The following is a 237179-nucleotide window of genomic DNA, read 5'->3' on the forward strand; positions in this document are numbered from 1 at the left end:
AACAGACTAGAGTTAATTCCCTCTAGCTTTAAAGGGCAGTCCAGGCCATGAGAAAGAGCAACCAGGAAACCTTTCTCAAAAAATTGCTAAATGTGGACAGTGATCCTCACAGCCCTCTCCCCTGTTCCGCCCAGCATGGTTCAGCCCTGCTTTCACAAAGAATCTTGGGATGGGATGCCTCACCAGCCCCAACCAAGCAGACGCCATTATTATGTTTGTCTTATGAATGGGGAAACTGAGGCACAGTGCCCAGGGTCATACCACCCAGCTGGTCAGTGGCAGAGCTGGGACTTGAATAGGTCCCTTGGACTGTGATATTCTTTAAAATAACAGGCCCTGAGAGCCTGCAGAGTTCCAGCTTTAGGCTTGAAGCAACAGTGAGGGATACACGTCACAGTGAATGGCAGGCCCCGAGACTGAACCCAGGTGCACTGGACTCAGAGCCTACAGGCCCCATGATACTGCTAAGCCCTCTGAAGCCATCTATCTGTCCCTGGGGTGCCAATCAAACCATCACAGGCCTGAATTCCACTCTGCTACTGTGAGCTCCGTGACCACGACCAAAAGACTCTAATTCCTGGGGTTTTGATCTCCCTTTCAGGAAAGCGATTGTTGGAATCTTAGGGTTGTCGAGATGACCCCTACAACTCACACAGGTCAAGCAAGTGAATGGGCCTGGCACACAGCGCATGCCCTTTGTCTCAGTTTCCTCATCTGTAAAATGATACTCCTAGTAATTACTTCTTGGAACTGGTTATTAGGATTAAATGTGCTAGTGCAAGTAATGTGCTTCTAGAATAGCGCCTGGCACACAGTAATGCTTAATTAATGTTACTAACTGCTAGTAGCTTATTGCTTTGCCTTCAGCTCTTTCTGGAATAAAGTACGGGTAAAAATCAAATCAACCAAGCAAATCTCTGGGCTCCTCCCCTAATGTTTAAGAGGTACACTTGGCTTTGAGGTCCAAAACCCCAGACCACGTGGCTTGCTCTAATTTCCCAGGCCCTAATCTGTTTCTGGCTCCTAATGATGCAGCTGGTAATAGGATTGTGGCTTCCCTCTGGGGCAGCCACGCAGGCCATGGCCATGGGGCTGGTGACCGGTGCTTAGCAACTGCTCCCCTGGCCTGCCGAGCAGCCAGAGCCCCTGGCTGGGACCCTGTGACCCCGGCTGGCTTCATGTGCATGGAATGGTACCGTGCCCCGGGCCAGCAGGCTGGGTTCACCATGGTGCCAGGTGCCATCCTGGCACGAGGGAAGGACGTGTGCAAGAGAAATGGACTACTCATCCTGTCTGTGCTGTCTGTCACCGTGGGCTGCCTTCTTGGCTTCTTCCTGAGGACCCGTCGCCTCTCACCACAGGTCAGCCACCCAGAGCTTCTCAGGGTCCCTGCCGAGGAGGGGTATGTGGGCCTGAGGGATCTGGGAATCACAGTCCCACTCCGTGGCTCCCTGGTGACATGAGAGTGGAGGAGTCACTTTGCCTTTCTGAGTCTCAGTCTTCTTATCTGTAGCATGGGTGTGATGAAACACGTTGGGGTTAGAGTGAGAGCTGGTAAAATGGCAGGGGAAGTAGTTACAGACAGCATCACCGGGTGAGCGAGAGGCCAGGGCATCTCATTAGAATAAGCACAGGGTGAAGAGGCATGGGAGCAGGGAGAACGGGGTCCCGGAACACCTCCCACAGTAGCTCAGATGGAGAGAGACCAGGAAGTGTATTCCGAGCAGAATGAAAAGCTGGAGCAAGACACAGGGCCATAAAAGACCTGGGCATGTGTGGAGCAGACCGTTAATGGCAGCAGGGGGATGTACCCCACGAGACAAGGGCTAGAATCCAGGGGGCCTCAGGGGCCTGGCCCCACTGCGCAAGGCTTTGGGCAGGGGAGTGAAATGGTCAGATCTCAGTTTGGAGAGATCACTCTGGTGCTGAGTGCAGGATGAGGGAGTGGTGGGCCAGGCAGGAGTCAGGCGAGGAGGTATTTACAGGGATGAGACCTGACAGCAGGATGAACGGGGCCCATGTGGGACCTGTTTCCAGGAAAGGAACCCTCAGGATGTGGGGGTGGATTGGCTATGGGGCCGAGAAGCAACACAGGCCCCTGGGGTTCTGGCCTGTGTAACCACAGGGGTGGTGATGCCTTGTCTGAGCAAGGGCCCCTTTCCCTCTCAGGACCCATCTCCCACAGGACAGGGAGGGACACTCACATGGCACTGGAGAAAACACGATTCTGACCCTTGTTAAAACATTAAGGGAGACTTCATTCAGGATTACTGGATAGGTGTCAAGACCATGGACTAGGGGAGAGAGATCAGGCTCAAGTCTGAATACAACAAAGACAGCTGGGGCTTAGAGACAGGGGACATAGTGAGGGGCCAACGGAGAGAACATTGCTAAGAGGAGACGGGGAGGGTAGAGGGATTCTTGCTGAAGGTAGAGAGGGGGCATTCTCACTAAATGAACATAGCAGGATTTTTGCTCTGAGCCAGGCAGGCCAAAGACAAGACCTAAGGATGAGGCCTGGCCAAAATGAGGGCCCCAAGTGTCCAGTCTCACGTTTCTTTGAGAGTGTCTTTGTCAATGGGCTTCTGGAAGATCCTCTATTTCAGAAGACTCCTCTTCCTGCAGCTCACCAATGCCTAATATGACCTCCCTGGGGCTCAAGCGTCAGACTTCATCCTCCGTGAAAAAGGGAACACCCCCTCCCTGAAAACTGAGCCCCTATTTCAAGGCTAACACTGTTAAGCCACTCTCAGCTATTAAGAGAGAGACTTAGACTCTGGAGGCTGCAGAGCCTTGAACTTGGTCTCTACTCATAAGCGGCTGTGTGGCCTTTGGCAAAATCCTATCTCCTTTCTGGGCCTTGTTTTCCTTGTCTGGGGTGGGGGCACCATATGTCTACTGGAACTGTCATGAGCATAAACAAGGACTCAGCGGTGCCTGGCCTACAGCAGTGCTGAGTAGCTGGTACTTGACTCCTCCCTTCCTTATCTGCCTGTCCAAGGCCTACCTGTGTCGAGAGCCATCTCATATTCCATACCTTACAAAAATTCTCCCATTCCTGCCCCCATCTGACATAATCCTCTTCTCCCTCGCTCACATCACACTCAGCCTTCCCCTGTAACCAGCTGCCGGCTGTCCCGCTCCGGAGCCTTTTGTGCAGGTGTCTAGAGCTCCTAGCAGATTTTGACTTGCTGAACATCACATGGGCTTTCATGAGCCAAAATGTGAGTCTAGCTCAGGCTTGTCGCAGAGAAAGCCCTCGCCTCTTTGCTGAGCTAAACCGGCAACAACGCAAACAATCTGCAATCTACTTTCTTTAATTTCCCTGAGCAACAAAAAATACATTTCCTGCAGAAAGAGTATTTTGTGAAAACAAATCGGAATGCTTTTTACTAAAAGCCAAGCTCATCTGGGGCCTCCTTTGCCAAAGCTGTCTGCCCCATCTGCTTGGAAATGCAAATGTGTTCCGGTCTGGATTAACCTGCCAGATAAACCGAAGAAAGGCTGTGGAGTCTTAAGAGAAGTTACTTGGCAGGAATTGGCTTTCTCAGCATCCTACTTGGAAATCCAGGAGTTGTTTCTATGATCTCTGCCTGTGACTCAGAAACTAAACCCTTCTTATTTTGCAAGCTTATGCAACAGGCGAAAGTCATAAACAATTTTCAAAATGGAAGCATGTCCTACTTGTGAAAAGAACTTACAAGAGCACAGATTTTTTGGAACTAGTAGCTCATGAAAAAATGTAGATTATTTTGAGGGGCCCCTGGGAGGCTCAGTCAGTTAAGTGTCTAACTCTTTATTTCAGCTCAGGTCATGATCTCGGGGTTGTAAGATCAAGCCCCATGTGAGCCTGCTTGGGATTCTCTCTCTCCCTCTCCCCCTGTCCTTCCCACTCTCGTGTTCGTGCATGTGTGCTCTCTCTGCCTCTCCAAAAATAAATAAATGAATAAAAACAGAGATCATTTTGAGAATTTCAGTTAAACCATGGTAAATTTACAGTTGCATCCATTTTCCTTTCTTTCCTGGAATTCCACTAAAATTACACTTATGGGATTTTTTAAAAGGTAGAAGCTCCCAAGAGAACATAAAAGGAGACAACTGAGAAAAGAAGTTGAAGGAGTACCATAAATTAGGCAAGATGGCAAGTGGATAGAGTTGAATGATCTCACTTAGTGAGAAGTAGATGCTATGTCGGTTTGGCTTGGAAAACCCCAGAAAGTTTCTGCACTTGAAAGTGCAAAGAGCTGCAGGAGACCAGGTGAAGCCAGGAGGTGAAATCAGGGGCATTGGTTGGAATTTTGTAACTGGGGCAGTTAAGCCCTTCAGTCTGCTCCAGTCCATGTAATCAGGGCACTCCTCATCCACCCATCTCTACCTGCTTGTATCTCACAGAGAAGCCTGGCAGGGAAATCAGTCCACCTGTGTGGGTTGGGGGAGGGGAGGTGATGAAGCACATGTGTCCCGCAAATGACTGGGTATCTGCACTGCAGTGTGGGATCCCTGTAAGCCTGCCATCAGCTGGGCTTAGGCACACCCTCAGCCCCTAGTGGAGGTGAGAAGAGACTTCTCACTGAGCCTCAGAAAAAAGATCTCCTCCATCCCACCCTATCCAGAGTAAACAAATCAGACTGTCATCCATCACCTGTCCTCAAGGAGCCATCACCTGACAATTTCCACTCACGCACACACAAGTTCAGCGCCTCACACTTACATACGAGGAGAAAGCTAAAGTCAAAGCTTCTAACAGAAAGACAGGGACTAAATAGAAAAGAGGGTCTCTAATGAAGCAGAGACAATGCAGGAAATAGAAGAAAAATTTTAAAATCTTGTCTTAAGTTCTTCAGAGATGTAAGAGAAGATACAGTGACCGTAAAACAGAACAGGATGCAAAAAGAAGAAACAATCCAGGAACAAGAAAGAATTTTTAGAAATTAAAAATCGATGAGGCAAGATAAACATGTCAGTAGCTAGGATAAAGTTGTAGAAATCTCCCAGAAAGTAGAACAAAACAAGATGAAAATAGAAGAAAATCGGAGATGTCCAACATCCAACTCTCTAGTATGTATGAGTTTTTGAGAGAGCTAACAGAAAAAATGGAGAGAAAATTTCAGAGCCTGTAAGAAAGTTCTCAGAAGTGAAATGTATGCACAGCACTATGAATTTTTTTTTAAAAGAAAGAAGAAAATCTCATGCTGTGGTACATCACCATGAAAACTACAGAAAACTGGAAATTAACAGAAAATCCTTCAGTGGTTCTGAGGGAATGAAACAAGTCTCCACTAAGGGATAGGAAGAATGGCTCCAAACACACACAACACTGGAATCCAGAAGACAAAGGGAAATGCCTTTGAAATTTGGAGGGAAAATTCTTTCAAACTAAGAATCTTATATACGGCTAGACTACTATCCGAGGTAAGGGTAGGATAAAGGCATTTTTGCTCATGTAAGGACTCAAAAGTTTCTCTCCCATTCACCCTTATTTCATAAAGATTTCTGGAGCACGGGAAATGATAGAAGAACAGGAAAGGAGGCCTGATTTCTGGGCCTGCACTGTCACCACGAAGTCCTCTCCGTCTTTTGGCTCAGCTGGACTAGAAGATCTTTAAAACCCCTTCTCAGCACCAAAATTGTATGAGTTGGAACTTTCCAAAGCATCAGACCATTAACCAAGTGTTTAGCTTCGGTGGAAGGAAGGAAGGAAGGAAAGAAGGAAGGAAGGAAGGAAGGGAGGGAGGGAGAAGGGAGGGAGAGAAAGAGGGTTGCAAGTACAAAAATTTAACTTGGATGGTCCTTGAAAGTCCCTGTACCAGCCTCACCCACATTACCCTCGGAAAAGTAGCCTCAAGCTAGGTTTGCCAGAAATAGCAAAACTGAGTTAAATTAAATTTAAAAATTTAAAAACCACACACTCAGTTAAATTTGTATTTCAGTTGTTGTTCACCTGAAATTCAAAGTCAACTGGGCTTAGGGGCCCTTCTACTTCACTGTCAGGTTCTGGTCCTGTGACTCTGGAGACAGCTGATGGGGGAGGGGGACACAGACTTGGCCCCCCAATCCAAGGCCCCATGGGTAGGATGAACCTAGCGGCCTGTGCCCTGTGGGGAAGTTGGAAGCCAAGAACTTTGCGGGCAGGGACTCTTTATTGAGTGGCTCCCACCCACTCCAGCCGATGTGCTCTCCTTCATCATTTTACATGTGCGCACAGCAGGGGGCTGGCAGGGACCTGGTGTGGTGTTGGGGGGAACTGCGCCCAGGGGTGTACCCCTTGCAGGAGGAGGCACAGACTCAAGAAGGCCGTGCTCTGTCTCTGAGTCCATCTCCTCACACGCTGGGCTGAGCAGTCTCGGGTGCAGGAGCGGGGCTGCATTCATTCTGGGGTGCCCAGCATGAGGCCTGGCCAGCCTGGGCTGAGTAAATGTGTGAACAGTCTCCAGCCCTGCCCTCTTTCCACTGACCATCTGCTGCAGGAGATGCACGTACACCGCGAACAGGCAGGCGGACGGAGCAGACACCGGGGAGAGCTGCCACTTACCGCCATTACAGAGCCTTTACTCCCATCCTGTCTGCCAGGTGCTTCCTGTGCCCCTCACACTGAAGCCTCCAATCAAGTGGCTGCAACCCTTACGTAACTCTGAGAAAAACTCAGAGAGGCCGAATAACTTGCTTAAGGCCACACAGCTAAAATTAAAAAAAAAAAAAAGGCCACACAGCTAGTTACAGGAGGTCAAGATTAGAATCCAAGTCTGTTTGGCTCCCCAGCCGTCGCTTCCCCCGTGTCCTCGTGCTCCCCAGGAGTGCACGGGTGAAACAGTGCTCGGAGACTGTAAGCAGCCTTCTATAACCCCTGCTCTTGCTGTATTTTCAGGAAATTAGTTACTTCCAGTTTCCTGGGGAGCTCTTGATGCGGATGCTGAAGATGCTGATCCTACCACTGGTGGTCTCCAGGTGAGGAAGGGGCAGGGGTTTGGGCGGTTGGGGCTGGGAGGGGAGAGGGTCCTGTGCCGACAGGGAGGGCACACTCCTGCTGTGGGTGGCTGGCCCGGGGCCATGGGCCCTGGGAATAGCGTGCCGTGGGGTCCCTGTGGTCATTAGGTGGTGGCCCGGGCTGCTGGGGCCTGGGGCATCAGGGGCACCGCTGATTTCAGGCCCATTCAATGGACTTTTTCATGACTTAAGTGATTTGGTGTTGGGGGACGTGACCCGACTCCCAGGTGACTCAGGGCCAGGGAGGTCGGGGATGGCTTCCCAGAGAGGCTGTTTCTGGTGAATGCAGCAGAGCGTGGGGGAAAGACAACTTTGTAGACACTCGTGAGATGATATCCGGGCTCAGCTGGGCAAACTAGGACAGGTGCCCAGGCTCCTCTGAGCTTCAGTTTCCTCGTCTGCAAAATGAGAACCTTAACTACTCTAAAGGGTGGTTGCGAGGACTGCCCCTGGCTACGCATACTTCTGTGTGCTAGATATTGGGGAGGGGCTGGGTTCTTGCTCAAGCAGGAAAGACCTTGTGTGCCGGCGAAAGAAGTCACGCTTGACTCACTGAGGGAGGGCCGCTGGAAATCAGTGGAGATCACCTGTCCCCTATCACTGACATGCTGGGTGACCTGGAGCCAGACCCTGGCCCTCTCTGTGTAACGAGCTGGCAGCTCCAGGTGGTGTCTGAGAGCCCTTCTTTGCTCTGAGGCTGTGGGTTTGGAATCCTCACCTCCCAGGACTTCTGTGCATGGAGGGACATGAATACATGCCTCTGAGTCCCCTGTCTGTGTTGGTTGGGGGTAGGGGGTTCTGTCTCCTGGGGCAAGGGCATCGGATTCCCCACTACTGAGCAGTGAGCCAGCTCCTCCTCACCTTTCCCTCCAGCTGTACCCTCTGCTCCCTCATTAGGGTGGGGGAGGAGCTTTGTCAAGTTCAGGTCAGTCTCCTACAGGCAGCATTTAGGTCTCTCAGGACTCAGCCTCCCAAGGATCTTGTGGAAACGCTGCCTCCCTCCCTCTAAAAGCTTTCCTTAACTCCTCAATCCACAGTTTTCCCTGACTCCTCAATCCACTCTAGCTGTCGTCTCCTCTTTATGCATCTTCTGAGCCATTCACCAAGTCAGTGAAGGTCACCAGTAGCTTCCATGTTGCTAAATCCAAAGGACACTCAGTTCCTGCTCTGCCTGACCTCTCTCTCACGCAGCTGATGCACTCGACAGAGCAGCTGATCCCCCTTTCCCTCTGGAATTCCTCCTCCCAGCTGTTGCCTGTTCTCCTCCCCTCCATCCCAGGCTCTCTTCCTCTGCTTCTCAGAGCGCCTCTCGTCCATCCTCCAGGCTTTGACGTTCCCCCTGCAAGTCCGACACTCCCAAGCACTCCCAGGCCTCTCGTCTGACCCCCACACTCAAATTACCTATTCGACATCGCCTCTGGATGCTTAACACATGTCTCAAATCTGTGCAGCCAGCCCGTGATTTTACCCCACAAACTATTTCCTTCTGCTTTCTGCTGGTCCATAAACGGCAGCTCCATCCACCCAGTTCTTCAAGCCTCCCTGCTAATTATTCCCTTCCCACTCCCACCACCAGCCTGTCCATCAGTGACTGCGGCTGGTTCTTCCCCCCAAATCCAACCCAGCTTCCTCCCCACCGCACAGGTCCAGACTCCACGGAGTCTGCTTCTGTTCCTGTTCCCCTCCCACCTGTTACGCACCCCGCGGTCAGAACCACCTCCTAAAAAGCCACCGGGGCTGTGCTATCCATTAACCTAAAACCCATCCACGGCTGCCACGGCGTTTCCAACAAACCCTTCCACCCTACCCCTGATCTCCAAGGCCCTCCCCGATCCACCCCTGCCAGCACCCCACTTCATCCAGGCCTCACTCACTCCAGTCCCATGGGCCTTGTAGACCAGATTAACCCCTCCCCCATCTCAGGGTCTCCACAAGGCTGTTCCTTCTGCCTGCAACTCGCTTCCCCGCACCCTACATCTCTTCCTTTAGATCGCCATCTCCATGTCCCTGCCTCAGAAAGGCGGGCCCCACCCATCCCCCCCAGCAGCACCTTCGCTGGGTCTCACCAAGCCCCGCTCACCCTGTGTTTCTTTAATTCCCGAAAGGACTGCAAATGCTGTAGAGGCAGAGATAGTATTCTGCAGAGGTCGCACTCTCCACCTAGCCAAGCGCCCGGCACAGAGTGGGTACTCGTACTCCTTAACACCTGTCAGGTGAATTCTCGAAGGAATTCAACAATCATGCCCCGTGGGCTCCAGGCACTTGGCCCTGATGTGGGCCCTGCGGATAGAGACGCCTGAGGGTCAGACGCCGAGGAGCTCACAGCCTGGGCAGGAGACAGATGAGAAAACACAAGTTTACAGGACAGCTGAACAAGTGTGTTGGTGGAGGAAGCACAGAATTCTCTTTTTTCCTCCCCTTTTCCCAGTTTTATTATAATATAAAGCGTGGGACTTCTGCTAGGCGGCTTTACTGACCTTGACCCTGACATTCCTTACTGCCCAGGCGTCAAGTCTTACTTGGAACCCAAACACCTCAGAGGCAGAGGTCCTGGCATGGGCGTGGACTCACACAGACCTGGGTTCCTGCCCTGGCCCTGCCATTGCCTGGCTCTGTGACCTTGGTGAGTCATTTAACTTGTCAAAAAGTCCTGAAGTCAGGGGCGCCTGGGTGGCTAATTGGTTGAGTGACCGACTCTTGACTTAGCTCAGGTCTTCATCTCGGGGTTGTGGGTTCAAGCCCCATGGTAGGCTCCACACCGGGTGTGGAAAGTACTTAAAAAAAAAAAAAGAAAAAAAAAAAAAGCCCTGGAATCAGAATCAGAGGCCTGGGTCAGCGACCTGCTTCCTCCACAGATTATCACATGATCTTACCTAAGGTCCCCTCACTGTGGGCCTTGGTTTACCCAGCTTACCTAGTGACTAAGGGCCTGTCCAGCTCTCCAAATCCTGGCTGTCAGAGGCCCAGTCTTTCTCCACTAGACAAAAGTGCATTCTCTGCGCTGGGAACGGAATGTGGTATTAACTTGAGAAAAGCCAGTGTGTGTTCACACATTTCCTTTGTTTATTATACAGTTTGGGCTGGTGCAGAGCGGTTGTGTCACCGAAAAACAGAAGTGCTTTCACAGTTTCCTACTCAGGGAGAATTAAACCTTCTTGGGGGGAAAAATGACACATTTCTAAGCCCCAGCCCCTCCATCCCTGAACATGTCTTCCTCTGGCTTTCAGCTGGTCTGCAATCCATCCATCCATCAGGCACCCACAGCCCCCTGAGCTCTTGCTCCTGGCCAGTTCAGGGCTGGTGATCCGAGTCCTCAGGGGGCAGCCACTCTGGTGTGGGGGAGTGGCGGGGGGGGGGGGGGTCATTGCTCAGGACAGAGCAAAATCAGCAGAGCTGCTCTGACCATTCAGATGTCAGGCTTCACGCCGGGTGGACTAAACCGGAACTGCCAAAGGGGAACAAGTAGGGGTTTGCTTTAAAATTCCACGTGTGTTCGAGTGGTTAAACAGAACAACACAAAAAACCCTCCTGTCTGGGGATCAAGCCTTCTGGCCGGAGAGCTAAAGAGCTTGGCAGAGGGCTGCTGCTCTGCGGGCCCCAGGGGCTCCGCGCTATACCCCCAGGAGATGGCTTGTTCTGCCCGGTAACTGCTCCAGGGCAGGGGCCTGGGATAGAGCTCCCCGCATCCAGCTCTCTGCTCAGCAGGGAGTCTGTTTCTCCCTCTCCCTCTGTGCTCTCCCCCCATCTCTCTCTCAAATAAATAAATAATCGCTCCAGGGCAGTGAAAGGATAAGGATTAAGGCACATTTGCTTCCGGTTCCAATAACCCGAAATTCCGGGTCCCGAAGCCTAGCACCCATGATGCCAGATGTTCCCACCTCTTTCCCAGCAGCACGGCCACCCTGTCCCTTCGCCAAGTTCCTGCAACCAGGCCGGTTTCCTCCTTAGTCCCCAAGCATGCCACGTGCTTTTCTTCCTTCATGCCTTTGCTCAGGTCGTTCCTTCTTCCACAAATGCCCTCTCCTCTTCCTAATTAAAATTCCCGCACTGCGTTCAAGACCTAGCTCAAAGTTCTGTCTGAAGTTCTCCCAGCTCTTCATTTATTGATAACTATCGACGATGACCTGTCTCCCCCGTGGATGCTGCTCATACTCCCGAAGTACTGAGTACTGTCCGTGAAATGAATTCACAGTCACCACTGGCATACCACATGACAGGGTACAGACCCCCCTTTTTTTTTTTGCATAGTAGTGACATAGAAATAAATCAGCATTCCTGTCTGGACTAGCCACTCCTACTGCTGAATCCACTCCAAGCCAGCACCTGGCCTGAGCCCCCTTCTCAGACCGGCACGCCACGGCCCAGCCGAGTGCAAGCTGCCATTGGCCAGTTGTGGCTTCGTACTTCACAGTGAGGGTGATGGGCCCTCAGTACTGGCCGGCGTGGCTGAGAACCTGCAGAAGACTGCCAGGGAGCAGCTGGGGCTTTGGAGTCACTCACTTGAGATCTCAACCTGACCAAGTCTCTTGGCATCTGAGCCTTAGTAACCTGCTCTGTATAATGGAGAGAACACCCACCTCCCTTCTGAGATTGAAATAAGATAATGTCCTTGGAGCACCCAGCAGAGCCCCTGCTACAGGATGAATGTCATCTGTTTTTTCTGACTCATGAAAGCTTCACCAGCCTTCTCCGAGGCCCAGAGGAAATGTTTCATGAAACCCTCCACCTCGGTTTGAGCTCTCAGCAGGCAACCCTCTTGAGTGACCTCTTCCTTCTTCATGCTTTTATTCAGCACCTGTCCTCATCACTTCCTCTGGGAAGCCTCTCTGGGCTTGGGTGCACTTGGGAACACGGATACACCTGCACACCTGTGTTCATGGCAGCCTCAGCAGGCACACAGACGAGGCACCATGTGTGTCCACGTGACACTCACGTGTCGCCCACGCCCAGAGTCATTCCAGGTGAGATGGTTGTCATGGTCGCCTCATCCTCCAGGAATTCCTAGTGCCTCTTGCTTTCCTCTGCCTTCACATTCCTCCAGCTAGTCAGGGGACAGCCTTTGCCAGTCTCCCGTTCACACACAGATCCCTTGCTTCGAACGGTGCACAAATTTAGTAATTTCACTGACAGTTGGGGGCAAGATCACAGGGAAGGACCATATTGAGAATTGTAAGCCCTTCGGCCATCTCTTGGTTCTCTCTCTGTGTATATTAGTTATCTATTACTTGGGAACAATTACCACAAACTTAGCCATTAATTATCTACCACTTTCCAGGGGTCAGGAGCCCAGGCATAGCTCAGCTGGATCCTCTGCTCAGGGTCTCATGAGGCTGCAGTCGAAGCGTTCACAGAGCTGTGTTCTCATCTGAAGGCAGAGCCAGGGAAGCATCTATTTCCAAGCTCATCTGGGTCGCTGGCAGAAGTCATTTCCTTGTGGCTATTTGTCTGAGGACCCAGCTTCTTGATAGCCGTCAGCTGTAGGCCATCCTCAGGTCCTAGAGGCTAACCAGCGGTTCCCCGCCTTCTGGCTCTCTTCAAAGGTGATTCCCAACATGGCTTTTGGCTTCATCAAGGCCAAGAGGAGAATCCCTCACTCTCCACTCTTCTGAGACAGTCTCACATAACATAATCATGGGGGTGATGTCCCACCACCTTTGCCATGTCGTCTTAGTTCGAAGCAAGTCACAGATCTCATCTACCCTTAAGGAGAGAGATGATACAAGGGTGTGGGTCACGGGGGGTGGGGGTCAACATAGGGTATATCCACCTCTTTCCTTCTCTCTCCCCACCTTCCTTCTCTCTCCCCCTATTCTAAGACCAGCCAGAACCCCTGTCCTCCTTGACTTTCAAAAGCCGCCTCTACTCCTGCCCTGTTCCTGGAGTGGGGCGGGGAGGTGCTGCTCATGTCTGGTCCACGTGGCTCATCGAGGAATTTCTTCTAAACAGGGACAACGCTCTTATCATAAAAAGAATTCTGAAGAAAACGAATTTCTCTGTCTCTTACAAGACATCACAGGGCCTGCTCTGTCGTAGGTATCTAATAAATGCGTATTAAATGAGTAAAGAGCAATGGAGGGGCAGCTGGGGCAGAATTGAGGGGAGTTTTGTGACCAACATTTTGAACTGACCCTTGGAGGATGCTTTGGAGTTGCCTTTTAAAGACGTTTTTGAACTTTAAAAAATTCTATAATTATAAACATTTTCGAGAATTGAGAAAAATGATCCTCCTGTCATCCCACAATCCGAATTCTGCCACTGTTATCTTTGCTCTTATCCTTCTTAGTAGTGAATCACCAGGCTCAGAGTGTAGTCCTTGGCTGACTGACTCAGAAGTTCACCCTCATCTGGGCCCCTGAGCTGGTGAGGCCAGTCCTCGGATGCTGACAAGGGGCAATGAAACAGACAAAATGACAGTTTATTCATTCACAGAGGTAAACACAATTGCACAGGTGCACACAGTCTCTGGCTGGGACATTTTCCCCTGCAGGCTCACTAGTTGGGGATCCCACAGGCCCTGCATGGTCTGGTTCAAGTCAGCACAGGACCCCCTGCTCTGGCTCCTAGATGCCAGGAGTACTGTCATTGTTCTCGAAGCAGACTCAGTCATGCCCTGAGCTTGGTTCCTTGGAATTGAGCTCTAATCCCGTTTCCCTCCTGTTGGGTTAGGCCTGGGAGCTTTTAGTGCCAGCAGATCTTGGTCATAGGTACCCTAGTATATCCTGACCCTTACTTCAAATTGCAGGGACCAGGGAGTGGGATCTTCATCTCTTTTCTCTCAGAAGGCCCCTGAGCCTCTCATGCAAACTGAGGCACTTTTCATAACTCTGCATGCAGATCTTAAGGTCCCAAAGTCTTAAGGTGTGTCCATCAAACCACAGAAGTCTCTCCTTTCCCCTGGACTAAATGTGCTTTCTTACCTTGTACTTGCCATTTGAAAATGTTTTCTGGTTTTTTTTTTAAGATTTTATTTATTTATTTGAGAAAGAGAGTGAGGGCACAAGCAGGGGGAGCAGCAGAGGGCGAGGAAGAGCAGGGAGCCCGATAGGGGGCTCGACCCCAGAACCCCGCAATGATGACCTGAGCTGAAGGCAGACACTTAACTGACTGAGCCACCCAGGCACCCCTGAAAATGTTTTCTAACAATGAAAATGGTTGCAAGGAAACTAGCTGTCTCTACCTATGCACACGGAAGCGTCAGACAAAATTTAGAAAATCCTGCCTCCCGGTACACTGGCGCAGGCATAGTTGGATGGTTGGACCTGCTGCAGAATGGTCATGTCCTTGATCTGTGGTCCACCTCCCATGGGCGGTGCTTGGGTGTGTCCTGAGTGCTCTGCCGCTCTTAGCTCTCTTCTCCGTGCCCCAGTGCTGACTAAGCCCACGCTAATCCTCTTCCACTAGAAAAGTCAAGTCTTTGGAACCTTGGGGCCTTCCTTACCTATTTTCTCTGTTATAACTGCACCTGTCACTACTCTGATCACTTTTGCTTTTAATTTATAGTTTATCCCAAAGGGTACTGGCAACTTCCTCTTCCTTTGAGTTCTCGGAGGAGACCTTACTGTTACTTCCACAAAAATAAGTCTGTGTGTGTGTTTTTCTTCTTTCTTTTTCATTCAATGTGATGTCATAAGAATTGTCCACGCGGCACCCCCGTCTCTATAATCTTGTTTTCATCTTCCACTCGGAAGGAGCAGAGTTTGCAAAACCCCTCTCCTTTCACTCGACACTTAGGATGCTGCTGGATGTCCTTTTGGGGCATCACTGTGTCCCACGACTCTGGAGTTATGAGCTCTGTTATTTACCACATGCCTGGCCTCAGCCATAAAAGAGACACGATGCTATCAGCCAAGTGACAAAGCCATTCCCGTCAGGTGCTTTATTTTTCTTTTTTGGTGGCCCGTCAAGGCCCCAAATGGGCTGGGGTTTGCTTCTGAGCTCGGGAAGTCAACTGCGTCTTGTTTTCACACATCCCCAGACAAGCGGCACCGGGAAGAAGGGGTGGGTCAGACCAGCATCTGGAGCCAGTGAGGGACTCCAATTCTCCACTTGTTCTCTGCCAAACCCTCCTCTCCCCTCATTCAATTTCTTAAACCAGGCATCATTCAGGGGAAACTGAATCCATGTGTTTGTGATTCACTGATGCTGAACATGGCACAATGTTTTGTAAGCTTCACACCAAAGAAATCCAAGTGCGTGTGTGGGTTCGTGCAGGACCGCGTGGTGTGTGTCTTCACCTGTGTGTAGTGTGTGTATGTCTGTGTGTGCTTGTGTCTTCCTGGGTGTGCGTTGTTTTCTTTTCTTTCTTGTAAGAATTTTAAACTGATTTTTCTTAGAATCAGGAAATCATGTTTGGCCAGAGAAACCTAACACTCCCTTCTCCCCCTTCCTGAGGAACTCTAGCTTGGCAGAAAACACCCAAACACCCACGTCCTGACTTATTGGAGAAGGTCCCGGGCGGCGCAGCCAATGCAAGTCTGGTTGGGGAGCCAGTGTGCAGGGGGCAATGGCCCCGGGCTCCCCAGCTCGCCGTGAGCAGGAGGGAGGCAGGAGGAATAGGCCGCCCGTGTGTTGGCTCTGCCCCTCAAGCCATGGGGCAGCCTCTCTTAGCAAAGCTCCACTGACCTCTCTGATGGGAGCCCTGGGATCTGTCCTTGGCCCTCTTGCCCAGTCAGCTGATGGCCTTACTCATCAGAATGGGGAACATGGCCCAGCTGTGGGCTGCGGGTGGGGTCAGACCAGCAGCTGGTGACTGCAAACCTCCCCGGTTTTATCATCCCTCATGGACTCCCATGCTCCTTCTTTCCCCTGTCCAGGTAGAGAACTCCTCCTCATCCTGCAAGGCTATTCAGCAGCCACCTCCTCCGGGAAGCCTAGATTCTCCCAGGCTGGGCTAGGCCCTGCTTCTGGCCTCTCCCCATCACAGCCGGAACCCAAGGTCCTGTGTTGCCCAGTACAGGTCTCTCCATCAACTGGCGGGAGCTCCTTGAGGACCACGAACCCACCCCATTCGTTCCTGGGACCCTCAGCACCCAGAGCCAGTGTTCAACATGGGGCAGGCTGGGGACATAGCAGAGTTTGGGGAGGCAGGGGAGGTTGTGAAAAGCTCCACTGCCCTTGTCTGTGGGGAGCCACAGCCCTGGAGGGTCTCATTTGAGCTGGAGAGAGCCTCACTTGGGCAGCCCAGCCTGAGCCCTCAGTGGAGAGACAGCAGGAACCCTGCTGGCGGAGGGAGAGGAGGCAGGAGACCCATGTTCCTTTCAACTCTGGGGGTGGGGGACTTCTACCCATGACATGGGGGCACTGGCCATAACCAGACATCCCAAGGATGCTGTTCCTCATGGCAGAGACAACAACCGTCTGCCACTGTAGAGCAGAGTGGCCCTCCGTGGGAATCCTCTGGCTCCCTCACACCTGACGTTCTTTGCCTTGGGTGAAAGAAAGCATAGGAGTTCAGCTCTCACGGAGTTAGGAATGGACGAGACCCTTATTGCCCTCCTGGTAGAAGGTGACTAGGTGACTAGAATGGTCGATGGTCAGACCGTGAGCTCCGAGGGCTGCAGCTGTGGCTCCTCCAACTTCTACTTTTGATTCTCTTCAAGCTGGTTAGGTGCACATTAGTTGTGAGCTTGTTATCTGCAAGACCCAATGAAGCATTGTTCTGGTGCCCAGCGGTCTGCTGGGAAGGAGGGACCTTCAGGGGGCAGTTGGGGATGGCAAGGCTGCGGTGTCCCGCTAGAACCTATGCCTGGCCCTGTGCCCGCCCCCCAATCCAGCCCTCCTCCTTTCCCACCCCACCTCTGCACTCTGAGCCCTACAACATCTACAGTGGAACCAAAGAGCTTTGGTCCGTGTAGCTGTAGAGGGCAGGGCTGAGCCCAGAATGGGAAATTCTCTTCCCTGAATGTGGATTTCATTCTGACACTGGGAAGGACTTTCTAATAAGCATAGCTAGCCCATATGGAGGAGCTGACAGAACGTAGTGAGTTCTCTGTCCTCTGAAGTGTGCAAGCAAAGGCGGTAGAGAAACGTGTGCCCTGGGTAGGGGGTACTGGGACCAGATGACCCTGACTTTAGCCAAGTGGGAGTCTGGGCATCCTGCCTCAGGTCTTAGAAAGAGCTGGCGTGAAGGAGGGGGTGTGGCAGAGCCATCTGGGAAGAGTAACGCGGCGCTAACGTGGCACTTGCTGTCAGCTGCTGGGCCTGTCATCTGCTCCAGGGAGAATGCAAACCATGATGCTTGGAAGGGCTAAAGGGATTCTTGTGGACCCCCAGATGCCTCCTTCCATCCGCCTTTCTGATGGACTCTCTGCAGCTGCATCCCAGGGCCGGCTTGGGGGAGCCTCCCTGACTGGGTCAGCTGAGGCCAGAACCCGGGGCCTTGGCCATGGGGCTCTGGGCTCCTTCCTGTCCCAGACATCCTAGTGCTGGGATGTTGTGACTCTGGGTGTTGTCATGCTAGTAAACCAGACTTTGAATCTACTTATGGGGTGGCCATCGCAAGTTGCCTACACACCTACAGTCAATGGGAATTCACTACTTCTCAAGGTGGTCCCTTCCAGGGCAGAAAGTTATTCTTGGTGCTGAGCTGAGAACTTCCCTGTCACTTGCCTCAACCACCGCCCCCCCAAATCCCAACATTCCACAGGTTTGCTCTGCTCCCTGCTCCACAGATCCCACCCCACAACTGGTTCCCCAGGCCCACAACTCCATCACCACCTACCTCAGCAGCAAGGCACACACCTCTGTCCCTATCCTTTTCCCGGTGGATCTCAATGTCAGCACACATCCATGGCCTCGTCCATAGCTTCCAGGCTTCTGGCCCCACAGGTGGAGGGCCCACTGGCCCTTCAGCAGCCCCATTCCCTACATGACTCAGCCGGCTAGCAGCAAACCAATCCTGAAGTCCCTTCCCATGTGCTACTGCTGTGGCTCAGCCCCCCGCCCCCACTCCAAAGTCTGTGCTCTCCCCAGTTGTGGAAGCCAGGTCTGGCCCAACATATGTCTGTGCTCAGTTTTATCAGGTTAGAACTGGCCCGAGGTCCCAGCCTGCTGGGGTCTGCGTGGTCCCAACTTCCTCGTCTCACACGTTAGCCACTCCTCCCAGCTTCCTGTCCTCCCCAGATCTGATCCACAGGCTCTCAGTGGCCTTGGCCAAGCCATTGATAAAAATGACCAGGGAGGGGAGGCTGAAAGAAGAGCGCTGGATCACACCTCCAGGGACCCTCTCAGATTCTCTTCACCCGGGAGAGGACACTGCCTGAGACAGTGCCTCCCAGAAGTTCCAGTGCCAACATCACACACACAGTGCCAGGGAGTCCCTTAAACCTGGCAAAGGGCCAAAGCTGGTCTAGGGGACCTGCTCTCAGGGAACCCACACTGGGTGGCTACGGTCATCAGAGCTAAGTTGACCTTTTAGCAGTCTCGTCTAGAATGGCATCCTGGTTTAACATCACACACTCAACAAACCTGCACCCGGACCAGGCCAGGCCCTGGGCTCTGAGGACCTACACTGAGCCCGATCCGGCCCTTCCCTGGAGGAGCTCACGGTCCACCAGGGCAGGCAGTCTCAGAAGGGATGACAACATGCTAGAGCGAACGCTAGTAACTGGAACGTACTGAATATTTATGATGTACCAGCCACCGCGCTAAACCTAGATTACCCCTCACCATGAGCCGTCATGACCTCCGTTTGATCCTCCTGTGGAAACTGAGGCACACAGAGGTTGGGAACTTGACGAGGGCTCCCAGCTGTTGAGGGATATGAGTGGGAGCAGGCGGGAGCTTCCTCACCCAGCCAGGTGGGCTCAAAGGGGCCTTCCAAGGGAGGTGGTGCCAGAGTGGAGACTGGATAGGTGAGCAGCAGTAGGAGGGGACAGGAAAGGGAAGCAGGAGGGGCAGGGGTAAGGGGACTGGGTTCCTCTGGAATTCCTTGCTTCCCCAACACTCATGCCCTGCCAGCTTACTGGCTGGGCTCTGGAGATTCAGAGGTGAGCATACCAGTAGAGTGGCCCCTAACTAACTGGGAAGCACTGGGTTTCCTCCGGCAGAGGGTGAGGCGGCACCTCAAGGAAGGCTTCCCAGAAGAAAGGACATCTAGGCTGGCTGTAGAAAGCGCAGGTGGAAATGGGTGGGGTTGGGGATATGTGTGTGTGTGGAAAGATAGAGAGTTCCAGGTTGAAGGAGTAACCGTGCAAAGGTGGTTCAGGGAGCAGCAGGGAGACCAGGGTGGCTGGAGCACGGGCGAGGAGCTGGAGACTGAGTCACGCCGCACTGGACCTAAGGCCATGAAGGAGGGCGCAAAATTCTGAGGGCAGCGGTGAGCCACCAAGGACTTCAAATGGGGTGGGGGTGGGGAGTGGCCAATAGTCCAGGTGTTCTGTCCACTGTCCCCAGCGCAGGGCACGGCAGCAGTGGTGGCTCCCGGGGTCAGGTGGGCATGATCCCCACCTCAGCGGCTGGTGCTAGAACCAGGTGCCGGCCAGTAAACAGCCTCTTTTGCCCTCCATGAGAAGCCCAGCAGCTGCTGCCTCCCTTCCCCCACCCCTGAAAGTGGAGCAGTTCCCAGATCGAAACAGGCTGGGCCCTTGAGCCCTTGAGCCCAGCCGGCTCCCCAGTCACTGCAGTCTCTTCATCCACAATCTCTCGGCTCTGGCTGGCAGCCATATGGCTCCAGGGCGAGTCCCAGACCTCTCAGCAACCTGAGGCTCTTCCCCAGGGTCCTGAAGGACCATGGGGGTTCCAAGGAGCTCCTAACCAGACTGGGAGTAGGTGAGGCAAGGTTACCTTTTCTCCCCTCACTGTAAATTATGTGCCAGAAGGGTCATCCTCACAGAATCTCCCCCTCAGTCTAGAAGCCTTGATCAAACGGCTGAGCAGGTGGCTGGTCATCCAGGCTCTACTTGGATACCTCCAAAGACGGGGGGGCCACCACCACAAATCCTTCACGGTGCAAGTCGTCAACTCTGAGGGTTGAACTGTAGAGGCATGACATGAGCTCCTTTACATTCCAATCATGGGCAGCCAAAACGGAAAGACACTTTTCTTCCACAGGAGTTAAACCAGCTCGGTACAGCGGAGAGGCACTGGGAGCAGGGGAAGCTCCGCAGGGTTCTGAATCAGAAACCCATGTTCCAGTCTTGACTCCACAGCTTCCCAGCAGGGTGGCTTGGCCAATTATCTCCCCCTCCCTGAGCTCTATTTTCCTTCTCTGTAACTCCAACTGCATAGTCCAATATGATAATCACTAGTCATAAATGGGCTACTGAACCCTTGAAATGTGCAACTGAAGAGTTTAACTTTTTTAAGAAATTAATTTAAAATTTTAACACCTGAAGCAGTGTAAACATTTTTATATTGATTATGTACTGAAATGATAGTATTTTGGATAGACTGGGTTAAATAAAGTATTATTAAAATGAATTTCACAAAAAAATGAACTTTACTTTTTTTTTTACTTAAAATGTGACTACTAGAAAATTTAAAATTTTACAATTGTAGCCTACCTTGTAATTCCATAGGGCAGCACCGACTTAGAATGTTTTTTAAGGATCAGATGAGGTGGATGTTCAGGTGTTTGGGGACATTTAAGGTCCAGATAAATTATGGTTTCTGTGGCTACCTGGTACTCCAGGGATTGTGTTTTCCATCACACCAGTAAGACAAGCTCATTCTAGAAATAATAGAGAACACAGATAAACAATACAACAGAATGAAAATCACCCATAATCCCGCCTCCCCAAGAAAGCTACTGTAAAATCTCTCTTGCTAGTAAGTTTTTTTCTGTGCATATCCATTCGAGTCCTCACAACCCTCCCCCAGCTTGTAGGTTCTCAGAAAGGTCAATTTAACAGCTTGGCCGGAAAGCCTGAGACCTCAGAGGAGCCCACTCTGATCAGAGGTGGGACCTTGAACTTGCTTTCTTGTTAACATGAGTCCCTGGAATGGCCCACGTGCATGCGGGGTCCAGGCTTTCCTCTACTGAGCTTCCGGTCTCCTTCGCCTCTGCCAACTCCCATGGTCACCAACCTGGAGGCTCCGTCAGCTTTTACCAGCGGCTCCCTCCCGGCGAGCTCCTGCCTCCCCTCTCCAGTCAGCAGGAAAACCCTTCCAATTTGGAGGTTCCAGAGGGGAACTCCTTGGAGGCCAGGGGATGGAATTCTTTCCATGTTATCCATCAGCCGTCTCCTTTCCAGAGCCCCTGGGTTGGGGCCTCTCTTGCTGTATCTAGAATCTACACTCCCTCCCTTCCCACATCCTGGTGGGTCCCTGAGTTGGAACCACCTCTTTGTTAGACCTCATCCTCTTCAGGGTGGCCTTCTGAGGAACCCTTTGCCCCTTTTTGCGATCTGATGGTCATGGACGCCTCTCGTGCACAATCCCCCAAGCATGTCTGTGCAGGGCATCTGGACCCCAATCCTGGAGAGGGACCTCTGTCAGAGGTGGCTCTGGGGCTCCCCACAGGGCTACAGACTAGCTCAGACCTTAATTTTTCCACCTAACCTTCAATAAGAACATCTTTCCAATGACACCGTCGCTCCTAATGCTGCTTAGAACGCCACTGCGTGGGTATGCTGTAACTTTTAATCTAATTCTGCACTGATAAATTAGGGGCCTGAGTCCTGATCTTTTTTTTATTTTTATTTTTTGACAGACAGAGATCCCAGCTAGGCAGAGTCAGGCAGAGAGAGAGGGGGAAGCAGGCTCCCTGCTGAGCAGAGAGCCTGAGCAGAGAGCCTGAGCAGAGAGCCCGACGCGGGACTCGATCCCAGGACCCCAAGACCATGACCCAAGCCGAAGGCAGAGGCCCAACCCACTGAGCCACCCAGGCCCCGAGTCCCAATCTAATTCTGCATTGGCATTCTTAGGTCAGTCCCAGGTGTTTGCTCTCACAAATACCACTTTAGGGTCTCTCCCAGTACACTTAGATGTTCTCAGATTTAAGGAGTTTTCCCTTTTCAGACAGCCAGCACATTCTCCTGGATGAATCACACTGGAACCCACCTTTCCCTCTGTCCCTCTTGGCCTGGCACTCAAGGCCACACCCCCCCTCCTGAGCACGGTCTGTATCCCCACATATCACTGTTTCTCTCATTTGACCTGAGCTCTGACCACACTGTGCCCACACTTGCCAGCCTCCCTGTTGGCTGCTGCTATCTCACTGCCTGGGATATCTGCCCCATCTCCAAATCCTCCTCATCCTCCCAAGAACCACTCAAATGCCCACTCCTCCAGGACATCCTTTCTGACTCTCCTAGCTAGAAGTGATCCCTTCTTCCTCTGATAAAAGATAGCACATCCTTGTCCTCTCACCTATGGTACCAATGCAGCCACCCTGGCTCCTATTTTCTTGGGTCCACTTGTACTAAAATGTCTCAGTCTATCTCTGTCCTGTCCTCGGGCCACACCAGGAGCAGCTTGAGGCTGGGGAGTGATTCTGATTTCCTTCTGTAGACTCATGGCATGGCATGGAGTGGGCATGCATTAAAGACATAAATAAATACATCAAGGAAAGAGGCCTGGAGTTAGGGGCCTGTGTTCTGATTCAGCAGGCCGCTAGTGTTCCACGTGACCTCAGGCAGGTCATCCTCTCAGGATCCCCACTTCCCTGTGAGCAGTTGGACTTGGCTGTGGGGGATTTGTTGCAGTCAAGGGGTTGTTGGCCCGGGGCTGATGTGCTGGCCCCAGGCTGGGGATAATCTCTCTGGTGGATTATAATTGCAAGGCAGCCCCCCATTTCCCTTGCCTACACAATCTCATTATAAGCCCTTCAGGATTTATGCCTGAGACCCACCCTAAGCCCATCACTAACATATGGCATACTGGCAGACAAGGGATGAAAGGAGATTGTAAACATCCATCCATCCATCCATTCATTCATTCATTCACTCACTCCTTCGTTCAGCAAATGGCTACCAAGCTGCACGTGACTGGGCCCCATGCCCGGCTCTGCGGACCCAGGACTGAACAGACCCCAGCCAGGTCCCAAACAGTAGGCAACTCAGTGTGGTGGGGGCTGAGACAGAGGACTGCACTGGGCCTGTGGAAGCTCAAATAAGGAGCCTTGTCCCCAGCCAGTGGTCAGGGAAGGCATCCTGGAGGGGACCCTTCAACTGTGTCTTGACAGAGCGCGGAAGAGCAAGGCACTCAGGCAGCAGCTGCAGCCCAAGGTGGACCAGAAGCCTGCTACGCTCTGGGCTGGATGGGGGGTGCTGCCCGCCTGTAGTCTAATGACAAGAGGAGCAGGATGGGGAGGGATTATCCACTCTTGTTTACGTGATTACAAGCAGACAAATACTTCCTTTATCTGGAAGAATGAAAGGGCTTTGCGGGAAAATCCTTTGGGCAGCAAAGCAAAGCACAGGCATCTTCTTAACTAATCTCTCAACCCCACCCTGCCAACAGCCGGGAGGAGAGCAGCTCGGGGGCTGACCCGAACTGGAAGGCCGGGAGCTCAGGGCAAGGCAGGCAGGGGCAGGGAGGAGCTGGGAATGAGGGAGACCCATAAGCCCCCTCAAAACAACCTCCCAAGACGGTGGCAAGGGAAATCTGGACCCAGGCGGTAGCCCAAGATGGCCACAGCGTGGCGCCTCGCCAAGAAACACCGCGCCCACGCCGTTTCAGAGATGGGATCCTGACACCCAAAGATATCCCCTAGGCAGAGCCAGGACTGGAACCCAGCCCAGGGCTCTAACTTGCCGCCATCACTAGTTCATTCAGCAAGCCTGCAGTAACCCACTGCGCAGTGGTGGCCCCTAGAGCTCATGCTACACACGCACTGGGGACACACAAGAGAAGTCACACCTGCCCCTCTCCTCGCGTGTCCTCAGTCTGATGAGAGAGACAGGTAGACAGTGACAACCAGGGTCGTGACAGAGGCCAGGGGCTGCAGAAGCCCCAGAATGGGCTCCTGACCCCAGGGACAGGCAGGCAGTCCACAATGTCACCAGAGAGGTGACACTGCGCTTGGTCTTACCTAGTGAGAAGCACTCAGGTAGAGCGGAGTCACCTGGGAAGATGCCCACGGAAACAGCAGTGGCAAAGGCCTGGAGGTGTGCAGGGGTATGGTTGCTGCCCCTGGACATGACCCAGAGGACAGAGCAGGAAACCAGGCTGGGGCGGGGGAGCACAGGACTGGATTGCTGCGGGGGGGCAGGCCCACGTGGTCCCTCCAGCTCTGGGAGGGTGCTGGGCAGAGCCGGGGGGGGGGGAGTGGGTTCACCTGAGTGAACACCCCCCACCCCCAGACCCTAACCCATGTCGCTCTCCCAGCTTGATGTCCGGCCTCGCATCCCTGGATCCCAAGACCTCCAGCCGCCTGGGCATCCTCACCGTGGCTTACTACCTGTGGACCACCTTCGTGGCTGTCATTGTGGGCATCATCATGGTCTCCATCATTCACCCGGGTGGCGCGGCCCAGAAGGAGATGACAGAGCAGAGCGGGAAGGCCATCATGAGCTCTGCCGATGCCCTGCTGGACCTCATCCGGTAAGGCTCACATGGACGCCCTGCTCGGGAATGCCAGTCCTGGGCTGGGGCCACCGACTCCAGAGGCCCGGCCCCGCGTGTCTGCTGGAGGCCCCATAGGTCACAGGGAGGGGGTGCTCGGGGTCTGCTCTTGATTTCTTGTGGCCACAGCGTCTCTGTCCCCTCAGCCCCCATGCTGTCCGCTGGATTCACACTGTGCTGCCTGCCTCCATCAGACTGGGAGCACCTCGGGGGCAGGACAGGGTCGGCCCTCCTGGAAGCCACACCCCAGCATGCAGCCTGGCCCTGGGCCAGCATCAGCAGGTGTTCCCTGACTGGCTGAGCTTGCCTGTGTGCACCCAGCCTCGACTGGGGAAGGCCATACATCACTACCCCACCATCTTTTCCTTGCTGGTCCTCCTCTTGGTCCTCTTCTTGCAGACGAGGGAGTGAGGCTCAAGAGATGACGTGACTCTTCCAGGGTCATCCAGGGGGCAAGTCATGGAGCTGGGATTCAGCATGGGTCTGACTCCAAGGGCAGTGATTTTTGCCTGGTGGTGCCCCTGCCTGAGCCACGTGGATGTGGCTAACCTGCGTCCGGGACCTGAGCCCTCCTCCCAGGAAAGTTCTGTAGACCCAGCAATGCCTCCAAGTCTGAACCCCTTTTCCCAAGACTCCATGCTGGCCATGCCCCTCCTCTCCATCACTCATTCACTCTTGCCAATGCCTGCCCTGTGCTAGCCACTCCAGCCTGGCCGCAGTCCCAGAGGAGAGAAAGGGTCACACGAATAGAGAGCAACAAATGTCTGGGGTGGGAGTCGCAATGAGGGAGGCAGGGGCTGTGGGAGAGTGCAAAGAGCAGGCTCAGGGGAGGCAAAGGGAGGGATGAGTGGCACGGCCGAGGAGGCGGGAGCCCATTCTTCGTGGAGGCGAAGGTGTGCAAAGGTCCTGAGGAAAGCATGGGGAGAAATCCTCACCCACTCAGAGTGACTGGAGCACTGGGGCAGAGGGGAGTAGACAGTCACTGCTGGGGAAGCAAAGGGGTCCTATCATGAAGGACAATGTGACTCAGGCCATAGGAAATGGGCTTGAAACAGAAGCGGCATGATCCCATTCAAAAGACTCACTCCACTGCAGAGTGGGGGTGAAAGGGGAGGCAGGGGGAGGAGAGGAGGACAGGCATGGAGAGGGACACGATGCCAGCCCTGGGCACAGGGAAAGGGTAGACTGAAGGCTGTCAGAAGGTAAAGCCAGCCGGAGCCAGGCAGGGCAGAAGGGAGGAGGGGGTTGGAGGAGGCGGCAGTGCTGATCCCAGTGGCCTGAACACCCAGCTGTGAGGTCACCGAGTCAAATGACAATGCTGGAGCAGGTGGGGACATGCTGGGGAAGGTGTCCGCTGGTGGCTGGCTGGTGCATCTGAGTCTTTGGGAGAGTCTGAGCTGGAGACAGAGGAGGAGGCTGCCTATCTTGGGCCACCTTCTCTCATTCTCTCACATCCTGCATCCAGTTTGTTGGCAAATTCTGTCAGCTCTACCTTCGAAATAATATCCCAGACCTTGTCCCTTCTGTCCCCCTGTGCCAGTCTCACCCTCTCCCCGACCACTCTCACCTCTCACTAGAGGGTCCAACTGCAGCACCCTGCTTTCTGCTTCCCTCGGGTCTGGTCTCAGCACAGCGGCCAAAGGGATCGTGCTCAGGCCTCCTCACGTCAGCACGCCCCACAGTGCTCACTATGGCCTACAGGCCCCTCCTTCTTGATGCCTCTGCCACACCCCCACCACCTGTGACCTCTGCTCCAACGTCCCTCCCCTCCCTCCAGCCCCGCTGGCCTCCTGCCATTCCCCAAATGCCCATGTCATCCCGTCCTCATCACAGCCTCTGCCTGGATGGACCTTCTTGCCGGGGTTCATGGCTCCTGCCCTCACTCCACCCCTGCTCTGTGTCACCTCTTCAGAGGGACCACCTAACTTCCGTCACCCTCTCTCCTCACAGTCCTCATTACTACCTGTCATTATCTTGTCTGTATGTATTTTTTATTTCTTCTTGTGTCTCCCCCACTGGAGTAACATACGTTCCATGAGGGCTAGATCTTTACAAATCTGTTCCCTGCTGCATCCTGGAGCCGAGAACAGCTCAGAGGAGGTGCTCAGGGTTTGCTGAAGGCAGGCGTGCGACACGGGGTCACCGATGGGGTTGGGGTCAGGGCCGGGAGAGGAGACTCACCTGCTCAGGGAGAAGGTCCAGAGCGTGTGGCTCAGAGGCCCATGCTGAGCCTCGGCCCCCGGCCATGGTGGAGGTTTGTGTAGAGCTGACAGAGAGGAGCAGCAGAGGGCCAGGAGGGGCACCGGGACAGCAGGTATCCTAGAGGCCGAGGGAAAAAGAATTTTGAGAAGCTTCGTTTCTGAGATCCGTTATTTCTAAGAGTTGGTGGCTATGATTCATCCTTTCTTGGATTCTATGATTTGAAACAGCCTTTCCTCATGGTGGAAGGAGCTGGTGCTCGGGAGTCCCCGCCCTCATCACCATGGCCTCCCCTGCAGAGGGGCTGAGGGCTCTGGATCGGACACACATGTCAGAGTCAAATGTTCCAGGAGTGGCTCCTGCTCTTGGTTGCTTTTCACGTGGTGAAAATTGATCCTTCTGGTTTTAGACTTTTCCCCAGTTGCTCTCAACCCCAAGGCAAGCTGTTTTGCAGAGCTGAGTGGTTGGACATCACGGTCGCTGTTTCTCAGAGAGTGGGGCTGCAGAGAGAGGTCACATGGTTCCTGGGACGGGGAACGAGAACCTTGGGGATAGGAAGTCTTGTCATAACTCTGTAAGTAAGGCTCAGTGTGGCCCTTCCAGGCCTTGGTTTCCCCAGTGGTTTTCAAGATCCCTTCTAGCTCTGTGGTTCTGAAACACAAAGGCCTACACGCCAGTAAGCAGAAGCTTCTGGAGGTGGGTTCTGGGAGATGAGGTTGGGAGGACAGTGCAGAACCCAACCTTGAAGATCTTGAACCCAGGCTGAGGGGTTGGCTGTTATGTTAGAAACAGGAAGCTGGTGAGTCTGGGAAGGATGGACTGGGGCAGAGCAAAGTGGTCAGGATGTGACTGGAGGCAGGGGGATGCCCTATTTGGGGTGCAGCCACCTCCGGTCCATTCACTCTCTCCCCCTTATAAGGCACCTGCTCTGGGCAAAGACACTGTCCAGAGAGGGAGCGAATGCAAGTCCTGCACCAGGCTGTCCTCTGTCTTAGGATAGACACTCGCGGAAACTCTTCCTAGATGCTCTGACCTTCCAAGAGGCTGTGCGGAAAATGAGAACACCAGGACCAAGGGTTCAGGGGCCCTCTCAAACTCACTGTGGCCCAGAGCAGATGGACAGTGAGTGTCGATAACTGAGGGAGAACAGGGACAGCCAAGGCAGGGAACGGGGAAGTGCAGGCAGCTGTAACCCGTGATCAGTCAGAGAGATGCAGGGGCTAAGTGAGCAGTGGAGTAAGGCCAGCAGCATACCACAGGGCCAGGAAGATACGCAGCCCTCTCTCAAAGAAGATTCCAAAGGAACACAACATGCCATGTCCCCAGACAGCTTCCTGAGACATGAATTCATTTCCCAAGGCTCCAGGAAACTGACGTCTGCTCACAGTGCAGCCTCACAGAAAACCACCCACATGAGTGGCTGCTAATCAGAGTGGGGCCCCTTCTTTCTTTCCAATCCTATTAAAACACCAGAGAGATAAAGTAATCACTTGGCTCTATTTACAGCTCCCAGTTACCCGGTAAGGGATGGGATACAGCCCTCAGGGGCCATGCTTGGGGGTTGGGGACATATGGATTAGGGGCAAGTTTGGAGCATCATAGTCTTGGGACTTTGAATAGGTAAGGAGAAGGGCTGGCAGGCTGTGGCTCTGCCCCAAGTGCATGTGGGAAGGCCCAGGCCAGAGGGTGTGTATACTTGATGGGCATGGCTGCTAATGTCTCCCAAGCACGTTACGTCGCATTGACGCCATGGGAAGCATAGGCTTCATGGGGCAAATGGGAAGACTTCCCATGGGCACTCATCGCCAAAAGAAAATGTTGTACATATTCCTGTTTAATAATCAAAAGTATAATTCTTCATTAAAGTCTAAAGGATGAGTTCATCGATTGTGAGTATGAGCCATGTGTATTAGTTAGGGATTGCTATTGGCAGCTAGTTAAGAGAAAGCCAGAACAGCGGAGGCTGAACTGTGGTAAAGGCTTTCATTGTCTCCCAAATCAGCAGTCCAGCGATGGGCAGTTTGTGGGCAGCAGGATCCCATACTCCCCCACCATGTTTACCACTTAGCTTTTATCGTCAGTGTGTCTCATGTTCCAAGAAGGTTGCAGAAGCTCTAGCTATTACACCCATGTTCCAAGCAGAAAGAAAACAGTTGGAGGAAAGGATCAAAGGGTCCTGGCTGAGCGGGCACGTTTCCAAGAGTTTCCTGAAAGCACCACCCATGACTCCCACTTCATCTCCTGCACCATCCCTTTGGTGAGAGAGGCTGGGAAATAGGGTTTGACGGCAGAGCCCCACTGGTCCCGTAACATGCCGGGTCTCCCATTATTAAGGAAGGAGAGAATGGAGACTGTGTAGGCAACCAGTTGTACTGGCTACAACCCACATTTTAAATTATTCTAATTTTCGGGACACCTAGGTGGCTCAGTGAATTAAACGGCTGCCTTCTGTTCAGGTCATGATCCCAGCATTCTGGGATAGAGTCCCACATCAGGCTCCTTGCTCGGCAGGGAGCCTGCTTCTCCCTCTGACTCTGCCTGCCACTCTGCGTGCCTGTGTGCGCGCTCTCTCTCTGACAAACAAAGAAATAAAATCTTTTAAAATAAATAAATAAATAAATAAATCTAATTTTCAAGGGGATTGTAAAGAAATGTATATCCCAGGTATAAGCTCCATTTGGTCTCCGACAACTTGAATGCTCCTAGTCTCTGCTCAGGCTAAAGCATCCTTCCTGTGAAGTTTCATTAGAAAACCACCTTGTAAGTCCCTTGCATCTCAGGGGTTGTGCCCAGGAGAGATTTTCAAACTCTGAGCCACGGGTACAGCCTGAGCATCCTTCCCTCTGGTCACGAGGGCCCAAGCCCAGTGGACCGGTGCATTCTGGCAGCTGTGTGTCTGGTGAGCCCCCAGCGCTAACCCTGGCTTTGGGGCTTCGGGTCTGATTAATGTCAAAAGACCTTGCAGGCAGATATTATTCCGGTGGAAGGAATCTGCTTAAAACTGCAGGGGCGGGGGAGGAGGGGCTCATTTGAGCTTCTGAGATCCCAGTCCCTGGGATCCCCAGTCTCCTCAGAAGGCTGCTGCTTCTCTCGCGACAAAGCTAAAATTAGTGGGAAAAGCCAGGACCCACTCTTTCTGTCTTGCTAGCTCTTTCTAAGCTCCTTTCCTCCTGCCATATGTTCACATTGAACCTATATTTTAGCAACAGTGAAGAAAAAAATTAATAGTTTCCGCTTTCCAACAGCGACTGTTGGGGTGTAAGGTTAAGAAGTCACGCACACCATACTCTCGTATATAACTGTATATGAGCAGAGTCTTGAAAGCCAAGAGATTTGCCAAGAGCAGGAGTGAGTGGTAAGGCCAGTCCATATGGCCTGTTTGAGAAGATGCAAGCACACGAACAAAAATCTTTGTGCACACCTGTGATTTAGGAAAGATTCCTGGACGTGGATTATATAGACAAAGGTGCAACGGGAATTGCAAATTTCCTTACAGAAGCAGGGGTGGGGGGGGGGCTGGACATGTCACCAAACCTGCTCAGTGTTGAGTACTGTCATCGAAAAATCCTTTACCAGTTTGAGAGGTGAAAATGCCTAATTTATCGATGAAGAGGAACATTTTAGAAAAGCTTTATTGGGCTACTTACGGTCCTTCTTTTGTGAGGTGAATTGCCTGGCCATGACTTCCAATCATTTTTCTGTTGCGGTCCTAGTGTTCCTGTGGTCCCATTATTTATGCAGCAAATATATGCCAAGGGCCTGTTACGTGCCAGCCAGTCTTCCAGTCGCTGGGACCCAGCAGGGAACAAAACCGAGCTCTCTACCTTCCAGGAATCTAGTGTTCTGGAAAGAGACAGTGAACAAGGAGACAAAAACAAGATTGATAAAAGCTCTTTCTAGATTTAGGATGATAATGCTTTGTCACATAGTTTCCCTAGTTTGTCATTTGCTTTATAATTTTATTTGTATTTGAATGCGTTTTAGAGAACTTCTCAATTTAGCTTTTTATTCTGGCATAATTGCAAGTGTACAGAAAAGTTGCAAACACAGGAGAGAGTTCCCACATACCTTTCACCCAGCTTTCCCTGATGTTAGCAGCATACATAACGACGGCACAGATGTAGAAACTGCGAAACTAAATTAGTACAACACTATTAACTAAATTACAGACCCTGTTTGCATCTCACCAGTCTTTCCACTAATGTCTTTTTTTTCTGCCCCCCAAATTCAACCCAGGATACTGTGCTGCACTTAGAACATTCTTAATTTTTATTTGGTAAAGTCTATTGATATTTTTTAATTGCTCTTTTTTTTTTTTATCTTAGACGGTCCTTCCATATTTTGAGATCTGAAAAATACTAACATATATTTTCTTCTAGCTTTTTATGGCTTCATTTTAAAAATTATTTATTTCTTTAACCTATCTGGAATTTATTTTGATGCAAAGCATAAATAGGGATCTAACTTTTTTTTAAAATTTAAATAGTTGGTTCACCTACATAGTACTCTATGACAAATCCTTCCTTTTCTCACTGATCTATGAAATGACTTTTATCAAAAACGAAGTACTCAGGAGCGCCTGGCTGGCTCAGTCGGGATTGCGGGGGACTCTTGATCTCAGGGTCATGGCTATATACCTCCATGTTGGGTGTAGCAATTACTAAAACAAATAAATACACTTTTTTTTTTAAATGAGGTACTTAGATGTACTAGGTTCTATTCTCCTAATTTTTCCGTTGACAGCTGTGTCAATATTATACCATAAATTCTATCTTTATACTATATATATATATATATATACATATATACACACACACACACACATATATATACTGGTAGGACAAGATCTCTCTTCCTTTAGCTTTATGAAAATAATGTTGATAGGAATTACGATCTCATTTATGTGGCAGGTCCCGTGTTGGGCACCACAGATAAGATAGGAACTGACTTTTCTGGGAGGCCAGGCTGGGGGAGGGTGCAGACCGGTAAGCCGGGGCCACACTGCAGCACTCTGGAGCGTGGGTGACCCCCAAGGAAAGGACTGCAGAGTTGGCCAGCAATCAGAGAAGGCAGGGCCTCTGACTGGCTGGAGTAGGAGCTAGCCAGAGAAGCAGGAAGGACACTGTAGGCAGAAGGAACAGTGCAGACCAAGGCCTGGCTGCTGGAGAAGTATGCAGTGTTTCTGGGGAACCATATGCAATTGGTGTTGGAGTTTTGAGTACTGGGGATTGGGGAGGGTGGGGGTTACACGTGATTGGTGGTAGGAAGAGGAAAGGTCAGAGAGAGGTGGGCTAGGTCATGGAAGGCCTTGCCTGCCAAGGGAAGTGTTCAGATGACCCCATGGGCCTTCCTGTCCTGGCCTCTGGAATTCTTCAGTAACTGACTCTCTTCCCAGGAACATGTTCCCAGCCAACCTGGTGGAAGCCACATTCAAACAGGTGAGTGGGTCCCAGGGCAAGGAAGCGGGGCAGCCATGGCCAGCCTGGGCCAGGCTGGGGGGTGTCAGGTTTACTCAGCAAGTCTCCCTGACTCCTGGGGCCAGATGCTGGAGAGCAGGGAAAGTGGGGAGACTGAAATCCTTACAGCCTCCCCTGGCCAACCCCTACCCATGGTTCCAGCTTCTTGGGAAGAGAACTGACAGGGTTGGGGGAGGTTTACCCCTGCTCACACACCCTGAATCACTGGGTCCTCACAGTAAGCCTGCACTCCGTGCGCCAGTCCCCCGTCCCCAATGAGGGAATTGAGGCTGGAGGCTCAGAAGGATTAAAGGAACTGCTCAAGGTTTTTTTGTTTTGTTTTTTTTTAAGATTTTATTTATTTATTTCACAGAGATCACAAGTAGGCAGAGAGGCAGGCAGAGAGAGAGGGGGAAGCAGGTTACCGACTGAGCAGAGAGCCTGACTCGGGGCTCGATTCCAGGACCCTGGGATCATGACTCGAGCCGAAGGCAGAGGACTTAACCCACTGAGCCACCCAGGTACCCCAGAACTGCTCAAGGTTTTACAGCTAGTAAACAACACTGCTAACTAATCAGGAAACCCAGGCCTATCTGGCATCTAAGCCTGTTTTCTCTTTCTTTTTAAAATAACACTTTTTGGGGCAACTGACTGGCTCAGTCGGTTAAGCCACTGCCTTCGGCTCAGGTCCTGATCCCAGGGTCCTAACCCTCTTCCTCTGCCTCTCCCCTTGCTTGTGTTCTCTCTCTGAAATAAATAAATAAAAATCTTTTAAAAATAAACCAAAACAAAACAAAACAAAATAACCCTTTTTCCTGGGAGCAAGAATATTAATCATGCTCAGTGTAAAATATTAGGAAAATACTCCAAGTACAGAGTAGAAAATTAAAATCATCTCTTGTTCTAGGACCAAGCAACAGTTGGTACTAGGTGGGACACTTCTAGTCTTTTCTCTCTGCTTAAATATGTTTTGGAAAAACAAAATCAGGATAATGGTGCACAGACGGTGTGTATCTTGCTTTTCCCCCACACTCATTACAGCATGAGCATTGGCCCTGGTTATTAAGTGTTTCTTTAAAATACAATATTTGTGGGGATATAAGAGCCCACGGTGGGGCCATCCCTCCTTCCGGTGGGCTTCAAGGCTGTTTTCAAAGTGTTTCCTTTTTGGAAAAAATGATGGTAAATATCCTTGTGCACCAATTTTTGTCTGCCCTTCTAATACTTTCTAATTCTTTTCCCCTCATAAAATGTCGGCTTGTTGGTTGACAATCCAGCAAGCATTTCCCGTCCCCCTTGCCTGGGCTGGGCCCTGCATTGGGAGCGAGGACACAAAGGAAGAGGCTGAGGGTTGGAGAGAAGGCTCCAAAATAAGAAGCTGTGAAACCTTGAGCTAATCACTGTATCTTTCCTAATCTCCTGGGCCTTGTCTATGAAATGAGCCAGAGAGTGACTGGCCCTGAATGCAAGGCGAGGTAGTTCTGATTTTATTCCAGTAGTGATGGGGAATTATTGAAGGTGTGAGAAAGAAACACTGAATGTTGCTCTACCTCACGCCCACCTGGAATGCCTTTCTCTTCAGGCAAACTCCTACCCATCCTTCAAGACCCTGCTCAAATATCTCCTTCTTTGTGAAGCTGACTCCCTGAGGCAAAGTAGCTCACTCCCTTTCCAAAGCTCTCAGTGCAGAATTCGTGTCCAGTTCCTCTTTGCTTCCCTGGCGTCCACCACAGCATGTTCAGTGTTGGAATGATGATGATGATGGTGGTGGTGGCATACCAGTGGCGATGGCCACATAAGGGATCCCACACACCAGGTGCTGTTCTAAACACTTCATGTATGTTGTCTCATTTAATCTAACAAGCTAGGTACGACTCTGACACCCATTTTAGAGATGAAGACACTGAGGCACAGAAAGTTGAGGGCCCATATATTTCCTGATTGCCCCCTCCCCAGAAGGCCTACCTCATTGACACTGTGGTGTTGGGAGGATAGAAGACTCCCTGTTTGGGCTCCTAGGAGTGGGCCCAAGGAGTGAGGGGGAAAGACCCACGAATGCCCTGGGGCAGAGGAGGAAAGGAAGAGGCTTGGAGGTTCAGTTCCTCCCAAATGGATCTTCTCTTCAAGAAAGCTTGGGGCAACCTGAGCTTTTCAAAGAGAAGGTCCAAGTTTCCATCAGTGGCAGGCAGGGCTGGCTGGCAGTTAGATGGATGGAAAATGGATGCTTGGGAGGGATAGATGAGTGAATGGAAAATTATCTGGGTAGAAGAGGACATGGATAGAGGGGAACCCAGATGGGTGCAATGTTGCAGAGAAGGAAGAAGATGGAGGAAGGCTTGGGGAGACACATGGCTGGGGAGTGTGTCCATGGCTGAAGGAATCTCAATTTTCTTTTTGATGAAATCTTGGTAATACTCTTGCCTACCTCACAGGGTTATTGTCAATCAAATAGTTCTTGACTGCATACAAAGGTGCCTCCAAGATGTTATGATTGTTCTTGATGATGATATTAAGAACAGTATTTGGCCCTGACTCCTTCCTGGTTGGGGTGTTGTCCACTAGTACCGCACCAAGACCACCCCCGTTGTCAAATCCCCCAAGATGGCATCCGAGGAGGCCCCTTCTCGGCAGATCCTCATCTACGGGATCCAGGAAGAGAATGGCTCTCGTGTTCAGAACTTCGCCCTGGATCTGACCCCACCACCTGAGGTTGTTTACAAGTCAGAGCCTGACACCATCGATGGCATGAATGTGCTGGGCATCGTCATCTTCTCTGCCACCATGGGTATGTGCTGCCCTCCCCCCCGCCCCGCAGTGGCCTGGAACCAGTCCCCTTCTGCATCCATCCTTTGCCACCTATACCTACCGATGTGAATAACCTGGAGTCTCCCATCTTCCAGGTGGTTCTTTTCTCTCCTATCCAGTGGAGTGGCTCAAGTCCCCATTCCATTACTGAGAGGTGTCTCCCACCCTCCCCCCTGCTGGTGACAGGGTTCCTCACTCGGAATTCTCCATCCCTGGGTGCTAGTCGGCCTTCAGGAGTGTCAGCTTGCTCTTAAAGATGACCATCCCTTAGACTCCCTCCCAGCAGCCTGTTCCATTTTATTGAGGTCTGGGGATCCTGGAGCAGGGTGAGGGGAGGTTACAATAAAGAACAGGAAAAATCTAAAACGCTCTCAGTCATCACCATCTCTCTAAAGCCCCCTTATTTCTTCCCTCCATCTCCCACGGGAGCTTCTCACTGACCAACTGCCTCCTCAGACATGTATGTGTCCTTTCTCAGGGCCCACAGTTGGCCTCCCTGACCACACGCTGCCCTTTGCTACTCTTCTCTGGGAGCTGCCAGGGCCCCCAACCATAGGCTATTACCATGAAGCAAGCAAAGCTTAACTTGCAAAGGCCTTTCTGTACATTCTTACCAAAAAAAAAAAAAAAAAAAAAAAAAAAAAAGTATTCTTTTTCTTAGAGAGGGCCCCAAACTGTATAAGCTTCAGATCCCATAAAACCTATGGGCCTACCTCTGCCAGCAGTGCCCTCGCCACCAGTACCAACACACACATACACAAAACCCTTCCCCTTCTTGGGGACAAGCCATCCAGAACAATCTAGCTAGTCAATCCCCATCTTGTCCTTCTAAACCATGTCAGAGGTCATTGTGAGTCTTACTCTAAAATTGGCATCAACCTCCCTCTTCATCCTGGGATAAGCGCCTGGGAGAGCCTCTCCTACTTTCCTGACTTCTCCACAAGGTTTTCTCACAGTCCCCCTGGTTGCTCACACTGGGTAGCCGGGCCCCATTTTCTGCCCTGGCCTCTGCCTTAGCCCACATCCAGATCTGTCAGGTCTATCTCTGAAACCTCTCTCGGAGCCCACATTTCCTCTGCCCTCTGCCAGCACTGTGGTTCAAGGCTACCATCATTTCTCACCTCGTTTCTGCAAGAGCCTCCTGTCCCGGTGTGTCCTCCTCACTGGCTCGCAAAGTCCTGCAAAAAGCCTCCAGTGGCTCTCCAGCGCACTCAGAAAGGGGGGCCCAAGCGGAGCTCTGAACGACCTGGCCCAGCCTGCCTCCCAGCTCCTCCGCTCCCGCTTTCTTTCCCCCGCCCGCCATGCTGCCTTTCAGTTTCCGGTTTCCGGTTTCCGGTTTCCGGAAGCCGCCTCCCCGAAGACTTTCCCCCTTCCTGCCGCTTGGCTGTTCCTATCCCTTCCTCTCCCCTGCAACTTTCCCTTCCTTGCCCGGGGATGAAGGTCTACATTAGCATCGTGTCCCCAACCCCCTAGACTGGTCAGGTGCCCCATGTTCCTCCTTAAATGTTTGACCTACTGCAGTTATCTATCTGTTTCTGTTGAAGTTGCCCAGAAGCCGGTGTGAACTCCATGCAGAGATGCGCCTGGCTTGTTCCCTATTGATCCCCACAGCCCACCACACAGAGTGGCGGGAGCAGGCACGCGGGAAAATCTGTTGGAGAGATGAGTGGATGGCTGGATGAATGGATGGGCCATGGGGGATAAGGAAGCTCTTATCGTCTTGGCTCAAAGTTCAGGCACACAGAGAGGCCAGGGCCTCAGGGACCTGAGTGTGTGACAGGGTGGTGCTTGGAAGTGCTCACAGCACATCTGGTCATCGGTCCCCAGTGGATAGTCCTCCTCCCCAGCCACCTCTCTTAGTGGTGGGAACATATAAACAGGACGTCTGCTGGCAGAGCGAGAGAAACCCAGGACCCTTGGACTCAGTTCACTAAGTGTTGACTGGATGTATGTGACTGCCCACCTGTCAGTCTGTGTTTGTGCATGTGTGCCCAGGTGTGTGTGCAGATCTGTCTGTGTTTGCCCACATCTGAGTGTGAGCATGCACACTTACACAGCTATTCCGGATGGGGCTTTCTTTGGTCCCTTCCACACAACCTCCTCTCCCAGCTCCTTTCTGGTGTTGGGACATGGCTGATGTTAAGGCCTCATTGGCCTTAACTATTGCAGGAGGCCTCTTGCCACACCCTGGGTCCCGTGCACACTCGCACCCAGGCAGCCAGAGCCCTTAGGTGCCTCCAGGGAACTGTAAGTGGAGGTTGATTTAATCAGGAAGAGGAGGGATAGAGCTGGCAGGGGACCTCGGTCTGAGCTCAGCCAGCCTTCCACAGGCCAGACGAGCAGGGCTAGGCTGTGTTACCTCCAACTTGAGCCTCTTCTCCCCACAGCAACAGGGTCCGCATGTCATCCCATCACCATGTGGTAGCTCTTCTGTGGACAGTGTTGGCTCAAGGCTTCTGGGGCAGGGAAACAGCCTCTCTCTGGAGTCACATAGGCCAGGGTTCAAATCCCAGCCCTGCTTCTCCCTAGCTGAGCTAGGCAGTGAGTCCCTCCAAGCACACTGCCAGTAAGCTTTCCAAGGGTAACCACAGAGTGCTTTTATTGTGTCACCAGAAGGGACAGCTGTCCCTTCTCACTGTTTCAGGAGCGGCTTGATGGTACTCCTGGAGGTAAGGGAACAATAGGGGCTCCAGGAAAGGCTTTATTATTCGTTCCTTTGCTCCTTCAGTCATTGGGTGCTTATCATTGAGCACCTACAATATGCCGGCAAAGGCAATTCTGTTGTTGCCCTCACAGAGCTAACTTTCTGCTGGAGGAGACGGGAAGGAACAACAGACAACTGGAAAATAATAGTTATAAGTTGTAATAAGTGATATAAATAGATCAGAAAGAGATGAGACAGAGCAGAACAAACAGGGAATGTGCTGAGGGGCCTGGCGCGTCTTCAGGCTGTGTGCAGAGCTGGGTGGCCAGTGTTTCAGGCACCAGGTCCTACGTGGGCAAAGGCCCTGCGTCAGTGAGAAGCTTGATGTATTCTAGAAACATAAGGAAGGCCAGTGATGCCAGAGCATAGTGAGGAGTTGAAAACTGGCGCCAGGTGGAGGTGGGAGGTATGGACAGGGGTCAGATGGACTGGGGGCTGGAGCAGCAGGGAACTTGGTGATGGTCTGAGGGTTCAGGGAGCCAGTGGGAGGTGTTTGGCAGGGAGCCTTTTTATGGAAGAGAGGAGGACGAGAGGAGATTCCTGGTCCAGTGGTGGAGACTGAGGAGAAGGAAGGGAGAGGTGGGGGGAAGCACTGGTATGTCAAAGGCTGCTGGGAAGTCCGCCAAGGCCTGCGGGCTGCATGCATGTGTGGCTCTGTCCCCGCTCTGCCACCAGTGTGTGCCGGTGCACCTCTTCATCTCAGTCTGTGGCATCCATGATAAGTTTGTGTGTCCCTGCCCCTGTAGGCATCATGCTGGGCCGTATGGGTGACAACGGAACCCCTCTAGTCAGCTTCTGCCAGTGCCTCAATGAGTCCGTCATGAAGATCGTGGCGGTGGCAGTGTGGTAAGCCTCGTGGGGGCGGGAGCGCCCTCTTCTGCCTTCACCCTGCCCCCTTGCAGCCCTGCCTTGTGCCCATGGAGGGACACAGTCCCTTCCTCTGCTTTCCTAGCGTAAGCAGAAAGCTGCCCAGGAGGCTCAGGCCTGGCCTGTGGCCTCCAGAGCTAACACATTTTCCCTCAGGTTCCCCCCCTTCCCCCCCACCCCCAGCAGCCCTGACCAGGCCTGGTTCCAGCCCTGGCCCTGTCCTTTCTGGCCTAGTCAGGCCCATTGGAGGAAAGTTCCAAGCAAATCGTGGCCCTGTTCTCCTGGCCCAGTTTCCCCATCACATGGAGTCTCATCAGGTCAGCTTTTAGAGAAGGGGAACACTGGAAGCAAGAACCAGCTGCCACTCTTGGTTCAGAGCTCAGGCCTTAGGAATCTTCTAGTCCAACCATTCAGATGGGGAAATGCGGAGGCCTGCCGGAGGTCACGCATGAAGTCTGTGACACTGCTGGGTTGAAAGGAAGGCCTGCTGAGGTCAGGGCACTCCTCAAAGGCCTAGACAGGAAGGCACAGAGGCCAGAAGTTGTGCAGGGCTGGGCTGGTTGAGGGTCTGGGTACAAATGACACTATGTGCTGGGCACGTTGGTATATAGTCTCATTCGGTCCTCACGGGAGCCCCGGGAAGCTCAGGAGGCCCTGGGCCAGGCAGTGATGCGGTGCCAAGGCTGCCTGGGACCCCTGCCTGCCTGGCCCTGAGCTGGCTGCCAGTCCACACCCTGCCCCCAGGTACTTCCCCTTCGGCATCGTGTTCCTCATTGCCGGCAAGATCCTGGAGATGGACGACCCCACTGCCATCAGAAAGAAGCTGGGCTTCTATGCCATCACCGTGGTGTGTGGGCTGGTGGTCCACGGCCTCTTCATCCTGCCCCTGCTTTACTTCTTCATTACCAGAAAGAACCCCATTGTGTTCATCCGCGGCGTCCTCCAGGCCCTGCTTATTGCACTGGCCACCTCCTCCAGGTAGCCCCGGGGGATGGGCAGGGTGGGGGATGGCAGTGGCTGAACTCTGTTCATCTGTCCAGCCATCACGTGTCCATAGCCATGGAACCATGGCAAGTGTCCGTACGGCCCACTCCACAAACTTGGAGGTACCTATGGTAATGAGACCGATTCCTTTTTTTTTTTTTTAAGATATTTATTTATTTGACAGACAGAGATCACAAGCAGGCAGAGAAGCAGGCAGAGAGAGGGGGAAGCAGGCTCCCTTCTGAGCAGAGAGCCTGATGCGGGGCTCAATCCCAGGACGCCGAGATCATGACCTGACCGGAAGGCAGAGGCCCAATCCACTGAGCCACCCAGGCGCCCCGAGACCGATTCTTTAAGTGGATTGCTTGAGGTCCCATCTGCCCACTGAGAGGCAGAAATCCCTTATTGCCTCTTAACGCCTTCCCCTCCCATACTACCTGCATCTCTAAGACCTATTCAGTCCACGTGGGGGTGGCTTCCGCACACCTGGGTCGGGACAGCTGAAGAGGGATGAATCTACAATTGCTGTCGCCTGTTGCTCCTGTGGGAGTCGGGCCCTGCATTGTTTAGGGACTTGGCCCGTCCACAGCCCCAGGGACACCCTGGTGGGATGCCCTGTCACAACCTGGACAGTGTCACTAGCCAGTGGGGATTGGAATCACAGTTCCATCACCCACTGGCTGTATGGCTGTGGGCAAGTCACTTGAGCTCCTTGGGCATCCATTCCCTCACACAGAGATTGGGGCTTATGGTAACCCCTGCCTTGTAGGGTTGCTGTGGGAGTGAGTGGAGATAACCCCCCACAGGACAAGAAGTCTGGTCTGGGCAAGATGAGATCGCACCTACTCTCCAGGATCCCAGCCCACAGTGGAGCCCAGGGGGTGGGAGTCATGCAAACCCGGTGGTCTACAAAGGGGGAGAAAGTGCTCTATACTCCACGAAGAAAGGGTGGTTTTTCCCCACAGCAAATGTCCAAGCTAAGTCACCTGAGCTGAGGCCTGTGTCTCTGGAGCCAAAGCCTAGCTCTTCCTTCTAGCCCTTATTGCCTTCTCTTCTCTGGGCTTCACCTTCCCAGTCTGTCAAATGGGAACGAAGGCCACCACAGAGCTCCTTCCTCAGCAGCCATGTGACCCCTCCCTTGGCAGCTGAAGCACTCAGGAAGCACTGAGGAGGAGCACAGCCCCAGGGAGAAGCCCCAGAAGCCTCATCCAGGAACCTCCATGCAGGGTAGGGCCAGGAGGTGGAAAGGAAAGACCAAGTCCCAAGTGGCTGCCAGCCCCCAGGCCACAGGTCACAGGCCAAGCCCTGCTGCAGCCAGGAGCCCTGGGCCATCTCCTACTTGGCAGGAGCCACAGCCTCGGGCCCAGCACACTGAGAAGTGGACATGGGCCCTCAGGCAGTGGCCTGTGGCAGAGGAAGGGCCCTAGGGCCACCCCAAATTGAGTGTTCATCTCAGGACGGCCACCAGCAGCTCTGGTCGCAAACACGAGAACAGCAGTCACAGGGGCCTCTGCTGCCTGCATGCTTGCAAAGTCCCGGACACCGTTCGAAGCGCTTTCTCCTGGAACCACCCTAATAGCGCTGGGATCTAGATATCGTGTGGGACAGGGAGACTAAGGCACACACAGGTTGAGGAAGCTGCCAGAGCCACGTGGCTAGTGGGAGGCTGGAATAAAAATCCAGCAAATGGCCACTTCATGTAAACATGGCACAGCGCTGTGACTCTAGTCGGCCCCTCGTGTCCTTTGGACTTCTGTTTCTTCATCTGTGAAACAGTCTCAGAACCGGTCTCTGACAGGAAGCTGTGAGGACCGGAGGAGTGTGTAAAGCTCGAGCCTGGCACGTCGTAGGTGCTGCTGCTGGTAACGCCTTTCCCAACCCGTGCAGTCAGTGGGGGTCTCTCGGGCGCTAGGCCTGGGCAGGCCCGGCTGGGCCACTGACCACACAGTCCCCAAGGATGCCACTTGAGACCACTGCAAAGCTCCTTCAGCCTCTTCTCCCCAGTGATGGGCAGGCTGCCTGGGTTGGGGGCAAGATTCCTGCCCCGGCAGGAAGGCAGCCCAGAGGCCCCCAGAGGAGGGTGGTGGGCAGACACTGGGCCCTCTGCCCACAGCTCAGCCACACTGCCCATCACCTTCAAGTGCCTGCTGGAGAACAACCACATTGACCGGCGCATTGCCCGCTTTGTGCTGCCTGTGGGCGCCACCATCAACATGGACGGCACCGCACTCTACGAGGCCGTGGCCGCCATCTTCATTGCCCAGGTCAACAACTATGAGCTGGACTTCGGCCAGATCATCACCATCAGGTACACACCTGACACCCATACCCAGTGGGGACTGGTCGGGGGAGAAGAGGGCATTGGAAGGGCCTTCAGGATTCTTGAGCTCCCAGATCTGGAGGGGGTCTCTGAGGTGCAGAAGGGGAAGACATTTGTTCCAGGCCACATAGCAAGTCAGTGCTGTGGCTGGCACAGGACCTGGCACCGGTGACTCAGGGCTCCTTCTCCAGCAGCGCCCTGCAGAGGGGGAGCTCTGAGCAGGCTGGGAAGCTGAGGCCCAGAGGAGGTCCTGCAGTCTGGACATGCAGGGCACAGAGGGGGCTGCAGGCAGGCACAGGGCAAGCAGAGGCTAGGGACGGGATGAGGGACAGGGAGGGACTGCTAGTGTGGCTGGAACTGAGGGAGGGGTGCTGCGGTGAGGGGCAGGGGCCGTGGGGAAGGCCTTGCGTGTCAGCCTGAGGGCCCAAGTCTGGCCCTGGGAACCAGGCCCCAGAGGGAGGCTGGGCAGAGAGCTATGTGCTGGTTGACCTGACTCTCTGGTCAGCTTCCTGGACCCCTACAGAGGCAGTGGCTCCAGGCACAGGCTTCTCCACAAACTCCTTAGGAGGTTCTGCTGAGGTTCTGGATGGAGGCCATGGGGCCAGAGGACCTTGAGCAGGGCCATGCCCCACCCCTCCACCACGAGAACTTCCCGCTGTGGCTTTCCTAACAACCCCTGGCCCATATGGCTGTCCCCAGAGGCCCTGGCATTCTGGCTTTCTTCTTGGGGCCAGGGCCCCAGTAGCGAGGCCTGCCCCTCTTGCTCCTCCTCTTCCTCTCCCTGCCCCTCCTGCAGCATCACGGCTACCGCGGCCAGCATCGGGGCAGCTGGCATCCCCCAGGCTGGGCTCGTCACCATGGTCATCGTGCTTACCTCTGTGGGACTGCCCACTGACGACATCACCCTCATCATCGCTGTCGACTGGGCTCTGTGAGTGGGGTTCGCCTGCCCCACCCCTTAGGCAGCCCAAGGAACGGCCATGGTGTGGCCTAGTGGGGGTGCCTTGCTCATGGACACCAGCCCGGCTGCATAACTTGTGGGGCCCAGTGCTCAAAACTGAAAATGTGCCTATCCCTGTTCAAAAAGGATAAGGAACTTCCAGAGGGTGGGAGCTGAGCATTAGACCCAGCCCAGGCCCTTCTAAGCATGGGCACAATCATGTGCCCATGAAGCCAGCCATGGGTCAACCTGCTCAGGCACAGCCCCCCGGGGGGGCTGGCAGTTTCAAGAGGACCAGAAAGGCACCTTGCTGTAGGCTCCAGCCTGGCTGCTGGCCGCCAGTGCTGCCGGGGTGAGCACTGCCCTCCACCAGCAACTCCTGCGGAAAAAAAAAAAGTGGCCTCTGCTCACTGGCCACTTTGGCTCGCTAGGGACCGCTTCCGCACCATGATTAACGTGCTGGGGGATGCGCTGGCCGCGGGGATCATGGCCCACCTCTGCCGGAAGGACTTCACTCAGGACACAGGCACTGAGGTGAGAGCAGAGCCTCCCCCAACCCACCCTCGTACTCCCCCACCCCCCTCAGCCCCCCCCCGACCCCCCTACCTTCTCTGCCCCCAGTGAGAGGGCAGAGCTGGGCGGGAGGCGGGCCTCAGGGCATCCTTCTGCCCAGCCCTCTGGCCTTGGTCTTTGTATGGGGGTGACCGAGTCCTCTAGCAGCTGCTTGCTGAGCCCTCACTGTGGTGGTAGATCATGGGAGGAGCAGAGGGGAGCAAAGGAAGAGAGAGCCTGCCCTCAGGGAGCCTGGGCCCTCGTGGGGAGGTGGTATTTGTCCACCAGCCAGCTTCATTTGGGCGGCACAGGGCTTTGTGGTTCTCAGGGCTCCTTCCGTAACTCTGTGGAGTAGGCTAGCCCACTCCATGGGAGGACAGGCAGGGGAGCCATCAACTCCCTTGCCAGACCGTGTGGTCCCTCAGAAGGAAGGCTCAGAAGGAAGCAGGGCGGAGTGGAACTGGGGCCCCGAGAGGGCCTGGGTGACCTCTCAAGGTCCCACAGCATATCTGTAGGCAAACCAGTCACACGGTTTGCTCATTCCGTCCACCCCAGTGTCTAACCTCATTTCTTCCTGCTGCTACCGAGGCCTGTTTCCCCTCCCCAGAAACTGCCGCCCTGTGAGACCAAGCCTGTGAGCCTCCAGGAGATTGTGGCAACCCAGCAGAATGGCTGTGTGAAGAGTGTGGCTGAGGCCTCGGAGCTGACCCTGGGCCCCACCTGTCCCCACCATGTCCCCGTCCAGGTGGAACAGGACGAGGAATCAGCTACCACCTGTCTGGACCACTGCACCATTGAGATTAGTGAGCTTGAGACCAACGTCTGAGCCTGCAGGGCTGCGGGGGCCCGGGGAGGCCTCTGGGCTTGGGGCCAAGGGTAGGATCTCAACACACCTACTTTTCTGAGCACCTGATGGGAGCCAGGCTCACACACTCTTCCCACCCTCGAGAAGTCAGAATTAGCCCCACTCGTCAGACAATGGAGGCTCAGAAGGGCAACACTGTAGGTGGGAGCCTCAGCTGGAGCATGGAGAGGCAGCATGGCCCGAGCCCCGCTGTGACATGTCTACTGTGATGACCTAGCAGGGCGGCAGGCAGGGGCTATCTGGGCCCACTTTCCAGATCACACGGTTAAGGCTCTATGAGCTGAAAACACTTGCCCCAGGTCTCTGAGCAAATAGAGCCAGGGCCAGGACTCTAACTCAAGTCTTTCAAGCCTTGGCCACTCCTTCCCAGAGGATGGGGGCCTGCAGGGCCAGAGGCAAAGGGTCTCTGCCCCCCTCCAGGAGCTCTGCCACTGCCTTCAGTTTATGAAGACACAAGAGTAGTCTGGTTCTGCCCCAGCTGTGTCCCTGCCCAGGCCCATCCCCCTCCCTGCCCTGTAACACATGTCCTCCGACACACAGTTCTCCCCGAGGATGGCCCAATCCAAGGCCAAGTCCCACTGCCTGCCACGTGCCACAGCCCATCCCACCAGTTGTCTCTCACAAAACTCAGCTGATGTGGAGAGGGGATGTCTTCAGAAGAGCCACAGAGACCCTTAGAATCATCTGGGCCAGCCTCCCACGGGTTAGGTGGGCCAGCCAGGACTAGGGAGGCAGGTTGGCCTGGGATGCTTTGGTCAAGCTGCCCCTGGGACCCTGGGGTCAGCCCTCTGATGAAGCAGTGTTAGATTTTCTACTCCTTTCTGTGTTTGCAAATTCTTGATAACTAAATAAAGGTATTTTGTTTTTCAAGTCTTGTGGGCGTAGCGACCATAACATGGCCAGCATTTCTTTATTGGGCTAATATAAGCTTGTCGTTGTGCAGACTGGCCCGACTGGGCAGCCAGTGTATGGTCAGACCTGTCCCTACAGCCAAAGGATAGACAGGTCTAGCTGGCCTGGCAGCGGACAGGCCTGCCCAGGGAAGCCAGAGAGCAAACGAGCCTGTCCTGGGGGCGGGAATGAAGCCAGACCTGTCTGAGCTGTCATATGCAGGAGGCAGAGTATGAATCGGCTTGCCCGGGCGCCTGGCTCCACAGCCACAGTGTGGACAGACCACAGAGAACAGTCCCCACAAGAGAGACAAATTTCCTCAAATAGTCTGGCTCCCTTTGGTGAATGCTTTGCTTTCAGGAGGGGACGTGCCCAAAGACATTTCCAGACTCTCTCCCTCATTCTCCTCAGCCCCAGGAGGCCTCCAGAGGCTCAGAGGGGACATGGAAGAGCCCCAGCCACACAGCCTGTTCTGAATGTGCTCTGGGGAGAAGATGTAGCTTTGGGGTCTTGCACAGAGGAGCCCCCAGGAGACCCTGAAGTGGGGGGTGGGGATGGGCATCCCAAAGTCCCTTGGAGACTCAGCAGGGCACTCACCCTCCCACCTCCCGGTTCTGAACTACTTCCTATCCTCCTCCAGGGCTGTAGTCTGAGGAGTCCATAAAGGGCCCTGATCCTAGGATCCTCGTTCCACTGCAGGGCCAGGGGCTGAAGGGTCTACCATGGGAACATCTTTCCCCTCATTAAGGCCTAATCACTGAAGAGAGGTCAGAGGTCAAGCTATCAGTCAGTCCCACAATCGTGTGGACTGGCTTAAACACCCCTTCCCGGTGTCACCTCTCTAAGGCCCTTTGAGAAATGGAGCCTGGCCCACCCCAAGGCAGGAATCTGCTCTTCCTTGGGTTCAACAGGAGCATGCTTACCTGCCTCCAGGAGCAGGAGGGCACTACTTCCTGGGCACCCCTCGGCTGTGGGGCGGCTCTGCTCGTCAGAGTTCCTTCTTTGCTCTGAGCCAGGTGCTCCCCATCTGGTTCCAGCTCTGGCCCCTCTGGGGGCGGTGGAAGCACCAGGCAAGTCCGTCACTGCTTCCCTGGTCAGGGCTGCAAAGACTTGGGGCCCCGAGGAGACTCTGCTCTATCTCCTGGGCCTGCCTCCAGACTCTTTCCCACCCCAGCCATCCTGGGGACACACCCACCAGCACGCAGGTGGTCCTCTGGGAGAGCCTGAGGGGCCCAAAGCCAGGAGGTCCTTTGCTCAGATGCTCAGCCTCTGGAAGTGCAGAGTGAGCTCACAAGCCCCGTGTGGTGGTCTTGGCCAAACCCGCCGACCCCAACCAAGCAGATGGGCCACACAGGCCTCAGGCCTCCTTACGTGTGACTAAACCCCACACCCTGGACCTCTGCCTATGCGATGACTTGTGGGCCCAACAACGGATCTCTGCACCAACCTGTGCCGGTCTGGATGGGCCCTAAGGTGCTTGTGTCCTGCCCACCCCCAGCTGGCACCAGTCCAGTGCCTGGCAGGAAGCACACACAGACACGGCCATGGGCTGCCAGAAAGGGGTAATGCTTTTATATTAGTTTTTCTGTAACAAGAAAAATCAGCTTTGAGGTTTTATCTTTCTTTTTTCTTAAAAAGAATTCTAAGTCCAAACGCACCCAGAGCTCCCCACAGGCCCAAAGAATAAAAAAAAAGGTATGTCATCAGGGCAGCTGGGCCCTTCCTCCTTGCTTGGCCCTGCCCGTCCACCTCACCCTTGCCCAGAGCCCCAGCTGCCCCAGGAGACTCCCTCTGCCTCAGTGGGATCTCCGTCAAAGATGCATCTGTGGCCGGCCAGGGCATGGCAGGGAGTGACCGCCCCAGCAGCTGGGGACCAGGGCAGGCAGGCCAGGGCAGCAGTCCCAAAGGCAGGAAGAGGAACAAAAGTCAGCTTCTGTGAGTTCCAGAGCGTGGCAGGCCCCTGGCCACAGAGAGCACCAAGATAACTCTGTCTTCGGATGGACAGACAGCTGAGCAAATGGCAAGCTATTCTGGCTGGTTCTGGCTGGGGCAAAGTATGTTGGTGCCCAAGGCCACAGAGGGCTGTTCGCATGTGACTTGTGGGGTGGTGGTGTGGGGGGCGGTGGCTGGGTGTACATGTGGGTCCACGGTGAAGGGAGCAGGCATCCATGGGTGCCAGGGCAGGGTCAGACCCTTCCCTGAGTCTGCATGAGTCCGGGGACATGATAGCACTGGAGGGCCTGTGCGGGGCGTGGAACTGTCCGGGGGGTTCCGTGAAGCCAGCAGTGTGTAGACGCGTCACGGTACCTGCACGTGGTGGCTGAGGGCGCTGCACGAGCAGGTGGGGCTGGAGACTGTGTGCTCAGCCTGCATGGTGGTGGCGGTGGGCGGCAGGGCTGGTGGCGGCGGCACTGGGGGCGTCTGTGAACGTGGCGCACTGGGGCTCCCAGGGCACAGGTACGTGCTGTAGAAAGGGGTCCAGGGGTCTGTTGTCCTGCAGAACACGTGGAAGAGTCGGGGCAGAACTGTCGGCTTTAGGGAGGTGGGCTTGAGCTAGGGGGCCTCCCTGAGGGGACTCCGCAGGCAGGAGGGGGAGTTGTCCCTGGGGGCCCAGAGCCAGTAGGCTACCCACTGGACAGTGTTCTTGCTGATGTGGCCAGGCCTTGTATGAACTAGAGGGCCTTGGGGCCCCTCTGGCCACTCCCCAGGGTCCCTTCCAGGTACCCCTATGCCTCACCCCCACAACCCCATTCAATAGACCTGCCTGAGGCCAAGGGCCTCCAGAAGGGGTAGATTCTGTCCCACCCTAGGACTCCACAGCCCCCTCAGGAGGGCCAGAGCATCCTCACTGAATAACTGTTCACCCCCATCCCTGACCCCGGCTCTGCCTGAGGACAATGCCTTCAGAGGAGGTCTCCACCTTCTCCCGGTGGGTCCCGCAGCAGAGACAGGGGATTCCCAAGCATGGCGTCTGGGTCTGTTCTCTGAGCTAGGATAACGACCCCATGCACACCCTTCTGTCAGCCCCACCTCCCTCTGTCATCCACCCATGGGGTCCTCACCACCACCCTGCAGTCTCCTCTCTGACCCAAACCCCTCCTTTAAGTCAATGTCCTAACAGGGGCCCCGGGGGCCCCTTCCCAGGGCCACAGCCTGACCCTGTGACCCCGTCCCCAGCTCAGCTCATTCTGACCATGGCTCCCCTCCTGGCTACTCACCGCACCATGCCCTCTCCAGAGGCCCCTGCCCACCCATCCTCCTGTCTACACCTCCTTCCCTTCCCAGACTGACCCCCGGGGTCCAGGACTGCAGTCATTCTCTTGCCAACACCCTCAACATCCTTGTTCCTTACCCTTCTGTCCCACACACCTGGCCAAAAACCCCGCCACGGATGGATCCTATGGTCCATCTTCTCCACACCCACCCCGGTCAGCTGAGCACCTCCTGCTGCACAGAGAAAACAGAAGGAGGAAGGCATCGGGCTGATGTGACTTCATGTCCAGCCACCAAGCCACTAACCTGTGTGTGACTGCAGCCACTTGGTCCTCCGTCCCTCCTGTCCCCGCAGAAGCACTGACCCTCCTGCCAAAGCCACTGGAGCCTGTCTCCGTGGGGCTAGCTTCGCCCTGCCCTCCTCTCTCACGTTTTCTATCCCCTCATCCACGCCAGCCCCTCCCCATCAGCACTCTAACAGGCTCTGTTTCCTTTGCAAAGGGCAAAGGTAAATGGAGCCCCCCGAACTTCGCACCCCCTTCCCTCTGCCACCTGCTCATCTCTTTACAGCCAAATTTCTTGACAGAGGTGCAGGCTTTCTGTGGGTCTTCCCCTCGACAGCAACTTCCTCCACCCCACTGCCCTTGAGGCCCCTCCCTCACAAGGTCCTGTCTGAGCTCCTAGTGGACAAATCTGGTGGGTCTTGATAGGGCTCCCTCTCGCTGCCCCTCAGCAGTACCGACGTGGCTGCTCTCTCTCTAAGCGCCTTGTGCGTGGGGACGCACGCGTCCTCGTGTGTGCACGCTTGTGCCTGTCCAGCACCTGTGAACGGTCCACGGAGCACGTGCCTGTGTCTGTGCGCACCATGCGTTCCACAAGTGTGTGCTCTGGGTGAGCGCGTGCGTGTTTAGACACACGTGTGAACACGGGTACATGGGTGTTGGTGCAGCGTGTGCACACACGGGGTCTTGTGCTGCACATGCACATAAGCTCCCTCCATGGCGGCTGGGGTTTCCTCCCTCCTTCCCGTGCTGCTTCCCTACAGCCCCTTCTGCAGGCCTCCTTGCAGTGGGCCATGGCCTTGCACTCTCCCCAGGCGAGCCTCCTGTGGCCTCGTACTACTTCCAGGCTGATGATGGCTGGACCCCCATCTCCAGCCCCTGACCCATATATCCAGCCCACACCTGGGCCGTCGCCTTAGCACCCCCTAGGCCTGAACTACTTAGAACTCAGTGTTTCTACCACCTCAACAATCTCCTCCTGCTGTACTATCACTGGCCCGGGATTCCAAGTGAGGTCCAGGGGCTTGTCTTCTGCCTCACCTCATGCCGGGCGGGCTGACTCTGGCCTCTGGAGCCTGCACATTCCCCCCCACACCCCAGTCCCTTCAGGCCATCTGTTTGAGTGCGTCCTCACTGCCCCCATCACCTGCGGCTTGAGTCACAGCAGAAGCCTCCTCCGGGGCCCCCACATCCATTCCCTGCTTCCACCGTCCCAGGCCCTGTGCATGTCCCATTCGGGGCGCTCTTCACTCTGGAGAGTTCCCTGCCTGTGCTGGCCTCCCACAGGCTGGCTAGCCCCTCACCCAGGGCCCACACTGGGGTCAGGGACAGGACACTGCACCCCCCCCCACAGACCACCTACCTGTGTCACATCCGGTTCACCCTGTCACTATCGCCTCTCCTCATCCTCCTCATCCTCGTCCTCCTCATCTTCCTCATCCTCTTCCTCCTTCAGCGGGCCCCGGTCCTTGGAAACGTCGCCAAACTCAAAGTTGCCTTCTATGTCCAAGACCTGCAGGTGCTTCAGCCTCCGGAAGGCACTTTCCACCACGGAGCCCACAGCCAGCTTGTTAAACCTGTGCAGGCAGCCGTGGGCGGTCAGCGCGGGAGGCCTGGCCCTCAGAGTCCCCATCCCCACCCACCGTAACCAGGAAAGGGGAGGGGACAGTTCTCCAGGAAGATGGTGCAGTAAGTACAAAAAGGGTGCAGGGAGGGGGGGCAGTGCTGAGAAGCAAGGTGTGTCATGCAAGTCCCAGCTGTTCAGTGTGCTACAGCTTACAGGGGAAGGAAGGGTGGACCCTGGGCTACTCATCTACAGCGAGGGCAGGCCCCCATCTGCAAATGCTCCAAGACTGGGGAGTGACAGACTCCTCTCTGCCTGGGATCACCTCCCTCTGGGATTAACCCCAAGGCCTGGGGCTCCAGGCTTGCCAGCCTAGGCTTACCTTGGAGCCTGGTATGGAGCGGCACACAGGCATGGCCAGGGTCAAACTGGGCCAGGGCTGCACTCAGGCTGAGGGGATGCAGAGGCTGGGCTCTGATATCAGGCCGCCTCAACTCTTTGTACCTTAGTCCCCACAGGAGCCAACGCATGGGTCACACTGTACCCTCACCCAGCCTGGGGCTTGCTGGGCCACCAACTCCCTGGGGGTGCACATTCTGCCTTCTCGAATCTGTCCTTTTTCTCTGAGTTGAGGGAATAGTTAGGTAGGATGTTGGGAAGAAGCACCTGACTGCTGTCCCGAGGAATTGGCTCCCCCATTAGAATCACTCAAGGGGCACCTGGGTGGCTTGGTTGGTTAAGCGTCCAACTCTTGCTTTCAGCTCCAATCAGGATCTCAGGGTCATGAGATAGAGCCCCGCCTTGGGCTCCATGCTGGGCATGAGCATGCTTAAGATTCTCTCTTCTCCCTCTGTCCTCCCCTTTCCCTCTCTCTCTCTTAAAAAATAACAATTCTAAACCCCCACAGCTCAGCGAGGACTTGAACATCTTCCATCTGCTGGCCTGGGTCTGAGGCCCAGGCTCAACGCCAGCCAGCTGTGGGCACAGAAGTCACCATGCTCTCTGGTACCCCTTCCTGCCACATCAATAATGCCCACACAGACGGCTTGTCCAGGTTTCTGAAGCCCTTTTACAAACCTATAAATCCCACCAGGCCTGGCCAGGACAGTCCCCACCCTTGACAGCTGAGGAAACAGAGGCCAACAGAGGTTCTGGGACGTACCCAGGGTCACACAGCCAGTCAGCCATGGAGTCTGGCTTTGAACATCAACCTCTACCTGGGAGCTGTTCCAGAAGCCTGAGCTCTTCTGCCAAAACCAGGCTGACACAGGGAGCCCTCCTACCTGAGAAAGACCCCTTTGAGGTTGGGTGTGGAGTCGAAGGCACTGGCAGGCACGGAGCTGATCTTGTTGTTCTGCAGGTACAGGTACTCGAGTGACTCAGGGAGCCCCTCCGGGATCTCTGTGAGTTGATTCCCAGCGATATCCAGCAGCTGGATGGGTGACCAGGGGAGCCAAAGCACTTAACATCTTGCAAAGATCCCACCCACCCCCTGGTCTAAACCTGATGATAAGCCCATGAGGTGGGATCTAGAACTAGCCGCATTTCCAGGTGGGGAACCAGAGGCTCAGAGAGGTTTTAGGAGATCTGTCCGAGGCCTGACAGCCTGTGTGAGGCTGGAACCCAAACCCTTGTTCTAACTATGTCCTCCCCAGCTCCTGCTGCCTTTCCACAGACATTGACAGCCAAGATACCTGGGTGGCACAGTCCCTCCTCCTTAGCCTGCCTGTCATCCCATCAGACTGAAGACCCCAGAAGGGCAGAGGCCAGGGATCCTCCAGGCTTTGAACATCCCCCACACTGGTCCACTGCTCCTGCGGGGCCAGCTGTCTACACCCAGCTCCCACCCGATCCATCCTCAGGTCTGAGGACACTGGGGGTGGGGGTCCATACGGGTGGGGCTGCTCATTCATGGGACTTCAGAGGCCACATGGGCAGGTGCTGGGAGCAAGGATTTGAGGCCCACAGTGACCCTACCATGGCAGGCAGTCCTAGGCTGTCCGGTCTCAGAGTCACCACATGCCTAGAGAGCAAGCAGCAGGTGGCCACGGGAATGGGGTGGTTTCCCCAGGGAGGAGCAAACTCGGTAGGCAAGAGACCCGGATGTGTGTAGGCCCAGCTCCCTGCCTTTCCCTCAGGCCATCAGCACACAGTTGCTCTGACACACACCTGTGCAACACAGGTGCATTCCCTCATCTCTAATCTCCCTTCCTCACCCCAACAGGCTGGGGCTCAGGGTCAGGAAACTGGAGCCATGACTCAAGCTTCAAGAATCAAGAGGAAAACAAGCTTACACACTTCGGGGAGCCTCCCTGTCACCTTCCTTACCCAGCAGGGCTCCCTGCTCCCCACTGTGTTCCCTCCACACAGCTCTTACACTTCCTCATTCATTCCAAACATCCTCGGTGCCCACGGGGGCCGGGGATAAGGAATCCACTGAGATGCTGACCTCATCGGAGGTCAGGGTGATGGGGGAGATGGACACAAAATCTGATAACAGCGGATAGAACTGGGCAGTGTGGAGGGAACCCAGGGAAGTGGCCTGACCCAGCCTTGCATCAGGGGAATACAGCAGCCAGCACAGGTGGGGGCTCTGAAGCGGGGGAGGGGGACAGCTGCTTGTAGAAAGATCCAACAGTGTGAGAAAGAACCACCCCCCGCCACACACACTAGACACTTCCTCCCTGACAGATGGCCACATCTGCCCATCACTGAGGGCTTCCTGAAGGAGGTGACACCTGGACTAAGTCCTAGGCATATTACAAGCTCCAGGAGGATAGAGACCCTCCATCTGTCTTACTCCCTGCCGGGAGTTTCTAGGGCAGTTATGTCTGCACATGGTGGAGGCCCGGGACAGGCTTTGCAATGAATGAGTGAGCAGGTGTTTCCGGGGTGCAGTGCTTCCGCAGCAGAGCCAGGGTGAGTGACGCCCAGTGTGCCTGGGAGCCTGGCCCAGCAGAGGCAGGCCAGCCCCAACAACTATGGCAAAGATTCTGTTCTGAATTCTAAGAGCCATCAGGAGACATAGAAGGGTTCCGAGCAGGAGTGGAAGGTGAGCACGGATTTCGCAAGAACCCACCAACTGCATATGGGATATGGGAGTGGAGAGCTCCTATGGAGCTGGGGTCCAGCTGAGAAATGGGGATGCCTTGGCTTAGAGTATGGGCAGCAGGGATGGAGAAACGTGAGTTGAGACGTGTGAACGTAGAATTGGGAGAGTTCAGTAACAGTGGGTGTTGGGGGGCAGGTGGTGTGTAAAGGGGGCATCAGGGGCAGCGTCCAGGTCTCCTGTGGGCAGCCCCTTCAGTGAGTTAGAAAATGCAGCTGGAGGAGCAGGTATGGAGGAGAGGACAATGGGATCTGGGCTCCTGAGGACAAACCAAGGGGGCCTGGTCCAGGCAGCTGGATCCCGGTGTCTGGCCCTCAGCAGGGCGGTCTGGATAAGGAGAGACCCCAGCTAGCTGCTCCTGCAGGGCTAGCTGTCTACCCCCAGCTCCCACCCTGATCCACCCTCAGGGCTAAGCCCCGCCTGCCCACTGCCCACTCTGTGGGCTCTCTCCTCCCCTCCCCTCAGATATCCTCTTCCTGACAGCTCTCCCAAAATACAGGGACTGTGAGCTTACCACACAGCCTATCTACTACCCTGGGGCCGGCAGTGAACCCAACAGAATGAAATGCCTGCCCCTTGTTCTAGCAGAAAACCAGGCAACTAGTGAGCAGATGACCTGATGCCCAGAAGGGATGAGGATTGTGCAGGAAAACAAAGCAGAGGAGGGTGACAGCTGGTGAAGGAAGATCTCCCAAGTAGGTGCATTTCAGCACAGCCCTGAGAGAGAGGGTGGAGCAAGCTGGGAGCGGGGGGGGGGGATTAAGGGGGAACATCTGGGGAAGGGCCCCCTTCCCCCATAGGGCAGCAGAATGGGGACACTTCTAACCTTGCAGCATCTAGGCCCTGCCTCCCAGATTTCTCTACTCGAGTTCCCTCTCGGCCCTCACTAAGTGGGACCTTTCACTTATAGCCAGATACCCCGACTGACTCAGACTGTGGCCACAGCAGCCACACTCATTCAGCAGCCCCCCAACGACCCTCAGGTTGCCTCCTCCAGCCCTCTGCGCCCTGTGAGGTCAGCCTGCCTCCCAGGCTTTTCCGCCCTCCCCTCCCCCAACCCAGCCTTTCCTAGTCACCTGCTCCTGAGCCTTCAGGTGGGTGAGCTTGTCTCTCCAGTGCCCCCGAACTAGCCCTGCGCCCCAGTCCTCCTAGACCGTAGGACCCTCCCTGCAGCCATGACCTCCCCAGATCCCCACAGTCCTCTTAAAGCCTGTCCCTGCAGGGGCTGAGCTCAACCTGGCCATACCAGCCGCTCACTGCTGCACGCCGTGTCCCAGCCATACCTACTGTTTCCTTGGTCTAGCTGCATCCCCCCCAAGCCAGGTCCTCCTGCCCACCCCTCAGCTGAGCCCACAAGATGGGTGGGCTCAGGGCAGCCAGAGCAGTAGCACCCCACATGGGCACGATCCAGCCCCTTCCCCCACCCCCTTACCTGCAGATGGGACAGGTCGGCCCAGGCCCGGGGGCCCAGGGCCCGGCTGCGTAGCCGGTTGCCGGTGAGGTAGAGCTCACGCAGCTGGGCCATGCCGGCCAGCGCCCCGCGTGCCAGGGCGGCCAGCTCATTGCGCTTGACCTTCAACACGTGCACGTTGCGCGGCAGCCCCGGGGGTAAGGTTTGCAGCCGGTTACCCGACAGGTCCAGTGAGCGCAGCAGGCGCAACTTGCGGAAGGCATCGCGGTGCACCTGCGGGCTGGTGATGCGGTTGTAGCTGAGGTTGAGCTCCTCCAGGAAGTAGGTGGTGGCGAAGTCGTCGCGGCCGATGCCGGTGATCTGGTTGTGCAGGATCATGAGCGTGCGCACACGCCGGGGCAGGCCGCCGGGCACGCGCTCCAGCGCGTTGTTGTACAGGTGCACCGTGTGCAGCCGCTTGAGGCCCTGGAAGGCACGCGGGTGGATGCCGCGCGCGTGCAGCTGGTTGCTGTGCAGCAGCAGGTACTCCAGGCTGCGGATGGGCGTCAGCACGTCAGCGTCCACGCTCCGGATGGCGTTCTTCTCCAGGTGCAGGAGCACCAGGCTGCGCGGCAGGCCGGCGGGGACCCGCGACAGGTTGTTGCTGGACAGATCCAGGTACTCCAGGCTGGAGAGCTTCCTGCAGTGGAGAACAAGGACGGTGGGGCGTGGGCACAGGCCCACGCGTGTGGTGCTTGTTGCCGCTACTCCTCCCGAGGGAGACGCCGGGGAACTGTGTCTAATTCATCCCCGCTCTGCCCCCAGCTGACCCACCAGGGGACCTTAGTCCCTCCACCCTCTCCTTGGAGTGATTCGATGCTCTCTGGGTGTGGGAAGAATCTAGCGTGGTTTCTGACACAAAGGAGAGCCTCTGAAGACCAATCGGTTAAGGCCTTTTGTGGCTACCCTGGCCTAAAAAGTGACACCTGGTTGCCTTCAACAGGTATGCTCCAGTCTCAACATTGTACCAAGAAGCCTGTCCCTGCAGATGTCTCACTGGCATTCTGGCCAGTCTTCTCTACATATCACTCTTTCTCGGGGACAGACATGTCAGTAGAGGGGCGCCTGGGTGGCTCAGCCGGTTAAGCATCAGCCTTTGGCTCAGGTCATGATCCCAGGGTCCTGGGATCGAGCCCCGCATGGGGCTCCCTGCTCAGTGGGAACCCTGCTTCTCCCACTCCCCCTGCTTGTGTTCCCTCTCTCACTGTCTCTCTCTCTCTGTGTCAAATAAATAAATATAAACTTTTTAAAAAAAGAAAGAAAGACATGTCAGCCGAGGTAGAGGCCCCAAAGTTCCTTCTCCAGGAAGCTGGCCAGGAACAGGTGGGTGAAGGGCGTGTGGGAGAGGGATGGCTGCCAACTGGGGAGCAGCTTCCTGGGTGCCGCGCTCCCACGAAGGGCCCAGGCGGGCTCACCAGAAGGTCTCGTTGTCCAGGCCCTCGTCGGTCAGGTAGTTGTTCTGTAAGTAGAGCTCACGCAGGTTGCTCAGCTCACTGAAGGCCCCTGGTGGGATCTTCTCCAGCTTGTTGTTCTGAGGGGTGGGATGGTTGGGAGGGGAGCATGAGGGACAGCCAAGGGGCAAGGGCAGGGCCTGGGAATGAGACATGGAGAGGGGTCTGGGGAGCCAGGGGAGGAGGCCCAGGCCTGGAGCACTGTGCCTGTGGTATCGACAGCCAGGTACCTGGGCATCTGCCTCGTTCTCCACAGCAAACGCTGTGCCCTCTGACTTGTGCCCAAGGCCCCACAGCCTCACCACTGTGCCTAAGTGGGCCGGGGCTCTTCCCCCACGGCAGGGCCCTGCTCTTCGCTGCCCCTCCCCACGCTCTCCCTCCCACCTTGAGATGCAGCTTATAGAGGGCGGGCGGCAGGTGCTTGGGCACGTGGCGCAGGAAGTTGCTGGACAGAATGAGGATCTCCACGTTGCTGGAGCCGTTGAACATGTTGTCTGGCAGCCCGGCATCCGCCAGCTTGTTGTTGTGCAGGTACACGGACCTGAGGGACAAGGCAAAGGTCCTCACCTTCGCCCAGGTCCCCCTGCCCACCAGCTTACCTGGTGAGCCTTCAGACCTGGCTCAGGTTGGGCCTGGGCCTGGAAAGGGTACACTCTTTCCATTTGAAAAACCTCAGACCCTACCTAATCCAGTCCCTCCTACACAGCCAAGGAGACCAAGGGCCCATTGGAGGTTGCCGCACACGTCAGTGGCAGCTGACCATCTGTGCTCCCCCTCATCTGTGCTCCTCCACACCCTTCGACAGTTCTCAGTCATGCCCTGACTGTGGCAGCCCCGGATCCCTGCCTGGCATCCCCACGCAGCTGACTCTGAGTTCTGTGGGACTTCCCGCAGACGGGGACCATCCCTGCCACCTCTTTGTCTCAAGTGTCCAGTACAGGGCCCGGCACAGAGGAAGGAACCTCTCATTCATTCAGCAAATATACAGCGAGTGTCCCTAGGGGCCAAGACTGTTCTAGACTCTGAAGATGTGAGCAGTGGATGCAACCAACAGGACCCTGCCATCATGCGCTAACATACGACAAGGAGCAAAGACCAGAAATCAGAGAAATAGCGGGTATTTAAACATGGAAGATATCCTAAATATAGAAGATGTAAGTCATTCTTGCTGTGTGACCTCTCTTGGGCCTCAGCCTTCTCATCGGTGGGATGGGACCACGTACAGTGACCCTGGCTCCTCTGGGGGATAGAGACAATCCAGTGAGGTGACAGATCCAGGGACAGAAGCAGCACTGGCGGCTGGCGGTACCCCCAGCACCACTCTGCCCTGCTCACACACCTCTGCTAGGAGGCCTCACTCCTCCCAAAGCAGCTCTCAGTGGGCCTGCTCTCCTTCTTGGAAGATGCTTCCTTCCCCCACAGGCTGGGGAAGGAGGGAAAAACCCTTGTCCGGCTCCCCACAGGTACATGGACATCACCTTCTGATCTTGTCTCCTTGACGGATTCCTCTCAGGCTTCAAATCCTGCAGCCCCCAGGGCAACCCCCATGCCCACAGCCCTGAGCCAGGGGCATCCTGCTTGCCCTGCCCAGCCTTCCCCTCTTCCGGGGCCTGTCTGGGCTTTCTAGGCCTTGCTCAGCGCTGGGAGTGTCTGTCTCAGCTCCTCCCTCTTCCCCAGCAGGAGCCCAGGGCCCCTGTCTGACTTCTCACCTCAAGTTCGGCTTCTGGCCGAAGGTGAGCCCATAGATCTTGGTGAGATAGTTGGCAGCGAAGTCCACACTGATCAGGGTGTTTGGCAGGAATCGGGGTGCCAAGGTCAGCTGGAAAGGGAAGAGTTGGGGCAGAAAGACCAATGGAGGGCAGAAGCAGACTCGGTCCTGCTGCCATCTGGGCCCCTCCAATTTGTCACCTGCTTGCAACCAGAGCCATTTTCTCAACTGGAAAGCCATCCCACTCCCCTGATAACATAAAAACAGAACTTGCACGGCTTCCCCCAGCCCTGAACATTCAAAGCCCTCTAGGCCTGGCCCCTGCCTGTCCTGCTGTCTTCCTGGTCGCTCCCCTCAGAGCTCCCCAGCACAGACCCTCCGTGCAGTCGCTATGAGGACGCACACTTCCCCAGACACCCCCACCCCCCGCCCAGTGTCTAGCCTTCATTCATTCAATCGTGGGCCCTGAGTCGACAACACTGCAGTCCTGGTTCCCGGTGCTGGACATGTCCTGGGGAACAAAACAGGGAAGTGTCCCCATCCCCACCCCCCAAAGCTTACATCTTAGTGGAGAAGACAACGAACAGGGAACAAAAGTATAGGATAGGGTTGACAAGTTAAAACAGACCAAAGATGGAACAACTGGGTCGGGTGCTCAGGGAACAGGGGACACGTAAGGCATGAAGGCACCACTAACGCCATCTGAGGGGACAGCACCCATGGCGGCAGGGGCAGTGAGTACAGGCCCCGCTGGGGGGCTGCCCGGTTTGGGGGCTGGAGTAGAGGGAGTGAGTGGGAATGGGAGTTGTGAGGCCCACACATAGGCCCTCCAACCACAGGCCATGGGGAGAAGTGTGGCTTTCATTCTGGGTGGGAAGGGAAGCTTCGGGAGTGTTTGGGCTAGGGACAGGGGATGGAGGGGTAGAAGCAAGGGTGATTTTTAAAGGTCACTCTGGCTGCTCTTAGGAGAAGGAGCAGCGAATGAGGAAACAGGGCCGTCCAGGTGGGGGCTGTGGACCAGGGCCAGAGGGGAGTCAAGGGCTTGCAGTGGGACGGGATGTGGCTGAGCAAAGCATTTGTGGCTCAGGATTTGTGGCTCAGACTCGGATTCGAATCTCGAGTAGGAGGAGTAGAAAGGGCTGGGGACAGCCACTGGACATGGCCATGATGCAGATGGGTACTAAAGCCCAGGGAGGGGATGGGTCACCTCGAGAGAGCTCAGAGGGAAGGAACCAAGACAGAGCCCTGGGACACACCAACTATTTTGAAGTTGGGTGACTTTTTGCCTCTTCTCATGCTGTCTCTTCAGCAGTGCCTCCCTCTCAGGGCCCCTGGCTGAAGTCCTGTTACCCTTCATGGTCCTGCTCAAATGCCGCCTCCTCCAGGAAGTGTTCCAAGTACCCCCTCACTAGTGGGGATGAGCCATCACCCCCTACACTTCTGTAAGCCCTGGGCCTCTGTTTTCATTATCTGGCCACTCTGATCCCATGGCCAACGTCTGAGCAGCAATGGGGACACAGCCACCATCCTAGAAAAGGCCTTGGTGAAGGTTCCCTGAGCTCAGCCCCAGACACCAGGGGGCCCCTTACCTTGTTATTGGCCAAGTACAGGTAATTGAGATTGGTCAGATGCTCAAATGCCTCCTCCGGGAGCCCTTCAAAGGACAGGCATCGGTCAGAGCCCTGGATGAAGGAGATGCTACAGGGCATACAGCACGCCACCAACAACCCCCAAGAAGCCCACCCCACTTTCCAGGACTGGGGAGGGCTCCCCCTTGAGGCAGGTTGGGTTCTGATCCCTTTCCGACCAGTCCCAGCAGGCCTGCCCAGCCCCCTTTTCTTTCCCCTTGCTCACAGGGGCCCCGGCTCTGAGGAGCAGGTGGAAAGGGCTCAGAAATGACGGGTCCTTCACCTCTCGGGGCCACCCCAGTGGGGACGGGTGTTCATCAGGTCAGGCCACAGGGCAGAGGACCCAGCACTGTCCTTCCTCACCAGGAAGGAGTGCTCCCCTCAGGTGTGGCCCGAGGGGGTCACAGACCCTCCTGATACCCAGCCGCAGGGCAGGGCAGGGGCCCCTGCACCTCCCCACCACCTGGCCCACCCCTGTCCCAGCTGGCAGATGTGGTGTCAGAACTCGACTGTCGCTGGGAGCCCAGCCAAACTGCCCTTCTCCAGTCCGTAGGCCGGCCTCTGACACTCAGTTCCGGTCTCCCAGCCCCACAGATGCTGGGACTCACCCAAGTATCTAAGGAGAGGGAACAGTTACATAAACTGTGCAGCACCCTCCGCCCCCCGGGAACACCCTACCGCCGCTGGGAAAAGTGACGGCCACCCAGAGTGTCCAGCCCCAGGAAGGGCGCTGCTGAGCTAATTGCTAGGGGGAACAAAGCCGTTATAGTCGTTATCATGGCTATCCGATAAGCTCACTAGGAATTAAAAACACAAAGAAAAAAGACTAGATTGGAATGTGGTGATGGTTGTTCAACTGCATAGACTTCCCCAAACTCATCAAATTGTACTTTTATGTTGGGTAAACCTTACAGTATGTAAGTTAGACCTCAGTAAAGCTGTTTTTTAAAAAGTGGAAAGAAATATACCAAAATATCAATACTGATGAACTCCACGTGGCAGAATTATGAGTAAGGTTTTTCTTTTCCATTTCATTTTCTACATTTCCAAATTTTCTGTTATAATCATAAATTGTGTTCGTATCAGAAAAAAAAATAGCCTTTTACAATTGGAGGATTCTATGGCTCTTTGATTTTAAAGGCCTTCTGTGAATCTACCTACAAGTCTCTGACAAAGGTCCTGGGAATCAAAGCTTCTCTGAAGCCTATCCCCTAACCCGACCCGACACTAAGCACTCAGGGACGCCCGGGTTGGGGGGGGGGGCGGCTCTCAGGTAACCAGAGAGAGCCACGTTGCCCATGGGGTCCTGCTGCCAGCCTGGCTCTGCTGTTTCCCATATCCCTGGGTCCTCAGGGCAGAGCTCTTCCCATGGGCGCCCGGTCCCCCCCTGGTGTCCCAGGCCCAGGTTCTGGGGGATTCCTCACCTCGGGAAGTCAGGCGATTGTTCTGGAGGTTCAGAGTTTCCAGCCGATGCAACCTGGAGAGCTCCCGGGGGTAGATTTTCTCCAGCTGGTTGTTCTGGAAGCAGGGGACAGGGGTGGTGAGGGGCCTCACTAGAGGCCCAGGGCTCTTGCCTCAGTAGAGGCTCACCCCCACCCAGTCCCAGGAGCCAGTCCCTCTGTTGGGCACCTCCCTTGGGGTTCTCCACCATGCAGATAGACCTGTGGCTGGCCAGGGCTGGGTCTGAGCATGGGAGGCCCCGCAGGGACCACAACAGACAGCAGGTCCCACCTTCTAGAAGCCCGTCATGGGCATTTATAGACAGTGCAAACTTGGAGTGCATCTCCGCTCTAGACCTGTTCCCTTCATGTTCCTACTTGGTGACAGGCATCCCCAGCCCATCTTCCCCACCCCAAGCCAGAAACTACTTTGGGTTCCCTTTCTTAAGGGGGAAAAAAAACCTGTGGTCCTCACTCCTTTTGGAAGGCTTCAAAACCTGGGCGGGGTGCCACCTCCTCCAGAAGCCTTCCTGAATTGGATTGGGGGCTGGATTAGGAGCTGCTCCGGGCCCTGCTGCACTAGCCTTCTGTCTCCAGCTGTTATCTTGACCTGTTTAGATCTCTGCCTCCCCCACAGACTGTCTGAGTGTTCCCTCCATGTGCAGCACCTGCCCCAGCCCCAGAAGTGGACAGCAGGTACCCAGGAGACACTTTATGATAAATGAGTGGATGGACCAAAAATGAGTGTTGTGTCCCTTTCCCTCATAGGCTACCCTGGCCTTGGGCTCCCTCACCATCAACCTGGATCCCTCAGGTTGGGTGACAAAGGACAGGTCCCTTTCCCTTCACTGGGCTTGACCTCTGGGAATGAGTACAACAGTCCCTCGTGCTCCCCCAGGGCTCCTGGGCCACACAGAACTGGTCATGGGTGCACCAGCACTCTCAGGGTCCCCTGTCTAGAACAGTGTGTCCCACTTCTCAAAATCTAGCCTATACCAGCCAAAGACTAGTCTATCTTCTGAGCCCCCAGAGCACCCTCCGGGGTCTACTTTCTCTTATATTCTTGGCCTGCAACGGTGTCTGGGGCATCCTATCCATTCAGAGGGTCAGCTGCCAGGCAGCTTTGTGTTCATTTTTCCCAGGGTCAGACTCTGCTGAGGGGTCTCAACCCTCACTCCTTCAGGCGGAATAAGGCAGGTATAATAGCACGGTACTCTGTGACGGGGGCTTCAGAGTGGGGAGCGCCCTAGCACACTGTGTCGAGGGGGTGCCACAAATACTGGGGGTTCTGGAGGAGCTGGGGGCTGTGGGCAGGGGGGTCAAGGACAGGAGCTGCAAGTGTAGGGGGCAGCCCCATGGCCGCTATTGTGAGGCCCGCGTCACCTGCAGGGACAGGTGGTTGGTGTGCTCAGGCAGGTCCCCCGGGAACTCGCGCAGGTCGATGCCACCGCAGTCCACAACACCTTCCTGGGAGCAGGCACAGTCTCGGGGGCAGTTGATGGTGACAGGGCCACGCCCTGGCTCCTCGGGGCTCAGCACCAGCACTGGCCCCTCCTCCACAAATTCATTCTCGTCAGGGCTCAGGCTGTGGGTACCACTTCGGCCAAACCCTGGAGACCTCGCTGTGCCCACTGGTCCCAGCTGCAGCTGCGGTGGCAGCAGCAAGAGAAGCAGCAGTGTCCTGCTCTGGGCCATGGTACCTGCGGGTACAGCAGACACAGGGCAAGGGCCCACAGAGGTCATCACGGGGCCCTCCTGGGATCCGGGGCACAATCTGATCTGCTGACTGCCACCCTCCCTTCCCCATCTTCCTACCCATCATCAGGAGGCAAGTCAGCAACCCTTACCGGGCCTGGCCCCCAAGGAATCTGTACCCCCACTTCACAGACAGGGAAGCTGAGGCCCGGGACGAACTGTGACTTGCAGGTCTTGGCTGGGACTTTGCAGAGCACTGGCTGCCCTGGCAGGGCAGGAGGATCTGTCCGTCCTCCAGAGCCACAGGGAGGGCCATGGTGGGCCTGGGATTCTAGGATATTCTGGACTTGAGCCCGTCTCTCTTCCAACACTCCCACCCCAGGTATACAAGTCTACCTAGTAGATCCTCTCTCCAGGCCTTTGCACATGCTGTTCCTTCTGCCTGGAATGCCTTGCCCTCTGTGCAGTCAGCAACTTTAAAACCAACATCAGTGTTATAGCTCCTGGTAAGACCCTGAGCTGTCACAGGGCTCTCCCTTACTGTGTTCCCTAGGGAGGGGCATGAGATGGGTTGGACTGTGAATGTGTGAAGGTGTCTTTCCCCATAGAGGGTGGTGAGCCACTCTCAGGGTCTGGGCAGAGGCCCAGCTCAGAGTCGGCACAGAGCTGGCCTCAGTTGAATGGAGCTGCTACCATTGCCCGGGACCTTCCCAGTCCCTTCTTCCTGTTGTTTACACCCTCAGCTGGCCTGCTGTGTGCAGGTGACTGCTGCTACCTGCGAGAGACCTCCCCTCGGCATGGCCCCCTAGGGCAGCACAGGTGGGGGACTGGGGATGGCCTCAGGCCATGAGGAAGATGCAGGGGTCCCATCTTCTAGGCAGCGCAGGGGCCTAGCTGGGCTCTGGGCTCGTCCCTGGAGTTCTCTCTACAGAAACTCACCTAGCAAACATCTCTGGGGAATGCTAAGTTGTGACAGGCCACAGCTTGAGTACACTGACTCTAGAGTCCCACAGACCCCAGGTTGAGCTCCCCTCCGGCGCTTAGCAGCTCTGACCTCCCGGAGCCAATTTCCCCATCTTACATGGCAGACCATACATCCCAAACCACAGTGTCTGTGTGGGCTTGGCATGGTAACAGACGGGAAGCACCTGGTGCCTCCTAGGGGCTGAGGTGTGGCCATCCCTCTGCTATGGCAATTACAAACGCAGGTGCACAGTAAGCCCTGAGCCCAGCTGGCAGTGGGGGGGGGGGGGGCGGTGGTCAGTTTGAGGACCTCGCCCTGGCACTAGACTGGGGACCACAACCCACACAGCAGTTAGAAAGGCCTGAGAGGCTGGGCCTGGGGAAATGGGGCACTGGACACCGCTGCCGATGTCTGGTTAGGAAGGCAGGTGTGGGAGCAAGACAGCTGGGGCTGTAGTCAGCTCCAGCTCTGTTTCGTCACCCACTAAACCTCAGCTTCCTCACCTGTCCATGGAGGTTACCAGAGCTGCCCTCATGGCGAGACTGTGAGAGTCAGGACAGAGAGAGGCACATACTGTATACCATAAGTGCTCAGTAAATGTTAGCTCTTCCTACCACTCGTATCTCTGGGCACAGCCCACTCCAGAAACCCCTGCTTCTTCCCTTTCTCTTGTCCAAAATCTGCTCGTGTTTGCAGTCCAGCCCCAGGTCCAGCTCCCCACAGATTTGCACGTTCTGGCCTTCCATGAATTCTGGCTGCCCTGTGGCCATTAGGACGTTTCAGACACTGCTTTGTCTCACTCGCTGGCCCAGCCAGCTCTCCAAGGTGAGGTCCCGTCTGCCCTCAGCCCTGTGCTGGCACAGGGAACACAACTGAGGCGGCAAATTTCCCTGCCCTCAGTCTGGAGGCGGCAGCAGAGCCCAGTACAATAACTCCTGCCCTACCCTCCACCCTAGACTGGGTGAGCTCTCTGAGGCCCCGGAGAGAAAGGTGTGAGGACAGAGAAGATGGGCAGCAGCTAGGCTAGTTAGAATCCATGTAGGTCAAGGAGGCTTAAGCAGACTCTGATCCCAGCCCCTGACCTGTCAGGAAACCAGGGAGCCTTGCACACACACAGCTCCTGGGCCCCAGGGATCAGATGGCAGCAGGACATAACTTGCTGCGGCCTGGCCCTGCGCCCACCCTACCACACCCCTGCTGCCCCATCCCTGACCCAACGGGCAACTAATCCTCCACCCGTCTACAGACCATCACTCCCACGCACATCATAACCCTTCCCCTGCTACCCCCAACTAGCTCAACAGCCTGCTGCCCCTGAGAACCATCAGCATTAGACCAGAGTTCGCCTCCTTGCCTATCTGTGTGACCCCAGATCAGGGTTCTGGGAGGGGGAGTGTGGGCACAGGCCTAAACCCCAAATCCATCAGGGCAGGAGGCCAGGAAGGAGGATCCTTTCCACATATCCTGTGCACCCACTGGACCAGCTAGTTTTTCCTCGCTCCCCTTTAATTTGTGTCTATAAAGATCTATACACTGTCTCTGTCAAAGGAATTTATATTAACATTATGAGCCATACTGAAATGCTATCACCATCACTTCATAGATGAAGGAGATGCGGCCCAACTGGATTGGCCAATGTGACTCAGCTGTCAAGTGGTGAAGCAGAGCTCACCCTGGGCCCCTCCCTGGGCCAACCAAAGCTGGCCACAAAGGGCCCAGACAGACCACTCAGTTTGGTTCCTGCCCTCAAGAAGCTCACACCTGCCATTCCAATGTGGTGGCCACATGTGGCTACTGAGCACTTAAAATGTGGCTAGTCTAAACCGAGAGGTGCTCTATGTGTAAAATGTAGTGCACATCGATTCCAAAGACTAGTACATTATGAATATTAGTGATATCTAATAAAATATTTTATACTGATTATATATTTTGAATAATTGAGTTAAATAAAATAAATTACTAAAATGAATTTTACCTGTTTTATTATTTTTTAAATGTGGCTTCACATTATATATGTGGCTTGCATTTATGGCTCACGTTCTATTTCTATTGAATGGACCTGGCATGGACGCTAGGTGTACACTGACTATTACAAGCCCAGTGTCATCAGAGGTGTGATGGAGGGAAGCTAGAGTCCACAGGGGGCCAGAGCAGAGCTAACCATGTCTGGGGTCAAGAAGGCTTCTCTGAAGAAGTGATGCCTTATCTAGTCGTGAAGGACGAATATTGGGCAAAAGGGGGAAAGTGACATAAGCAAGGAGGTCAGCAGGTACAAAGGGCCAGGTGCAAGAGAGCCCATTTGTGACCTCCACAAAGCTCGATGGAGTGTCTGCTGAGTGTTGGGGATGGGGAGTGATGCAGGTGGGCAGTCCAGGCCAAGAAGGGAGTTGGAAGCCAGGTTGGGGAGAGTGATCCTTATCTTAAGATCTTAGGAAAGATGAGGAGCCACCGCCCCAGGAGTGTGGCATAGGTAGGTTTATGGATGGACCAGTGGGGAGCTCTTTGAGGCCGGGCAACGGTCTGGTCTGGTCTGGTCTCTGCCTGGTCTGGGCAGAGAGAGGTGCTAGGATGGGAAGGAGCTGGATTCACAGGAGAGGGAGGAAGAACACACCAGGCTTGGAGGGTCCCACCTCTTCCTCTGGAGCTTGGGATGCTGGCAGGCTCAGCTCCGCCTGGATTTCTGTGCGGCCTTGGCCACGTCATGGCCCATCTGAGTCTCAATTTGTTGTTGCTGTGGTTCTAAGAATGTTGAGCGAGATTAGCCCCCAAAGCCTCTTCTGTGTGCTCAGCCACGTTGGGAGATGCGTGCGGAAGAGCAAAGGAGGCCAGGCCCTGGTCTCTGCACATCTCGAGTGAGAAGCCCCTCGGGTGAGGAACTCACACACTGGGACAGCAAATGGCCAGTGAGAGGAGCAGCTCAGCTTGCAGTGAGCTCTTTCTCAGGCGGAGCACTCTAGCAACAGAAGGACACGGGTTCCACTCCTGACTGCTGTGTGAGTCTGGAGAAGTCACTTCATCGCCTGAGCCTCTGTTTACTTAGCTTGGGCAATCCTCATGGGGAGGAAATGAAATGACATGTCCATCTGATGTTAGCCTCGAGCAAGTGTGACACACACACAGGGCTGCTGTTACTGAGGAAGTCCCTGGGACCTGCTGCCTCTCACCCCACCTACCACCCCTGGGGAACCAAACCTCAGGGCCCAGAAGGGCTTAAGTGGAGGATTAAGGCAAGACTAGAATAAGGGGGGGCGCCTGGGTGGCTCAGTGGGTTAAGCCTCTGCCTTCAGCTCAGGTCATGATCCCAGGGTCCTGGGATGGAGCCCCCCTGTCGGGCTCTCTGCTCAGCAGGGAGCCTGCTTCCTCCTCTCTCTCTCTGCCTGCCTCTCTGCCTACTTGTGATCTCTCTCTGCGTCAAATAAATAAATAAATAAAATCTTAAAAAAAAAAAAAAAAACTAGAATAAGGAAAGGGAAAGGAGACCCAAATCAGGACACAGATCCTCCGCCCCAAGCAGCACCTTCCTTCTCCACTCCAATATTGTAAAAGTTCACTAATCACCCACTTTGCGCCGGGCCCCAGACAGCTGCATCTCACTGTCTTTAGTTCTTTGGTGCTCCCACAATACCCTGGCTCCCTGCACCCTGCACGATTCAGCAAAGCCTTTCTGACTCCCCAGGCTTGGAGCAGGTGCTCAGGAAATGCTTGCTGAATGAAGAAGTGAATTTGTGAAAGGCAGAGTTGGAAAAGATTTGCCCCCTCAATTTACAGATTAGTATGTTGAAGTTAAGGCCAGAATTAGAATTTGTGTCTTCTGACTCCTGCCCAGAGCCTTGAATTGCTCTTGAAGGCCCAGTCAGAGCTCTTCAGGGAGACAAAGGGGAGGAAAAGTACTCCACAGGATGGGGGAAGAGGGAGATGCCTTTAAAGAAGGGTAAACAGGATGAGACAGGGGATGAGGTTAGGGCTGGAGGTCCAAGCCTCCGGGGGTGTCAGCCACTACGCTAAGGTGCTGGTGATAAGGAGCCATCAAGCGGACCAGGCAGGTCATGGTCAGAGGTCTTATGTATGACTCTACAGGCCTAAAGGTGTCACCATTAGTCACCCATTCCCTGGGATTCAGATAGAGCAAAGTATGTTCCCGCAAGATTTCGTGAAAACAGCCACATGAATCTTAACATTTCTTAACTTGCACCCGAGTGCGAGGCTCGAGTAGACTGGGCCACGGGCCCTAAAAGGGGACATGACCACGCAGAGGCTCTTGCGGTTCACAGCAGTGGTGCCTCTCAGAGCCGCTAGACCACAGATTCGCTTTCCCCCGCCCGCCCGAGGTCCAAGAGCAGCCACTGAGGTTGCGGGGGCCTCAACAGATCCGTGATGCATTCCAAGTGCCAGAAGCGCATCCCTCTGTGCCTTGGGGACCAGGGATGGTCGGAGCCGCGCCTGCTCCTCTCAAGTTACCGGTGCAGCTGCCTCGCACCCGGAGACCCCGCAGCTGCCTGGAGCTTGCCGCCGCCGCCGCTGCCGCCACCTCCTCTTCCACCTGACGGCTCACCAGGTATTCTAACCATCCCCACCCCCCGCCCCCAAGCCTGGCGGTTCAAGGACCAACAACCTGGGACTTACGCCGATTTAGAGGGAGGGCGCCGACCTCGCTTCTCTCGCTCCGCGTGCCCCCCACCCTCAGTCCAGCTGTCCCCGCGGGGAGGCAGCCGCGTAGACAGACAGACGGACACCAGGTGCCAGCTGTGAGCTCTGGCTCGGCGAGTGCGCGCCGCGGGGCTAGGGAGCCGAGCCTCGAGCGCGTCCAAGCGGTGGTCTCGGCGGCTCCGCCACACCTGTCCACGCTTCCCAGAAGCATACCTCAGTCCCTCCCTAGGCCTCAGTTTCTCCGTCTGTAACCAGGTTGAAGGGTGAACTAGCTGGGATAAGCTGACGTAGAAAGACGCGCGTCTCTAAGTCCAGGGGTCCACGCCCCTCCCCAGTTCCACCTGCCCCCACATTCCCTGTAGCCCGCCCGCGTCCTTCCACTCCCCCCTCCCATCCGCCCTCAGATTCTTTCCAGATGTGCGCAGCGGGGGAGGGGGGGCCCGGGGGCCGGGACCAGTCTCTAGCCGGCGAGGAGAAAAGGCCCCCGCCCGGGTCGCGATCGGGAGGGGTCACACGCCCGAGTTGGAGCTCTCGGCCGCGCACTCGGTGCACCGCTCCCACCTAGGGGGCCAGTGCGGCGGCCCCGCCGGGGGTAGCTGCGGGAGCCGTCCGGACCGGGCGGGGACTTCTGAGTCCGCCGCCCCGGCTCAGCCTCGACCCCTTGGCCCACCCGGCCGCCCTCGCGGGGTACCTGCTGCGCCCCCGCGCCGCGCCGCGCCGCGCCCAGCCGGCGGTCCGCGCTGTCCCGAGTCTCTGCGCTCCGCGGGCGCGGGCTCCTTCCATTCAAGTCTAGCCGTGAGCTCGGCGACGCAAGTTTTGTTGTGGGTTTTCTCCTCCCCGCCTCTCCCCCGCCCCCCCCCCCACACACCGCGTGCATCTGCTGGACGCCGGCCTCCTCCGGACACAGGCGTAGGGTCCCCGCAGGCGCCGGGAGGGGAGAGGGCCTGCTCCCTACCCGCGTGGACTTGGCCGGGCCCCCCTTCCCGAGGAGGCAGAGCCCCCGCACCGACCCCTCTCCCGCTCTCCGCCCCGGCGGGGCCACCGTACCACGCCCTCCCACCCCCACCAAGAGGCTGGGAAGGCGGGGTGTCTAACCCGCAACGCTTCCTAGTTCCCGCCTTCCGCAGGGGAACTGCACCCCCTTTAGGCCCCAGCACCTGAAAGGAGGGCAGGGGAGAGGGGCCCTTCATCAAAGTGCCTCTGAGCCCAGTTTCTTCCTCATGACTGAGGATTTTGCAACCGCTCCAGGCACGAGTACCTTTCCGTTCACTCTCCCACCCTGGGGTCCCGGGCCGTGGCTAACGGGGCCGCCAGCCAAGACCCGACTGGGCCCCTTCCGGGAAAAGTTCCCCGCCCTCCCCCCTCCCCCCACGCCCACGTTGACCCTGGGCCCAGAGCCTGGTGAGCCTTGAAGGACGGTAAATTGGGCTGGGAGTAGGGTGCTGCGGATCTCAATCGCCGGGAGACAAGGGGGTTGGGCAGTGAGCCCTCGCGGCACCATATTGCTCCCAGGAGCTGAAAACATTTCCAAGTAAAGGAGCATTAACTACTAGCAGCTGAAGCAACACAGTTTTGTGCCAGGGGCTTTGGCGGTAGACCGCAGTGGGGCTGGGTTTAGGTGGTACTTGGCACCTCCACTGCCCCTACAAGTCTGTCTGTCCCTGTACCTGCTCTAGCCTATGGGCAGGGCACCCACAGATACCTTGCCTGGCTGCCCTCCTACTGGACAGGGAGAAGGATGAATCACTCAGTCTTGGGACCACTTGCCAATGCCCTGAATGAATGAATGGCTTATGTAAAGGATCTTTCATGGGTTTCTGCTGCTGCATCCTGATTGTACCACATACATTACTCTCCAAGCTTTATAACCCTGCAAGAGGATTGCTGTTGGCCCCATTCACAGGTAAGGAGATACTTGACAAAGGAGAAATGATTGAGTAAAATGGCCAGGTTTATCCCTCTCCACAGCCCAGGTTTTTTCCATGATGGAAACATGCAAGTAACTTGAGAAGGCAAATACAGAGTCCGAATTTGAACCCGGGGCTATCTGTTTCCATTACATCAATAACTCAGAAACTTAGCAAGAATGAGAAAGGGAAATATTTTGCCTTCTTTGGCCTCAGATTTCAGTTCTGAGCTCAAACTTGAGAGCTGGTATGATTCACAGGATTGGACAGGGGCCAACCCAGAAGATGTATCTCCTGTCTTCTCAACATTGAGCCTAGATTCAAGAGAAGCTAGAAGAACAGGATTCTACTGACTTGAATACCCATGAACTAAAGAAAATCTTCTAGAAGGATGATGAGAATCAGCATCCACGGAGTACCTACTAAGTGCCAGGCTCTGTGTGAAATCCTTAAATATCTTACTCATCCCAATCCTGTGGGGAAGGTATTTTCTGTTACCTGTAACTGCTGGGGCCAGCCATAGGACACACTACATCTCCTCCATCCCACCTCCAGAGAGATAGGCTTTTCCGTCGAATGCCAAGCCGGTGCTCACATATACTCTGTAGCTGTTTGCGCTCTGTGGGAACGCACGCTAAAATCACCTGTCTGAAACAGAGTATGGAGGAACTCCTGTGAGTGTCTCTGGTAGAAAATGGAGGAGATCCTGTGCTCTAGAAGGAAATCCTCTGACTTTCCGAATAGCTGTAAAGAGTTGAGTTTGAAATTGAGGGTTCCCAATCCACTCGTGCTGCTTTGGCTCCTTCATGCCTCATGTTTTAGCTCCTGTTTCATATTACTCTAGTGTCAAGTACAAGCTTTGGACTTAGATTTGGGTTCAAATCCAAGATGGGTTCAAATGGAGCTACGATTAGGACCCATGCCTCACAGATTGTCTAAATTAAATGAGAAATTGGAAGTAAATGAGAAAACGGAAGTGCAGAACTCTGCACAGCGCCCAGCACGTGATAAGTGTTCAATAAATGACAGCTGTTGTTACTGCCAAACTGTCACCGAGGCCTGACTAAATTAACATCTATGGAACGTTATTAAAATAGAAATGACAAGTGCGAAGAATTAACCAGAAATCTCTGCATTATCCAGGGTAAGTGCCTTCTAATTCAAAACAATAAGAAACAAGAAAACCCAAAAGAGGGGAGTAAAGACATACATGTGGCCAGAGAACGAGGAGTGAGAGACAAGAGGGCTCTCCTGGGGGCATGATGAGGAAGGAGGGGAGATAAGGCGTTGTTATACCTTCATCATCGGAGAAGAAAATGATTCCTCTTACTCTGAGTGGAGGGCTCAAGACCTTTCCTTATTAAATAGCAGAGTCCCAAATGCTGAGCTCTGGTAGCAGCTTGTTTTCGGGACATTTAGAGATCAAATCACATGGTGTTTTGTGTATATGGATTCCATCTGAAGGATCTTGAGAAAAGACAAAACACCAAAGATCAAGCAGGGTCTGACAGAAGAATCACAAGCCGAGTCAGATACAGAAAAGGCCTTCTGGGCTCCTTGAATGTCCCATAGAAACTCTTTATTATTGGACTCTTTTTGCTGTATGTTTTTCATCCCTTTCCCCCACTGGATTATAAACCCTTCCGGGCAAGAACCCGGGAGTTCCTGTAGAATTTCGTGTTCTACAAGGGCCCTTCCCAGCCCTAAAGTACCATGACTGTAGTAGGCAGAAGGAATCCCCAACGATGCCCACACTCTAATCCCTAGAGCCTGTGACTGCTACAAAAGGGACTTTGCAGATATAATTAAGGTTGTGGACTTTAAAATGGGGAGATTATCTTGGATTATCTGGGGAGCCTAACCTAATCACATAGCTCTTGAAAAACACAGAATATTCTCTGGCTGGAGGTAGGAGAGAGGAGGCAGAAGGGGAGATCAAAGAGATGTAAAACGTGAGGACTTGACTAGCATTAATGATGAGGGAAAGGCAGGCAGCCTCTACAAGTTGAGAACCCCGGGCTGCCAGAAAGCATATGGGGACTTCAGTCCTACAGCAGCAAGTCACTGAATTCTGCCAATGTCCTGTGGGAGCAGGCAAGCAGATTCTCCCCTAGAGCTTCCAGATAAGAGCTCAGGGCAGCCAATGCCTTGATTTCAGCCCCATGAGACCTGGAGCAGAGAAACCAGCCAACCCCCATGCCCCGCCCCCTGACTTCCAAGCTGCCCAACTGTCAGATAAGTCGAGGTAAGCCACTACACTTACGGTAATCTGTTACAGCAGCAAGAGAAAACTAATACAAACATTAATAAGTAAAACCAGTACATGGTAAAACAGCATTTTCCCATACATCATTTCACTTAATCTTCAACAAGCATAATTGTATTATTGTGGCTCCATTTTAGGAAACTGATGCTCAGGGAGGATAAGTAACTTGCTCAGGTGACCAGCTAATGAGTGCTTGAGTCAGAATTCACGCTCAGGTTCCAACGTTAGGGAGTGCGGTCACCTATACTGCAGCTGTTATTCTGTGGCCTTAAGGTTCTACTGTCTTCAGCTAAGTAAAAACGGACTTCAGAAAAGACAAAAACACACAAACAGACTCGGGCTCCTTTCCCACGATGAAAACTGAAAAGCTTTCAATACTCATTTCTCTGTTTCTTTCAAAGATATCTAGTAAGTCATGGAGCAAGTCAAGTTAAAAGTATAATCGGGGCGCCTGGGTGGCTCAGTGGGTTAAGCCTCTGCCTTCAGCTCAGGTCACGATCTCAGGGTCCTGGGATCGAGCCCCGCATTGGGCTCTCTGCTTGGTGGGGAGCCTGCTTCCCCTTCTCTCTCTGCCTGCCTCTCTGCCTACTTGTGATCTCTCTCTCTGTATCAAGTAAATAAAAAAAAAAAAAAAAAAAAAAACACAAGTCTTTCTGACACAGAGAAGAAAGAAGATTTTGATAAATGGCAAAAGGAGAAATCCTCGAGTGGCTGTCAGTGAAGCGTTTTCTGCCGTTCAGATGCTCCACTAGTCACTGTTAAGGCCCATCTGCCGCAGGTGCCCTGTGTTGCCAGTCTGGTTCAGGAGCATCTCTGTGTTGGAGCTCAATTCACTCTTGACCAGTTTTTATTGTCGGGAAGTTCAATGGATTTTTAGTCTGAAATTCCCCTTTTATAGTTCTTCCCATTAGTTCTAATAACTAAGCAAAATAACTCCTCCCTCTCATTGGTCTTTCCATTTCTCAAACATCTGTGAACTGTTATCACACCCTGCCCTTGGGCATCACTTTGCCAAGCTGAAGGCTCTTGTCTGCTTGCCTAGTCAGTCTTTCCCTTATACTGTTTTAGCTTCACATCTGAACTTCTTTTCCATGTATTTCTGTTCACATGAAGAGTCTAATCTTGAGCAGTGTTCTGCACACTCAGAAGGTGCTGTATTCTTAAAAAAGGTGAATTACATAATTTTTACAAAGAAAAAGGAAACGTACTCTTGTTTGGTAGTGGTTAGAAAACTGTAGCACTTACCACTTCTCAGCCTGCAATTTAAAAGAACAGTGGACTACAATGAATTTCCCCCAGTTTTGCCTAAAAGTTTAAGGCCACAAATTCAGTAAATAAAAGGTCTAATGCTTACTACATGCTGCTGAAAACAGTGCTGTGACTATTTACAAAGTATTTAAGTAACTATTAATAGGATAGGTTAAATGGACATCACTCTTTGCAATAAATTTTAGATATGATACATTAAAAAAAAATTTCTTCAAGAAGTCTGGCTAAAATTCCATGCCAGATTAAACTTCCTGCCAAACAGAATCAGACGCCACATTTCTTAAGGGCCAGAAAACTGGCTCCATGTTCTCTGTTCTAACCAAGAACTAAAGAGCTGTTTGTTTGCAACAGTCTCCAGATAGATATTAATACTGGACCTTTCCAGTAGATTTTGTAACTCTCTATTGAGAAAAACTCTTAAAATTTGGCCAGATGCAGCTGTGGTTCCTGATAGCACATAATTCTTTCAGGGACCTTATTAGCTGTTTAGTACCATACCCCCAACTCCTAATTCATATCAGTGTGGTCTCTAAACAAACCCAGTCTCACAGAGTGATTTACCCAGTAATTTACAATCTGACTGACGACTGTTTTTTTCTGGTCAATAACATCCAGCAGAGTCTTTGTGTTCAGAAAGCAGCTATGCCATGGGCAGCTAGAACTGTAATCTTGGCTGAAATGCAAATCTTCCGTAAGTCAAACTCAACAATTCTATATCCATTCACTAAGTTACAGAGACTATTACATTTTCATGAAAATGTAAGGATGTGGACAGTCCGTAAAAATATGTAAATTGTCCCCAATCCTGAAGCTAGCATATTTTATTTTTTATTTTTTTAATTTACTTGACTGAGATCACAAGTAGACAGAGAGGCAGGCAGAGAGAGGAGGAAGCAGGCTCCCTGCTGAGCAGAGAGCCTGATGTGGGCCTCGATCCCAGGACCCTGGGATCATGACCTGAGCTGAAGGCAGAGGCTTTAACCCACTGAGCCACCCAGGTGCCCCCTGAAGCTAGCATATTATCTGAACTCAACAGATTGTCACAAAATGTTCCAAAGAATAAATTCCTTCCTGTTAAAAAAAACTTCTCAAATAACACTAGGAACCACCTATTGAGTACCTACTGTGTGACTTGACATTCTAAAGCTATAATTGCTAATCCTCACAGCCAGCAAGGGAGAATTATTATTCCATTCTTACAAAGGGAGAAGGAAGCTTAGAGTCCTTTCTTATTATTAGCTCAATGTCCCACAACTATTTAAGTGCCAGAGCTAGGACCAAAACCCACATCTGATGGGTCCCAAGTTTCCTATACCACGCTGCACTAAAGTACTATTTTCTGAAACTGCTAGAGTTTCAGAAGATTAAGCTATTAATTATAGGATTTAATTTCATATTTCTTTTCATTAGGGTGACATGTATGGGGAAAAAAGAACGGGTTTATATTTATATGTGATTGAAACTTTCAAAGGGATTTTCCATTTATAAAGAACTTTAATGGGGTGCCTGGATGGCTCAGTCTGTCTGCCTTCAGCTCAGGTCGTGATTCCAGGGTCCTAAAAACGAGTCCCACATTGGGCTCCTTCCTAATCGGGGAGCCTGCTTCTCCCTCTGCCTCTGCCCCTCCCCCCTGCTCATTCTCTCTCTCGCTCTGTGTGTGTGTCTTAAATGAATTAAAAGATTTTATTAATTTATTTGACAGAGATAGAGATCACAAGTAGGCAGAGAGGCAGGCAGAGGGACAGGGGGAAGCAGGCTCCCTGTTGAGCAGAGAGCCCAATGCGGGGCTCGATCCCAGGACCCTGAGATCATGACCTGAGTCGAAGGCAGAGGCTTAACCCACTGAGTCACCCAGGTGCCCCGATTAAAATCTTTAAAAAAAAGAAAAAGAAAAAGAAAAAGAACTTTAATGATCACTGTCTAAAACTCCAGAAACTTTACTGATGCTCACTCTGGCAGACACTGTATTAAACCAAGACATAGAGATGAATAACATAGTTTCTACCTTCATGGTGTTCACATTCTAAGACTATTAAAAAAGAATTAACAGTGTCCCCCTTTTGCAAGAAACTAAAGACTGGCCAAGTCTAAGTGCCTTGCTCGGACTTAGCTTCCCAGAGGCAGACGGACCTGATCCGAGATTCTTCTGATCACACCTCAGTGACTCTTCCACACCTTGCCCTCTACATTCACTTCCTAGTCATACTCTCCATTATTGTTTCTCTATAAATTCCACAAGGACTACAGAAATCGGAGAGTCCGAATTCACTGTACAAGCACAGCAACAAGGCTCATGATTTCAATGCTCACAGAACCCACTGGGCCACTTTCTTTTTAAAACCGTAAAAAAACCCACAAACTGACTTTTATTATTTGGGCTGCTTCAATCTTAAATTGAAAGACTGTTCTAAGAAGCTATGAGTATTTCGAAGAAAGAGCAGGGTAAGTCAGGCTAAAAGGAGGACTCTTAATGTCCTCTTTCATCATTAGGGCAACTGAAGGTCATTGTAATAGAGAATGCATTTCTGTGACAGGATTCCTATACTCAGAAATGCCCTCTGTGAATTGTTTTTAAATCGTTATTTAACTTCTTTCATTCGTTTACTTAAGGACAGCAAGCTAAGACTTTGTGCTGGGGGGATCAAAATGGACACATGAGATACAGTCTCTGCTCGGGGGAAACAGAAACAAATTACTACAAAGGAATGATTAACTCCACTTATGGCAAACAGGGACAGCTTCCTGAAAGCTAACTCAGGAAAAGGATGAAAAGAAATTTGCTAAGTGGATTGGGGTGGGAGCAGGGAGAGAATGGTGAGGGTAAGCACAGAGAACAGCAAGATGTTGTTGTTGCAAAATGCATGATATGCAAGATGACCTAATTTAGGACTGAAAGTATTAGCTAATGTGCTTGTTCTGTATTAATCATTTGGACACTGAGCATATCACTACCAAATGGAACTTTTCTGTTCTTACTATTCATAGCTCGTTATGAAACCAACTGCAATCTATGTTTTATCTCTACTACTCCACTGAAACTGATTTTGTAAGTGATCACCAGTGACATCCTTGTTGCCAAATTTAATCCAGTACACACTTCCAGACATCATCCTACTTGACCTTATAGAGCAAAGGACACAGATGACAATTCCCACCTTTCAACTATATACTCTCTTCTTGAGAAATGTCTCTCAACCTCTCTAGTCCTTCTTCTTCATCCCCTTTGCCAGATCCTCCTCCTCTACCTGATCTCTAAAGCATAAGTTCCTCAAGGCTTACTCCACTCCGCTTTGCATCCCCAGATGACAGGAGCTATCCCTATAGTTTTAAATACCACCCAGATGCCTGTGACCTCCAAATGTGTATCTCTAAGCTGACCTCACCTCTGAGCTCGAGTCTTTATTTTTTTTTTTCGAGTCTTTATTTTTATTTTTACTAAGATTTTTTAATTTACTTATTTGACAGAGATCACAAGTAGGCAGAGAAACAGGCGGGGGGGTGGGGGGGTGGGGGGGGAAGCAGGCTCCCTGCTGAGCAGAGAGCCTGATGCGGGGCTCGATCCCAGGACACCGGGACCACGACCTGAGCGGAAGGCAGAGGCTTTAACCCACTGAGCCACACTGGTGCCCCTGAGCTCCAGTCTCATAAATCCAACTGCCTCTCTGCTATCTCCACGTGCCAATCTCTCAGGCATCTCCAAGTTAACAAGTTCAAAAGTAGACCTCATTATTTCAGCCACTCTCCCTAAAATCCACTTGTCCCCTCGTCATACCAGTCATGACACCTGGAAGTCATTCTCGCCCCTACTTCCAGTAATCAAATTCTGTCAGCTCTCGCTCTGCCAACTTATCCACGTCCATATCTCTGCCACCAACAGCCTAGTCCAGGACACCATCTTGTTGCACCTGGACATCCAGTGTCCAGCCCCCTTTCCCCAGTAAAGGGGTACATTCCCCACACAGCTGCCACAGTGACAGTTTAAGTCATTTTATTCCCCCTGCTTACAGCTGCTTCTGCAATGGTCATAGTTCTTTCACAAATATTTTAACTCTATCCTCTCCTTCTGGTACCTGGTAAGATTCTCAAGTTGGGTGAGGCACGTGACTTTCTTTGGATGATGAAATGGGAGCAAAGGTGGTATGTATCACTTTGGGGTGGAAACCTTAAGAGCCAGAGAGGGTACGTCACCTTTTTCTCTTCCTCTGCCTTGACGATCACAATGCTCCAGGTAAGAGCTGCTCCGTGAGCCTGGGTCCTAGACTTAGGATGTAATGGCAAAGTGGGTATGCAGCATGAATGAGACATGAACGGATATAAAGCTGCATCTTCAGCAGATCCCAAGTGCCTTACCACAATGAACGAATTCCAGTACAGCTGGTTCCTCCGTGCCTGCCTAGGCAACCTCATCTTGGACTGCCCTTCCAGCTCACTGGATTCCACTCGCACTGGCCCCCTTCCCACCCTCTCACGCACTGTTCTTTGCATGGTTCATGCCTCAACCTTTACACCTCAGCTTCCATTATTAGCCCCTCAAAGGGGTCTCCCTTGACCACTTTCTCAAAGAAGTAAAGTGTGTGATTCTGCATCCCAGCACCCTGTCAATTTCCTTCATGGTACATCGGTCTGTAGGAATTATCCACCTCTTTGGTGTGAACCGTCTCTCCCTCTAGGCTGTAAGCACCATGAGGAGAAGAACTCATCACCACCTCCAGTGCCTAACACTGAACCTTAAATGTATTACCCTGTATCTGGTAGACACTCAAGAACTACCTGTTAAGTAAGTGAACAAAGGAAAAAAGATTCCAAAAGTGGGACCTAAAAAAACAACACAGACGTATCACCCATCCCAGAGGCGAGAGGTGGCAGCTGTGGAACAGTGAGGGAACTCACATTGACTGAGTGCCTATGTCGTACATGACACTAATAGGTGCTTTATTTATGCTCTCTCTGGAGATTCTCAATAATCCTAGGAGGTCAATATTAATATCTTCACTTTATAGATCATGCAACTGAGATTCAACCTGCTCAAGCAGCAAAACCAGAAGCAGCAGCAATCTTAGCCCAGACCTGTTAACCTTTCCTCCAAACCTTGATGCGTCCTTCCCTAGAAATTAAACTGCTACTAACTAGATTTCATCATTAAGTTTCTAGTATATGTATAAACTGCACATACACAAATACATTTCTACTCCAAGAACCAGTTTTTTTGTTTACCTTTTTTTTTTTTTAAGGATTTTATTTATTTATTTGACAGACAGAGATCACAAGTAGGCAGAGAGGCAGGCAGAGAGAGAGAAAAGAGGAGGAAGCAGGCTCCCTGGTGAGCAGAAAGTCTGACTCGGGCTCAATCCCAGGACCCTAGGATCACAACCTGAGCAAAGGCAGAGGCTTTAACCCACTGAGCCACCCAGGCTCCCCTGTTTATCTTTTTTTTTTTTTTAGGTTTGTCCCCTATTTCACATGTCTCTTGTTATCTGGGACAAGTGTAACAGGATGATAAAATAAAACCAAACTAAAGATAAATCAGATATTCTTTGGGAACTTTTTTCTCCAATCTTTTTCTTCTCAGAGTAAAGAAACAACTACAGTTGAGAAGGAGGTCTGAATTCTATTCTGAGTTCATTTTACAGAATTTGAGACTGGGACACCTGGGTGGCTCAGTCGTTAAGCATCTGCCTTCAGCTCAGGTCATGATCCCAGGGTCCTGGGATTGAGCCCTGAATTGGGCTCCCTGCTCAGCAGGAAGCTTGCTTCTCCCTCTCCTACTCCCCCTGCTTATGTTCCCTTTCTTGCTGTCTCTCTATCAAAACAAAACAAAACAACTTAGTGATTCTATCAGAGTAACCAGTACATAACACCTAGATAACACGGACTGTAAATCCCCCATGTTTCTATTACTCTCTATCAGTGCGAAGACCCTAAACAAAAAGGACATACACAATAAACACAAAGGAGATCAGGAAGAGCTATTTTAATTTTCTATTAAACATTCTTCCAAAAGCATTATTTTACCCCGTATCTTACTAAGTTATAAGAAATAACATTAGCATTAGAAAAAGCAGGAAGATAAATTATATGTGGATAATTAAACTAAATTTATATGAAATAGGAAAATGAGAACAAAGGACTGAGCACTTTGCAGATAGTTTAAAAGCTGTGCATCTCAAAGCAAGCTTTATTTGTTCAATTATTTTTAACAACAGCGTTTTATGACCAATACACTAATTTTTTTTTCAAGAAGGAAAGTCATTTTAAAAATGTTTTTATTTTAAAAATAGGCCTGCATTCAGTTGTAGATTTTTTTCCCCCCAAACTCTGACCAGATTTATTTTGATTTGGGAAAAAATACCATACAGTGGCATGAAATGCAAAATTTCAGTCTTTTTTAAAATATCTCAGTACAGAGTTTTAAAAACTATCAATGGAAAATAGATTAAGTGCACAACACTAATTACTGGCTAGCTCCTGGCATTCGGTTTCTCCCCTAGTTCTCCAGAGGAAAACTTAAGTTGAATCTTCAGCAGAATGATCTTTAAATATACTTTATAAGCAAAATGAGAGCTTTTGTTTACATAGTTTTTAGATTTTGCTGTTCCTAATTTTATTCTGAAACTCACTGTTACCCCAAACCATAATTACCGTATTAACTTTGTAATGCACAGTTGTATGCAATTCAGCTAGCAGTAGTACATCATCAGGCTCTATCCACCCAGAGCTTCAGAAAATAGGACTGGTCACACCCATTTAAAAACAAATCTCACGCTATTTGCCAATGTGTAGTTTCCATCTAAGTTCTGACAATGAAGTATATGGGCAGATATCTATATATCTCATCTTAATTTGCAAAAGTTCTTCACAGCTTAGCTTTGCCCGGCTGAAGCTGAAGATTTTGTAACTTCATAGCCAGACCCATGTTGCCAGTGATTTTCAATTTGCCTTGAAAGAAGGCCTGTAAGAAGAAAGAAAATTTATTACTTGGTGTTTTTTTGTTTTGTGATTGCTGATATTTCTCGACGATCCAGCCCTGAGATCATTTGACTTATCCAGGTTTTTTAAACTTTCTTCAAAATATGAAACTTGGCTTTCTGGGACAGATTTAAAACTAGATTCCTCAAAAGGAAAGCTTTGTAAAAAGCATGCTTTACAAAGAGCAGTCAAAAACCACATCTTTCCAAGATGTCTTCTCTTAGAAATTGAGGCTACCTTTATCTGCCTTTGTCACCGATGGTACATTCTCCAAATAGGAAGTGAAGTGGGTTCATACTAGATGGTTTGTTTAAAAATACTACATGTGTGGGGCACCTGGGCGGCTCAGTGGTTAAAGCCTCTGCCTTTGGCTCGGGTCATGATCTCAGGGTCCCGGGATCGAGCCCCGCATTGGGCTCTCTGCTAGGCAGGGAGCCTGTTTCCCCTCCTCTCTCTGCCCATCTCTCTGCCTACTTGTGATCTCTCTGTGTCAAATAAATAAATAAAATCTTTAAAAAAATAAAAATAAAAATACTACATGTGGATCAAGAATATGAACTAAGGGGTGCCTGGCTAGCTCAGTCAGTGGAGCATGTGACTCTCGATCTCTGGGTTGTGAACTCGAGCCCCACAGTGGATGTAGAGATTACTTAAAAATATAATTTTAACAACAACAAAAATATGAAGTAAAATTTTCAGTAGTCTGCTAGGAAAAAAAAGCACAGGCATAACACACTTAGATACTCTTGGGATTCAGCACAATGTGGATGAAATGTCAGCAATTTTGTTTCCTTTTTTGGTCTACATGATAAAGGACTGATCCCTACAGAGGGAGGACAGGCAGCCTGCTGAGACTGAGGGGCTGGTGTCAATCTTTGGCTCAAGAAGAAGAATCAAACCAATCCGAAGTGCAGAGCCACAATTTGTTCCATGTAACAAATGCCTAGGATTAGATCACTTGATGCTTGCTAAATTTATCATGTAACAAAATCCTGGGAAAACTTTAGAGAAATAATAGCAAATTTGGGAACAGAGGATGATTTCCCTGCTATGATCTCAGTCTTTTAACTCAACTGTTAAAATAAGGAAAAGCCAGATGAAAAAAGTTTCTAGTAGTCTCGGCTTTTTAAGCACATATATTAAGAAGTTAGGAGCTCTTCTGCCTTATACACGCGAATGCACAGAACGCTGCTTTTTCTACACCTTCTGGTAAGGGTGACTAATTCCTTTCTTTTTTTCCCCTCCTCTGTCTGGACAAACTAAATATTTCCTTTCTATATGGCACACAGCCTTCTGTCTGATGACTTAAAGGTCAGGTGTCTCAGAACACAATATATTTAACATATGTTCTTAAAAAAATATGGACCAGCAAGTACCTAAAAGAGAAACTCACCACCTTTCCTTTTTTTTTAATTAAAAGAGAAAATGACTTTTTATTTGCTAATTATTATAGAGAAAACACGAGTCTTCACCCTTTAGGGCATGCAAACATAAGGATCATTTTAATCTGGCTCCTAGGTGTTCTTCGTGTGTGCTTTACACTGGAGAGACACTGCTGTGTTTCTGAGAGACACTGCTGTGTTTCAACTGTAGCCAAACACTGAAAATATAATTTCCAATGCATTTAATGGTTTCCAGTCAAATCCTCTAAGCATAAGGGAAGACCATTAGCATAGTAACAGAAGTATCTGCGATTTTTATCTTTAATTCCTTCGGGTGCTAACAGGTGTTCAAGAAAAATAAGCTGATTCTTTGCTCCCCTAAATGGGTGGTAAACAGATAAACTGAGAACGCAGGTAGCTGATGTGTGAAGTCTGATCACCCTGCCAAGAAGTGCATGGAGTGCACAGCGGAACGAGGAGCAGTGGCTGGGAAGGAGGAAGACAGCCAGCTCCTATACTGGTGGCCTCTGTCTTGTCCAGAATTTTGGAGCAGGCTCCGTGAGTGGAGGTGTCCATGCCAGTGGTGTCAAGGAAGTTGAAACATCACAGATGCAAGTCTCTCACTTGTCAAAGCATCAACTGAAACAGGTTCAGTTGCTTAGAGAAAATATTTTAAAAAGGAATACTAGTGTGCGTCAGATTTAGTTATTTTATCCAGTCTTTTGGATTACCAGGCGGCTGTAGGAATGAGACCTAAAACAGATCAGGCTGAGGCAACAGAAAAGTCCGTTCACAATGCAAAGTAGCATCTCAGTTTCTTTCTGTTTTTGTTTTTTTTTTCCTCTGGCTAAAGAAAGCTCAATGTATCAAGTCTGTTCAACACTGGGTGACTAACAAGTAGAAGACCCTCGATGACTGGGGACCAGGAAAACCCATACATCAATACACTTCAATACAACTTAATCCAGCAACTGGTTAGTGAAAATCTAAAAATGTCAGGCACTGTGCTAAGTTCTGGAGACATGAGGACAAAAAAAGATGTGGTTTGTTCCCTTGAGACACTCGTGATCTAATGTTAAGGAAATAGGCGCATCGTGACTAATCTAATGTGACAAGTGCTAAGCTTGCTTCCAGTAGATGGTCCAGAAGAGGGACTGGCCACAGTTCTTCTCAACTTGTAAGGTGGTCTTTGGGGATAACATCTGAGCTAATTTTGAAAGAAAAGGAGTTTGTCAGGGAAGGCAGTTCAGACAAAAAGAGCATGAGCAAAGACAGGAAATGTAAAAGGTCATGCGTTTGTTCGCATCGCACTCCCCCTGGACAGCTCCTGCTCTCCACCTGTGCACTGCTAACTTCTGGTCATTCTTACGACTCAGTGTTTAAGTGTCACTTCCTCTGTGGGACTTTCTTCGATGGTCCAGGGAGACATGGTGCCCCTCCACCGCCGTCCACAAGCTAGGCACGGCACCCTGGGTGGATATTCAGATACACTCACTCTTTTACAGAATTGCTTCATACCACATCGTGAATGCCCTGTACAGGAGAACTCTTTCCTATTCATTGGGTACTTCCGGCACACAAAGACAGTGCCTGGCACACAGCCTGTGACACAAATGTTTGTCATTTGTTAAGCGAATGTTTTAGGGAACACTGAGTTTTGTGGGTTTGACCACTTTCCACTTTATGGTATGAGGCTGAGGCAAGACATGAAACAGTGGACTAAAAGACCCACCGACTAGGAAAGAAGCTCCATCATACTTACCGACTGAGGATTCATTTTACCAGTCATCAAAGCCAGTAAGTCGGAGTCAGCCATTGTGATTGTGCAGTCAGCCTTCTTATCTAAAACAGAGATATGTAGGACAAGAAAGGAGAAAAGGGGAGTATTCAGTTTCACGTACACACTTCAGTCAAAAGCCACCGACTGCAACAGCTCGCCTCCAGCACCGGAGCAGTGTGGGGAAGAGGGTACTCATGTACTCTTCAATGGCACACTGGTAAAATGTGACATAAATTACAAGCATCCTCAATAGTTAACAAGAGGGAATTGATTAAGTTAATCACTGGGGCACCTGGGTGGCAGTCGGTTAAGTGTCCGACTCTTGGTTTCGGCTCAGGTTGTGATCTCAGCGTCATGAGATTAAGACCTGTGTTGGGCTCCCTACTCAGCGTGGAGTCTGCTCGAGATTCTCTCTCCCTCTGCCCCTCCCGCTTGTGCTCTGTCTCTAAAATAAACAAATCAATCTTTGAAAGAAATCAGTCATCATATTCACATAATGGGATACAATGAAATCATTAGATGATGTGGAGCTACATTTACTGACCTGAAAAGAGGGTCACGTTATACTCTAAGTCCATGCATGATACTGTTATACAAGCCAGTTACAAAACAAACCGTGAGCATGGTCCCACTTTTGCTTAAAAACAGATATTCAATTATATATATATAGGAAAAAACATCTATAAACATAGACACCACTGTATTAATAGTAGTTACGGTGGCGCCCAGACTCGTGACCCCTGTGATGCCTGCCTCTTGTGTTCATGCCTTTGGATGTGCCCTTGAGTATGGGAAGGACCTGTGACTTGCATCTAGCCAAGAGAATCTGGCAAAGGAGATGAGATGTCATGCTTGTGGTTCTGTTATGCTATGTAAGAAGACTCTGTCTTGCTGGCAGACTCATTCTCTCTCCTGCTGGCCTTGAATAAGCCTCACCAAAAGTGACCCAGCTGGCACCCTAATCTTGGACTTGGGTTCCAGAACCGTGAGAAATAACTTTCTGTTGTTTTTAAGCTATTCAGTCTGTGGTATTTTGTTACAGCAGACCAAACAGACTAAGATAGTAGTAAGTTATTAAAGCACAGCATGCCCATATTATTAAATAGTTAAAACAAGACCGAAAGGTAAAAGTTTTTTTGTTTTTTTTTTAAAGATTTTATTTATTTATTTGACAGAGATCACAAGTAGGCAGAGAGGCAAGCAGAGAGAACGGGAAGCAGGCTCCCTGCTGAGGAGAGAGCCGGATGCAGGGCTCAAGCCCAGGACTCCGAGATCATGATCTGAGCTGAATGCAGAGGCCCAACCCACTGAGCCACCCAGGCACCGCAAAAGGTAAAAGTTTTTATTATATGTCTTTGAACTTAAGGATAGACCCTAAAAAGACTGAGATTCAATGGCTATTCCATCTTTGCTTCTAACAAAATTTTCTTATTAAAAATGTGTGAAGGAAAAAAAATGTGTGAAGCTTTGAAAATGAAGGGATTTAAAGTCCAAAAAATTCAGTTCCCATGTAGATTTATATCACTAAAGAGCAGGGTAGAAAAAAAAAGCTAGCAAACTGAGAGTGCTGGGCTTGATTTATAGTTGGACTTGATTGTAATATTTCAAGAAAGGACTCTCAGTCATTGAAAAGTGAGTTTAGCGGCACCTGGGTGGCTCAGTCAGCGTCTGATTCTCCACTTCGACTCAGGTCATGATCTCAGGATTGGGAAATTGAGCCTCATGTAGAGCTCCGTCCTGGGCATGGAGCCTGCTTAGGATTGTCTCTCTCTCCTTCTCCCTCTGCCTTCCCCTCATTCCCCCTCTCTTTAAAAAAAAAAAAAAAAAAAAAGGTGTGTTTAGGAAAGTCTATTTCTGTAATTATCAGCACTTATTGCTCACTTGTTGTCCATGGACTCATTTGATCTTTATAAGAACTTATGAGGATTGGAGAGCTCAAAGAACTTGCTCACAATCACACAGCTAAAGAAGAGGTCGAGCTAGATCTGAAAGCAGATTCTTGCTGCTAAAGCCCATAACTCCCAAGCGCTATGGTTTCTGATTTGTTACAGGAAGGATACAAACATTGCACAGCTCAGTTTGTTGTTGTTAAGTAGGTTCCAAGCCCCAAGTGGGGCCTGAACTCACAGCCTTGAGATCAAGACGTGAGCTAAAATCAAGAGGGGGATGTTTAAACAAATGAGCCACCAGGTGCCCCAACAGCTCAGTTTTAACTGGGCCTTCACTAGTTCAATAGTATTTGATGAATCTAGATGCTTTCTCTGTTCCCCCAAGCCCTTCTGCAGAGTTTCAAGAGAAGTCTCACGTGTTCAAGCAAAATTAATGTTTAATATATGTATTCGGGAGGAACCAATGATTTACTAAGCACTTACAACGCTAAGGTGCTTTACATATCTAATTTAATGCCCACGACAGCTCCATGGGTAGAAATTATTCTCACCATTTTCTAGATGAGACAAGTGGACTCAGAGAAGGTATATACCTACTAAGTGGCAGGGCTGTGGTCTGAGCCCAGTTTGGGTGTCTCCAAAGGCTATGCTCTTTCTACTGTACCTTGGGGATACAAGATGCTCAGGCCTTCTATATCATGTTGCCCGTAAAGGGGCAGGGTTGAGAACTCAAGTCAATGCTGACAGGGCAGAATAAATGAATGAAAGCTAATGTGTCATGTTAAGATTAATCAAAGTTGGCTTCCTAGAGATATGCTGTATGAGTTGTTTTAAAGGAGAGGAGGGAGGGGCAGAATTCATAGACACAGACACCTAGGCAGGAGGAAAAGAGTATGAAAAATGCATATTAAATCTAAAATTTTTAATATAATCATCATTACCAAACTCTTAGACTATAAGCAAATGAAATACTTTTAAGGAAATCTTACTTCGTCAGCAGTAAGTAAACCTCTCAACACTGTGCACTTGCCAAAAGAACTAGCAATTCTCTTTAAGACGCTAGTTCAAACTAGGACAGGTTATTAATGCTTTAACATAGCTGATCTCTAACAAATGGGCATTTGTTGGCTGATGTAAACGGAGCTGGCTATTTCCAGAGGTGGCTTTTACTGGGTAAGTCCATATTTTAACACCACTCCTAGCTGCCAACAAGTGTCAGTTTCAGCAGAAATTACCTTGCTCCAGGGTAAAATCCCTTCAGGTCTGGGATGGGGCACCTACTATGGGAAGAGCTCACGGCCAGAATACATATACAGGGAGTAAGGTTTTTTAAAATTATTTAATAGCTTTCCATACGCTTATTATCTTTCATGACAAACAGTAATAAAAAATAGGAGAAAAAAATTTTTTAATATCACCTTATCATCTGCCTGGGAGTATCAGAATATAATCCGAAAATAACTATTTTCTAAAAGTTCTTTTTATTTTTAAAAGCTTAAATCTAGATGAAGCTTCAGTTTTTCTTCCTACATCACATGAGAGTGGCAACTCATAAAATGCAAATTTATAGTTATTGTTCTGCCTACTCATTTTGACGGGGGAAGAAAGCAACTATATGTACTTCGGGAACTTTCCACCACATTACCATGCTGCCCACACAAGATGCCCTTACTACTGCCTCTTCGTTCCTGAATCTCTAGTTGATTCCTTATTCAACAGTGCCATTCAACATTTTCTCGTGTCCCCAAGCTCTAAACTCTATTCCAAGAGCTCTGCCAACCTCCCTTCTACCTCAAAATGCCCTGAATATTTATCTACCCTCTCAGAGAAAGAAGTATCATCCCTCCTTGCTACTTGCTAAAGCTAAATCCTCCTTCCTCCTGTGCTCCTGACACCATCCACTCCTCCAGGGCCTCCCTCAATAATGTATCAGTAACAAAACTCTCTCATCTTTTTTTTTTTTTTTTTAAGATTTTTTTTTTTTTTAATTTATTTGACAGAGAGAGACCACAAGTAGACAGAGAAGCAGGCAGAGAGAGAGAGAAACTCTCTCATCTTTAAGAGACTTCCTTCTCCGACATAGCTACCAGGTCCCATCAACTTCACCCCGAATATCCCGGCAACTACAATGTAACAGCATCTTCTTTTACTACTGCCAACATTCAGGTAATCCTTTTTGCTCACTCAGATGGTGGCAACATCCATCCTCCCAACTACTCCCTCTGCATCTAATTTATCCCTTTCCAATGCATCAGATCTAATGTACCAGCTTCATCCTCTAAAACACAGTCCTGACTTTCACTTTGCTACTTACAAAGCTTTAATTGGATTGACTGTATATCAAATCACTTTCAAAGTTCATAGCATGGTATTTTAAGCTTTCCAAAAAGGTGGTCCCAATACATTTTTTAAAGATTTTATTTATTTATTTGACAGAGAGAGATCACAAGTAGGCAGAGAGGCAGGCAGAGAGAGAGAGAGAGGGAAGCAGGCTCCCTGCTGAGCAGAGAGCCCGATGCGGGACTCGATCCCAGGACCCTGAGATCATGACCTGAGCCGAAGGCAGCGGCTTAACCCACTGAGCCACCCAGGTGCCCCCCATCCTATTTTTTAACTGCACCAGGCACGCAATCCAACAAAAGAAATGAACATAAAATGTAACCTGCTGAATACTTACTAAGCATCATTCATTCATTTTGCTGTTCATTTTTTAATTATTTATTTCACTGAAGGCCTACCATGTATCAAGTATTACTGTGGGCAAGGGGAATGCAGCAGTGAACCTAACAGGCAAAAAGCTCTGTCTTCATGCAGTTTACAATTCAAGTGGAGGAGAATGACAAAAAGGAAACAAGTAAAATATTATAGAGTATATCAGATGGCAGTTAAGTGCTATAAAGAAAAATAAGGCAGCAAGGGATAATAGGAAATAGTTAACAGGGCTGTGATTTAAAAGCATTAAGGCTGGGGCACGTGGGTGGCTCAGTCAGTTAAGCATCTCGCCTTTGGCTCAGGCCATGATCCCAGCATCCTGGGATCAAGCCCCACACTGGGCTCCTTGCTTAGCAAAGAGCCTGCTTCTCCCTATCCCTCTGCCTGCTGCCCCTCCGCCTGTGCTCTATCTATCAAATAATTAAGTAAAATAATTTTTAAATAAACAGATAAAATAAAAGCATTAAGGTTAAGGAAGGGCTCACTGAGACGGTGACATCTGGGCAAAGATCCAAAGGAAATGAGGGAACAAGTCATGAGAATATTAAGGGAAGACAATTCCAGGCAGAGGAAATATAGTAGAAAAGCCCCTAAACTGGGAACACCCCATGTTTCAGCTATGGCAAAGAGGCCAGGGTGACTGGAACAAAGTAAGGGAGAGTAGTAAAACAGAGAAAAGTGGGGCCAGATCACATAATGTCAATATAAGAACTCTGGCTTTTACTGAGTGAGCTAAAAGCTTTTGGATGGCTTTGAGCAGAGGAGAGTCACAGTCTGACTTAAGTTTCTAGATAGATAGACAGTAACTCCAGCTGGTGCATGGAGAAGAACTATAGGGGGCAAGGTTAGAAACAGAGAGACCAGGCAAAAAAAATGATGGAGGCTTAGACCAAGGTGGCAGTAGTAGAGGAAAACAGAATTTGTTGATGGATTAGACTGTGAAAAGAAGAGTTGATGAGGACTTCAAGGTTTTTGTACCAAGGAACTAGTAGGACGCAGAACCAATTTATGGGGATGGGGAAGATGATGGGAGGAATACATAATTAAAGGGGAGCAGGAGCAAATCAGGAATTCAGTTTTATACATGTTAGCTTCAGGATACCTATCAAGTATCCAAGTAAACTTGTCAATTAAGCACTTGGTTATATACCTGGAGTTCAGTGGCTGAGTCCATGCTGAAAATACCTGGGAGTCAGTAGTGTAGGGAGGGCTTTAAAAGCACAACACTAGAGGGGATTCCTAGGGAGTGAATGGAGAAAGAACTGAGCCTTGGAGCATGCCAACATTAAGAAATTTGGAGATGAGGAGAAAATAGGGAGAGAGGCCAGGAAGGGACATCCAGTGGGTAAGAGGAAAGAGTAGAAACACAATATGAAGGCTGAGAATGAACCACTGAATTTAGCACCATGGTGGTCACTGGTGATGTTGACAAGAACAGTTTTAGAACAGGGATGCAGATCAAAGCTGCCTGGAGTGAGTTCAAGAAAGGCTGGGGTGAGAGGAAGTGGAAACAGTGAGTACAGACAGAACGTCTGAGGCCCTGTAACCGTGTGCTGGAAGCATGCGCTTTACAGGATACTTCAGAGAGAATTCTCTTAATCTTGGCATCAACCCTATGAAATAGATACCACTTATTATTCCCATCTACAGTTCAGAAAAGTGAGGCTCAGAGAAGTTAAATAATTTGTTCAAAGCCAGAATTGGTGAATGGCAAGGCCAGGACCCCAACCCAAGTTTGTCTAATTCTAAAGACTAAAACTGGCAACTCTGTGATGGAGCTTCCCAATCTTTGGGAGGAGAGAGCTGTGACACAAGTTCCTTTAACAAGGTCCTACACCTCTGAAGCCAGCCCTTTCGGGAAACACCAAAACAGACCCCCATTTCCCCTGGCGTACGTCAGGGCTTCTATAAATGAAGGCGTCACTGCACTGACCTGAGTTAGGAAGCACTGACCCTTTGCCATTCTTCACATCCACCACCCAAGTGGCTTCTTTACCCTCAGGGCCATCCTTCACCTTGAAGGCAAAAATACCACCGATTTTCTTCACAAACTCTTCCCCTGCCTGGAAAGGAAAAACAAAACAAAACAAAAAACATTGGAATTATATTATGTTTGTTTCTCTGGCTTTTTCTCTAAATTGAATGTTTAAACAGACACATGACGTGGGCAGCGGGGCCAGCAGCAGTCCCTAAGCTCTCTCAGGATCTTTACCCAGAAAAATCTGAACTATAGCAGGCGACAACTCCCTTATCTGCCAAATCTTTTGTTAAATTCAGCTTTCTGGATACAACCGGTGGAAGAAAAAGGAGAATGCAGGTTGCACAGCAGTAGGTTCTGTAAGTAGTTTTCCCTTACCTCAGTAATTTTTTAAAGATTCACTCTGGCCTGTCTGAATGCGGGAACCCCCCCATTCTCTCTTTTTTTGCAGGTAAATTCTTTTACATGTTTCCGGTTTCCCACAATCAAAACAAAGATAAGGAGTTCTGAGAGCAGTCTTTTATTCTGAGGGGGGTGAGGGAGCTGACAACGTTTTTTCTGGATTAGTATAAAGAATTATACAAGTAATACACCAACCACCAATTGCTTTTGAATCTTAAGGGAATGAAACTGAAAAGATAACCTCAGATCCATATCTCTGTAGGCTGGTTTCCTTTCTCCCTCCCTCTTCCCTTCATTCCTGCTTTTTCTTTCATCACTCCTTACAGAAATACTTATTGATCACAACAATGATTGGCACCAGACACTGTTCTAGGTACTGAGAATACAGAAGTAGGAATCAGAAGGGTAAATAATCAATATGATCACTACAATCATTACGACAACACTGGAATAACCGGAAGCACAGGGGACTAACTAAGCTAAGGCAGCTGGCAAGGTGAAAAATGAAAAGATGACAACAAGCTCACATATGTTTCCTTTTTTTTTTTTTTTTTAAGATTTTATTTATTTTTTGAGAGAAATCACAAGTAGGCAGAGAGGCAGGCAGAGAGAGAGAGAAAGAGAGAAGCAGACTCCCTGCTGAGCAGAGATTTCGCCCTGGACCCTGAGATAACAACCCCAGCGGAAGGCAGCAGCACAACCACTGAGCCACCCAGGCACCCCTCACATATGTTTCTTAAAAAATAAATTAAAAGGGCGCCTGGGTGGCTCAGTGGGTTAAGCCGCTGCCTTCGGCTCAGGTCATGATCTCAGGGTCCTGGGATCGAGTCCCGCATCGGGCTCTCTGCTCAGCAGAGAGCCTGCTTCCCTTCCTCTCTATCAAAGAAATAAATAAAATCTTTAAAAAAAAATAATTAAAAATGGTAATTCTACTGCAATTACTTTCTTTTTTTTTTTAAAGATTTTATTTATTTATTTGATAGACAGAGATTGCAAGTAGGCAGAGAGGCAGGCAGAGGGGGAGGGGGAAGCAGGATCCCTGCTGAGCAGAGAGCCCAATGTGGGGCTCAATCCCAGGACTCTGGGATCATGACCTGAGCCGAAGGCAGAGGTTTTAACCCACTGAGCAATTACTTTTCTTTAAAGAAACACATTTTTGGGGTGCCTGGGTGGCTCAATCAGTTAAACATCCAATTCTTGATTTCAGCTCAGGTCATGATCTCAGGGCTGTGAGATGGAGACCCATGTTGGGCTCCGTGCTGGGTGGGCATGGAGCCTGCTTAAGATTCTCCCTCCCTCTCCCTCTGCTCCTCCCCTTGTCCTCTCTAAAATAAATAAATAAATCTTAAAAAAACACATACATTTTCTGTGGAAAAAATAGGATATGTTGATAAACAACAAAAAAAAAAATACAAATCATTCATGATTTTACTACTCAGAGAAAATAATATATTGATATAAATCCCCTCCATCTTTTTTCTCTGCATGTTTTCATAAATGGGATATTTATTACATACATGTTTTATAATCTACTTTTATGTTTCATATCACTATCCTCATGTCTGTGTCATTAAATATTCTTCTACATAATTTTAAATGACAATATACAGTCTTCATTTGTGTAAATGAATTATACTTCATCTAACCAATACTCTTGCTTGATATTTAGATTCTTACTTCTGGGACTTGTAACAATGCTAAGAATAATATTCTTACATCTAAATATTTTTACATAGCCTCATTAATTGAAACTTAAATTCCTAGAATTAAACACTGCTAATTAATAACACTGCATCTGAAATCATCATTGGTTTGAATTCCTGCTCTGCCATGTCCTTCATAACCCAGAGCAAGTTACTAACCCTCCCTGAACCTCAGTTTTCTTCTTATCAGTGAAACTGAGAAGACAAGAGCTACTGTCATAGAATTGTATGATATTTAAAGACCCACAAAGCACAGCCTAAGTTCTCAATGTTAGCATTTTGTTGTTGTTGCTGTTTTTATTTTACTGTATGATCTGTGTGCTATTCCTATGCCAATGTTATAGCTTTATAATGTACTTTATACCTTGGTAAAATAAATCCCCATTATAATTCCTTTCTTCCAAATATTCTTAGACTTGTTTTGGACATTTTGTCATACATGTACATTACAATAATTCAGTTAGTTCTTCTCCCCACCAAAATGCTGTTGGATTTACATGGGGTTACATAAAATCTGTTAGCTCAGTTTGGGGAGAACGTCTTTACAATATTAAGTCCTCCCATCGATGAATATGGTATATCTTCAAGTTTTTTTTGATGTCTGTTGGCAATATTTTGTCAATTTTTTTCCATTCAGGCTTTTATACATTTCTTACCAAGTTTATTATTAGGTGTTTATATTTTATATGGCTCTTAATATTTTTATTCCATTTCATGAGTGGATTATTGCAAATATATAAAAAACATATTAATCTTAGAATGTTTATTTTAGAACTGACTACCTTTTATAATTTCTAATGGTTTTTATTCCCACCTTCTTTATTTCAGCCTTACATTCCTGCAATTAGACACAAGATTTTTCCTTTTAGTATAATATCCATTTATTTTTTTAACTTATTTTATTTAAATTCAATTACTTAGCATATCATTAGTTAACAATTAGTTCACATATCAATTTCAGATGCAGAGTTCAGTTATTCGTCCATTAGATATAATACCCAGTGCTCATTACATCACATGCCCTCCTAAATGCCCATCACCCAGTCACGCCATCCCTCCACCCACCTCCCCTCAGTTTGTTTCCAAGAGTTAAGCATTTCCTATGGTTTGTCTAATATTCATTCTTTTAAAAAAAAGATTTAAGTGTTTGATATGTTTAGGCACTGTGGTATAAGTACCTGAAATACTCAAATAATTATTATCCTTGAGAAACTTGCATAGACTGATTATCAGATACCAACCTCTGTTTCTTTCTTTTTTTTTTTTTTTAAGATTTTATTTTATTTATTTGACAGAGAGAGAGATCACAAGTAGGCAGAAAGGCAGGCAGAGAGAGAGGAGGAAGCAGGCTCCCTGCGGAGCAGAGAGCCCGATGTGGGGCTCGATCCCAGGACCCTGAAATCATGACCTGAGCCGAAGGCAGCAGCTTAATCCACTGAGCCACCCAGGCGCCCCCAACCTCTGTTTCTATGTGAGCACAGAGCCTGGCCTAAGTTTGTTCTTTCTTTTTGTTGTGTTTTGTATTTTAGTATATTCAAAGTTGTGCAACGACCACCATTATCTAATTTTAGAATGTTCTTATCACCTCTAAAAGAAATTCAGTCACTGGTAGTTGCCCCCCTTCTCCTCTCCTGCTAGCCTCTGGCAACCACCAATCTACTTTCTATATCTGTGGATCTGCTTATTCTGGACATAATCATGTAAGTGGAATCACACAATACAAGGTCTTTTGTGATTTTACTTGCATCTTTCTTTTTTTTTTTTTTTTTAAAGATTTTATTTATTTATTTGACAGAGAGAGAGATCACAAGTAGACAGAGAGGCAGGCAGAGAGAGAGGAGGAAGCAGGCTCCCTGCAGAGCAGAGAGCCCGATGCAGGGCTCGATCCCAGGACTCCGAGATCATGACCTGAGCCGAAGGCAGCGGCTTAATCCACTGAGCCACCCAGGCGCCCCTACTTGCATCTTTCAATTAACCAAATGTTTTTAAGGTTCACCCAATCCACGCTGAAATATGTATCAGTAATTCCTTCCTTTTTTATGACCAAATAACACTCCATTCTATGGATGTGGCATATTTCATTTAGTCATTCATCAGTTGCTGGTTGCTTCCCTTTTTAGCTATTATGAATAATACTCTATGGACATTTGTATACAAGTTTTTTACATGAACACAGGCTCTAATTTTTCTTAGGTATATATTTAGAAGTGAAATTTTCTGGGTCATAAAGTAATGTTTAACTTCATGAGAAACTACCAAACTATTTTCTAAAGTAGCCGTACCATGTTACAGTCCTACACCAGCAATGAATGAAGGTTCCAATTTTTCTACACCCCACAGACTTTTATCTTTTTATTTAATTTTTCTATTTAATATTTTTAGGTTTATTTAATTCTTTTTTAGTAACTTCTACACCCAGTATGGGGCTCAAACTAATGACCCTGAGATCAACAGTCACATGCTCTTCTGACTGAATCAGCCAGGCACCCAGGCTTTTGTCTTTTTAATGTTAGTCACCCTAACGGATGTGTCAATCTTTTTCATATACTAGATAACACACCTGAACTTATTCAGAAACAAGAAGCTATTCTAAAGCTATTCTAAAAATATTTACTCTAGGCCCACTTATCTCAACAATCACGGGGGCATTTCTTACATGTGGGTGTCCTGGAATTAACTACCAATATTTTCCAGTTAAACCTAGAAAGCGAAACTTCTTGTGAGACTTTTATTATTTTTTTAAGATTTTATTTATTCATTTCTCAGAGAGAGAGAGAATGCACAAAATGGGGGAGAGGCAGGCAGAGGGAAAGCAGGCTCCCCGCTGAGCAAGGAGCCTGATGTGGGACTCAATCCCAGGACCCTGGGATCATAACCTGAGCTGAAGTCAGACACTTAAGGACTGAGCTACCCAGGTGCCCCTCTTGTCAGATTTTTAAAGAGAAATTCTCTCATTTTGGCTTCCCTTAAAATATCTCACTCAAATTATTCTAAGTTAGCTTTAGGAAAAATTATTAATGACAATAATAATCTTTTTAGGGCCATAAAAATTTCAAATCCTTTTATGTACATTATTTCTTTAATCTCCATAAAACCTTGTAAATAGTTGGACAGGTACTAATATTAGCTCACTGAGCAGAAAAAACAACTGAGGCTCATAAAGGTTAAGAACCCTTTGGGCTATTCTATTTATTTATTTATTTATTTTTTCATTTTCAGCGTGACAGTATTCATTGTTTTTGCACCACACCCAGTGCTCCATGCAATACATGCCCTCCCCATTATCCACCACCTGGTTCCCCAACCTCCCACCCCCCGCCCCTTCAAAACCTTCAGGTTGTTTTTCAGAGTCCATAGTCTCTCATGGTTCATCTCCCCTTCCAATTTCCCTCAACTCCCTTCTCCTCTCCATCTCCCCATGTCCTCCATGTTCTTTGTTATGCTCCACAAATAAGTGAAACCATTATGATACTTGACTCTCTCTGCTTGACTTACTTCGCTTAGCATAATCTCTTCCAGTCCTTTGGGCTATTCTTTATCTTGTTTCCAAGGAACCCATCTAATATAACCCATCTAACACTAACATAAGCCATCTAACACTTCCTGGAGTGAATTTCTTAAATGTGGTTCCCAAGAGCCTACAGGAGGGAGGACTTTACATATCATTCAGGAGTCTTCATAATCTGAGGGATATGCATCTGTTCCTATCCTCCTACTTTTTTCATCCTCCTCAGGCTTTATGTTCCAACAATACCGGTCATCCTGAATTCCATAAACATATGAGTCTCCATGCCCTCGCTTATGCCCCGTCCCCGCTCACTCACCTCCTCCTATTCACATTCCCACCCCAACTGCATCAAGTCCTCACTCACTTGCTAATTCTCCTGGGAAGGCTTTTCTACCTGTACTGGACAATTTGATAGCCCTTTGCACATGCATCCATGTTTCTTATTAAAGCAATATTTTTATTGCCTGGGAATATCTCTCCCTGTCTACCTTCCCACTGAACTCTGTTCCCTGAAGGGCAGGGACATACAGTTCGTACATAGTACAACCAGAACTCAGTCCCAGTTTGGTTTAACTTCAAATTCAGCGCTCATGTTGTCTGACCATACCACACTGCAACGTAGATTACACCAATACTTCCAACTTAAGCCCAAGAAAACAGTGTATTTTCATAAATGAATTTTAAATTCAAGTGTTCTCCACATTCCTTGAGATCTTTTATCCCTCAAGTTTCTTTGAAGATAATCTAGAAGAGTGGGTTAATAATCCTGGTGTGGTGGGCCATTCAAAAGCCAGGTTCCTTTGAGGCCAGCAGCTCGTGAATGACTATTTCTAGGTGTATCCATGCCATCTGCATGCATAATGCCTCAGAAACAGACACCAACAAGTCAGAGCAGGAAAACTCCAGCAAACATTTAGAAATTCTACTTGGCATACTTGGAGAGAAATTATTCCCACCTCCTTAAAACCGATGTAGATTAATTTTACACTTGCTGTTACTTTTGAAGATCTGATCCTCTTATAATATTTTTCATCGAAGAAGTGAGACATGGTAAGGAAATGGACAGGGAGAGAGTTAAAAGAGGAAAGAAAATACACATTTGTTACGAAACTAAAGATCATTAATACTAAGAAAGTTCTAAGTGCCTCCTTCAGTGAAAAAAAAAGGTATTTCTTTCTGAGTAGGCAAAAGGTCAAGGAGTAGGTTCTGTCTCAAACTTAAGTGGAACAAAAAGTTAAGACAGAATTCAAAGAAGGGCAATGGGTATTGCTAACAGACAAAAGTGGAAATAAAATCTCTGGCCAGATTTCCTTTGCTAATGCAGAAAATGCATGAATTGACAAAAGATTCCAAGACTTTCACTTTCTAGTCCTCACAAACATTTAGGAACCTTACAGTCGTGGGAAGGAAACAAGCAGACAAGGTCCCCACAAGTGAGGTTACAGAGGGAGGAGAAAAGAATTAAAACGGGAGCCAGAGAAATGAACTGCAAAGCTAAAAGAAGACTGTGAAATAAAAACAGCACTGCTTTGTTAATCTGAATCATGAAGTATCCAATGATTGACATATAGCTTACCAGACACTCTAATTTTTCTAATTTTTTTTTATTTGATTGTTTTGGACAGAATAAAGTTAGGAAAAAAAAAAAACAGGATAACTTGGCAGAAGCAATTATCCTATGGGTTGCTCTGCAGGCAAATATTGGTGGCAAGAAAAAAAAAATCAAGCTGAGCCCTGATAGAGTCCAACTTCAGTTCAGTGGACACATATAACATAAGTAATTAAACAATAACAAGAGCAGCACCTGACTGGCTCAATCAAGAGACCATGTGACTCTTGATCTCAGGGTCAAGTGTTTAAGCCCCATGCTGGGGGTAGAAAGTATTTAAAAAACAAACAAAAACCCAATAATGAGAGTTTTTTCTCCTATTAGATTGGCAAAGGTTTTTACTTTTTAAATTTTTTTAAATAGATTTTTATTTATTTGATGGAGAGAGAGCACAGCAGGGGGAGCGGCAGAGGGAGAAGCAGGCTCTCTGCTGAGCAGGGAGCCCGAAGCAGGGCTCTATCTCAGGACCCTGGGATCACGACCAGAGTCGAACACAGATGCTTAACCAACTGAGCCACCCTGGCGCCCCAGACAATGGCAAAGATTTTTAAAAGACCAGCCAACACACAGCACCAGAGAAGGTATAAGGAAAAAACAATCACTCCTATGAATTGTTATGAAGTTTGTAAACTAGTACCCTCTTTTGGTGGAAACTTGGCAATACATACCAAAATACAAAAAACACATATCCAACAACTCAATAACTTCCCTTTATTTATGCTATGATGATCATGGCATTAAGTACTTAAAGATGAGTAAAAAAGAACATTTACTATACCACTATTTTACTTGCAAAACTTAAATACAAGCAATGTTTATTATAGGAGGCTAGTTAAATAGATGACACATAAATTCAAAGTGTACTAGGTGGTCATTAAAAGCTACAGTAAAGGGATGCCTGGGTGGCTCAGTTGGTTAAGCCGCTGCCTTTGGCTCAGGTCATGATCCCAGAGTCTTGGGATCAAGTCCCACATCTGGCTCCTTGCTTGGCAAGCCTGCTTCTCTCTCCACCTCTGCCTGCCACTCTGCCTGCTTGAGTGTGCTCGCTCGCTCTCTCTCTTTCTCTGACAAATAAATAAATAAATAAAATCTTTTAAATAAAATAAAATAAAAGTGATGGTAAGGATTTATATTTATGTGGATGGAACACTGTCAAGAGAAAAAAAGCAGGTTCTAAAACCCCCATGGTATAAACCCCCACGTAGGTGTATCCCCACAAAACAGTGGCAGGACAGACAGGTCTATAGCTCCTGGACCAGTGCCTGCCTGCCCAGAACCAGCAAACCTGTTCCTCTTTACCACAGGAAGGTCACTGATCATGAAAATCCTAGAAATACAGGGTTCTTTGCGAAGACATATCAGTTACACTAACTGTTTTCCACTCACAATGCAACCTATCACCTTAGATGTTAATAAATTCTTTGCGCTACAATGAAGGAGTTAGGACATATGCACAATGTATGTCTTTCACACTGTAGCACAGATGAAATACACAGCTCGACTGCTCTGAATTCTTTTACTTCAGCCCACTTTGGTCAGCTTAACAGATGTGTAATTGGAATTGTGTGACTGTAGTTGTCACACAAACAAGGGAAAAGGACTAGTCTTTCCTCTATAGTTCAGACTGTCACAGCATTTTACCATAGTTCTTTTTAGAACTCAAGTGTGGCGATTATTACATCCCTGAAATGTACTTTTACCAGAATTACAGAGAAACTATAAAAGACACTCAGAACTCTAAAATAAACTCAATACCTGATAGTATCATATAAATTTTTAACTTGTATCATTTCATGACAACACCAGAAATCTATATCCACTTTCTCTAGCCTCAAGGTCCTCTTGGCAGTATTTTGTATTAAATCTCACTTACCTCTTCAAGCTTCTTCTCAATCTCCTTAAAGACAAAATTTGCCTTAAATCCATCAACCGCAGAGCTGGTTGGAACAGCCTCAATTTGATGAGTTCTAAAAGAATGGGGGAAAGGACCAATTTCAATCCATGGAGTCATATATAGATACTAGGTTTTTCAACATTTAAGAGTAGTAATTTCCAAAACACTCTAAGAACAGAGGTGTTATAGTTCTTACCCAGAGAAAATCATAATTAAGTCCACAAAACAATTCAGCTTTTCTTCCCATTTTCTTCAACAAACACTGAATGCTCACTAAGTGCTAGGCATTGTCCTTAAAAATACAGCAAACCAGGGACACCTGGGTGGCTCATTGGTTAAGCCTCTGCCTTCAGCTCAGGTCATGATCTCAGGGTCCTAAGATCGAGTCCCGCATCGAGCCCTGCATCAGGCTCTTTGTTCAGCAGGGGGCCTGCTTCCCCCTCTCTCTCTGCCTACCTCTCTGCCTACTTGTGATCTCTCTCAGTCAAATAATAAATAAAATCTTGAAAAAAAAAATATATATATATAGCAAACCAAAGAAACTTACCCTCATGAAGCCTATATGCTAGTTGGGGAGAGAGAGACAATGAACAAGCAAAAAATAATAATAATAAAGGATACAGGGGCACCTGGGTGGTGTCTGACTCTTGGTTTCAACTCAGGTCATGATCTCATGGGTGTGAGATCCAGCCCCTGTCAGGCTCTCAGCGCAGCCGGGAGTATACTTGAAGATTCTCTCCCTCTGCCCTTCCCCCTACTCCTGTAGGCACGCTTACTTTCTCTCTCAAATAAATAAATTTTAAAAAAATAAAGAATACAGTTACTATGAAAAAATAATGGGGCACCTAGGTGCCTCAGTCAACTAAGCACTCAGCTCTTGATTTTGGCTCAGGTTATGATCTCACGGGTTATGAGATCCAGCCCCCCCATCAGGCTCTGCACTCAGAGCATAGCCTGCTTGCTCCCCCTCCCTCTGCTCCCTTCCAGTCAGCACAGCACCCCCCCACCTTCTCCTTCTCTCCCTCTAAAACACCATGAAGAAAATAAGGTAGGTTAAGAGGATACAAAGAAAGTATACGTGTATGTTGGGTGTTCTATTTATTTTATTTAAATTAACATAAATATTTTATTTAAATGAACATAAATTAAATTTATTATTAATTTCAGAGACAGAGGTCAGTGATTCATTAGTTGTATGCATCATTATATCAGGTGCTCTCCTTAATGCCCATCACCCAGTTACCCCATCCCTCCACCCACCTCTCCTCCAGCAACCCTCATCCTAGAGGTAAGAGTCTCCTATGGTTTGTCTCCCTCTGATTTCGTCTTAGTTTATTTTTCCCTCCCTTCCCCTATGGTATTTTATTTTATTTTATTTTTTTAAGATTTTATTTATTTATTTGACAGACAGGGATCACAAGTAGACAGAGAGGCAGGCAGAGAGAGAGAGAGAGAGAGAAGCAGGCATCCCGCTGAGCAGAGAGCCTGATGTGGGACTCGATCCCAGGACCCTGAGATCATGACCCAAGCCGAAGGCAGGGGCTTAACCAACACTGAGCCACCCAGGCGCTCTGGTGTTTTATGTTAGATAGCGTGGTCAGACAGGCCTCTCTGAGGAGGTGATATTTAAATTAGGTCTTCAATCCCATAAATGAGCTAGCCATGTAAAAATTTAGGTGGGGAAGCCAGTCCTAAACTTCTAGTATAAAAAACTTGAGGAAAAAACTAGCTTCGCAGTTAAAGGAACTATAAGAAGGCCAGTATGACTAGCGCAGAGCAGAGACGTAGAAGGATCTAAGGTCACAGAAACATGCGGAACAAAATAATAAGGAGCTTTAGAGATTATGGTTAGGAGTCTGGGTTTTAAATATAATGAGAAGAACCGTACAGTATAAGATACAGAATAGCAAGATACAATTTATATGTTAAAAAAAAACAAATCTGGCTGCCAGCTAGAAAACTGAAAGGCTGCAAAACAGGGCAGCAGCCCTGGCAAGAGATAACAGTGTTTAGAACAGTTACAAGAAGAGGCCAGACTCAAGATTTACATTTTACCTGTGACACCGAGAGGAATTTAGCAACCGTGTGCCTATTGGTTGTCTGATAGTTGGGGAACAACTATAGATAAATGATCTAATATAACAGAAGTGATAAGGGAACAGAAGGCTGGCTGCTGAACCTTCCCCTACCCCTCCCCCCCAATCCTGGGTGGGACACATGTGACATTCTTTAAAACCTTGCTAGAGGGAAAAACCTTGACAATGGCAAGGCATCAAGGCCTCTGGTATCTTGTAGGTCCTCTTTAGCACATGAAAGTTCTTTTGAAACCTCCCTTTTTCCTTACCTCCTCCAAGCCGGGAAGTATAACCTGCCACCCCTCACAACCCCACAGTATATAACCTGCCACCTCTCACAACCCCAGGGAATACAGCTCTTTCAGCTCATGGGTCCTGTCCCGGGGCTTTAATAAACTACCACTTTGCACCAAAGATGCCTCAAGAAATCCTTTTTGGTCACTGGCTCAGGACTCCACTCCACTAAACGTCTTCACCCATTATTCTAAAACTTTATCAGAAGGAACATAGTCTTTATAGCTACAAAGGCCTGCGTTTGAATCCCAAGCTGCCTCCACTCACTAGCTATATGATTCTGAGTAAATTACTTCAGCTCTATGCACCTCTGGTGGGAAGGGAGGGAAAAGGTAGAGAGGGCCAGTGACTTGGCATAATTAATTACACAGAATCCTGGGGACAGGGAGACACCTAGCAGAGCCCCCGGCCTATGGTAATAAGTGATAGCATGACTGGTATAGGCTCCAAAGCCTCATGCGTTAGATACAGAAAGAAACTTAGGGGTCTGAGGAGGAGGAGGATGTTAGGTAATTTCTCTGACAATACCACAGGCAGGCTGGTGGTGGCTGGGACCCAGATGGGGACAACACAGGAAGGATATATTTGAAGGAGTCAAGAGTACAGCGGTTTCTCGGTAAGTCTTTCTGTCTCTATCCTTTCTCCTTCCTTCTGTCTCTTTTTCTTATCTCCCCATCTGCCCCATCCATTTCTCCTTTCTCCTTCCTTTCCTTCCTTCTATCATTTCATAAATATCTAATGAGGGCCTGCTACATCCCAAGCATTGTTCAAGGTAGCGGGTGTGTAAGGGTAAACACGTCAGACTTAAGCCCTGTTCTGAGTTGATATTCTTCTAGTGAAGGAGAAAAAGGAGTATATAGACAAAATAACTCCAAGTATTAGGAAGCAAACAAAAAGGGGAACCGACTTCAGGGAGAGCAGTCAAGGAATGGTATCTCAGAACAACTGTATTTAAGCTAAGACCTTATTTAAACAAGAAAAAGAGCTGGCTATTCAGAGGAAACTGCAAAGATCCTGAGAGAGGAAGGAGCTTAATATGTTAAAAGAAAATAAAGCAAAACCAGTCACTAGAACACAGTAAGTTGGGGGGAGAGTGATAGGAAATGAAATTGAAAACTGGGCAGGGGCCAGATCATACAGGCTAAAGTAGGGAATTTGGGAAGCTACTGAAACGATTAAGGAAGTGAAATACAGTTGACCCTTGTACAACACAGTTCTGAACTGCATGGATCCACTTAGATGTGGATTTTCCCCATAAATATAGTACAGTAATGTAGGTATATTTTCTCTTCCTTATGATGTTCTTAGTATCACCTTCTTTTCTCTAACTCACTCTAAGAATACAGTATATAACACATATAACATACAATATGTGTTAACCGACCTTTCATGTTATCGGTAGGGCTTCCAACCAACAGTAGGCTCTTAGCAGTTAAGTTTGTAGGTAGTCAACTGCTTCCGGGAATTTTCAATTGCACAAGGGCTCAGCTCCACTAACTCCCACCGTGTTCAAAGGTCAACTGTAGTTTGTTTTGTGATTCTTACAACAGCGTGCAGAATAACTGGGGGCGGGGGCGGGGGTGGATGTGAGAACAGAGATGGGAATAGTAGTTAGGCGGCTGCTGGAATAGTCCAGATAAGAAGTGAGGGTGGTCTGGACTATAGTGGAGGTAGTCCACTAGTGGAAATGGAGAGAGGAAAGTAGATTCAAGTATATATATATATATTTTAAAGATTTTATTTATTTGTTCGACAGAGATCACAAGTAGGCAGAGAGAGGAGGGGAAGCAGGCTACCTGCTGAGCAGAGAGCCTGATGCGGGATTTGATCCCAGGACCCTGGGATCATGACCTGAACTGAAGGCAGAGGCTTAACCCACTGAGTCACCCATGCACCCCTCAAGTATATTTTAGAGATAGAATCCATAGTCTTTGTTACTGAGAAATGAGGGGGAGCTAAGGGTGAAGGGAAAGGACAAGGATGATTCCGGTGTTCCTGAATAACTGAGGGAATGGCAGTACCATGCAATGACAAAAGGAAGAATGTAGTGAGAGTAGAGGGGATCAAAGTTCCATTTTAGGTACATGGTGTATAAGATGTTTGTGAGACAAGAAGGCAGTTGGATATGAGTCTGGAGTTCAGAGAAGAAGAGGTTGAGGCTGGACGTAAAGTGGGGGTAACTATGTATATGATTAAAGTATTTAGGGGTGGCTGGGTGGCTCAGTGGGTTAAAGCCTTCAGCTCAGGTCATGATCTCAGGGTCCTGGGATCACCCACATAGGGCTCTCTGCTCAGCGGGGAACCTGCTTCCTCTTCTCTCTCTGCCTGCCTCTCTGCCTAGTTGTGATTTCTCTCTGTCAAATAAATAAAATATTTTTTAAAAAAAAGTATTTAAACCCATGGGAACTGATAAGCTTGCCTTGAGGAAATTATAGAGGAAGAAGAGAGCCCAGGACAACACCCTATGGAAGGAAGAAGCAGCAGCCAATGATACAAAAGGAAAAACCAGAAGAGCGTGGTGTTGCGGAAGCTGAGAAGGGAGAAAAAATCTGGGAGACAGGTTGCTGCCAATAGTCAAATACCCTCCTGGATTTGGCAGCATGGAGAGTACAGGTGACTTTGACAAAAACAATTTGAAGAAGTGAGGGAAGGTAGAAGTCAAATTATATTGAAAGAGTGAAGACAAGAGAGAGACATTTTGAGTTGATAACATGAGAAAGACGTGAATTTAGGGGGCCAAGGACAAATTTTGTTATAGCAACTTGAACAGACTAAGACAGCAGGCCTCAATTTATCCAAGATACAGCTCAAAACCAAAAAGTAGTAGCAGAAAAAAGAAATACTGTTCAAAACTGATCTAAATTAAAGTTTAACTCTAAATTAAATGCAATTGGTCATAGCTCTTAAATACGACATCTCCTCATTTTCTCCGTTCCTATTACAGCTCTGAACATTTCTTATCTACACTGCTGCAACTGCCTCCTACGGATTCCTGGCCTCTGATTTCTCCACTATTCAATGCAAAGTAATGCCAGACTGATCTGCTTAAAGGGCAATATAACCACATGATTTTTTGATAGAATTCATTCTGTGGGCTTCGTTCCAAACTCCCCAGTAGAAGATTTGAAGGTTTCAAAACCATAATCCAATCTAGTTACAACTCTATCTCCTGTCACCAACACACTACTAACTCTGCCCATCTACCAAGGCATACACAAAATAATCTACTCCATACCTACACAGTACAACCACTCACCCAACCCTGTACCTCAAATCTCTGTGCCTGGAGTACCCTTCCTCTACCTTTCTGCTGGGCAATCCAAGTCACCTGGTTTAAATTTACCTTCTTTATAATAATTTTTCCTCTGGGCTTCCCCCCACCCCCACCCCTGCTCCGGGTTTCAACAGCATTTTTTTTTTTAAGATTTTATTTATTTATTTGACAGACAGAGATCACAAGTAGGCAGAGAAGCAGGCAGAGAGAGGAGGAAGCAGGCTCCCCACTGAGCAGAGAGCCCAATGTGGGGCTTGATCCCAGGACCCTGGGATCATGACCTGAGCTGAAGGCAGAGATTTTAACCCACTGAGCCACCCAGGCGCCCTTCAACAGCATTTTGAAGAAACTATGTCTGCTTTCCCCACATACACAAGAGGACCGTACTTGAGGGCCTAAGCATGTAGGAGTTGCTCCATCAAAGTTAGTTAACTAAGAAGCTACATTAATCAGATCATATGCAAAGGCATATGCAAATATTACTGGCAATATAATGACTTATAAGAAATATTATTTGGTCATTCAGATGACTAAAATGTATTTCTCAGATATATTTGATCTTCATCCACAGTTCCTGAAAATGCTTCAAAGCCATAAAGGTGAAACGAGTGTCTTGTTATTACTGAAGATGACTTACTGAAGGTGACACCACCATACATCACTACCTCCAGGGAGGGGAGAGGAGCTGGAGACTGATGAACCAGCGGCCAATGGCTTGGTCAATCATAATTATGTACTGAAGCCTCCAAAAAAAACAAAAACAAAAAAACAAAAAACCCAAGAGGACAGATTTTCAGAGAGCTTCCACACTTAGGAAACCAGAACCCTCCCTCATACCACCAGGCCAGGCCCCAACCTCTCTTGTTTGGGACCTCACCCTATGTATCTCCTCATCTTATTATTGATTTGTACCCTTTATCATGTCCTTTAATAAACTGGCAAAATGTAAGTGTTTTTCTGAGTTCTGTGAGGCACTAGGAGGTCTCTGGAATCTCCAACCTGTAGCCAGTTGGTCAGAAGCACTGGTAATAGTCTTGAGGTTTGTCACGCATGTGAAGTGGTAGGTGGGGGCTAGTCTTGTGGGACTGAACCCTTAACCTGTGGAACCCGATGCTATCTCTGGGTAGACAGCGTCAGAACTGAGCTGAATTCAGACCTACGGGTGTCTGAGAATTCCTTGGTGTTTGGGGACAGTTAGTGGGAACTCCCATTCCCCATGTTAGAACTAGATCTGGGAACCCTAAAACAGTACCTTAAAATGACCTTGTGTAAAACAAAACCACAACCTTGCTTTAAAATATTTACACCATTAGATTCAGAATCATTTTCCCAACTCTGGCCTTTGTAGTGAGTTATGTTGTATCATTAAGACTCTCAATAACACCTTCAGTATTTTCTTACTAGTCATTAATTCTTATCAGTCATTTGTACAGGTATCCCTGGCTTTTCAAAAGTTCATGTTACACCACTTTGCTTCTACGAAAGACCTACATTGGGGCGCCTGGGTGGCTCAGTGGGTTAAGCCTCTGCCTTCAGCTCGGGTCATGATCTCAGGGTCCTGGGATCGAGCCCCACATCGGGTTCTCCACTCAGTGGGGAGCCTGCTTCCCTGCCTCTCTCTCTGCCTGCCTCTCTGCCTGCTTGTGATTTCTCTCTGTCAAATAAATAAATAAAATCTTTAAAAAAAAAAAAAAAAAAAAAAAGACCTACATTAGTAACTGTTTTTGCTAAACAAAAGAAATCCAAAGAGGATTTTGGTTTTTACCAAAAAAAAAAAAAGTAAGAAGAGGTAATAGGGCTCAATGTTTGTTTTGCAGGAGCCATTTTAGATGCAGTGTGTAGATGGAAAGTGGCACCTCCCCCAAGTTCTCTCCCCAAGAACTACACTCAGCAGGGAGCCACAGCTTTGAACTGTGTCTGTGAGCATCTGTGTGCTTTATCTCAATTTATTTTGTTCATCCGTTAGCAAAATGTGCTTGAAGTATCAGAAAAGCTGAGAGAGGTTATTCCAGGGGTCTGGGAAATACTCAAGAATTTTTCCATATAAGTTAATGGTAACTGCTTCTTCACTTTACATCATTTGGGCTTAAGAAAAATTTCATAGGAATGCTCTACTTTTGGATAGCAGGGGAAACCTGTGTATCATCTGGATTTTTTTCATACTTCTGCCTTCCCACAAATATCACTGTAGCTATTTTGAACCAAGTCGATCTCCCAATTATTTAGTGTCCTGAAATTAAAAAAACGATGAGAATTCCATGTTTAAAATAAAATGTATTGCCCCAAATTCATAGACTTCTAATCTGGGCAAATTGGATACTATACTAATATGCTGACTCCAGTAGTTCTTTATAGTTTGGCTTTTACAGAGGGTTTTCAACATCAAATATAAACCGGATGAAGACAGTACAGACTGATGATCACCTTTAGGAGGAAACTCGAAAATTCAACATTTTAACACCTTTTTATTTTATTCAGTTCAAGGAACATTCACTATGTCAGAGATTTTTGCAGGGGTGGAATGAAGTCACAATAGCCTTAGGCCTGAAGGATTTCATATAAGGGGAATAAAAATGTGAATATACTACAACTAAGCCAGATTGGATATGGGTTCAGGAGGTACAAAGTGTTGTGGATATTCAGAGAGATGGTACCAGAAATGGGCCTTCAATGATAGAATTTTCACAACAGAAATGATATTCCAGGCAGAAAAAGAAAAGTGAAAGGACAGACAGAAAAGACTCGAGAGCTTGTAAAACATACAAATATAATGGATTCTGAAAAGAAGTGTGTCAACATACCCTTTGTGGAACCAAAAGTGTGAAAAAATAAATAAGTACCAAGAACTTCAGAAGGAAAAAGGAAGCCAATTAGTGTTGACAGCTACAGCAGGGTTAAAGAGAACAAGAACAGAAAACAAAGACAGGAACATTTCATAATCAGATCAATGTTAGCCTTACCTGACCTCTGTGGTGAGGTCAAAAATTAGACCCTAAGATAAACATTTTAGCATAGACCAAAAAAATAGTGGCCCAGTATAAAAGGATCATCATAAAAGAAAATAAGGCAGGAAGAAAAGTAAAATTTTGTCGTATGTAAGACGTGGCCATATTTGCTAACAGAAGGAAAGGAGTCAACAGAAAAGCAAAGATAAAAAAGATTCAAAAGGGAGAGGGTATAATTAATATTTGGAACAAAGTTACAGAACTTGGTTGGAAACAAAAGCAATCCAGGCCTTGGAAAGGAAGAGGAACATTTTGCCTATGGGAAGGATGAATGAGCACTTCTGAGACAAGAGCAAGGAAGTTCAGGGATCCTGAACAAGGCTTGGGCAGAAAGTGCTTGGAAATTTGAGGAGCACAGGCATTTGGTAAGGACAGGAAGAAAATCAGCAAGAGACAAAAGGGATTCTAGCAGCAGTGAGGGCTTAGGGCCATTCAGAAACATAAACGTGCAGAGAGCCAATTAGCATATTTAATAACTTTCTCCAAACAACCTCAGAAGCTTGGGAGGCTATGCAGGGAGACAGCAGTTTTGAGAAAGGAAACCAAAAAGTGAACTTGCCTAACTTAAAATCACTCTGTCTGGCAGGTCTAAGAGAAGTAGTTTTAGGTCAGCAGCACTTTGTTTTGACTCTGCTTTCTCTTTTTTTCCCCCTTAAGTACACCTCTCAACCAGTATGGAGCTCAGCGCAGGGCTTGAACTTATCACCCTGAGATCAAGACCTAAGCTGAGATCAAGATCAAGAGCCCCTCGCTTAAACCACTGAGCCACCCAGGCGCTCCGATGATGCCTCGTTTTTGAACAAAATTTTCCTAAGGCTGGTTAAGTTTAAAAGCTAACTGCCGGTTTAAAGGCTTTAAAGCCAGGCTACCAAAGCAAAGTCATGAGATATTTACGGAGTATTAAAACAATAAAATCTGGACTATATACTTGTACAACGTCATCAGCTGTGAAAGGTCAGAATTCATCAACAGACAAAACCCAGAATGCCACTCACCTGGCAGCTTCAGGAAAACCCATCCTGTAGATAGTCACAACCACAGCTCCTCCGATGCCTAAATTATGCTGCAGAGCAACCTTTGCACCGGGAACTTGCCTTTTTCCGGCTTCCCCTCTGAGCTGCCAGCAGAGTTCTGCGCACTGAGCCAGACCTAACAAATCGAACACAGAGCAGTCAGGTTCCGCTGCTACCGAAAGCTGCCCCAACCGGCTTTCTCAAGCCAGACAAGAGCTTACACTGAATCACTGAATAGTGACTTTAATTCAGCCAAAAGAATGTTTGCACAAATAATAACGTCTCTTAAAAGCCATGAGGGTTAAAAAAAAAAAAAAAAGCCATGAGGGTTTCTGCAGCCAGTTGTCTTTTTTTCCCATCCCAACTCTATATTTAGACAATATACAGGCTTAAGAAATTCCCTGCACTCTTTAAAAATCCAACCTGTCATTTTCTTGGTGATGTTAAAAAAAAAAAAAAAAACACTGAAGATACAGTTCTCTGGCACAGGCAAAATGGCATAAAATACATTTTTAATGTATCAAAAGAAAATCTAGGATTTGGGAGTTCACTTTCCATAAAAAGTTTAGCTAGCATGGGTAATTTTCCAGTGATTTTCCCCAAATGGATCTCAACATGAATGGACTTTCATAAGAACAGCATATGTCCCCCTGGATAATAAAACCAAAGGTTTTTAGAGCTGGAAAGAATTTAATGATGTCAGACTGAGAAAGTGTAAGATTAATTAATTATTAAGTAATAATAATAAAGTAGGCTAATCTAGAGTTGTCTCCTGATTTACACTTGTCTTTCTACCAGACCAGCGTGGTTTCACCATCGTGAAGTCGGAGTTATGCGAGTCTACCTACAGCATCTGTTCTTCCACCTACATGCCCAATCACAGCTTCTGATTCCTGAGTACCTGTGATGATTTCCTACTTATGAACCTGTTAAAAAGGAAAAACACAGGTCCAAAATGGGGTCATTTAGACCGAATTTCCAAATCAAGGCTTAGATCCTTACCTAATTGTAGTTTCAACCTCCCCCAGAAATGCAGTCTTAACTACTCAGGAATTTTTTGGTCAATGCCACTGAGTCTACAACCTGTGCCATCTGCATCCCCGGAAGATAAGGTAGACGGCAGGATAACACCCCTTGCTTTTCCACCTAAAGGAAAGCAGCTTTGCCTGGAACATTTTTTTTCTTTTGCTAACAACTTTTTATTTATTTATTTATTTATTTACTTACTTATTCTTTAAGATTTCATTTATTTATTTGACAGAGATCACAGGAAGGCAGAGAGGCAGGCAGAGAGAGAGGGGAAGCAGGCTCCCTGCTGAGCAGAGAGCCCGACCCACGCCCAACCCCATGTGAGGCTCAATCCCAGGACCCTGAGATCCTGACCTGAGCCAAAGGCAGAGGCTTAACCTCTGAGCCACCCAGGTGCCCCTCTAACAACTTTTTTTTTTTTTTTAAGATTTTATTTATTTCATAGAGAGAGAGAGAGCACAAGCAGGGGGAGAGGCAGAGCAGGAGGAAGAAGCAGGCTCCTGCAGAACAGGGGAAGACTGATATGGGACTCCATCCCAGGACTCTGGAATAATGACCTGAGCTGAAGGCAGTGGCTTAACACACTGAGCCACCCAGGTGCCCTGCCTTCCATCTCCCTCCACTTGCTAAATGGGATGCTGCCCAATTCATGAATCATTTATTAAAGCCAATTAGGTCTTTAAAACTTATTCAGTTGAACTTTTGTTATTTAACAAACCCCAACCTCCTCAAGAAATTTAACTGCCACTTCTTATTTCTAAGCAGTATGTATGTATTTACAGAATATATATGTTAAGCACTGTTCTAAAAATAGATAACTCCACAACCTATAATGATTTTTTGAATTGTGAACATTCTGAGCATTAATGAAGAAGATCAAAGTGAAAACTTTGGGGCAGTTAATTTTACTAGAAATCTGCCATATAGAAATCTCGACCACTTAATGAATATATAAGAGGCAAAAAGTATTCACACCAATCTTACATACACATGGGCAAGACAATACAGCTAATTTTCTTAACAAAACAATAAATAGACATAGTTCAAAATATTTGAGAAAATACTCAACCTCACCTTGATTAAATAGAAAAAAAAATGCCATTTTAAATCAAACTGGTAATGGTGCTTTTTTGTTTGTTTTCATTTTGTTTTGTTTTGGGTAAGGATGTTTAAAAACAGGACTAATCAATGCTGGGGAGACTACAAAGACAGTCACCTCCATACAGTACCGGTGAAAGTTCAAATCAGTGCAACCTTTTTTGGAAAGCAGTGTACAAAATTAAGAGCGTTGAAAATGCCTGAAACCGTTCTATAGAAAAAAGCATAGGCAAAGTTTTACACAAAAAGCTATCTTCATCACATTGTAACAGTAAAAAACTAGATAATCTAGAAGTGAAATAACTGGGGAATGGTCATATAAATTGTGAATTATCCATATAACAAAGTACTGTTTCTATTTAAAACATTTATAAAATGTTTAACAATTTAGGAAAATTATGATTATGATATATAATCTTACTAAAACATCCAAGGAACCAATATTGATCTACCCATCCATCCAACAAATAATTTATGGCCTATTATGTTCCAGACACTCCTCAAGGCTCAGAAGATCCGTCAATAAACAAGGGAGGCATACTCTTTTCCCTCATGAAGCTGACAGTCTTGCAATATAAAGATGCAAGCATTTGGGCGCCTGGGTGGCTCAGTGGGTTAGGCCGCTGCCTTCGGCTCAGGTCATGATCTCAGGGTCCTGGGATCGAGTCCCGCATCGGGCTCCCTGCTCAGCAGCGAGCCTGCTTCCCTCCCTCTCTCTCTGCCTGCCTCTCTGTCTACTTGTGATCTCTCTCTGTCAAATAAATAAATAAAATCTTAAAAAAAAAAAAAGATGCAAGCATTTACAATGCAGTCTGCTGGGGGTGGGTAGCTTTATGGTAATGCTACCATGGGGTGGAGGTGGGGATAAGGGGGCAGGCAGAAAGAGGAAGAGAGCAGGAGAAAAAGAAGGTCTTGTCATTTATTTGGTTTTGACAAAAGATGAGTGTCAGTAAGAAAGCATACTGATTATTTAGCTTTCTGGTTGTCTACTTTCAGAATAAACTGGCATTTCTTTCTTGCATTTCTAGAATCTGGATCTGTGAAAGGTGGCAGTCAAAAGTTGGCTTCAGAAATCCACCTGCCCAAGAAGGCGTAGCAGTTATGAAAGCTTTAACCTAGGAGTTCACTAAAAATAAACCATTCAAATATGTACCAAGCACTCCACTAAATACTAATATATAAAAAATTGACAGTGTAATATAAAGTGCTGATAAAGATGAGTACAAAGTGCATTGGAAAACCTCAGAATGGAAAAACTACAGGGAAAAACATCTTGAGATATTACCTGAACCTGCTTCCTTGAACCCATCATTCTTCCTTATACTGTTAAGACAGCCAAGTACAAAGAAGCCATAATTCTTTTACATTAGACATCTAAAGGCCTTAGCATAAACAACCTAAAAAAATCATGGTTTTCTATCAGAGCCTGAGTTTTTGAGAAAGAAAAGGTCTGCTGAACTTTGAGAGCAAAAAGCTTTAATGGATTCAACATGCACTAAAGAACGCATATTTATTTAAGAACAGTTTTTCCCTCTAAAGTTATCAATCCGCAAGGCTATCAAATACAAAATATATTTCAAAACCAAAAGTAATATAAAGACATTTTTAGACATACAAAGCTGAAAGATTTCATTACCATACTGCAATACTCACACTGTATACTCACACTGTAGAAATGTTAAAAAGGAAGTCCGGTACACAGAAGGAAAATGACAGCAGATGGAAAAAAGGGTCTACACAAAGGAATGAAGAGCACTGGAAGTAGTAACTACATGGGTAAATGGTAAGGGGTCTTTTTTAAATTATTTAAATCACTTTAAGATAAAAGTAAAATAAGATAAAAGTAATCCAAAAGAAGTTTGGAAAAAAAAAAAAAGGTAGAAGGGAATAACCAATAGCAGGGACAAAGAGAATACAAATAACAAGACAGATTCAAACCTAACCATATTAATAATCACATCAAACGTAAACAGTCGAAAGACCCAAATTAAAGGCAGAGATGGCCAGAAAAGAAGAAAAAAAAGCAAGACTCAATAAATGATGCTAATGCACGTTAGTTTTTTTTTTTTTTTTTTTTTTTAAGATTATTTCTTTTAGAGAGAGCGCAAGCAAGCAAGCAGGGACAGGGGCAGAGGGAGAGAGAATCCTGAAGCAAATTCCCTGCTGAGCACAGAGCCCAACATGGGGCTTGATCCTAGGACCCCCGAGATCAAGACCTGAGCCAAAACCAAAAGTCAGCCACTTAACCAACAGAGCTACCCAGATGCTCCAATACTAATGCACTTTATTTTTTTAATACACTCTAAATATAAAGTCCCAAATAGGTTAAAAGTAAAAGGATGGAAAAAGATATACCACATTAATACTAGTTAAAATGTGAAAACTGGAATGGCTATATTTTATCAACCAAAGCAGATTTCAGAGCAAAGACTTAGCCAGGAAAAAAGGCCATCTCATAACGATGAAGGGATAAACATAAAACTGTCTTTATTCACAAATGATATGACTGTCTATATTTAAAACCTGAGGGAGTTTTTTAAAGCTAATAAATTTAATAAGTAATTTTACCAAGGATAGGAGATGAAAAATGGTACAAGAATTGATTGTATTTCTACATACTAGCAATAAAAAATTGAAACAAAAATATCACAATAACATCAGAAATATGAAATACCTAGGGATAAATCTGACAAGACATGTGTAAGACCTATACAGTGAAAACTATAATACATTGCTGAAGAAAACTAAAGAAGACTTAAAGAAATGGAGATAAATATTTTGTTTATGGGTCAGAAAACTCACTATTGTTTGGATGTCAATTTCTCCTTAAAAAAAAATCTATACATTCAACATAATCCCCCAAAAATCCCAGGAGGATTTTTTTAATGGAAATCAAAAAGCTGGTTCTAAAATTTCTATGGAAATGCAAAGGAGCTAGAAGAGCCAAACAACTCCAAAAAAGAAGAATAAAGTTGAGAGCTAAGGCTACCTAATTCCCAGAACTATTATAAAACTACAATAATCAAAACATGTAAAGACAGACAAGTAGATTACTGAACAGAAAGGAGAGTCCAGATATAATGCCCACATATTTATGAACAATTGATTTTTGACAAAGGCAATCAATGGAGAAAATATAACTTTTCCAACAAACGGCACTATATCTGTAAATACATTAAGTAAAAAATGGACTTGGATCCATACTTTGTGCCATACACAAAAACTAATTCAAAATAGGCTATAGTATAAAACTATAAAGTATATAAGTATAAAACGTCTATGAGAAAACACAGAAGAAGGTCTTGGTGACCCTGGATTAGACAGAGATTGCTTAGGTACAAAACCAGAAATAAACCCATAAAAGAACATACAGGTAAGTGGGAGTTAATAAAAATAAAAAACTTCTGCTCTTCAAAAGACACTACTAAAAGAATGATGAGGAAGTCATAGACTACGGGAAAACTTAAGCAAAACATACATATCAAGAACTTTCAAAACTTAGTAAAAAAACAACCAGGGGCACCTGGGTGGCTCAGTCAGTTAAGCTTCTGTCTTTGGCCCAGGTCACGATCCCAGGGCTGGAGCATGGATGGAGCCCCACATAGGGCTCCCTGCTCAGCGAAGAGTCTGTTCTCCCTTTCCCTCTGTCCCTCCCCTCTGTTCGTGCTCTCTTTCACTCTCTCAAATAAATAAAATCTTAAAAAAATATGTCCCAAAGTAGGCAAAATATTTGAATAGACTCTTCAGAAAAAGATATACAAATGGCAAATAAGCACTTGAAAAAAATGTTCAACATCATTAGTCATTAAGAAAATATAAATTAAAACCACAAGGAGATGCCACCACACACTGGTTAGAATGATTAAAATTAAAGACTGACCATACCAAGTGTTGATGAGGATGTGGAGGACTGAGAACTCTCATACACTGCTAGTGGGAATGTAAAATGCTATGACCACTTTGGAAGTCAGTTTGACAGTTTCTCAAAAGTCAAATTATGGAAAGAGCCAAATGACCATTGACTGATAAATGGATAAAGATAGATAGAGGGGTGCCTGGGAAGCCCAGTGGGTTAAGCCTCTGCCTTCAGCTCAGGTCGTGATCTCACAGTCCTGGGATTGAGCCCTACATCAGGCTCTCTGCTCAGCGGAGAGCCTGCTTCCTCTTCTCTCTCTGCCTTCTTGTGATATCTCTCTCTCTGTCAAATAAATAAATAAAAATCTTTTAAAAAAAGATAGATACATATATACATATATATGATGGACTATTACTTGGCTATCAAAAAGAATTAAATCTTGCCATTTGCAATGACATGGATGGAGCTAGAGGGTATTATGCTAAGTGAAATGAGGCAGAGAAAGACAAATACCATATGATTTCACTCATATGCAGAATATAAGAAACAAAACAAATGATCATAGGGGTAAAAAGAGAGAGGCATACCAAAAAACAGATTCTTAACATAGAAAACACACTGATGGTTATCAGAGGGGAGGCAAATGGGGGAATGGGTTATATAGGTGATGAGGATTAAGGAGGGTACTTGTCCTGAAGACGACCAGATGTTGTATGGAAGTGGTGAATCACTAAACTGTACACCTGGAACTAATATTATATGTATGGTAACTAACTGAAATTTAAATAAAAACTTAAAAAAAAGAAAGTTAAACACATACCTAGCATATGATACAGTCGTTCCACTCCTAGGTATTTATTCAAGAGAAACCAAATGTCCATACAAAGATTTATACATGAATATTCAGAGTTCATAGTAGCTTTATTTGTAGTAGCCAAAAACTATAAACAACCCAAATACCCATTAACAATAAACTGTGCTATAGCCATACAATGAACTGCTACTCAGTAATATAAAGGAATGACCTACTGATTCATGCAAAAATAAATAAATTCCTGGCAGACAAAAACAGAGAATACATACTATAGGGTTCCATTATATAAAACCCTAGAAAATGCAAATTCATCTATAGTGACAGAAAGCAAGACCAGTGGCTGCTTTGGATGAGGGGTGAAGAGTAATGAGAGGAAGGGATTACACACAGGAGTGTATATGAAGAAAACTTTGGTTCATGGATATGTTTACTATCTTGACTGTGGTGATGGTGTCACAGATATATACATATATATATATAGATCTATATCTATATCTATATATAGATATATAGATACATATATATATGTATCTATAATACATATATATAGATCTATATCTATATCGATATCTATATCTATATCTATATATAGATATAGATCTATATATATATATATATGTCAGAACTTATTAAATTTTACATTTTAAAATCAGTTGATTAGGGGCACCTGGGTAGCTCAGGGGGTTAAGCCTCTGCCTTCGGCTCAGGTCATGATCTCAGGGTCCTGGGATCGAACCCCGCATGGGGCTCTCTGCTTAGCAGCGAGCCTGCTTCCCCCCCTCTCTCTGCCTGCTTCTCTGACTACCTGTGAGCGCTCTCTCTCTCTCTCTCTCTCTCTCTCTCTCTCTGTGTTAAATAAATAAATAAATAAAATCTTTAAAAAATTATAAATAAAATCAGTTGATTATATGTTGATTTTACCTCAATAAAGCCATTAAGATAATAAAATAAGGGCGCCTGGGTGACTCAGTGGATTAAGCCGCTGCGTTCGGCTCAGGCCATGATCTCAGGGTCCTGGGATTGAGCCCCGCATCGGGCTCTCTGCTCCGCAGGGAGCCTGCTTCCTCCTCTCTCTCTGCCTGCCTCTCTGCCTACTTGTGATCTCTCTCTCTGTCAAATAAATAAATAAAATCTTTATATTAAAAAAATAAATAAAATAAAATATGAGATATATAGGCATGATCTTCCTTCTTCCTTCCTTTTACTTGGCAAGAGCAATAAAAGCCAGGGCCTGCCCCTAGCTCTCTCTACCTGCCAACAAGTATCAAGAGTAAACACTCTCATTTGGGTTCCATTTTCCCTGGCACTGGAGAGTATTCATTAGACTCTAATGACAAAACTTAACTTTCCTCACATCCCAGTAGCAAAAATTCAAAATTCTGAGCAATGGGAATGAGAATAGATGGCTTATAGGACATGATGAGAGGCTAAAACAGTAGCTCTTTCTGCCCATGGGTCCTGTCTCTGTGCTTTAATAAACCACCATTCTGCATCAAAATAAAACAAAACAAAAAACAAAAACGAAACAAAACTTATTTAGGCCTTACTGACTTACTTTCTAGAGTCAGTATTAGATTTAGGTCTTGCCAGTCATTGTCCTAGGATGTATTTCTTGTGGTGACCTCTTAAGAGTAGAAGAGGCAAGCCATAGTTTGACTGCGCTAGGTCTCCTGGCTCAAATTCCATTTACTCTCATTTCATTTTCACCCAAATCCTTAAAACCTAACTTTATAATACCTAAAAAGGTATTAAAAACATGTACACAAAAATCACATGATAGAATAGCATGTGTACCATTAAAAACATAAAGAACAACGTGAATTCAGTAGGAGAAATAATTACATCACATCGTGGAATCAGAACATCTTTTAATTAGAAAGGATCTAAGAGTTCATCAAATCTCAGGCCCTAACAAATGCGCAATTCCCCTCACAACATTCCCATCGGGTTGTTAACTTGTATTTTTCCTACACAGCCTCTGTGACAGGCAATACGTGCCCTCAGGAAGCAACCTATTACACTTCTGTAATGTTTGACAGTAATTTCCTGTATCAGCCCCAAATCTAGCTTCCCATGAAGTTTTCCTAATTCTTCCCACACTAGACAAGTTTATCCCCTCCGCCCCATACCACTTTTCAGATGTTAAAGGAACAGTAATTTATTCAGCCATCCCTTTACATGTGCAAACTCTTGTACTGAGCACTGTTCAGGGTACAGAGACAAAGGAAATATGGATTCTGCCTTTACAGGCTCTTAAGTCAGATGCAGAGTTTCTGTTTTAAGCCACAAATAATAACAATATATACTGTAAGCATAAATGTTAAAAAAAGAAGTACTGGGAAAGTATAAGAAGTTCAGAAAGGGAAAGAGTAATTCAATCTATGGAAAGGATGAAGAAATTAGGGAAAGCTTCATAAGACAGGTAACTCACACTTGAGATGAACCTTTGAAGATGGGCTTTTCTCCTGAGAAAAAAGCATTTTAGTGGGTGTAGTGGTTAAGAGCTTGGACTCTAGAAATACACTGTCTAGGTTTGAATCCTAGCTTTGCCACTAGTTTGGTGACTTTGGGTAAGTTACTCTGTGCTTTTATTTTCCACTTTTATAAAATACAAAAATAGACACAAGAATTAAATGAGGTATACTTAGGGCACCTGGGTGGCTCAGTGGGTTAAGCCGCTGCCTTCAGCTCAGATCATGATCTCGGGGTCCTGGGATCGAGTCCCGAGTCGAGCTCTCTGCTCAGCAGGGAGCCTGCTTCCCTCTCTCTCTCTCTCTCTCTCTCTCTGCCTGCCTGTCTATCTACTTGTGATCTCTCTCTGTCAAATAAATAAATAAAATCTTTAAAAAAAATAAAATAAAATAAATGAGGTATACTTAGAACAGTGCCCAGCATTTAGCACTCTGTAAATGTTTGCTACTGTTGTTATTCAGAAAATATCAAAGATAGAGTTTGCAGAGGTGAGAAGGAGTTAAAGGTGTCTGGGAAAAGTAAACAGTCCATTTTAATTTAAACATTTAATCATTTTGGTTTCACCCAAAACCCAGCTAGATATAAATGCTATCACAAAACCTGGCCTGTGGTGGCAATTAGTAAATCATCACCCCGACACTTTTCTTTCACTTTTTCTTCTCATAGTTTATACTTCTCATAGTTTATACTTCGCTTTTTCTTCTCATAGTTTATACTGGTTTATACTTTCCCTGGATTTGTGCATTCTGCCTTGTGTAATACCTATTTGTGTTACCATGTTATCTACCTCTTGTATGCCTGGGTGGCTCAGTCAGTTAAGCCTCTGCCTTCAGCTCAGTTCATGATCCCAGGGTCCTGGGATCAAGTCCTGCATAGGATCCTTATCCAGAAGGGAGCCTGGTTCTCCCTCTGCCTGCCGTTCACCCTGCTTGTGTGTGCTCTCTCTCTGAGAGTTTATTTATATAAATAAACAAAATATCTTTAAAAACAAAAAGATTTTATTTATTTATTTGACAGAGAGAGAAATCATAAGTAGGCAGAGAGGCAGACAGAGGGAGAGGGGGAAGCAGGCTCCCTGCTAAGCAGAGAGCCAGATGCAGGCCTCAATCCCAGGACCCCGAGAACACGAACTGAGCTGAAGGCAGAGGCTTAACCCACTGAGTCAGCCAGGTGCCCTAAATAAAATATCTTTTAAAAAAATAAAAGCTATAGGAGATTCTGAATCAGTATATCAGTAGACACTATATTTGAGAACCAATTACAGAGGCACCTGGGTGGCTCAGTTGGTTAAGTATCTGCCTTCAGCTCAGGTCACCATCCCAGAGTCCTGGGATCAAGCCCCACATCAGGCTCTCTGCTCAGTGAGGAGTTTGCTTCTCCCTCTGCCCTGCTCCCGCACCCCCCCACCCCGTGCTCTCTTTCTCACTCTTTCTCAAATAAATAAAATCTTTTTTAAGAATTAAAAAAATAAAAATAAATTAAAAATAAAAAGGAACCAATTACTTAGATCACCTAATGATAAAGTGGGCTCACAATAAGCATTCGTTAAAGTTTCATGGACTGAAAAAATGAAAGATCAGCACCTAAAACTAGGTTGAAGCCATACTGGAAAGGCACCAAATGACAGGTTTAATTGGCACAAAAGGCCAAAGTAAGTAACCAACTTTTAGCTTCAAAACAACAATCCCTTGTAAGAAGCTGTATCTCAAATCACTTTTGTGGTCTTTCAGATCACAAACATTAACATGCATTTTCAAAAATCAGAGATAGCTAATAATAAGCAAAAGTCAAATTTTATTTATTCATTTAAAATGTGTTCAGTAAGCATTAATGCTTTAATTATTATTTATTATTAACATGAAAGCACATTAAAAATTAAAATAAAATACGATACTACTTGGATGCTAAAAATTTTTTTTAACATTCTTTTTTTTATTTTTTAAGATTTTATTTATTTATTTGTCAGAGAGCGAGAGAGAGCACAAGTGGAGGGAACAGCAGGCAGAGGGAGAAGCAGGCTCCCTGCTAAGCAGGGAGTCCAATGCGGGACTCCATCCCAGGACCCTGGGATCATGACCTGAGCCAAAGGCAGAGGTTTAACCAACTGAGCCACCCAGGTGCCCTGGACACTAACAATTTAAAAATCTAAGTTTTAATGTGATTTTTCTAATTGAAAAATCTAAAAGGGAGGCGCCTGGGTGATACAGTCAGTTAGCATCTGACTCTTGGTTTCAGCTCAGGTCATGATCTCAGGGTTGTGAGATCAAGCCCTGCATGGGTCCACACTGAGTGCAGAACCTGTTTGAGATTCCCTCTTCCTCTTTCTCTGCCCCCACACAACCTCCCTGGTTCTCTCTCTCTCTCTCTCTCAAATAAATAATTTTTTTAAAGATTTTATTTATTTATTCATCAGAGAGAGAGTGCACACAAACAGGCAGAGGCGGAGAGAGAGCTAGGCTCCCTGCCACAGGGAGCCTGATTCGGGACTCGTCCCAGGACCCCGGGATCATTACCTGAGCCGAAGGTATCGGCTTAACTGACTGAGCCACCCAGGCATCCCTCAAATAAATAAATTTTTTAAAAAAGAAAGAAAAATAAAAGGAATTCATGATTTTAAACTAACAATAAAATATTCACTTCAAATGCTTAAATCTATCTTTTTTTCTATTACAGTTACAGTTACGGCAACTAGAAGCTTTTTTTCATCCAGATCTGGAAAGTTAAAATTGAAAACCATATCATGAAGCTTTAATTTTAAAGCTAATTTTCCAATACTGAGTTCCCACCAAAGCAGCAATATAAACTAACATCATTTGTAGACGAGAACCTTACACCATCCCCACTCCATCATAAGTTAGTATGTTTTGGAAACACTTGACCATTTCTGATTTTCTAGAATCCTACTGCAATTTGTTATCTAATAACCAGGGCAAAATATTTAAACTACTCAGAGCTGTCATTCTGATATATTTTCCAGGAGTCTGAATTCTTTCTTGGACTACAGCTAAAGGCCATGTGTCAGATTTACTTGAAGTATATCCAAATCCTCAGTATGTAGCAAGTAAACATTTATACTTCAATAATTCCTCATTCCTATTAAGATTACTAATCAAATCAGCAAGATCTGTAAGTTTTTCCCTGAAAATGCTACCCCACCACTAGACATTATCCCTAATGACTCATGATAACAGGAAAATATTATCAACAGTGTAGACTAAAATATTCGAAAGGGTGCCTGGGTGGCTCAGTTAGTTGAGCATCAAACTCATGATCTCAGCTCAGATCAGATCTTGATCTCAGGGTTGTGAGCTCAAGCCCCACATTGGGGTTCATGCTGGACATGTACCCTACTTAAAAAACAACAACAAAAAATAAATAATAAGTAAAATATTGGAAAGGGTTTTCAAAAGATACCGCACAAGGTGTGACACTCCTTGAAGTATTTAAAAATTGAGTAAATTCTATCTTCCCAGGGTGTTTTAAAACAGGTTAGCTTTTTAGTGCCAGAGAAAGAAGTAGATGACCTGCCAAGACTGACATAATTGTTTACATTTGATAAAAGAATCTAAGGTTGACAAGATTATTAAAAAAGAAGGATTCTGGGTGCCTGGGTGGCTCAGTTAGTTAACTGTCTGCCTTCAGCCTAGATCACAATCTCAGGGTCTTGGAATCGAGCCTTGCATTAGGTTTCCTGCTCAATGGGGAGTCCGCTTCTCCCTCTCCTTCTGCCACTCTCTCTGCTCATGTTCAAGCTCACTCTCTCTCTCTCTCAAATATATAAAATCTAAAAACAAAAACAAACAAAACAAAGCAAAACTTACTAAGTTGACTAATAAAATATTACATTATTTTTTAAAAAGAACTCTCACACTCTGTTGTTGGGAATATGCATTGTATTATCTTTTTTGAAAAAATTTGACAATGTCTACCAATTTTTAAGATTTTATTTATTTATTTGACAGACAAAGATCACAAGTAGGCAGAGAAGCAGGCAGAGAGAGAGGGGGGAAGCAGGCTCCCTGCCAAGCAGAGAGCCCGATGTGGGGCTCGATCTCAGGACCCTGAGATCATGACCTGAGCTGAAGGCAGAGGCTTTAACCACTGAGCCACCCAGGCGCCCCTGTCTACCAATTTTTAAAGATATACTGTCCTTTGACATAGTGAGTCCATTGTTTTGGACTCATTCTGAGTATACACACAGAAGTATGCAAAGACACAAGGAGGCTTATTGCAGCATTGTTTATAATAGCAAAATTGACACCACATATATGTCAACTAGGTATGGTTAGGTAAATTTCTTATAACGAGAATACTGCGCAGGCATTAAAGAAGAATAAACAGGGCGCCTGGGTGGCTCAGTGGATTAAGCCGCTGTCTTCGGCTCGGGTCATGATCTCAGGGTCCTGGGATTGAGCCCCGCATCGGGCTCTCTGCTCCGCGGGGAGCCTGCTTCCTCCTCTCTCTCTCTCTGCCTGCCTCTCTGCCTACTTGTGATCTCTCTCTCTGTCAAATAAATAAATTTAAAAAATAAAAATAAAAATAAAAAATAAAAAATAATAAACAATATCTCTAAGTGATAACATAAAAAGATTTTTAAGATATAAGTAAGGAAAGCTGTCTACAATGTGGTAAATATACATATATGACACATGCAACACATACACATAGAAAGGTTGTATATAGCTAAGATATGGAAGCAACACATGTGTCTATCCACAGATGGAGAAAGAAGGTGTGGTACATGTATATACAAGAGAATATTACTCAGCCATAAAACAAGATGAGATATTGCCACTTGCAACAATACCTAGGCAGTATTACACTAAGTGAAATAAGTCAGACAGAGAAAGGCAAATACCATATGGTTCCACTTATGTAAGGAATCTAAAAAACAAAACAAATGAACACAAAAAGCAGAAACAGACCCATACACAGAGAGAACAAACTGATGGTGCCAGAGGGAGGGTGTGGAGAGATGGGCTAAATGGGTGAAGGAGAATGGGAGACAGGATTCCAGTTATGGAATGAACAAGTCATTGGGATAAAAGACACAGCATGGGGAACGCAGTCAATGATACTATAACAGCATTATATGGTGATAGATATACTTTTTACTGGTTTTCTGCTTCTTACTTTTCTTATTCCTACTTATGGCCTTTCCCTTCCACTCAATGAGTCCTCGTTAACATTTCTTGTAGGGTTGGTTTAGTGGTCAAGAATTCTTTAACTTTTGTTTGTCTGGAAAATTCTCTATCTCTCCTTCTATTCTGAATGATAGCCTTGCTGGATAGACTATTCACAGCTGCACATTTTTTTTTCTTTCAGCAGTGTGAATATATAATGCCACTCCTTTCTGGCTTGCAGTTTCTGCTGAAAAAACACCTGACAGCCTTAGGGGGTTTCCCTTGTATGTAACTGTTTTCTTTTCTCTTAATGATTTTAAAATTCTCTCTGTATCACTACTTTTTGGATTTTAATTACTACGTGTCTTGGTATGTTCATACTTGCACTGATTTTGCTGGGGGCTCTCTGTGTTTCCTGGATCTAAATTTCTGGTTTCCTTCCCCATACTTGGGAAGTTTTCAGCTATTATTTCTTCAAATACATTTTCTATCCCTTCTCTCTTCCTCTCAGATCTCTATAATGCAAATGTTATTATACTTGATAGGAGTTGCTGAGTTCCCTATTTTCATTTACTATTATGAATTTTTCTCTCTCCTGTTCACCTTGATTGCCTTCCATTATTCTGTCCTCCAGGTTGTTGATCCATTTTTCTGCTCCCTCTAGTCTACTATTTATTTCATCTAGTGTATTTTTAATTTCAGTTTTTGAGTTCTTTATCTCTGTTCTTTTTTATGTTGTTGTTGTTGTTTTTTAATCTCTGTTGAGGGTCTCACTGAAGTCCTCCTCTCTTTTCTCAAGTCCAGTGAGTGTTTTTATGACCATTACTTTTGAATCTCTATCAGGCATATTACTTTTCTCTGTTTTGTTTAGCTCTCTTGCTGTGATTTTGTCTTGTTCTTTCATTTGGGACATATTTCTCTGTCTCCTTACTTTGTTTAACTCTGTGTCTGTTTCTATGTGTTAGGAAAGTCAGCTACATCTCCTCCAGGTTGAAGGAGACAGATCTGGGGGGACTAGGTCTACTGTTAGCAAGCTAGGTGGAGAGTGTTGGTACTGTCCTGGTTCCCACAGGGGTCTATGTGTCTAGGCTTGGGGGGTGGTGGTGGTGCAGGGAGTGGGGGAGGGAAATGGCACCTGCCAACTCTTTTGTTCTTAGAGAAGTCTCCCAAAGAATCCTGACCCTCTAGCACATACTCTAAGATTAGCAAACAAATCTCCCTCCTTATATACCCCAGGTGTTCTTCAAACATGCTGTATCTCCACGGGGCTGTTTGTTGTGCCATATCTTTAAGGGCTGGGACTCAGTTTCCTATAACCTGCCCAGCTCTTCCAGAGCTGAGCCTGCTGATTTTTAAATCAGTTATGCCCACTGAATTGTATGGTAGAGGGATGATTCATTTCTTTTTTATTAAGATTTTTTATTTTAATTCCAGTATAATTGACATACAGTGTTATATTAGTTTCAGGTATACAATACAGTGATTCAACAATTCTATACATTAGCCAGTGCTCACCATGTTTCATTTTGCAAAAACTTGCCAACATTTGGTGTTGTCACCACTTTGGATTTTGGAGATTCTAATATGTATGTAGAGGCATCCTGTGGTTTTAATTTGCAATTCCCTAATGACATATGATATTGAAGATCTTTCCATATGCATATTTGCCATTGTATTTCATCTTTGGGGAGTTTTCTGGGTTGTTCATCCAATTTTTAATCACATTGTTCATTTTCTTATTGTTTAGTTTTAAGAGTTCTTTGTGAGTTTTAGATAATAGTCTTTTAGCAGATATGTCTTCTGTAGATAATAGTCCTTTAGCAGATATGTCTTCTGCAAATATTTCATCTCAGTCTATCTTCCTATTCTCTTAAAATTTTGTCTTTTTTAAACCCTCTATTTATTTCGCCATTATTTCCTTCTTGTATGTTAAATGGGTATTTTCATTCTTTGCCATTTTAGTATATATTTTTTCACTATATATCTTCTATATATCTTTATTCTATATTTTAAAGTTATTTTTTAGCAGTTGTTCTAGGGATTACAATTAACAATTTACCACAACCTAGTTTGGATTAATACCAACTTAATTTCAATGGTATACAAAAAAAGATTAGCTTTGTTCCCTTTACCCTCCTTTGTGTTGTTTTTATCATACAAATTATATCTTTATGCATTGTATGCCTGTTGACTCAGATTATTGCTTCATGCAGTTGGATAAGGGAGAAACATGACAAAGAAAAATGCATGTATATTGTTCCTTAAGTTTATGAATATAATTACATTTATTAATGTTCTTTATTTCTTCATATGTCCTTTATTCCACTGTCTAGAGCTCTTTCATTTCAGTTTGAATGACTCTCTTCATAAAGCATTTCATATAGGTAAATTCTCTCAATTTTTATTTGGGAATGTCTCCATTTATCCTTCATTTTTAAAGGGTGTTTCACTGAACACAGAATTCTTGCTTAGCACTTTTTCACCACACTGCCTCAATGGTTTCTGAAATGAAATTTAAGCTTTACTGAGGAATGTTTCTACAGGATGAATCTTCTCTGTTGTTTCCAATATTCTGCCTTTTGCTTCCAGCAGTCTGGTTATGATGTGTCTAAGTATAAATTCCTTTGAGATATTCCTATTTGAAGTTTGTTGAACTTCTTGGACATGTATATAAATGTTTTTTTTCCTCAAGTTTGGGGATTTATCAGTCATTATTTCTTCTAGTATTTTCTCTGTCCTTTCTTTCCTCTCTTCTGGGGCCATTATTATGTGTATGTTGTTGGAGTTGCTGGGGTCCCACAGGTCTCTGAGGCTCTGTTCATTTTTCTTCTTCTTCTTCTTCTTCTTCTTCTTCTTCTTTTTTTTTTTCAGTTCCTCAGCCTGGATAATTTCAACTGACCTACCTTAAAGTTCACTGATATTTTCTTCTGCCTGCTCAGATTTGCTCTTGAGCCCTCTAGTGAACTTTTCATTCCAGTTACTATAATTCTCAATGCCAGAATTTATTTGGTTCTTTTCTATCACTTCTACCTAGTAATTGATATTCTCTATTTGATGACATATTGTGATATCTTCCTTTAGTTCTTTATATACAGTTTCCTTTAATTCTTTGAACATACGTAAGTAGATGATTGTCTTTGTCTAGTAAATCCAATGTTTGAGCTACCTCAGTTTCTAATGACGGCTTTTCCTACTGCGTATGGGCTATACTTTGTTTCTTCGCCTGTCTCATAGTTTTTTGTTGAAAACTGGGTATTTTAAATAATGTGGCAACTCTAGAAATCAGATTCTTCCCTTTTCCCAGAGTTTGTTATTGTTGTTAACCTAGTGACTTTATCAAACTGATTCTGTAATTGACCACCAAATTTTCCTCTTGGTTAAGTTAGTGGTTAGCTAATGGCTGGACAGAGATTTTCTTAAACGTTTGGAACTAGTAAGTCTCTCAGTCTTTGCTGAGGCTCTGCTAGGCTGTTCACAACTTCACCTTATACACTACTTCCTGCTTGCACAAAGCCCCCAGGTTAGCCAGAGATAAAGGTTAGGACCCTCTCAGGTCTTTTCTGAACATGCAGACAGTTTTGAACATACACACAGCCTTATGTATATACTTGGTGTTCCAGATTCCCAGGGATATGTCAGATCTTTTCAAAGACCCCTACAGACGTCTCATTCCTCAGCTTTTTCTTTCAAGTTTTTTGGTTGGGTTGTTTGCCCCAATTGTTATCAGCAGCTCAGGCAGGTATGTTGTTAAGTCAGTTGTTACTAATCTTTCTTAACAAATGACTCTGAAGAAAATGCTGTTTGCACTGGTGCAAGTTCTCTGTCAGGTTACATAAAGACAAGACTTTTAAGAATGGTTCACCAGGGAACTGTCAGGCATATCATATAATGACAATTCTCTGAGAATGGGGCCTTGAAAGAGCTCTAATTCCATTTTGACTCTTCCAGTGCTGGCTAGGCTGCTGGGTTTTGTTTGTTTGTTTGTTTTTTAAGATCTCTTAAGATTTTATTTATTTATTTATATTTTTATTATATGTATTTATTTATTTATTTGACAGAGTGAGAGAGAGAGCACAAGTAGGGGGAGCAGCAGGCAGAGGGAGAGGGAGAAGCAAGCTCCCCACTGAGCAGGGAGGCAAATGCAGGGCTCAATCCCAGGACTCTTGGATCATGACCTGAGCCAAAGGCAACTGCTTAACTCACTGAGCCACTCAAGTGCCCCTAGGCTGCTGGTTTTCACCATGATTGCAGGCTCTTGTTTTCAAGTCTACCATGGAGCTGGGGAAAGGGGGAGTAGCATTAGAGAAAATCAACATGCCATAAAGCTTAGTATTCTTATGGAGATTCACCTGAGTGTTTTTAAAAATGTTCCCCCATTAAAGCCTCTGCCTTTGGCTCAGGTCATGATCCCAGGGTCCTGGGATCCAGCCCCGCATTGGGTTCTCTGTTCAGCGGGGAGCCTACTTCCCCCTCTCTCTTTGCCTGCCTCTCTGCCTACTTGTGATTTCTGTCTGTCAAATAAATAAATAAAATCTTAAAAAAAAATGTTCCCCCAGATTGTTGTAGTCTTTGGTTAATTTCCAAAATTCTGTAAAAACTTGATCTTGACAATTTTTACAAGTGTTCTTGAAACTTTTATAAAGGAGACTATTTGCCAGATGTTGTTATTCCATCACTCCCGATGTCGGCACTCTCATTCTCCTCATTTTCAGATTATTTTGAAATATATTAGGTTGTTAAGAGAAATAATAACAATAGTATACTGTAAGGTTTACAATATATTCAGAAGTGCATGGATATATGCTGTTGTAAAAACCCTTTACATCACATGTGAAATAGCATAACATTAATTGAAGGTAGACTGTGGTTAATTTATTTTATTTTTTTTTGACTGTGGTTAATTTAAAGATGCATATTGTAGATCCTAGAGCAACCACTAAAAAATAAGAAAAAGAAATAATTCAACAGAAGAGAGAAAAGAAAATACTATAAAATATCCAGTTAATAAAAAGGTAGTATGAAAAAAGAGAAAAGACCCAAAGAACAAACAAGACAAAATTAATAACAAAGTAGCACATTACACTACAACAATCTATGTGTGCATATCTGTCAATCTGTCTCTTTTTTGGGGGGGGTAGTCTACCTATCTCTTACTCTTTATCTATACACTTCTGTTTCCCCTACCAGATTATAAACTTACTAAATTTCATCATAAACAGAAACAAACCAAAGTTAATTGCTGTGATGAATACACTGTTAATTCTAACATCTCTGTTCTGGAATTTGCAATAATTTATAAAAATTTTAATTAATTAATATCTAAGACAATATGAAAAAATATAAAACTCACCTATCTTCATAACAATAAATCCCAGATTTTAGTGCTAAGTTATTTTATAAACTTTTTTGTACAATTTCATCTTACAATTAAGGAAAATAAGAGTCAAAGTAATTAATTGACTAATTAATCAAGAATCACATGACCAGTTAGCAGTAGAGCCACAGTAAAATTCTTATCTCCTAACTTTTAGTCCAGTTCTCTCAAGAGAAAAAAATTTCCATGTAACACCAACAACATATACAACTATACAAATAATGTGCTCATTTCAAATTATTCTTATCCAGCAGATCTAGCAAGATCTCTATTTGGAAACATTTTAAGTTAAATTGTATACCTATTTAAAAATAATAAAACTTTAAAAATATATATACTGTTGAATTTAGAGTTCCAACTAATTCAAATTCTCATCAGTTATCACTGAAGTACACTACACTTAAAGGAAAATTTAAAATATTGTGACTAAAAAATCACAGCACTGACCACCAGGTTCAGAGAATACAGTCTTTCATTCAAATCAATGACTAAACCATTCATATTTATGTAAAAAAGGATAACAAAAAAATTAAGAAATCTGTGTATAGTATTACCTGTAGCTCCCAGTGGATGTCCCTTTGAAATCAATCCGCCACTAGGATTTATGACCCACTTTCCTCCATAAGTATTATCTCCTCTATCAACCAGTTTTCCACCTTGTCCTAGAGAAGGAAAAATAATATTCATGAAGGTTAAAAGTAACACTGGACCGGGGCACCTGGGTGGCTCAGTTAAGCATCTGACTCTTGTTCTTAGCTCAGATCTTAATCTCAGGGTTGTGAGTTCAAGCCCCACACTGGGCTCCACACTGGGCTCCACACTGGGCATGGAGCCTACTTAAAACACACACACACACACACACACACACACACACACACACACACACTAGACCAAATGGTATGTATGTTTTGGTTTTTTAAATTTCAAAATAGCCAAGATTTTTTTTTAAGATTTTATTTATTTTTTTGACAGAGAGAGATCACAAGAGGCAGGCAGAGAGAGAGAGGAGGAAGCAGGCTCCCTGCTGAGCAGACAGCCTGATGCGGGGCTCGATCCCAGGACCCTGAGATCATGACCTGAGCTGAAGGCAGAGGCTTAACCCACAGAGCCACCCAGGCGCCCATCAAAATAGCCAAGATTTTCTTATAGCAAACATTTCTTAACAGTTCCAACATTAAATTGATATAAGCACTTCTAGAAGTTACATAATAGGGGCACCTGGGTGGTTCAGTGGGTTAAGCAGCCAAATCTTAATTTCAGCCCACATCATGATCCCAAGGTTATGAGATGGAGCCAGCAACAGGTTCCACACTGGGTATGGAGGCTGCTTAAGAGTCTCACTTTCCCTCTTCCCTAACCCCTCTCCCTTTGCTCATGCTCTCTCTCTAAAAAAGAAAAAAGTTACATAATAAATATTGAGTAATAAAGGTTCATATTTTCAGAAAATTTCATGTGTGGGGCGCCTGGATGACTCCGTGGGTTAATCCTCTGCTTTCAGCTCAGGTCATGATTCCAGGGTCCTGGGATCGAGTCCCACATTGTACTTTCTGTTCAGTGGGGAGCCTGCTTTCCCCTCTCTCTCTGCCTGTTGCTCTGCCTACTTGTGATCTCTCTCTCTGTCAAATAAATAAGTAAAATCTTAAAAAAAAAAAAAAGAAAATTTCATGTGTGAAACAGAACTCTTATTACTTCCTAAGAACTCTCTGTCTTCCAAAATTGCTACAACTGTAACAGAGATTCAGATACCTAAAGAATGAAACTGGATACAATGCTATAACTAAAATAATTATATCAGTTTTAAAAATCCATAATATTGCCCAATATATTCATTTCCTTTTTCTTTAAGATTTTATTTATTTCCTTGAGAGAGAGAGAAACAGAGAGAAAGAGCACAAGGGTCAGAGGGGCAGAGGCGCAGAGGGAGAAGCAGACTCAGACACCCCCACTGAGCAGGGAGCCCTACAGATGTGTGGAAGAAGGGGGAGGTTTCAATCCTAGGACCCTGGGATCATGACCTGAGCCAAAGGCAGATGCTTAATGGACTGAGCCACCCAGGTGCCCCCATTTCCATTTTTTTTTTTTTTAAGATTTTATTTATTTATTTCACAGACAGAGATCACAAGTCAGACAGAGATCACAAGTAGGCAGAGAGGTAGGCAGAGAGAGGAGGGAAAGCAGGCCCCCCGCCGAGCAGAGAGCCTCAATCCCAGGACACTGGGACCATGACCCAAGCAGAAGGCAGAGGCTTTAACCCACTGAGCCATCCAGGCGCCCCCCCCATTTCCATTTTCAATTGCACTGTTATATGCTATATAAACATTCTTAGTAAACTAAACGGAGAGGAGAGTGCAGGGAGTGGGGGAAGGGCAGGGGTCATGAAATGAAGGGAAGTGGCTGAAAATACTGTTCAGCCATAAATGTAAGCTTAAAAGAAAATGAACATTATACACTGGATGATTTCAACATTCCTATCAATTCTCTGGTGATTCTTCCAGGTGGTTAAGAAGTAAATTAAAATGCATGCATTGCATAAAATATTCTTCTATCCATATAGTGAAATGGAATCTCCAAAGAAAGATGATAAAGATAATTATGGTGCTGTTAGAGGTGGCTAGTAACTTTTAAGTACACACTCAGTGTCAGGACTTGTTCTAATTATTTTCCATATATTTACATAATTTAACCCTCAACCCTGAGAAGTAGGTATTATCATTCCCATTTTATTGATAAGTAACGAGCCCAAGGCAACAGCAGGGGATTGATCTAGGATTAATTACCAGGCAGCCGGCCTCCACAGCCTGTGTTCTTAATCAAATATTTTACTGCCTTTAAAAACAAGAGGTTCTCCATTGATAAACTGAAGCACACTAATCACAGAATTTTTTGTGAATGATCCTTCTTTTTATTTTGTATTTTTTTAAATATTTTATTTATTTGACAGAGAGAGAGAGTGAGAGCAGGAACACGAGAAGGGGGAGTGGGAGAGGTAGAAGCAGGCTTCCTGTCAAGCAGGGAGCTAGATGTGGGACTTGATCCCAGCACCCTGAAGGCAGATGCTTAACCAATGAGCCACCCAGGCGCCCTAAAGATTTTATTTTTAAGTAACCTCTTCACCCTATGTAGGGCTCAAACTCACAACCCCATGATCGAGAGTCACATGCTCCTCTGACTGAGCCAGCCAGGCGTCCCTATGAGTACCACTTCTAATTTTACTTTAAATCTAGATTGTAGATTAAAAACTATTCTGAGATGCCTGGTGGCTCAGTGGGTTAAAGCCTCTGCCTTCTGCTCAGATCATGATCCCAGCCAGGGTCCTGGGATCAAGCCCCGAATTGGGCTCTCTGCTCAGCAGGGAGCCTGCTTCCTCATCTCCCCTGCCTGCCTCTTTGCCTACTTGTGATCTCTGTCTGTCAAATAAATAAATAAAATAAATAAATAATGAAAAATAAAATATTGAAATAATCCAAAAGAAAGCAGGAGAGGGAGAACAGAAGAACAGGTTCAAGAAGAGAAGACAACAGGGGCGCCTGGGTGGCTTGGTGGGTTAAGCCTCTGCCTTAGGCTCAGGTCATGGTCCCAGGGTCCTGGGATCAAGCCCCGCATCGGGCTCTCTGCTCAGTGGGGAGCCTGCTTCCCCCTCTCTCTATGCCTGCCTCTCTGCCTACTTGTGATCTCTCTCTCTCGGTCAAATAAATAAAATCTTAAAAAAAAAAAAAAAAGAGAGAAGACAAAAATAACAGATAATAGTCAACCCAAGTCATAGTTAATCAATAATTACATTAAATATTAATGATCTAAATAACACTGTCAAACAAATATAATGCAAATTACATATGCACTTTGAAATTTTTTGAACATATATTTTGTTTAATATATTATTTTATTTAACATTATATCCAAACCATTTTCAACATGTAAGCAGTGAAAAAATTATAAAATACCTTGCATTCTATTTTTCATATTAAGTATTCAAAATTCAATATGTATTTCATACAGCACATCTCAATTTGGACTAGCCACCTTTGAAGGATTCAATGATCACATATAATTACTAGCTGCTATATTAGTACAGGTTCAAAGACTACAGTTAAAAGGCAGAAATTAACAAAGGATAGAAAACAATACACTACTGCTTACAAAAGACACACCTTATACAGGTAGATAAATAATATATACAGGTTAAGAGCAAATGAATAGAAAAGAATATATCATGCAAACAGTAAGCATAAGAAGACTGGAGTGGCTATTTTATTTATTATTTATTTATTTATTTATTTATTTATTTGAGAGAAAGTGTTTTAATGATATTAATGAAAAATAACAACCATTTGGAAATGAAAAGAAAAAAATCCTCCAGATCTCAACAACCTGTTTTTCCATTTTCCTTTCTATAAGTCTTTATTCAAACACAATATGAAATATTTGGAAGTACTATGTAATTTTTATCCCCCCGTTTTTTTACTTAACAATTCATTCTAAGTACTCCTGACTTACATAATACAATTTATTTGTATAATCTGTGATCTCAGTGTCAGTATTGTCCAAGACTACATGTTCTAAAAGTCTAGTATCAAGATAGCTTACATTTCACTTTGCACAGTACAGCAGAGCCAACATGGAGGTAAAGATGATTAGTGAATTCCTCTTTTTAGTGGCAAAAATGAAATTTCCTCAGCGAAATTTACTAAGTCAATCTGCATCTCACCAAAGATATTACCTTCTGGACAGAGTCCCAGTGCTTCATAAGTAAGGAGTTCATTGACAGAAAAGCAATCATGAAGTTCTATAACATCAATATCACTTGGTTTCAGGCCAGATTCCTCATAGCACTTTCTGGCAGCTTCTTTACTCATATCAAAGCCAACCTAAAATCAAAACCACATATTAATAAATTAAGGGCATCAAAACTGGGACTTTTATATAAGATTTATAAAAGATTAATATGGATAACCTTTACAGCTGAAAACTGAGTGCATGTATTGAGATCTCAGTTCATTCTATATCACATAGAAAGTCCAAATAAAAGAATATTCAGGATGGAGAATGTACATATAAAATTCTATACTACAAAGAACAGAATTTTATTTTTTTAAATTTTTTAAAAAGATTTTATTTATCCATTTGACAGACAGAGATCACAAGTAGGCAGAGAGGCAGGCAGAGAGAGAGGAAGGGAAGCAGGCTCCCTGCTGAGCAGAGAGCCCCATGCGGGGCTTGATCCCAGGACCCTGGGATCATGACCTGAGCCGAAAGTAGAGGCTTTAACCCACTGAACCACTCAAGCACCCAAGAACAGAATTTTAAATAATATATCTAAAAAGGACTTACAATTCCTCAGGCCACAATATGTTGTTGTGGTAAATAGGTCGGAAGAGATTGATCAAGAGATCATTATGACTCAGATACACTAAAAACTATGAGGAATTTCTATATGGAAATAAACCAATCTTCACTTAAAAACCCTTGCTCTTAACACCCCTTGCTCTTAACACCCTCAGATAATAACAAGTCAACTTTTCTCCAAGGAAAAAAAATGTGATGTAAATACTATAATCAGAAAACCTGAGACGTTCTATTTTAGCCACATCCCAGCTTTGTCATTTTAGGCAAGTTACAGAGACATTTTCAAATTCAAAGCATTATTGCAATATCATTTGTAAACTCTAATTACCTTATGATTGTTATATATGTGTGCATATATGCACCTTTGCATTTCTTTAATATATATGTGTGTATCTTCAAATATTCAACTAACTCTAGGTCTGAATTCTCAATTTCTTAACTTCTTCCATATTCACTCAATCTTTTATCAGGATTTTTTTAAAGATTTTATTTATTTATTTGACAGATAGAGATCATAAGCAGGCAGAGCAGCAGGCAGAGAGAGAGAGGAGAAAGCAGGCTCCCTGCTGAGCAGAGAGCCTGATGCGGGACTCGACCCCAGGACCCCAGGATCATGACCTGAGCCGAAGGCAGCGACTTTAACCCACTGAGCCACCCAGGTGCCCTTTTATCAGAATTTTTAAAGTGCTAAGCATCAAGAAAGTTTCCCGAAAATATCCTTGTTTTTCCCTTAACTGTGTAAGAAGGGAACTTTGGACATATCCAGTCAATTCAAACAGAAAAAGCCCATCAAAATAGCACATTTTAGTTAGTTAAAAAACGCATTCATGGCTCTATTACAAGAAGCATATGTTCTCATTATTTTTTTTCCCTTAACAGATTTTTTTTTATTGTTTAATATTTTTTTTTAATTTCTTTTCAGCGTAACAGTATTGTTTTTGCACCACACCCAGTGCTCCATGCAATATGTGCCCTCCCGATCACCCATCACCTGGTTCCCCCAACCACCCACCCCGCCGCCCCTCCAAAGCCCTCAGGTTGTTTTTCAGAGTCCATAGTCTCTCATGGTTCATCTCCCCTTCCAATTTCCCTCAACTCCCTTCTCCTCTCCCAATGTCCTCCATGTTCTTTGTTATGCTCCACAAATAAGTGAAACCATATGATAATTGACTCTCTCTGCTTGACTTATTTCACTCAGCATAATCTCTTCCAGTCCCGTCCATGTTGCTACAAAAGTTGGGCATTCATCGTTTCTGATGGAGGCATAATACTCCATCGTGTATATGGACCACATCTTCCTTATCCATTTGTCTGTTGAAGGGCATCTTGGTTCTTTCCACAGTTTGGTGACCGTGGCCATTGCTGCTATAAACATTGGGGTACAGATGGCCCTTCTTTTCACTACATCTGTATCTTTGGGGTAAATACCCAGTAGGGCAATTGCAGGGTCATAGGGAAGCTCTATTTTTAATTTCTTGAGGAATCTCCACACTGTTCTCCAAAGTGGCTGCACCAACTTGCGTTCCCACCAACAGTGTAAGAGGGTTCCCCTTTCTCCACACACGTTCTCTCCAACACACGTTGTTTCCTGTCTTGTTAATTTTGGCCATTCTAACTGGTGTAAGGTGGTATCTCAATGTGGTTTTAATTTGAATCTCCCTGATGGCTAGTGATGATGAACATTTTTTCATGTGTCTGATAGCCATTTGTATGTCTTCATTGGAGAACCCTTAACAGATTCTTAAGGATAGGTTATAATATTAAATTTTCTAGATTGATTTTTTTTTCAAGTAAATAACTTCTAGAGTGAATGACAACATGAGGTCACCTTGAAATTTTTAAACAGAAATTTCTCAACTGATAAATAAAACATAATCTCAGACATACCCTATATGTTGGCTAACTGAACCTCATTAAAAAAAAAATCTCATACATACCATTTTCATAACGCTGTTCTCATTAAAGGAGCTTGGCAAATCAGTTACCATCTCTTGTGCCAAAATTTCCACAGCTTTGGATTCCAGGCCATTCTTCCGTACAAACCTTTCACTAGCCAAAATTGCCGCTGCAGCACCATCGGAAGTGGGACTAAGAGAATGTAAAAACAATTATTTACACCCAGTCCACCTCTATCTAGGATTACAAACTAGTTCTTCTTTCTATGTGGAAAGAAAAACTGAGGATGCTTGCTAGTCATTGCACTCTCTTCACTGTAAAATCCACAGTTAAAAATTATACAAGCTTCCCACTTGAGGACTGAACCTCTACCAAGAACTTAAATGCACAGGAAGAGGGTGCCAAAGCTCAGCTCACTGCTTGGTCTCTAAGAGTCTCCCCCAAAAAGTTCTTTTGCAAAGAATCCTGGATTAGCCTCTGCAGATGCATAAGGCATCTTATAGTGACTTCTGAGGCGTCCACAATGTTCTTCTTATCCCAGTACAATAAAAATTCTACTCTAGGCCTAACTAGCTCCAGCTTTGCTATCTCCCAAATAACCAGCCATGGAATACTTTTGAAAACTGGGAAAGGATTGGATAAAGAGACCACAAAGTCCAAACCAGAAAGAGGTTTAGTTAAGACTTTGGCGATCTCCTCAAAGAGGAGATCTCCTCTTTTCCTTATAGCAAGCTGTGAAACAAAGTGGCAAACTCAAAAAGCCTTCTCTGAGTTCAGCTGGACTTTATAAATGGACAGACCTTCTTACTGCAACAGATAAAAGCTGGCTGCATTTGTTCACTTGCATCCTAGCCAGTATCTTCCAGGTGATAACTGGGCATAGGCAGGAGCTCTGAAGTACTAATTTCATTTTTGGGGAGACAGATATTAACAAGCAATTTTCAAGATGTAACCGTTACCATTATTAGAGCTATTTTTTTTCTTGTTTTTCATTTTTCTTATTTCACATTTCCTCTTAGTTACTGTAATTGAGTAACGTTTCCTAAGGTAGAAGCATAGAGCAGAGAAAACAAAATGCTTAAGAGGAAAAACTCTGGACTCCACTGGCCTCCTAAGCCACATTTACATAAATAAAATATAAGTTTTTAAAAGTAGATCGAACTCATGAAAGAAGGAAATAAAATACAGAATTTCCAAGAGAAAAGACAGTCTCTAGATATGAATAGGAAGTATGGGTCCTCCCTCCAGAGTGAGTACGTTAGCAGGAGTGCTACAGAAGCAGACATAAATACAGATTTACCCAGACACAAAGCCTAAGGTTTACCTAAGGTGGAGGGAGGGAGCAATTATTTTTTCCTATTAAATATTAAAATGTGGGCACGTAGGTGGCTCAGTCGGTTGAGCATCCGACCCTTGGTTTTGGCTCAGGTCATGATCTCATGGGTCTGGGATCTAACCCCACATCGTTGGGCTCTGCACTCAGCAGGGAGCCTGCTTGAAGATTCTCTTTGCTCCTCCCTACTCACTCCCACTCTTTCTCTCTCTCTCAAATAAAGAAATAAATCTTTTTAAAAAATAAATAAATGAATAAATAAATATTAAATGAGGTTTCTTACCAACATTGTAAGACAGTCAAATAATCAAAAACTTGTCGAGATGTCATCACTTCTTCCAAACTGTATTCCTGCTGGAACTGGGAATTCCTAAATACAAAACAAGTAGTTAGAGAATACGCGAGGTAGCAATTACAATTTTGCTGAAAATATTCTGATCCAGAAGTCAGAGAATAATATGTAAATTTAACAACCAAAAGACAGTCTTTTGTGAATAGTTTCAATCTTTAATATAAATTGTTTGTCTAAACTGAAGTTTTCAATTAAGGCAAGAAATGATCATTAGTGTCTTTGTTATACTAATAGGGTGACTCATAGTGGGCCCTTGTTAAGGGGGAGTGCAGGAGGACGGGAGGCAGGGGGCTGGTCATCAGAAACATCAACCATGTGAATACAGAGTTAGGACATTTGAGCCACTTTGACCCCTGAAGAGAAGGGAGGGGCGGAGATCAAGTTCAGTTATGTGGCCAATGATTTAATCCCAAGTATGCCTGCCTAATAAAGCCCCAGTAAAAACTATGGACACTGAAGCTTGCTGGAGCTGCCTGATTGGTGAGTACCTTCATTTATCCAGAGAGTGATGTGTCCTGACTCCACTGGAAGAGGGTGCAAAAGCTCAGCTTTAGGAACTCTCACAGACTTTACCCCATGTGCCTCCTTATTTGCTGTTTCTGAGTTGTGTCCTTCATAATAATACTGTAATCATAAGTATAACACTTTTCTGAATTCTGGGAATAACTCTAGTGAATTATCAAACACAAATGATCATGGAAACCCCTGAATTTATAGTCAGTTGTTCAGAACTACAGGTGGCCTAGAGACCCTACTTGTGGCTAGCTTCTTAAGTGAGGGCAGTCTTGTGGAGCACTAAATCCTTAATTCAGGGGGTCTGCATCAACTCAAGTGATTAGCGACAGAATTGAATTGCAGTACACCTAGTAGGTGTGTCAGATCAGTTGGGGGTCAAAATAAAATACCATTTTTTCCCCCTGAAGAATTATTTAATACTAGTTCCTTAGAAGCAAAACAAGGGTGCCTGGGTGGCTCAGTTGGTTAAGCAACTGCCTTCAGCTCAGGTCACGATCTCAGGGTCCTGGGATCAAGCCTCATGTCAGGCTCTCTGTTGAGCAGGGAGTCTACTTCTCCCTCTGCCCCTCCATCCCATTCATGTTCTCTCTCTCACTCTCAAATAAATAAATAAAATGGTTTTTAAAATAAAAAAATAAAAATAAAATCAGATGGTTTCAGAAACTGCTCTGACAGAAATAGCAGAAACATTAGACACCACAAAGGAGATTCTAAAAGCAAACTTCAACTGGTATGGAAATTAATAAGCAATTCAAATGTTTAGAAATAAAGCCCATGTAACTTAGAACTGTATACTAGTATGTGTACCTCTGCTTCTAAAGTTAACTTTGGGGGCGCCTGGATGGCTCAGTGGATTAAGCCGCTGCCTTCGGCTCAGGTCATGATCTCAGGGTCCTGAGATCAAGCCCCACGTCGGGCTCTCTGCTCCGCAGGGAGCCTGCTTCTTCCTCTCTCTCTGCCTGCCTCTCTGCCTACTTGTGATCTCTCTCTCTGTCAAATAAATAAAATAAAAAATCTTAAAAAAAAAAAAAAGTTAACTTTGACCATCACCAGCTTCCAAAAAAAATACCTAATTTATGCCAGATTCTGTGCTAGGCAAGTAGGACATGGGTATGTCCCATGGGTCCTTACCCTCAAAGAATTCAGTCTGAATCTGTGGCAAACAAATACAATATGATAAATACCATTACAGAAATGTTATACAGGGGAGCACCTGGGTGGCTCAGTCAGTTAAACATGTGACTCTTGGATTTGGCTCAGGTCATGATCTCAGGGTCGTGAGATTGTGCCCCACGTCAGGCTATGCTCTCAGCGTGACGTCTGCTTGAGATTCTCTCCCTCTCCCCCAGGCACACACATGTGTGCCTGTGTGCCCCCCCAAATACATGAATAAATAAAATATTAAAAAAAAAAAAAAGAAATGTTACACAGGGTGGCATGGGAGCACACAGGATGGGCAAGAGACCCAGGTACCAAAGAGAGCTTCCTCTCTGGGGTTAGCAAATAAGAGAAAGTAGGAGATAGAGAACTCCTGGCAAAAAGATCAGTACACCAAAGCCTCTTGAGTTAAAGTAGTTCACTGAAGCCAGGCCATGAAGTTTGGGAGGAAATGTGGACTCAAGGTGAAGAAGAGAGAATGAGAGAAATAAACAAAGATCAGATCATAAAAGGCCAGTAAATGGTATTTACATTTTATACTAAAAACAGGGGTGCCTAGGTGGCTCAGTCATTAAGCATCTGCCTTTGGCTCGGTCATGATCCCAGGGTCCTAGGATTGAGCCCCACATCAGGCTCCCTACTCAGTGGGAAGCTGGCTTCTCCCTCTCCTGCTCCCCCTGCTTGTGTCTCTCTCTGGGAAATAAATAAATAAAATCATATATATATATATATATATATATATATATATATATATATATATAAAACAATGAAGAACTACCAAAGGATATTAAGCTGGGGTAAGACAATCAGACTTTCAATTGTTTTTTTCAAAGATTTTATTTATCTATTTGAGAAAAAAAGTGTATGATAGAGAGCGCAAGTGGAGGGGAGAGCTGAGGGTGAAGGAGAAGCAGACTCCTCGCTAAGCAGAGAACCCAATGTGGGGCTCAATCCCAGGACCCTGGGATCATGACCTGAGCCAAAAGCAGATGCTTAATTGACTGAGACACCAGGTGCCACCACACTTGTATTTAAACAAGAAGTCTAGGATATGGAAAAGAGATGGTAAAGGGAACTACCAAAAGCAACTAAACTGAGAGATTATGACAACAATTAAGGCAGGAAATGATAAGGGCCTAAAGTAGGAAACTGGAAGTGAAATATGGAGAGAAGAGATGATTTCAAGAGACAGTAAGGAGGCAGAATCACTAGGCTTCTGTTCATCCTCAAATCATCTGCAACTCATATGGGACACTGAGGAAGAAGGCAGAGTTAAGAATGACTTCTAACTGGGGTGCCTGAGTGTCTCAGTCAGTTAAGCATCCAACTCTAAATCTCAGCTCAAGTCCTGATCTCTGTGTTGTGAGTTCAAGCCCCACATTGGGCTCTACTCCCAATGCTGGGCTCCACACCTGCACTGGGCTCCACATGTGGTATGGAGACTACATTAAAAAAAAAAAAAATAGAAGAAGAATGACTTCTAGTTTTCTATAATTCAGTATATATTGATGTCATTCATGGAGAATACTGAAGGAAAAACAGGGTTGAGGGGAAATGATAAATTCTATATGGACATGTTGACTCCGAGGCACTTGTGGAGCATCTAAATAGAGACAACTAGGAGAAAGTTATAACTTTCATACATAAAGTTATATACAGGTCTGACAGCTCAAGACGCATGAGCTATCCCTCATTCTATACTACTTATCACAGATTCTCACTGCCTTTAAGTGTCCTTATAATTTGTGAGAAAACATTTGAGAATAGTTTTGTAATTCAACCTTCTTAGAAATATGTAACAGGGTATCTATAATGACTGGTCAGCAAACACAGGATTCTCTTTCTTTCTTAACCAAGCAAAACCTAGTGCAAGAAGTTGGCATCTGAAATTTCTGAGCAAAACCTAGAAGGTTATTCTTCACTGTTTTGAAGAGTTTTATATGATGAAACTGACATCCAGAAATAACATCTGCCTAGTCAACATAATTGAGTACTTATACTATGCAACAGAAGATTCATGGGGCAAGGAACTCATCTGTCTTGTTCACTGCTATATCACTAGTAGCTAAAGAAGTATCTTGCACATAGTAGGCTACTGAATACCTAGCTGTTGAGTGAATGAAATTCCTTTAGAAGAATGCCATTGTGAGTGAATAAATGATGCCCATTTAGGCACAGTGGTAAGTAAGAGAAAGACTAAGAAGATTTGACTCTCAAGAGAAAGTTAAGAACTACTCCTTGGGGTCAGCTGGGTGGCTCAGTCCGTTAAGCATCTGCCTTTGGCTAGGGTCATGATCCCGGAATCCCGGGATCGAGTCCTGCATCAGGTTCCCTGCCGGCAGAAAGTCTGCTTCTCCCTCTGACCCTTCCCCCATCATGCTTTCTCTCTCTCACTTTCTTCTCAAATAAATAAATAAAATCTTAAACAAAACAAAACTACTCCTTGGAGCCTCAAAGCCAAGAGACTGCAATGCTGTCAGTTCCTCAATATGTTGGTATAGCTCCTTACTATTCAGGAAATCACAAATAGTTTTAATGGTTTTCCAAGTTCTCAGGACAAAGAATTCAGCTTTAGACCTTTTTTTTTTTTTTGACAGAGAGAGATCACAACTAGGCAGAGAGGCAGGCAGAGAGGAGGAAGCAGGCTCCCCGCTGAGCAGAGAGCCCGATGTGGGGCTCGATCCCAGGACCCTGGGATCATGACCTGAGCCGAAAGCAGAGGCTTTAACCCACTGAGCCACCCAGGCGCCCCCAGCTTTAGACCATTTTTATGGACTTAAGACTACTCATCCAAACTTTACTATTCGGTAACAGCAAAGTTTTATTGAACATATACTATGTTCCAATACCATCATCAAAGAAGAAAGACTTATAAATAACTAGGTACGATAGTGTGATGTGTTACAATATAAGTATAGAGACAGGGCAACAAAACTCATGAGGAAAAAAAATGCCCAGGAAGCTTTAAGAAGGTGTTAAGAAGGGGCCCCTGGGTGGCACAGTCAGTTGAGCATCCAACTCTTGATTTCAGCTCAGGTTATGATCTCAGAGTCATGGGATCAAGCCCTGCATTGGGCTCTGAGCTCAGCAAGAAGTCTGCTAAAGTTTCTCCCTCTCCCTCCACCCCTACCTGTACTTGTTTTCCCTCTCTCTCAAATAAGTAAATACATCTTTAAAAAAAAAAAAGATGTTAAGAGAAGCAATGACATTTGGGATGGGGATTGATGGGTAAGTAGATATTCACCAAACAAAAGAAAGGCAAAAGGATATTCCAAGGAGAACTAACTGCCTAACTAAAAACACAAAAGTGAGTGCTATATACTATACTTGGGAAAAAACAAGTAATCTGGTGAGACTAGAGATTGGGAATAGCCAGAAAGTGGCAGGAAATAAAACTGGCAAAGTAGGGGTGCTTGGGTGACTCAGTGGGTTGAGCCTCTGCCTTTGGCTCAGGTCGTGGTCTCAGGGTCCTGGGATCGAACCCCACATCAGGCTCTCTGCTCGGCGGGGAGCCTGCTTCTCCCTCCCCTTCTATCTGCCTCTCTGCCTACTCATGATCTCTCTCTCTCTCTCTGTCAAATAAATGAATAAATTCTTTAAAAAAATAAAGACTGGCAAAGTAGAGTGGGCATATTATAACCACCTTATTATTCATATGAAGGAATTTGTATTTTATCATTTAAGTAATGAAAATTCACTAAAGCTTTTGTATTACCCTTACATCTTTCATAAAATACCCTTTCATCTAGGGCATGGGATTAGACATTAATTGTTAATTAAGTATGCCGTGAACTCAAACATCAATTTGAAATTAGGAGAATCAGGAGACCTAGCAGTAGCATGAAACATCAGAAATATGTGGTAATAATCCACTTGTGGTATAAAACATTCCTTGTCACGGTTTTATGTTTGGATATACAACAAAATTTGTTTAATAGTTCAGAAACAATTTACTGAGCACCTATCATGTTCCAAGCTCTGTGCTGAGCTTTAAGAACAGGAAGAGATGGCTCTGGCCCTCACCAAGTTTATAATCTTGTAGGAGGAAATATAAACATTATTTTACCAATACTTAGAATGATCCTGTGCAAGTTGCTTCATTTCTGTAAATCTCGTTTTCCTATCTATAAAATGAGAATAAAAATATCTACCTTATAGGGTCCTTGAGAGGATTAAATCAAAATGTACACAAAAATACCTAGCACAGGGGCGCCCAGGTGGCTCAGTGGGTTAAAGCCTCTGCCTTCAGCTGGGTCATGATCTCAGGGTCCTGGGATCGAGCCCTGCAACAGGCTCTCTGCTCAGCAGGGAGCCTGCTTCCTCCTCTCTCTCTGTCTGCCTCTCTGCCTACTTGGGATCTCTGTCTGTCAAATAAATAACTAAAATCTTAAAAAAAATAACAAAACCTAGCACACTGACAAACAGTTGGGATTTAGTAAAGCTAGCTATTACTCCTTTATTGCCTAGTGGTATTCTTTTGTAGAGGTTATGGCTAAGTGGCACTAATACAATTGCCAGTGAACAAATTTTATTCAGCAACCGTTAAATACAGGCTATAAGCCTGGCATTGCACTAAGCACGAGGGATTCAAAGATGAATGATCTGTAATACACAGGATGTAATTCTACGTCAGATCATTTAGGATATAAATAACCGTATTATTCTACCAGAGTAAGCGTTAATGACACTGACATAACTAAAACACGTTACTATAGTAATACAAATCATTTAATAGAAAGTAATTAAAATGGCTACTAATATACATTTATGAACATTTTAAGAAAAGTTTTAAGAATGGTTTAAAATGATCACTGGTTATTTTCAACTAAAATTATTTAATAAATTTCATTACTGCAGTTGTAATGTATGACCAATTACATCTTTAACACCAACCATTCACATTCTTTTGTAAACTTACAGGCATTCTAAATATAAACAGACCCCAAACTAAAACTGTAGTCAAAAGTTTACTTGGGTACAAGCCTTTTATATGAAAACAATACATATTCTAGTTAATATCTTTGAGGTCTTACATTTGCTTTTTAAGTATAAAGTTATACATTACATAGCAGGATATCCCAGATTTTCACTATTTCATATTTCCTAAGTACTTACGGGTTGTTAACTGAATGTTTATGATTTTTCCACCCAATTTTAGCAAACTGTTCAGCCGTTGTTCCTGTTGAGAAAACAAACATCTATGAGTGGGTCAATGCCTTCCTATCGCTTATTAACAAACATGGCAATGGTACTCAGAGCCCCACCAAATATTTCTACCTTTTCCCTGGTATAAATGAACAACTTCAACACTGATCCCTCACATAAAAATTCCTTTAATTAAACTTTAGTATTATTGAATCCACTAATAAGTATATGACATGAAAACAGTTCAAACTGGCCAATTCTACCTAATATAACTAGAGTCCAATTTTAAAAACCAGAAAATATAGCCTGAGATTAACAGTGGATATAAGGCAGGAAAGCACTGTCAGAAATCTTTCAAAGAATGTACCAAAGCTACCCAATACCCGAAGATTAAATGAATTTTACAAGTCACAGCCTCTAGGACCTGATCCTTCTCCTTCCTTACGATAAAGCAAAAGGGTCTTCAGAAAAGTTACAGCTTAAAAAGAAATATGTATATGGGGCACCTGGGTGGCTCAGTGGGTTAAAGCCTCTGCCTTCGGCTCAGGTCATGATCCCAGGGTCTTGGGATCGAGCCCCACATCGGGCTCTCTGCTCAGCGGGGAGCCTGCTTCCTCCTCTCTCTCCCTGCCTGCCTCTCTGACTAGTTACAATCTCTGTCTATCAAATAAATAAATAAAATCTTTAAAAAAAAAAAAAAAAAAGAAACATGTATGTTTTTAAATTCCTTAACAGAGGGCTTAAAGATTAGTGTCAGGAAAACAAAAGCATACATTAAGAAAGTAAAACATGAAAAAAAATTTTACTACTTTTTTAAAAAGATATTTTATTTATTCATTTGAGAGAGAAAGAGAGCACGAGCGAGAGAGCAAGAGTGCGAGCAGGGGAGAGGGTCTGAGGGAGAAGGAAAAGCAGACCTACCCAAGACTCATCCCAAGACCTCAGGATCATGACCTGAAGGAAGATGCTTACCCTGAGCCAACCAACACATTTTTTTTCTACTTTTGAAAAGATAAAGCAGCATAAGATAGATTTTTGAATCCCACTTCAGGGCCAGAAAGGTCAAGGAAGGAGAAAGTCCACTGTAGGAGCTGATAAAGTTATGTTAATGCATGGCACAGGAAAATGAAGAGTCCCCATTTCTGCTTCATCTCTATCTTCTCTGTCAGGAGGATGATCTTCAGAGCAGAAATAACATGCATACAACTCAGCAAATCTTGAAGAAAGTAGAGTCCATACTAGTGATCTCATACTCGTAAGAGTGATGATCAGGAGGTAGCCAATATGGATTCAATAAGAATAAGCCATAGCAGATTTATGTCTTGTTTTGATTGGTTTGACTAGTAGATCAGATGAAACATAATATCTGTATATCAGTAAGACAATTAAAATTTTTAGGACATCTTTTGAGATAAGGTAAGGAAATACTACGGTGTGGGTTTTGGTTTTTCTTTTGTTTGGGGGGAGCAAACTTTGATGTCACTGAAAAAATAAGGGGGGACACCTGGGTGGCTCAGTCGGTTAAACTTGTGGCTTCAGCTCAGGTCATGATTCCGGAGTCATGACCCTGCTCAGCAGGGAGCCTGGTTTCCCTTTGCTTGCTGCCCCCCCTCCACTTGTGTTCTCTCTCTGACAAATAAATAAATAAAATCTAAAAAAATAATAATAAAAATTAAATAAAAATTTTAAAATGAGGGTTCTTTTGTCTAATAAGTTTAGATAATACTGGGTTAAACAAAGTTAAACATATTTCTTTATAGCAAGACATTCAGAGTCTTTACTATTATTACATGTATATTATGACTGTCTAAAAAGGGATTGAAGGAGGACACCTGGGTGGCTCAGTTGGTTAAGCATCTGCCCTCGGCTCAGGTCATGATCCCAGAGCCCTGGGATCAAGTCCCGCATCAGCCTCCTTGCTCAGCGGAGAGCCTGCTTCTCCCTTTCCCTCCCCCTGCTGCTCCCCATGCTTGTGTGTTCTCTCTCTCTCTCTGACAAACAAATAAAATCTTTTAAAAAATAAATAAAGGGGCGCCTGTGTGGCTCAGTGGGTTAAGGCCTCTGCCTTCGGCTCAGGTCATGATCCCAGGGTTCTGGGATTGAGCCCCGCATCGGGCTCTCTGCTCTGCGGACAGCCTGCTTCCTCCTCTCTCTCTCTCTGCCTGTCTCTCTGCCTACTTGTGATCTCTGTCTGTCAAATAAATAAATAAAATCTTTAAAAAAAATAAATAAAAATAAAAATAGAAAGTGGTTAAAAGATGATGCATCTCCCAACTTATCTGACCCATGTCAAAGAGAATGTATAAGATTAACATCCCACAGAACACACTTGTGAAACCACCAGCATTGACTAATGTGCAGTAACCTGGAGAAAATTCTCTAGTGCTAACCTCTAACCTCAGCCATGCTCTGGCTAGTATACCTACCAAAAATTGGATCAGAAAATTAAAGGTATGCTCATCAAACCTGAACCTGGGAAGGACTGCTAGAATGCTGAATCCAAATAGATTTCAACAAGGTTTATTAATGGGTTGGATTGGAATGTAATTAATTAAATGACCCAATTCTATTTCTAGAACTCCAAAACAACCTGGGAAAAGGAAGAGCAACTATGAGAAAGGCTATTGAGGTTCTATTTGACTACAAGCTCAATATGATTTAACAGTGTGTTGCAACTACCGGAAAAGCTTACATGTGAACACAGTATCCTCAATGAGACCGGTGATGACGGCTCATGAAACAAGTCAAATGAGAAACAGTTAAAGAGAAGAAGAGAAGTTAAGCACAACATCTGGTTGGCTCAAATATCTGAAGAGCTATAAGGTGAAAGAGGCTCACCCCTTACGAGCCTCAGAAGACAAACAGGAGCATGGATGAAAACTACAGGGAGAGAGATCTGATTTCAACAATTGGAATCACCCCAAAAATGGAAAGAGTGGCCTCTGTTGGTGGCAAGTTCCTTGTCACAAGAAGTACAAATGCTTTATTGTCACATATTAGAAGATTTACAAGTAACTCATGCATGGATTGGTAGGAAGAGGGGCAACTGAACTGTACAAAAGCATTTGGCATAGTGTCTGATATAAGAGATATTCAATAAGTGTTGATGTCTTTTCTTTTTTTCCTTACCCTGGGATCCAATTAATCTATAGAAGATAGCAACCCTTTAAAAAATATTCTGCCAGTGACTTACCATATCTTTATTAAACCTATGTACTAATGATGGGCTTGTTGACCACTGATCCTGAACTGCTAATTCAGATGTTTGGCTATTCAAAGGATACTCCTAGTATAAAAATATTTCAACCTTCTTGAATCAAACTTTGAAGCCACAAAACACTTCTGATTTTACAGCAGAATGTGAGCTACTACAAACATTTGTATCCATTCAGGTTTAGTGTACATTCACAAAGAAAAATTTCAGACAATTTCATGACAATTTCAGAGCCCATAATATTTTACAGTTTATTAAAAGTCTACTGGATGAAGAATAACACTTCAATGTACATTTATAACTCAAAGTGGGCTAGAAAATTGTCCAAGAATTCTGAACAATATAAAACTTGAGGAAAGATATAAGCTTATAGACACACCAGGCACAGGATTTCCAGGTAGCTGAGGACAATGAAGGCTGCCTAAATCTCTTCTCTCTCCATATCCTCCAAAAACAACATAGAATGACAAGAACTGCACAAAACCATACCTCCACAAAACTAGACAAGAGAAAGCCCCAAACTTTGAAGTATCTATAAGTGAAGGGGAGAAAAGGGAAAAGCATGACCAAATCCCAGTTAGCGATTGCTCATGCTCCCACAACAAGCCTTGGGGGGCCCTGAAGAAAAACTATGCAGAGGAGAGAAGAGAAACACTACAATAGTTCTAAAGCTACCACCTGGGGCACCTTAGTGGTTTTGTCCCTTAAATGTCTGCATTCAGCTCAGGTCATGATCCCAGGGTCCTCAGCAGGAAGCCTGTTTCTCTTCTGCCCCTCCCCCCTACTCATGCTCCCTTTCTCTGGCTCTCAAAAATAAATAAAATTTTTAAAAATAAAATAAAATAAATAAATAAAACCACGACTGGGAAGAGAAAGACCCCCCCACAAATGTGAAAAGAGTGAACAATATTACTACAGATCAAAGCATGACTGCAGGGAAGGGTCTGAAAGGTACAGAGATTCAAGGTGGTAATCTGTGAAAAGCAGATTAGCAGATTAGCTCTGGAAGAAAAAAGAGGGGGAGCGAAAAAGAAAGGGAAAGGTGTCCTTTGGCAGCTGGATAGTGAAAGATGCAAAGGGAGAAACCTTTAGGGTCCTGCAAGACAAAAAAGAAAGAGAGAGAAATCGGAGGACACACAACCCATTTTTCAAAAAAATCCACTACAGATATAAGACATTACTACCCTGACATAAAAGGGAGCCACAGAACCAGGAATCACCCCATATCACAATGCAATAAAACTAAAAAGCATTTTTTAAAAGATTTTATTTATTTATTTGACAGAGGGAAAAAGACAGCAAGAGAGGGAACACAAGCAGGGGGAGGGGGAGAGGGAGAAGCAGGCTCCCCACTGATCGGGGAGCTGGATGCAGGGCTTGATCCCAACACCTAGGATCATGACCTGAGCCAAAGGCAGACACTTAACAACTAAGTCACCCAGGCACCTCAAAACTAAAAATTATTAATAAATTTAAAAAATTAAGAGGCGCTTGGGTGGCTTAGTCAGTTAAGTGTCTGACTTGATTTTGGCTGAGATCATGATTTCAGGGTTGTGATACTGAGCTCCAAGCTGGCCATGGAGTCTGCTTAAGATTCTCTCTCCCCATCTTCCTCTGCCCCTCTGCACTGCCACGGCTGGCCCATATGCACACACATGCTCTCTCTAAATAAATAAATAAAGTAAAATAAAATAAGATAAAAGTACATCTAGAAATTTTAAAAATATTTCCATGAAACAACTCCTAGGTAAAAAATAAATTATTAAAGAAATGCAAATGGAAATTATAAAATTCACTGTAAACACTTCATATCACAATCAATGTGATATGTTTAAAGCAGTAATCAGGAAAACACATAGCACTAAACACAAGAAAGAAAGAATAATAAATGTAATATTATTTGGCAATGAAGAGGAATAATGCCCTTGTACATGCTATGCATGAATGAACTGGGAAGACATTATACTAAGTGAAAGAATCCAGTCACAAAGGCCACATATTATGATTCCATTTAAATAAAATATCCAGAATATGCAAATCCATAAAAACAGAAAACAGACTAGTGGCTGCCAAGTGCCTGAGAGGAGTGGATAATGGGGACGACCACTAATGGGTATGGGGCTTCCTTTTGGGGTGATGAAAATGTTCTGAGATTAGGTAGCGGTAATGGTTGCACAACTCTGAATATAATAAAAATCACTGAGTTGTACACTTGAAAAGAGTGACTTTAATGGGATGTGAATTATATCTCAATAAAGTTGTCATTAAAAAGAAAGAAAATGTATTAGATTTCCAAATAACAAACTAGAAAAACAACAACTGAAGTAAACTAAAAGAAAGTACAAGGAAGATAAAAGCAGAAATTAATTTGGTAAAGAATAAAAAGAGTAGGGCGCCTGGGTGGCTCAGTGGGTTAAGCCGCTGCCTTCGGCTCAGGTCATGATCTCAGGGTCCTGAGATCGAGTCCCATGTCGGGCTCTCTGCTCAGCGGGAGCCTGCTTCCTTCTCTCTCTCTCTACCTGCCTCTCTGTCTATTTGTGATCTCGCTCTGTCAAATAAATAAATAAAATCTTAAAAAAAAAAGAATAAAAAGAGTAGACATAATCAAGATCTTGTTATTTTAAAAATTTACAAATAGGCAAACTACTACTAATTTAATTTTTAAAAGGAGAAAGCATGAAAACACAAAAAATAAAAAGTAACAAGAGAAGGGCACCTGGGTGGCTCAGTTGATTGAGCCTTGGTTGGTTTGGTTTCAGCTGGTTGACTTTGGTTGACTTGGTTTCAGCTCAGGTCCTGATCTCAGAGTCTTGGGATGGAGCTCTGAGACATGTTCACCACTTAGTGGGGAGTCTGCTTGAGATTCTCTCCCTCCTCCTCTCCCTCTACCCTTCCCTGCTCATGCTTGCACACTCAAATAAATAAATCAATCTTAAAAAAAAAATAACAAGAGGAAAATACCATTGAAATAGAAACAATTTTAAAATTGTAAAAGACTACTTTTCTGACTTCTATATAAAGATTTGGAAATCTAAATGAAATGGATAATTTCCTAGAGATATACAGACTGCCCCAAATGACCTCACTAAAGATATTTAAACATAAATATATAGGGGCACCTGGGTGGCACAGTCATTAAAGTGGCTGCCTTCGATTCAGGTCATGATTCCAGGGTCCTGGGATTGGGCCCTGCATCAGGCTCCCTGCTCAGTGGGGAGCCTGCTTCTCCATCTCCTACTCTGCCTGCTTGTGTTCCCTCTCTCGCTGTGTCTTTCTATGTCAAATAAATAAAATCTTAAAAAATAAATAAAAATTAAAAATAAAAGCAATACTAAAAGCAACTAAAAATTGGGTCTGCTTTAAACAGAAACATAAATAGATAGATATAAACGACCAAGCAACTACCAAAATGAAAAAAAGAGAGAGAAAAACAGGCCAAGATGGTTTCACAGGGAATTCTACCAAACCTACAAAGTATTATAGTCCCAATACTCCACAAACTGTATCAGAGCATTAAAAGTAAAGAAAGGCTTCTTATTTCTTTTTATAAGGGAAGTATAAAATTAATACAACTTGGTATTCAAACAAAGAAAAAAGACAGGGAAAAAGATAAAGACAAAGGAGAAAAGAAAATTATACATCAATATTACTTACAAATGTTGATTTAAAGTACTACATAAAATAAAATAGTGACAGAATCTAACCCCCACACACAAAAATCAATACATCATGACCAAGTGTCATTCATTTCAGATATGCAAAGTTGGTTCAATATCAGCAATCCATTAATAAAATATTCTAATAATAGATCTAAATGAGAGACATAATGCAGTTAATTCAAGAGGTCCTGGAAAAAGCCTTTAACAAAATACAATTTCCCATTCCTGAAAGATAAGAAAGGAAAACAACTCAAAAAAACAACTGATGAATACTTTCTGAACACAACAAAATTATATATGTATATATATACACACACATATATTTATGAGCCTGAAGCCAGCAGCCAGAATCTTATTTAATGGGATAATAACATCTCCCATAATGAATTGTTGTAAGGATTGATTAAGACAATAAGACAATATAGGTATGGAAATTCATCCATTCATTCAACAAATATTTATTGAGTATTTACATATGCTAGGGACTATAGAAGAGAAAGGAAAAAACAAACCAACTTTTTTCTGTCTAGATTACATGCCAAGCACTGTACTAAGCTGGGTATATTGAAAGTAAACAAAACAGACAGGGATCCTGCTTTCATGGAGTTTACAGAATAATGAAGAAGACAAAAATTAAACAAATAGAAACACACAACATATATATGAATGTAAATATTGCCAGATGCTATGAAGAAAAGCAATAGGGGGTTATCTATGAGCGAGAATAACAGGAAGACCTACTTCAATTTGAATGGTCTAAGACAGGCTTTCTTTGAAGATTAATTAATTACAGAACACCTGTTTTGTGCCAAGCACTGATCTCACTAACAGTCACTGAATAGGGAATAAAACAAAACTCGGTGGCCTTATAGAACTTAGATTCTGGCTAGGAGAGACAGTCAATAAAGAAAAAATACATATGCCAAATTTTTATGTGTTCTATAAAATAGTAAAGTAGGAGACAGAGGATAGGGAGTTCTGGGAAAGAGGGTGATGAAAGAAGCAGATGACAATGTTGAAGCAAAGACCTGATGGAGTAAGCACTGATGGGATCTTAGAGTAGAGAATTCCAGAAGTTGAAACAGTAAGGTTCTGCCTGAAGTAGGAATGTGCTTACTGTTCTCAAAAACAGAACAGATAATGTGGCTAAAGTACAAGGGGGAAAGAACAAAATGGTAAGAGATGAGGTCAGAAAGCTACAGAGGGTGGGAGACCAGTCTGTGTAGAAGTTTGTAGCTATAATAAGACTTCTAAGTTTCAATCTGAGTGTGATGAGAATACATGGAGAGTTTTGAGCAAAGGAGTGAAATGATCTGGCTTATATTTTAGACACACTGTTCTGAAGGAGGATTTAGACTATAATATAGGTACCAAGTACTGCGTTGTCCTTCCCACTGCTCAAAATAAAGTTGTTTCTTAACTACACCTGTCTGTTATACTCCTATAGCAGCCAGGGATGGTTGGTTACATACATGCCAATAAAATTAAATATTGATTTGACTGGGGATTTTTTAATTAAAAAACAAAACAAACAAAACACTGCTCTGGCTATAAAGTACAGATTTGCCTGCAGAGATACAGAAGCAAAAGCAGAAAAACTGGGCGCCTGGGTGGCTCAGTGGGTTAAAGCCTCTGCCTTCGGCTCAGGTCATGGTCCCAGGGTCCTGGGATTGAGTCCCACATCGGGCTCTCTGCTTCGCCGGGAGCCTGCTTCCTCCTCTCTCTCTGCCTGCCTCTCTGCCTAGTTGTGATTTCTCTCTGTCAAATAAATAAAATATTAAAAAAAAAAAAAAGCAGAAAAACCAATTAGGACTTCTACAATCCAGGTAAGAAATGATGGTGGTATGCACTGTATTATAAGTGCATGAAAGGGTGAGAAACGGATACTGAAAAATGAGTGAAAAGGTTTGCCAATACAGTGAATGTCAAGTTCAAGTAGAATCAAAAACACCTTCAAGGTTTTTGGCCAAAGGTCCTAGAAAGATGGAATTACCATTTACTGAATGGGGAAAATTTCAGGAAGAACAGAGGGAAAAGGGGGGAGTTCAGGGAAAGAATTAGGACCTCAGTTTTAGACCTATTAAATTTGAGATGCCAATTAGACATCCAAGTAGAGATACTTTTGTAAAGTGTTGGAGATATGAGACAAGTTGTTTTTTTTTTTCTTTAAGACCTAAAGGATGGGGGTGCCTGGGTGGCTCAGTCAGTTTAGCGTCTGACTCTTGATCTCAGCTCAGGTCTTGATCTTGGGGTTGTGAATTCAAGCCCCTTCTTGGGCTCCATGCTGGGCATGGAACCTACTTTAAAAAAAAAAAAAAAAAGGAAGGGGGCACCTGGGTAGCTCAGTGCGTTAAGCCTCTGCCTTTGACTCAGGTCATGATCTCAGGGTCCTGGGGTCGAGGCCTGCATCAGGGTCTCTGCTTAGTGGGGAGCCTGCTTCCCCTTCTCTCTTTGCCTGCCTCTCTGCCTACTTATGATTGGTCTCTGTCAAATAAATAAACAAAATCTTTGGGGAAAAAAAAAAGGATGAGGACAGATGACCGTGAAAGAATGGAGTAAAGAGCACTGTAGCCAAAGGGAAGGGAATATGAGACTCTAAGGCAGAAAACACTTTGGCTTACTGAAGACACAGAAAAAAGGCCAGTGTGCTTAAACCCAGGAGACTATACAACCAAGATGAAAACAATAAGAAATCATTTTTTAAAATACAGAGTCTCCTTATTCTACAATAACAAATGATACATATTTTGGTACCTAAATGGTACAGACTATGTCCCTGACAAAACTCATATGTTGAAGCCCTAACCCTCAATGTAATGGTATTTGGAAATGGGACTCCTTGGAGGTAATTAGAGTAGATGAGGTCATGAGGGTGAGGCCTTCATGATGGGTTAGTGCCCTTCTCTTTTTAAAAAGGGGAAGAGAAAGATGTTTTCTTCTCTCACTATGTCTCTCTCATTCTCTCTCTCTGCACCCACACACAAAAAAGAGGTCATCTGAGTATACATAAAAAAGCTATCTTGCACCTTGATCTTAGACTTCCCAGCCTCTAGAATTGTGAGAAATGAAGTTTTGTTATTTGAGCTACTCAGTCTGTGGTATTTTGCTATAGCAGCCTGAGCAGACTAATATACTGGAATTGGGGTTACACTAAACAAAAATGTAAAATATGGGAATGGCTTTGGAAACAGAAGATAGTTATAAGGAAACTGCTAGTGAAAGCCTAAAGTGCCTTAAATAAACTATTAATAGAAGCCTCCAGATGCTTTGAGGATGCTATTGGTGAAGGTTTGCAAAATGATAAAACCTTACTGAGGACTAGAGGAAAGGAGAGCCTTGCCACAATAGGAGCAGAAATTATAATAACTATTATCTGCAGTTATGTGAAAATTAGATAAGGAAAATATTGAAGGTGCTACATGGTTTCTTCTTGCGTTTATAGGGAAAAATCCATATTGCTATATTGAGGAAAGGGCTGTTAAACAAAAAGAATTCAGGACTTGATGGACTTGAAAATTCAAGTTTCTCAAAATGGGAAAAAATGCTAAAATTAAGAAATGGCATTTGAGCAAAGATCAAATCCAGGGCACTGCCAGGAAAAAATGATCCAAAGATGAGGCCCAGGGTGTGACAAATCTTTTGTTAAAGATCTGAGATCAGAAGTGATGCCTCAGAATATAGTTTGAATAGAAAACAGCCCTCTAAAGAGAAAAAGCCTCTGCCTCACAAATCCTCTATCAAAGAACTACAAGGAAGCTTAAGAATGTTGTCCCTTAGCCATCTCAGAAAGAACCCAAGGAAGAAGAGAGCTTATCTCAAAGGGATTTCCAGGTGTAGCTTTTTGTTTAATGGAGAGACCCAAGGAGATTCACAAGAGACCCACAAAATTCTTAAGATAAAAATAATCTACATAGAGGATTCTTGGGTATTAACATTCTATTTTTTACCTGGTAGGTGGTTTTGGTCACAGTGAGGAGCTCTGTGAGAATTCAATAAGCTCTATATTTATGTTTTGTGTACTTCTCTGTATTGAGTTTTAATGCTCAAAAATGAGAAAATTTTTAAAAAACATTTTATTTATTTATTTGACAGAGATCAAAAGTAGGCAGAGAGGCAGGCAGAGAGAGAGAAGGGGAAGCAGGCTCCCTGCTGAGCAGAGAGCCTGATGCGGGGCTCTATCCCAGGACTCTGGGATCGTGACCTGAGCCAAAGGCAGAGGCTTAACCCACTGAGCCGCCCAGGCGCCCAACAATGAAAATTTTTAACTTAAAAAAAAAATGCGGGGGGGGGGGGTTGGGAGAGGGAGAGGGGGGTTATGGACATTGGGGAGGGTATGTGCTATGGTGAGTGCTGTGAAGTGTGTAAACCTGGCGATTCACAGACCTGTACCCCTGGGGATAAAAATACATTATATGTTTATAAAAAAATAAGAAATAAATAAAAAAATTTTAAAAAATGCTGGGTTCAACCCACTAACTCAATTCCATTATTTCCTAGCAGGTCACAATCCACAGTTTGAAAAATTATGGTCTAGGTAAGAACTGTGGTAGTGAAAGGAACTGAAAGGAAGAAACATTTGGAGTCTGCAGGTAGGAATGACACAGGACATAACGAGGGACTAGAATAGGGGAAAAGGAGGGAGAAGTGTCAAAGATGATTCATGTTACTTTTTTTTTTAAGATTTTATTTATTTATTTGACAGAGAGAGATCACAAGTAGGCAGAAAGGCAGGCAGAGAGGAAGGGAAGCAGGCTCCCTGCTGAGCAGAGAGCCCCACGTGGGGCTGGATCCCAGGACCCTGGGATCATGACCTGAGCCGAAGGCAGAGGCTTAAACCACTGAGCCACTCAGGTGTCCTGATGATTCATGTTTCTGCTTTGATTATCTAAATGGATAGAAGTGTCACTTACTGAGATGAGAAAAACTAGAAAATGAACAAGTTTAAAATTACGGGAGAACACAATTAAGAGTCTGCATCCGAACATATTAAATTTGGGACACTGGGTAGCTCTGTCAGTTAAGCATCTGCCAGGGTCCTGGGATCGAGCCCTGGCACTGGGCTCCATGTTCAGTGGTAAGCCTACTCCTCCCTCTGCCTGCTGCACCCCCTGCTTGTGCTCTGTCTCTCTCTCTCTTACCAAAAAAAAAAAAAAATCTTTTAAAAAATAAAAATGAGGGGCGCCTGGGTGGCTCAGTGGGTTAAAGCCTCTGCCTTCGGCTCAGGTCATGATCCCAGAGTCCTGGGATCAAGCCCCACATCGGGCTCTCTGCTCTGTGGGGAGCCTGCTTCCTCCTCTCTCTCTGCCTGCCTCTCTGCCTACTTGTGATCTCTGTCTGTCAAATAAATAAATAAAATCTTTAAAAAAATAAAATAAAAATGAACATGTTAAATTTGAGATGCCTATTAAAGAAACAAGCAGAGATCCAAGATGCCAACTAGATATGTGAGTACAGAGGCCATCACTGGCCCCCCTCTCCCTGCAAATATATTACTTTGGGTATTTTTTCCTCATAGGAAATAATATAGGACTAATAACTAACTGAAATTATCTTCACTTTTTTCATGTGTTATTGTCTGACTCAAACTAGAATTTAAGCAAAAATTTCACATCTCATCTGCTTATTGACAGCTTGTGAATGAATGCACTAATACACTTAATTATTTTTCCCTCTTAAATGTCCTTTTAGGTCTATCTTTGTAGTTTCCTACCACAAAAGAAATGAAATATATTTCCCTATCCCTTGATTCCAAGTTTGCCATTAACTTGCTTTGGTAAACAGCCTAAATTTCAAAAGGCTTTACATGTTGCAGATAACTCCCTTGTCCTCCTGCTGTCACCATGAAAAGGACATGCCTGGGCCAGCTCTCTGGTCCCAGGAAGAGGAGAGACATATGACCCTGCCAACAAGAGTAGAACAGAGCTTCCAACTAATCAATAGTCATATGATTAACCCAAACAAGATCTGAGCTCAGCTTAGATGAGCTGATTCCCAATCTACTAATTTGTAAACTCTAATAATAAATAATTATTTTTTAAAATCACTGAGTTTTGGCATGCTTTATTACAAAGCAATAGCAAACTAATATACTGCTATAGTCCAATGCCTAGAACAGTACCTAGAATATAATGAGAGCTCAAAAAATATTTTTTTTTCTCTCTTTTTTTTTTTTCTAAAGATTTATTTATTTGACAGACAGAGATTACAAGCAGGCAGAGAGGCAGGCAGAGAGAGAGAGAGGAGGAAGCAGGCTCTGCGCTAAGCAGAGAGCCCGATGCGGGGCTCGATCCCAGGACCCCGGGACCATGACCTGAGCCGAAGGCAGAGGCTTTAACCCGCTGAGCCACCCAGGCGCCCCTCAAAAAATATATATATATTTTTTTTTTTTAAAGATTTATTTATTTGACAGATAGAGATTACAAGTAGGCAGAGAGGCAGGCAGAGAGAGAGAGAGGAGGAAGCAGGCTCCCAGCCAAGCAGAGAGCCCGATGCGGGGCTCGATCCCAGGACCCTGGGATCATGACCTGAGCTGAAGGCAGAGGCTTTAACCCGCTGAGCCACCCAGGCGCCCCTCAAAAAATATTTTAATTGAAAAGGAAATGGACAAGGAATAGCCAAAGAGGTAAGAAAAACCAGGAGAATGAGATGTCATGAAAGCCAAGAGAAGAGTAAGTTTTAAAGAAGGAAGTGGTCAAAGGGATTAATGGTGATGAAGTTTGTTAAATTAGGATTGAAATGTATGTACTGGATATGGCAACATGGTGTTCAGTGGTAGCCTTAAGAATGGAGGGAATCCAGATTGGAATGGACTGAGTTTAAAAATGTAGGAAATAGCTATAAGAAAGAAAATTCTCATGGCCAAAAACTAGCAATGCTCCTCCCACCATTCTTCCTTGAAGATTTTTTTTTCCTTTCTAATTATTTGGTCTATCAAACAACCTGGGATATTTTTTCCTAGAGAGAACAGGAATATTGATGTTTGAGTATGATCATTTCCTTTCTTAGCTAATGGTACACAGCAAGGCACTGATTCAGGGTCATACAATTAAAAAAAAAAAAAATCCTATCTGCACTATCCCATGCTTTAACTAACTGCTAAGGCAAGCCAATCATTGATCATCAGTCAAAAAATTAGGACGTTTACCTACAAAATGCGAATCAACTATGAAATTTAAATCTAAGAAAACATTGTGAAATGACAGATGATGGATTCTTGGTGAAATCAAGTACTAAGAATTAAATTTGGCTATATAAACATATTACCAACAGCATGCTTTAAGTGTCATCATATTCAGAACTGATGAACCTCAATTTATAGTTTATGATTAAAGGGGACAAGATTTATGTTATTTTTCCTATTTTAATTTCTTGGTGTGGAACACTCTACGTACTGCCCATATGCTGTCCTATATATAAATATTTTCTCTAAAACTAAATCCTAGGTGGACTATTTCTCCAATTTAATTCAAAAACCGTTTTATATCTTATATATCCTAGCATTGTCCACAGATCCTGAATAAATTCCTGTTGTTTCTCATCACATGCATATAATTACCAATAGGCCTTAAAATTTTTTTAACATACCGTATTTTTCCATGTGCTCTTTTCCAGCACACGCAAACATCTGAGGAGCAAGTGGTTTGTTAGACAATCCATATTTATTGATCAGGACCTCAAGATGTTTATCAATTGGGTTGGTCCTATTTGAAGACTAAGAGAGAGGGAAAAAATTAGTAAGTACGTGACATGATAATTGTCTCTTTTGACTATTACAGTGTTACTAAGACATATACATATTCTAAGCACACAGTAAAGCAAAAATAAGCAATGTGAATAAAATCAGTCAGAAAATGCTTTGCAGGGAAACATGGAAAGGAAAAACAATCAAGTGAGGAATTAATTTTTCACGAAATATTTATAAAGAATCCAGTGGGGGGGGGATGCCTGGGTAGCTCAGTCAGTGCCCAGCTCTTGGTTTCAGCTCAGGTCATGACTATCCCCACATAGTCTCATGGGATTGAGCCCCGTGTTGGGTTCTGCACTCAACGTGGAGTCCGTTTTGGATTCTCTCTCCCTCTCCCTCTGGCTCTCTCTCTCTCCTGAATAAATAAATAAAATCCTTAAAAAATAATAAGAAAATAAAAATAAAGACTCCAGTAGGTACCCATAACTACTCAAGATGCTGGGGATACAATGTGAATAAAATAGGTAAAGCCTCTGCTCATCTGGCATTTACATCTGCGGCAGGGAGGGGCAAAGATAGAAGATAAAAATAAATTAAAATGTAAATAGGGGTGCCTGGGTGGCTCAGTCAGTTGAGAATCTTACTACTGCTTTGAGCTCAGGTCATGATCTCAGGGTTGTGGGATCAAGCTCTGCCTCAGTTCTGTGCTCAGTGCTGAGTCTGCTTGTCCCTCTCCTTCTGCTCCTCCCCCACTCACTTGCTCTCTCACTTTCAAATACATAAATCTTTTTTAAAAATGTAAATAATATTATTTTCCTACCCCCCAAACCCCCCACATTGCATCTCCGCAAGATGGGATCGGGAGGGAGGCAAACCATAAGAGACTCTTACTGTCACAAAACAAACTGAGAGTAAAAACAAAAACAAAAACAAAAAAACTGAGGGTGACTGGGGGAGGGGAGGGAGAGGGTGGTGGGGTTATGGACATTGGGGAAGGTATGTGATATGGTGAGTGCTATGAAGTGTGTAAACCTGGCGATTCACAGACCTGTACCCCTGGCTAATAATACATTATATGTTAATAAAAATAAATAAATAAATAAATAAATAATCTTTAAAAATGTAAATAATAATGTTATAAAGAAGAATAAATCCAAGCAAGGGAATAAAGACTAGAGATAGGAAGTGTTACTTTATTTTTTTTTTTTAAGATTTTATTTATTTGACACAGAGAGAGAGATCACAAGTAGGCAGAGAGGCAGGTGGTGGGGTGGGGCTGGGGGGGCTGGAAGCAGGCTCCTTGCTGAGCAGAGAGCCTGATGCGGGGATCGATCCCAGGACCCTGAGATCATGACCTGGGCTGAAAGCAGAGGCTTAACCCACTGAGCCACCCAGGCTCCCCAGGAAGTGTTACTTTAAACACAACTGTCAGGGAAGGTCTCACTGACCAACGATATTTGAGCAGGAATGTGAAGCAGTAAGGGGTAAGTCATTTGGGTAACCTTGTGAGAGAAGAATTCTAGGCAGAGGGAACAGCAACAAAAAGGATCCTAAGGCAGGAGCATGCTTGGGTGTTTGAGAAAAGAAGTGAATTAGGATGAGAATAAAGCAATACTCAGAAAGTATAATCACCTTTGCTTCTATGGTACTAGAGTACAAGAACATATTTCCTAACATTAATACTCCACAAAGGGAAAGCTAAGTTTCTTCTCAGTTTACCTACTAGATTATGAACTTCCTGAAGTCATGAATTCTTTTTTATTCTTTTTTTATTCTTTTTTTACCTTTGTACAAATACCCAGTGCCTAGCATATGGACTGAAACATAGAAAACATTCTATAAATAACTGTTGAACGAATAAATGAAGATTATTTTTTGGTCCACAAGGGTTTCCAGAGGGTATACTGTTCAGCCATTCTCTTTGAAGAAGAGAAAATAGTCTTTTTTATTTATTTAATTAATTAATTTATTTATTTATTTTGCGAGACTTGAACTCATGACCATGAGATCAAGACCTGAACTGAGATCAAGAATCAGATGCTCGGGGCGCCTGGGTGGCTCAGTGGGTTAAGCCTCTGCCTTCAGCTCAGGTCATGATCTCAGGGTCCTGGGATCGAGCCCCGCATCGGGCTCTCTGCTCAGCAGGGAGCCTGCCTCCCCTTTTCTCTCTGCCTGCCTCTCTGCCTACTTGTAATTTCTCTGTCTGTCAAATAAATAAGTAAAATCTTAAAAAAAAAAAAAAGAATCAGATGCTCAACCAACTGAGCTACCCAGGCACCCCAAGAAAAAATAATCTTAAAGGAAGAAAATAAGTTTCAGATGTGATAAACAGCTTGACAATCCAAAGTATACTTTAATATAAATGGGTCTTTTATAGTCTCTGAACACAGAAATCTAAAAAATAAGTACATATAATTATGTGTTTGGATGGCTACAGATGGAATTTTTTTCTGCCAAAAGAAATTTTGAAAAACAAAGTAAAAAAAGGGATGCTAATTAAAACAATGTGACTACAACATGATGGATTACACAAAACAGATTTATCCTTCTACATTAACCAACTAAAAACCTGGACAAAATATACAAAGCAATTGTTTTCAGACAATGTACAAGTAGAAAGCATTGTATAGTGACCCCTGAGTTAAGGAAAATAAATAAGATGAGCATTATGATTGTCCCCAGATTGCTACCTGTAAAGAGTAGGAAGAGTAACACAGAGTCCAGCAGTCTTTCTAAGTTGAAGAAACAGAGTTCAGAGAAACCAAGGCATCTAGAATTCACAGAAAAAAGAAAGATAGAGGGGTGGGGGCGAGCATATCACATGCTCTGAACACGCAAAGAGTGTTGAGTCTTCAGTGAGTCTGATCAATACATGAATATGAGGAAACTACTGAGATAAGGGGAAAAAAATCACTGGACAGGAGCAGACAGAACAATTCCCAATGCTCACACAGGGCCAGAAATAGTTTTTATTCTCAACAACCATAATAGAAAGATCCCTAACATATGGGGTATCAATAGAATCCTGAGGTTATTGCCTGAAAGGCCAGGCCAGATTAGCCTATGAATAAAGGCTGTTCTGATTCTACCTAACAGAGCTTAAAAGCAAGTCTCAAAAAGGATCAAACCGTTTCTAAAAGAAACTTGCCCAGAACATATCCCCACATAGTTAAAAGAATATAAAAATTCAACACCCAACAAAGTAAAATGTACAATGTCTAGCATCCAATCACAGATCATAAGGTATGTAATGAAAAAGAAAAATACGACCTGCAAAGAGTAGACTATCAATCAATAGAAAGACTTAGAAATGACACATGGTAGATTTAATAGATACCATTAAGAGGGTTCATAAATATACTCCAATTGTTCAAGAAGGCAGAAGCATAAGCATGACAATGAAAATATGGAAGAAATAAAAGAAGACCCACACAGAACCTTTAGAGATTTAAAAAAAATACAGTATCTGAAATGGAAAGTACAGTGAATGCAATTAACAGCAGACTAGACAATATAGCAGATTAGTGAACTTAGGTATATAACAAAAAAAACATGAAGAGAAAAAAAACTCTAAAAAAAATTAATAAAGCATCACTGAGTCATAGAACAACAATCATATTTAGTAAATGTATCACTGGAGTTCCAGAAAAAGAGAAAATGGGGAGAAAGAGAAGTCAGAAGAAAGATACTTAAGATATAATGGCTGGGGACACTGGGTGGCTCAGTCAGTTAAGCATCCAACTCTTGATTTTACATCAGGTCATGATCTCAGGGTTGTGATATCAAGTCCCCCATTAGCTCCATGCTCAGCACTGAGTCTGTTCCTCTCCCTCTCCTCCTCCTCCCACTCATGTTTTCTCTCTCTCTCTCTCTCTAATAAATAAAAAAATAAAATCAAAGACATAAAGACTGAAATTTTTCCAAATCTGATGAAAACTAGAACTCACACATCCAAGAACCTCAAGAAACACCAAGCACAAAAAACATGATAAAACTTCACCAAAGTACATCATAATAAAATTGGTTAAAATCAGTGACAAAATCTTAAAAGCAACCAGAGAAAAAGGCACGTTAAGAATATAGGAACAGGGCGCCTGGGTGGCTCAGTGGGTTAAGCCGCTGCCTTCGGCTCAGGTCATGATCTCAGGGTCCTGGTATCGAGTCCTGCATCAGGCTCTCTGCTCAGCAGGGAACCTGCTTCCTCCTCTCTCCCTCTCTCTGCCTGCCTCTTTATCTACTTGTGATCTCTCTCTGTCAAATAAATAAATAAAATCTTAAAAAAAAAAAAAAGAATATAGGAACAGAGGCAAGATAGCAGAGGTGTAGGTAACCTTGTTGCTGTTCCCCTGAATTGAGCTGGATATCTACCAAACCCACGAAATCAGCATGAGATGTAAGAATATCCATCTGGATCTCTACACTCAGAAAAACACAACCAAGGTGAGTGATGGCTTCCAATGCTCCAGATTTTCCTCAGGTTCATCTTGCCTGAGTCATGGTTGATATTTCGGACTCTGTACATTCCCTCAACCATCCCTCAAGAGAATGACTAGGAGGAAGAATTCCCAACAAAGGAAAGAACCAGAGACAATGGCCTCTGTCACAGACTTAATGGACATGGATCTAAGGAAGATGTCTGAAAAAGACTTCACAGTAACATTTATAAAGTTGCTATTTAGGTTTGAGAAAAGCATTAGTGACAGTATAGAATCTCTAAGGGCAGAATGTAGAGCTACTGTCGCCAAAATTAAAAATACTGTGAAGGAGATGCCATCTAAACTGGATACTCTGAATGCTGGGGTAAATGAGAAAGAAGAGCGAATTAGTGATCTAGAAGATAAGCTGATAGAAAGGAAGAAAGTCAAGAATGATAAAGATAAACAACTACAAGCTCATGAGATCAGAAGTAGAGACATCAATGACACCATGAAACATTCCAAAGTCAGAATTATTGAGGTCCTTAAGGGGGTGGAGAGAGAGAGAGGACAAGGATATATACTTGAGCAAACCATAGATGAGAACTTACCTAATCTGGGGAAGAAAAGAAGGATCTGTGTCCAAGAGGCAGAAAGGACCCCTCCCAAGATCAATAAAAATAGACCAATGCCCCATTATATAATAGTAAAACTTGCTTATCTTAGAGCCAAGGCAGCTATCCTGAGAGCAGCTAGGAGGAAGAGATGTCTTATCTACAGAGGGAGGAACATCAGAATAACATTAGACCTGTCCACAGAGACCTGGTAAGCCAGAAGGGGCTGGCAAGACATAATCAGGGTACTAAATGAGATAAACATGCAACCAGGAATACTTTATCGAGCAAGGCTGTCATCCAGAATGGATGGAGAAACAAAGAGCTTCCAGGACAGGCAGAAAGTGAAAGGATATGTGACCGCCAAGCCAGTGCCCCGGGGCAGTGGGGGGGGGTGTTCTATAGAAGAAAAAAGACCCCAAGAGTAATACAGACCAGAAGGTAACAGAGATAATCTACAGAAACATGAATTTCATAGGCAATAGATAGCACTAAATTCATATCTTTCAATAGTTACTCTCAACATGAATAACCTGAAAAATGAAATGGCACAGGGTTTCAGATTGGATAAAAAGACAGGGCCTACCCATATGCTGCCAACAAGAGACTCATTCAGAACCTAAAGACACCTCCAGATTGAAAGTAGGGGATAGAGAATCATTTATCATGCAGATGGACCTTGAAAGAAAACTGGGGTAGCAATTCTCATATCAGACAAAGTGGATTTTTAAACCAAAGACTGTAGTAAGAGATGTAAAGGAACACTTTATCATACTTAAAGGGTCTATCCCACAGGAAAATCTAAAAATTGTAAGTATCTATGCCCCCAACATGAGAGCAGCCAACTTCATAAGCCAACTGTTAACCAAAGTAAAGAATCATATTGATAATAATACATTAATAGTAGGAGACCTCTCAGCATCAGACAGGTCATCTAAGCAGAAGATTAACAAAGAAACAAGAGCTTTGAATGACACATTGGACCAGATGGACTTTGTAGATACATACAGAACATTCCACCCTAAAACAACATAATACCCATTCTTCTTGAATGCACATGGAACTTCCTCCAAAATAGATAACATACTTGGTCACAAATCAGGTTTCAACCAATACCAAAAGACTGAGATTATTCCCTGCATGTTAACAGACCACAATGCCTTGAAACTGGAACTCAATCACAAGAAGAAAATTGGAAGGAATTCAAACATGTGGAAGTTAAAGAACATCTTACTAAAGAATGACTGGGTCCAGGAAATTAAGGAAGAACTTAAACAAGTCATGGAAACTAATGAGAATGAAATCACATCAGTCCAGAATCTATGGGATACTGCAAAGGCTGTCCTTTCAACAATGTGGCAGAATACAAATCAAAACCACAATGAGATATCACCTTACACCAGTTAAAATGACAAAAATTAACAAGACAGCAAACAAGTGTTGACAAGGATATGGAGAAAGGGAAGCTCTCTTACACTGTTGATGGGAATGCAAGCTGGTACAGCCACTCCGGAAAACAAGATGGAGGTCCCTTAAGACATTAAAAAGAGAGCTACCCTATGACCCAGCAATTGCACTACTAGGTATTTACCCCAAAGATACAGATGTAGTGAGAAGAAGGGGCACATGCACTCCAGTGTTCATAGCAGCAATATCCACAATAGGAGCTGAGAGGCCCTTCAACAAATGACTGGATAAAAAAAGATGTGATTCATATATACAATGAAATATTACTCAGCCATCAGAAAGAATGAATATCTACCATTTGCATCGACATGGATGGAACTGGAGGGGATTATACTAAGTCAAATAAGTCAAGCAGAGAAGCAATTATATGGTTTCACTCATATGTGGACTATAAGGAATAGCACAGAGAATCGTAGGCTAAGGGATGGAAAACTGAAGGGGGAGAAATTGGAGAGGGAGATGAACCATGAGAGACTATGGACTCTGGGAAACAAACTGAAGGTTTCAAAGGGGGTGGGGGAGTGAAGGGATGGGGTTACCCGGTCATGGGCACTAAGGAGGGCACATTTTGTGATGACCTCTGGGTGTTATACCCAACTAGTGAATCATTGAACACTACATCAAAAACTAACAATGTAGGGGCACCTGGGTGGCTCAGTGGTTTAAGCCGCTGCCTTCGGCTCAGGTCATGATCTCAGGGTCCTGGGATCGAGTCCCACGTCCGGCTCTCTGCTCTGAAGGGAGCCTGCTTCCCTCTCACTCTCTCTGCCTGCCTCTCTGTCTACTTGTGATCTCTCTCTGTCAAATAAATAAATAAAATCTTTAAAAAAAAAAAAAACTAACAATGTACTATACAGTGGCTAACTGAACATAATAAAAAAAAGTGAAAAAAAAAAAAAAGAATATAGGAACAACTGAGGCGCCTGGATGGCTCAGTGGGTTAAGCCTCTGCCTTTGGCTCAGGTCTTGATCTCAGGGTCCTGGGATGGAGCCCCTCATCGGGCTGTCTGCTCAGAGGGGAGCCTGCTTCTCCCTGCCTCTCTGCCTACTTGTGATCTCTCTCTCTCTGTCGAATACATAAATTAAATAAAAATAAATAAAATAAAAATGTGTTCTTTAAAAAAAAAAAAGAATATAGGAAAAATGAAAGCCAAAGATAGTGAACCAATATCCTTACAGCACTATATTGTTTTTAAAAAACTGATGCTAGGGGTGCCTGGGTAGCTCAGTCGTTAAGCATCTATCTGCCTTCGGCTCAGGTCATGATCCCAGGGTCCTGGGATCAAGTCCTGCATTGGGCTTCCTTCTCAGCAGGAAGCCTGCTTCTCCCTCTCCCAACACCCCTGCTTGTCATTTCTCAATTGCTGTCTCTCTCTGTCAAATAAATAAATAAAATCTTAAAAAAAAAAAAAAAGATAAAAATTTGACGCTAAACTAGAATTCTGCACCCAGCAAATATATCTTCCAAAAACCAAGGTAAATAAAGACTTATTAAAGCAGGGCACCTGGGTGGCGTTGGTTAAGTCTCTGCCTTTGGCTCAGGTCGTGATCTCAGGGTCCTGGGATTGAGCCCTGCATCGGGCTCTCTGCTCAACAGGGAGCCTGCTTCCCCCCTCCCTCTGCCTGCTGTTCTGCCTACTTGTGACCTATCAGGCTCTCTGCTCAGCGGGGGGCCTGCTTCCCTCTCTCTCTCTGCCTGTCTCTCTGCCTACTTGTGATCTCTTTCTGTCAAGTAAATAAATAAAATCTTTAAAAAAAAAATTCTTAAAAAAAAAACCATACAAAAGCTGAAGAGAATTTATCACTAGCAGATCAGCACTATACAAAATGTTAAGGAAAATTCTTCAGGCAAATGGAAAATAATCATAGAAGGAAATGTGAATCAATATAAAAGAATAAAGAGTTCAAAATAAAGAATAAAGAAAAAAGAAAAATGATAAATATGTAGATAAATTAAAATTATCTTTAAAATTACTTTAAAATTATCTTTAAAAACTAAAATTCTCTTTTTTTAAGATTTTACTTATTTATTTGACAGAGAGAGACAGTGAGAGAGTGAACACAAGCAGGCAGAGTGGGAGAGGATGAAGCAGGCTCCCGGCAGAGCAGGGAGCACAATGCAGATCTTGATCCCAGGACCCCGGGATTCTGACCCAAGGCGAAGGCAGACACTTAACAACTGAGCCTCCCAGGTGCCCCCCAAAATAAAATTATCTTTTTTCAAAATTGATTATTTAAATAAATTCAGAGGGTTCCTCTCAGGTCCTCTCTCTCTTCAGGAGCTTTATACTATCCCTCAATAAACTTTTGCTTTGCTGCCTACAATATATAAATAAATAAATAATAATAATAAAATTCAATAACTGTTGTAGGGTTTATAATATATAGATAAATAGATAGATAGTTGTAAAATGTGCTTCTGGGAGAGGCAAACAAAAAAAATACTTTGTAAGGTTCTTATAATACTATAGTGTACAGTCATAATACTACTCAAAGGTCGTCTGTGAATAAGTTAAGAATACATACTATGGGGGCGCCTGAATAGCTCAGTGGGTTAAGGCCTCTGCCTTCGGCTCAGGTCGTGATCCCAGGGTCCTGGGATCAAGTCCTGCATTGGGCTCTCTGTTCAGCAGGGAGACTGCTCCCCTCCTCTCTCTCTGACTACTTGTGATCTGTCTGTCAAATAAATAAAAAAAAAAATCTCAAGGGGTGCCTGGGTGGCTCAGTGGGTTAAAGCCTCTGCCTTCGGTTCAGGTCATGATCTCAGGGTCCTGGGATCGAGCCCCGCATCGGGCTCTCTGCTCTGCAGGGAGCCTGCTTCCTCCTCTCTCTCTGCCTGCCTCTCTGCCTAGTTGTGATTTCTCTCTGTCAAACAAATAAAATATTTTTTAAAAAACCTTAAAAAAAAAAAGAATACATACTATGCTCCAACAATACAAAAAAAAAAAAAAAAAAAAAGTCATTCACTACAATCAATGGGGATTTATTCCTGGGTTACAAGGATGGTTCAATATCCACAAATCAATCAACATGATATATCACCTCAATAAGAGAAGGGATATGAATGATATGAACATTTCAATAGATGCAGAGAAAACATCTGACAAAGTACAACATCCATTCATGACAAAAATCTTCAACAAAGTAGGTTAAGAGGGAACATACCTCAACTTAATAAAGCCATATATGAAAAACCCACAGCTAATATCATCCTCACTGGGGAAAAACTGAAAGCCTTTCCCCTAAGGTCAAGAACAAGACACTGATGTCCACACTCACTACTTCTACTCAACATAGTACTGTAAAGTGCTAGCCACAGCAATGAGATAACAAAAAGAAATAAAAGGAATACATATCAATAAGGCAAAAGTAAAACTTTCACTATTTGCAGATGAGATGACACTCTATATTGAAGACGCAAAAGACTCCATTGAAAAACTGCTAGAACTGATAAATGAACTCAGTAAAGTCACAGGATACATTATCAACACACAGAAATCTATTACATTTGTTTATACCAATAAAGAAGCAACAGAAAGAGAAACTGAGAAAACAATCCCACTTACAATTATACCAAAAATAATAAGATACCTAGGAATAAACCTAATGAAAGAGGTGAAAGACCTGTACTCTGAAAAGCATAAAACACTGATGAAAGAAAGTAAGATGACACAGAGAAATGGAAAGACATGGGGCACCAGGATGGCTCAGTTGGTTAAGCACCCAAATCTTGATTTCATCTCATGATCATGAGATCAAGCCCTGCATGAGGCTCCACACTCAGATCTGAGTCTGCTTGTCCTTCTCCCTCTGCTCCTTCTCTCTCTCTCTCTCAAATAAATAAAATCGTAAATAGAAAGAAAGAAAGAAATGGAAAGACATTCTATGCTCATGGGTTGGAAGAACAAATATTACTAAAATGTCTATACTACCCAAATCAATCTACACACTGAATGCAATCCCTTTCAAAATACCAATAGCATTTTTCATAGAGCTAGAAAAAACAATCCTAAAATTTGTATGGAACCATGAAAGACCCTGAGTAGCCAAAGCAATCTTGAAAAATAAAAGCAAAACTGGATGTACCGCAATTCTGGACTTAAGGTTATATTACAAAGCTGTAGCTATCAAAACAGTATGATACTTCCACAAAAATAGACACATACATCAACAGAGTAGAATAGAAAATCTAGAAATAAACCCACAATTATATGGTCAATTAATCTTTGACAAATCAGGAAAGAATATCCAGTGGGAAAAAGATAGTCTCTTCAACAAATAGTGTTGGGAAAACTGGCCAGCAACATGCAAAAGAATGGAACTGTACCACTTTCTTACACCACACACAAAAATAAATTCAAAGTACATTAAAGACCCAAATGTGTGACCTGAAACCATTAAGAATCCTAGGAAAGAGCCTTCTCTGACATCAGTTGTAGCAACGTTTTTTCTAGAAAGGTCCCCAGAGACATGGAAACAAAAGCACAACAAAAGAATCAACAAAACTAAAAGGCAACATATGGAATGGAAGATATTTGCAAATATCATCTTGGATAAAGGGTAAGTATCCAAAACATATAAAGAATTTCTAGGGGGGCCTGGGTGGCTCAGTGGGTTAAGCCGCTGCCTTCGGCTCAGATCATGATCTCAGGGTCCTGGGATCGAGTCCCACATCGGGCTCTCTGCTCAGCAGAGAGCCTGCTTCCCTCTCTCTCTCTCTCTCTCTGTCTGCCTCTCTGTCTACTTGTGATCTCTCTCTGTCAAATAAATAAATAAAATTAAAAAAAAAAAAGAATTTCTAAAACTCAACACCCCAAAAACAAATAATACAATTTAAAAATGGGCAAAAGACAAAGAAATGTTTCTCCAAGGAAGACATACAGATGGCCAACAGACAGATGAAAAGATAATCACCACTTATCATTAGGGAAATGCAAATAAAAACTACAATGAAATATCACCTCATACCTGTCAGAACGGCTAAAATCAAAAACAGAAGAAACAGGGGAGCCTGGGTGGCTTAGTGGGTTAAAGCCTCTGCCTTCAGCTCAGGTCATGATCCCAGGGTCCTGGGATGGAGCCCTGCATCGGGCTCTTTGCTCAGAGAGGGGGAGCCTGCTTCCCCCTCTCTCTCTGCCTGCCTCTCTGCCTAGTTGTGATCTCTGTCTGTCAAATACATAAATAAAATCTTAAACACACACACACACACACGAAACAACAGGTGTTGGTGAGGATGTGGAAAAAGGGAATCCTCCACTGTTGGTGGGAATGCAAACTGGTACAGTCACTGTGGAAAACAGTAGAGAGGTTCCTCAAAACATTAAAAATAAAACCTACCTTATAATCCAACATTACTGTGAATTTACTCCAAGAATACAAAAACCCTAATCCAAAAGGATACATGCACCCCTATGTTTATAGCAGCACTGTTTACAATAGCCAACATATGCAAAGAGCCCAAGTATCCATCAACTGATGAATGAATAAAGAAAACTTGATACACACACATACGCACACACACTGGAATATCATTTGGCTATAAAAAAGAATGAAATCTTGCCATCTGTAATGACATGGATGGAGATAGAAAGCATAATCCTAAGTGAAATAAGTTAGAGAAAGACAAATACCATAGGATTTTACTCATATGTGGAATTTAAGAAACAAAACAAAGGAGTAAAGGGAAAAAGAGAGAGAGACAGAGACAGAGACAAATCAAGGAACAGATTCTTAACTGTAGAGAACGAACTGATGGTTACCAGAGGGGAAGTAGGTGGGGGGATGTGTGAAACACGTGATAAGGCTTAAGGAGTCATGATAAATATCATATGATTAAAACAAAAAAATCAGGGTGCCTGGGTGGCTCGGTGGGTTGAGCCTCTGCCTTCGGCTCAGGTCATGATCCCAGGGTCCTAGGATCGAGTATTGCATCGGGCTCTCTGCTCAGTGGGGAGCCTGCTTCCCCCTCTCTCTCTGCCTGCCTCTCTGCCCACTTGTGATCTCTCTCTGTCAAATAAATAAATAAAATCTTAAAAAAAAAAAGTATTCACATCATACAAAGTATATTCTCTGACCACAGAAATTTAAAATGGAAACAAATAACAGAAAGATATCTGAAAATGCCCAAATATTTAAAAATTAAGCAACACACTTCTAACACAAGGGTGAGAGAAATATCACAATGGAAATTTTTTTTCACCCGTTTTTTAGATTCTAGTTAGTTAACATACAGTGTGATACTAGTTTCAGGTACAGAATTTAGCGATTCATCACTTACATACAACACCCAGTGCTCATCACAAGTGCCCTCCTTAATATCCATCACCCATTAAACCTACCCTCCCTCAGCTCCTCTCTGGTAACCATCAGTTCGTTCTCTATATCTAAGAGACTGTTTTCTGGTTTACCTCTCTTTTTTTTTATTTTTTTTATTTTTTGGAATTTTTTTTTAAGATTTCATTTATTTATTTGAGAGAGAGAGAGAGCACAAGCAATGGAGAGGGGCAGAGGGAGAAGGAGAAGCAGGCTCCCCACTGAGCAGGGAGCCCAACACAGGGCTCATTTATGGGAGCCCAGGTTTATGACCTGAACCAAAGGCAGACGTTTAACCTACTGAGCCACCAAGGCATCCCTTTTTTTGGAAATTTTTAAATAATTTGAACTAAATGAAAATAAAAGCCTGACATAAGAAAATCTGTGGTATGCTGCTTAAGAGTGTTTTGGGTTTTTTTTTTTTAAGATTTATTTTATGTATTTGAGAGAGAGAGAGAGAGAGAATGGTATGGGGAGGGGCAGAGAGAGAGGGAGAGACAATCTTAAGCAGATTCCACAGTGAGTGTGGACCCTGATGCTGTGCTCAAACCCACGACCCTGATATTATGTCTTGAGCTGAGAACGAAAGCTGGGAGCTTAACTGACTGCGCCACCCAGGTGCCTTGCTCAAGCAGTGTTTTAAAAGAATCTACAGCATCAAATACCTACATTTGAAAAAAGGACAGATTTAAAAGCAATGCAACTTAATAGACTATAAAAATAAAGAGCAAATTAAACCCAATGTAAGAAAAGGAAAACATTAAGGATCACAGCAGATCTAACTAAAAAATTAACAGAATGAAATAGAATGAATATAAATTAGCAGAATGCAATAGAAAAGAGAAAAAATAAGGAAAATCAAAAATAAAAGCTGGTTACTCTGACAAGATCAATAAAATTGGTAAACACCTTTTATTTTACTGATCTTGGGAAAAAGAGTGAAGACAAAGATTAACAACATCAAAGGAAGAGCAAGGACATGTCCAAAGATTCTACTCTAAAGGTATACTATGGGAATAATATGATCAACTTTTTGTCAATAAATTCAACAATTTAAATGAAATGGGCAAATTCCTTAAAAGGTGTTATCAACGCTCACCCAAAGTAATAATAATAATAATAATAACCTAAATAGTAATATATTTACTGAAGAAACTGAACTACTGAACTTTATTTTTTTTTAAGATTTTATTTATTTATTTGACAGACAGAGATCACAAGTAGGCAGAGAGGCAGCCAGAGAGAGAAAGGAAGAAGCAGGCTCCCCACTGAGCAGAGAGCCCGATGTGGGGCTCAATCCCAGGACCCTGAGATCATGACCTGAGCAGAGGCTTTAACCCACTGAGCCACCCAGGCACCCCGTGAGCTACTGAACTTTAAAGGTTAAAAACCTTCCCATAAAGAAAATGCCAGACCTAGATGTGGTTTTTAATAATTTTCAAATAAAAGTTGTCAAGGTATTTATCATTCATTACTTAAGAAAAAAACCTATTTTTCATGTGTCATAAATGTTAGGTACTCCCATCATGGACTCACCTAATAATCTTATTTTGTCCTCTTCTCCAGCTGCCACCCTCCAATCCCGTTTTTCAAACTATCCCCTGAACATATTAACTTTTTTTTTTTTTAGTGGGCTCCGTGCCCGACGTGTGACATGAATTCACAACCCTGAGATCAAGAGTCCCATGCTCTATTGACTAAGCCAGCGAGGTGCCCCGAACATATTATATTATGTTCATTCCAACAACTACAACTTGGCTTGTGATGTTTTCTCCCATACCCAGGAAGAGCTCACCTTTTGCTATCTTTAATTATCTTTGTTTTATTACTATAATTATTCTTATTTATATAATAATTTCATATAATTATTATCTCTTATTGTCTTCAAGACTCAACCTAACATTTCCCACTTTCCTAAAAAGTTCTCTAAGGGAAAAAGGGAAATGGCTCCTGTTGATTTGAATGCCTATTATGTACCAGACACTCTCACGATTAGTAAGAGATACTATCACAGGCATTAATTTAATTTGACATAGAGGTCCTTAATGTTTGAACAGAGAGAACTGAATCAGATTGATCTCATAAGTTAAATAATAGCATAATCTTAGATGAACAGGCTAAAAGTTATCTTCAACTCATTTTCTAACAATGATTCTAGTTTTAGGGGCACCTGGCTGGCTCAGTCAGAAGAGCATGTGACTTTTGATCTCAAGGTCATGAGTTCAAGCCCCACTTGGGTATCATGATTACTTAAATGAATAAAACCTAAAAAAAAAAAAAAAAACAGGGGCGCCTGAGTGGTGCAGTCAGCTGAGCAACCAACTTTGGTTTCAACTCAGGTCATAATCTTGGGGTCATGGGATCAAGCCCCACATGGGGCTTCTGTCTCAGAGTAGAGTCTGATTGAGATTCTCTTTCCCTCTCCCTTTGCCCCTGCTCCCCTCTAAAATAAACAAATAAATCTTTAAAAAAAAAAACACACACACAGGGGCGCCTGGGTGGCTCAGTGGGTTAAGGCCTCTGCCTTCCGCTCAGTTCATCGTCTCAGGGTCCTGGGATCAAGCCCCGCATTGGGCTCTCTGCTCAGCAGGGAGCCTGCTTCTTCCCTCTCTCTCTGCCTACCTCTCTGCCTACTTGTGTTCTCTCTATCAAATAAATAAATAAAATATTTTAAAACACACACACACACAATGATTCTAGTTTTATATTGTAGTGCCTTCTATAAAAAAAAATCCATATTTACCAGGGATCAATTCCTACACACTCAAATTTTAAATAGTCGTCAAGTATATAACTTAAGAAGAAATTTCCCTTGAAAAAAATACATATAGGGGCGCCTGGGTGGCTCAGTCGGTTAAGTATCTGCCTTCAGCTCAGGTCATGATCCCAGGGTCCTGGGATTGAGCCCCACATCGGGCTCTCTGCTCAGCAGGGAGTCTGCTTCCCCCTCCCTCTCTGCCTGCCTCTCTGCTACTTGTGCTCTTTCTCTCTGTCAAATAAATAAATGAAATATTTAAAAAAAAAACAAACATATATATTGGAAATTTCCTACTTGTCACTAGAGAAACAAAACTAAAAAGTAGGAACTATTACTAAACGATTATTACTAAAATGAAGATTACTTTTAAAATGAAGAAAATAGGATTAAACTAAAATAGAAATCTTTAAAATCATGTTGATAGGGGCGCCTGGGTGGCTCAGTGGGTTAAAACCTCTGCCTTCGGCTCGGTCATGATCCCAGGGTCCTGGGATCAAGCCCCGCGTCGGGCTCTCTGCTCTGCAGAGAGCCTGCTTCCTCCTCTCTCTCTCTCTGCCTGACTCCCTGCCTACTTGTGATCTCTGTCTGCCAAATAAATAAGTAAAACCTTAAAAAAATAAAATAAAAATAAAAAAATAAAATCATGTTGATAATCAACTCAAAGGCCTTCAATCTCTAAATTGTCAAAAAATTGCTTTAAAAGCCACTTACAATTGCTTTAAAACTGCTTTGAAACATTTTAAAAACTGGGGCACGTGGCTGGCCAAATCAGTGAGGCACATGACTCTTGATCTTGGGATCTTGAGTTCAAGCCCCACGTTGGGCCTACAGCTTACTTAAAAAAAAAAAAAAAAAAAAAAAAAAAGTGGGGCGCCTGGGTGGCTCAGTGGATTAAGCCACTGCCTTCGGCTCGGGTCATGATCTCAGGGTCCTGGGATCGAGCCCCGCATCGGGCTCTCTGCTCTGCAGGGAGCCTGCTTCCTCCTCTCTCTCTGCCTGCCTCTCTGCCTACTTGTGATCTCTCTCTCTCTGTCAAATAAATAAATAAAATCTTAAAAAAAAAGACAAAAACAAAAAAAAAACAACCTTTTAAAAAAATTTTTTTTTAAATTATTTGACAGAGAGAGAGATCACAAGTAGGCAGAGAGGCAGGCAGAGAGAGAGGAGGAAGCAGGCTCCCTGCGGAGCAGAGAGCCCAACACGGGGCTCGATCCCAGGACCCTGAGATCAAGACCTGAGCCGAAGGCAGCGGCCTAATCCACTGAGCCACCCAGGCGCCCCTAAAATTGTTTTTTTACAAACAGAACATAAGACTATTCTAAAGGTGACATAAGCCCAAAACTCAATACCCATAAATACACAAACTAATATCTATAACCTTCTATTCTAGTAATATTCTTCATATAAAGACAATACTAGGGGCGCCTGGGTTGGTTGAGCATCCAACTCTCGGTTTCAGATCAGGTCATGATTTCAGGGTTGTGAGATCAGCCTCACATTGGGCTCCAGGCTCAGCATGGAGTCTGCTTGGGATTCTCTCTCCCTGTGCCCCTCCAGCTCATGTTCTCTCTCTCTCTCTCTCAAATAAATCTGGAAAAAAAAAAAAAAAAAAAAAAAAAAGACAACACTAATACTCACCCCACTATTCCCTTTGCTTTTGTTTTGTTTTGTTTTGTTTTGCAATTTCACTGTGGGGTTTCTTTTTATTTATCCTAATTTGGATTGACTGGGATTTTTCAACCTGCAGATTAGTGTTCTTTGCCAGTTCAAGAAAATTAGTAGCCATTATCTCTTCAAATAATGCCTATGCCCTATAAAACAGCCAGAAAACAATTAACAAAATGTCAATAAGTCCATACCTATTACTTTAAGTGTAAACAAACCAAATTCTCCAATCAAGAGACAGAGTGGCTGAATGGATTTTAAAAAAAAAGACCCATTAATATGCTGCCTATAACAGACTCACTTTCAGATGTAAGACACACAGATGAAAAGTAAAGGAATGGAAAAAGACATTCTATGCAAATGAAAATTAAAAGACAGCTGAAGTTGCTATAGTTACGTCAGATAAAACAGATTTTTTTTTTTTTTTTAAAGATTTTATTTATTTATCTGACAGAGAGAGAGATCACAAGTAGGCAGAGAGGCAGGCAGAGAGAGAGGAGGAAGCAGGCTCCCTGCAGAGCAGAGAGCCCGATGCGGGGCTTGATCCCAGGACCCTGAGATCATGACCCGAGCCGAAGGCAGCGGCCTAATCCACTGAGCCACCCAGGCGCCCCCGATAAAACAGATTTTAAGACAAAGACTGTAGGGACGCCTGGGTGGCTCAGTTGGTTAAGCAGCTGCCTTCGGCTCAGGTCATGATCCCAGCGTCCTAGGATCGAGTCCCACATCGGGCTCCGTGCTTGGCGGGGAGCCTGCTTCTCTCTCTGTCTCTGCCTGCCACTCTGTCTGCCTGTGCTCACTCTCTCTCTCTCTCTCTGACAAATAAATAAATAAAATCTTTAAAAAAAAAGACAAAGACTGTAATAAGGGGAAAAGGTCATTATATAGGATAAACTAAAACCTACTTTGTTTGTTACACGTAAGATTCAAATATTCAGGGCACCTGGGTGGCTCAGTGGGTTAAACCTCTGCCTTCAGCTCAGGTCATGATCCCAGGGTCCTGGGATCAAGCCCCGCATAGGGCTCTCTGCTCGGCGGGGAGCCTGCTTTCCCCTCTCCGTCTCTTCCTGCTTCTCTGCCTACTTGTGATCTCTGTCTGTCAAATAAATGAATAAAATCTTTAAAAAAAAAAAAAGATTCAAATATTCACTCTAAAGAAAAACATTTACATTTCATTATTCTGGCTTTCCTCTACAGTCACATGTTGATATATATCCTAAAGCATAATTATGTTTGGTCTTATTATTTTAAGTCAGGTTTAAAACCTCAAAACCAGCCATCCAATGATAAAGGGGTCAATCCTACAAGATGACATAACATTTGTAATTATTCACGCACCTAACACAGGAGGACCTAAATATATAAGCCAAATGCCAACAGACCTACTGGGAGAAACAGGCAGCAATGAAATAATTAATACCCTACTTTCATCAATAGATAGATTATTCAGACAGAAAATCAATAAGGAAACATTGAACAAGACAGATGGACTTAACCAATATATACAAAACATCAATACAAAAGCAATAGAATATACATTCTTAACCATGTTTGAAGAAGTAGCAGACATGTTGGAAATATCCCAAGGGTATAGGAAACTGTGAAAAGGAACATTATAGGCATGAAAAAAATAGAGTTTATAGAAAAGAAAAATAAAATAATTAAAATCAAGAAATCAGAAGATAGGTTTGATAGATTATGTACAACTAAAAGGAGAATTAGTGAAACTGGACTAGAGTAGAAATAATTATTTAGAATACACTCTAAACAGTAGTCTTATCTTTTAGAAAGAAGATGAAAAATTGGCAGGAAGTTAAGATAAATGAGAATAGTGTGATAAGATATAATTATGTTTAATTGAATTAATTGATAAGAAGTGGTGAGAGAGAAAATAAGGCATGGGCATTTTGTTTATCTTCAAAAACTAGCCTTGAGTTTCACTGATCTTTTCTGTTTTCTTTTTACTCTCTCATTTATTTCCACTCTGATCTTTTTTATTTTCTTCTCACTAGTAACTTTGGGCCTAGTTTGTGTGTCTTTTCTAGTTTCTTGAGGTGTAAAGTTAAGTGTTTTTGTTTGTTTGTTTTTGTGTGGTTTTTATTGAGATCTTGTTTCTCAGTGTAGGAGTTTATCACTATGAACTTCCCTCTTAGAACTGCTTTTGCTGCATCCTATAAATTTTGGTATGTTGTATTTCCATTTTCATTCATTTTAAGATTTTTTTATTTGTTTTTTTATTTCTTTGACCCATTGATTGTTCAGTAGCATGTTGTTTAATTTCCACATATTTGTGAATTTTCTAGGCTTCTTCTTGTAGTTGATTTCTAGTTTTATACCATTGTGGTTGGAAAAGATGCTTGATGATTTCAGTCTTAAATTTATTAAGACTTATTTTCTCTCTCACCACTTCTTATCAATTAATTCAATTAAACATAATTATATCTTATCACACTATTCTCATTTATCTTAACTTCCTGCCAATTTTTCATCTTCTTTCTAAAAGATAAGACTACTGTTTAGAGTGTATTCTAAATAATTATTTCTACTCTAGTCCAGTTTCACTAATTCTCCTTTTAGTTGTACATAATCTATCAAACCTATCTTCTGATTTCTTGATTTTAATTATTTTATTTTTCTTTTCTATAAACTCTATTTTTTTCATGCCTATAATGTTCCTTTTCACAGTTTCCTATACCCTTGGGATATTTCCAACATGTCTTCTACTTCTTCAAACATGGTTAAGTATAAAAAAAAAAAAAAACCATGGTTAAGTATGCCTCAATCTGTGTTCAATAAATCCAGTTTTTGAGGTCTTCAGAGATCACTTTTTTTTTTTTAAGATTTTATTTATTTGACAGAAAGAGATCACAAGTAGGGAGAGAGAGAGGAAGCAGGCTCCCTGCTGAGCAGAGAGCATGTGATCCCAGAACCCTGGGATCATGACCCCAGCCGAAGGCAGAGGCTTTAACCCACTGAGCCACTCAGGTGCCCCTTCAGAGATCACTTTTTACTGTGCCTTCTTTCTCCTGGTTCTCAATTATGGTGTCCTGTTTCTTTAACGCCTGGTTATCTTTGCCTGCGTATCTTAGAAAATTACTTGAAGAGTTCTCAAAGTCTCCAAAAGAAAATACTTGCCTCCAAAAGCAAATTCACACTTCTGTCTGTTAAGTGCCTAGGTAACTACCATTCTGGAAGCAATTTAGACTCAATTCAAGGTTTGAGGTTTCTTTGACTGCCATGTAATGAGAATTTTGGTAGCAATTTCAATGATGAATAGCTTATGATTTATTATCAGTGAAAGGTTTTTCTGGGGGATTTCTTTTCTTTTTTTTTTTTTTAAAGATTTTATTTTATTTATTTGACAGATAGAGATCACAAGTAGGGAGAGAAGCAGGCAGAGAGAGAGAGAGGAGGAAGCAGGCTCCCTGCCAAGCGGAGAGCCCGATGCGGGGCTCGATCCCAGGACCCTGGGATCATGACCTGAGTGAAAGGCAGAGGCTTTAACCCACTGAGCCACCCAGGTGCCCATTTCTGGGGGATTTCTTTCCTTCTCTTTTTTCTTCTTTGTTCTGCTCAGTGCCAAGTCAAGTCTCCTTGTGATCTCATGAAAGGGGGGGAAAAAGGACACAGAGAGGGATCACAGTTTTTCTTTAGGTTCACCCTTACCCAAAGGGTTTATCCCCACAGAGCCCCCATTTTATTGTGGGGAGTGGTTACTAAATTTCTGATCATGGGAGGACCTGAATTTTGAGTACTTTCTTCTTCATTCTAGGGGCAATCAAAATTGAATCTCACAGCCTTCTGATGAAAGGCATTCAAGGCAAAAGTAGCTTCAAATACTAATCTTAATTCTCTGGCATCCACCTGCAATTCCTCTTCTCTCTTTAACACTTTAGTGCCTTTAGGATTTTTGCTTATACTCTATTCAAATACTTTAGCTGTCATCGGTAGAACTGGTTCAAATAACCTGGCCTCCCATTACCAGAATTAAAAATCCCATACTTTAGTAATCCTCTTCAATTTGTTAAATAGAATTAATTTAATGACTCTCAAATTAAAAATGGAAGTCACCTCAAATTTAATTATTTGACCTCTCTGAATATCAGTTTTATCATTGACAATGCAAAGAAGCTAAACCCAATCATCTCTATGATTCTTTACTGTTCTAACATACCAGAATTATGCATACATATGCAATGTCACTTTTCAGATTGTGAATTATATCAGCTCATTTAATAATTATGCCAAGTTATGCTTTGTGCTTTGTGTTGCTTAGTAACGGGCTCTATTCAAAGTAGTCAAATGGGCAAAGTTTTCTCACAGTGTTATAAAAACTCCAGAATAATAGTATATGACTCACATTTGTTACAATGGATCCCTTCTCCATCTTCTCAAACCCAAGAGCCAAGACACAATCTGCCATACCTTGAAAGAAGATATAATTATGAAAAATTAAATTTTCAGATACCTAACAAAATAGCTAAATACTTTAAGTAATATATATAAAACGGAAAAAGATGCTATAATGCTACAAAATGTTTAATAAGCGAAAAATTGGGGGAAATTTTTATTTTTTTTTATTTTTTTTAAAGATTTTATTTATTTATTTGACAGAGATCACAAGTAGGGAGAGAGGCAGGCATAGAGAGAGAGAGAGAGAGAGGGGAGGAAGCAGGCTCCCCGCCAAGCAGAGAGCCCAATGCGGGGCTCGATCCCAGGACACTGGGATCATGACCTGAGTGAAAGGCAAAGGCTTAACCCACTGAGCCACCCAGGCGCCCCAAATTAGGGGAAATTTTTAAAAAAGAATCCTAATCAAAATCTTAACAGAATTAAAAAAAAAATCTTAATAGAATTATTTCTGGAGGGAGGAGATACTTAGAAAATGATGTTATAGTTCAACTGAATATCAAAACAGGAATTACTAAATTTTTTTCTTTAAAAAAAGAAAAAGAAAGGGGTGCCTGAGTAGCTCAATCAGTAAAGAACCTGACTCTTGATCTCAGCTCAGGTCTTGATCTCAGGGTTGTGAGTTCAAGCCCCACCTTCTCCATGTTGGGCATGGAGCCCACTGAAAGAAGGAGGGGAGGGGAGGGGAAGGAGAAGGAAAAGAAAGAAAAATAACAAAGTGAGAAGGGCAGAAGACACCAGCATTATCAAGCAACAAGACATTATAAAGCTCCAACAATTAAAACACTGAGCAGTAGAGTAATCATTAACAATCAATCAGGAGAACAGAATACAGGGCCTAAAAAAAGACCCTGGAATATTTGGAAATACAGAATATGCTACATACTCAAGAGAACTGAAAACATATGGCCACAGAAAATCTACATAAATATTTATGGTAGCATTATTCATAATCGCCAAAAAAGCAGAAATAATCCAATGCCCATTGATAATTCTTTAAACAAAATGTGGCCTATCCATACAACTGAATATTATTTGGCCATAAAAAGGAAAGAAATAGTGATACATGCTACAACATGAACAGTGAAAACATTATGTTACATGAGAGAAGCCACAAAAGGCCATATATAATATGATTTTATTCACTTAATGTTTAGAATAGGTAAATCCAGGGACAGAAAGTAGGTTAGTAGTTACCAGGGGCTTAGGAGAGGGGAAAATGGGGAGTGACTGCTAATAGGTTTAGGGTTTCCTTATATGGTGATAAAAATGTTCTTAAACTAGATACTGGAGGGGCACCTGGGTGGCTCCATAGGTTGAGCATCTGTCTTCAGCTCAGGTCATGATCCCCAGGGTCCTGGGATTGAGCCCCACATCAGGCCCTCTGCTCAGTAGGGAGCCTGCTTCTCACTGCCCCCCTACTGCTCCACCTGCTTATCTCCTTCATTCTCTCTCTCTGTCAAATAAATAATAAAATCTTTAAAAAATAATAATAAAAAGGGATACCTGGGTGACTCAGTCACTTAAACCGCTGCCTTTGGCTTAGGTCATGATCCCAGGGTCCTGGGATCGAGTCCCACATCGGGCTCCTTGCTCTGCAGGGAGCCTGCCTCTTTCTCTGTCTCTGCCTGCCACTCTGCCTGCTTGTGCACGCTCTCTCTCTCTGTCTCTCTCTCACAAATAAATAAATAAAATCTTTTAAAAAAATAATAATAATAAAACTAGATAGTAGTAATTGTTCATAAAATCTGCAATTCTACCAAAAAAGACTGAATCATATAGTTTCAAAAGGTGAATGTTATGGTGCATAAATGAGATCTCAATAAAATTATTTTTTTTTAAAGATTTTATTTATTTATTTGAAAGACAGAAATCACAAGTAGGCGGAGAGGCAGGCAGAGATAGAGGAGGAAGCAGGCTCCCTGCTGAGCAAGGAGCCCGATGTGGGACTCAGTCCCAGGACCCTGGGATCATGACCTGAGCCAAAGGCAGAGGCTTTAACCCACTGAGCCACCCAGGCGCCCCTCAATAAAGTTATTTTTTAAAAAGATATACAGTACGGGGCACCTGGGTGGCTCAGTGGGTTAAGCCTCTGCCTTCGTCTCGGGTCATGATCTCAGGGTCGCAGGGTCAAGCCCCGCATCAGGCTCGGCTCAGCAGGGAGCTTGCTTTCTCCTCTCTCTCTCTCTCTGCCTGTCTCTTTGCCTACTTGTGATCTCAATTGCTCTGTCAAATAAACAAATAAAATCTTAAAAAAAAAAAAAAAAAGAGGGGCACCTGGGTGGCTCAGTGGGTTAAAGCCTCTGCCTTTGGCTCAGGTCATGATCCCAGGGTCCTGGGATCGAGCCCCGCATCAGGCTCTCTGCTCACAGGGAGCCTGCTTCCTCCTCTCTCTCTCTGCCTGCTTCTCTGCCTACTTGTGATCTCTGTCTGTCAAATAAATAAATAAATAAAATCTTAAAAAAAAAAAAAAGATACACAATACAAAGCAAACCCACTGATGGTCATGTGGAGAACTGATAAACGAAGGGAGCAATAACCCCATATCTGTTTTAGTACACTCGAGAAATAAGCCATCCTCACCACCCTGAATCAGCTGCCGGGCCATAAACAAAGCAGTAGAACCAGTAGCACAGTTATTGTTGACATTTATTATAGGAATTCCAGTCAGTCCCAAACTGTGATAGATAGACCTCTGCCCACAGGTAGAGTCACCTGTATAGAAAAAGAAACAAAACTGTAAAATCTGCAACATGGGAATTTACGAAAAAACTGTTATGCAACATGACACCCCAGTACAGGGTTTTTTTTTCCTTCAGTATTGTGCCTTTGTGCATATAATACAGGCATAGCAATAAACCACTGACATCTTATTCAGAAACAGTTTTTGCATTAAGCATTATTTACATTCCAAATAGGAAAAAATCCTTGAAACATGTATATGTGTACTTTCTTTACATGTCACAGATGTAGGAAAGTAGAGAAATGACCAAGTAGTAGCAAACAATTCAATGTGGCTAGGACTGCATGATAAAGGAAGCCATGCTTCATTTCTACTTCAGGATATAAATCTTTAAAACTACATCAATGGATTAAAAGGCTATGAAAGCCTTTTCTTCATAGAAAGGCTCTACAACTTCAAAAAGTTTAAAAGATCCTGTATGGCAGGGTGTTCCAGAAAAACAGTGATCCAAGCTGAAAACACTTTGAGTCCCTTTCCCCTGTAACACGGGCATCAAGGCAGACATGCTGGAGCAATAGGATGGGAACATCCAAAGAGACAGACTTTCCAGAAGTCTTCAGGAAAAACAGCAAGGTTCAGGACCTTCTTTTCAATAAATACATTATGCATCTCTTTGACCTAGTAAATTTCCCCTTGAGGATGCTCTTAATATATTAAAATCTCAAAAAAAAAACCACAGATAAGCACAAAGATTCATCTATAGTAATGCTTAGTATAGTCTTTTATGATAAACAGTAGATTATATGATATATCTATTCAATGGAATTTTATCATTAAAAAAAAAAAGACCAAAGAAACTCTTTATGATATAATTTGGAACAGTAGCCAAGAACTACTAAGTAAAGAAAAAAAATCAAGATACAAAACAGTGTGTTTATTATGTTACCATGTGTGTAACAAAACAAAGGGGGAAAGGGAACTTACACAGTCACACATACTTGGATATGTACAAATCACCTCTGCAAAGACACACTAGAAATTAGTGAAACTGACTGTCTAAGGGAAAGGAACCAGGAGACGGGAAGATAGGAATAAGAGTGAAACTCTCCATCACATAATCATTCACCTTTGGTATTTTTGTACCATGTAAATATTTAATCTATTCCAGAAAAAAAAATTATTTTAAAAAATGTTAATGATAATATAAGAGAAAACTTAATGGGGAATATGGATTGTCCTAAATTGAGAAAACTAGGTTACCCAAAAGTACTAGGATCCTTCTTTTTGGTGTTTTTTTTTTTTTTTTTTAAGTTTTATTTATTTAAGTAATCTCTACACCCAACATGGGGGTCAAACTCACAACCCAGAGATCAAAAGTCTCATGTTCTTCCAACTGAGTGAGCCAAGCGCCCCAGGATCTTATTTATTTCTTTTTTTTTTTTTTTAAAGATTTTATTTATTTATTTGACAGAGAGAGAGATCACAAGTAGTCAGAGAGGCAGGCAGAGAGAGAGGAGGAAGCAGGCTCCCGGCGGAGCAGAGAGCCCGATGCGGGGCCCGATCCCAGGACCCTGAGATCATGACCTGAGCCGAAGGCAGCGGCCTAATCCACTGAGCCACCCAGGCGCCCCTCTTATTTATTTCTTTAAGAGAAAATTCTATGTGCATGCATACTCACATGCATTCATATCTACTGAAAGATAACATCAAAAAATTAATAGTAATCACTTCTGCACTGGACAATGGGATTAGAGGGCACTTTTTTCTTGTGTTTTTCTGTTTCTTTCATTCTTTCTTTTTTTTTTTTTTTTACAATTAGTATATACTCTTTTCCTAATTAGGAAAAAGTTTAATGAAAAAATTTTATTGGGGGTGCCTGAGTGGCTCAGTGGTTGAGTGTCTACCTTCAGCTCAGGTCATGATCGTGGGGTCTTGGGATAGAGCCTGGCATCGGGCTCTCTGCACAGTGGGGAGCCTGCTTCTCCCTCTCCTGCTCCCCCTGCTTGTGCACACGTGCGTGTGCTCTCTCTCTCTGTGTCAAACAAATAAGTAAAATCTTTAAAAAAAAATGTATTGGATACAAAAAAGTCAACAAATACAAATTTTTAAGATAACAAATAACAAAAATTTATCTTCTGAATAGTAATTATCTTTAATGGTAGAACTATGGGTAATTTTTTCTTCTTTATGGGGCTCCTGGGTGGCTCAGTGGGTTAAAGCCTCTGCCTTCAGCTCAGGTCATGATCTCCAGGTCCTGGGATCGAGCCCCACATTGGGCTCCCTGCTCACTGGGGAGCCTGCTTCCTCCACTCTCTCTGCCTGCCTCACTGCCTACTTGTGATCTTTCTCTGTCAAATAAATAAATAAAATCTTTAAAAAAAAATTTTTTTTTTCTTCTTTAAAGATAAGCAAAGCTTTATAATTTATCTCCTGTTCTGGCAATAAACAATGGCAAAAAACATATATTAAACTAGGCTGACACATAAGGGAAATCTAGGGATGATGGAAATAAGACTCTAAATCCTGAGTTTGGAGGGTTAAAATTCACAAGTGCTTCTGCATTGTTTATGAAGTTGCAGCTAGATTAGGTGAAACATTTTTAAAATATATAGTTTATTACATACCATAAACGTAGCCAATACATGCCTGTTCCACTACTGAATAAGGGATCTGGGCATCAGCTAAAGCCTTCTGGGCTATAAAAACAAAAGAGTTTTATCAAACAGTGCATTGAGTATTTGCTTTAGGAAGATCAAATTAAGTTTAGAGTTTTCCCAGAGTAGATCGATCTCTAAATAATCTGTGTCCAAATCAAAGGACAAATCCTTCATCAAGTCATCTCAGATCGCTCCATTCAGAAGTAACCATTTCTCCCTCTGAGCTACTACTTTTTCACACCTCCTTTTTGATACTTAACATTTTCTGTCCTAACTGTATATCTAACTATAAATATATTAAAATCCCAAAGTCTTAAAGCTCCTTAACCTCAAGATCCTTACTCATCTCTGTGGCTCCACTGCACATCTAAAAGACAAAATCGGAAAGAATATCATTATTGTGGGGGAGAAGGGGAGACTCCTACAGAGCCCTCTGATGTCCCAGCAAACAGCTGGACAATACATAAAATTACAGGCCACTGTTTGCCCTGGCTGCTTAGTTAAGAATGCCCAAGCTCTTTTCTCTTTGTCCTTTCTAATGAATTATTAGGCAATAGTCTGTATAGGTTCTTCTCCCTTGACCCAGGCTTCTTTTTATGGTTGCAAGGCTCCACAATCAAGATAGATGATACAGTAACTCCAATGTTCAAAGATCTAAATTTCCTCTATTACCTGCTTCTTTTGCCAAGTCAGGGTAGTCTCTTGAATTCTCAAGTCCAGGCTTTATGAACTAGAAATATGGAAGAAGATCAACAAATAGAAGCAAATATAGTTAGATTTTTCTCACAGCAGAGGACTGCAAAAATTCATTTACCAATTAATTTATTTTTTTTTAATTTTATTTATTTATTTATTTATTTATTTATTTGACAGAGAGAGAGATCACAAGTAGACAGAGAGGCAGGCAGAGAGAGAGAGAGGGAAGCAGGCTCCCTGCTGAGTAGATAGTCCAATGCAGGACTCAATCCCAGGACCCTGAGATCATGACCTGAGCCGAAGGCAGTGGCTTAACCCACTGAGCCACCCAGGTGCCCCAATTTACCAATTAATTTAAACAAAAACATACTGAGCACCTATATACAGGCCTTGCCCTTGGGGAGCTTCTAGTCCAGAGGAAATGGGCAATTATACTATAGTGTCCTTAAGTACTGAATAATTTGGGGAAGAAAACTACCTAGTCTCAGAAGGAGGACTAGAAAGGCTTCCCAGAGGAACTAACATTTAAATTAATCTTTAAGAGTGAGTAGGAGTTAGCCAAGTAAGAGAAAAGAAAGTTCTAGGGCAAAGACCTAGAAGTGAGAGAATATGGCTCAATCTAGGTACTGTAAACAATTTCATGTTGCAGAAGTTGAAGCACAGGGGCACCTGGGTGGCTCAGTGGGTTAAGCCACTGCCTTCGGCTCAGGTCATGATCTCAGGGTCCTGGGATCGAGTCCCGCATCGGGCTCTCTGCTCAGCAGGGAGCCTGCTTCCCTCTCTCTCTCTCTCTGCCTGCCTCTCCATCTACTTATGATCTCTTTCTGTCAAATAAATAAATAAAATCTTTAAAAAAAAAAAAAAGAAGTTGAAGCACAAATAAGATTTGGCAAGTGACAGGGACAGAAGAGTAACTTGAGACCAAATGATGATAACTACTAATACTTATTGGGCACTTACTTTGTTTTGCATTATGCTAAGCCCTTTTCATGTATCAATTTATTTAATTCTCACAATAATCCTAAAAGGTAGGTACTATTATTATCATCACTTTACAACAAGAAAACTAGGGTACAGAGAGATTAAGTAATTTGCCCAAAGACACGTAGCTAATTAAGTAATGAGGCTGAAATTTCAGACAGTCTGGTTCTAGAGCCAACTCAAAAGGGACCTTATATGCCTTCCTATGATGTCGGGGCTTTATCCTAAAAACAATGGATTTTTCTTTTTTATAAAGAGACTGGGGGGTACCTGGGTGGCTCAGTCAATTAAGTCATTTAGCTCTGGTCCTGATGCCAGAGTCCCAGGATGGAGCCCCAAATCAGACTCCCTGCTTAGTCTCCCTGCTTTCCCTGAAGTGAAGAGCCTGCTCCTTCCTCTGCCTCCACCGCTTGTTTTCTCTCTCTCTCAAATAAAAACATAAATAAATCTTTAAAAAAGAGAGAGAGCCTGGGCGGGGGGGGGGGGGGGGATGAGATACCGCTACTCACCCATTAGAATGGTCAAAATCCAAATACTGACAACACCAAATGCTTTAAAGGACAGGGAGCAACAGGAAGGCTCATTCATTACTGGTGGCAATGCAAAATAGTACAGCCACTTTGAAAGACAGTTTGGCAGTTCCTTACAAAAAGTTAAATATCCTCAGGCGCCCAGGTGGCTCAGTTGTTAAGGGCCTGCCTTCAGCTCAGGTCCTGACTCTGGAGTCCTGGCATCAAGCCCTGTGTTGGGCTCCCTGCTCAGCAGGGAGTCTGCTTCTCCCTCCGACCTTTACTCCATTTGGTTACTTACAAGTTTTGGCAGTTATTTAAAAATTACTATAGGGATGCCTGGGTGGCACAATCGTTGGGCATGTGCCTTCAGCTCAGGTCGTGGTCCCGGGGTCCTGGGATTGAGTTCTGCATTGGCTTCCTTGCTTTGCGGGTGGCCTGCTTCTCCCTCTCCCACCCTTCCTGCTTGTGTTCCCTCTCTTGCTGTCTCTCTGTCAAATAAATAAATAAAATCTTTTTTTTAAATTACTATAAATATCCCTGTGTGGGTTTTTGTGCGGGCATAAGTTTTCAACTCATTTGCATAAATACCAAGGAGCACAGTGGCTGGATCATATGTTAAGAGAATGTTTAGTTGTTGTCGTTTTAAGATTTTGTTTACTTGTTTGAGAGGGAGAGAGCACATAATGGAGTAACATAGGTCTTTTGTCAAAGTGAAGTGGTATAACTTGAACTTTCCAAAAGTGGGGGATATCTGCAATGAAGCAAAGGTAAGTACAGGGCTCTGCAGGAAAGTCAGGAGGATCAAGAGACTTCTTGGAGAAAATGAACTGGTCTTTTAAAAACGAAAAGAAAAGAAAAAAAAAACGCAAAGAAGTCAAGTACAAGTAGTGAGAACAAGAGGAGAGGCATAAAACAGTGTGGGGTGAAACTGACAGCAGTTTGGCATTAGCAGAATGCGGGAGTGGTGAGGGTGACAAGAAATGAGAGCGGAGGACCCTGGCTTCCTAAGAACCAAGCAGAGTACCACATGAGGAACAGAAAGGAGGTCAGAAGATCCAGAAAACATGCCACTTGTGCCGAGCCACTTAACATCACTAACGTTTCTCCTCCCCATCCTCGCTTCTAACTGTAAAGGGATCCTACAGGAGAGTATTCCTGGGTGTGCAGAGCGGGGACAGTCCCCACCTGCTTTCCTTTCCACGGCAAGGAGGATGTTGCCTCATCAAAGGTCCAAATACCTTGGGATTCCACTCAAAATCAAAGGAAGTGTGGACTCTGTGGGGGCGTCCGTCACCAACTCCGACCCAGGGAGAAAAGGGAAGGAGGAACGAGAAAGAAATGACTGCAGGAATAACCCCCAGACATGACCACACTTCAAAGACAACCCTAAATTACAACCCCTCCGAGTCGCCAACATCGAAGAAGCCGTGGCTGAGCAGTGGGATGCCCGGGACCCCCTCCCCGTTGGAAGGACAAACCACTGGACAGAGCCTGGCCCTGAACTGGGCCCCCGTTTCCCGGTCCCCTCGGGGCTCGCCTACATCCCGGCCTCTCCCGGACAGAGCCGAACAGGGAGCCCGCCTGCGGGTCTCCCCGGGTCTGTTTACCTTGGTCATCCCAACCCCCACCACGAACACCAGGCGCTGGGGCAAATTCTGTGAGGGGACCGGAAGCATGACGCTGGTCGTGCAGGGCGGAGGCGCGTGCAGAAAGTCCTGAAGCAGCTGACCCGAGCGCGTACAGACTGAAGCGGCGGCGACACCCGCTGTCTTTCAGAGCCAGGGGCGGGGCAGGAGGCGGGGAGGGGGCGGAAGAGAGACTGAGACAGAATGTGAGAGAAAAAGGAAGGGCGCTTGCGCGCGCGCAGAGACAGAAGCAGGGCGCGTTCTTTGCGGGGGGGGGGGGGGGGGGGGGGGTTGAGTAGTTTTTTTGTCCGCGAAGTTCTGGCCCCCGGCTCACGAGCGGGTCGGAGAGGAAGTCCACATCAAACATCGGAAAAAAGCTTTATAACCTAGTACAGCTATTCGAGTTTAAGTCCTCTATGATGAGAGGGAGTATGGTCTGGAGTAGGGCCTAATGAGAGCAGGGGTTGGCCGGAAACCAGATGCACAAAACGGTACCCTGAGAAAAATTCGTGGAGTGTTGTAATTGTTCTGTATCCTGTTAGTGTTGGTAAGAGTCAGCCCTAGAGTTGTACAAGAGCGTGGGGAGTATTTTACTGTATGTCTAAAACAACCAAAATTCACTTAATAACCATGCGACTGCCTTTGTTAATCCCTGAAACTCACTCTTGTTTCACTCCAGCAAATTATGCCCAGAAACTGAGATACGTCTTTCCCAATAGTTTGTGTAGCACAGGTTCCCTGTCGGGATTCTTACTTATAGCTAATATTTCACAAGCCTGTAGCATACAGGTTAATGTTTCTCAATAAGCTAACAAAGAAATACCCCAGGGGTGCCTGGGTAGCTCCCACGGTTAGGTTAGGCCTCTGCCTTCGGCTTGGGTCCTGATCCCAGGACCCTGGGATTGAGGCCCCGCATGGGGCTCTCTACTCCGTGGGGAGCCTGCTTCTCCTGCTCCCTCTGATAGCCCCTCTCCCTGCTTGTGCTCTCCTCCTCCCCTCAAATAAATAATCTTTTTTAAAAAAATTTTAAAAAAAAGATTAATTACATTATAGTTCTAGGCAAAAAGGAGATGAAATAAAGTCCAAGTTTAGTTGTGATGTGCTGTCTACCAGTTGGTCCTCTGTGAATCAGTCCTTCCAACTAAGCTGGGAATCAGCTGCCAGCTTAGGTTCCTTGCTGCTGAGGCATACAGCTACCTGGCACTCTGTTGACCACTGCCTAGAAAGACTAGCCTTGCCAAGGTAGGAAAAGATGCCTTTCTCTTCCTCAGACTGTTGTGCCTTTAACACCGCTGAGGCCCAAGAGTGTAGTTGGCCACCACGGGAACAAGTGTATCAAGATCAAGATCAAGATCCTCAGAGATCTGTTCAGATCAGCAAAGAGTAACCTTGCCCAGACTGAACATTCTAGCAAGTCCTCATAAATTCTTGGTATTTAAAGTTTAAATGTCCATTATGTCATAGTTGCTTCTCCGTATGTTCCTATCTATAAGCACTCAGTAGCACACCACTTTGGTTGCTCTCAATCTCATATGGCCTCCCAAATTCACTCTTAGATCAAAACAAGTGCATTTAAGTCATAAACAAGTGGATTTGAAATCTTAACAAACCAACACACAGTTTCCATATGTTGTTTTGTGAGGATGAAATGAGGCCAACAAAACCTTTAGCATTTAGTAGAAGGTATGTATATATACATGTAAGATGATTTTTATTTGCTGATTTTGAATTTACAAATTTGCCTACTCACAAAAATTTGCTTATAACCCCAAAAGCAATACTTAAAGAGCTCTTGTGGTGGCAAAAAAAAAAAAAAAAAAAAAAAAAAAAAAAAGAAAAAGAGAAAAAAAGAAAGAAAGAAAGAAAGAAAAAAGAAAAATTGAGTTGCCCCAGGCATCTGTTCCCAGCTGAGGTTGAACAATACCAAGCCCCGTCTGCTTTCTTATTTCAACTCCCTTGCTGCTAATGAGTGTCTGTCTCCTGATCTATTTAGTGCCACGTTTCATGTTTTTGTGCTTCTTGTTTGTGCTTCTGCTGTTCAAAATGGCACATAAGCATAGTGCCTGAAGTGCTGTCTAGTGTTCCTAAGTGCAAGAAGGGCGTAATAGGGGCCCATACTCTGATCTCTGCTGGCGTCCCTGTGGCAGGCACTCCCCAGGAAGAAGGGAAGCTTGGGAGAGGAGACCAGGTTGCCTGTCACCCAGGTCCTCCAGCTGTATTGCCTTGCATAAGACGTTCATGTTCATCAAGCTTGCCTGCACACCCACTCTCATCCGAGTTGGATCCAAAATTACATCAGACCGTTACTTTATCAATGTTAATCTTGTGCAGAGGCTAGGACTGGAGAGGTAATAGCAGTTACAGAAGTTAAGTAAACTCACAAAGGCTCTACAGTATTTAACGGGACCCAGAATGGTGTGTTTCAATAATCCAAAGGGCTTTTAAGACTAGTTTCAGATCAGCAGAAACTTTGATACTGCTGCCAAATTTATTGATGCAGGTGCTGCAACAGTGGAGCGTCTGTTTCTGGTGCTGGTATTCTTTGGCAGCCTTATCATCGGTTATGCCAGAAAATTTTCACTGAAGTAGCAGCTGTTGTCACATGCTATCCTGGAATTTGCCTTGTCTGAAGCTATGGGTCTCTTTTGTTTGATGGTTGCTTTCTTGATTTTGTTTGCCATGTAGCAAATTATTGCTCAAAATGTTGGCATTCATATTAATTACAGATGTAATTCTGTGTATCTTACTGTGACTCTGAAAACTGTAGTATTGGTGTTGTGGAAATAGATGTTATTTCCAAAGTCATTTCATTAAAGATGAAACTTTAATTTTTGCTGTGATTTGTACTTACCTAAATTTAGATCGTCACAAAGAAGAATATGCATTCAGACAGATGCTGTACAAGTCAGAGGAAACTACAGCAGTTGCCCCATGAAGAAAAAGAGCCAGTGTTTTTAAAATTTTATTTATTTGACAGAGAGAGAGAGATCACAAGTAGGCAGAGAGAGAGGGGGAAGCAGGTTCCCCGCAGAGCGGAGAGGCCCATGTGGGGCTCGAAAGAGCCAGTTTTTATGAGAATTCTTTTATCCAGTATTCTGTACCTTGTAATTTATAGTCTTTGGGTTATTCATATAGAAGAGAAATGAGTGTTTTCAGCTTCTATGGAATATGATTAATTAAACCAAGATAGTTAATTGCTAAAAAGAAAAAAAGGAGGTATGATATGCCTTATGAAGAAAACAGGTGTTGGATAAACTTAGTTCAGACATGAGTTACAGTGCTATTGGCCTTGAGTTCAATGTTAATGAATCAACAATATATAATAAATAAGGTGCCTTTAAACAGAAACATAAAACAAGAAATGTTATGTATTGATAGGTTGACAAAACCAGAGGCTTGCAGAAGTCTAACTCTGCATTTTTCCTATGAGCAATGGCTCAGTATTCACTAATTAATTGTTCACAGCAACTTTTAGAATGTAACTACTACAAAAAGAGATGCTCTGTGTGTGTGTGTGTGTGTGTGTGTGTGTGTGTGTGTATAAAGAGGTGCCTTCCTGCCCTAAGGGTCTGTGATAAGAGCCTCTTACAAATCTCTGTGGCATAAAGCATCAGAACAGCTGGAAGTTCACTCCCTCTAGGAAACCTCCTTTAATTGTTCCTATGACCGTTCATCCAGCAGAAACTCCTTGGCTGAGGAGCCATTGGGCAGGAGGGGAAACCAGGGTAGGTTTAAGGAAAGACCAAAGGAAGAACTTGTGGCAAGTTAAGGTGTTTAAGGTGTTCTGAGGCTGAACATGCTGCCTCTGCGGGGGCTGAGTCCCCTGTCTCTGGGAGAAGGGATGTGTTCAAACTGATGCTGACTGGTGTCAGGGATACTGCAGGAGATAGCCTTATACCAGGAGGGAAATTGAACCAAATGGACCTCGAGTTCACAGGTTATTTTCACTATTTCAAAAAGCGTTATAGAAGTTATGTGGATTAGGGGCGCCTGGGTGGCTCAGTGGTTTAAGCCGCTGCCTTCGGCTCGGGTCATGATCTCAGGGTCCTGGGATCGAGTCCCACGTCCGGCTCTCTGCTCTGAAGGGAGCCTGCTTCCCTCTCACTCTCTCTGCCTGCCTCTCTGCCTACTTGTGATCTCTCTCTGTCAAATAAATAAATAAAATCTTAAAAAAAAAAAAAAAGAAGTTATGTGGATTATACCCACCATACCACCTCCAATAAAAATTGCCATAGTTTCAAAGCATCCACATCCGGACCCCATTTCCTACTGAATCAGAGCCTCTGGGAGAAGAGCCTAGGCATCAATATTTAGAAAGATTCTTCCAGGTGATTCTAAGCGCCCACTGCGTTAGGTAAAGAACTACTGGGCTAGGACTAGGTCAATTTAGTAAAATCCCCAGCTGCTCAGAGAATCTCCCCCTTTCCTGCCTATCCCTAGCCTAAAGCAAGGCACTGAAGAAGCTTTTACTAAGTGTGAAGTTCTTTCCTGAAACTCGGATTAGCCAATAAAGACAGCAATGTGACTGGCCGATAAGCCAGGGTTACCAGTCCAATAGAACAAGTGCAAAGGCCAGATTAATTATTATCGAACAAATGCTCACTGTCCACTGGACGTTGGTTTCAAAACATAAAACCAAGACGCCGGACTCTGAGCCCGCCCGCCCACCTCAGGGTCAGGCGGCTGACCTGCTTTAGGGCAGGAGGTCGGGTCACTCTCGAGGCTCCTTATAGAAGCTGACGCCCTGGTGCGTGGCAAGGGCCCAACACAGAACTCCTGCGTGTTGGGCCCCAAAGGCAGCGGGAAGGGAGGCATTCCCGTCAACAGAAAGCTCCACAGCACGTGCAGACTCAGGCCATCAAGCCCCTCCAAGGCCACCTCGTCCAACAACGACACCAGTATACCCTTTACTACTTCAGTTTGCAGCGTCCCGGGCGCCTGCGCACCAAGACACTAAGGGCCCCCAGTCGCGTTTACGCACAACAACCCCAACGCGGGTTGAACCTAAATATCGGAGGAGTTCCTGAGCACCCGGGTGACGTCACGCGCTTTGGGGGCGGGCTCAGCCCGTAAGGCTCCACCGCCACTGGTCCGCAACAAGGCAGTAACCAGGGGAACTGCAAACACTGTAGGGTCCTCTTCCGGTTCGAGCACCCGAAACCCCGCCTCTAGGGGTGGACGTGGCTCGGGCAGTTATTCTCCGGTCCCTCCTGAGGCTCCCTTGGGCGGAATCCTATGCCAGGGAGCCTGGGCTATCCCTGCCAGACCCAGGGTGGTCTCTGGTCAGAGGGAAAGGGAGCCTTACTAGTCCGGGATGGGAAGAAGAGGCTAGGGGGAGTGGTCAGTGGTTTGCCCACTGTGCCCATTGAGCTGTGTTGGTGTAGGAACCCGGTACACGCGGGGGGAGGGGGGCGCTCAGAAATGGTTTAAAGTGGAAAGGAGAACTAGAAGTCTGAAGGGGGGATCTTGTGTGTTTGTCGGATGTGGAACTGTGAAATCTGGGAGTTGGTATGGGGTAAAGCTGTCATCCTGGGGAGTGTGGGTGTCAGCTACTGGGAAAACGGAGTTGATAAGGTAGGTGGGGGAAGAAGAGGGCATGCCCTCTTTCTGAGCTTGGATGTTAATAATTAGTACTCTTCAGACTCAGGAACCCTATAAGCGCGGTGAAGCAACACCTGGTTAGGTTTCTTAACAGCCCTTTGAGGTCAGTGGTGTTACCCTGTTTTGCAAATGAAGAAACTGAGGCTCAAAGAAGTTAACTTGCCCCAAATCAAACAGCGGCAAGAGGCAGAGTGAGAAAGAACCCCAGATTCTTTTCTCTGGAGCTAAATTACAGAGTTTGAGATTTGAAGTAGGTTTCAGGGGTCCTTCATGCCAGACGCTGCAAATGCAGGTATCTGCAGATATCTGGGTTGGATTGGGCTGTACCTGAAAATCAGTTCCCCCTTTGAAGGGAAAGCTCACTCCGCTCCAACTGATTTTTTTTCCTGGGACACTTCTCTAAAACCATGACAACCAATCAGTCTGACAACCGGATGGCCAGATACCTCCTCTGGGCCACTATTTAGGGTTCCCTGAATCTAATCATAGAATTGACCATTGAAAACAAAAAATAGGCTGCTGGGATCTCATTTTGAAGGTAGGAGGACTAATGTCTAGACAGACAGTTAGGGTCTGTGCTAGAATCCAGATCATTTTTTTCATTTCATCACTGTCCCAGAAATTTGTTCCTTGTATCCACTTTATGTAGTGGGAAATTTTTTGTTTAATTAAACAGTCTGAAAGGTACTTGTAGCAGATAGAGGGAGATGGAGAAACAGCCTACCCTCCCCCCAGCTGGGGTGGGGGAGGCGGCGGATGCAGGACTGGATCCCAGGACTGGGGATCATGACCTGAGCTGAAGGCAGTCACATAACCAACAGAGTTACCCAGGTGCCTCAGGACACTTTTATGCTCTTACCTCAAAAGAGTTTTGTGTATATTATATCTATGATATTTACCATATCAGAAATTAAAGCTGAGAAAATCTTTTTTTCTTTTACAAGATTTTATTTCTTTATTTGACAGGCAGAGATCACAAGTAGGCAGAGAAGCAGGCGGAGAGAGAGAAAGGGAAGCAGGCTCCCTGCTGAGCAGAGAGCCCAAATGGGGCCTGGATCCCAGGGCCCTGGGACCACGACCCCAGCTGAAGGCAGAGGCTTTAACCCACCAAGGCACTCAGGCGCCCCAAAGCTGAGAAAATCTTAAAACATTCACTTATCAGTTATTTAAGAATAAAAGTAAACTTGGGGGGCCTGGGTGGCTCAGTTAGTTAAGCATCCAGTTCTTGGTCATGATCTCATGGGTTTTGAGATCCAGCCCCATGTTGGGCACCATGCTCAGTAGGGAGTCTGCTGAAGATTCTCTCCTTCTTGGGGCACCTGGGTGGCTCAGTAGGTTAAAGCCTCTGCTTTTGGCTCAGGTCATGGTCCCAGGGTCCTAGGATCAGAGCCCCGCATCAGGCTCTCTGCTCAGCGGGGAGCCTGCTTCTTCCTCCCTCTCTCCCCTGCCTCTCTGCCTACTTGTGATCTCTGTCTGTCAAATAAATTAATTTAAAAAAAAAAAGAGAGGCACCTGGGTGGCTCAGTGGGTTAAAGCCTCTGCTTTTGGCTCAGGTCATGATCGCAGGGTCCTGGGATCGAGCCCTACATTGGGCTCTCTGCTCTGCGGAGAGCCTGCTTCCTCCTCTCTCTCCCTGCCTGCCTCTCTTGCCTACTTGTAATCTCTGTCAAATAAATAAATAAATTCTTAAAAAAAAAAAAAAGATTCGTCTTTCTGCCCTTCCTCACACTTGTGTACTTGCTCTCTCTAAATAAAATAAATCTTTAAAAAAAGTAACCTGTTACTTCTGAATATAAATAATAGTTTAGGGGTGCCTGGGTGGCTCAGTGGGTTAAACCTCTGCCTTCGGCTCAGGTCGTGATCTCAGGGTCCTGGGATCTAGCCCTGCATCAGGCTCTCTGCTCAGCGGGGAGCCTTTCCCCCACGTCTCTCCCTCTGCCTAATCTCTGCCTGTCAAATGAATAAATAAAATCTTAAAAAATATATATTTTAATGAAAAACAGCTATGCCTTTCCCCCCAAAAAATTAGTAGGAAGAGTAGCATTATTTTACATTGTCTCAAATCTGTTCAATATCTGGCTTGATAGAAAATAGCCAGACTCTTATTTCTGCTTCAGCAACCAAACTGTTGTGTCTTTTGTGTATATGAAGACATTCTGGTCTAACACAGATTTTAATTGCCTTTTCAAATAACTGTGGACATTCTTTTTTGATACTATATCACAAACTTAGCAAGTGGTAGTTTCTTGAAAGGTATGTACGGTGTGACTTCTGAAACCATATTGGCAAACTTTTGTACTGTTACATTAAAATCCATTGGTTTATCTTGCCCTTTGTTCTGATATTTTACCCATGTATAATTTTATTACATTAGGCATTGGTCACTTGGAAAATGTTGGCTCACTGGGTTAAGCAAATCTTCCAAATGTTGACATTTCAAATTTCATAATGTAATATCAAGTAGAATGTCACTGTACAATAATCAAGAAAATCACATTTGTTAATATCATCACCTATCTCATTTTTTAGAAAAAAGTTTAAGCTGCTAAACTCAAGGTAGTAGAAACAAGTTTTCATTTGGCCAAAAAATACTGTCAGTTGTTTTGTTGAAGGGAAAGACTCACCTTTTTGTTGTTGTTGTTTTGTTGAAGGGACAGGCTCACCATTTTTTTTTTTTTACATATTTGAGAAAATGTCTGTGAAACACCAAAATCTGAATAACTGTAGTTTGTTAGCTGTTCATTCAAGTGAAAATGACATTCTGTAACCTATGTGGCTAGCTCAGCTGGTAACTCAAACAAGCACACGGGTGTTTTCTGGGATCAACTATTATACTTTGGCTTATAGCAGAAGTGCTTGATGTGTACTTTCCATTTTGTCACACAGAATATTAAAAATATATGTACTCGAGATGAAATTGAATAAAATTAATTTTTACTATTTCATAGGAAAAAAAAAAACAAAATAGATGTCCATGGAAGTAGAGAGGGACTAGTATGATAATAAAAGTTGCTGTTAATGCTGAAAAGATTGGGAAAGAACATTTCCATTTTCAATGTGGAGGACTAAATAATCAAAAAATTCTGCCAAGGCATCTGGGAGTTGATTGAGCGGCTGGCTCTTGGTTTTGGCTTGTGTCATGATCCCAGGGTCCTGGAATTGAGCACCATGTTGGGCTTCATGCTCAGTGGGGAGTCAGCTTGAGGATTCTCTCTCCATCTCCCTCTTGCCCTGCACGCCCCACTCACACACACTTTCTCTCTCAAATAAATCTTTTAAAAAAGCTTTCCTGCCAAGAAACACCCAGAAATGCTGGATAAAATGCAATAAGCATTCTTTTAAATGCATACAGTATGGAGGAGGAGCGTTTTTTCTTTTAATTTTACACTCATCTGTACTATTTGAATGTTTTGACTTTGTATATTACTTTTTAAAGACTATTTGAGAGAGAGAGAGAGTGAGCGAGTGGGAGCATGAGATGGAGGGAGGGGCAGAGGGAGAAGCAGACTCCCCACTGAGCAGGGAGCCAGACATGGGGCTTGATTCCCAGGAGCCCAGGACCCCAGGACCCTGAGATCATGAACTGAGCCAAAGACAGACAGATGCTCAATGCACCGAGCCACCCAGGTGCCCCTGTGTATTATTTTTATTTTTGCTATATCATATCTTTAATTTTTGTCAGTGTGTTCTGTTTTCATTTTAATTATTTTTGGGGTAGATAATACTCAACACAGGAATTAAGATTCAAAAGTATAAAAGGTCAAACTGTCAAAATTCTCCCTCCTACCCCTATTCCCAGTTTTCCAGTTCCTCTCCCCATCCTAGAAATATTTTATGTAACTACAACCAAATACATATATGCACACTTGAGTAATGTTATCCCCCTGTATAATACAAACTTTAGCTTTCTTTACATGCTATTTCAAATCCTGAATTTTTCATACAACAATAGATTTTTTAGATTATATCAGTGCATAAAGAGTTGCTTGTGTTTTTGGTTTTTTTTTTTTTTTTTTTCATAATTACCTAGTGTTCAGTTTATGGATGTACCATATTTTATTTAATCACCTGTTGGTGGATATTAAGATGGTTTTCAGTGGCACCTGGGTGGCTCAGTCAGTTAAGCATCTGCTTTTGGCTGGGTCCTGGGATGGAGCCCCACGTAAGGCTCCTTGCTCAGCAGGGAGCCTGCTTCTCCCTCTCTCTCTTTCTCTGCCATTCCTCCTTGTGTTCTCTATCTCTGTCAAATAAATAAATAAAATCTTTGAAAAAAAAAGATTGTTTTCAGTCTTTTGCTATTATATGTTGTGCTGCAATGTGCATGTATCATTGCATACCTGTGTGGGTATGTCTGTGGGTTAAATTCCTAAAAATGGAATTTGTGGGTCAAAAGGAGGTGATTGATAGTTCTGGTATATATTGTCAATCTCTTTCCATTAAAGACATTCCTACAGCAGTGTGAGAGTATTGCCTATATTCTTTTACAACTAAAACAATAGTTTTAAAAACTTATAATTTGGAAGAGATTACCGAGGAATTACTTCTGCTTAAAACCAGCAGGACTAAAAAGGACAAAACTGTTATTACCTATAGCCATATTGTTATTACCACTGTTCTATCCCCATTGCCCCTCTGCTGATTTTCCTTGGAGTCCCAGGAACAATAATAATAATGTACAGGAAGGGGTGCACCTTGTTATTTAAAAAAAAACAGACACCAGATTTCCTTGTTATTTTAAAAACCAGGCACCAGGGGCGCCTGGGTGGCTCAGTGGGTGAAAACCTCTGCCTTCGGCTCAGGTCATGATCCCAGGGTCCTAGAATCGAGCCCTGCTTAGGACTCTCTGCTCAGCAGGGAGCCTGCTTCCCTTCCTCTCTCTGCCTGCCTCTCTGCCTACTTGTGATCTCTCTTTTTGTGTCAAATAAATAAATAAAATCTTAAAACAACAACAACAACAACAAAAAACCAGGCACCAGATTTCCTCTCAACAGAAGAAATTCTATTACTGATCTATTAGTTTGCTAGTGCTGTCATAACAAAGTACTAGAGATTGGGTGGCTTAAACAACAGAAATGTATTTTTTCATTTATAGAAGCTGGAAGCCTGAGATGAACGTGTCAGCAGGGTTGATTTTGTCTAAAGCCTCTCTCCTTGGCTTACAAATGGCCATCTTCTCCCTTTATCTTCACAGGGTCAATCCTCTATACTTATCTGTGTCAAAATTTCCAAGTCTTATAAGGACACGACTCATATTGGGTGAAGTTTTACCCTAGTGACTTCATTTTAACCTAATTACTTTTTAGTTTTTTAAAAGATTTTATTTATTTGATAGAGAGTGAGAGAGCACAAGCAGGGGGAGCAGCAAGGAGAGGGAGAGGGAGAAGCAGGCTCCCCACTGAGCAGGAAGCCTGGATGCAGGGCTTGATCCCAGGACTCTGCCACCCAGGCACCCCTTAATTACTTTTTTAGAGATCCTATCTCCAAACACAGTCACTTGTGATGTAGTAGAGAATAGGCCTTCAACATTTGTATTTTGGGGGGGACATAATTCAGTCCACAGGAGTCAGCATTAACCTCATTAAGTATGAGAAGTAGAATCCCACAGTTGCTCCTCAGCCTTTCTTTCTTATGCAGTCTGTCTCTGTTACTTAAGGAGTGAATGAACTGAACTTGTGTTCAGTAATATATAGAAAAGGGACACAGAGGGCTAGCCAGATGATCCATAACCTGAATTACTGCAAAGACAAGGGATCAAAAATGACTAGGAATGCTATATACCACAATTAATATTTTAGGTCACAGAGAGGAACTTAGAGTTTCCCATTAGACTCAGGAAGGAGATGAGAGACCATTTTTGTTTAAACCTTAATGGACTTTGTAATGACCCCCAGCAAGCACCATTGGCTTTAAAAAGAGGAGATTAAAAAAAAAAAAAGAGCGGATTTTTAAAAGATTTTATTTATTTATTTGGCAGACAAGAGATCATAAGTAGGCAGAGAAGCAGACGGGGGTAGGGGGGCCCGGGAAGCAGGCTCCCCGCCGAGCAGGGAGCCCTATGCAGGGCTCCATCCCAGGACCCTGAGATCATGACCTGAGCCCAAGGCAGAAGCCTAACCCACTGCACCACCCAGGCGCCCCAGGGATTTTATTTCTAGATCACCTAACGGTCCAGCTATTGGTTGGAGGCGTGGAACGCTAGTGACTTTGGGGTCATCAACAAGTGAAAGGTGGGGGAGGGAGAGTGTGCACTGAATACTCTTTATTAATCCACCCACAATGAACTAAACAGGGCCATTGACAACTTCTGCAAAACCAGTTTGGGTGGATAGTTGAGCAGAAGCTAGGGACTCAAATTCACAAATATTATTGCAATCTAATATTGAGCATAAAATTGGGATTATTGAGATGTAACTGAGCAGTGAGGGAATGAAGTCCATGAATGTAGACAATGTCAGAATGAATAAATGAAATGACATTTTAAAAATTAAACATTTATTGGGCATTTATGTAAGCAAGGTTTACACACCCCCATTCAGTCATCATAATACCACCATGACATAGTGACACAGATCTTCTTCAGGAAACTCTAGCCACACTCCTCTGAGCCCACTTCTCTACTAGGCCTCAACCTTGGCCTACAAAGACTTAAACACAAATATAATTTCTAGCAACTCCAGGCCACATTCCTAAGACGACCCTAGCCTCCCTTAAAGTGCCTGCATGAGAAAATATAAGCCAGTGGGGCACCTGGGTGACTCGGTTTAAGCCTCTGCCTTCAGCTCAGGTCATGATCTCAGGGTCCTGGGATCGAGCCCCACATGGGGCTCTGCTCGGTAGGAAGCCTGCTTCCCCCTCTCTCTGCCTGCCTCTCTGCCTACTTGTGATCTCTCTGTCAAATAAATAAAATCTTTAAAAAAAAGAAAAAGAAAAAGAAAATTGGGGCAACTGGGTGGCTCAGTCATTAAGCACCTGCCTTTGGCACTTTCCCTGCTGTATTCCTTCTCTGTCTCTGTCAAATAAATAAATAAAATCTTAAAAAAAAAAAAAAAACAACTAATGATGTCCTATATGTTGGTTAATTGAGCATAATAAAAATAAATAAAAATAAAAGGCTAAGAATTAAAAGAAAATATAAGCCAGTTATAGAAATTAATAAGAGAAACCTTACTAAACGCAGTCAGGGGCACCTAGGAGGCTCAGTCATTAAGTGTTGCCTTTGCCTCAGATCATGATCCCAGAGTCCTGGGATGGAGCCCCTGTTCAGGCTCCCTGCTCAGTGGGAGGCCTGCTTCTCCCTCTCCCACTCCCCCTGCTTGTATCCCTTTCTCACTCTCTCTTTCTCTGTGTCAAATAAATAAATAAAATCTTAAAATAAAATAAAAAAATATAAAATAAAATACAGTCAGGAGGCGAGAAGGGGGGGAGCTCTGGTGCCATACCACGGGAAATCAATGACAGAACTGTCAATTATAGACCCACCAAAAGAGGACGTATATTTTATTTTTTTAAAAGATTTTATTCATTTATTTGACAGAGATCACAAGTAGGCAGAGAAGCAGGCAGAGAGAGGAGGAAGCAGGCTCCCTGCTGAGCAGATCCGGGGATCTTGACCTAAGGATCCTGGGATCTTGACCTGAGCCGAAGGCAGAGGCTTTAACCCACTGAGCCATCCAGGCGCCCCAGGACGTACATTTTAATCTCCTTCAAGAAATCCAGTAGGTCTGCAGCTCAGCGGATGAGAAAACCTCATTAGCCAGAACTCTTGCTTTTCTCCAATGGGTTTTGGTTTCAAAACAACCCCTCCCAACTTCTCCACAAAATTCCCTTTCTCTCTGTTGGACTAGCCTATGATTGTTTCCTGTGGCTTGTTTGTCCCAAATTGCAATTCTCCTATATTCCCAAATAAACTTGTTTTTGCTGGTAAAATAACTTATGTTTAAGGTCAACACTGCCAAAAGAATTTACTGCTTCTTCCAGCCAATACCTGGAGACAACCCCCACTCCCGCCACCCAACCCTCCACCCCCAATCTGTGGGAGCACAAGGGTGGATAAGCCTGCATTAGCTAACACAGACAGGTTTCACGTGGCCAAACAAACATCTTCCATGATTTTGTAATTTTTCACTTCCCTGACTCTATTATACAGGCCCGGCTCACCCACCTCCATATTTCCTCCCTCTCCCTTCAAAACTCTCAGTCGCTTCTGTAAACACAGAAGTTTAAGTCCAGTTCACACCGGACAGTCCCTTTTGCTGTAGAGTATTATCTATTAGTGAGTAAAACCTGTTCTCACTTTAACTAGCCTCCTCCTGTATCTTTGACAGTAGTCATTATTATGTTCCCCGTTTTACTGATTAAAACACTGACCCTTAAAGAGGTTGGCATCCTTGCCCAAATCACGCAGCGGAGCGGGTGGGCTCCGCCTAGCCAGGGTTCCAAGTCTCCAAAAGGCAAGCGGCGTGGAGAAACGCTCTGGGCTGTGCGCCCCTAGGTGGAGCAGTTGCGAAAACCAGGGACACAGCTGCGAGCTCTCCCCGGGGTGGACGGAGTAGTGGAAGGGCTCCTGGCACCTTCCCAGCCTGCGCCCAGATGCTGCGCGCCCTCACCAGCGCCCTGCGCCTTCCAGGCCCCTGGAGACCCCTTCGCACCCGCGGCTGCGCCTCCCATGGAGCTACCCGGGACCGGGAAATCCAAGTGCGCGCCCTAACCGGCCGCGACCAAGGTAAGTGCGCTGTTGCGGGGAGCGCCAAGGGGTCGCGGGGAGCGCCAAGGGGTCGCGGGAGCCAGGGCCAGGGGGCCCACGACAGCGGAAAGACACCGGTAAGGGGAAGGTGGGCCGCTCAGTGCGTTTGAGGAGTTGATCCCCAGCTGCGGTTTCCCAGTCAAGGCTCCCCAAGCCTTTCCGAAGGCTGGGGAGGTGGGTGACCACCCTGCTAGCAGCCCCGACCCTAACTGAGGTGGAACTCTAGGTCCGTTCAGTCCCCCACTGGGGGGCTGGGGGCTTTGAAGGAGGAGAGGAGAACTCGCTCAAGGATAGTACGAGGCACCCACCGCCAGCACCAGTACCAACGCTTCCACCCCAGTAACTTTAAATAAAAGGCCCTAACCCTCCCAGCCGAGTCCTGGCTAGGTTCCAGAGGGGCGAGGCGGCCGAGCCAATCCGCCAGTGGGGCGGACCAAGGAGGAACAAGAGCGGAGCAGAGAAGGGGTGGGAGCTGGGCATGTCGCCCGGCGCTCTCTCCCGGCCCATGCTGGCTGACGTTTGTGCCTTGAGTCAGAAAGTTCCCGCTGGTCCCTGGTGACGTGGTTTGGAGACTATCTACGGCCAGGAAAGAATTCTTGGTAGAAATTGGGTGCGAAAAGTTGTTGTTTTTTGTTTGTTTTTGTTTTTTTTTTTTAAGATTTTATTTATTTATTTGACAGATAGAGATCACAAGTAGGGAGAGAGGCAAGTAGAGAGAGAGAGAGAGAGGAGGAAGCAGGCTCCCCGCCAAGCGGAGAGCCCGATGCGGGGCTCAATCCCAGGACCCTGGGATCATGACCTGAGTGAAAGGCAGAGGCTTTAACCCACTGAGCCACCCAGGCGCCCCAACGAAAAATTGTTTTGTTAAAGCACAGGGACAGGACCTCTGGGCAGAAAGAGCGCCCTGGGGTTTTGAGTGATTTAAGTTCTAGAATATACCTAGGGTTTGGTGGAGTGAGGTCCGGAGCCAAGGACCAAGAAAGAATTCTTGAGACAGCTTTGGTGCAAAATGGTGGTTTATTAAGGCATGGGGACAGGGCCCGTGGACAGGAAGAGCTGCTGACCCGGGGTTGTGAGGGGTGGCAGGTTCTGAGGGTGGGGGAAGTAAGGAAAAGGGCGGTGTCAATAGAACTTTCATATGCTAAAGAGGACCTACAAGATACCAGATACTGGAGGCCTAGCCATTGCTAAGCCTCGGTCTGCCTTTTTTTTTTTAGCAAGCTGTTAAAGATAGTTGGGAGAGTCCTAAAGAATGTCACCTATGTCCCACCCAGGAGTGGGTGTGGGAGAAGGTTGCTGAGTGTCAGTGTGTGCTTTGTCCTCAGCCAGCCTTCTGTTCCCTCATCATTCCCCCCTAAACAATTTTGACCCTTAAATCTTTAAGGTTGAAGGTGGAAGGTCTTAGCTTCTGTAACATCTTCCCGCGGAACAGGGCCATAGAGTTGTCCCTACCTACTCAGGTCAACACTGGTCAGTTGAGGACTGTGTAGGCGAGTTAGGAAAGACGGAGGCAGCTGAATCCAGGGGAGACTGCTCAGGTGGTCTTCCCAAGTGGAAAGGATCATCTGTGGAAGTTATGGCAGCGAAGGAGTCGACGCCAGATGAGGAGACATGGGAGAAACAGCAAAAAATGATTAGTGTAGCAAAAAGAAAATGAAGCTCAAATTAAGTTTTTTGCTAGTTGACAAAAAGCCCTTTTCCAGTCCAGGAGTTTAATCAATCATTAAAGGAGAGAGGGACTGTTTAAAGTGCTAACTTGAGTATGTCACAACCCAAGAAATATTTTGTGATAATCTGGAACGTAAGCATGGTATTTTGTTTTTGTGATAATGTAAGGGCCTACTTAGCCAGAGCTATTCCATCTTGGTTCAACAGTGATTTTGTTGTTTATGCAATAAAACTTAAACTGACCCTGCCCACCCCTCCCCCCCCCCCAGGAACTTACTTAGAAACAAGTCCGGGAAACCAGTATGGTTGACCAGCCCCTGATAACAGAGCCCAAATACCAGGATGGGTCAGATCAGGTGGTGATAACAGAGCCCAAACACAAGGATGAGTCAGGTCAGGTAGCGATAACAGAGCCCAGAATGCAAGGACGAGTCAGGCCGGTGGAGACAGTCTCATTGGCCAGGCTCAACCACATGGCCTTTGCTCTACAAAAGCTAGTCTGTGAAGCTGGAGGTTGTCGCTCTCTCTGTAAGAGATGACGCCCACCGGTCGGTTTGATTCTTGGAGCTGGTGCGAAATAAAGCTTTGCTTGACCTTCGCTTTGTGTCAGTCTCGCTCCTTTGATCACGTTCCCATCAATAGCACAATTTCTACCTTGTGTAGAAGTTAAAACATTCAGTGCCATTCTGTTTTGTAAAGCTGCTTTACACATTTGTATCACCATAGCATTTTGTTTTATTTTATTTTTTTAAAGATTTTATTTATTTATTTGAGAGATCACAAGTAGGCAGAGAAGCAGGCAGAGAGAGAGGAGGAAGCAGGCTCCCGCTGAGCAGAGAGCCCGATGTGGGGCTCGATCCCAGGACCCTGGGATCATGACCTGAGCCAAAGGCAGAGGCTTAACCCACTGAGCCACCCAGGTGCCCCTCACCATAGCATTTTAATAGAGAAATGCTACTTTGAGGGGCATTTAGGACTGACCATGTACTTTGTAAGAGCTTCCATGTGCCAAACATCCTCCAGTTCCAAAGGGGGAACAAAAGTGGATGTTAGTTGGTCATATCAATGAGACAGAACAAGTTCACCACTGTTTTAAGTTTGGAAGGTTTGCCAGGTTGGTAATGGTTTTAATAATACATCCGTGATTCCAAGCAAAACCCAGAGAACAGTGGCCATATAACCACTGGGTTCCGTTAGGAGACAAGTCCTCCAATTTTGGATTTCTGTAACTACAGTCAAGATATCAAGGGCTATCCAGTTTTGGAGGGCCATCTTTTTAATGTGTAATAAAAGGCAATCCATCGTTACTTTGTAGGGACCAAGAGAGTCCAAACCTAGGGACAGTTTTCCTTCATGAAGTTTTTCTCACCTCCACGGCCTTTTTGCCCAAATCAGTGGCCTGGTATAAACCCTATATTACTATCATTGGTTCCTAAGGTCATATCCTTTGAACGTCCTTTTAAGTGAATTACAGCTATCTCCTTAGGTAGGTGTACAGCCTTAAGAAGAGTTAATAATTTTAGGCCTGTATTAGACTGTGGAGTTGTGGCTTGATAATAAACCCCTTTTCTTCCAAATTGCTCCATGGACATGTAGAACTAGGAAAGCATCTTTGGAGTCAGTATTAATATTAGTTTTTAAGGCTTTGGCAGTTGCAAAGTGCTAGTGAGCACTACAGCATTCCCAGCTTTTCTTATTCCTTTTATGAAAACTATTGTCATCAGTAAACCAATTATCATTTGTATTTTTAATAGGAACATCTTAAATATGGCCAACTAAGTAAATTAAGATCAATAACCTCTGAACAGTTTTGCTCTATAGAGAAGTACAAGGGTCAGGTTCAGGTCCGGGTAACAAGTTTTGATGGGATCCGCGTTATCAAAGGAGCGAGACTGATACAAAGCGAAGGTCAAACAAAGCTTTATTTCATGCCAGTATCGAGAATCAAACTGACAGGTCGGGCCGTCTTTTATGGAGAGAGCAATGACCCCCAGCTTCACAGACTAGCTTTTATAGAGCAAAGGCCATGTGGTTGAGCCTGGCCAATGAGATTGTAATACACAAAGAAAGTTGCATAGTCATGCTAGGTCACACATGGGTGGCCAATTGAATTACAATTTACCCTATAGTAGCTGTTTGAACTACCCTATCACTCTGGTAAGAATTGGCATCCTAGTTTGGGGCCCAAAAGGTGGTAATTTCCCTTAAGTTTACCTCCCTTAAGTTTAGGGAGATAGTATATGTGCTTTACTGATTGGATGTCTCCACCTGGCCTGACTCGTCCTTGCATTCTGGGCTCTGTTATCTCCACCTGACCTGACCCATCCTTATTTTGGGGCTCTGTTATCAGGGACTGGTTGACCACATTTTACTGGTTTCCCAGACTTGCATTTAAGTAAGTTCCCCTGGGGTTGGGTGGGGGGAGCAGGGTCAGTTTAAGTTTTACTGCATAAACAACAAAATGGCTGTTTAACCAAGATGGAGTCACTCTGGCTACATAGGCCCCTACAGTTTTAAGTATTATTTCAGGCATATCTGTAAGTGTATAGTCTGATACTTAATAAAAGTTGGCCTCCATCATCCAATGATGGCCTTTGGTTTCTAAGACAAATCAGGACCTGATGTGAAATCACTATAGCCAGGAACTGTCCCCTAGTAAGCTTTGAGGCTCCTTTTACAAGGAGGGCTGTTCTCTGCTTAGCTAAAGCCTTTGTTTGCAATTGTACCTCAATAGAGGTGGCTTCTAGGATAAATATGACTAAGGGGAGAAAGCCATTAAGAAGCTCTTTGAGTGGCCCAGCCTTAACAATATGCTAATTACAAAGGATCACTGGCAAGTGGGAGAAAACTTGTCAAGAGATAAGGGGAGTCCCACATGCATCAACCAATCCAGTCATAAAGTGGGGACATCTGTTATCTCCACAAGTCCATAGTTAATCGTATGGAGTGGGGTATGCTTCTGGCTTTTAGGCAATTTCATTATCCCAGCCACACACAAGGTGATAGTTAAGTTACACAATTATTGGGGAATCAGTCCCATTTTTCAGTTGTTTAATCATGTGCCATGGGATTCTCTTTATTATCCCCACAGAATGATCAGCAGAAGATTGTCTGTATATGAGCTACTGTGGTAATTTCCCTTAAGTTTACCTCTAGTTGTCTAGCTCAGGAAAACAAACATTTAAAAACAATCAAATCTAGAACTTAACATCCACAAAGGTGTGTTACTGAAACATAATTTCTCTCTAAAATAACCCTCATTTCCAGAGATAGCCCAATCAAGACTAATTTATTTGAAAAACAAGTCCAGTTTTAACAAACTTGGCCTAATTATTTACATAAGATGAGCAAGAACAGTGAGTGATCATATAGATTTTTTAGAATCTGCTTTGCTGGAACTTAGAAGGAATCTCTAGGTTGAACTTTTAGTAGCCTCTCCAGGCCAGAAGCCAAGCCAAGTACTTGTCATCAGACATGCCTGCAGTACCTGTCGATTTGGGCAGATTCCTCTTCCTGAGGTCCCCAAAGTAGCCTGAGGTTCCTGCACCTGCCAGGAAGTGAAGTGACATTCTTTACTTACCTGGTGAGGCTGCTGGGAACTGTCAGCAAGGTGTCAGGCCAACAGTTCCAAAGGGCTTTACGGCTCCAGGTTTTATAAAGTCAACCTTAGTTCCTTTAAGCTGTCTGGTCATATCTGAGTCTACGCATGTCTTTTTCAAATATGACGTTCCAGTCAAAGCCTTGGTAAAATAACTAATGTTTCCAATGGTGTCCTGTTACAAGAACAGATTCTTATTGAACTTAGGCAAATGACTGATTGCCATGGAAGAATACTTGCTGAGACCATTTGAGTTTCAGAGGGTTCAGATAGAAAAGTTGAATGCTTTGATTTGTTTACAAATTAATATTTTTACATTTCTGTAAGTCACAGATAACTTAAGTAAAATTTTCCTTAGTGTAGAAGAGCAAACATTAGAGAACCAGCAATGTTTAAAATGAGACATAACACTATCATCTTTTCGTTCATTTAACCCCATGTTACTAATTCTGGTTTAGTTTGAATGCAGCTTTAGTTCTGGAAATTCTTACCCATTTCAGTTTTAGGATTTTTAATGTATCGAATACCTGTATTTGTCTTTAAAGCCCTTTATATGAATCTCCTTTAAGGTGAAACTCATTTTACAAGAGAATTAAAACAAAAAAAACTCAAAAATGGACATTGTTAATGATCTGAGATTTCACTATGATACTGTAGACAAGGAAACTCAGTTATTCTACAACCCACTGACACATAACACTTCAATAATTACAATATCAAGTGATGAGCTATCAAAACATTAAAACTTTGGGAAATGCATAGAATCTCTGGAATAGTTACAGCATTTACTCAAATGTAACCCAAGGTTTATCATTTGTTTAGCAGTACTTTCTGAGTAACTTAGCATACCAAGGAAAATTCTAATGAATTCATTTACAGTTTAAATCTTGTCAACATCTGCTAAAATCTTATAAAGTTTTAAAGCACTTGCCTAAATATAATTAGGGATGTTAAAGACCTGATACAGGCAAAATGTGGGAAATGGTTTTTCTGGACAGGCAAAGAGGAAACAACTGTTTACATTTTCTTCCTAACAGCAGATTAATTTAAGAAAACTGTCTTTTTGAATGGAGACAATTTTAATCTTATACCAATGTACCTTTAAAACCATTCATTTCGGGGCGCCTGGGTGGCTCAGTGGGTTAATGCCTCTGCCTTCGGCTCAGGTCATGATCCCAGGGTCCTGGGATCAAGCCCCGCATCCGGTTCTCTGCTCAGCGGGGAGCCTGCTTCCCCCTCTCTCTCTGCCTGCCTCTCTGCCTACTTGTGATCTCTCTGTCAAATAAATAAATAAAATCTTAAAAATAAAAAAATAAAACCATTCATTTCAATCTAGTCTGTCCTGACCACACCTAAAACTTTTTGTGAAGATTTCCCTTCACAAAACTTTTACTTTCTTTTACATTTAAATTTTGTCCCAAGCCACTTCTTTTCAAACCATCTCATTTAGAACAAAATTATCTTTTATCTTTAACAAAATGCATTCCCATTCTGTATCTTTCTTAAGTATCTACTTTTCCACATAAAGAGTTGTTTCCCATATTTCCATTAGTCTTAGTTACAGTTAGAATTTTGTACTCGTAGAAACACCTTAGTCTCTAGTCAGTTAAGTATTAACCACTTGTGAACTATTACAACAGAATTCTTCAGATGGCAAATTTATAAATCAGTGAAGCAAAAAACATATTTACCAACAGATTTAAATATTCTTAGTTTCTTTGCAGTAAGTCAAAAGCATTTCCTTGACTTAGCATTTTATCCTATTTGAAAGACCCAGATGTCCCACGAATTTAATTCCATTTGTCATCCAAGCAAAACTTTAACTTTCAGGTTACCAAAGACTTTGAAAGCTACTTTAACAATTACCCATGAAAACTCTTGAGACAATGAACCATCAGTTTAGTTTTTGCTAACAACCCAGCAGAGGTACCAGGAGGTTATTTGACCTTCAGTAAATCTTGACAGAATAAAAGTTTCACATTTACTGCTGTAACTTCGAAGACAGGTCTATCTTAGTTAAACCAACAAATGTAACTTAATTTAAATACTGATTTATGTTCCACTTGGGCCCACCCCATTTCCAGTATTTACCTGAGATGTAGGTGGGGAAATCTGAAGTGGAGGGTGTTAGGTCCAGGGGGTGCTCTTCTTGCTCCTGAATAGTGAGGAGAGAAGGAGCCTTGGTGCATGGTCTAGAGGCCAGTCATGCAGGCTGCACGCATGTTGGTGCAGAAACACAACATGCAGAAACACGAGAAGGGGCAGACAGAAGAAACAAAGTGCTGCCAGGAGGCAGAGAAAGGATTCCCGGTTTTAGAGCTCATCAGCCCCAACAGAGAAGCAGATGCTGTGCTTTCCTGTCAACAAGGGGGGAGAGGTTAAGCAGTCCACGTTGGGCCAGAGGAGAGAGGGAATTTCCCTGAAACAGAGTTTCCGGCAGCTGCTTGGGAATATTCCTTAAAGTCTCCGCCTTGAGTTAGACTAACCCCAGTTGGCTCCAGTTAAAGCCATTAACATGGAAAATGAATGAGGGAGAAGCCCCCACATCTATTAGGAGGGACAGAGAGAAAGTCAGAGTCCCCTTTGCTAGGGATGGCCTGTGTATCCTCCAGCAACCTGGGTTCACCAGGAGAATGCTTATTTACATAATTATCATCCAGTATGTCAGGAGGGAGTTTACTAGCTGACCCATTTGGGCAAACACATTCTACAAAAGGCCTTTAGATCGGGGTCCTGGTGTAGAGCAATGAAGGCCTAGGTATGAGCAATGAAGGTATCCCTAGGTCCATTTGCCCTGTTTCCTGCAGAGGAGATCTAACTGATACATCCCACTGAGACCGTGCAGTGTTAGAGGAGCTTAGTCCTTTCCAAAGTTTTGCAATCCAAATTATTTTCAGTGGGTTAAAAGGCACCCCAAGGTAGAGTCCTTGGGAACTGAAGAAGCCTACTGAGGCCATGTTCCCAGTAAAGTAAAGAAGGTCCATTACCAAATCCCTCCTGACTCCTGGGTGGCGTCCCACGCAGTATTATGTCAGATGTTCCCATGTGTCAGAATTGACCAGAGGTGTCCCTCAAGACGTCGCTATTGATCATGATCCTGCCTTACCCAGGAAGGCATTCCTGCACATAAAAGGCCCCGGAGGGGTGCCGGCGCCCCTACCCTTCCCCATTGCATCCTAGGCTGCCAATGGGTGCCTAGTGAATGGACCAAAATACTGTACCATGCTATGCCATCGTCTGTCCTGAAGATTGCATACTGTTTTGCCACTTTAGCCCATGGAAATACTAGAAAAGTGGAGTGCCTGGGTGGCTAAGTAGGTTAAAAGCCTCTGCCTTTGGCTCAGGTCATGATCTCGGGGTCCTGGGATCCAGCCCCGCGTTGGGCTCTCTGCTCAGCGGGGAGCCTGCTTTCTCCTCTCTCTCTGCCTACTTGTGATCTCTTTCTGTCAAATAAATAAAAATAAAAAATCTTAAAAAAAATACTAAAAAGTTTGTCAAGGGGAAATTACCCAATTTCATAGCTTTAAGTAGTTTGTAGAAGACACTGACAAGAAACAGTAAAGACTGAAATCCATCATGGTCTATGTGATATTCCAACACATGTGGTCCTTACAGCCAACTTCCCTAGGAAGTGGTCCCTGGTTGCATTTTAATTCAATTGGGTACTGGTTTTGACTGGCTCCCAGTGGAGGTCCTGTGGCCAGAAATGGCTAGGCCAGGGATGTGGAGGGGATCACATTAGACCAATCAGGAGGAAACCTCACACGGGATTCTTAAGATTGGCAGTCGTCCTGGTGACTTAGGTGGCTGTCCCAAGCCCAAGACAAGACAACTTTGTATAAGAACAGGAACAGAGAGAGGGCATCAAGTTTCTGAGTCTTATAACCATTCCGGCCAGGGTACTGACTTCCAACCAAAACGCAGACATTCTCCCTGTAGAATAGCCACAGGTTAGAGGATTCCAGCCTGAGCAATTGACATGCAAGTGTTCCAGTAAGACCACACTCCTTGAAAAGCCCCTGAAATAGACTAAAGGAAGAGGAGAGAAAATACGCACCAATTTTGCACTGAAGCTCAGAGTCCAAATGTAAAGACTCACACTCCCACGTTCAGCCACCAAATGATGAAATTCTAGAATATATGTGAGGTTTGGTGGAGGGAGGTCCGGAGCCAATGACCAAGAAAGAATTCTTGAGACATCTTTGGTGTAAAATGGTGGTTTATTAAAGCATGGAGACAGCACCTGTGGGCAGGAAGAGCTGCTCCCCCAGGGTTGTGAGGGGTGGGCAGTTATATACCATGGGGGTGGGGGAAGTAAGGAAAAGGGAGGTTTCAATAGAACTTTCATATGCTAAAGAGGACCTACAAGATACCAGATACCAGAGGCCTAGCCATTGCCAAGGTAATTCTGCCCTTTTTAGCAAGCTATTAAGATAGTTGGGAGATTCCTAAAGAATGTCACGAATGTCCCACCCAGGAGCAGGGATGGGAGAGGGTTGCTGAGTGTCAGTTTTTGCTTTGTCCTCAGCCAGCCTTCCTTTCCCTCATCATGAGGAGTGACAGATTATGTAAGATTTTCTATCCTCTGGACAGGTGGGTAATGTTAGGGCTCCAGGAAGTTGAGTCTATAGGTTTCTGGAGATTGCTTTTTTTCTGAAAAGGGAGAGATCACACAACTAGCACCAAGGAAGTAGAAACAATCATCAGAAATTATTACCAACAGTTATATGCCAATAAGCTAAGCAACCTAGATGAAATGGATGCATTCCTGGAAAACTATAAACTCCCAAAATTGAACCAGGAATAGACCGATATCTAGTAATGAGATTGAAGCAGTGATCAAAAACCTCCCAAAAAACAAGAGCCCAGGACCTGACGGATTCCCTGGGGAATTCTACAAACTTTCAAAGAAGAAATAACACCAATTCTCCTGAAGCTGTTTCAAAAAATTGAAGCAGAAGGAAAACTTCCAGACTCTTTTTATGAAGCCAGCATTACCCTGATCACCAAACCAGGCAAAGGCCCTACCAAAAAGGAGAATTTCAGACCAATATCACTGATGAATATGGATGCTAAGATTCTCAACAAGATCCTAGCAAACAGGATCCAACAGCACATTAAAAAGATTATCCACCATGACCAGGTGGGTTTTGTCCATGAGATGCAAGGGTGGTCCAACATTCACAAATCAATTAATGTGATAGAACAGATCAATAAGAGAAGAGAGAAGAACCACATGGTCCTCTCAATTGATGCAGAAAAAGCATTTGACAAAATCCAGTATCCGTTCCTGATTAAAAGGCTTCAAAGTATAGGGATAGAGGGAACATTCCTGAACTCCATAAAATCTATCTATGAAAGACCCACAGGAAATATCATCCTCAATGGGAAAAAGCTTGCAGCCTTCCCTTTGAGATCAGGAACATGACAAGGATGCCCACTCTCACCACTCTTGTTCAACGTAGTATTAGAAGTCCTAGCAACGGCAATCAGACAACAAAGAGAAATAAAAGGTATCCAAATTGGCAATGAAGAAGTCAAACTCTCTCTCTTTGCAGATGACATGATTCTTTAATATGGAAAACCCAAAAGACTCCACCGCCAAACTACTAGAACTCATGCAGCAATTCAGTAACATGGCAGGATACAAAGTCAATGTACAGAAATCAGTGGCTTTCTTATACACTAACAATGAAAATACAGAAAGGGAAATTAGAGAATCGATTCCATTTACTATGGCACCAAGAACCATAAGATACCTGGGAATAAGCCTAACCAAAGAGGTAAAGGATCTGTACTCCAGGAACTACAGAACACTCATGAAAGAAATTGAAGACACAAAAAGATGGAAGACCATTCAATGCTCTTGGATCAGAAGAATAAGCATTGTTAAAATGTCTATACTGCCTGGAGCAATCTATACTTTTAATGCCATCCCGATCAAAATTCTACCGGTATTTTTCAAAGAGCTGGAGCAAATAGTCCTAAAATTTGTATGGAATCAGAAGAGACCCCGAACTGCTAAGGAAATGTTGAAAAACAAAAAACTGGCAGCATCACGTTACCTGATTTCAAGCTTTACTACAAAGCTGTGATCACCAAGACAGCGTGGTACTGGCATAAAAACAGACACATAGACCAGTGGAACAGAGTAGAGAGCCCAGATATGGACCCTCAACTCTATGGTCAAATAATCTTCAACAAAACAGGAAAAAATATACAGTGGAAAAAAGACAGTCTCTTCAATAAATGGTGCTGGAAAAACTGGACAGTGATATGTAGAAGAATGAAACTCGACCATTCTCTTACGCTGTACACAAAGATAAACTCGAAAGGGATAAAAGACCTCAACGTGAGACAGGAATCCATCAGAATCCTAGAGGAGAACATAGGCAGTAACCTCTTCGATATCAGCCACAGCAACTTCTTTCAATATGTCTCCAAAGGCAAAGGAAACAAAAGCGAAAATGAACTTTTGGGACTTCATCAAGATCAAAAGCTTCTGCACAGCAAAGGAAACAGTCAACAAAACAAAGAGGCAACCCACGGAATGGGAGAAGATATTTGCAAATGACAGTACAGACAAGAGGTTGAAATCCAGGATGTTAGGAATCATGAAGGCAGTTGCAAAGGGATGAAGACTGGAGTCCTGCAGGAAGGTGATCTCCATCAGTTAACCATTGTTTCCCCCTTTCCTTTGTTCTGGGGCACCAGGTGTGCCTGAGGAATGTCGCACTTGTTCTACCTGGGTGCCGGGCAGGGGCGGGTATCATGGAACAGCTTGTGCTTTGCCCTCAGCCTGCCTTCTCCCTCATGAACTGGCAGAGAACATTTTCGATTGCACCTGTTGTGTTGTTTTTGCAGTGGTGAGAGGAGACCAAAGTGCGTTCAGTGGGGTTACTCACAGGCCTCAGTTACCATCAGGGCAAAGCCAATTTCTGGGCTTTACTTTCTCCCCAATCCCAAGCCCTCCCCCTAAATTTGTGGTAACTTGGTTTGTGTTTTAATTTACATAGTTCTAATGTACATAGATGGTGGTGTACTGTATACATCTTGTGTTTATTCCTTCCTTTTTTCCCTGCCTGATTCGAAGGTTTTTGTTTTGTTTTGTTTATATGACAACGGAGAGAAGTTTATTAAGTGAAGATACAGAAAAACCTCTCAAGAATGAGAGGGGTCCCCACAGCATTGCCAACCAGGGCCTTTAGGGTTGGTCTTTTATAGAAACTAACCAGTGAACTTAAATCCTATTAACTTAACCAATCCTCTTGGCTTACTCCTTTTTTAGGGGCTGGTCATTTTTTGTTGGTCACAGGTTGTTATCATAAAAACACCCACCGGCACACCTAGGGCAGGGTGGTCTGATTTGTCCCCTTATCTCTGGTTTCCCCACACCTCCACCTTTTGGGGATTTCTGAGAGCCTGATCACTTAGCTCCCTATCTCTCCCTACATCCCCTGTCCCTTCCTCATTCCTCCCCCTGGAACAGTAACCCTAACTGCCCTTACAGAATGGGACGATGACTGCTGTGGCTGCTTCCTGCTGAAATGGGGCAGCGGGCTGTATGGCAGTTAGAATCTATCCAAGGGTCCATCCAGGGGCTTATGGTCATGATAGGCAGAAAACTGTGCAGGGAACCGTCCTACACTGTTGGTGGGAATGCAAGCTGATTCTAAGTTGTTGTTGTTGTTGTTGTTGTTGTTGTTGTTGTTGTTGTTGTTGTTGTTGTTGTTTTTAAGATTTTATTTATTTATTTGACAGAGAGCGCTCCAGAGAGCACAAGCAGGCAGAGCAGCAGAAGGAGAGGGGGAAGCAGGCTCCCTGCTGAGCAGAGAGCCCAATGTGGGGCTCCATCCCAGGACCCTGAGATCATGACCTGAGCTGAAGGCAGAGGCTTTAACCCACTGAACCACCCAGGTGCCCCAGATCACTACCTCTTTGGTAATCGGTGACCCGAAATAGGACTTGTGCCTCAACTTTACAAAACAATCACTTGTCAAATTAAGGCTCATTTGCAAATGACAGAATGTTTTATCCCCATAACACTCTCAAGGATTGGCAGATTAAGCCTCTGCCCTTGCTAAAGGGCACGTAGAAGGCAGGAGAAAGTCCCTGAGGAAGGGAACCTCGGAGAAGAGGAGGAGGAGGCTCACAGAGGAGAATCCATTCCCCTCCAGCCCAAAGTGATCATTTAGAGTCATTTGATGTTTGCGTTAGAAGGCAGGGCTTCTGCTGCCTTCTGATGGCACTACAGCATTCTTTACCTCTTTACCTGGTGCCCTTGAAAATGGGATTAGTTGGGGCACCTGGGTGGCTCAGTCCTCAAGCATCTGCCTTCGGCTCAGGTCGTGGTCCCAGCGTCCTGAGATCCAGGCCCACATCGGGCTCCCTGCTCAGCAGGAAGCCTGCTTCTCCCTTTCCCACTCCTCCTGCTTGTGTTCCCTCTCTGACTGTCTCTCTCTGTCAAATAAATAAATAAAATCTTTAAAAAAAGAAAAGAAAATGGGATTAGCTTTTTAACCACTCTTGGCTCTTCTTATGGCCTGACTCAACTCCTTAGCTGGGTGCGCAGGGTTCAGCACCATGACCTCACCTTCCCATCTTCTCTCTTCGAGCCGGGGGTTCATCTTACACCATCCCACCTCTGTTTTGTCCCCTTGAATTCTCTTTCCTCTCTGCCGACATAAGTCCTTCTGGAATTACTCCTCCCCTTCCCATTATCCCTTTACTTCCCATGTATCTGGACTGGGCTCTCTCATAGGCTGTTAGCTCTCTGAAAGTAAGGATTGCCAGCTGGGTCCGGCTGTTAACATAAGGCACATTCACTTCTTCTCTGGGCCTCAGTTTCCCCTTCTATATAGTACAGGGTTGTAAAACCACTTGGTCCCTAATACCTTGCGGTGTTTTCTTTTTCCTTTTTTAAATGATTTTATTTGGGGCGCCTGGGTGGCTCAGTGCCTTAAGCCTCTGCCTTTGGCCCAGGTCATGATCCCAGGGTCCTGGGATAGAGCCCCGCATCGGGCTCTCTGCTCAGCGGGGAGCCTGCTTCCTCCCCTCTCTCTGCCTGCCTCTCTGCCTGCTTGTGATCTCTGTCTGTCAAATAAATAAATAAAATCTTTTTTTAAAAAGTTCTTTAAAAAAAAGATTTTATTTATTTGCAAGAGAGAGAGTGCACACGTGGGCACACAAGCAGGGGGTAGGGGCAGAGGGAAAGGGAGAAGCAGACTCCCCATTGAGCAGGAAGCCCAATGTGGGGCTCCATCCCAGGACCTTGAGACCTGAGCAGAAGTCAGATGCTTAGCTGACTGAACCACCCAGGCACCCCTTACAGTGCTTTCTATTGACTCTTCCGGGGAGCAGGAATTTTCTGTCCTCTTAAAGGTCTTTCTAGCTGGACTAAGAATCAAACTGACATGAAATGGATTAACAGGAGAAAATCAAATTTAATTCTGTATGTACAGGGAATTCATACAGACATGGAAATTCCAAAAACAGGCAAAATGAGATACATAAGTCACTCTGAACTAAGGAGAAGAGGGTAGGGGTCTGGGACTTCAGAGAGAAGGAATACAATTCACAAAAAAAGTTTTAAAGGAGTAAGTGTTTGCTAAACAAATGTTTGCTGGACCACCCAGAAACAATGGGACATAGAGGACTTTGATCAAATAGGCCATAGGGTGCCTGGGTGGCACAGTAGGTTAAGGGGTTAAACTTCTGAGTCTTGGTTTCAGCTCAGGCTCAGCACTCAGCAAGGAGTATGCTTAAGACTTTCTCTCTCTCTCCCTTTGCCCCTTACCCTCTACTTGCTATCTTGAGTTCTCCCTCTCTCTCAAATAAATAAACCTTTTTTTGAGAAGATTTTATCTATTTATTTGAGAGAGTGAGAGTGAGCATAAGTTGGGGGAAGGAGCAGAGAGAGAGGGAGAAGCAGACCCCCCACTGAGCAGGGAGCCGAACTTTGGGCTCTATCCCGGGACCCCGGGACTATGAACTGAGCCAAAGGCAGTCGGCTTAACTGACTGAGCCACCCAGGGGCCCCTCAAGTAAATAAATCTTAAACAACAACAACGACAATAACAAACCAGGTCTCACTATGTTTCTCCCAGTCTACCATACGTAATTCATAGTAAAATGTATGGTGATAACTCTCTTCCTGGATCAGATCCTGTATCTAAATTCTTTTTGGGCAGTTGTTGGGGAAGGAGAAGTAAAGAGTTTTTCCTGAATTTCCTGGGTTTGACTGTTTTTTAACTCAATCTTCATGCCAAAGTGACCCAAAGCTGCCTGACCTTGGTCCCTACCACTCCCACCTACATTACCTGACCTGAGATGGAGGCCATCCAGATAGAATTGAGCTAAGGTCAGCTGCTAAGGAAATTATTAACCAGTGGCATGTGGGTTTGGTAAGATCGGAGACAGTGTGATACTGACCTACCACACTGCAGAGGTCCCACAAGGGCAATGTTCTTGGAATCAGAGCTCAACGAAAAGCTTCAGGACCATGGCTGAGTTCTCTCTTACTTCTCCAGGATTTGACATGTAGGAGTACAAACTGAATGAAAGCCAAAGACACCCTGTCTGGCTCCTCATAGCACCCAGCTTGCAGTTCTTTCCTTCTCTTGAATCCTGGAATTTGCCCTAGCATCTATGCCTTTTTCCTGTTCACTGTACCCATAAACTCTGGCTAAGCACTTATGGGCATTATCCCCCCCCCCTTTTTTTAGATTTTATTTTTAAATACTTTGTACACCCAGCATAGGGTTTGAACTTACAATCCCAAGATTAAGTAAGAGTCACATGCTCTAGCAACTGAGCTAGCCAGGTGGCCCAAGCATTATCTCCTTAAATCCTCATAACAACCTTTTTATAATTTCTATTTATGGATCCAGAAATTGAAGGCCAGAAGAGTAAACCAACTTTCCCAAGGTCAATAGCTAAGCTGTGACTTGAGCCAAGCACCCTATTTGTCTTCTGCAAGAAGGAGATAAAGATGGAGAGAAGGGATAGAGATGAAATATGGGAGACATTCGCCAGTAAGAAAGGAGACAGAACAGGAAAGTGAAGGAGAGAGAGGAAAGTTTCTATCAATCTCAAGATGTCACAACTCTGTTTCTGTTGCCACATAACAAATTACCTCAAGCTTTACTGCTTAAAATAACACACATTTATTGTCTTATAGATTCTGGAGGTCAGAAGTCCAAGCACCATTGGGCAGGGTTCTCTGCTTCAGGGTTTTGCTGAGCTGCAATCCCAGGAGTTGGCCAGGGCTGTGGTCTCATCGTAGGCTTGACTGAGGAGAGATCTACTTCCAAGCTGCTTCTGTTGATAAAATTCACCTCCTAAGGTTGTAGGACTGAAGCCCTGTTTTCTTCCTCTTGGCTTGGGGGCCATTCTCAGCTCCTGGGGACCTCTAGTTGCTTGCCACATGACCCTCTCTATAGGCCCACTGGTTTGGCTAAGTGTGCCCTAGCAAGACAGAGTCTTATGTATACATTGTAGCCTAATGATGGAACTAACACCTCATCACCAGTGCCATATGATTGAACCCGTCTTGGAAATGACATTTTATGATCTTAGCTGCATTCTGTTGTTTAGAAGCAATACACAGGCCCTGCCCACACTCCAGGGAAGGAGATTATTGAGGCTATGAAGATTGGGCCCTGTCTAGGGTCTGCCTGCTACAAAGACTTTGGACCGCTACCCTCCAGTGCAGTTTTTCTTTATCTACTAGAGTTTCTCTTCCTTAAAGTTGCAGCATTTTCTCTCCTGGAGCAGTAGAGCTGGAGAAGACCTGGGGTGCATCTGAGTTCTGTGGGACTTCCAGAGGCCTGCTGGGCTCAAAGAACTTTTTGAAGGTTTCCAAGGAGGCTAAGGAAGCCACCCTATCTGAAATGTTATGGTTTTCTGTCCTGAACCACAGTTCTGTAACTCCTGGCTGGAAACTCTGTCCCTTGAGAGCCCTGAAACTTTCATTGTTCCTTCCCTGTGTTAACAGATCAACTCACACTGAGAAAGCCATCTTAATAAATAGGGCTTGCTCCACAGACAAGGCTAAGAACCCTGGAATGAAATAATGAGAGGGCTTTGAAAAAGGCTAAAGGATTGGTAAACACAAGAGGGAAAACAGCCAAGAAGGTATAAGAGTATTTGAGCCCTTGCCCAGAGTCGGTCTCTCTTCTCTACAACTGGCCCAGATTGTGGGGGTGAGTTGAGGCTAGAGTAGGAAGCAATGGCCAGATTGGGGAAGGGGGGGGGCATCTTTTGGGTGGTATTAAGGAATTTGACTTAATTTTGGTGAGAAGGGAAAGGGAGGGACGTGGTTGGATTTGGGTTAGAAAGAGGATTTGGACCCAAATGAGGGAATGAATGTGGAGTCGGGAGATGGAGCAAGACTGAAGCCAAGAGGGCCAGTTGGGCAACTCATGTGGTAGAGGAGAGAGCCCATATCAGGTTACTGGCTGCAGGGAGGGTATCAGCTGAAAGGTCTGAGATCTGTTTAAGAGGTTGAATTGTTCAAGAAGACTGAGTAAATTGCACAGGTGAGGAAGAGGGAGCAGCAGGACAGCCTTCTGGGCTGACAGATCATTTGCTAATGAAGGGTACAGGAGAAAGACTGAGCCATGGTTTTGCAAGCTCTTCCACTTCCGTGAGGCAGAAGGAACAAGTGGTTCTTCTCTACATTTTATTGTCAGGGAAACTGAAGCGTGGGTATGTGTGACTTGCCCCAAGTCCCAGTGCTCATGAAGAGTAGAGGTTGCCCAGAACCCAGGCTGCTGCCTCCAGACCCCAGCCCAGGAGTGAGCAGGCCTACTGGCTCACCCAAGGCTACCCTGTCACTTGCAGGAATCACTGAGATTCTGATGAACAGACCGAGTGCCCGCAATGCTCTGGGGAACGTCTTGGTCAGCCAGGTGAGAAAGGGCAGACACCAGGGTGGGGCAGGGGTGTTGGGCTGGGGTGGGCTGGGGGTATCTGACAGGGTCTCCTCTGCAGCTGCTGGAAGCTCTGGCCCAGCTGTGGGAGGACCAGCAAGTTCGTGTTCTGCTCTTCAGAAGTGGAGTGAAGGGTGTGTTCTGTGCAGGTGCGTTTTCTCCCCTGCCCGTACCCCTCCCTCTGGGCTCATCAGGATACCCCCAGCCTACAGGGGGTCGAGGGCTCAGGTCAGCTCTAGCATAGGACTTATTATTCCCATTTTTCAGATGTGAACTCAAAAACTCAAGAGGTAAAATTCTTTGCCTAGTGTTACACAGCTAGTAAGAGGTAAAACAGAATTTTAACTTGGCCCCTCTGATCCCCAAATCCTTGTTCTTTCTGCTACACCATGCTCTGTTCTGACCCTTCACTGAGGAAATGAAGAAACCGAATCCAGTGACATTCACAAGGTCTGTGGCCAAGATAGGACTATGTGCCCCTTTGCCCATCCACAAGATCTCAGTCCCTGTCACCATAGCTCTCCACTGCCCCTTGATGGTTTGGTTCTCACGAGAGGACAAGAACCATGAACTTCTGTCTCAAAGACTAGAAACATCCCATCCCACAAGAAGCAAGTGAATGAGAGAGATGCTAGGCTGAGCTAAGAACCCACTCTGGGGTGACTGGGGAAGGGATAGCAGTGGTCAATGGGGAGGTGGGAAGAGGCCGTGGGGCACCGTAGGAGATCTGGGTCTGTTCCTGACTTGCTCTGGAATCCTGAGATCACTCCTACCCCTCCCTGTACCTCAGTTTTTCCATCTGTTGTGAGGGGTTGGAACTAATCAAAGACTTGCAAGGGCTCTCAGCTCTGACTTCTTAGTCTCAAGCTTGAAGAGAATATATTCACCTCCTACTCCTACCTCCAGGCCCCTGCCATCTGGCCTTAGATGACACTACTATGACCAAGGTCCTTGCCCACCTCCATTCCACTGTATCCTGCCCTTGCTTCTCAGTTCTCATCTTACCTGACTGCTCAGTCTCCTTGGATCACACTGTCCCCTCCTGTTAGAAAATAATCAATGTCAACTGTTTCTCAATAAAACTGGAAAGAAATATTTTAAATATATTATACATTTAAAATTGTGGCAAACATACACATTACACAGAGTTTACATTTTAACCATTTTTAAGTATAAAATTAAGTAACACTGAGCATAGTGTGGCGCAACTATCTGAGTCACAAGGCCGTGCAACTATCGCCACCGTCCAGTTCAAGGAATTTTTCATCATCCCAAATTCTGTACTCATTAAGCAGTTCCTCCCCATTCCTCTTTCCCCTACCAGGCCCTGATAATCTCTGTTGTACTCTCTCTCTCTATCAATTTGCCTATCCTAGTTACCTCGTACATTTGGTCCTTGTGTCTGGGTTCTTTTACTTAGCATGTCTTCAAGGTTCATCCATGGTATAGCATGGCAGAATTTCATTCCTACTTATGGCTGAATCATATTCCTTTGTATATATACTACATTGTGGTGTTCTTGTTATTTTAAGATTTTATTTACTTATTTGTCAAAGAGAGGGAGAGCACAAGCAGGGGAGAGCAGAAGGCAGAGGGAGAGGGAGAAGCAGACTCCCTGCTGAGCAAGGAGCCTGAGGGAGAACTCGATCCTGGGATCCTGACTTGAGCTGAAGGCAGACACTTGAACGACTGAGCCACCCAGGTGCCCCTTGTTTATCTATCTTGATGCGCACTGGGTTTTTTATACCTTTTGGCTATTGTGAATAATGCTGCTGTGGGTACTGAGAGGCAAGTCTCTAAGTCTTTGCTTTTAATTCTTTCAGGAGTGGGATTGCTGGATCATAAAGTAATTCTACATCTAACTTTTGGAGGACGCACCCAGGTGTCTTCCATAGCAGCTGCATCATTTCCCATTCCCAGCAGCAGTGCACTGGGGTCCTCCACACCCCTGCCAGCACTTGTTTTCTGTTTCTGTTGTTGTTGTTTGTAATACCCATCCTAAATGATGTGAGGCTGGTGTCTCCTTGTGGATTCTGTTCGCACTTCCCTAATGACCAATGATGCTGAGCATCGTTTCTTGTGCTTATTGACCATCTGTACGTATTTTCTTTGCAGAAATGTCTATTCAAGTTCCTTGTCTTTTGTGGTTTTTGTTGCTGAGTTCTAGGAGTTTTTTTTTTTTATTAAAGATTTTATTTATTTATTTGACAGAGAGATCACAAGTAGGCAGAGAGGCAGGCAAAGAGAGATGGAGAAGCAGGCTCCCTGCTGAGCAGAGACCCCCCCCCCCCCAATGCGGGACTCGATCCCAGGACCCTGGGATCATGACCTGAGCCGAAGGCAGAGGCTTTAACCCACTGAGCCACCCAGGTGCCCCAAGTTCTAGGAGTTCTTAATGTATCCTAGATTATTACCACCTTATCAGATATGTGATTTGCTACTATTTTCTTCCATTTGGTGGGTTGTCTTTTCACTTTTTTTTTTTTTAAGATTTTATTTATTTATTTGACAGACAGAGATCACAAGTAGGCAGAGAGGCAGGCAGAGAGAAAGGGGGAGGCAGGCTCCCTGCTGACCAGAGAGCCCAATGCCGGGCTCGATTCCAGGACCCTGGGGTCATGACCTGAGCCGAAGGCAGAGGCTCAACTCACTGAGCCACCCAGGAGCCCCCTCTTTTCACTCTCTTGATAGTGTCCTTTGAGGCACAAAAATCTTTCATTCTGATGTCCAAGGTTTTTGTTGTTGTTGTTGCACCTGTTCTTTTTAGTACAACCCCCCCTCCCCCACCTTTGCCTCGCTGGCTTCCTTGACCATGCTTTCCTGACGTTTTGCCTTCTCCTCAAGTCTCCTTTGCTGGATCCTCCAATAGCCTGGGATTCAGTAATGGGTCATTTCACAAAGGCTGTCCCCAACCCCTCACTATCCGCAGGTGCAGACCTAAAGGAGCGGGAGCAGATGAGTGAGGCAGAAGTGGGGATCTTTGTCCAGCGGCTCCGAGGCCTGATGAATGAGATTGGTGAGGGTCTTGGAGTGGGTTGGAGGAGGGTGTTCAGGGACCCTGCTGATCCCAGCCCTACCCCTCCTGCCATCCTCTCCCGTAAAGAAAGGACAGTTTCTTTTGTAAGCTCTGTGGAAAGACAGAGGACTCTCCCAGGTGGGATGAGCACAAGGGGGAGGGTAAAAAGGAGGTTCAGAGGGCATTTCTCCCAAAGGGAGCTCTGGTTCTCAGCTTTTGTGTCCTACTGGTTCTGATCCCTGACCCCTCTACCTTCAGTGTTCAAGTCCAGCTACTCCATAGGAGTCAAATTTCACGAACCATGCTTTCCGGCTTTGAAAATTACTGTTCCTTTTGCCCGGAATTTCTCTCCTGGGCCGCCTGAACTTTTTAGTTACCCTTTAAGACCACTGGGAAGCCTTCCCTGACCCATTCTCTAAGCTTTGTCGGAGCACTGATCACCCTGGTCATCATTGCCTGTTCATAGATCTGCCTTCCCCATGTCATTCAATTCTATGTACCTAGCACCGAGCACGGGGCTTAACACACAGAACAGAAAGGCTGGTGGTCCCAGGGAGGCCAACGGGAAAGAGGGCCTGAGTGGGGATCATCTAGCCTATCTCCCCACTCCAGTATACCCCAGTTGATTCCCCAGTTTTCCCCAGTAAGAAAACCTACTTCTAAGATAACCTGGCTGAGGTACCAGGTAAGGTTCCAATCCTGGGACCAATGAGGCCATAGGCCCTCCCCAGCCTTGAGTCCCTGTCCCGGTCCTTTTAGGGCCTCACAGGCTGAGCCCTTCTTCATCTCCACAGCAGCCTTCCCTGCGCCCACAATTGCAGCTATGGACGGATTTGCCTTGGGTGGAGGCCTGGAACTCGCCCTGGCCTGTGACCTCCGAGTGGCAGGTACCGGGCGGGAGGAGAGATGGGACAGGGTGAGAAGGGATGTGTAAGTAAAACAGAGTATGTCTGGGGATGCTGCAAAGTTAGCCACTACTCTGGGCTTTCCGAACAGCAGCAAAACTAAAAGCTACGTGGGAGATCAGAGAGTTTGGGTGTAAGCTGGTTCCCCTCCTGGCCCAGCCCTGACTGCTGTAGTGCCTGTCACCTCTCCGAACCAGATCCCCTCATCTCTAGAATGCTTTCGCCAACCCCAGACCAACTGGCTACAGGACAGAAGAACAAGAGAGGGGAGACTGGGGACAAAGACGAATTGTTCAACTTTCTAGTTCTATGCAACCCAATTCTGTGTCATGTTTTGCACAGAGACAGTCACAGGGGCAGCTGGTCACTACTGACTGGCTACTCACAAACATACCCGGGCAGGAACACTGCTCTCTGGTTCCCTGGCATCAGCCAAGGTTTGCATTACCCGTTCAGAGCGGTTGGCCTTTGCAGACTGGAGGGAGGGGATGGAGAGAATTGATCGCTTTAACCTGACTGACTTGATGGTCAGGTGTACACTTCTAGGAGACAGTTAGAAAAAGTCCAAGTGCTAGATGGTGCCACTATCTTCTCTTCCCCTCACTGCTTTCTCCTGCCACTCCAGGTAGAACATTTAGAAGTATGTACCTCCAGGTACAAGGTAGCCTGTATCTACATGATGCATATCAAAGAGAAGCTATCAGGATACCAAGTCAGGTCATGCTCCACCTTGCTTCTCATGTGCCCATGTTTAGGGCAACTACCTTGCAGGGTTTGGTAGATAGCAAGGAGAATGTAAAACCCCGTAGAGGCAGTAGTGGCCATTCCCTGCGGCCACACTGCATGGTTCAGATGGCCTGTGAGGGAATTCAGGAGATGTGGCTTGAACACAGGGAAATTTCAGCCTGATGAAAAGCCAAGGCGAGTAACTGTGGTGGGAGCAGGAGTCACTGATGCTCTAGCCCAGGCCAGAGGCAAGGGTCCAATGAGACAGAGAATCCATTAACCCACAAATAGGCATGGGGCACCTTCCAAGAATCCCTTCCTGTTACAAGAACCATTACCTCATTTGATCCTTAGCAGCTCTCTGATGAAGGCAGAAGAGGGGGAACTGTATTTATTTATTTATTTTTAGCAGCGAATGAGGCTAAGGGCGAGACTTGCCTGGATGGGCCCCTCCACCCCTGGGAGAAGCAGGATGAGGGTCTGAGCCTCCTGACTTCCACGCTAGGGCTCTTTCCAAGGCAGAGTCTGGAGAGGTCTGCTGTGGCCACCTCATGAGGGAAGCGGTAGGCTGGTGGGGTGAGCAGAGCTTAGAGGCAGGTGTCTCTTCCCTCTGGGACTGGCACTGCAGGAGAGCGTGCGTGCTTCACTCTGTTCTGTTTAAGTAGCTTCCTCAGCTGTCATGGGACTGATTGAGACCACCCGAGGGCTCCTCCCTGGAGCAGGTAACTACCTACCGCACCCATCCTTCTCTTACTTAATCCCCACTCTCTCTAGGTTACTTCCCTGCTTTCCTTTTTTGCCTTGTGCTCTGCCCTTCCATCCTAACTCAGAATCTGCTCCTCTGAGAAGTCCTGGTTGACTCCCAAACTGGGCTTCTCTGGACTTCCACTTCCCACGTGGATTTACTAACCCTGATCCATCCCGGCAGGAGGGACTCAGAGGCTGCCTCGATGCCTGGGAGTGGCCCTGGCAAAGGAGCTCATCTTCACAGGCCGAAGACTGAGTGGTGCACAGGCCCAAGCCCTGGGGCTGGTGAACCACGCTGTTTCCCAGAATGAGGAGGGCAACGCCGCCTACCATCGGGCACTGGAACTGGCCCAGGAGATCTTGCCCCAGGTGTGGCTACAGCCCAACACAGGAGGGAGGGCCTGTGTCATGGGCAGCAGACAGGGGTTGGAGGACGCTCACCTCTGGGGAGGCCAGGGCTATGTCCCAAGGGGCCACACAAGACCCACTCATCCAGACTTACATTGGACAATACTGTAATAAAATGTCCCCCAAACTAAAAAAGCAACATTCTAAGCAGATAAAGAACTACCAGCTTATCTTTTCAACCATACTGCAGGGTGGAGAAATTCCTGAAATACATCATGCAAAACGTGTGTTAGGACCCAGCGTACGTGTAGCCCTACCAGCTAGCTGCCAAGTCCAGAGCCTGCAGGAGACAGGCCAGGATCTGGCTGATGGGGTCTCCAAGGACCTGGGAGCCTCTAACTGCAGGCTTCTCACTGCTCCAAGACAGAGAGGGATGTCCCAAGTTTCCATATGAAAGCAGTAAATGGAGCTAGATCTTATAATTTATAATAAACACTGACTTAGCCCTTATGGAGCACGTCCTACCCATCAGACATGATCCTATGTACTTTAAACGTCTCTCAGTTAGAGTCCAGCTGAGCCGATTACCCTTGTTGTATTTGTGATGTAACAGATCCAGAAAGATTAAGTGACTTGCTCAATCAAGGTCACAAAAAAGTGATTGCAATACCAGAAAAAAAATACAATACTGGTATTTGGGCTTTTATTTTGCATGATACAAAATATTATATAATATAAAAACTGGTATTCTAAAGGGTGCAGAATATTAACCTCAAACTAAATGTCAAATCCATTTTCAACAGAATTACATGTTACAAAACAAAGATATGTTTATAAAACTGTTAGCCACATATTAAAAACAGATAAAAGTATTTTAATTAATCACAAAAAAGCTATTTTATTTAAGAAAGGAATCTTTGTGTCTCCCTTAAATTTAAATAATCCTTCTTGTCCTAACTTTGAGGTCTTCTTTGACGGTAAGGATTATAACTTTTAAAAATTAATAGTTTGGTCTAAAAGAAAGCATTTGTTTTCTTTTTTCTTCATCACATACAAACGGAATCTGATGCTGTTACCTAGACCATTTTAATGCTGCCAGGTTTCTACTACTCCTGAGCAAAAAGTCTCTAAACCAACATAAAACTCTTGAGTGTCTCAAGGAAGTGTGTGGCTGACTGTACTTACATGGGGAGGGGGCGGGCACTATCTAGCAAGACTTGTGGACTACAGGGTTTGTCTTTTTGCATAAACTGAATGCAAGAGGATTCAGATTTCTGAATATACTGAAACAATGGTATTCTACTAATATAATTACTAGTATTTCAGTACTTAAAAGTAGCTTTGTATACCAAGACACTAGCTTACCAAAAATTAGTTGTAAATTCACTAATCCCAATCCTTAATTTCTAGCAGAGTTACTGGGTGCTGAGAATAAGAGGGTTCCTGGATGGGGTGAGTGTTGGGGATGGTGTGGTAGTTGGCTGTTCTCTAGTGGATACACCACCAAGACGAGGGAGTCAACGGTATATATATCCACACATTCAGGGAAAAAAATGTATGTTTTCAGCATATACACATAGACCATATCTATATAGTCTATACTTTTCTTTGGTGAGAAATCAGTTTATTAGTTAGTTACCTAAATAATAATACATATTCATGACAAGCAAAACAAACAAGAATAAAGGCATAAGGTAAAAATCAAAAATAGGGTCGAGCACCTGGGTGGCTCAGTGGATTAAGCCACTGCCTTCGGCTCAGGTCGTGATCTCAGGGTTCTGGGATTGAGTCCCACACTGCACTCCCTGCTCCACGGGGAGTATGCTTCTCCCTCTGCCACACCTGCCCCAAGCACTCGGGTTCACTCTTTTTCAAATAAATAAAATCTTAAAAAAAGAAAAGGAAAGAAAAAAGTAGGGTGACCCAAGTGACCCTGTCTTCCCAAGGCTGTCCCAATGAAAAGTGAAAGTCCCAATGAAAAGTGAAAGTCCCACATCCTGATAACTATCAGTCCCTGGCAGACCAGCTTAGGTGGTCACCAAAACAGCTTTCAACTCCCCAGTTTCTCTCCCCAGAGATGACTATTGGCTTCTGTTTTTGTTTTTATTTTAATTTATTGTTTTTTGGGTTTTTTTTGAGATGGCCACTCTTAACTTACACACTCTTCCAGAAATTTTCATTGTATATATAAGAATATACATTATGCACATATACTCACATTATCTAAGTAACTCTGAACTCCACTCTCCTGACTCTTCTCCCCAAAGGCGTATCACGCCAACATTTTTTACACAAACAAGATAATGATATACATACCTAGTATGCATCTTGATTTTTTTTTTCACCCAATATTTTGGAGAGTTTCCCGTTTCAGCACATACTTACCGACCTCATTCTTTGAAATGCACACTTTTTCATTCACAGTACAGATGTGCCATCATTACGTAACCAGTACTCCAATAATGAACATTTACATTGCTTTGTGCTACCGTAAAATACCTGGAGTGTGTAACTGAACATCTTCACATACTTACAGTCCACCTGTAAGGTAGATTCCTACATGGAATTGCAATATCCACCTAATAACATTTGCCAGTTCTGACCAAGTTGCCTTCAGAAGCACTGTACCAATTTACTCTATTAATAATGTATGCAAATACCGATTTCCTGAATCTCAGCAAATATCAGCATTTTACGATTTACCTATACTTAAGTCTTAGGTGAAAAGGGGCACAACCTCATGGTTTTGAACTGCATTTCTTTAAGAGTAAAACTGAGTAATCTTTGTGTTTATATTCCTTTTCTGTGAACTATCCAATTATGCCAGGTCTTTGTAAATCAAGGACATTTGCTGGTCACAAGTATCACAAATATATCTTCTCAGTTTTTGACTTCTGTCTAATTTATGGTATTTTTCCCAATAGGAGGTCATTCATATTTATGTAGCTAGCTTTTTCATTTGTGGCTTCTTTGTTAGCAGACTTTAAAAATCTTTTTCTGATAAAGTTGTACTTACAAAAACCTCAAGTAACACAATACAAGCAATAGAGGAAGTAAATGCAGTCTTTGCCTGGAAGTAAGGCTGGGGATGGAGGGCCAAGCCTGGAGAGGCAAAAGTTAATTAGAAGCAAGAGCAATGAGGCAAAGGTGGCCACTCTGATGCACTTGCTTCCAAGTGGCTGTGTAAAACACCCCCTTGGCATCTCAACCCAGGCCAGTCTGACTCCACAAAGCCCAAGATCCTAATCTTGACCTTTCGTTTACTCTGCTGGTATGAAACCTTCTTGCAGAGAAGGCTCGCATCTGCCAAGATGAGAGGAGTAGGGGAATAGAGCAGTAGTGGGAAAGGTGACTGGGAATCAAATCCAAGCTTCACCACTCTTTGGACAAACATGGCCAAGTGTTTCACCTTCTTGAGCCTCAATTAAAGAGGGCACCATCCTTGAAGGGTGGGTAGCACCATTAGACAAGTCTGTGGTTAGGAAAACATTTTGTAAGTTGTAGCATGTTATACGCACTGGTGGGATAGATTAAATGACAAGAACTTGAGATTGTCAGAACTGGGAAGCTCAGGGATCAGTTAGGCTTCCTTCATTATAGATAAGAATATCAATATGGTGGCTAACTGAACATTAAAAAAAGGAAAAAGAATATCAACTGAGAAGTAGTAAGTACTAACACCAACAAAATGTCAGTAATAGTCAGTAGAAGAGCTGAAAAGTGACTCAGACTGATCTCCCTGTTGATGACTTTCCCCACCATGAAGCTATGTCCCTCTCTTTCTTTTAAACCCCTTTCCCCCACCAACCGTTAGCACCAATTCCCTCAACCTAGCCTTTTCTCTTTTCTTTTCCCTAGGCACCCATTGCTGTGCGGCTGGGCAAAGTAGCCATTGATAGAGGAATGGAGGTGAGTAGGTTCTGGATCAGGATTTGGGTCCACTAAAGTCAGTGGGGTGGCTGGGAGGCATTGCTTTCATGCCAGTGCAGACTAAGAACACAGGTGGAAAAAACTCAGAAACTGGACTCTTCTAAAAGACATTGAGTCTGACCTCTCCCTCTGAGCCTCAGTTTACCCACCCATGAAATGTAAAAAGTTTGGCCAGGTGACATTCTGAATTACATTTTATCTTCATCTCTCTCTGTTAGACAGAAGGTAATTGAGGTCCAGAAAGGGTAAAAGACCTGTCTAGGGTCACAGAGCAAGTGAATAATAAGAATACAGCTCTGTGTGTCTCCCAGGCCACACATGTTCTTGGGTTTGTGCTGTTTAGGTAAGGTGACCTCAAGGATAGGACTCAGGGTGGTGTCTTAGACACAAGCTAACTCATCCTTAAAACAACTTACTCATCAACTCACTCATTACACACTGAATCTAGACCTGAGCTGAGAACTGGGACAAAGAGATCAGTTAAACATGGTCACTGTCTCCAAGGTGGGAAGAGAGGACAGATACACACAATCACTAATACAAGGTTAAGGATACCAAGGAGAGTTGCCTGGGTGGCTGTGTCAATAAGGCATGCAACTTTTGGGATGCCTGGGTGGCTCAGTGGGTTAAAGCCTCTCTGCATTCGGCTCAGGTCATGAGCCCAGAGTCCTCAGATCGAGCCCGGCATCGGGAGAATCAGACTCCCTGTGGAGCTGGGAGCCTGATGTGGGACTCTATCCCGGGACTCCAGGATCATGACCTGAGCTAAAGGCAGCTGCCTAGCCAACTGAGCCACCCAGGTGCCCCTGACCTTTACTTTCTATGCGTGATTTCTCAGCTGTATAGTAGCGATAATAGTTGAATTTATATACATATGGTGATTCTCTTAGAACAGTGCTTATAAGTGGTAGTAACAGTAAGCACTGGGCAGTAGATGCTGGAAAGTTGTCAGAGCCTAGGATGTTATTCCCCAAGGCAACGAAAGCCTGTGAAGTTCCCTTCCCAGGAGGAACAGGAGGGACAGGAGGGACAGGAAGGACAGGAAGCAGGGGACGCAGCCAGATGTGAACACGGAACTCTGGCTGTTGCAAACACAGCTCACACTTACCCTCCTCCTTAGTTCTCCAGGCCAAGTGCCATTCTCCCCAGCCCTTTGTCCCAACGTTGTTTTATCACTGTTACAAATGGTGTTCCCTCTCCAGGTAGGAAATTCCTGATCGTAATCATCTCTGTTCACAGGGACTAGCCTACAGTAAGCTCAGTAATACTTCAGAATCCATGAACGGATGAAAGGAATGGGGGTGCAGGCAGTAGGATGGTTGGCACTAAGGTCAGGCTGATCCAGGCACTACTTCTTTCTCAACAGGTGGACATCGCATCAGGGATGGCCATTGAAGGCATATGCTATGCACAGGTATGTAACTGCTGCCAGTCCGCACACAACTCCAAGCTGACGCCAGGCTAGAGTGGGGAGCCTTGTACAATATGTGACCAATTTAATGGTTCCTCCCAACTTGAAAAGTTAGACTCTGGACCACTCCCTCTTAAAATTAGCCTGGGACAGTCCTACTAGGGAAACCACACTGCTTCTCTCTAGGACTGTTTCCTAGGCCATCCAATAGTGTATACTCTGCCCCCAGAATCACAGAGCACACAGGCAGGTACCTGACAAACCACCACTTCCACTCTCTGTACCAGTGGTTGCTGCAGAGGCTAGGCTGGAGTCAGGATGTCAGGGCCTTGGTTATAACCTGCAGGCTGTGTGTGTTCAGTGGGGGTGAGGGAGGAAGGGATGGTGGGGGTGGTGGTGACCTGCGGCTTATTTGGCCCTGGATTCCTGGGTGAGTCAAAAATACTAATCTCCAGGCTAACAAATATCCAGAATGGTCTTAAACAAGGAGTCCTGGAGCTTGCAGAACTCAAAGCTAGATTTCTTACTGAAAAACTTAACTGTTTTTCTCTACTAAATAGCTGCATGTCAGATGGCCGCAGACAATCAGAGCTCTCTAGAGGCATGTAAGCAGTGGGCAAGAGACTAATGGGATAGGCCACAGATGCTAGAGATGTAGCCACCCTTCCCCAGGAGACCAAGGAGCCACTGCGGCATTACCTCAGAGGACAATTTTCATTGTCCAAAAGACAATGGAAAGAATTGGGACTCTGACCTTGTCATGGGGTAGATGAGTTTGAGCAAGTCTTTACTGGCCTCTGTTCCTGCAGCTCCACCCAAAATTAATACTCTGTCTTGTTTCAGAACATCCCCACCCAGGACCGTCTGGAGGGCATGGCAGCCTTCAGGGAGAAGCGGTCCCCAAGATTTGTTGGCAAGTGACTCCCATTTAACTATAAGTATGGGAGATGCCTGCCTTCCAGGGCAGGATCCAGAAGGAAAATTTGCAGGGTGACTGTTCATCATTTCACCTCTCCAGGCTTCAGTCTCCTCATAAGGACAAGGATAGATATAAAACTGGAATGGTATTCCATACCCAGGTACTGCCCATGCTACCTACAGCTGCCTTCATAATTCCTCATCCTGACTAGATAATCGCTGGAGTCAAGTTGGCTTTGGAGCCTATCTGTCTCTCCCTATGCAAACGGCAAACTAAGGATTAAAACAGACCACTCGGGGCCTTTTTCTTGGCTTTCAGGCCTGATCTCTGGCTCTCAGTTATTAGGTGCTCACCAGAGATGGCAAAAGGTTCTAAGAAGCCTCCAGTTTCTTCCTCTGAACAATAGAGATACTACACAAACCCTGGCAGTAGCCGAACAGGCGTCAGGAATCAGACTGCCATTCATTGTGTGCCTCAGCTGCCTTATCTGCAAAACAAAAATGCTGTGAGGAGGAAAGAAAGAAGGAAGGAAAAGAAGGAAGGAAGGAAGGGAGGGAGGGAGGGAGGAAAGGAGGGAAGGAAGGAAGGGGAAAGAAAAGAAAAAAGAGTGCTTGTGAAAGAAAGTGAACTGTGCCTCATGTTCAATAAATGGAATTATTATTAATGTACAGTGTTCTTATGAGAACCAAATGAAATTATCACTGGGAAAACCTTTTGTGAACTATATAGAGTGCCAGACAATCTTTGATGGCTGTGGTACATAGCCTTCAGGAGCACTTAAGTCTGAGGGAGAGAGTGGAGGGTCAGGAAATGGGCAGGTAACACTGGAGTGAAGCATGAAGGTTCAACAGACATTGTAGAAAGGAGTGGAAGGCTGAGAGGGAACAGCAAGAGTGAAGGTGAGCGGGAGGATAACACACTTAGAAATGATGGAGGCTAATAAACACATGCACACTAGCTAGCCTTCCTCTTGTACCAAGGTAGGAGAAGAGAAGGCTGCATCTTAAGCTTTGGCCTTATGGTCATTTTTTAAATTCATCTGAGCTTCCCCAGCCTAGGCCTGGCCGAGAGACACTAAGCCAAGGCCACAGATATATACCAGTAACATTGTTATTATACTGCTAAATACAAGTGTGCCCAACGGTGTGTTCCTGGAAGAAAGAGTAACACAGAAGAGCCCAGGTCGTAAAGTCAGAACGAACCATATTAGCTGGAACTATGTACTGGGTGTAACCACTCCAGAAAGTAACCACCTCACTGAACATCCTTTTTCTCATCTGTTAAATGGGGATAATACAATTTATCTATCCCAGAGATTGCTGTGAATGAAATAAAACTTGGAGGGATGCCTAAACAGGCACTAATTCCTACATCATCCTCACATTAGCAAGAGCTAGTATCTGGTAACAGAATGTTCTAAAGTACTAGAACCCAGTTCAGGAAATGAAGACAGCCTTTTGGAATTAAGCAGAACAGAGAATAAGAGGAAATACAATGCAGTGTCAGAACTGTAGGAAGAAACAGGTCACAAATTCCCCTTATGGGATGCTGATGAGCAAGAATTTGGAATATGATTCAGAATAAGGATAAGCCTCATTTGATTCCAAAAGATGGTATATAGTACAGTACTCCAGTTAAGAGTCCAGCCAGCTAAAAGCACAAATACCTAGTATGAAAATATGCTACTCATCATAAAGGCATTTACTTTTGTTCTTTGGACAGATGAATGACAAGACCCATTTCATTAGCTGTCAGTAATAAGGAAGGAATTCATACTCTGTTCCACAGAGGTTTACAAAGGACAAAAACAGAAGCTTCTGGTAGTGTGCACTGCAGCTGAGGTTGGGTCTTAAAAGCTCCTATTTTTCTTACCTCCATGCTAGGCAAAAGCACTCTTGAAATCTATAGCAAAGTATTTTTTTGGCTTCCTCTTCGTCTTGGGTTGGTCACAGTCCCACAAAATCAAAACTTGACAGGATCAAGATTTACAGTCCCCATATAGTCTTCACCTAAGCACTCTACTAGAACTCCTAAGTTCTACTATTTTCCACCACCACACCCACTTACACAGAATGTCACGTTCACTCAACCGAATGTGTAAAGCTGAAGGAAGAAAGCCCAGAGGCAGAATATCCAAAATTGGTTAAAAAAAATTAAAATAAAAATAAAAATAAATTTTTTTCTTCCCTCTACCCCCATAAGTGGAAGATAGTTTGGTTTTTATTTATTATTATTATTTTTTTAATTTGACAGAGAGAGAGACATCGAAGGGAGGGAACATAAGCAGGGGGAGAGGGAGAGGGAGAAGCAGGCTTCCCGCAGAGCACAGAGCCCCATGCGGGGCTTGATCCCAGAACCTTGGGATCATGACCTGAGCCAAAGGTAAATGCTTAGCAACTGAGCCACACCCAGGAACCCTGGGTTATTTATTTAAAAAAAAAAAAACCCCTCCCCCCCACCTCTTATTCCTCCCCTCCAATGGAAATTCTGCCTCCAGTAAGCATGTATTTTCCAGAACTTTTTTACATACTTCTTTTCTCTTAGCCTTACATAAGTAGGAATAGCAACCCAGGATATTCTTTCAAACATGAAATTTAACATAAATACCAAGGTCTCCCTGTAGGTCT

At 45.1% G+C, this 237179-nt stretch overlaps 4 protein-coding genes, 1 long non-coding RNA gene and 1 other non-coding gene across 13 annotated transcripts; 3 read left to right on the forward strand and 3 right to left on the reverse strand.

Annotated features, from left to right (window-relative positions):
- The first annotated feature begins 1184 nt into the window (after positions 1 to 1184).
- On the forward strand, positions 1185 to 47031 carry SLC1A7 (solute carrier family 1 member 7). Its single transcript, XM_045999651.1, has 11 exons — positions 1185 to 1361; positions 6866 to 6945; positions 24253 to 24468; positions 32084 to 32126; positions 34707 to 34929; positions 38400 to 38499; positions 39265 to 39498; positions 41618 to 41812; positions 42621 to 42755; positions 43196 to 43298; positions 43924 to 47031. The coding sequence occupies exons 1-11, from the start codon at positions 1185 to 1187 to the stop codon at positions 44140 to 44142; spliced, it is 1725 nt and encodes a 574-aa protein (XP_045855607.1). The 3' UTR covers positions 44143 to 47031.
- LOC123938338 lies at positions 19873 to 36206 on the reverse strand. Its single transcript, XR_006817718.1, has 5 exons — positions 36071 to 36206; positions 30336 to 30531; positions 26671 to 26808; positions 20487 to 20653; positions 19873 to 19958 (listed from the first exon to the last, which is right to left on the reverse strand). It is a non-coding gene; the product is annotated as an uncharacterized LOC123938338 (long non-coding RNA).
- Positions 46623 to 72835, reverse strand: PODN (podocan). 4 transcript variants are annotated; one of them, XR_006817711.1, is made up of 12 exons: positions 68913 to 69490; positions 62299 to 62615; positions 60901 to 60994; positions 59438 to 59502; positions 57850 to 57959; positions 56525 to 56681; positions 56105 to 56220; positions 54672 to 55329; positions 51414 to 51562; positions 49930 to 50143; positions 48442 to 48519; positions 46623 to 47566 (listed from the first exon to the last, which is right to left on the reverse strand). XR_006817711.1 is itself a non-coding variant. In XM_045999644.1 (12 exons), the coding sequence occupies exons 3-11, from the start codon at positions 62608 to 62610 to the stop codon at positions 49957 to 49959; spliced, it is 1848 nt and encodes a 615-aa protein (XP_045855600.1). In that variant the 5' UTR covers positions 62611 to 62615; positions 70627 to 70776; positions 71425 to 72835; the 3' UTR covers positions 46623 to 47566; positions 49930 to 49956. The 4 variants fall into 4 exon arrangements, 3 of the variants coding, with proteins under 3 accessions (XP_045855600.1, XP_045855594.1, XP_045855596.1); XM_045999644.1 differs by lacking the exons at positions 48442 to 48519; positions 68913 to 69490 and adding exons at positions 70627 to 70776; positions 71425 to 72835; XM_045999638.1 differs by lacking the exon at positions 48442 to 48519 and having other exon boundaries at positions 68913 to 69483.
- A 6784-nt stretch (positions 72836 to 79619) lies between these two features.
- SCP2 (sterol carrier protein 2) lies at positions 79620 to 190147 on the reverse strand. Its single transcript, XM_046007295.1, has 16 exons — positions 189991 to 190147; positions 186867 to 186924; positions 186162 to 186233; positions 183438 to 183569; positions 180805 to 180869; positions 159114 to 159240; positions 144627 to 144690; positions 137769 to 137855; positions 136194 to 136344; positions 133631 to 133778; positions 129468 to 129575; positions 109130 to 109283; positions 99466 to 99559; positions 90326 to 90455; positions 83774 to 83853; positions 79620 to 80612 (listed from the first exon to the last, which is right to left on the reverse strand). Exons 1-16 carry the CDS (start codon positions 190057 to 190059, stop codon positions 80517 to 80519), a joined length of 1635 nt encoding a protein of 544 aa, XP_045863251.1. The 5' UTR covers positions 190060 to 190147; the 3' UTR covers positions 79620 to 80516.
- On the forward strand, positions 152872 to 153003 carry LOC123928576. The gene has a single exon (XR_006815779.1). It is a non-coding gene; the product is annotated as a small nucleolar RNA SNORA63 (small nucleolar RNA).
- Positions 190148 to 204019: 13872 nt separating the features above from the next.
- On the forward strand, positions 204020 to 235230 carry ECHDC2 (enoyl-CoA hydratase domain containing 2). Of its 5 annotated transcripts, none has more exons than XM_046012870.1 (10): positions 204024 to 204331; positions 222462 to 222529; positions 222612 to 222699; positions 225480 to 225566; positions 226364 to 226453; positions 227860 to 227919; positions 228126 to 228313; positions 232151 to 232201; positions 233589 to 233636; positions 234477 to 235230. In XM_046012870.1, the coding sequence occupies exons 1-10, from the start codon at positions 204199 to 204201 to the stop codon at positions 234552 to 234554; spliced, it is 891 nt and encodes a 296-aa protein (XP_045868826.1). In that variant the 5' UTR covers positions 204024 to 204198; the 3' UTR covers positions 234555 to 235230. The 5 variants fall into 5 exon arrangements, with proteins under 5 accessions (XP_045868842.1, XP_045868826.1, XP_045868811.1 ...); XM_046012855.1 differs by having other exon boundaries at positions 204027 to 204331; positions 226361 to 226453; XM_046012877.1 differs by having other exon boundaries at positions 204027 to 204331; positions 227863 to 227919.
- Positions 235231 to 237179: the final 1949 nt, after the last annotated feature.

Source organism: Meles meles, chromosome 1 (assembly GCF_922984935.1).
Source record: "Meles meles chromosome 1, mMelMel3.1 paternal haplotype, whole genome shotgun sequence".
Classification (NCBI taxonomy): domain Eukaryota; kingdom Metazoa; phylum Chordata; class Mammalia; order Carnivora; family Mustelidae; genus Meles; species Meles meles.

Excerpts from the sequence above, each read along its gene's own strand:
- SLC1A7 (XM_045999651.1), top strand. The coding sequence starts at position 1,185 with ATGGAATGGTACCGTGCCCCGGGCCAGCAGGCTGGGTTCACCATGGTG. Across the intron at positions 32,127-34,706 it reads TGGAAGCCACATTCAAACAG|TACCGCACCAAGACCACCCC; the intron begins GTGAGTGGGTCC and ends GTTGTCCACTAG. Across the intron at positions 38,500-39,264 it reads ATCGTGGCGGTGGCAGTGTG|GTACTTCCCCTTCGGCATCG; the intron begins GTAAGCCTCGTG and ends CCCTGCCCCCAG.
- PODN (XM_045999638.1), bottom strand. The coding sequence starts at position 69,411 with ATGAAGGGCCCCTCTCCCCTGCCCTCCTTTCAGGTGCTGGGGCCTAAA. Across the intron at positions 62,616-68,912 it reads GCGGCGCGGGGGCGCAGCAG|GTACCATGGCCCAGAGCAGG; the intron begins GTACCCCGCGAG and ends CTGTACCCGCAG. Across the intron at positions 59,503-60,900 it reads CAATCGCCTGACTTCCCGAG|GGCTCCCGGAGGAGGCATTT; the intron begins GTGAGGAATCCC and ends TGTCCTTTGAAG.
- SCP2 (XM_046007295.1), bottom strand. The coding sequence starts at position 190,059 with ATGCTTCCGGTCCCCTCACAGAATTTGCCCCAGCGCCTGGTGTTCGTG. Across the intron at positions 183,570-186,161 it reads ATGTATTGGCTACGTTTATG|GTGACTCTACCTGTGGGCAG; the intron begins GTATGTAATAAA and ends TTTTCTATACAG. Across the intron at positions 133,779-136,193 it reads AGAACAGCGTTATGAAAATG|GTTGGCTTTGATATGAGTAA; the intron begins GTATGTATGAGA and ends TTTTGATTTTAG.
- ECHDC2 (XM_046012855.1), top strand. The coding sequence starts at position 204,199 with ATGCTGCGCGCCCTCACCAGCGCCCTGCGCCTTCCAGGCCCCTGGAGA. Across the intron at positions 228,314-232,150 it reads CCCAGGAGATCTTGCCCCAG|GCACCCATTGCTGTGCGGCT; the intron begins GTGTGGCTACAG and ends TCTTTTCCCTAG. Across the intron at positions 233,637-234,476 it reads AAGGCATATGCTATGCACAG|AACATCCCCACCCAGGACCG; the intron begins GTATGTAACTGC and ends GTCTTGTTTCAG.